The following is a 288,358-nucleotide window of genomic DNA, read 5'->3' as shown; positions in this document are numbered from 1 at the left end:
ATCTGCTGGTTTGCTCCCAAGGCATGGAGAAGCAGCCGGGTCTGCAGCAGCTCCAGAAATTGCCTTTTCTCCTCTTGGGACTTTTCCACTCCTCACAAGGGAGTAGTTTATTCTGAAGTACATTTGAAGACAGTCAGAGACCATTGTGGGTTCCAGTACATCTTTGCGTGTTCTTCTCAGCCTCCCAGATTCCACTTTGTCCTTGTTTCCCTACTTGAGTTTCATCTCCTCTCCCAGACTGCCTGCTCCACTAACTTCAGCTGCAACAGCAGACCCAGAAGCAACAGACTCCCCTAGATGATTTAATCAGTTCCCATGACTGTGAAAGGTCAGACCCCTGGAATAGATCATATATATATATACAAATTATAAGGATCTGTCAAGATGGATCTGTCTCCATTTATTTTATCTATCATTTCTCTATCAAGTATCTCTATCATTTATCCATTTTTCTATCATCCATCTATCTAGTGTATGTATACATATGTATATGTGTGTGCATATATGTGCATACATATATAAATTCCCCGAATGAATATGCCTCTCTGATCAAATGCTGATTGATACAGGCTGGGCTGTGTTTATATCCATTTTTTTTTATGTATAAATGCATAGGATTTATTTATTTTTATTATTTTATTTTATTTTTTCATTTCTCTCCCCTTCCCCGCTCCCCCCCAGTGGTCTGCTCTCTGTGTCCATTTGCTGTGTGTTCTTCAGTGACTACTTCTATCCTTATCAGCAGCACCAGGAATCTGTGTTTCTTTTTGTTGCATCATCTTGTTGTGTCAGCTCTCTGTGTGTGCGGCGCCATTCTTGGGCAGGCTGCACTTTCTTTCGTGCTGGGCGGCTCTCCTTACACGTGGGGCTCCTCTATGCGGGGGACACCCCTGCATGGCACGGCACTCCTTCTGCACATCAGCACTGCACATGGGCCAGCTCCACACGGGTCAAGGAGGCCCAGGGTTTGAACCGCGGACCTCCCATGTGGTAGGCAGATGCCCTATCCATTGGGCTGAGTCTGCTTCCCTATATCCATTTTTATATGAGGGCACTCAGTCTCAAAAATTTTAAGTAACTTGTCCAAGGTTGTAAAAATAGTGAGCATCAGAAAGAAGCAATATTTGAACGTGGTTCCTCTGCCTCCAAAGGCCATGGTCAGTCTAATCTGTCTTAGGGAATACAGTGGGGGATCACACATATGTGGAATATTAGTTGATTGATGACTGTCACATTTAAAACAAGCAAGGTAATTAATCTAATCCAGCATTCATGATTAGGTCTCGTTAATACTATATTTAGTAAGTGAGCATCTAATTCCTTGTAAGAGACATAGATAAATTAGAGGGATTTTTAGAAGATCAGCCAACCAGAGAGGGGTTTAGGAAGAGGAAATGTTGAAGAAATAATGCAGGCAGTGAAATATACAGCAAAGAATAGGAGTTCCAGCTGAAGTATAGGGATATATCACAGTTCATAGGAACGGGCAGAGAAAAATGTAAAATCCCAGGCACTAGCAAAGGATTTTTAGGAGGAGCAAGTCGCTTACACATCATCTGCTATCCTACAAAACTATGAAAGGTGCTTATGATTCCCAAACTGCCAATTCAGTATTGAAGGACCTCAAATTATTTCAAGTAAGTGTAAATGCCCAGCACAAAAGCCTGCTACCCACTCCCACATTTACTGCACATTTCATCAATTCTAAGTTATGCTTCTTCTTTTTCATCTTCTTTCATTTCTGAAATTAGGATGTATTAGTTTTCTTTCTAAGTGGTATATAAAATGATGATGCAACTTAAAATTGATAGTGTATCATAATCAATAAAATATAGTACTTTTGTGGTCCTGAGCAAATGATTTAATCTCTCTGTGACTCAGTTTGCTTAACTCTAAAGCAGGATAATTTCTCTCCTATAAGGCTGTGATAAGGAGTAAATGAGAAAATCATTAGAGCGGAGTAGCAGTTATTTTTTGCCACAAGAATGCTGCATAGTAGTCCACACCAAAACTTGGTGGTTTAAAACACTAACCTTTTATTATTTCTCCCTCAGCTGTGGGTCAGCTTGGTAGCTCTGCTGAGCTGAGCTGCTCCCCTCAAGGCTCACATGTGCATCTGCGGCCAGCGGCGGATCATCCAGGAAAATTTGCCAATCTTGGCCAGACTGTCTCACATTTCTGGGGCCCTGACTAGAACAACTCTGTGACCCACATGGCCATTCATCCTCTGGTAGGCTAACCTGGGCTTGTACCCACAGTGATCACAGAATTCCAAGAGAATGGCAGCCTGGGCCCTGTGGTAGAATTGTCAAGTCCCTCATGCTGTACTGACCAAAGTCACAAAGCCAGCTCAGATTCAGAGGATGGGGCATTAGACTCCACTTCTTGAGGAACTGCCAGGTCACATTGCAAAAGGCATGGGTATGGGAGGGGTAGAAAATTGGTGCCGTATTTAGAATCAATGTACCTCTGACAGCGCTTGGCACACAGGGAATACTTAATCTTATCTGCTGTCACCATGATTATCATTAGCAGCACTATTGTTACTGAAGGCCCTCAGTAATTACAAATTGTGTTGAATAGGTTTAGTTCAACTTGGTTGATGGGAAGAATATCAGTGTACCATGGATATGACATGTGTTGGCTGCAGCCCATCACATTATTTTCTTCCTCTCTGTCACAGCATTAGTTATACACGTCAAAGTCTCAGAAGTAGGGGGTCTTGGAATAAAAGAGATGGAAAGACATTGAGATCAATTACGCTCATTCTCTTACTTTATTGGGGAGAAAAATGAGCTCAAGGGAGGTAAAATGGCTTGTTGAAAGTTGCCCAGAAGAAGAGCTCAGATGCCTAATTCCCAGGCTAATGCACTTTCTACTGTAAAATGCTGCTTCCCTTCCAAGTAAGAAAAAAAAAGAAAAAGAAAAAATCCCATTTCCTTTGGAATCCACAGCAAAATAGAACTTCAAATGAATACAAAGTATAATAAAATAAGTTCTTAACAAAGTTATAAATTTATGTTTGCCCTTTGTGCCGTTTAAAATGTAAGCTTTTAGTCTCTTGGAACTTGAGTTCTTTTTAATGATGCTTCAATATTGTATGATATGAAAATAATTCTCAATTTTAATGACAGCCATCTATTTCTTATTTCACATATGTACACAATAAATAGATTTTTTATTGGATTTTTAAAAGAATGGGCAGCATGTGAAATTAGGACATATTTTTAAAGGCACAGGCAAGAATATATTTCTCTTGGTTTACGGTTAGAGACAATGAAATAAGCCACTCGGTATTTAACTAATTCTTAATAAACCTGATTTACTATTCCTAAGAACAAAGTCTGTAAGATTCCGTGAAATTACTACTCTGAAAGTATTTTTTATTTAAAAACAAATTGTCTAAAATTCATAAATTGAAAGTAAACTATAATATGCTCAGCAAAGAGCTTTTATTATCTTATTGCATGATAAGAACCACACACAATATATTTCACAGCTATCTTAGTATGACTGTGTCTATACTATTTGCTTACATGTTCTCAAGTACACATTTACAATGGAGAGAGCATGGGATTGGGAGTCAAGAGATTTAAATGTGAATTCTGACTAGTATTGGGCAGTTATAATTTCTGTCTATGGAGTAATGTTATATTTTAAAGATTCTGTAAAACTGTTGTGTAGATAGAGCCAATAGAAGCTCCTTGTCTTTCCAAACAGTATTTTTGTCTGTACCATTGTAGTGTAATGAAAGATTTGGATGATCTTTGTCTCCTGGGAGGTGACCTCTGAATCTTTGGAGTGTCTTTTGTTATTCTTTTTTTTTTTTTTTTTATTAATTTTTTTATTTTTTATTGACTTTGTAATAATATTACATTAAAAATATATATGTGAGGTCCCATTCAACCCCACCCCCCCACCCCCCCTCTCCCCCCCCCCCCAACAACACTCGTTCCCATCATCATGACACATCCATTGGATTTGGTAAGTACATCTTTGGGCACCTCTGCACCTCATATACATTGGTTCACATCATGGCCCATACTCTCCTCTATTCCATCATGTAGGCCCTGTGAGGATTTACAATGTCCGGTGATTACCTCTGAAGCACCATCCAGGGCAGCTCCATGTCCCGAAGACGCCTCCACCTCTCATCTCTTCCTGCCTTTCCCCATACCCTTTGTCCATTATGTCCACTTTTCCCAATCCAATGCCACCTCTTCTATGTGGACACTGGATTGGTTGTGTCCATTGCACCTTTATGTCAAGAGGAGGCTCAGATTCCACCTGGATGCTGGATGCAATCCTCCCATTTTCAGTTGTAATCACTCTAGGCTCCATGGTGTGGTGGTTGTCCTTCTTCACCTCCATCTTAGCTGAGTGTGGTAAGTCCAATAAATCAGATTGTAGGTGCTGGAGTCTGTTGAGGCTCAGGATCTGGCTATCACATTGTCAGTCCAGAGATTCAAATCCCCTAAATATATCTTAAACCCCAACATTAACTGCACCTCCAGCACATTAGCATGAAAGTCTTATGAAGGGAGATCCCATCTGAGTCCAGATTCATCACACATAAACACCATTTCCAAAGAGGGGCCATCTGCCCTGGTAGTTAACCCCATCGGCCATGACCATAACTCCCATGGGTCTCTTTAGCCCTCAAAGGAACCAATATCTGGGGGTTGTATCTGCTTTATCTGTCTCTCTGACTCTGCTCAGTTGTGCATGAGGGCAAACCTTCTGCCAGCCTCCAGACTCTTTTTTGTTATTCTTGATACCTGTGATTGAGCTGGGTGCTGACAACAACAGACAATGCAGCATGTGAATGGGGGGCTGGAAATTGAGTTTAACCATGCCATCATTGGGTCCACCAATCATGAAGCCTACGTAGTGAAACCCCGTATAAACTCGGGCCCCTCCAAGCTCTGGGAAGTTTCCAGGATAGATAAGCTTACATCACTACCCTGAAGAGTGATGAATTACGATGCCACTTGGAGAGGACACAGAAGCTTGTGTTTGAGACTCTTCCTGACCTTGCCTCATGCATCTCTTCTTTTGGCTTCTTAATTGTATCATTTCACTGTAATAAAATTATAGGCGTAAGTACAGCACTTTCTGTGAGTTCTGTGAATCATTCTAGCCAACTATTGAACCCAAGGGGTAGGTGTAGGGCCCTGAATTTGTAGCCAGTTGGTCAGAAGTGTGTGGCCTCAACTTGGGACTAATACCTGAAGGACAGGCAATCTTGTAGGCCTGCCCTTAACCTGTGGAGTCCAGCCTAACTCTGGATAGTTAGTCAGAATTGAATTGAATTATGGCAGCATTTGCACTGGGTGTCAGAAACTGTTATAAATTGCAGATGTTTTTGTAACCTACATAGGCATATTAAAAGCATACAAGCTGGCATTGCTCTTGGTCAGCACAACTATTTCACAATTCATTGTGACAAAACTTCCAATTCGTTTTAGTGACCCTGGAAGAGCTTAGCTATCTTTTGAATCAAACTCTTTCCAGTGTGGATGAGTGAGGGTGCATATTTTGCAGACTGCAATTCAGTTGTGAAAAAAAGATACATTTTTAAAGGGAAAAATAACTACGCATGAAATACCAATTCTGGACTACCCATGCCCACTGATGAAAATTTCATGAACTTCCTCATTGCTTCTAGTATTTCTTTGTAAAATTTTTATTGTGGTAACATATCCAGAACATAAAATTTCCAATTTTCACCACTGCCCAGAATACAATTTAATGATATTAATTACATTCACAATGTTGTGTTACCATCATCACCATCCAACCCCAATATTTTTCCATTACCCCAAACAGGAATTCTGTACCCATTAAGCACTGACTCTCCATTTCCCATCCCACCACACTTGGGGACTGCAGTCTAATTTCTGTATCTGGCCTTTTGTGTTTGGTCCATTGTTTCTAGTGGTAGATTAAGACACTCATTTTGTGTCTTCCTTGTCCTGACTAACAGTCCCTTCTGCTTTGATGCCTTCTTTCATGTACTTCTCTGGTTGTTTCAAGACCATGAGACACTTAAGACCATGCTCCCTGGAGCAGAAGAAAGCTCACTAGGTTGACTTCGGTTCTCTCTGTCTTGAACAAACCCTACAAACGATTTCCGATGTTGCTTCATCAATGGGTGATGGTGCCGATTGGGGTGGTGGAGCCTTTGTAAGACCTGCCATCAATTGGCCTTCATTGGTCGGCCTTCCTCTGATCTTAGATTCTCCCCAATCCCATCTTCCTCCCTACTGATCACCCCTTTTCTTAGCAACTTGCACAAGTAGTTGGTACTATTTCCCTTTCTCAGGAGAAGACTCACATCTGGTTTGTAATCTGATTCCTCAACTAATTCCCAATCTAGTGTTTGGATATACAGTTTGTGACTCAATTCCTTAAGTGCTTGGCTTTAGATACCTAAAACTAAGCTATTTGGTTTCTTAAATATGAAAATAAATAAATATATAAATAGGAAATTTTAAAACCCTGATATTATAAATTAAAATAATTTAATTTCAAGGCTAATATCTAAGCCATGAGATTCAGGATCCATTTTGGGGATCCAAAACCAGAAATTTAACTGCTTTTTCTCTATATTTGATATAATCGCTTCCCTTAAACAATCCATTTGGCTGAAGGTCAAAGAGAAAAAGGAAATATGGACTCTAGGTTTTCTCTCAGGCAAGGATGAACCACAGATAACCACATGGGGGGATGAGAAGAGACATGAGGAAATATGCATCTTGGAGGATTTGACTGGGATGTCTGGGACTCGAGTCTGGAGAGGGAACTCTGGCTTTCAAAATGTGGGGCACAGCAATGCACTGAGGAAGTAAGTGGGAAGGAGAGTCAATGAGGGTGTGTGGGGAAGGAGGATGACTACCATGTATTGAACATCCACTATGTCCAGGCACTTTGGATAAATTATCTGATTAATCCTCACATTAACACTAGGTGGTAAGAATGCTGAGTTCCAATTTCAAAATAAAGTAAAAGAAGATCTTGGGTTTTTTGACGATTGAATCAAGTCCCCACAGGACATTCAAGCCCTAAACCCTGGCAGTGGACTCATTGTAAAAAAGATCTTCCAAGATACTACAAAGATGGGTCCAGGTTGAATCTGGGTGGACCTTAATCCCTTGTGAATGGAGGCCTTATAAGAAGAGGAATTCAGGACAGAGAGAGATGGCTGAGCAGGAGGAACTGAAGCCATGGGAGGAGACCGCGGGAGACAGATGGCCATGTGATGGAGGCAGAGATTGCCAGCAAGCCATCACCAGAAAACTATAGGCTTTAGATACCTTGATTTTGGACTGCTAGGCTCCAAAATTGTGAGATGATAAATTCTTGTTTAAATCAACCAATAAGTGGTAATTGGTTAACAGGCCTGGCAAACTAAGACAGGATTGAATTTTATTTTGAATAAAATGTTATTGAAGTATATCATTCATACATGAATATACATAAGCAATAAGTATATAGTAAAAGCCTGGATTCTCAGTCCCAGCTTTTGCCCCCATATTTAAGGTGGACTCCTATCTATGCCTTCCATACCCTCTCTCCCTCAGCTTCCTGGTCCTCTGGATCCCCTGCCTTGACAAATGTTTTCTACTGAAGGTGAAATTATTTTCTGGCCATTAGCACAGAAACTAATGTATGGTTGATACTTTTAGTTAACTTTTTTCCAGGGGTGTTATCATATTAGATAATTTACAGTAATGAATTTAGAGTGCTTATACATACTCATCATCATAGTTTGCCAGGCTGCTATGACAAAGACCACACAATGGGTTGGTCTAAACAACAGGAATTTATTGCCTCATGATTTTGGAGTCTAGAAATCCAACATCAAGGTACTGGCAGGGTTTGCTTTCTCCAGGTATTTGTGGTGTCCCAGCAACCCTCCATCACATGACAATCTCTTGCTCCTTATGTCTGCTCCTCACATTTCCGCTAACTTCTGGCTTCCACTTCCTTGTTGAATTTCCTTTGTTTATAAGGACCTCAGCCATATGGACTAAGGCCCACTCTGATTCAATTTGGCCTCATCTAAATACGATCTTTGAGATCTTATTCACATATTGGTCCCTGGTCACTCCCAAAGGGTCAGGGATTAGGACTTGAACGTATCTTCATAGGGGACATGATTCAATGCCCATCATGCACATATATTCCAACTAGTGCAAATATCGTCCTACTTTAAAATTTTTACATGCAATTGATAATTGTTAAAAATAGTTTCATGGCATTCCTGAAAAGCAGGTAAGTCATATGGTTATATTAAAACTGTGGGAGGAGGGAGGGGATGATGAGAAACAGAGAGGAGCTTAAATAAAACTCCTTAATTAAAAATCAAAGTTCACCAGCTACTTAGTGGTAGAACCCCGGCTGTCTCTCTGTACTCATGCCCAAAGAAAAATGTAATCAGTCCTGTAAACTCCTAAGAAACCATATACTGGCCCTGTGGCCTTTGAGCAAATTACTTGGATCAGAATTTCTTCATCTGTAAAAGGAGATAAAATAGGATCTGTGATGGCTTGGAAGTATGTACCCCAGAGAAACAGGTTCTTAATCTTAATCCATTCCTATGGGTGTGAAACCACTGTAAATAGGATTTTTTGGTGAGGTTACTTCAGTTAATGTGTGGCCCAACTGAATCAGGCTGAACTTTAATCTAAATTACTGGAATCCTTCAAAAACAGAGTGGAAGTCGGAAAGAGAGAAGTCACAGGGAATATCCAGACGGTGGAAGTCATTGGAACTTGGAAGAGAAAGAAGACCCCGTCAGGTGCACTGCCACGTTAAGAAAAGTCAAAGAGCAAGGATAGTCAGCAGCCAGCCCCAGAATGCTACCGTCTTTAGGGAGAAAGCATTGTCTTGCTGACTCCTCAACTTTGGACTTCTGGCCTCAAAACCGTGAGTCAATAAATCCCTGTCCTTTACGGAAATCCACTGTGGGGTACTTGTTTTAGCAGCTGAGAAACTAAAACAGTACCCTACAAGTTGGTTTGTCATGATATTAAACAAAAAGATATGTAAAGTGTTAAACAGTCCATGGTTTGATAAAAGAGAACATGAAAGTTTAGGGTGTGGAATCTGCAGCCTGCTTGTTTGGGTTCAAATTCCAGAATACCATTTATAAACTTGAAAAACACTTAACTTCTCTGAGCTTCAACTGCAATATGGGCATAGTAATCTCACAGGGCTTTTGTGACAATCAAAGGAGTTAACAATTGTAAAATGCTTAGAAAAAAGTTTGGCTCCATAGAAAGTTTTCAATAAATGTTTGAATATTCATATTGTTCACTTTGTAATCTATCCTTAAGATAATTTTGGACTTTTTTTTTTTAGCACCTCTAACCTTTATTATACTATCTATACACCTTCCATCAGGATCCATTACCAGAAAGTCATATAACTTGCCCTGTACTGTGAAAATATGGAATTATGCAAAAAATATAAATAGAAAAATTCTTAGCATCCTCATATGTTCATTTCTTTTTATTTAGTTCATTACCTGCAATTAAAAGCATTTTAATCACATGTCTCTCAGTCTCAAACTTGTCCTTTTATATTTGGTAAATGTCTTTTATTTCTAATAGATATTTGCATCATTTCATTTTTTTTTTCTCATTTAATTTATTAGTAATCTTCAGGAAGTTAGTTCATTTTACAAAATACTCCCCGGAGTTTTATTAGTTGATAATTTCTTTGTAATTTCTTTGTTTTTGATAGTTGCTTTTTCATCCTTTGAGAAAGTCTCCAACTCTATTAACGGGCATCTAAATTGATCTTCCAACCTTCCTAGATGCCTAGAAAAGAGCTTTTTGTAGAAAGATAGTGATTATAGAACCTTTCTTAATTTTGCCAGCGAGACACCTTGAAGAAATCAATTAGTAGGCAAATTATTAACTAATTGAGCATTTAGAGTGTTCTTACTTTTGAAAAATCAATTAGGCCTTTGCCCTTAGCTTTCAAGCATTACTTCATTATTAATTGTTTTAAACAGCAGTTCATCAGTAATAGATCCAGATCAGCTGACAGTTGTTTTTTGTTTATATTCTGTGCTTAATTGATTAATACAATGAGCTGAAAACCTTTAACAACATTGATCATGTCATGGAATGCTTAGTAATTGGCTGGCAAAATGGGATTTTTAAAAATTAATGATTCAATGGTTCAAAGGTTCAATTCAGCAGCAGATTGTAGTCAGCAAAAAGAGAGGATTTTCAGTATTTCTTCAACGTGGACAATCTGAATGATAGTCCCACCTCATTCTTGGAGCCAATACTATTTTTCTGCCTTCATAAGTGATAATTTCTTGTTCCATATAAAGCAGCGAAGGGCACATTTGCTATTTAGTGATGCTCTTTTATTATCACTGGGTAAACATGGCTTTGAATTCAAATTTTGAAGAGGTTGCCACTGTTGTCACAGCTATGGTAAGAAAATAAGTAGGATGTGATTCAATGCTTTATAAGATCTTCAAATGGAAGCAGTGAAGTGGGGAGAATAAGGTTATCTGTTCTGCCAGGAAGCCCACCCTGAATCTAATATCTTCAAGCTCCGAGTTCCTTTTCTCTTTTTCAAGTACTCTGTAAACAAACTCTTGTTCCTGCAGTTACCATAGTATTGGGATTGTTTGCATGGTTACCACATCAATGACACTGTAAACTCTCAAAAGTCAAGGACTCACCTATGTGCTTTTGTATCCTTTGTTCTACACCTGCTAAGGTTTTGGCACAGAAATTGGCACTGAATAAATATTGGTTGACTTAAATGAAAGAAAACACAGACAGACACACAATATCATGTATAAAGGAATCATGTATGTATTCTATCATTTCAGTCAAGGAAACATTTTGTAGTTACATATCAGTGTGTGTATTAGTCAGCCAAAGGGGTGATGATGAAAAATACCAGAAATTGGTTGGTTTTTATAAAGGCTATTTATTTGGGGTAGGAGCTTACAGAAGCAACATAAAGCATAAGTAACCATAAAGCATAAGTTACTTCCCTCACCAAAGTCTATTTTCACATGTTGGAGTAAGATGGCTGCCGACGTCTGCGAGCGTTCAGGCTTCCTGGGTTCCTCCCTTCCAGGATCTTGCTTCTTTCTGGGTTCAAGGTTCCTTTCTTCCCAGGGCTTGCTTCTTCCTGGGCTCAGGGTTCTCTCTTCCTGGGGCTGGCTTCTTTTTCCTGTGTGAGCTTACTACCTGTGGCTCCAACTTAAGGCTTCAGCATCAAACTCCAACATCGAAACTCCAACATCAAAAACCCTCCATGCTCTCCTTTGCCATGCCTTTTATCTGTGAGTCCCCACCCACCAAGGGGCAAGGACTCAATGCTCTAATGATGTGGCCCAATCAAAGCTGTAATCATAACTCAATCATGTTCAGGTACAGACCAGATTACAAACATAATCCAATATCTATTTTTGGTATTCCTAACCATATCAAACTGCTACAATGTATATGTGCATATATACATATGTATGTATGGATTCTCTTGACATCTTCCTATATATGTGTGTTTATATGTGTGTTTATATGTATGTGTTTATATATATGTATTTATGTCTATATGCTTGTGTGCGTGTATTTCTTTGATAGATAAAAAACAATGACACTGGATTTCCAAATTTAGGCAAATTTCTCTGTATTCTTCTATTGGCAAGATCTCACAGCTCAGCCAGGATTGTAGGTTAACTTCCAAAACCATTTTAATCCATGTCTTATTTTTGTCTTCAAATACTTCCTGAGCCAATATTTTAAGCCAGTGGTCTCCAAAGTATATTTGGTTAAAAAAATAATGTACCTCGAGATATTACTAAGCAAAAGGTAATCCATGGTCAAATAAATTCAGTGAAATGCAGTGTAATCATCCTTTTTAGGAATGCGCAATGTGTGTTGGAACATTAAGGGTTCTGAGAAGTCCAATTCCATCTTTGCAGAGTCCGAGTTTTTGATCCTGAAACTCTTTTGTGTGGAACACCCATTAACATCTCAGGGAGCTAATAGTCTATAGAACATACTTGGATGAAAAAGCTTCTCTAAACAACAAACGGGTCAGAGACTGTGATTTTGGTTGTGCTTTACATATGGGAAAATGTGGTGAAGAATATCAGGATCTCAGACTGCTCACAGGCATTCTACTCCATTAGTGTGGCAATTTTAATTGTTTTGTTTTTAAAGTGTTGTCTGTTCACTGCAGAAAACTTGGCAAATAGAGAAAAGTGAAAAGATAAAAGTCTTTATGACTGCTTCGCTTAAAGGGCTACAATTTCAAATAACTTGGGCAAGCCCTGAGTTAAATGAGCTTCTTCACGACTTCTCAGAGCCTTAGGATGTACGATAATGTACAAAATGACTCTTCAGTGGGGTTATGGTGTACAGCAGCTCCCCAATTTTTTCAACATGGATCCTTCTTACTTCTAAGCCTTTTGGAGACTCATGTTTGTTAGAATCCACTTTGGATAATGAGGAAACATTTAGAAGGCCTTCAGTGATTGCTGCTCACTGTCCGTCACTCTCTGTCACTGTCGTATTTTCAGGTCAAGGACTCCTGGGACACATAGAACCCTTGAGACACTTGAGATCCAGTTCTTATCCTCTGCTTCTTGTAGCAGCTGTCTTCACACAAAGGCACAAGGGCCCAGATGGACCAGAGCTAAAAATAATAAAAATAAAATTAATATGCATTTGGGAAGCAATTACTCAGGCAAACCAACACACAACGATAATGGAATCTGTCCTAGGTTTCATTTTCTAAACCGAAGGACAATAATATGCGTATTAACCCAGGTGAATGTCTAAACGGATTCTTGGCAGCCTCTGATTAGATAAAGGAACTCATGCGTCTTGAATGCAATTTCCATAAAGCTATGCACCATCACAAAGGGACAAAGACGAGACACATTTAAGTTCAACCATAATCAAATTATACTTTCAAGTTTTCTTTCTCACTTTCTTAATTCCAAGTACTATGAAGTTTAAACATAATTTCATTTCTTTCCAAAATGTTTAATTCTGAGTTTGAACTTAATTGCAGTGTTCAAGAGGATTGGGTTGTGGATATTATTTCTTAGAGAAACAGGATTGAAGAACATGCAAGCAAATTTAAACAATGTAAACTTCATTAATTCATGGTTAAGGACAAATTGTGGTGTACTTAGTATTGCTGTTTGTAGATGCAGAAGCTGCTGATAAAATGAAATACAAGGAAATTCTTTAAACAAGAGCAATTGTGCAATTGATAAAGATATTTCATATTTAAAGTAGAGGAACTTGATTTCAAAACACATTTAGAATATTAAAAACCTGAATATATGATTTTGGAATATGAAGGAAAGTATTTTTTGTAATTACAAATTTAAAAGCAAATGAATAGTACAATTAGAAGTTATGGAAGAAATGATAAATATTTTATTAATATAGCATTGCATATTATATATGTGGAGGTAGGTATGATTTTGAAAGAGAAATGGCCTGTATAACTAGAGATGTTTAAAAAAAAAAGTATTTTAAAAAATCTGTTTTTGAAATGGGAACTGCCATTTGCTGAGTACCCACTGTACACCAGGCATTAACTAAATATTTTATGTGGTTTATTTCATTGAGGTCTGTCATTAACATAGAAAGGAGTATGCTTTCCTCATTTTACTTTAAACCTGAAACTTGAGGGAAAGAATCATAGCACAGTAAAGAGAATTAGGCTTTAGCACAGGTAGTGACTGGCTTTTATCCATTTTGCAAAAATCATCATCATAAGATTACTTTATTATAATGAATTTTTTCCTTTTTTCATCAAAGAGTGTATCAGGATATTGCGATTAATTCTCTCCATGGGAGAATTTTCCTTTGCCACTAAAATTATTCAAGAGATTTAATTTTTCATTTCTATAAAAAGACATACTTCAGCACTTAGAGTTCCTTTCTTTATGTCATCAAGAAAGAGCCAGAAAAATTAAGGCTCGTTTTTTTCGTATGAAATTATAATTGTAATCATAATAATTCTTTCCATGTTTTACTTAATGCAGCCTAGCTAAATGAGGTTGAAAAGCATTTTGTGTATAAAAGAACTACCTTCCTGGGACATAAATTGGTACCTGGGGGATGAAATGAACCAGGAGTATTAGACTCCAACTGCGATGGTGTGGGCAGAGGGGGAAGAGTAAGTATATCATGTTTTCTTTTCCAAATTCTTAAATAAGGAAACCTTCCCTCCAAAAAGGAAACTAACCCAGGGATAAAAAGCAGAAACTCTTGGTGCAATTGGGTTTAAAATATTCTCTCTTAATATTACTGTAATTTTTTGGATTTTTTTTTCATAGAAGGTGAATGAAAAACCTGGAGCACACACACAGACACATATGGAATTAAATATAAACAAGTACAAGAATGTAATCATAAATGTCTTTCTCTTTAAAATTTGCATTTTTTCCCATGTTTATACACGCAAAATTTCAAAACACAAAAGACATTCAGAATTAATTCAGAATTATGGTGTTCTCAGAAATTATGGGCATAATCTTTCTCAGATTAATTCATGTTTTTATAAAACCTGTGACCATTTCCAAAATCTTTTGGCTTCATAACATATTTAAAAATACCTGCACAATCACCAGGCTGCAAAAGAGCACTAATTAGGCATTTTCCCCATAGAAAACCACTCTACATATCAACTCAGGATTATATATTAAACCAGGAATGTAATATTGCAATACATAAAATAATGAGTTATCATTTCTTTGGGAGTCCTAACTCTGGATTTTAGACTTCTATCTATTTAATATTTCAAACATGGCTTTGTATTTCTGTAATTTTGGGGTGGGCATTGAATAGATAAGCTTTAATGATAAGCTGGCTCACCTTCAATCCTTGATACCAACACAGAATTGCACACCTATTTTAATACCAATTGAGCTTTCTGCCTACAAATGAAGCATTGCTAAACAATCCCAACTGTGTTTTTTAAAAAATCAGCACAATTCAATGTTTCCCTAATTTTCTGAGTCTGGGGAACATAAATAATCATTTTAATCTCTGGTACACACTGAATTACATAGTAAGTTGTATCAAGCCTGGGAAAGTTCCCTTTTTTTAAACTCATATAATCCTTTTATATGAAGAGTCTGAGATAGGAATGAACTCAAATGTTACTTAAATTTTTGACTGAAATTAACTCTAGCACTTAAAATAATTCTTACTATTTTAAGGAAAAGCTCCAGAGGCTATTTGAAAAAAAAAAATTATATTGAAGAAGAGAAAAGCAGAGAGAAAGAGAGAAATAATAGAGTATCCTAGAGTTGAATAACTAAATGAAAATATACAGAACTGCCAGAGCCCAAAGCAGTCAGAATAATATTAATCAAATCATACTGACTCTTAATTGGAATAATGAGAAAACATTCTTAGCCTGCTTGATCATGTTGGCATTTTAATTAAACTTTCTTGGATCCCAGGAAAAACAATCGTTTTTTGTTAGAGCTCTTTTTGTTTAACTGTTACCAAAAATAAGTTTGAAAGCAGTAACCAAGTGGCTATAATTGGGGTCTTTATGTGCAGTAACAAGACAGAACATGTTGCCATAGATTCCAAACTTTGCCTTTTAAAAAAGTTGTCTATAAATCTACAAGTACAAGAAACCCGAACAATGAAATGTGGATTTAATTAGAACAAACTTCCCACATTTTCAGAGATAATGTGATGGTTATTCTTCTATAGTATGTACCTAATAGAAGAGTTCTGGTCTAGTGGAATAAAGATTTTCAATAAATAATAGGTGACAATTTAATATATACTTATATAGCATACTGTATGCCAATGGCATTGTTAGATACTTTAGAAATATTCATTCAATCTTCATAACCACCTTATGAAATAAGTGCCATATTTTAATGCTGAGGATCCAGAGGCACAGAGAGTTGAAATAATTTGTCCCAGAGCTTATAGTTAACTAGCTGTGGTGGTAGGATAGTGTGGTTCCAGAGTCTGGGTACTCAAACCCCGCACCATGCTTCTAATAACTTCTAAATGCTGTGTACATGCCCACCACTTTGGCTCAATGATCTCATTTAATCCTCAGAACAATTCTGTGAGCTATTTGACATATGGGGAAAATAAGGATCAAAGAAATGAATATGATCAAGTGTAAACTATTAGGAGGTAGGTTGCAAGCCCATTTCTATCTGACTCCAAAGTGCATGTGTTTTCCAAGCTCTTCCTTATATACTAAAGTTGTTTTTAAAGATGAAAATATTTAATGTTTTATAAAAATGAAAGTATTGAGTCATATACTTTGGAATTTATCTGATTGTGGAAGTTCTGTCACTCCTGCATTATTTACTAAATGTCTATTCCAGGTTTTGTGGGGACTAGAAACTTATATGATTTTGACACTCTCTTTCAGATACAGAATATGAATATGGAACTAAATTTGACTTGAAAGTAACTAGTCATCATGAATGAGAAAAGAAATCATAACAAATTACACCACATCCTACCTTGATGCAGGTTCTGGACCTGACCTTTGATCATGCTGGGAGAGCTGGCACAAAGGGCAACGGGTGTGGTCTGTCACTGGACATTAGCAACAGATTAACTGTAGGTGGAGGTGACTCAACCACATAACCATATCCCACAATCCCACATAACCATATCCCAGAAACTAAATGGATCCCAAGTCAAATTTCTCCCAGCTAGATTAAAAAAACAAAGCAAAACCATGGTGGTTCAACACCACCTAACACAAGGTTAAGTGCAATGCAGGAGAAGTCAGAACAGAGAAAGAGAGTGGTCTCACTTTTGCAAATGTAACAAAAACATGTGACTGTGAGAACACGTTGCTGGGCCATTGCAAAGGCTTTGGAATGAATCTGTTCAAGGGAGGAGCTGTGAAGCTTAAGCTCCATTAGCTTCACAGTAAATCCAACATCTTCTGGCACCCTAAGTTTTCCAGGCAACGTTCTACCCCTCAAGAAATGGTGAATTTGCCATATTATGCAAGAGCACAGTGGGATCGGGAAATAGGTAATGGGAGGGAAAAAACTTTTTCCCTTACTTTTCATCAGGTTGTACCAACCTGGAAATATTGAAGAAAGTCCGTAATGGTTTACACTTAAAAGTGAAAAAATAAATTTTACATTTTTTTTTCCTGGTTCCAGAGACCATTGGGAGATAGAAGAAATGCTTAATAATGTGACCTAGACCACGAAAGAAGGAAAACCAGTTTCCACTCTTCTCTTGGGGTCTTCTATACTAAAGGATGGTGAAGAAAGACAGAGAAGTCGTTGTAAAAGCTCAATTTCCTAAACTCTGGGTTTAGGCTGGAGAAGAAAGAGGAAGAGAGCAGAACTGAAATTCTCCATAGGATGATGGAAAATGTCTCTAGTTGGACCTGGAAACCTTTGGAGATTCACTTGCTTCCCAAAAATAGGAAGACACAAAAGAGATCAAGACTGATCCTGTTCAAATGAACCCTGGACTGTTTCAGAAATTCCCCACAGAGTGATTGGCAGTGAGGAGGCAGGTCTCTGGGGACACGTGTTTGTGAGTACACATCTTCCCTCACATGTGCAGACCCTGGAGCACAAGTATAAATGGAAACCCAAATACCATTTGTCTAACTACTTGAAAGTTATAAATCAAATAACAGATCATTAAATAAAATATGTACTAATTCCTGCCCTGAAAAAATGTGCTTCCATGATGACAACATAGAAAAATATGTGTGAAGTTATGAATTTCAGATGATTGAAAGTTGGCAAAATGTATCAAAATTGAATGCTTTTATTATTTTTGCAACCGTTTGGCTGTTGTGTTGATGGATCAAAGATTTATGGATAAATAATCCAGACATCCATAATTTATAAATTGTATATTTATTTTATAAAATCTGTTATTCTTGTCTTCATTTCAGCACAATTACTAATTACGTTGTAATCAAACTTTTACATAATTTGTGTTCTCTTGACAGTAATGATTTAAAACAGGGAGCAGCACACTTTTTCTTAAAGGAGTAGATACTCAATATTTTAGGCTTTGACAGCCAGTGCTCTTTATTGCAACTGTTTAACTTTGTTGTTGTAACTGGAAAACAGCCATAGGCAAATGTGTAAACAAATGTGTATGTCTGTGTTCCACTAAAACTGTATCACATGTGGAATAGTTTGTTGACCCTTGATTAAAAACCAAGTGTAATTCCATTCAAAGTGTACAAAATGACCTATATTTTCATTGAAAATGTAAATTAAAATTAATATTAAAAGAAAAACTTAAGTTGCTTTTAATGCATAAACAGTTATCCTCTAAAATATTTAAAAGTATCTATTAAAATTACAAAACAAAAATCAAATTATAGTCATTAAATTATAAATCAAATTTATTTAAATGAAACTAAATTTTTCATTTTATTTCTGAGCATTTAATTAAATTATATTAATAATGTTTATGTAGTCTCAGTTCTGGCATTTGATGCTCATCCAGTTGCTAATGTAATGAATCCATATTATGTTTCATGCAAATTACATCTAGGCCTACATCTATGCACATTTAAGTGTATCATGATTGTTAATATTGCAAAATGCCTTGTAGCCACCATTTGCAACTGTTGCAAAAACTGGACTAATTCAGGAGTATACCTAAGGAACCATAAATGAAATCACAAAGAGAAGCAAGGAAGTGGGTAAATGGCATCAACCATACTTTAGGATTCAAGAATCTATTGCACTCACATTAAAGAAGAGGAAGAAGGGGTGGGGAGTGTTTACAGCTCAGTTGTTAAGCACCTTCTTCCCTTATATGAGGTCCCAGGTTCAATCCCCGCCAGTACCTCCAAAAAAAACAGAGAAGGATTTTCCAAGTTAACTAATTTGTCCTTCCTCTTCCAAATTGCTTCTCCTGCTCAAATGATCTGCTTATTCTAGAATCAATGTCTGTCTTCAGTGTTGGCAGCAGCCCACCCGGAACCTATGACATTTGAACATGGTTACCTTTCACTTAGAGAATATAGGGCAAGAAAGTGCTCAGCATTTTCCTTTACTTCATTGGTATTAGTCATAAAAGTGTTGTTTAGGGGTATGCTTTGCACCAGATGCTAAGCACCTTATTTTAGGCAGGAAATAGTTTTTTAATGCAGTAAAATCTGAACTTAGATCATTTTAAAAAATAGATATATATTTTGCCCCAATCTTTTATTTTTCAATGTGACCATTTACTGTGGTAAAATGTACAGATTTTAGGTATAAAATTAGGTGAGTTCTGACAAGTGTGTGCACACATTTAACCAGCACCCCAGTCAAGATGTTGAACATTTCCATCACACAGGAAGTCTCCTCTGGCTCTTCTCTACCCTGCCACCAGCCCCTGCCAGAGGCAACCTCCGTTCCCATTCCTACTCCCATAGATCAATGTTGCCTGTTTAGTACTTCATATAAATGAAATCAGACGGTGAGTACTCTTTTGAGCCTAGCTTCCATTGTTCTGGATAATGTTTTTGGTATTTATTCATTTTATTTTGTGTAGTTTGTAGTTGTTTTATTGCTGAATATAGATATTTGTGATATGTTTATTATAATTATTTATCCTTTCTCTTGATGGACTTCTGAGTTGTTTCTGATTTTCGGTCATTGTGAATAAAGTTGCTGTGAAGATTCTTAAACAGTTTTTTTTTTTCTCTATTGATTTATGTTTTAATTTCCTTGGGATAAATACCTAGGAGTGGAATTATGTAGTCATAGGGTAAGAGCAAGTTTAAGTTTATGAGAAACTGCCAAACAGCAAACAGTCATGCATGCAGGATAGCTGTATATGAGAGTTCCAATTGCTCTGCATCTTTGTCAACACTTGGAATTTCAATCTTTTTATTTTTGCCATTCTCCTGGGTGTGAAGGAGTATCTTATTTTGGTTTTAATATTCATTTCCCTGATGATTAATGAAATTGAGTTCCTTCCAGCATGCTTATTGGCCATTCAGGCATTTTCTTTTGTGAAGTATTTGTTTATGTCTCTTGTCCATTTGAAAACAGTTGGGCTATTTGCTTCATTATTGATTTGTAGGAATTCCTAAGTTCTTTGGACAGAATTAGACATGCCTGAGATCCAAAGCTGGGACCCGCTTTATATTTAAGGTCAGCAAATATACATTGTGAAGCCAGAAAAGACTTAAACAACTAGGACAACAAAATCCTTGAACAATTCTATCTCTTGCTTCCACCTACTATTCTTATTGAATTTTTCCCCATTTCTAAACATGATATCATTTCTCCCACCTCCAGGACTTGCACATGTTTTTCTTCTTTTCTAAAAACTCACTGCTCTTCTTTTACCCTTGTTAGCCAGAACTGTTTCAGAAATTCCAAATATATGGCCTTTGGTGTTTATTTTAATTTATTTGAAATTAACATCAATATTGCATCATAGTAATGTAGTTCATGAGGAGGGGCATTTCTTTTGGATATCATCACACTGCCGGGTCATTGCTTCTTTAATTGTCTAGCTCCCTGAGAAACTACCTGAGCCCAGATACTGTGTCCTTAGCACTTTATCATGATTGAATAAAGTCCTGGTTTCAGCATTCCACCATGACTCTGGCATACCTGCCTGACGGGCCACAGGGAAACACAGCTCTACAATGACTTGCTGTGCCCTCCTTAGCTGTAGTGCTCACCTCTCCAAAGATTCCTGTAACCAGGACCACATGGAAGCTGCAAAAGAACTCTCCTCCTTCCATCTCCCAGGATGCCAGAGAGTTGTATATTTTCAAATGTTTTTCATTCCTAAGGGATTTAAGGCACATCATTTTTGGGTGGAGAGTTAGCAATGGAAATACCTGTATAGGCTGGTTCGTATTGTATTCTTTTCTTGAGAATAGGGGAAATAGGGGGAGAGGCAAAGGAAATGAATAGAGCCCCTGGTGTTGCCAGGCACTGCCTAGGAGAACGACATAATTTTAGTTTCATTCATGATGATGCTGATAGCACATTAAGTTTTGATGAGGAGAAAAAGGATAAGAATGTTGATAATATAAATTGGGATTCAGAGTATTTACACTGGACTCAGATGGTTGGTGCTGAAATCTTTGTCCCACATGGTATATGCTGTATGATTATAGGCAAACTGCTGGAAGGCTCTCTAAGCCTCGGTTCCCTCACTGTAATTTGGGGATGATTATAGTATGTATGTCATGGGCTTGTCCAGTAATGTGTGATTTGAAAGAGTAAAGGACACTAAGTGTAGTACCTGGCAGGAGGTAAATGTGCAACAAACACTAGTTCTAATTAATTATTGATATCAGGGTGTCCCATTAGGGCTAAGGCTGTTGAGGCATGAAAGCACTAGAGCTTAGAGAAGAGAAATGCTGGAAAGCAGAAGGGAGCATGTCAAGGTCAGGTTCTCTTGAATAATTTTGGGTCTCCAACCCTACCAGTGTGTGTCTGTGTTTTGGAGGGGAAAGAGGAAGGAAAGTGATTTGAAGTTTGGGAAAGTGGGAAGGTCAGGTGGTGAGTAAAGGAAGTCTCTTATCTTACTCCTTTTGGGTCTAGTTCTTTTATTCCATCTCTGTCTTGAGTTCAGGCAAAGATTCAGAAATTAACAAGTGGGAAGGGATTGCTGACACTGCTCTTTCTGCTCCACCTTCCTGAGAACCTCCAACAGGCCATCGTCCTGCCAGTCTCTGCCCCTGCCCCCAACCCTTTCTTGGATACTACCGTGCTGAGGATTCCAGTGTCCTGGATGGGGCCAAGTGGGCCCTGCTGGAACCTAAGTACTCTGCCAGGATACTGTGGCCACTCTTGAGTGGACATGAAGAGGATGTCTAGCTTTTTACTTTTGTTCACTGCCTCTTAAATCAGGTCACCAGTATGTGTGTATACCTGCTCCAAATCCCTGACTCTCAGTTGTCAGAGCACAAGCAGCAGTGTGGGCATTTTGTGACGAAGAGCATAGTTACATGCTTTGTCAGGAGCATGCAGGGGAGAAAGTTCTCAAATCATGAACCGGAAGAGGCAGTGATAAAACTCACCCAGCAAAGCTAACAGCATGTTGTGGCTCATCTACACATCTTAGATATTTGGGAAAATTGAACACATGCATGCAAGCTTCCACAAGCATAAAAGGAAATTCCATTCTTCGTCAGTGATTTTTTTTAATCTTTTATCTCTCATTTCACCCCAGATGCCTTTATTCTCATAGCTCTACTCTCCAGCAGCAAATTAATTTTTTTTTTCTGATAAATATTCCTTTTTTAAGGGTAATTTACCCTTGATGTTAAGCTCTTACATGCTTCGAACTTCTAAGAGAATAGAAGATATGTAAACGACCTGGGAAGAAAAATACATTGCATTACCTTACTGGATCCTGAAATATCAGCTCCAAATAGTTGGATTTAAACACTTAATGTTTTTGTTTTATGATAGTCATGGCTGTGCACGCATGAGGTCAGTCAGAATTTGAATGTATGTCCATGTAGGGTAAAATAAAAGAGACAAAATTTGGAATCCACATGCATACTTGATTTTTCCTAGAGAATGATAAACTTTTAGTTATGCTGAGTGTTGTCTGAGGAAATTAAACAAATAAGAAAAGAGACTGGAAAGGAGATGGCATAAAATCCTGTGTAGAGCTGATTAAAGTTAGAGCAGGTTTCAGGGGAAGCAGTGGATGTATAATGCATCTAGAATTTGAAATAACTTATAGTTTGTTAATTACGGGAGGTAATTCTCTTGGCATCACCATATTTCAGATTCTCATTCATAATACTATTTTTAAAATCATGAACGAGTTAATTTTGAGATTTTGCGTTTTTAAATTTTGAAAGTTTATTTGTTGCTTGGTTTGGTTTCCTCTGCAAAGCGTATACTGGTTAGCTAGTACACTGGACTATGTATTAAAGATGTTGGAGAAGATGCACGACTTAACTGTGTGAGAATTATGAGAATTTCAGAGAGTTTCATCATTAGCGATAATGATTCCACCTAATCTGCTACATTAAAGTTTACAAAACACGGTGGCATTCATTATTTCATTTACGTGCATGCTACAGAAGTTATATTATAACTACTTGGTGAAAACCTACGCTGTTACTTGCTTTTTGTCAATATACTTCCGTAATTGCTTTTTCTATTCATGAACAAGTTTGGACTTAGAAAGCCATGGATTTAGGCATGCTTGCCAGACTGTGGGACCGTCAGGACCTGTCCCAAGAGTCTCAGTTCTTCCTGGACACATTGATCATTTGCGTGTCATCAGAGACTTTTGACTCTCACCGACAGGTGTTCTCAAAGAGTCAAGGATAAAAGTCCCACAATATTGACTTGAATAAGGTAACTTCCCTGTACACGCTGGCAGGTGTGAGGCTATTCACACTTTAAAAACTTGAAGCAGGTGTTCATAGGTTTCAGAGCTAAAAAGGGAGAAATGATGCTTTCCTGACTTTTTTTTTCATTCCTCCGACTTTCCATTCTGTGGGCCCAAATTAAATTCCGTTTTTACATCTTTAATGTTATGAGCATTCAGGGCACAATGAAAAATAAAGGCCTTATTACTTCATAATATGTTTGGAATTGTGCATAATTACATTTAGCTGATTAGTTGGCTACGGTAATCTTAGGACCATAGAGTGACTGGAATTACAAACGGAAAAGACCCATAGAGTGTCATTATGCTTCTTCCTGTCAAAGCAAGATTGTTTTCTGAAATGCTGTGTGTGTGTGTGTGTGGTAGTCTTTTCTCTTAGCTTTAAAAATACACAATTGGATACCGTTGTTTAGCAAAATTTTGACAGGAACTAAGCATCAAACCAAATCAGATAGAATTAATATAAAGTTGAGTGAAAAGGATGGACAATTACCACAAGAAGTACTAGTATTAGCATTAGTAGTAACAACAGCTGGAACAGTAGCAGCAGCACTTGTCATGAAAGTTCAGTATTTGTGGAACATCACCTCTATGCAAGATTAGTATACTTACATTATTTCCAACTGAAATCAGATATTATTTTTCCCATTTTATACATGAGGAATGGAATTTGAACAAGGATAGATAATTTGTGTAATTTCCCTCAGCTGTAAGTAGTGGAGCCCAGATTGAAAGACATGTTCGATGCTAGCAAGGCCTGCACATTCCCCACATTTTTGAATGCTCTGGAAGTGAGAGGAAATCAGTCCCCTTGCCTACAAAGGCTCACAGCTGGATGTGGAACAGAGGGGAAAAGGAGAGTAAAGGTCACTTGGGGTGCCACAGGCTTCGGGTACTGAAACCAAAATTGCATCAAAATGAGCTAACTGTGTGGTTTTCTGAGGAAGGCCTTGGCAAGCCCACTCTTGAGGTGGAGATTCCATAAGGGGATCAGGAAGAGGTGGTGCGGAGATATGAAGCCTCAACAACTCAACTCTTCCCTCTCCTCGCAGAGCCAAAAGTGTGGGCCCGAGGTAGAAAGTCAGCCCTGTGTTTACAGGGTAAAAGCCCCTGGCAATCACCATGAAGTACCCTGGTTCTGCTCAGGAGCCAAAATTGTGGAAGTCCTTATATTTTATATATATGTATATATATACACATACATATTATATATATATATATGAGAGAGAGAGAAAGATTGATATATATGACCATATTTGGTATGGGATGAAACCAGAGAGAGAGAGATTGATTTACTATAAGGAATTGGCTTATGCAACTGTGGGGGGGTGGCAAGTCCAAACTCAGTTGGGCTCCTGCATGCTTGAAACTCTGATAACAGTGAAGCTGAAGTTCTTAGTCCAATTTCCTCAGGGGAAGATGCCTGGCTGAAAATTCAAGCCAGAGCCAATGCTGAAGCTGAAGCAGAGATTCATGTGACACAAACCCTCAGTTGTGACTTTTAAGACCACCAACTGATTGGATGAGGAGACTCCTACCATTGCTGAGGGCAAACTCCTTTGTTAATTGTAAATGAAATCGGCTGATTGTAGATGCAAATCCTATCTACTACAAAATATCCTCAGTAACATTCAGGCTAGTATTTGACCAAACAATTGGACATCATCACCCAGCCAAGTTGGTAACATGCAATTAACCTTCACATATATAACTAATTATTTATTTTCTTTAAGTCAACTTAATTTTGACTTTATGTACCTATCCCTCTGTCTCATCACCTCTCCCTCAATTCTACTTCAGGGCAGTAAAAAAAAAGAGGGTCTCCTGCAGATTCAGGGAAAAGGAGCTCCTCCTGGACCATTGCTTTAGTTCTACTTTGGTCCAACTCTGCTGTGTCTCTGCTCACAAGATAAGGAGCCCGTGAGTGAGGAAATTTTCCCACTTGAATATCATGCTTTCCCTTTCTAAATTATGTGCCAGGTAGCTAGGACCTTAGAGTTGCCTGCTCAAATGGTCACTGGGGCTTGGCAACCCTCTTCCCCAGGTCAGTCCTCATGATGATAGGCTGTATGGAGAATATGTTCTCGTTAGTTCTAAAGGGGAGACAAAGGGTGGCTATTTGTGGAAGTGAGCCGCAGTGGCTTTGTACATGACCATGTCTGGCATAGGATGAAACCAGAGATGGAATGAAAATGGGAGCATGTCACAGCTGGAGATCGGAATCCAAATTAGACAATCCCCTTATCATCATATCCTGGAACAAAAGTCTAAGAAGTCTAAACTTCTAAATTTGAATCTGGCTTTCTGGGTTGTTATGAAGGAATCTTTTTTTTTTCCCAAGGTAAGAGGGCAGACCATATTTTAGTTAAGAGTTTGTTAACCTGGCTTAAAACTTCTAACATTTAGCCATGTGCTATGTAGCACTCCATTTGTACTCTTGCCCTGTACTTTGCAAGTATAAGAAGCAGGACTGTGTATAATTCCCAGAGTTTTAGGTGAAAATCCAGATATTAGAATAGCCTCTCCAGTTATTAACATCTTTTCTCACTTGTCATAGCAGGGAACTATTTTCAGTCTAGGGTTAGCTACATAATTGTAGGTCAAGTACAAAACGAAAATGCAAGTCCTCCTATGGAAAAATCAGGAAAAATGTCATTAAAGATGTTAAAATACAAAATTTTTCCTTTCTTCCACAATCTTCCTCTTGAATTTTCATGGTGATTTTTACTTGCCATTTTTATTTTTGTGCAATTCTAGTTTAAAAATGTTTCTAGAAATTTATGGGATTTCCAGAAGTTCCACACCCTTGCCAACATTTGTATTGTGAATCCTCCTAATGTTTGCCATTCCAGGCATGTGAAGTGATATCTCCTTGTGGTTTTAATTGTAATTTCTCAGATGATTACTATAATAGCATGTGACTCATATGCAGAATCATCAAAATTACATAATCTTCATTTTATAACTTGTATGTGTATATATATTTCATTCATACCAAAACAGTAAAAATGCTGCACCAAACTAACAATGATTTTTACTAAAGAAATTGAAGGTTTACAGAAAGATCATGCATAAAATACAGGGTTCCCATATGTAGAAGTTTGGTATTTATGAATTCCAAAAATAGATACTGGATTATGTTTGTAAACTGGTCTGTTGGAGGTTTCACTTTTACTTGATCAAATTATTATTGGGACTTTGATTGGACCACGTCAGTAGGATGTTGAGTCCTTGCTGCCTTGGTGGGTGGGGCTCACAGACAAAATGACAAGGTACAGGAGTTAGTGGGAGTTTTGAGCTGGAGCCCAGGAAGTAAACACCCCAGAGAGAGCAGAACAGCTGAGCCTGTAGAGAACGGAGTCCTGGGGAGAGAGAAAAAGCCTAGCGAGCCTGATAGTCTACATCTACATCTGACCTTGTGGAGAAAACAGAGCAGCTGAATGAGAAAAGTGAGCCCTGGGAGAGAAATGAGACTTATCCCAGCCTACAGCTGATATTGGAAGAAGCTAGGACCATGAAACCTTAAGGGCAAGAGGAAGGCAGCCATTTTGCTCCAACACATGACAACAGACTTTGGTGAGAGGAGTAACTTATGCTTTATGGCCTGGAAACTATAAGCCTATACCCCAAATAAATACCCATTATAAAAGCCAACAGATTTCTGGTATTTTGCATCAGCACTCCTTTGGCTGACTAATATACCATATACTACCCTATTATTAACACTTGCATTAAGGTGGTACGTTTGTTACAATTGATGAAAGCACATTTTTATAATTATTCTATTAACTATCGGCCATGATTTACCCTGGTTGTGTTGGTTCACTGGTTGTGTTGTGTAGTCCAGTGGATTTTTTTTTATTTAACAATTTTTATTCTAGTAACATATATACCACCTAAAATTTCCCCTTTTACACACATTTAAATATATAATTCAGTGCTTTTAATTTTATTCAGAATGTTGTGCTACCATCAACAACATCCATTACCAAAACTTTTCTATTATTCCAAATAGGAAGTATACAATTTAAACATTAACTCCCTATTCCCTACCCCAACACCGTCCTCTGGTAACATATTGTATTTTCTGACTCAATGAGTTTGCTTATTCTAAATATTTCATATCAGTGAGATCATACAATGTTTGACCTTTTGTGTCTGGCTTAATTCATTCAACATCTTTTCTTTAAGGTTCATCCATGTTGTTGCATGTGTCATGACTTCATTCCTTTTTACAGCTGTATAATATTTCTTGTGTACATATACTACATTTTGTTTATCCATTCATCAGTTGATGGACAGTTGGCTGCTTCTATCTTTTGGCTATTGTGAATAATGCTACTATGAACATCGGTAAATAAATGTCTGAGTTCCTGCTTTCAGTTCTTTTGTATATTATATATACCTAGAAGTGGGATTGCTGGATTGTATGGTAATTCTATACTTGACTTTCTGTTAAACCACCCAACTGTCTTCTCCAGTGGCTACCTCATTTTATATTCCCACCAACAATGAACGGAATGTTCATATTTTTCCACATCCTCTCCAACACATGTAATTTTCTGTTTTTTTAAATAGTAGCTATTCTAAGGGGTACAAAATGCATTGTGGGTTTATTTATTTATTTATTTATATTTTAAAAAAATTTATTTCTCTCCCCTTCCCACCTCCCCCCCAGTTGTCTGTTCTCTGTGTCCATCTGCTGCGTGTTCTTCTTTGTCTGCTTCTGTTGTTGTCAGAGGCACGGGAATCTGTTTTTTTTGTTGAGTCATCTTGCTGTGTCAGCTCTCCATGTGTGTGGCACCATTCCTGGGCAGGTTGCACTTTCTTTTGCACTGGGCAGCTCTCCTTACGGGGTGCACTCCTTGCGCGTGGGGCTCCCCTATGTGGGGGCACTCCTGCGTGGCACGGCACTCCTTGCGCGCATCAGCACTGCATGTGGGCCACCTCCACACGGGTCAAGGAGGCCCGGGGTTTGAACTGCGGACCTCCCATGTGGTAGATAGACGCCCTATCCATTGGACCAAGTCCGCTTCCCTCTTATTGTGGTTTTGACTTGCTTTTCCCTAATCGCTAACTATACTGAGAAACTTTTCATGTGCTTTTGGTCATTTTTAGATTTTCTTTGGAGAAATGTCTATTCAAATCTTTTCCTACTTTTAATTGGATTGTTTGCCTTTTTGTTGTTGAGTTGTAAGATTTCTTTTCATATTCTGGATATTAAATTTTTTTTTGATATATGGTTTTTAAATATTTTCTCCCATTTTGTAGATTATCATTTTACTTTCATGTTAATTTCTTTGAAGCACAAAAATTTTTAATTTCAATGAGGTCCTATTTATCTATTTTTCCTTTTGTTGCTTGTCCTTTGCTTATGAATGCTAAGAAATCACTGCATAACACAAGGTCCTGAAGATGCTTCCCTATATTTTCTTCTGGAAGTTTTATCTGCTGGCTCTTTTTGTCAAGTCTTTGATCCATTTTGAATTAATTTTTGAATATGGTGAGGTAAGGGTCCATTTTTTTTTTCTTTTATATATATAGATCTACCTTTCCTATTACCATTTGTTGAAGAGACTATTTTTCCCAATGGAATCATCTTCAACCCTTTGTCAAAAATGTCCCAGAGACTTAACTCTTTAGTCTCTTCATATGCTGGGTGAGCCCTAAATCTCAGCAAAATTGCAATACCTATTCATTAGTTTATTGGACTCACCCAGGACAACTAACAAAAGGATGATGATGGGCAGCACCCATCCCAGGAAGTGAAGAGTGTCTGCAACTGCAAGCAATACAATTCCATCCATCTGCCCCATGGGATCTCAGCCTTCTCTCAGTGGAACAAACATTAGGGGGGAAAGCAACCATGGACTAAAGTAGACTTACGGTTATTCTAGCAATTGAAGAACTTGTATCACTGATATAAAGGCAGTGGCCACCAGAAGTTCTGAGGAGAGGGAGAGAGGAAAGAATAGGTGCAACATGGGGGCATTTTGGGGACATTGGAATTGTCTTGCATGACATTGCAATGACAGATACAGGCCATTATACATTTTGTCAAAACCTATAAAATTATGCAGAGCAAAGGGTAAACTATAATGCAAACTATAGTCCTTGCCTAGCACAATACTTCAATATGTGTTCATCTATTGTAACAAATGTACCACACTAATGAAGGATGTTGTTAATGCAGAAAGTGTGGGTAGGGAAGGGGGTGGGTTTTATGAGAATCCCCTATATTTTTGATGTAACATTTATAATAATCTAAAATAATCTAAAGCTTCTTTTTATTTTTACTTTTCATTTATTCCACATTTATTCAATCTTCCAAAAAATATTTAATAATACTTACTATGTTCCTGCCAAAGGTATATATCAGTTTTTTTTAAAAAAGACAAGCATAGACAGCAAAAAACAAAAACAAAACAACAAGTCCTCTAATCCCTCATGGAGCTAAGAATCTAGTCCTGAGTGATTTATGAGTTACTTGAGGGTCAGGATCCCTTTCCTGGGTTCTTTCTGCTTAAGCAGATGCTCAAAAACTATGCCTGTCTGCTTCCCCTTTCCCATGGATATCTGCTTCTCTGCAGTTAACAGAAAGTAACGGGACCTTTTATGTCAACAGTGTGTGGAAATTGTCTAACTATTTTGAAGGAGTCTAAATAGTTAAATAATAAATATCACTGCCCTAATAGGAGCTAACTGATCAGTGATAATATTTGAAGTCAACACACACATTTATCACTCACGGGTAGTGCTTTGTTTCATCATCATCCTTGCATATATATGCCTGTGGAGACTTTATTACATACCAGGTGTTGTATGAGAATTTTACGTATTCAGTCATTTAATCTTCACAACAACCCTAAGGGGCAGGTGCTATTGTTATTTTTATTTTATGGATATGCAAATAGAGGCACTTGTCCAAGACCACATAGCTGGTAAGGGATGGAGCTGGCATTTGAACTCAGGTAGTCTGGCTCTCAAGTCTGTGTTCTTATCCATTACTTTTTATTTTTTCAAGGAGGTACCAGGGATTGAAGCCAGGGCCTCATACAAGGGAAGCAGGTGCTCAACCATTTGAGCGACATTCGCTCCCCATTACATCTTTTTTTTTTCCAGATGTGATTAAGTATTTTTTTCTTCACTTCTTTATTTTTTAAAAGACACTATGATTACATAAATGTTACAGAGAATATATAGGGGATTTCCATATGCCTCACTCCCCACACCTCCCACATTTTCCATATTAGCAACATCTTTCATCAGTGTGGTACATTCATTGCAATTGATAAACACATTTTAGAGCATTGCCACTAAGTATGGACTACAGTCCACTTGTAGTCCACACTCTCTCCCATTTGACTCTGTAGGTTATGGCCAGATATATAATGGCCTGTATCTGTCATTGTAATGTCATTTAGGATGATTCCCTAGTCCCCAAAAGGCCCCCCATTACACCTGTTTTTCTCCTCCCTAACCCCAGAACATCCATGGGTCACTGCCTCCACGACAATGGTATTTCTTCCATTTCTAGAATCACAATAAGTCTACAGAAGAATACAGATAAGTTTATTTCAGTCCATAGTTTGTTTCCCAATCCTGAGGACTCTGGGATGGTGATGTCCACTCCACCATTAATTGAGGTGGGCTTTTATCTCATACATCTGATGGATGGACTTTCTTGCTTGCAGTTGTAGGTAGGCACTTTTGCTTCCTTGGTGTGGTGGTTGTCCATCATCTCCTCCCCATTAGTTGTCCTGGGTTAGTCCATTGATCTGTGGAGTAGGTGTTGCAACTCTGTTGAGATTCAGGGCTAGCTGGCACATGGACAGCCTAAAGATTTAAGTCTCTTGGATGCACATCTTCCAACTCTAGTACTAATTATAGGTTCAAATAGAAGGACAAGAAGAGTCATGTATAGGGAAACCACTGCTGAATCTAAGTCTGTCACACTGGGGAGTGTAAATACCAGATTAAGGCCCACTGGCAAGCAGCCAAATTCCTGAGCTGTCTGCCCTGACTATAGTGTCTGGATGTCTCCATATCCCTGAGAAGCTTCACTATTTTTAGTACCTACTTGACTGTCAATGAGACCCTCTTGAGATGTGCATAAGCACTACCTCTGTAATGGCCTCCTGACTCACTCTGAAGTCTCTTAACCACACTAACTCATTTGCCTTCAGTTTTTCCCCCCCCCCCAAGATATATTTGGTACTTGGTAGCAAAATAATCTAAAGCTTCTTTAAAAATAAAAAAAATAAAAAAAAAATTTAAAAAAATCAGTTAGCATACATATCAGGGTTGTTTTCTGAACTCTCAATTTGATTTCATTGCTCTTTATGTCTGTTCTTATACTTGTACCATACAGTTTTGATTAGTGTAGTTTTGTAATAATTTAAGATCGGGGATTGTGAGTCCTTCAACTTTGTTCTTCTTTTTCAAGATGGCTTTGGATTTTCAGGGCCCCTTAATTTTCCATATAAATTTGATGATTGGATTTTCCATTTCTGTGAAAAATCTGTAGGAATTTTCATTGGGATTGAAAGGAATCTGTAAATTGCTTAGGGTAGAACTGACATCTTAACAATATTTAGTCTTCCAATTCATGAACATGGAATATCTTTCCAGTTATTTAGGTCTACTTTGATTATGTTAGGATTGTTTTATAATGTTCTGTATATATGCCCTTTATGACTTTGGTTAGATTCACTCCTAGATTTATGATTCTCTTCATTGCTGTTGTAGGTGGAATCTTTTTTTCTTGTTTTTTCTTCAAATTGTTCATTACTAGTGTATAGAAACACTATTGATTTTTGGATGTTAAACTTGTACCCTGGCACTTTGCTGATTTTGTTAATTATCTCTAGGAGATTTCTCGTAGATTTTCCAGAATTTTCTGCATATAGGATTGTGTCATCTGCAAATAGGGAAAATTTTCCTCCTTTCTTTCCACTTTGGATGTGTTTTATTTCTTTTTCTTGCTTTATAGCTCTGCTTAGAACTTCCAGTACAGTGTTGATTAACAATGGTGTCGGTGGATATCTGTGTCTTTTTCCTGATAGTATTGGGAAAATTGTTAGTCTTTCACAATCAAACTTGATGCTAGCTGTGGGTTTTTCATACATGCTCTTTATTATGTTGAGGAAGTTTCCTTCTATTTCTAGTTTTCTAAGTGTTTTGTCACTTAGAAATGCCTTTTCTGCATCAGTAGAGATAACCATGTGTAATTTTTCCTTTATTCTGTTAATGTGCTATATTACATTAATTGATTTTTCTTATGTTGAACCATCCTTTCATACCTGGGATAAAACCTACTTGATCATGGTTTACAGTTCTTTTAATACACTGTTGGATTCTATTTGCTAGTGTTTTGTTGAAGATTTTTGCATGTATATTCATGATAGATTTTGGTCTGTACTTTTCTTTCCTTGTGGTATTTTTATCTAGCTTTGTTATCAGGATGATGCTGGCCTTGTAGAATGAATTAACGATGTTCCCTCCTCTCCAACGTTTTTGAAAGAGTTTGAGCAGGATTAGTATTAATTTTTCTTGAAATGTTTTTGGGAAAATTCTCCTGTGAAGCCATCTAGTCCTGGCTTTTTATTATTATCATTATTATTATTGATGCAATCTCTTTATTAATTATTGATTTGTTGAGCTTTTCTATTTCTTCTTGAGTCAGTGCAATTTGTGTGTTTCTAAGAATTTGTCTATTTCATCTTGTTTATTTAATTTGCTGCCATACAATTGTTAGTAGTATCTTCTCATAGTCCTTTTTGTTTCTGTGGGGTGGGTTACTACCTATGTTTCCCTTTTCACTTATGATTTTAGTTACTAATGTTTTCTCTTTTTTCTTTATCTATCTAGCTAAAGTTAAGTCAATTTTTTTATGTTTTCAAAGAACCACCTTTTGTTTTGACTCTCTCGTTTTTTATTGTCTATTTCATTTTCTCTGATTTAATTTTTGTTATTTCCTTTCTTCTACTCACTTTCAGTTTAGTTTGCACTTCTTTTTCTAATTCCTCTCATTTTGAGGTAGATATACCGTTGGGAATCTTTCTTATTTTTTAATGTAAATATTTAGAGCTGTAAATTTGCCTTTCAGCACTACCTTTGCTGGATTCCATAAGTTCTGGTATGTTTTTGCTTTCATTCACCTCAAGATATTTCCTAATCTTACTTTTTTTAAAAAAAAGATTTATTTATTTCTTTCCCCTCCCCCCACCTCAGTTGTCTGTTCTCTGTGTCTATCTGCTGCATCGTCTACTTTGTCCGCTTCTGTTGTTGTCAGCAGCACGGGAATCTGTGTTTCTTTTTGTTGTGTCAGCTCTCCGTGTGTGTGGCTCCATTCTTAGGCAGGCTGCACTTTCTTTCACGTTGGGTGGTTCTCCTTACAGGATGCACTCCTTGTGCTTGGGGCTCCTGTATGTGGGGACACCCCTGCGTGGCACGGCACTCCTTGTGCATATCAGCACTGCGCATGGGCCAGCTCCACACGGGTCAAAGAGGCCCGGGGTTTGAACTGCAGACCTCCCATGTGGTATACGGATGCCCTAACCACTGGGCCAAGTCCACTGCCCCTAATCTTACTTTTGATTTCCTCTTTAACCCAATGGTTGTTTAATAGTGTGTTGTCTAGTTTCCACATATATGTGAATTTTCCATTTCTCCCTTTTTTACTGATTTCTAACTTAATCCCATTGTGGTCTGAAAAGAAACATTGTATGATATCAATATTTCTTTCATTTATTGAGCCTTTTTTGTAAACTAAGCTGAGGTCTATTTTGGAGAATGATTGCCTGCACTAAAGAAGAATGAGTAGTCTACTGCTGTTGGGTGAAGTGTCTATTAGGTCTAGTTGGTTTAGAATATTATTTGAGTTATATATTTCCTTATTGGTCTTCTGTCTAGGTTTTCTATCCATTATTGAAAAGAATGTATTGAAGACTCCTACTGTTTATGTAGAAACATCTATTTCTATCTTCAAATCTATCAATATTTGCTGCATATATTTGGGGCTCTGCTGTTAGGAGCATATATATATATATATTTTTTGTTGTTGTTTCTTGTTATTGTATTGACTCCATTTTCAGTATATAATTATGATTGTTGGCCAGTAAGAATGCTACCAACCCTGGGATAAAGTAAGACTTCTACCTTCTGAAATAAGGAGCCATTAAATTCCTTTCATTAAGCTAACCTATTGTGTAGTATTTGTCATAGAGACCAGGAAATTTAGACAACTACATATATGATTCAATTTATGTGAAAGTCTAGAAAAGACAAAACATATTCTCAGGGAGGAGATCAGTGGTTGTCTGGGGATGGTGGTCATGGGAGGAGATCAAAGGACATGAAGAAGAAATTTTCTGGGGTGAAGGAAATAGTCTATATATTGATTTTGATGAAGGAAATAGTCTATGTATTGATTTTGATGGTAGGTATATGAATATTTGAAATTACTGTAATTCTTCAAAATCTATACTTTAAATGAATGAATTTCTATAGTGTGTAAATTAAACCTCAATCATGTTAGTAACATGAGCAGAAAATTAAATCAGATGTTTAAATCCTTTGCATATTGATTGGTAAAGAGTGAGATTTTATATCTCCTTTCTTACTGAAATTAATAGATATCTGGTTTTGTGAGTAAAAAAGTGAGTATTAGATTTACTACCATTTGGTGGTAGAAGATCTTAAATATCTGAAGATCTGATGACCTCCAATAAACTGCAGCATCCTAACAGCAGATTCCAGATGATGGAAAATACTGAAAGCCCAATGCTGAAGAAGATGCCTGTGCTTGTGGAAGTGTTGTGGTATGAAAAGAGCAGACTCTAGGAAACACAAGTTCTGAGTTTGGGACTGGCTTTCTTACCATTTAGCTGTATCAGTTGGGTTAGCATTTCTGTTTCCTCATGTGAATGTAGCAAGATTCGACTTATCTAGTTGTGTTTGATGTGGTGAGGCTTGCAGGGTCATGGGCATTTAGTCTCATGAATTAAGGTGTATGAGAAATTCAGTTTTGTCTAAAGGAGGTGAGGGGGGTTTGTTCATGGGAAGGCAGATATAGATATGTGGACAGGAAACTGGCTTGGTGACTACCACCTCTCTTTCCCATTGACTTAATTTGGGGCATTACAGAGAGAAGGACCTAAAACTGAGGAACCTGTTACCACAAGGAACAGCATGAGATATTGAGGTTGATGGGAAAAACCCTAATATTCAAGTCCTCCTAATTTGTAATCTTACAAATTATAAAAGATGGGGATTCTTCCCTCCTTCTGCAGGGAACATAGCACTACTGTGGCATCTCCAGGAAGTAGCCCCCTTTAAAAGACATCATTTGACTCCTGGTAGACATTGCCAGCCATGGCAGGAGGCAGAGGCACCTTTAAGTAGATACATAAGCAGAGGCTGTCAACAAAAGAAGTTACAGAATGAGAGGAAGCACAGAGCTGATCCCATGAGATAACTTTGGCTGAGTCTATTTTATGGGCCACTGAGACACCATCTGCCCCATAGAAATAACTTTGGAAGACTTCACGGAAAGCAGGAAATACCACAGGAATAGGTAAATCTATTGTAAGGATCTTTGGGCTATCAGTTAATATGATGTCTTTCTGTACCCTTGAGATAGTGAACACTAAGGGAATTTGGGACAAATATAAAATGAAAAAGGGAGTAATAATCACTTGTATTTCTTTATATATTCCTTACCAAAGTGTGTGTGCTATACATAAGTGTTCTGTCTTGCTTGCTGTTTTATATGTTTTTGAGTTTTATTTTTTAGCAACTTTGTTGTAGTATAACTTACATACCATAAAATTCACTCATTGTAACTGTATGAGTCAATAGTTTTTAGTAAATTTACAGAGTTGTGCAGCCATCACCACAATCCAGTGTTTGGACATTTACTACAGCCCAGATAGTTCCTTTGTGCTTATGTGCAGGCAATCATTCCTCTCTCCCTGTGTCCCAGGCAATCCTTGATTTGCTTTCTGTCTCTATGAATTTGCTCTTCTTGGATTTTCATTTATATCATACAATATTGTATGTAGTCTTTTCTGTCTGGCTTCTTTCACTAAGCATAATGTTTTTGAGGTTCATCTATGTTTTTGTGTATAGAGTATTCCAATTATTTTTATTATTAAGTAATATTCTGTGTATTGATACATCACATTTTGTTTATCTCATCACTGGTTGATGGATATTTGGATTGTTTCCAGTTTAGGGCTATTATAAGTAATACTGTTACGGTCTTTCATATATTTGGAAGGACCTACATTTTCTTCTTTTTTTTTAAAGATTTATTTTTCACTTATTTCTCTCCCCTCCCCACCCCCCACCCCCGTCGTCTGCTCTCTTGTGCCCATTCGCTGTGCGTTCTTCTGTGTCAGCTTGCATTCTCATCAGGCAGCATGGGAATCTGTGTCTCTTTTTGTTGCATCATCTTGCTGTGTCAGCTCTCTATGTGTATGGCACCTCTCCTGGGTGGGCTGCACTTTTTCACATGGGGTGGCTCTTCTTGTAGGGTGTACTCCTTGTGCGTGGGGCACCCCTATGCAGGGGACACCCCTGCGTGACATGGCACTCCTTGCATGTGGCAGCACTGCCTGTGGGCCAGCTCACCACATGGGCCAGGAGGCCCTGGTTCAAACCCTGGTGGTAGGCAGATGTTCTATCAGTTGAATCGCATCTGCTTCCTGACATACATTTTCATTTCTCTTGACTAAATAGCCAGGAATGGAATTGTTGGATCTTAAAGTAAGTTCATATTTAACTTTTTAAGAAACTGCCAAACTATTTTCCAAGATTTCCAAACTATTAAACTATTCTCCAACTAGCTATGTATGGGGAATCCAGTTTCTATGTAGTGGTATCTCATTGTGGTTTTAATTTGCAATTACCTGATGATTACTAATGTTAAGCACCTTTTCATATGCTTATCATTCATCTGTATCTCTCCCTGTATATATTTTCAAATGTTTTCTACATTTTTTATTGTGTTATTTGGTTTCTTACTGAGTTGTGAGAATACTTTTTATATCCTGGTTTTAAGCCCTTTGTGAGATATATGTGTTGCAAATATTTTATTCCAGTGTATGACTTGCCTTTTAATTTTTTAACTGTATTTTTAAGAGATGAAGATTTTAATTTTGATGTTCAGTTTATCAGTTTTCTATTACATGGATGTTGCTTTGGGTGTCATATCTAAAAAACATTTGTCTAGTTCAAGGTCACAAAGATATTTTCTGTGTTTTCCTCTAGAAAATTTCTAATTTTAGCTTTTTATGTTTAGGTTTGTGATACACTTTGAGTTAATTTTTGTTTATGATATAAAATATGAATTGAAATTCATATTTTTGGCATACAAATATCAACTTTTCTTGGCATTTTCCTTTTCCCATTGGTTTGCCTTGAAATCTTTGCTAAAAATCCATTTACCACATATATGAGAAATTAACTCCTGCTACATTATATTTAATCTTTCTTCTACATCAAGAATTGGATTTCAAGGATATAGTTAATGATAGATTATCCCAAAATTACACATGCGTTTTATACCACATTCTAGACAGTAGTTTCAGACAATAGTGCTAATATTACTGTGATCATTAAATTCATACGTCAGCTTGCTTAGGTTATGGTGTACAGTTGTTTGATAGAGCAAGCACTGGCCTCATTGTTACTGTGAGGTTATTTCATGGATTTAAGTAATTAATCAATTGATCTCATCCAGGACTGATTATATCTACAATCAACAAAGGAGATTGCCTTCAGAAGTGAGTGAAATTTCTTCATCCAATCAGCTGAAGACCTTAAAGAGAGAACTGATGATTTTAACACTCAGAAAAAGGGAATTCTATCTCTATTTCAGCCAGCTAGCTTCTCCTGGGGAATTCATTGAAAGCTTCATTGGAGTTCCCAGCTTATGGTCTGCCCTGTGGACTTCAGATTTGATGATCCCCATGGCTGTATGAGGCAATTGATGTAATAAACCTTATAATATTTCCATATATATAAATTAGACATAGATATAGATAAGTCCTGTTGTTTATGTTTCCCTGGAGAACCCAGATTTATACAACTGCCAACAACAATATGATTCCCTGTTCATTTTAAAAAGCGAGGCATGATCTTGATCATTTATTAATCTTTTGGAATACTGGAGAAACAATTGAGTTTGTTTTTAGGATTAAATAAGATAAATGTGCCTGGATAAGATTTTTTAGATTAATGCTTCCATAATTTGTTATTTTATATTTTTTGAAATTGAAATTTTTTTATAAAAAGGAAAAAAACAAAAGCGAGGCACTGAGCTTTTCCATCACTGTTTTAAATCCTGTTCCACATAAAACTCTGCTGCTGTTGCTGCCTAAACTCTGTGGGTCAGAGCCTCCCTGCCAACAGCTTCACTTCCATGGGTGACATGAATGAATACAGCAACAGGGGAGGACCCAAGATCAATGTGAGCAAGAATCAGCAAGACGATGGTAAAAGGTTTAGAAAAGTTTGAGCAAGAAAGATATGACTGAATATTTCTCTTGATTTGGAAAGATTGTAGACTGCACAATCAAAACAGATCCAGTCACTGGAACATCAAAAGTATAGTATTTGTTTTTCTCAAAGATGCTGTTATTGTTGATTAAGTTTTGAAACTTTTGAAAGAATGCAAACTGGATGGCAAATTGATAATCCGCAAAGGGCCAAAGCTCTAAAAGGGAAAGAACCACAAAAAGTTTTTTTGTTGCTTGAGTCCAGATACTTCTGAAGAACAAATTAAAAAATATTTTAGAGTATCTGGAAAGACTGAAAATATTGAACTTCCCATAAATTAAAAAACAAATGAATGAAAAAGATTTTGTTTTACCACATATACAGATGAAGAGCCAGGAAAAAAATAATTTTAGAAAATTTTAGAAAGCTAAGTATCATCAAATTGGCTCTGGGAAATGTGAAATCAAAGTTATATAATCCAAAGGAACAACAGAAAGGAGAAAGAGGGACTGTGGCAACTAGGGTTGTGGGTAAATTCAGGACCAAACGTGAAAGCAATGGTTTAATAATGATTATGATCAAGGAAATGGAAATGGCAATAGTACCTATGTTGGTGGCCAAAATGATAGTAGCTATTGCAGATATGTTTATATTGAGTTTTTAACCATGGGAATTATGGATATGGATAGGATGTGCAGACTATAGTGGCCAACAGATCATATACAGCAAAGCATCCTGAGGGGGTGGCAATCACTCAGATAATTACCTGCTATACTAAAGGAGAACATTGTAGAAAAGAGGCAAAGATGCTAAAGTAACCCATCTTGCATGACAAGGCTGAAGATCAGTCTTCTATTGCTCTAAGATGATTATCATATAAACGATTTTCTAGTGTACAAGACATAACTGTGTTCAACCATATACAGCCACCAGTTAGTTTTCTGTTTCTACTTTGTCTTTTGCTGTGTGTGTTAAGAATTGATGTGGCTTTGTGTTTATACAAATTTATTGTATGAGTTCATGCTAAACCTCAAATAAATGCTTCCTCATGTTTTGTTTAAAGAATATCAGGCACTAGAAAGCTGTGGAAACTCTAGAAAATAATGAAACTTCTCAAATATGGGTGGCATTTTAGTATAATGTGGATGGGCTGCTTCATTGAGGAATTCCCAAGTATTGTTATCTATTGATCTTTTTTCTTAGGTTGCTAAGTTCCTCGTAAAGGAATTTTCTAATCTCTTGCCAGTAGAAATTGTGGAAATCAAGAGGAGTAAATGCTGTGCCATTAAAATATTTCCACGTGCTCTTCCTTTTCAGTTCTGTACCCCCTTCTTAATTGAGCCTTATATCTTTGAGTCCTTTGTCTCCTTCTAAAATTCTCCAGAGAGTGAGCAGCCATTCACTGGATGCAAAAGGAGAAGGATGAGTGTCCTACCAGAGGTCAAACCAGAGATCTTCTGCAGCCAGCTTGAAGAATTCTTGCCAGATGTTTGTGCACATCTCTTCCCAATTCTGTGTTCATTGCTCTCATTGTTTAAGCTTCCTAGGCTGCTCAGGCAAATACAATGAAATGAGTTGGGTTAAACAATGAGAATTTGTTTGCTCTTTGTCATGAGATTAAGAGAAAGTCCAAATCGAGGTGCTATCAAAATGATGCTTTCTTCCCAGACTTGTTTTCCGGCGGTGGGCTGCTGAGATCCTTTGCCCTTAGTTTGTCAAATGGCAAGACACATGGTGGCATCCCCTGGTCTCTCCCTTCTTTTCCAGATTCCATTGGTATTCAACTTCTGGATACTTCCTCTGTGTTTTTCTGTCAGCTTCTTCCTTCCTGTGACTTTCTCCCTTTTTATTTGAATTCCATTCGGTTTTAAAGGACTCCAGTAATAGGATTAAGGCACATCCTGATTGAGGTGGACCATACCTTAACTGAAATAACCTTATCAAACGTTCTGCTTACAATGGGCTCATACCCACAGGAATGGATTAAATTTAAGAACACATTTTTCTGAGGTCCATGCAGCTCCAAACTGCCACGGTCATATTGTAGTTTGAAATCAGCCATGGTGGGAGTGTTTGCACCATGGAAATAAGGCTTTTGTTTGGGGATTTGTATGGGTAGAGGGAGCTAGAAACAAGCACACTAGTAAATCTTATGGTCTATTAAATTGATTTTCAATAAATTGTGCAGTTTTCAGCCCTACTTGCAGTCTCATTTTTAGATTCTGGAATTCCAAGGACTAAGTCAGATTACTACTGGGCTGCCTTCTACTGACAGATTTCGTTTTATCTTTCTTTGCTCTGCTAAGTCTGTTACTACTTGTCTGTTTGCTTCCTATCTTCTTAAAATTTGTTGCTGTTATCTCTTTTCTCATTCTTTTTGACCTTGTGAATTTATCCCTACACTGCAATTTTAAGAGACTATTAAGAAGAAGCATGAATCGACCACAAAGTAAATGAGTATTCCCGTCACCATATTTAATTTTTAAGTCCCCTTTCATTTGGAAAAGTTCTCTTTGGCTCTCAACACATTTTTCTGAGGTGCATTCAGCTCATATATACTCTGTTTTGTCTTATTGTTCCCTCAGTTTTACCCTCTAGATATTAAAAATGGGTTTAAAAACAGACTTGGGGGAAGCAGATTTGGTCCAACAGATAGGGCGTCCGCCTACTACATGGGAGGTCCAAGGTTCAAACCCAGGGCCTCCTGACCCGTGTGATGAGCTGGCCCACGTGCAGTGCTGATGCACAGAAGGAGTGCCGTGCCACACAGTGGTGTCCCCTGCGTAGGGGAGCCTCATGTGCAAGGAGTGTGCCCCGTAAGGAGAACCGCCCAGTGCAAAAAAAGTGCAACCTTCCCAGGAGTGGTGCTGCACACATGGAGAACTAATGCAGCAAGATGATGCAACAAAATGAGACACAGATTTTGGGTGTCAATGACAAGAATACAAGTGGACACAGAAGAACACACAGAAAGCAGACAACTGGGGGCAGGGAAGGAGAGAGAAATAAAAAAACAACAAAAAACAGAACACTTCAGCAAAGTAACAGAATAGTGTAACAAAATGAGTGTTTCATGTTTAAAAGAAAAAAAAGTAGGTATATTGACTGTACTCCTATATTCCAAGATGTTAAATGCCGATTACATCCGAGAGTAGAATTTCTATTTTCTTAACTTTGTATTTCTATTCTTTTTAATATTCATACAATAATTCCACATTATTTTAGAAATAAGGGAAAAAGGCAAATTATTTTCAATTGAATAAAGCACACGTATCTATACATACACATACCTCCAAAAGAAACTAGAAAGTGCCAGGATAGAATCATTTCAAAATCCTTTGATGGGAAGTGGATATGGCTCAAGCAATTGGGCTCCCATCTGCCATATAGAAGGTCCAGAGTTCAATATCCAGGGCCTCCTGGTGAAGGCAAGGTGGCCTGTATGGTGAGCTGGCCCACATGGAGTGCTGGCCTGTGCAGAGTGCTGCCCCACGCAGGTGTGCTGCCTCATGCAGGAATGCTGGCCCACACAGAGAGCTGTTGCAGTAAGAAGATGCAACAAAAAGAGACACAGAGGAAAGACAATAAGAGATGCAATAGATTGGGGAGCTGAGGTGGCACAAGAGAATGATTGCCTCTCTCCCACTCTGGAAGGTCCCAGGACTGGTTCCCAGAGCCACCTAATGAGACTACAAGTAGACACAGAAGAACACACAGTGAATGGACACAGAGAACAGGCAATAGGGGTGGGGGGAGGAGGGAGGAGAAATAAACAAAATAAATAAATCTTTAAAAAAAATTCTTTGAGGGTTACTGATTTGAAAGACAGACATCATGTTAGGCAGAGAACATAACCTGATTCTAATATCTATGTCCAAGGCATGGCTCCCCATTCCTCAAACATTTATATTCTTTGGAGTTTCTATAAGTAGAATATTGTTAAATGGATTGTGGTGGTAAGTAGCAAGCTGCAGACTGTTGTTTCTTTCGTTTTCACTTTTCTCTGTGCAAACTGAGGAAGACATTATTGTTCGGCCCACCAAGTGAGGTACTCCATTAATATTGAGCATGCACAGATATCCAGAAGCATGAAAGCTTTCCATTTCTACAGTGGCAATACCACCATCACCTTTACTGTAAAAATGTGGGTTTTTGAAAATCAGGGGAATGGCTTCTGACCTTGAAAATAAATTAGGGGGAGCTAAAAAGAGAAAAGGACTTTCTAGGTTCTTGTAATTCCAATTTCCTAGCCGCTGCCCTTTCCAGGAATGTCCAATATTTCAGTTGTTGAGGGTTTTCCAGATCTTCCCTACTGGCTGCAGTTCCACCAATGGCCAATCTCACTGCTTCCTCCTTTTTTGTTAGTGATTAGAAGTACCTAATTAGGGTATATTTGTATTGATCATAGAATGAATGGCCAGGGTCCATTCTGAGTGACAACTTTCAAATTCTGTCAAAGATATAAAATGTCCATATAGAATAGAATCAGGTAAGAGTTGGAGAAGTCAAGGTGTATGGCTCTATATGTCAGCTGTCCCCAATGGACCTACCTCTGAGATTTCCCCCTCAAGACTAGTCTCAGATTCTTTCTTGTCTGCATTCTAGCTGTGATGGTTTGGAGCTATAGGTATCTCAGAAAATATGTTTTTAAATTTAATCCATTCCTGTGGGTGTGAACCCAGTGTAAGTACGACCTTTTGATGAGTTTAATTCAGTTACAGAGTGGCCCACCTCAATCAGAATGGGTCCTAATCCTCTTGCTGGAATCTTTTATAAGTAGAATGAAATTCAGACAGAGAAAAAGAAAACCCAAAGAGCATCCAGGAGCTGAATATCAACAGAACATAGGAGAGAAGTGAGCAACCAGGAGGCATCTCTATGTGCCTTGCCATGTGACAAACAAGGACCAAAGATTGCCAGCAGGTAGCCCCAGAACACCAGTCTTTGGGAAGAATGCATCACCACAATGGTGCTTGGATTTGGAATTTTTCCCAGCCTCAAACTGGGAGAGAATAAATTCTCATTGTTTAGCACAATCCACTTCACTGTATTTGCCTGAACAGTCTAGGAAACTAAAACACTAGACCATCAGCAACCATTGGGGAGCACCTGCTAGAAGAGAAGGGTGTTTAGAGGAATCTGGACAGTCTGCAAAGCACACCACAAGCTAGGAGGTTGAAGAAGGTAATATTCTTATTACTGGTGTCTTCTTGGTTTAAAGTAATAATCTCTTGTTTAAGTGAGATGTATTATAGCTTGGGAAGGTTACTTTTGGTTACAACATATCTTTAAGGAGCAAAAAAATTTTTATGGTCATGAAGGGCAGGGCTAGGTTAAATTCCAGGTGCTACAATTAAGATCTAAGACCGTAGCAGTCCAGCAAGAGAAGAGGTAGGCAGGGAGTCTTGTGTGAGTCAACAGAAGACCTCCAGTCCCTGAACTGAAACACTGAGCTTATTAGAATCACAGCTAACACAGGCATGCTTGGCCTTGAGCAGCCTGACAATACACGCTTGTGTTTGATTTATATAATAAAAGACGTTGTCAATATAAAGGCTTTGTACTGTGCCAGTGAGCAGCTGTCCTCCACCATTCCCATACCTGGAGGCTCCCTTTAACAGCTCCCAATCTTAATCTTTTCTCTTTCCTTTGAGCTTTTAATATTTTTTCAAAAGTCAATCTTAATCGAACTTCTTAATCAGGCTAGCTTCTCTTCTTTGAAATTACTTCCCTTTGACAATATCTTAATAGTAACTAAGGCATCCATGCAGAAAATTGGAAATGCATTGCCCGCCCACTTCCCATCCTTATCCCCCCACCCTACAGGAAGCAGGGGATGGTGAGTGGGCACTGCTGGCTAAGGCCCAAGATTTTGAGAGAGGCAGCAGATGTTCTTAAGAAAGATGAAGCCTTATTACAACCACTCTACTCTTCTTGGAATTCATCTTCTATTTTTTTGGAACTATTTATTAAGGAGATATGAGGTAGGAGGCTCTGGGTTAGAAGGAGATATACAAATTTGAACAATACACAACTTTTGTTCTAAGGAGATACTCAGTCTGGTTGGAGAGCTGTAAGACATACTGGTTAAAGATTCAGGATTTGGAGTCAGAAAAACGTGAGTCCCAATCCTGTTCTACTTCCTGACTGTGGCTCCTCTGGCAAATTAGATGCCCTTACTAAAACCTTTGTTTTTCCCATCTGTAAAATGGGGTTAATAATAATAATAATAATAATAATAATAACAATACCTTTCTCATATGGTTCTTGTGTGAAGATTAACTGACATAGAACAGTGTCTGATACATATTAAACACTTGAAAGTATTGGTTGTTTTTTAGGGGAGATAGAATAAAGATGCAAATCATTTAAATGTTGATAGTATAAAATTATGTGAGCAATAATGAAAATGAAATGGCTGCAAGGAATCAGTTATTTAAGAAAACTTTAAAGAGGTACTCAGTAGCATAAATTCCACGAAACCTTTAGAGTTCATGAAATTAAAATTAAATATCCTAAAAGTTCTTCCAATGCAAGTAAAAGAAAACCAAACAAAACACCTGTGATACTTCATTTACATATTGTTGACAACAGAATTCATTGTCCCTTTTAATTCTGCCATGTTTTTTTGAAAGATTTATTTATTTATTTTATTTTATTTTATTTCCTCCCCCTTCCCCTCTGTCTCCCCCCACCCTGCTGTTTCTGCTGTCTGTATCCATTCACTGTGTGATGTTCTGTATCTATTTCTTTTTTGGTCTTCTCATTTTTTCTCCTCTAGGATTCACCAGGATTCGATCCTGGGGACCTCTGATGTGGAGAGAGGTTTCCTATTAGCTGTACCACCTCAGTTCCTGGTTTCTACAGCATTTCATCTTGACTCTCTCCTTCGTCTCTCTTTTGTTGCATCATCTTACCGCATGACTCACTTGGATGGGCCCAGGCTCACCACATGGGCACCCTCATTGCATGAGCGCTCAGCTTGCCACATGGGCACTGGCTTGCCATACAGGCACTGGCTCACTGGGCTGCGCAGGCACACTTTCTTTTCTTTTTCACCAGGAGGCCCCAGGGATCAAACCCTGGTCCTCCCATGTGGTAGGCGGAAGCCCCATCACTTGAACCACATGTACTTCCCTCTGCCATATTTTAAGTGAGTGAACAGACAAGTGTCAGAGATTATGTGAATGCTGGGAAAGACATTAAAACCTGGGGAATGTGAGACATTCCAGAAAGGTGACACCCTCTGTTAGGAATTCAGGAGCACACAGGAGATAAACAAGAAGCAGTCAAGAAATGGCCCATCCGAAAGTCTTTCCTGTAAAAGCAGGGTTGAAATTGTATATGTGATATTGCAATGTCAATCAGAGGAGTCTGATCACAAGGAAAAACAATGGCCCAAGTGGGAATACATCATGTTTTCAAGACTTCAGTCAAGAATACATGGGCTCTGATTCTAGTCAGTAGTACCTCTTTCTTTCTTATTTAATTTAAAAATACTTGATTCACAAACAATGTGCTCCTCACACTTTACCATCGCTCTGTGGAATCTAGCCTGGTGTTGAGCACCTTGGAGTCCTGCAAAGAATTTTAGAGAATTGTTAGTCCAAAGCTCATGCTTTACAAATGGCAAATTCCTAGACCCTGAACAGATGTCTGCTGGTTGATTGCAGGGGTTGAGAGGATGAACATAAGACCTGACATTCCTTGTTTTGTCTCATAAGAAACCTACTCAAGGGTAATTTGGTCTCTAGGTAGATAGAGTATCTCATTGTACAAAAATGAACTCTGACCAGGTGTATTTTCCATCACAGTGTTTAAGAAAAAACAACAATCTTTTATCTGGATCTTGGTTCTTATCTCACAAGTATTTGGATTAAATGATAAAATTAAATTTCATATCCAACAAAGCAGGGAATTAGATTTTTTACATGTCATACAATTCTGTTTATATGAATTGCAAAAAGTGTACTAAGAACACATACATTGCTGGCTAGACAAGAAAGAAAAAAAAGGGCATTTTGATTGCAGTAGTTAATGGAGTAATATCTTCTAGCTTGGACTGAGGGAAAATCTGGGAAGAGGGGCTTCTGGAGAGCTGCTGATGTTCTATTTTTTTTTTTTTTATTAGAGGAATTTTAGGTTACAGAATAATCGTGCATAAAATATAGGATTTCCATATACCACCCTATTATAAAAATCTTGTGTTGCTGTAGAACATGTTGTAACTGACAAAAACACATCTTTTTTTAAGCAAATTAATTTTATTGATACATATTAATAAACATACAATTCATCCAAAGTATACAATCCATGCTGTTTCTTACATTTTTTATCTTTTAAAATTTTAAAAAAATTTTTAAATTTTTATTATCTTTTAAAAAAATACATATATAGATCACACAAAATGTTATATTAAAAAATATGAGGTTCTCATATACCCCTCTCCCCTTGCCTCCCACTCCTCCCACATCAACAACTTCTTTCATTAGTGTGGTACATTCATTGCATTTGATGAGTACATTTTGGAGCATTGCTACACAGCATGGATGATAGTTTGTTGTAGTTTATGCTCTCTCCCAGTCCATTCAGTGGGTTATGACAGGATATACAATGTCCTGCATCTGTCCCTGCAATATCATTCAGGACAAGTCCAAGTTTCAAAAATGGCCCCATATCACACCTCCTTTTTCCCCTCTACCTGCCTTTAGCAACTCCCGTGGCCACTGTCTCCACATCAGTGATACAATTTCTTCCATTGCTAGAGTCACAATAGTTCTATAATAAAATACCAGTAAGTCCACTTTAATCCATATTTTACTCTTCCCTCCTGAGGACCCTGGGATGGCGATGCCCATTCTACCTCTAAACTGAGAGGGGGCTTAGATCCCACATGGCCGATGGATGATATTCTCCTGCTTACAGTTGTAGATCCTCTTGGTTACTTGGTGTGGTGGTTGACCATATTCACCTCCTTGTTAGCTGACCTGGGTAAGTCCAAAGAACTGGAAAGAAAGTGCTGCAACTCCACTAAGGCTTGGGGTCCAGCTGGCACATAAACAGTCCAGAGATTCAAGTCCACTGGGCATACACCAACCCAGCACCAACCACAGGTTCAGTAAAAGTGACAGAAGAGGCATGTGTAGAGCAGTCACATCTGAGTCCAACTTCATCACACTCAGGAGCACAAATTCCAATGTAGGGCCTACTGGCAAGGCACTGATGAAAGCACATCTTTATAATTATACTAATAACAGTAGCTCGTGGTTTGATTTACAATCCATGCTTTGTGTTGTGCAGTTCCATGGATTTTATTTTTAAAATTTTTATTCTGGTACCATAGATACAACATAAAATTTCCCCTTTTACCACATTCAAATATATAATTCCGTACTGTCCATTATGTTCACAATATTATGCTCCCAATATCACAAACATTACTGAAACTTTTCCATCTCCCCCAATGCCTTACCTTAGCTACCTATTCCATACCCCAACCCCATCCCCTAGTAACCCATAGGGAATTGGATCTTAATGCTTACTTATTTACATCAAGTCTACAGTCATAATAATTATTAGTATATGTATACTTCTTCATTGTGTACCATTTCTTCTTTTGACAAACATTTATTTAGCATCTTCTGTGTTCTATGATTAGCAACTGCCATTATTCATAAATAATAATTGTCTTATTGACATAGATTTGCTTCTGAGTTTCTTCATACTCATCAGATATTTATAATTCCCCCACATAGCTAATATTCTTACTTGCATATTACAGGTAGTGTAATTGAGACATGGAAAGAAGAAGTATCTTGCGCTATTTCCCTCAGTTCATAAGTGACAGAACTGATATTCCCTCCCAGGTGTTTCACAAGCTCTATGACTCTAATCTCACAATGAGGGGTGCCCTCAGGAGGCTCCTGATCTACAAGAAGCATCTATAAAAGCAATGGAACTATATTATGATAGAAGGTAACACATGAAAAGTTTTATTATGGCTTATTGACTCCCTACAATGTACCATGTGATTTATTCACAATGTTGCAATTTTCATGACTTTGTAAGCTACTAATTGTAGTGGTTTGTCCCCAGCATTAATAGTCTCTCTTTCTCTCTGTCTTTGGTGGAGGAAACTAAAGTTTAGGGTATGCTTAAGTGACTTAACCAAAGTTATCAGATTGTTAAGTGACCAAGCTAGGGTTCAATGGCAAATCTGTCAACAGTCAAAAATGATACCTTCTTATACAGCCTCTTGATGCGCTGAAAGGTTGTTAGATGCTGTGAGATGGTGGGAAGGATTTACTCAGCTCTGCTTGGGGGAGACCTGGCTGACAAAGTAGCACTTGGACTAAGGCTTGCAGGATGAGCAGAAGTTGGCTAAGTGAGTTAAAGGATGCAGGGCTTGCTAGATTGTGAAGATAACATGAGTGGAAGAAAAGCCGAGTTGAAAAGAGCAAGTCATTTGCTATGGCTGCTGACATGCAGTAGCATGTCAGATGAGCTTTGATTTTCCTTTGATTATAAGTAAAGCACTGGCATAGATCAGAGGAAGGAGAACATAATATTGACTCTGGGAAATGAGATAAGCTCTCATAGGAGTGATATTTGAACCACCATGGCTGAGTGAGCATTGGATAGATGGAGATGGAGAGGGAAAAGCTTTCCATGTGTCAGGAATAGCATTTGGAAAGATGTAAATAAATATGCAGGCTCTGGGCAGGAATCGTGGATAATCATTCAATTTAACCACACTTGGGAAATAAGTCTGGAAAAGGATTCTTTGCCAGATCACTTTGGACTTTCAGGGCAAGGGAATTTGTTTTACTTGTAGGAACCATGGAAGGAGAGACATGATCAGAAAGAACTGAGCTATAAGGAGTTGGAAGTTGATTTAGAATTAATGTATAACAGACTTCAATAAAAAATATTGGTGGATTAATTTTGGAAAAAGTCAACACTAAGACAAAAAAACAAAACTTTTGTGTCATGTCTTTAATTTTACAGCAGGTTCCAGGTACGTGTTCATTTGATCCTCACCACAATTGTGGAGGCAGGCAGATGAGGAACCTTGAGAAACAGATTTGAGGAGATGTTCCCGAGGCCACCTTGTTTTTGCATGGTGATTTCAGATCTTTGACTCCTGGGTCAGTGTTTTCCTAGTATCCCCATTGCAAGCTCTGGCATTGTAAAATTCTTTGTTTTCCTTTTTATTTTTTAAACATACTGTTTGAATTGATACAGCTTTTTTTTTTTTAAGATTTATTTATTTATTTAATTCCCTGCCCGCCCCCGGTTGTCTGTTCTCTGTGCCTATTTGTTATGTCTTGTTTCTTTGTCCGCTTCTGTTGTGGTCAGCGGCATGGGAAGTGTGGGCGGCGCTATTCCTGGGCAGGCTGCACTTTCATTCGCGCAGGGCGGCTCTCCTTACGGGGCGACTCCTTGCGTGTGGGGCTCCTCTACGTGGGGGACACCCCTGCGTGGCAGGGCACTCCTTGTGCACATCAGCTGCTCATGGGCCAGCTGCACACGGGTCAAGGAGGTCCGGGGTCTGAACCGCGGACCTCCCATGTGGTATACGGACGCCCTAACCACTGGGCCAAGTCCGTTTACCTTTTGTTTTCCTTTTTAGACCATCTTATTCTCCTTCCCACAAAGAAATTGATAAAATATCTGAGATGTGTATTTCAGCATGAAAAATAACTAACATTAATGATTATTGTGTAACAGGCACAGTTTTAAATGCTTCCTGTGATTGAAAAAATTTAATCATCACAACAATCCTTTGAAGTAGGTACCATCTCTACCCCCATTTTATACATAAAGAAATTGCAGTATAGTTAATTCTAAATACTTAAAGCTCTTAAGTGACAAAGCCTGGATTTGAACTCATGGAGCCAGGCACATACACATATCTACCACACCTTACTGTCTTCCAAGAAAAAAGCATTTGGGAGACTTAATTAATATGAATGCAAGATAAGTGGCATTTTCAAGACACAGAATTATTTCTGGATATCCATAGCAGTGCTTTGTAATAGCAACCACAACACAAATCTATACAGTGATTTATTTCAAAGTGACAATTCAAATTTACAGGCTTCCCTATGCTGTCAGGATGAACTTTGTAGCACTGTAATCCTTTATGAGTGCTCTCCAGCTGACCTAGAGTTGTGCATGGTGAGAAAATACAGAAGGCACAAGGTGTTCTGGCACTGACTTCCTCTGCTTTTAGCAACTGTCAACAAGTGTCTTAAATCTGTCGTTTATAAAATAAGGCATGCAGAAATAACTTCCTGTCTTGAACTAAGAACAAAACATTGTTCTATTCTCCTTTTCCCCCCTTTCTTTTTACATTAATGGATTAATAGGTACATCCAGCTATCGATGTGATACTTGCTATGGGTATCAGATCCAGCTGCCTGACAATTTTTCTAGAGCAACTTATAAATCATGACCTGGTTAGAAATTGTGAGATTGTAAGATCTGGGCTTGTCCAGTATCAGAAAATTAGGTTTTGTTGATGGAATATATTGAGGCTACAAATAAATGATGGGAGATCTAATTTCAGTTATAACAATTTATTTTTTTTTTATTTTTATTTTTTTAAAGATTTATTTTTATTTATTTAATTCCCCTCCCCTCTCCCGGTTGTCTGTTTTCTGTGTCTTTTTGCTGCGTCTTGTTTCTTTGTCCACTTCTGTTGTCATCAGCGGCACGGGAAGTGTGGGCGGAGCCATTCCTGGGCAGGCTGCACTTTCCTTCACGCTGGGGGGCTCTCCTTACGGGTGCACTCCTTGCACGTGGGGCTCCCCTACGCGGGGGACACCCCTGTGTGGCAGGGCACTCCTTGTGCGCATCAGCACTGCGCATGGGCCAGCTCCACACGGGTCAAGGAGGCCCAGGGTTTGAACCGTGGACCTCCCATGTGGTAGATGGACGCCCTAACCACTGGGCCAAAGTCCGTTTCCCAGTTATAACAATTTAAAGGGAGGCATCACAATAAGAAAGAGAATGACCAAGATGATTCGTGGAAAATGAACTTGAAAAGAAGTGCAGAGCTGGAGGAAGCAGGGGAAAAGTGGCAGCTTTTTAAAAAATTAGCCACACTTTACCCCTTCTCTTTAATCCTCCCTCCACTTCTTGCTTGCTTTATTCAATGAGAGCTTCGAGCTGCAAGGTCAGGTTCTTTGTAGATGTTGGGATAGTTAAGACAGGGTCAAAGTACTCCAGGAGCTCCACATGTGCTGATGAAAAGAGATGGCAAGCCTCTGCCCTACATCAGGGGCAGTCCCACAGACATGGTGCTTTTTAAAGAAAAGTGTTGATAGTCTTGGAAGTCAGAAATCTGTGACCCAACAAAGAATGATCTCTGTAAGCAGGAGGTGTCCAAAAGAAAGTGAAGGAGGACAGTTTTCCAGTTTTTGTCTCCAAAAGACTCCCACAAGACACAGTTCCCACACTCCACAGAGGTTTCCTTCGGCCTACAAAGCTGAATGTGTAATCCTACTCCATGGTCCAAGCCTCCTGCTTCCCAACCACTATTTGTTTGGGATTTGCCTAAATGGAAATTGTGGTGTTTTAGGAAGCCAGTTTCATCAAAAAGGCAGAACTGGTGTGGCCTGGAGATTTGTCTTTCTGCAGAGGAGTGGAGAAGAAAATCTTCACACCTTTCTCAGGGAATAAAGATTAGCTTTGAGTGTTTAGAAGTTTAAGGAAGGGTCACGATTTGAGGCAAAGCCAATAGTTTTTATTGTCAAATAAATCCCCAAGTCATTCCTCTCTAGTTTTGAATTGAGCAAGTTGCCCAATCTTGATGACCTTCCATTTCCAAATCTTTAAAATGAGAAAAAGACTACTTGGCCTTTAAGGTTGTTGTTAAGGTAAGCTAAGTGCCATTACAAAATGGATAGGATAACTTCTGGTCTATCCTTGTTGATTTCCCTTCCCTTCCCTCATAAATACCAAATTAGCTTCACTGTGAAAAATGGGAAAACTTTAAGATAAGCTGAAGTGGTGAAAGCTGAACTAGGCCCAAGCATCGTGAGAGCAAACCACATCCATATTGTCAGCATTCATTGAAAGAATAACACATCTAAAGGCCTGTTTTTCTGACTTCTCCCCCTTCCCGAATTCCTCTATAATTTATCTGTGAACTATCTGCAGTTGTATTCAGTGTTTGTACAGGGAGAAAGTAAACGGCAAATTCTTGGCTTGGAACACCTGCCCTAATTTCTTATCCATACTTGACTTTGAAGTCAAAGTTTCTACAGTGTAGGAAGGCGAGGGCTGAATCATTTTCTCTTTTTGTCACCGAGATGCAGCTGGAAACTCAACTGTAGAACTGATCTGACCTAAGGCAGCATGACTTTTTTTCTTGTTGAATACAAACTATAGGAGAAAAGTTTTACTGTAATCCGCACAAATTAACCCAAGTAGATTTGTCTCTTTTTACAGAATAATCTAAATCATGGGGATATAAAAAAACATTTGGGTAATTAGTTCCTTCCCTCCTTCCCTCCTTCCTTCATTCCTTCATTCCTTCCTTTTCCCCTCCCTCTCTCTTGCTCTCTTACCTTTATCTTTTCTTTCTTCTTTCCTTTCTTTCCTTTCTTTCTTCTCTCTCTCTCTCTCCCTCTCTCTCTTTCTCTCTTTCTCCCCCCCCCCCCCCCCACTTTTTCTTCCTTTCAAGTGTAACATTAATCCAACAAAATGGAGCACCAGAGTGCTGGTTGTATTTTAACACTGGCAAAAGATAGTTATCCATGACATGATGATCATCTGAAATCTCTCTTGGTTTTGAAACTTGATTCATTGTTTTCTAGTCAATTGGATTCTAGTATTTTGGGGAGTATGCCACAATACTGTGTCATTCCTTTATTCTAGTAGTATTTAACCCACTGCCAAATACATATCAACACATATTTTCAGATTTATTTCTCCTTTTGCCATTTTTATTTTTAAACCAAGAAGAGAGAGGCAAAGAGTAGAAGGATGGCTTTAAAAAAGCCATCTTCTTCTGCAAAAAGGAGATTTTGGCCAAGGATGGAATTTCTTGATCTCTTTGGTTACTATTGGGTATATATATGCCTGTTGGGCTGCAGAAATATCAAGTGAAGATAAATAAATGCCTGTTTAAAAAAAAAAGAAATAGAGAGCTCCATGATGTCCTAGCAACCTCAAAAATAAAAGAAAATTTGGCAAAAGCTCTTCTAGTATATGGACTCTAATGTAGAAATGTGTTTTGCCTTCTAGAATAATAATAGACTATGTCTTCAAATGGAGTAAAAATGCTGGAAGGAAAAATAAAACTTGGAATAGAAAACCTTGGATTTGAGTTCTGGCTTTGCTGGCTTTGCTTCTCCAAGCAATTCTCTGAACCTCTTCTTCATTTATAAATAATTGCACCCAAACCTCTGTGACCATAACTGAGGACTCCTCATCAAATGCTATGTGTAAGGTCTTTCTAGCACTATGTTTTATGATTCTGAATGAAGGTCCTACTGTTACTTGACCATTATAGAAAAAGAGGAGAGAGGTCTAGAAAGAGACTGTGGGTATTTAACTAATTTACCACATGATGCAAAGAACATCTATACTGTAAACATTTCTGCTTCCTAAAAAAATAAGATGTGCTGAGGTGGACAAAGAAAGAATGGGAAACGGAAGGGCAAGATCCTGGGAACATCAGTTGTATTTAGCTCCAGATGATTAGCAGTCTGTTGTGACATCATTATTTGATGCATCTTTGTTGCCATTCAAAAGAGTTGTTGCCAAAGCTCAAGAGAGGAATAGTAGGACTGTGTAGCTCAGCTTCTCTCTCTTCTAACTGGTTGGAGTGGAAGGCAAGCACAACTTTTTTCTTTGGAGAACATTTAGTGATTAGAATCAGTCTGTTGATGGTCAGGAGAATTCGCTCCTCATGTGGTCTCACTTTAAGATGAAGGCTTTCTCTCCTCTCATCCAGAATGCATACTTATTGGAGAACATTTGTAAAAAACACAATGGCAAACTACAATGAATACATTCATTACCTCAACACCAAGACATAACCAAATGTTGGAAATATGCCTTGTAAGTAATAGATCAGTGAGCAGTCAAGGCGGGGAGGGCTTTGGGGGTGGGGGTAGTAGGAAATACATATGTGTGGAAACTAGGACCTGAAGAAGTTAAGCAATCTTTGCTACCTCCATGGATTTTTTTTTTTTTAATGCTACAGTATGTTTTCTCAGGGACTCAGCTAAGCACTATTTCAGAAGACTGAAAGCATTGTTGACGTTTGAAAGCTAAGTAAATATGGACTTGGGATAAAGCAATTTTGTTCTCTATTTCTGAAAGAAGAAAAGAATCACAGTGCCTACCAGGAAAATAATTTTGGAAACTCAGTTAATTGTGAAGGTAAGGTTGAGTCAGCTTGTGGTTAAAGATACAAAGCTAATACTGTTCACTTCCCATAAATGATTTCCCATATGTAAAGTGGGTCTGATTCTAGCAGGTGACTTAAGATGTGGAACTATTTGACCATATATGAATAAATCTTGCAAACATGTTAAAAATACAAAGTATAACCTTTAAAATAAAATTGTGGCTGCCACATTTTGAGACTGAAACCTCTAAAAGCAGAGTTTGTTTATACAAACCACAAAGACTGGGACCTGTGGTTTTATTGGATTTTTCGTCCCAAAAAAATATTTACACTTGGAGGAGATGATGCATTTTTAGTCATAAATGCCATATATAACATATTTGTCAAGAATATTGCAAATAACTTTTTTCCTCCTTAGCCTGGGAAACTCGACTGTTCTACTTAAGGCATCAAAAACCAAACAAACAAAAATAGGTAAAATAAAGACTCATAATTCTGATAGAAGTTTTTTTTTATTCTTAGCAGGTTTGTATGTGGGTGATTGTTATGAAGGAAAGAGCTCTTTGGTGATTATCTTGCTTTCTATTGCCACGAAATTCCAGTCACTAAAGTTTTTGGAAACTTAGGTCCCTGTATATGAGAGCACTAGAAAAGAGTACCAGAAAAGAGAGAAAGAAAAAATAATCAGTATAGATATAGTTCAACAGGCAGGAAGCAAAATGGAAAAATGAACATCAAAAGCAATTTTGGGAGAATTTAACAGTGCTTTCCATTAATCATTGACAATCCATTTTTTAAAGATTGATTTAGAAGTGTATTGGTTTAGGCAGTTGTGTGTGTGTGTGGGTGGGAAGGTCGACAAGCAAACTCAAACAAAATATTAGCCTTATGCATTAGTCATTATGCTGCAAAATAAAGTGCTTATTTTTAGCTGAACCCTCTAGGCTTTTAAATAACAGGCACAAACATAAAACAAAAACTGTGAGCCAGGGAAAATGATCCAGGAATGGATGTGGCAACACAGACTGGTATTTTGTCCTTCCAAAAGCAATATCAGAGTACACTAAAATAGAAGGTCTGGACTTCATCATTAATATTCTCTATTTCTTCCCTCCTATTTCTTGCTTCTATAAAGAATATAAAGCCAACCTCATGACCAAACCACATAAAGAGCTTCTCACACTGTGCTGTTGGACTGATGTTTAATTGTAGCATGCAGAGTAAATATTGCTTGGGGAATATGGAAGTGAGTGACCCAGAGTTTCAATTTTTTTTTTCAGATTACACTGAGATATTTATTTTCATGTGTTTGTTGGACTGTCCTAAGACTTGACTGGAATAACAAATAGCAAAAGGTCACAAGTCCAGCAACATGGGATGCCCCTAAGTGCCCAGCACTGTCTGGAAAGAGTTAGCAGGGACATTTTCCATACACACACGTTTTCTGTTATGGCTCAATTTCTTGGTCAGGTTCATGTACATGAGGGCAGGCCCTTGTAAAAGTGGGAGAATCTGATTCAGAGAAACAGTGTCTAGCAAGGGAAGCCATGGTAAAAATGCTTTCAATACATGTCATAATCATAAGCTTTACCATTTTCTCTAAGCCTAGAAAGTTGCCCCCATCCATCCCCAACCCCTAGATAAGTGGGTTTAGGGAATTAGCTTTCGATGTGGTATTCTGAGGAAAAACACCCTTCTCTCTCCCCCACCCAGTCTGTTTCATGTCCTCTGAAAGTCAAGCTGCTACTTTGAATAAGAAGTTATGTCTTCCTTATGGGTATTTTTAATGAGGTACCAACAGTGGGCCTGACACTGTTTTAAATACTTTTCACAGGCCATCTCATGTAATCCTCATAATAATCCTGTGAACTATGAATTATGATCACCAGTTTACAACTGGAAAACCTATGGTCCAGAGAGGTCAATAAACACTTCCAAGCTTTCATATCTAGGGAACAGCCAAGCAGTGCCTTAAAACTGTCCTGGTGATTGATACCCAAGCCCACGGCTCTACCACCAGCTTCCCCAGAAGAGCAGCATCACCTCTAGGTTGAAAATACTTAATATTCCAATTGCCTTTCCAAAAACGATGTCGAAAGGCAAAGCTCACCAACATCACCCTTGCTAGAGGAGTACACATGAGATAGAGGGAGAAATGATTGTTTCTGGTATGCATTTAAAAAGATTGAAAAAGATTGCCTGAGCTTCCCAAATTTCAGAGATTTGGAGACACCTTTTTTATTTTTGTCATAGCTTTGCGTTACCACTTACTCTCTCCTCAGCCAGCAGGACAGAGGTTTTCTGCTTGAGTTCCATGAGCAGTATCCTAGACCACTTTTTTTCTTACCTGATTTGGACCTTCTCCAGTTTCTGCCTACTTTTAAATGACCTCAATTCTTTTCAAATAATCATCTTTGGTATTATGCTTAATGCTTCCAATCGAAATAGGCAAAAGCTTTATTTTGATACAAGGTACTGTGCCATTATCAGAAGCTAGAGCCCGTGTTTTTTTCACCGATACGGTTCTATCTTTGTGGCCTTTTTTGTCTGTATGTGTAATGCCTGTCTGTCCAATGAAACTCCAAGCACATGAAGCAAATGCTATAAAGAGAGGTTTTCATTAAAATACTGATTTGTCACAAGCTCCCTCCCACTGACCTTAAGTGTCATGGCATAGTTTAATGGCCTTACCTCAATTTCAGAAAGAATCTTAAAATGTTGCTCATTCTTCATGAATTTTATTATTGTATATGAAGATTACAATGCAAAAAATCTTTAGTCAGAATACAATCATATTAAACACATATGAAATGAGAATATGAAAATCTCTTCCAATCACTTAAGATGAGCAGATCATATTTTAGCTCTAAATGTTGCTAACTGAAGCCTAAGTTGAAGGCTGGTGCTGTGCACTGTTGTCCAAGTCAAGGGTCTCTAAACTAGGGAATGAGTATAGTGTTACCTTATGAAAGAGGGAGGAGAAGCTCTCTGGTGGGCTCAAGGCCAAAAGCTGTCCATACCATCAATCCATCAAATTCAGTGGATGGGTTTTTTAATAGGAAAATTTTAATAAACAGTCTGATCCAACAGTACACTTTAATTAACCCTCTAAATATTTAATCTTGACTTCTAAATTTCTAATATCTCTTTTTAAAAAGCATTATGATACCATATATATGTTAAAATTTCCCTTTTTAACAATTCCAAGCACATTATTCAGTGGCATTAATTACCTGCACAATGTGGTGCTATCATCACTACTATCCATCACCAAAACTTTTCCATCACCCTAAAGAGAAACACTATGCCCATTATGCATTAACTACCCATTTTCCCTCTCCTTATCCCCCCATTCCCTGCACCTGATAACCTGTGATCTACTTTCTGTTTTTATTAACTTGCCTATTCTAGTTATTTTATATAAGTGAAATAATACAATATTTGTTCTTTAGTGTCTGGCTTATTTCACTCAACACGAAGTCTTCAAGGTTCATCCACATTTTAGCATGTATCAGAATTTCATTCCTTTTAATGACCGAATAATACTCCATTGTGTGTATATACCTCATTTTGTTTATCCTTTCATTGGTTGATGGGCATTTGGGTTGTTTCCACCTTCTGCCTATTGTGAATAAGGCTGCTATGAACATTGATGTACAAACATCTGTTTGAGTCCCTGCTTTCAATTCTTTGGGGTGTGTACTTAGAAGTGGGATTGCCAGGTCATATGGTTATTCTATGTTTACCTTTTTGAGGAACCACCAAGCTTTTCTATAGCTGCCGTATCATTTCATATTCCCACCAACAGTGTACAAGAGTTCCTAGTTCGATGAGTAGATGGATGGAGTTGTATTCAAGCCACTCTATGACAGAAAAACTTCACAGACAGCTTTTCTGATGGAGTTCTGGGAGGAGCATCCCTGTTGTCGCTTCCTGAGCTTAATTCCCAAATCAACTTCAGCCAGGGCTCCCAGAAGTTTCCTTTCTTCTTTGATGATCTCATAAGCAGAACAGAGCAAAGCAGCATCATATAGTTTTTGATATCCTCTTCCCCTCTTCCTTTCTGTCTTTTTTCTTACTCTGGATCCAGAACGTATTGGCAGGGAGGACTGGCAATAAAGCAATTACTTAGGGCAAAAATAAGCAACTCTTTACTTTTAGATTCTTCGCTGAATAACCCGGGGGTAAAAAATGGGATGCTATTAAAACAAAGTCGGGGAACTCTAATTAGTAGTTTTCAGGATGATTCAAACCCTGACGATTCAAACCCTGACAGTATGGTCAGGGACTGACTGGGTCTGTTTGGTTCACTAACGTCTTCATAGGGTTTGGCAAGGTGCCTGGCTCATAGTAAATGCTCTGTATAGAGCACTTGGTGAATGAAATGATGAATTTGGCAAAAGAAAAAAAGCAAACAAACCAAAACCCAACATACAATAAGAAAAGACAGAAAACCAAACCAAATGAGTCACTCATTCTTAACCTGCTTGGTTAAGACAGGCCCTATCCTCAGAGAAGTTATAAGCTCATGGGGAAGACAGACAATCGAACAGGTTATGAAACAAAAATGTTTTAAATGTTCTGATATGGGTATACAGGGCACAAGGGGAGTACATGACAGGTTGCCTCCTCTGTCCTGGAGAATGAATCCTTAAGAAAGTAACCTTAAGCTGATCAATGGAAGATAAGTAAGAGTTAGTCAAGGCGAGGGAAAAATGTTGTCGGCAGAGGGAACATCATGTGTGAAGAATCAGCACTGAAAAAAGCCACCGCAAATTTGAAGAACTGCAAAAATTTAAACGAGCTTATCAGAGGAACACAGATGAGAATGTGGCTAGAGGATAGGCAAGAATTAGATCATACGGTATTAGTACACATAGGAAGTTTCATCTTCTAGGGACGGTGGACAATTATTGAAACATTTGTATTTTAGAAAGATAGCTTGGCTGTGTAGAACATGATGGATGGCCATCAAATTGGATATCGAAAGTCCATTTAAGAGAATACTTTCTGGGTCTGAGAAGATTTCTGGTGATGTTGACTAGAGAAGAGGCCACAGGGATGAAGATGAATTGACAAATGTATGACCTGTTAAGGAATTAGAGTCAATAGTGTTTGGAGGTGAGTTGCATGAGGAAGTGAGAGGAGATGAGGAAAGGGTTCGGAATGGTGTCCATGCAGTGTGGCTGTCCTTGACGAATGAGAAAGGAAGGTTTAGGTTTAGGTTCTCCTAGAGCTTTACGTGTTTTTCAGCTGTGTTTGCTCTTCTATTATTATAGTTGACCTAAAATAATTTTATCAACACTGAAGTTGTTCCTTTTCACCCTGTTTTTACATTTTATTTTGCTTGGTTCTGCAATATTAAGCTTCCTTTTCAGACTGTAGTCCTCCCAAAACATTGCTTTACTCACTGTGGTAAAAGACAGCTTTTGAAGTTCTAAACCCAATTCCTGAAGCGAGATTAACAAAGACACTCTTAAATGTGCAAACTCTCATGAGATTTAGGTGGATTAGCTACAGTCTAGTCCTGAGGCATACGGCACACCTGTGTGTTGCCAAAACAGTTTAGAAATGAAGCCAGCATGGTATGTGGTATGGGTTTTGAACTCACGTATTCTCTTTCTGTAATTTAAAGCCAGGGCTGGGTCCAGGCATGAGGGTATCCTTAAATTTTGCACCGTAGGAACCTCACTTGTCTCACCCTAGCCCAGGCCCAGCTTAACACTTTTCCAAATACTAAATAAGAATATTAAGTGGCTTTAAATTGGGCTGGGGAGGGGGTGTGTGTAGTGGCTAAATACAAGTCTGCAGGATCTTAAATAACGTCTGATGAGTTTGTCGGGATCTGTGGCAGCTGCACTATAAATAAAATCTTGAAAATATCTTTGACTTGAACTTGACACCACAACCCTAGGCATTTGCTTTAAAGCTCAGAAAAGGAATTCTAAGGACTCTGTCTCCACTAACTGCCTTTTATTCTTAGAGTTTTTAAGCTGAACAGTTTTTGAGAGTTAAGTGGTGTTGAGTGGCTTTTGTGATTACTTGTATGCTATTGTTAGTATCAGCCTGCCCATACCTTGAAGGCAAGTAGTTTTTGTTTATTTTGAAAATTACTCACTAGTAGATCCTTAGTTATATAGCAGTCTGGCTTTCCGAAATGTTGAGTGATTGATGCACTGCTGGTGTTTTATATTGCTTTAATGCTAAGTTTATGAAGTGTATAACCTGTAATAAAAAATGCAAATTATGTAATTGAGCTCCACTTGAGCTTGCCATTAAGTATGTCATATTTATCTTCATTTCTGGGCTGGGGATATGGGTCAGTATTTAAGACAGCTAGAAACAATATCCAGTAATGGTTTTGAAATTACTTTACTTGGAGGGGATTTATGATACATAGACACACATATGAGCACACACATATGTGTATGTATACACACATCTACTTTCACAAATTTATACATATCCCCATAATCAAATAACCATAATCTATTTCACTTGCAGTGTTTAATAGACATAAACATATACCCATATAAATATATTACTCACAGATACACTTAGGCATACATACACACAAATATATATGTGCCTTGTATATGAATCTCTTGGTTGCAAGTAATAGGAAACCTAACTTAAATAGCCCTAAGCCATAAAGGAGGTTTATTAGTTCTCAAAGGTTGCCTTTCTTTCTCTTTCCCCTCTAGCCCACATCTTATTCTATTTATGTTTATGAAATAGCTGACCACTTCCACATTGTTGTGTAGCAGGAAGAGTATGTCTTCTTTAGGTAGCTTCTGTGGAAAAGTGAGATTGCTCCTTTCTCAGAAACACTGATAGGTATTTTCTCATGTCCCTTTGTTTAAATGGGGTTTCAAGCCTACCTCTAATCCAAATTTGTGGCTAATGAGGTGAGATGTGATGGTAAACTTAAATTAATCCCTAGTACTGGTAAGTTATTGGGTGGGAGAGCAGCTTCTCCAGAGGCATATAAGCTGCATAGAGGAAAATCAGAGGTCCGAAGAAAAATCAGATTCTGTTACTAAGGGGTAGATTGACTGAATTCTGGGTGGCCCAAATTAACAAATCCTCCAACCGCCATGGTTCCCCCTCCCTCCAACATACATGTCAAGGGTGTGAGAATCTCCACAATCAAAGATTCCCTTTTATTACTAATTTATGGACCCCATGTTTTGACAGATTCTTTATACTAAGGAACTGAGGGCATTGTTTTAATTAATTCATTTTTGCATTTTCATGCATGAAAAGCTGATATTGCCACAATGAGTTTATATAATTCTAGCCTAAAGCAATAAAATTGATGTTTTAGATAGCCTGGGAGATTTTATAGGAAGTGAATGTACAATTGCAATTAGAATTATTGAAATATTCAAAATAGCTTAATGACTTTCAGGTGTCAGGGAAACTGTTTGGGAAGCAATTTTGTAAAATGTATCTTATTAGGTCAAGATTTGATCTGATCTTTCCTGGCAAATGCAGAAAGTCAAGATGAATAAGCTATTGCACAAACATCACCAGGTGGATTCACCTTTGCTTTGCATCATGCCACCTGGTTCTCCTTTACTTTCTCTTTCACTTCTTTTCTCCTCTAGTGACATGCTGACACTGGAGAGGATCCCCTGCTGAAAGACATAGTTTGAAGTCATTAAAGTCTTTCCATGGGTTTAAAACAATCTTTTTAAACACATATTTACTTACTCAGAGAGTGTATTTATCAGCAATTCCTCAATCTCAGTGATTTACCAAAATACAAGTTCATTTCCCATTCATACCACAATCCAGTGCTTTTGGGGCTGGTACTTGGCTCTGCTCCATGCAGTGATACAGGGAGTCAGGCTTCTTCCGTTTAGGATCTGCTAGGCCCCTGGAGTCTTCTAGCAGCATCTCTAAATTCAGCCAGTAGATATAAAAAGAGTGACAAAACATGGATGAAAACCAGAGGATTGTGGGGTGGACTTTAGCGACTCTGTCTGACAGTGGTGCACATTACTACTGTCCACATTGCCCTGGCCAGAATGCAGTCATGTGGTCACACCTAATTGCAAGGGAGCTGACAAATGTGGTCTGTGTGCTCAGATGGAAAAAGAAACAAGATTTGGTCAACACATAGGAATATTTGCAGCATACAGAAAAACGATTGTTCAGAGTCTCGTTTTCCTTCTGACAGAGGTACATGGGAACATTTCTCCCCCCTTGTATTGTATGATTCCATTTATTTGAAATTCAGTGGTTGCCTGGGACTGGGGACAACAGAATATATCTATTGTACAGGGGCAAGAAGAACCTTTGGAAGTGATGGGAATGTTCCGTTTACTGATGGTAGTGGTGGTAGATTCACAGTGCATACAACTGTTAACATTAACCAAATTGTGTACTTTAAATATATGCATCTACAATATACCTAAATACAGTTGATTTAAAAAATAAAACTAATAATAAAACCAACTCGGTATCAGTCTATTTTTATTATCACTATGTGCCTGCAATTCTAAATTATGTGTAGTGATACATGGGGACATTTCTGAATGCCAGATTTTTAAATCCTTGTGTCTTAAATTGGGAGGATCAAAGTCTTGAATTAATTTGGCTGAATCCTTATTGAAGAATGGTTTATTTTGCAGTTAACAAAGAACTCCCCCGCCCTCTCAGTGCCAAGGACACTGAATTTATAGCCTTCCAGGGCTCCCAGGGTCCAGGACTTCTGAAGAAAGTACATCTGTAAAGAAAGCCATAATGCAAGTTACCTATAGCTTCCTCCACCTTGGGAAGTGGACAAAGTTAACAAGTCTTATAAGTATCAGGGTTCCATGTGCTATTCTAAGATTGTACCCTAGGAAGGTGACAGGACTCAAAGGGATTACTGTGTGACACCATAAGAGTAGTTGAACCCACGTCCCCAGATTTACACCCTTGGAGAAGGATTTCTGTGCCTCCAAAACAGAGAGACACTGGAAGGGACAGATGGGCTTGGAGAGGGAGATCTTGGCAGTAACCAGTATGGACCTAAAAGTGGGGTGTGTAGGAATGGGCCATCAGACATTATTCAGGAGACTTAAATTTTCTTGTGTGACTTTAAAATGGAGTGGAGGAGACCCAAGTAATGGTAAATTATATTACAGGCTATCCTTGCCAGATGGGGCCATGAAGTCAGAATTCTTTTTTTCTGCTTAGAGAAATTGTGGGTTTACAGAACAATCATGCATAAAATACTGGAATTCCAATTACCATTTTGCATTGCTGTGGTACTTTTGACACAATTGATAAAAGCACATTTTTATAATTATACTATTAACTATAGTCCATGGCTTAAGTTAGGTTTTCCTATTTGTGTTGTACAGTTTCATGGATTTAAAAAAAATTATTCCAGTACAAAATATACAACCTAACATTTCCTCTTTTAATCACATTCAAATATATATTTCAATGCTGTTAATTATGTTCCCACTGTTGAGCTACTATCAACACCATCATTTGTCAAAATATTTCCCTCATTCCAAATAGTAGCAAAATTATGACAATTCTTTCTCACCTGAGATTGTGGCTGCAGAGTTATGTCTTATTTACATTATAAATCACCTTAAGGGCAGGAAATATTAGTGGAATGAGCTCTTTGAAAAGTGAGAAGGACAACAGAGAGATTCTGGGTAGTCATGGAAGGTACTGGAAGAGTGGGGAAAGGGAGGGAGTACCAAGAGAAGAAAGGGAGCAGAGATTCTTCAAATGTTGTCTAGAGATCTCTAGGGTCCTCAAGACCCTTTCAGGGGTTCATAGGTCAAAATTATTTTTATAGAAGAACTAAGACATGATTTGCCTTTTTCATTCTCACTTCTCATTCTTTTATAAGTATACAGTGGAGTTTTCCAGAGGCTACTTGATTACAACAGATTGAATGCAAAAGCTGGTAAGAGAATCCAGCTGTCTAATGATAAACTAAGAATGAAAGATATTTGCAAAAAGGTAAAACAATGCCAGTCTTCTCACTAAATATTTTTTGTTTTGGATTATATGGTAATTTTTCTTAAACTATGTTATTTAGGTTAGGATGCTTTTATTGCTACTTTAAGTGACATAATCAAATATTTTTTAAAATTCTCAGTTTTAATTTTTGATACAGTAAATATCAAGAACTAAAACTCACATAAAAAAAAAATAAAAAAGGGAAGCGGACATGGCCCAGTGGTTAGGGCGTCCGTATACCACATGGGAGGTCTGCAGTTCAAACCCCGGGCCTCCTTGTCCAGTGTGGAGCTGGCCCATGCGCAGTGCTGATGCACACAAGGAGTGCCGTGCCACGCAGGGGTGTCCCTGCGTAAGGGAGCCCCCCCCCGTGCAAGGAGTGCACCCCCTAAGGAGAGCTACCCAGCACAAAAAAAAAGTGTAGCCTGCACAGAAATGGCGCCTCCCACACGGAAAGCTGACACAACAAGATGACGCAAACAAAAGAAACACAGATTCCTGTGCTGCTGACAACAGCGGCGGACAAAGAAGACGCAGCAAATAGACACAGAGAACAGACAACTGGGGCAGGGGGAGGAAGGGGAGAGAAATAAATAAATAAATCTTAAAAAAAAAAACCTCACATAAAGAAAAACTCTTTAGGGGCCTCAATTATTTTTAAGTGTGTGAAGAGATCCTAACACCAAAAAGTTTAAGAATGCTGCACTGGAGAGTCCAGTCAGAGCTGAAGAAAATTAAATTCTGCAATTTGTGGTCAAATAACTTCAGAGGATGTGGAACATTGAGAAGGCAGATTGTCCTTTTGAGAAGAGAATCATTAAGAGAACTGTAGCAGTTAGCTAGGCGTTGCTGATGTAAGTGGCCTTTTTCAGGAATAACTAAATTTTAACATCTCTTCACATATCAACTTGTAAACCTAAAAAAATTGCAATATTGCCATCTAGTGTTACACAATGGAAATATTTTAATATATATTTTTTAATTCAATTTATGATTGTTTCAGAACTGAGCGACTATAGGGGCTAAATTTAAAAGTATGCCCTACATGTTTAATGTTTACTTCACCTTAACATGTATCTTTAAATGTATCTCACTCTTCCCCTAGCTATTTCTTGTCCTTCCTTCATTTCATTCCATATTTCACCATTTCTTTATTTGTCAGGGTTACGGTTAGGATAACTGGAGAGGATAAGATTTCAGTCTAGTTAAACTTTGCTCCAAAACCTTGTGTTTTTATCATTATACAATGTAGGATTATTTAGTGCAAACTGAATAAATAGCCTTCCTCACATTGATTATGCTTAACTTCTCTCTTTCCACAGGCAGATTTTACAAGTGAACTTTTAATTTTGATTAATTTTAGGTTTACAGAAAAGTTAAAAAGATAGTACATGCACCCTTCACTTAGTTTCCCCTGTTGTCAATATCTTACATAACATTTATCAATATTAAGGAACTGACAGTACATTACTCTTAACTAAATGCCAGAGTTTATTTGGATTTCACCAGCTTTTCCATTAATGCCCTTTTTTTCTGTTCCAGGATCCTATCCAGGTTGTACTTGGTTGCATTTAGTTGTCAAGGAAGTCACTGGACTGAGGTTACCTGTTTTTGGAAGAATAACACAAAAATGATGTAACTTCATCCCATCCCATCCCATCAGGAATTACATGATATCCACATGACTTCACCTATGCATCCACCAGGCTTTTATTGATTTATATGTATTTCCTGCCCACTTAGATTGTCTAAATCCTCTAATATACAGGGAATCTTCATTACAAGAATTATCAGTCATAGGTTCAATGACCAAATCCCCCTATAATATCCCAAGCGGTTGCAAACTGAAACTGTTCACTATGTATATCTAAAAGAAACTGATGAAAACATTAGAACATACTTTCAAATCATTTAAAACAACAGGAATAAGAAGAAGTGCACTCTGCTTTGCCTATACCAAATAGAACAACTTAAAAAGTGTTTTACATTCTCCCTTTAATCTCAATAAATTGGAGTGTTTTAGAGAATAGCTGTTGAAAGAACATTGCGGTAACAGTTGGAACAAATCAAGTCTGTCATCAGCTTTCTCTGAGGCATTGGGGTAAGATGGCATATTCCAGGACCTCAATTTCTTTACTTGAACAATAAGGGTGGGAGATTCATTGAATCTTATCTGACTTTCCAATAGCTGTGTAACAAAACCAAATGGCTTTTAGTTAAAGCAATTGTATTAGTGGGGTGGGGGTGGGGCTGCTGTGACAAAGTACCACAACTGGGTGGCTTGTACATTAGAAATGATGATGAGCAATGCCATCCGAAAGAACTGAGAGAGTCTACAACTACAAGTAAGAGAGTCCCATCCATCTACCCTATGGGATTGAAGCCCCCTCTCAGTTTGAGGTGGAGTGGACATCACCATCCCAGATTCCTCAGGATTGAGAAGTAAACTACAAACTAAAGTAGACATACTGGTATTCTACTATAGACTTATTATGATTCTACCAATGGAAAAAGTTATGTCATTGATGTGGAGGCTATGGCCACTGGAGGTTCTGAGGGCAGAGAGGGAAAAGCAGGTATAATATTGGCATTAGTTTTGGGGGGCTTCTTTAACAAAGTACCACAAGTGGGTGGCTTGTACATTAGACACTTATTATTGTCTCACAGTTATGGAGTCTAGGAGTCTAGGAGTCTGAAACCAAGGTGTTGGCAGGTCCACTCTGGCTCTGAAACATGCAGGTGAGAATCCTTTCTTGCCTTTTTTCTAGCTTTTTCTGGTGGTTTGCTGACAATTCTTGTTGTTCCTTGGCTCACAGCTGCAGCAATTCAACATCTGCTTCTACCTTCATGTAAACTTTTACCTGGTGTCTATCTCTGTCTAAATTTCCTTATCTTATAAGGAGGCAAGTTATATTGGATTAGTCGGTTGGCTCAGCCTTATCTAATGTGGCCCTATCTTAACTAATCATCTTCAAAGACCCTAATTCCAAATAAGGTCACATTCTCAGGACTGGGGGGTTAGGACTTGAGTGTATCTTTTTGGGGGACACAGTTCAACCCACGACATGAACTAAATTTTAATAAATCCACAAGGGCAATCAGAGGTGTGGTGGGAGGGATGGGGGGAGGAGTGTGACCACAGTGCTCAAGCAATGTGAACAGAATTGTGGAAGCTGAAAAGCAAATTGTTAAATGATAATTGATTTAGCAGTTTGGAGAAAGTTGAAATCTAAGACTCAGAAGGAAGAAGCCAAAAGTAGATTTATGCTGCAAAAATCTAGAAAGAATCATGAGTTGGAGACATGTCAAGTACCTTTGCTAGAAGGCAGTGCCAGGGGTGGAAATGTATGAGAGGAAAATAAAGTGACTTAAAAAAAGTATTTTTGGTAGAAAAATGATTTGTTTCAAAGTAGCAATTAGTCCTCCAGATCTGTAACCAGGGGACTGTTTCTCCCTGTGACAGGCTGGAAGCAGAGATGTAGTTCCTGGAGAAGTTGAATCTGCCAGGCTATGAACTCAAGGGCACCCATCACAGATCTTGGCAGAGAGCAGGGTGAGCCCTGCTCTACCTCCATGCCTGGCTTGGAGAGTGGAATGCTGAGTTACAGTCTCCCAGGAAATTGTAGGACTCCTCTCTGGGGAAACTGACCAGACTCAGAACAAAACAAAACAGAAACAAAACAAAACAAAACAAAACACAAAACAAAACAGATCCACTCCAGATACTGATTGTTGCAGGTTCTACAAACAAGATTCTTTTTTTCTGTAATGTAACTACCATCACCAAAGCTCTTTGTTGTACACAATGCTTCCAATCTACTTTTAAATGGCTCACTCTTAAATACGATTAGATAGCCATGGAATACAGGGTATTATTTGAAGATAGTCTAACTAAAAAGACTGTGCAGTGTATTAGTCTGCCACAGGGGTGTTGATGCAAAGTACCAGAAATCTGTTGGCTTTTATAATGGTTATTTATTTGGGGTAAAAGCTTACAGTTGGAAGTCCCGAAAGAGTCCAACTCAAGGTTGCTTTCTCATCAAAGTCAGTTACCATGTGTTGAAGCAAGACCTCTGTCTGGTGTCTCAGGGCTTCTTGTATAGGACTTATTTCTTTCTGGGCCTTATCAGCTGCTCAGCTGCTCTGTTCTCTTTAGCTGCAAACTATCAGGTGAATGACTCATCTCCCTCTAGGATCCCAGGATCAAACATGACAGAGCTCTCTCTTCTTCTCTGTGTCTTATTGAGTAAGTGTCTGTTTATATCAGCCCACAAAGGGGACAGGGGCTCAAAGCCCTAAGTTTAACAGGTAATTTAAGGAAGCATGTCAACTGAATCTAATGCATTCAAAGGACATTATACCCACAGGAATAGACGAATTTACAAATATAATCCTTCTGTTTTTGGCATTCATAAATAATCCTAAACTGCCATAGGCAGTAAAACAAACAATCAAATGAAATTTAGAGGAAAAAGGTAATGTAAAAGAAAACAGCAAAACCTATAACATTGTTATAGAAATAAGAGAAAGTTACTGAGCCAGGGAACAAGAACAGAGAACAAAAAAGAACTCTTGAAAATTAAAATACAAGATCTCAAAAAATTCGATAGAAGGTTTGGCTGACAAATTATGTAAAATAAATAGCCCCTTAAGTAAAACAAAAGAAAAAAGACAGAAAGATGGAAAGAAAGAATAGTAAAAATAGAGCATCATTTAAGGAGTTCTAAATCCAAATGATAACATTTTCATAAAAGAACATAAAGAAAAAACAGAGAAGAGGCAATTAGCAAAAGATTACATATTAAAAACTTCCCCAGGAATGAAGAACAAAATTTTTCATATAAAGGAAAACTGGGTGCCTGGCACAATGATGGCAAAACCCCACACCAAGACATACAACTGTGAAATTTCAGAAATAGAAGGTGGGGTGTAGTCTGTTCTGTGAGGAACAGAAGAGATTATACATAAAGGATTAGGGCTTGGATTCTTAATAGCTGCATGCTAGCTACAAAATAATGGACCATTGTTCAGGCAGAGACAGTTCTCCTGTTCCTTCTTGTCTCATGATATTAACATTACTTGGTTCAGTGAAAAAGTGATGGATTTCTTCTTGAACTCTCTCTCTGCTACAGCCAGTTCCTGAAGGGAAACTCTGAAGCAGAGCAGTTGAACACTCTCTTTCATGCCTGCTAGGGTAGCCTTAGGTCTTAAAGGGTGTCAGACACACTCCTATCCCTTGGTGTGGTTCCTCTTCTGTCTGTGCTCCAGACTGAAGCAGGATGGAAACATGAAAGCTAGCACATCCCTAGTAATGTTTGAATAAAGACAACTCCAGAACTCAGAAAACTTTCTTCCCATACCTCCTATATATACTTAACTGAATCATACGATTATGGGATGGGAAATCTGAAATCTATAGGGCAGCACCACAGACAGGATTTGATTTTGTTGTTTTGAGGCTGAATTTCTTTTTCTTCAAGAGAACATCAGTTCTTTGCTTTGATTGGATGAGGCCCATCCACATGATCCAGACTTTACTTAAAATCTGTAAAGTCTTAAAGACTGTAGATGTTAACCACAGCTACAAAATATCTTTAAGGCAATAGCTAGATTAGTGTTTGGTTGAATGGTCAGCTACTGGGTGATATAGCCTAGCCAAGTTGGCACATAAAACTAACCATCACACTCTTTGTCTTAGTTTGCTAGGCTGCTATGACAAATACCACACAATGGATCAGTTTAACAAGAGGAATTTATTGGCTCATGATTTGATATGCCAGAAGTCCAAAATAAAGGTATTGGCAGAGCTGGCTCGCTCTGAACCCTGTAGAGATCTGGGGGTGCTGGCTTGCCACAATCCTGGGGGTTCCTTGGTTGGCATCTATGCTTTCTGTTACATGGTGATTTACTTCTCCTTTTGTCTACTCTTGTAGTTGCTCTTCCAGTTTCTGTTGACTTCCTGCATCTCTCTGTGATCTTCTTTGATTCCTGGCTTTGAGTTTCTTCTCATTATAAGGACTCCAGTAAAGTGGATTAAACCCATTCTCAATTAGCTGGGCCACACCTTAACTAAAAATAATGTCTTCAACAGTTCCTACTTTTAGTACCCATAGTGACCCAGATTAACACGTGTTTGTCAGGGTTCATAATTCAACCAACTGCAACCCTTTATGAGAAAGTTATTTGAGGATTTGCTTCTCCAGAAAAGAAGAAGAAATGAACAGGGAGAAATATATGGCATTCTATTCCCATAACAGGCTTCGAAACAGGGAAGAGGGGAAGGAGACTCCCTCAGTGAATGTAAAGGGGATTATGGACGATAGCTACGTTTGCTTAAAAAGAAACAATGCAGAATGGAGTAGGAAAACAGAGGTGTTTGAATAACTCAGATATTTATACTGCAATAAGTGTTTGGAGGATGAGTTAGTGATAGGAAGAGGGAAAATTAAATAGACGTAAAACTAGACAGCTGATTCACACCAGAGAAAATAAAAAGTTGTGTGTAAGTATGGCATACTCTATGACTTTCAGCTTGGCACCATATATATAGTCATGGTAATATAAATATTGAATATTTATTTTCACCATAAAGATAAACTTGTGTTGGATGGGTAGGAGGGAAACAGAGAAAGCTATAATCTGGAAGATAAGTTTAGAGGAAATGGAAAGGGAGAAGAAGGTTGTGAGTCAACACCCATAAAGGCGAAATCTATGATAAGGTAAAAGTGAGTAGTTGTGCAGTGAAGGAATATGGCATGGGTTAGAGATACTTTTTTGCTGAGTGGTGCAAGCCTGACAGGGTGTAGGGTGGGGAGGATGGTTTGGACGGTCCATGGACCTTGGGTAGGGTTGTAGGAAAGAGTAGATGAATACTGGGGATTGGTGGGTATGTGGTTGAATTTGCAATGTTGAGAAAACTCTTTTGCCAATATGATAAGGAATGGTTACTGATTTAGGGTGTTGGATGGGGGGGAGGGCATTTGGGACAGGGTATACTTCGTGCAGTCTTCTAGAGAATGTGCACATGATCATTTTGTCATAGTGTGTTGTATCAGTGCGGGGAGCCCCACGTAATAAGTGGGGAGGAGTTGTACTTCCATACTGGGGAGGCCCGATGATATGTTCTTAAACAGAGGGTAGGGTGTCTCTTGAGAGCATGGGCTGTTCCTAATAGGGGAGGACAGACTAGTGTGTCAAACCCTCAGTGTTGTTGCAACACTGTCCTTCAAGGAAAAAGCCTGTCCTTCAAGGAAAGAAGCCTAGTGGTCACCATGGGCCCGGAGGGGAAGGGAGAAGGAAAAATAGAATAGATGGAAGAGGGATATTTAGGGGTCAATTGAAGTGTTCTGAGGGATCTTACAATGATGAATATAGACCCTGTTAAATTTCATAAAAAATTTATAAAAGTGTATGGTCTAAAATGTAAGCCATAATGTAAACCATTGGCCATGCTTAGTAGCTATATTTCAATATATGTATATCAGTTGTAACAAATGTACCATCCACATGTAAAAAGGTTATTAATAGGGAAGGGGGAAAAGCAGGAGGAAGGTGAGTATATGGGAGCCCCCTATATTCTATATGTGACTTTACTGTGACCTAAAACTTCTTTGAAGACAAAATGTAAAAAAGTAAGAGATTGGGGAAGAAATGGAAGATATTACAGTCATAAAAGGCAAAATGTCAAAAAATTTTAAAAAATACTTTTCATTATTTTAATTCCCCAATTTTTTAAACTTTATTTTAGTTTTAGTTTTTCTAAATTATGTTTTTATTTCTTATTTTAAAACTATCATTATTTTCCCATTGTCCTATTATTTGAAGTTGGCAATATTCTTAGCTTCATTTTTGAAGAAGTTTTGGATCACAGAAAGGTTACAACTATGGCAGGGAAGGGTCATTGATGTGGGGTGTCAGTAATGGGGGATACATGGGAGGAAGTTCACCTGGGCATATATATAAGGTATATAAATATGTTCAAATGTTCATGGGACATTGCCACAGTGGGTAGAGAGTCACACAACAACAGAAAGAATATTAAGAATATTGAATTCCCATCCTGGGGAGCTCTGCCACATTCTCTAATGTAACAGCAACAATTCCCAATGACTAGTGAAGAAGGATGTCCATTGATGGGCCCTTGATATTGATAACTATGCTTATAAGACTTTTGCTGTTAAATTAGCAACTTAACCTAGTGTTGTAGGGTGCTTAAGGGTTACCTCCTGAAAGCCTCCATATTGCTCAAATGTGGACTCTCTCTAAGCCAAACTCAGCATATAAATGCATTACCTTCTCCCCAGCGTGTGACATGACGCCCAGGATGACCCTCCCTGGCACCAAGAGATTACTATCAAGCACTGACTGGTGATGCAACTGGAAAAAGACTTTGAATAAAAGGGGGAAATGGTAAAACTAATGAGTTTATATGGCTAAGAGACTTCAAAATGAGTTGGGAGGTCATCAGATCCTGTATGTCTCAGCAGAATCTCATAGATAGCCAAAGTAGAAACTACCCCCAAATAGGACCTGGACCAAATAGGACCTGGGTGTCTCCAGAGCCTTCAGGAGCTCTGGAGACACCCAGGTCCTATGGTCATGGCAGGTAGTTCTGGAGTTTGGTGACTTGCCAGTGGGCCCAACTTTGGAGTCTGTGTACCTGAGTGTGACAGAGTTGGACTCAGATGTGACTTCTCTACATATGCCTCTTCTGCCCCTTTTATCTGAACCTATAGTTGGTGCTGGAATTGGTAAGTATACATCCAAGAGACTTGAATTTTTGGTCTGTCTATGTGTCAGCTGGGTCCTGAGCCTCAGTGGAGTTGCAACACCTACTCTCCAGTTCATTGGACTCACCCAGGATAACCAACAAGGAGGTAAGGATGGACAATTACCACACCAAGCTACTGAGATAGTCTATAACTGCAAGCAAGAGAATCCCATCCATCAGCCATATGGGATTGAAACCCCCTCTCAGTTGGAGGTGGAGTGGGCATCACCATCCCAGAATCTTCAGGATTGGGGAATAAAATATGGACGAGAGTGGATTTATTGGTATTCAACTATAGACTTACTGTGAATCTAGCAATGGAAAAAATTATATCATTGATGTGGAGACAGTGGCCACTGAAGGTGCTGAAGTCAGAAAGAGGGAAAAAGAGGTGTAATATGGGGGCATTTTCAGGACTTGGAATTGATCTGAATGACGTTGCAATGACAGATACAGACCATTATATATCCTGCCATAATGTACAGAATTGAGTGGGAGAGATAAATAAAACTAATAAAAACTAATTCATGCTTAGTGGCAATGCTCCAAAATGTGTTCATCAATTGCAATGAATATACCACACTAATGAAAGAAGTTATTAATGTGGGGAAAAGTGGGAGGTGTGGGGAATGGGACATATGGGAATCCCTTATATATCCCTTATATATTTTTTATGTAACGTTTTATGTAATCTAAGTATCTTTTAAAAATAAATAAAAAATATATTAAACATTTGGGGAGCAGATGTAGCTCAGTGGTTGAGCACCTGCCTGCCATGTATGAGGTCCTGGATTCAATCCTGGTGCCTCCAAAACAAAACAAAACAAAACAAAGCAAAACAAACAAACACAGGAGTAAATAAAAGAAGAAACAGTTGAAAATGTTTACCTCTACAAAGGGGCGATTAGGAACTGGGAGGTATGGACTGAAGGCTAAGGGAAAATTCTAGTGGGATTATTTGATTTTGAAAAGCAGTATCCATATATTACATTAAAAGGGAAATGATCAGGTGACTGGGTGTGCTGACAAAGCAGTTACTCAGCAAGCACCCAGGCTGATGCAACTTTTAAATCAGGGAGAGCTTGGAGAAGAAAGTTCGATTGTTGGCCTTGTACAAAGTTCCCTGAGTTCTTTTTAAAGCTGTGTCCAGTCATGTAGGATCCTTTAATCAGGCTCAGTTTTTGTTTGAATGCAAATTTGCATTCTGAAAGTTCAGTTTGGGGTGAGAGTTCACTTAATAGTTTACCTAGCTGCTTTGGCTCCTCTGGCTCCGCTGTTTTCTGAGTGTCGCCTAGTTGGTCGACTCTGAACCATGGCTTTTCCTGCAGGATTTGGCTGGGGAGCAGCCACGGCAGCTTATCAAGTGGAAGGTAGGAGAAGTTCCTTTCCCTTCAACAGGAATGGGGTGGATTACTTCTGGCGGGTCCTGCGTGATCAGGAAAGGGGCAGGAGGAGAGAAGCTACATAGGAACGAATTGAAGGGACTTTAATTGTAAAAATGAAACTCTGCAACTTTTCAAACAGAAGAGGTTAAATTTCCCACTGGACTGCTCCCGTGCCCCTCTTTCCCGTGGCATAAGGATGGGGTGGCGTGAGAAGGTTAGAAACTGTAGCTGTATTCTCAGTCAACCCAGGTTTAAATGAGACATCTTTTTCCTATTGTCATTTCCTTCAAAAATCCCCAAACGCCTTCAATGAAGGACATTCATTAATTAGAAGGGATGCCCTATTCTATTTCTAGAGAGCACAAGGCAAATTATAAAATAGTACGTTACACCATTTACTGGGGAAAGCTAAGTAAAGGGGAGCAACTGTAACGTGGTGAAGCTCCCAGATTGCAGTGGAGATCTCAGTTCAAGTCTTCATTCTACCATGCAGGAGGATGTGAATTCCTTTTCTTCTCTGAATCTCAGTTTCTTCATCTGCAAAATAGGATGCTTAGATCAGATTTTCCAAATATATTTTGGAATTAGGAATTAAGGATTATTAGGAATATAATGTATTAGGAGTTAGAGATTGTTAATAGCTATTATGGGAAAAATTTTGTTTGGTCAAATAAGTGTGTGAAACCCCAGGTTAAACAAAACTAATCAGTTTTCTCTACTGTGAGACTTCTAGAACTTTTAATGAAAAGTGTACTGTGAGTCTTCAAGCGGTATTTAAAAATCCATTTGACTCTAGTATCCTTTTCTTTTGGTAAATTTTGTGAGACTAGTGTTGTATTAACTGAACTTTTGGAAAAACTAGAATAAGGACACTTCTATTTCTATCATTCAGTTCTATCAGGGAGCAAAAAGTTCTTTAGCCATAAAGGAATTCAGCAGTTGGAGTTCCTCCAAATCAGGAAAAAATCCACCTTTATCGAGCACTTATTATAAAGCTAGATAAGAGAATTCCTATGCTATAAGCAATTCAAATGATAGTCATGAAGATAATGGTCAATATTTATTTGTTTATTAAAATGTCCATCCCACTTCCTTTCCCCTGGAGTAACTACTCTAATATGTCTAATATGCTTATCATTTATTGCTATGTGATCTTGTAAAATGTGTATTATCATTTATTTACATGTGTCTTTTACTGTACTTAATTGCTATTGTTTATAGATCTTATGCTGCCTCTTACTTTTTGGTGAAACTTGGCATTTTTAAGAGCCAGTCACATTGCTTTGTATGCATCTAATATGCTGCTTTGCCTGATGTATAATATTGCATTATCTGCATTCATCACAATTTACCTCTCCAGTTTTCCAGTAATGGACACCTAGCTTGTCTCCCAACTACTGGTACCAAAAATAAACCTTATATAAGATATTTTATGGAGCTGTGCAAGAATTTCTTTGGAATATGTACACAGGAATAGAATTGCTGAGTCATAGGGAATGTGTATATTTAATTTCTCTCCAATGTACCATATTGCACTTTGGAATGAGTGACTAATTATTTACACCAACTAGCAAGTCCTATATTTTGTAGCCACTCTGTAACACAAGATGGAGCCCCACCTGAAATATGGTTTAGATTTTGAGACTCATATCATCATGCACATACAAAGAGTGGACAAAAAAGGTTTATTACTAATGTAATGATGTTTTCTAGGGAGAGCAAGTTGATTCCCAAAGGTCCAAATTAGGCTTAAGAGCACTGAAAGAAGATTGGCTTGGGGTTTTTATGGTGGGTGGCGGTTGACACTCCCATGAGTGCTTTGAACGACCTGCTGAAGCTAAAGGAGGGAGAACCTGTCTCCCTTAACTTGCCCAGATATGGGCAGAATCGCAAGAAGGAGTAGAGAGGCTTAAAAGATGTCAACAGTCAAACATCAAAACTGGAGTCAGACTTTATTATACCTTACATCCCCCTGAGACTTGGCAAAATCTACCCTTCTAATTTTTGCCAGTCTAATAGTAAAGTGATGCCACATTGTCTTAATTTGCATTTCCTTGATTGCTAGTAATATTACACATCCTTCCTTATGTTTGTTAACTTTTTTTTAGGGGGTTCTCTTCTATAAATTGCCTTTAATCATTTAAGAATTGGGGTTACTATCTTTACCTAACAATAGCCAGAAGTTTCTTATATCTTCTAGTTTTAATTCCTGGTTAATTTAAGATATAGATGCCTTCTGCTACCCTGCCATCTGTCTATAAACTTTGAAGTGATGTCCTTCACTGAAAATTAATCTTTGTGAAGTCATTAAACATATTAATTGTTTTATTTTCTCATTTGTGCTTACAAAGTACACAGTTTTGTTTATAAAACCTCCTCCTACTCCTTGCATACTCTTATTTTCTTCTATTAACTTTATAGTGTCTCATGGTGCCATATTTATTGAATATTGTTTGCATATATACTTTGATCTCTCTCTGAATTCTCTATTCTATTTCTTTGGTCTATTTTCATGACCTTTGGCCAGTATCACATTGCTTTTATTACTGTGGTTTTGGGGAATGGTTAAGAATAGGTCTTTGCATCTGTCTATAAGTTTAAGGAGGTGGTGAGAACCCCAGATGCCAAATGACCTCTGCTGATTAATACTCATTCACTGATGCTTTCCCAGGCCAGTTCTTTGGTTAGGGTTTCATTGTTAAAAGCTCATATAGGGAATAGATGTAGCTCAGTGGTTGAGTGCCTGCCTTCCACATACCAGGTCTCAGGTTCAATCCCTGGTACCTCCCTAAAAAAGAAAATAAAAACAAATAATGCACAGCAGCACTGAGGGTGAGTAGTGGGGGCACTCCGAAAAGCCATGGGTATTTTAGGCATGGAAGATACAGGTTTGGAGTTAGAGGACGTGGTGAATGGCCAAGGGCAGCTATTTTCATTAAGACTGTACTTAAGCAGGACTTTTGATCGGGTACTCACAGCCTCAGGGCTGCTTCCAATGATTGTCCCAAGACATCTGGGTTGAAAGACAAGGACAAAATTTAAGCTTTACTCCAACTGTCTTCCCATTGCTCCTCTGGCATGATGCCCCTAGACTGCAGCTCTCAGGAATCTGTTCAAGAATCCACCTTTCTCCACTGGAGTTTCTTTCTGTTTGTTGTTGCTGTGAGTTCCTGGGATCCTTATGCCATAGTTTCTCCAGGGATTATTTTGGGTGAAGATTTATTTTGGTTCTCCAACTTGACAGGAGATCTGAATTTTTCCGTATAGCTTAATCCATTTTATCCTCAAAATATTCATTAAGCACCTCCTCTGTGTTAGTCACGGATGGTGTAAAGGTGGACAAGATAACCATTGCCACAGAGTTTACAATCCAGTGGGAGATAGAGATAGAAACAAGTAAATAAATAGATGAAATTTTTGTGACGTAGGTGAGTGCTTTGGCAGTAACAGGGTGTTGTGATAAGGGGTCATCTGAAGGCAGTAACTTGAGTTGGGTGGTCAAGGAAGATCTCTGTGAATTCGTGTTATTTAAGCTGAAGCTTAAAGGATGAGAAGAGAATCATTGAAGATGGGGAAGAAGATTTCCCTAGACCGAGAGGAGAGAGTAGCTTAATTTTGGCACAGTCCATGCTCCTTATCACTCCTACCTTTGTTTGCCATTTCCCAGGTCTCCAGAAATGGAAATGAAGAACCTCTGCTAAAACTATTGCTATGGCTGCCATGTAGAAGACATTTCCTATGAGAAGAGAGTTCAGATAGAGCAGAGAAGGGGTGGCAGAGCAATGGAAGAGATGTGAAAATAATTAATTAGGTTTTAGGAGCAGTATAGCATGGTGATTATAAAGGTGGGCTCTCAAGCCAGACTTGCTGGATTTGAGACTTATTTCTATTTTTTACTAGCTGTATGACTTTGGGCAAGTGTCTCAACTTCTTAGTGCCTCAGTTTTTTCTTCTTTCTTTGCTAACCCCCTATTGTGCTGTGACCTCTCTCTTAGCATGCTCTCAGAGTGGGGAATTTGATCCCATGTGCCCTACCAAGAGCCATCAACCTTTCTCGGCCAGCTTGCACAGTGGCTTTTGTGTGTTTGCTAGTTTCACACCCAAAGCCTTCTTACCCACCTATTAATGCTGGATTTGAATCCTACCTCAAGTATTTACTCATTGAATGACCTTGGGCAAAAACTTATTTAAGCCTCAGTTTCCCTATTTATAAAATTAGGAAACCATTATACCCATTTGGTAGATTTGTTCTGGGAATTAAAGAGGTTAGCATGTGTAACTGGAACACAGGAATGCCTGCCACGGTGTGCTCACTAAAGAGCAATAATAAAAAAAATAGTGTTCCTGGAACACTCTGGATTTGTAGGTTCTTGGCTCTGTGGCATAAAAGAGTTTAAGTACATGCCATAGGCTAGGCAAGTGAGTAAAGAGTTTATTGAGAAACGAGAGAAACGAGAGAAAGGGCAAGTATCCACCCACTACCCGGATGAGGGTATGCCCCAGGCAAGAGATGTGCAAGGTGGGGCCCTGGGTGGGCCGGTGTAGGCTCTTTCCGCCACCACCCTCACCATATAAAGTAGGGACCCCAGCTATTTGCTGTGTTGATTGGTTGCCTTTCTACCTTCACCTGTCAGCTTTCAGGCAACCAATGGGAGGTCTTTCTGTTTGGAGTTATCCGGTACTTCTTTTGAGTCTGGGAGTTTCAAACGGGACCAGGAGACCTGGGTTTTGGCAGGCTTTTCTGTCATAAGGGTTTGGCTTTGTTCTCTAGTAGCTGCCTTCTCTCAGGGGGTTTCCAGGCATTGCCACATGGCCTTGTTCTTTGTGGGTCTTTGTGAGTTATGGCTTTGTTCTGACTGGTGGCCTTCCCTCGTTTCTTATACTAACCTGACTCAGGTGTAGTAATAATAATACAGCTATTATTGTTCATTTGCTGGCTGCATTTTCTCTTACTCTGTGCTGAAAGGAGAGTTGTATCATCTTCTCATTTTAGTGGTAATGATCATTTCTTGTTTGTACTGTAAAGTAGAATATACTCCCTCCTGCTCATTCTTAACTAGTTCTACCAGCCACTGCTCTGAAGAGGGACCATTTAACCACTCCTTCCTCCATTGCTCTGGTTACAGAAGCAGGAAGTCAACATGTGGCTTCCAATGTGCCCTGGAATTTTAAAAGCTGGGGTCACTCGGCCGTATTTTGATTTTGAGAATCTTCCAACTTTTGTGCTGCCTTGGCCTCAGAACTGAGGACTGAACATGAGATATATTATCTAACTTTTCAGTGATTTGTTATAAAATATCTAACTTTTCAGTGATTTGTTATAGAGCATTACCAGGCATCTCTCTTCCCTGATTTTCAAAAGCAAGCCCTTTGCTTTTAAATGGAAACAGTTGTCTGTGTAGGTGAATTTGTTTTCAGACACCTACAAGAGAGCCCTGAGGGATAACTAGCATATGCCTTTTTGGGTGGTAGACAGGCAAACAAACAAAAGCAGTGCTGTGAGCTTACCCCTCCCCACATTGCCCACTTCTCACCGCCCCTACTCTCCCATCACTCCCACTGACCTCCCCCACAATAAAAATGGAACTATTTTGGCTTTTTTATTGGAATAGAAGGTACTGAAGCGTCTTTGTAGGTAGGACTGACCGATAGCGGAGGGGTCTTCTGATACTAGGTCTCCTAAAATATTTAGTACTTGATTGCATGTTTCATCAGATCCATGGGTCTTCGTTTCTTCTTGTTCTTGTTTATATCCCTTCTGCCTTCTCTTTTGGCTACTTCGTTGTTTATAGTTTTTAAGAAGAGTTCAATGTTTTAGAGTTGGCTATGTGGTACCTTGAGCCCTTTGGAGGAAAACACAATATACATTTAATAAATAAAAAATAAATAGGTGCTGTAAGCAGGAGGAAAATTGTTTCAGGTGAGTTGTAAAGAATATTGAAAAACCTGGAAAAATATTCATTAGACTTAGAGGAGGAGAAGAAAATGTAGATGATCATCTCACATAAAGAAATAAGCTTCATGCAGTATTTTTAAGTACAGAAAAAATCACATGGCTTTAACTCTTTGTGAATCTGCCTCTGTTCTCTGTTTTGGCTGGAGGGAATGGGAGGCACACAGAAGCATGTAGCTCAGTGGCATTTTGTTTACTTCCATGGTAGGCCACAGAGGAGCTATGAAAATGACATTTAGGACCCAGTTCTACAGCTCTTACGAGTTTATAACTCCCAGTGATTTCAGGGAAGGCTCTTAAGGGGTGAACATGCTCTGCAAAGATCCCACAAATCCTAAGTAAAGTCTAAACTACTCTATTAATGCTTCCTGGTGGGACCTGAGTTTCTCGTTCTTTAAGGAGGCAAAGTCCTCAGTTTTATGATGCCATTGTAAACCTTTGATGCTGCACTGGATACCAATATAATGTTTGGATTTGATTTTCCTTTGAGTTTGACTTTATGTCAGCAGAAATTACAGTTGGCATCAAACTTTGGCCATCTCAGTTTCCCTTGGTGTGGATAAGGTTGAATCCTACACTTAAGAAATTTCAGGCTATTTTGCCCTAAAAAGCAAAAGGATGAATAGGGCAGTTGTGTTACGAATAGGGCAGTTGTGTTACTTAGTTTTAGGACAAATTTGTTATTATTTTACCCAGGTTGTTCTTCTCTAGTGTCTTTTTGAAACTCAGCTGGTCCATACAAATCTGAGCTGGAGGTAGATGAAAACCTGCTATAGATGTCAGTATTTTTCTACACTGTGTCCTCTATTCTTTCTCCACACAACTAATTTTGGCTGTGTTTCTTGGGTTGTGTTTTCTGCTCAATCCCATGCATTAAATATTGCAGTTTGGGACTTGATCTCCTGAGCACCCCAGAACAGGGCTAATCAGATGGCCTGCCTCTCTCTGGATCAGAGAAGGAAAACCAGACTTACGGTCTTTTTTTTTTTTTCCCTCAGTGTGCACAGAAAAAGGAAGAAGAGAGAATTTATCCATGAAATTCATTACAGCTTGAAAATCAATATGTCAGAACTTAAGCACACTTATTTCTTTCCCCCAGCTTCAAACTTGAGATCCACAAAAATCTCAACAATTGTTCCCCTTTTACCTTATACCATAAAATTATGTGATCATCATTGCAAGAGTATGGGCTAAGGTAGGGATGATATTATTTATCAACTGATATGATACCTATATTGACCAATCAGATGTCAGCTATAAACAACTGATATATACTGACTGGCACCTCTCTTGACCAATCAGAGTGAATGACAACTGTAAATAACTGGTATGGACTAAACTTACATCTACATTGACCAATCAGAGTGGATGGCAACTGTAAGTACTCAGTGGGCCACTCTCCTATGAACTGACTGAATTTCAACCTTGGGTTTAGGAGTGGGACACACCTGGCATATATCCAGACTGTGGATAACTGGGGGTTGAATCATCTAACTTCTCTGAGCCTTAAATTTCTCACCTACGAAATTCCTAATTCTAGTCTCTTGTTTTTAAAATTTCATTGGATGAATATTGGAAACATTTTCTTATATTTTGTGCTTCTTTTTCTCTGGGGTAATTTCCTCATCTTTTTACCCAGATTACTACTTGGTTTTTAGCTGTGACCATTTTATTTTTCAGCCCTTTATTAAAGAGTTAATTGTGGCAATCATATTTTTAATTTTTAGGAACTCATTCTTACACTTTGCCAATTTTTTTTCAGATCTCTTCAATAATACTAATTTAAAAATTAAATTCATCTCTTTTTTTGGTATAATCTTTAAGATCTTTGGGTTATTTGCTTATTTTATCCCTTATCTTTCATGTTATTTGTTTTTGTCAAAAGCCTCATGATCCTCATTCATGTTTATGAATGAAAGAATATTTTGATTAATACGGGTAATTGATTTAGGTTTACTTTGAAGATAGGTAGTTCTATCTAACCAGAACAGGACTGACTCTATAAGAAACTGAATTCTGTGTAAGAGGGGAAGGACTGTTAACAGTTTTCACATAAAGGACTATGCGTGTGAGGGGAGAACCCCTATATCTGCCAAATAACACAGACTTTTTTATACACTTTTTTTATACACTTATTAAGATTTTGATAAGGTATAATTTGTCTTTGCATCTTTCTTCTCTTCCTGTGCTTTTTCTCTTTTATCTAACTTTCTACATGTACAGTTGTACATGGATATTACACAGAATATAGTACTGCATCTAATACATGGATATTACACAGAATATAGTACTGCATCTAATAATTTGTTTGAAGTATGGTTCTATAAATTGGCTCACATATTTGTACATGAATATTTTATCACTGCTAAATTCATCAGTGAAGGTAGGACATTTGTTTATTTGTGTGAATATGTGCCAACATCATTCTGGGAAAAAAAAACCAAACAGGCACTAGTTGTATTGTTCTTTTCTGGATTTGTCAATCTGGCAGGGGTTGTTTTCTAGGTAAATTCACCAGTACACAAGGTGAAGAGATTCTTTCCAAATTATTAGGCCCTCTCACAAATGTCCAAGCCAGAAACCTAGAACTCATTCTAAACTCTGCCTCTTCCTCTTCTCCCTTATTTAACCAATCAATCAAATTATTTTTCATTCTCTCACCTCTAGATCTCTTGTTTATACCCTTCTTCTCCATTGCTACTACTTTTCCTTTGGTTCTGGAACTCACCATCTCTTACCTTGAAGTTTCCTGGCCTTCTCTCTGTTCTTCTCTAATCTCTCCTGCACATTGCTTCTGGCATGGACTTTTGCAATTCTCTCCACACTATTCCCTATCTTTGAGAGAGAGCGTGAACTCGGAATTCAAACAGACTAAGTTTGAACCCTGACCCCATCACTTTCTGGCTATACAATCTTGGGAGTCACTTAACTTACATGCCTTGTGAAATAGAAATAAAAATAGTATCTATCTCGGGGTTCTTATAAATATTAAATATGTTTATTAACATAAAATACTTAGAACAGTGCTAGGAAAATGGTAAGTGTTCAATATATTTTTACAATTATTGAAAAAATTTTAAATGTCTTCTTACATTTTACAGAATAATTTCTGAACTCGTTGCAAAAAAAAAACCAAAACTATAATTTTACCTCTGACTACATCTTTAGTTTCTTCTCTTGATTCTCCATGTGTACTTTATTCTCTGGCCAAAATGAAATACATGTAGTTGTTTAAATGTGCCCAAACCTTCATGCCTCTTTACCTCTGCATATGTTGTTTTCTCTGCTTGGCTGTGTATTTGAGAACTGTATTGGCATGAGCAGAGACCAACAGGGAGCAAAGATCCCAGTCTCCTAACTTCCTAGAGTTCTTTCCACTCCAGCATGCTATGTCTTTCATCTTTATCCTTTTGCTGTCCTTACAAGTTTGTTATGAGCACTTGGCAGTGGGAGTGGGGAAAAGGGAAACTCAAAGAGCAATTTTTGGTATCTACGAACAACTCATTCTTATATTAATTATTTAGAACAACAAGGATAATATGTCTTTTTACATGGGATCTTTTGGTGATAAATCCATGCCTCTAAAGACGACTAATAAACAGATTTTGATGTGAAGATCATAGCTGTGCATTTTTATTTTGGATGGTGAGGGTGTGCTCCATGGGCAGCAGCTGGGTCTCTTTTGTTTTCTTCCTATTATACCACGTGGGCCTCTGCCTTGGGGTGCCCTAAACCAACTAAGCAGATCTATATTGGTTTTGGATCTTTCTCAAGGTGCCTGTTCTTCCTTTCATTAGTGTGGATAATCAGAGTTTGATTGTAAAGTATGCCCGGGCCAAATACAAGGGCTTTTGAAATTGTCTGCTGTTTTAGATTATCCAGGCCACTGATCGCCCTTTCTTAGCATGGATAATTGAGAGTGGACTGGGCTGAAGAATGTTAAGCAGAACCAATTGACAAAATAAATGAGATTTTAAAAATCCTTTACATTTTAATAATAGAAAAAAAATACTTGTTTTTAATCTGAAAGGGCCTATTTTATATTTTGAAACTGTAGATTTATTTGCTTTCATTTGTTTCAAAATAAGAAAACATTTTCTATAATGTAACTATTTTAAAATCTATTTAAAATATGTACTAATTATACAATAAACCTAAAGGACTTAGGGGAAAAAAAAATATAGACAAAGGTTTGGAGAGTTTCAGATTCAATGCCAAAACTTCTCACAACCATATGTATATTTTAAATAGATAATAAGGAGATAGTAAAAGCCACTTCAAATCTTAAAGTGCCTTCCTTGATAGTGGGGACTGCCTTTTTTTGTTAGTCTGTTTCTTGCCTCTAATAAGTAAGAATCATCTAGAGAGGGTTTTTTTTTGAACATTTGTGTCATTCACTTCTCATTCTCATCCCTTACTTTTCCCGCTGCAACCTCCGAATGCAGGTAGAAATGTATTTACATGCCATCTGACTGGGAATTTAGAGGAAGTTTTCTCAAAGGAACAGTATTGTAAGAAGGGATGGGTGTCATTGAATATACTTCAGGTGTGCAATGAGATAAATAGATTTTAGGGGTAGATCTGGGAAATCAAAACATAATGTAAGAGGCAGTGGTGAGTTTCTGGGTAGGCAACTCATAAACAAGATTTTTGAAATATAACTCATTTTTATGTTGGGAATTGCTAAGCTAAGGCTTAAAGACTCCCACAACACCCATGAGTGATCATTTAAATACAGGCTTTAGGACTTGGGGGGGAAAGTGATTATTTACTCTGAAGACAATAATCTTCCTTTGGAGTCATCATAGTCCATCATACAGATGCATACTTGGGGATCTTTGAAAAAGCAACATTTTCTCTCGATGGTCCATTACTTCATGTATTTTATAAATTATTATCCAGGGCGAGATTGCAGGAAAGTTTAGGGACGCACATCAGTGACTATGTATGTAGTGTGGGAGATTAAGGCTCTTTCACAGGGTGAAACATTGGGCCATTGTCCACTGGGTTTGTGTGTGTAACAGTAAATGTGATGGAGGTAAAAGGACTATAGTGTATCCTTTGTTTCCCATAGTGCTGAGAACTTGGCAAATATAGGTACACAATAAATTCTTGTTGTCCAGCTGGTTTGATTAAGGGCAATTTGAGGAATTCCTTTGTATAGATATCTTATACAGCTAAGGCCAAACATCTTCCTTCGGTTTTCTTGTTATTCTCTCCATGGCACAAATAAAGACCAACCATACTAAAGCTATGATGTAATTGGCTTGCTAATGGATGATGGTTTCTCTAGGTTGGGCAGAAATTATGCAAGAATATTCTGAAAATGTCTCCTTCTTTGTTGCACTTAGAGACTTGGTTTCCTTCTAATGAAGACAATAATTTAAATGAACATTTGAATTACTGCTATGTAGTTATTAATTAAACCTAATTAGACATTTATCTGCAGTAGGCACTATACCTTGGGGGTCCAAAAGATGAAAAATGAATAAAATGATCTCTTGAATCCAGCATTCTAGTGGAGGATAGAGGCAGGTACATGACTAACTGATACAATACAACAATTCTTAACACTAAAACAAAATGTTACTGGAGTAAAGGTGGAAAGAGTTGAAACAAAACAATAAGGTGAAGGAGGGTTCATAGGACATCTGAGTTGGGGTTTTAAGAAGATTTTTTTTGTGTTTGTTTTTGTTTTGTTTTGCTTGTTTTGCTTCAGGGAAAGCCACAAGGACGGGCATATCAGCAGAGGAAACATTACAAGCTAAAAGGCAGAAGTATGAATACTTATATTGTTTTTGGAGAATGATTTGGACATATCCAATAGAGTAAGCTAATGGTGTAGAAGTCTAATACTTTATGACATATTAGAATCATTCGGTATTTTTGTTAACGTAAAGATTTTTGAGCCTCATACCAGACTATACAATTAACGTTTTTGCAGAAGACCCAGGAATTTGTATTTTTTACGAGTAGCCTGTATGATTCCGCTATAGATGGACCATAGTTCAGGCCTTGAGAAAGCCTGCCATAAACTGTGTGTTCTGGTGGTAGAGCAAATGGAGGGACATGAAGCTAAAAAGCCAGTGCCATGCTAAGGAGACGGTATTAGGAAATGTAGACATTTTTGAATTCTCTAAATATAGGATCATGCCATCTTCAAATAGTGAGAGTTTTACTTCCTATTTGGATTCCTTTTATTTTGTTTTATTGACTAATTGGTCTAGTTATAACTTCTAGTACAATGTTGGATAACAATGACGACAGTGGGCATCCTTATCTTGTTCCTGATGTTAGAGGAAAAGCTTTTAGCCTTTCCCCATTGAGTATGAGACTGGCTGTGGGTTTTTCATGTATGTACTTAGTCATATTGAGGAACTTTTATCCTATTCATATGTTTTGAAGTGTTTTTATCAAGAAAAGATGCTAGATTTTGTCAAATGCGTTTTCAGCATCGATCAAGATGATCATGTTTTTCTTTTTCCTTCAATTTGTTAATGTGGTGTATTATGTTAATTGATTTTCTTGAGTTAAACCACTCTTGCATACCAGGAATAAGTCCCACTTGATTGTGGCGTATAATTATTTTATTATGCTGTTGGATTCTATTTGCAAGTATTTTGTTTAGAATATTTGCATCTATGTTAATTAGAGAGATTAATCTGAATTTTGGTGTAGTATCTTTATCTGGCTTTTGTATTAGGGTAATGATGTCTTCATTAAATGTGTTGGGTAATTTTTCCCCCTCTTCAAAATTTTGGAAGAGTTTAAGCAGGATTGGTGTTAATTCTTCTCCATATGACTGGTAGATTCACCTCTGAGACCATTTAGACCTGAATTTTCTTTGTTGGGAGATTTTTTAAAAAATGTTATTTTTAAAGAAGTATAAGATTACAGAAAAGTTACATTGAAAATATAAGGAATTTACATTTAACCCACCCCCTCCCCTTCTCTCATTTCCCCCTATTAATAATATCTTTAATTAGTATGGCACATTTGTTACAATTGATGAACAATATTGAACCATTGATACTAACCATGGTCTATAGTTTACATTATGGCTTATACTTTGCACCACACAATTTTATAGGTTTTGACAAAATGTATAATGACCTGTATCTGTCACTGTAATATCTTGCTGAAAAATTCCGATGTCCCCAAAATGCCCTATGTTATGCCTATTCTTCCCTCTCCCTCCCCTCAGAATCTCTGGTGACCACTATCTTTATATCTAAGTTCTTCCATTACTAGAATAATAATAAGTTTCCTTTGGTCCATAGTTGCATTACCCCCTTATGTTTGTTCATTCTTTGATATTGAGGATTTTGGGATGGCGATGCCCACTTTGCATCTAATTGAGAGGGAGATTAGACCCCATGGGGGAGATGGATAGAACTGTCTTGTTTGTAGTTGTAGATACTTTCTGTTTTTCGGGATGGACATTTTGTTAGTTGTTCTGATGACTCCAGTGACCTGGCCCATTATTGGACCATCCTTTTTCACTGGTCTTTGCCCTTGCACTTGGGGGATTGTTGCTGTTCCATTGGGGAACGTGACAGAGTTCCTCAGGATGGGAACTCAGCAGTCCCTCAGTTGTCGTGTGAAACTCTACCCACTACGTCAATACCCAACCAACATCTGAACATATCTATATACCCTATATGCATGCCCTGGAGAACTCCCTCCCACCCATTCATCCCCCATCAATGACACTCCACACCAAAGCTCTTTCCCTGCCATAGTTGAACCCCTCTGTGATCCAAAACTTCTTAAAAAATGAAGCCTAAATTATTGCCAAATTCAATTAATAGGAAAATGAAATAGTAATGATAGGTTTAAAGATAAGAAATAAAATACAAGCTAATTTAGAAAAACCAAAATAAAGTAAAAAGTAAATTGGGGTATTAAAAAATGAAAAAATATTATAAAGATTTTTTTGGACATTTTTCCTTTCATGACTGTAATAGGTGTTGCCCTGTATGTACAGTGGCAAGGTATTCTCTTCAATTTCTTCCTCAGTGTCTTACTTTTTTTTTTAATGTCTTCAAAAAAGTTTGAGGTCACAGAAATGTCACGTATAGAATACAGGGGGCTTGCACATACCCAATATCCTCCCCCTCCTCCCCCCTCCCCAGCAATGATCATTTTACATGTGGATGTAACATTTGCTACAACTGATGTACAGATATTGAAACATAGCTACTAAGCATGGTTCCATTATGGTTTATATTTTAAACTGTACACTTTTATAAATTTTTGGTTATATTATGATTTACATTATAGTTTACATTTTAGACTATACACCCTTATATATTTTAGGTGAAATTTAACATGGCCTGCATCCATTGTTGCATGGTCTTACAGAACACATCCATTGTTCCCCAGTTACCCCCTCTTCCTTCTATTCTATTCCTCTCTCCCCCTTCCCTTGGGGTCCACGGTGACAACCAAGCTTCACTGCTTGAAGGGCAAGAGTCATAGATGCAACAATGCTGAGGGCCTGACAACCTAGTCTGTCCTCCCCCATTGGGAGCCACCCATGCTCTCAAGAGACACCCTCTCTTCTGTTTGAGATCATCAGGCCTCCCCAGGATGGGAATACAACGCTTTCCCACTCATTGTGTGGGTCTCCATTCACTGATATAACAAACTATGACAAGATGAGCACTCATACACTCCCTAGAAGTCTGCCCCAGGTGCACCCTGTGCCAGATGCCATCTGTCAAAGACCTTAAACCAGTAACCCTTCCTTATTATTATTTTTCTAGAGAGTTTTCTCAACATTGCAGTTTCAACCACATACCTGCTCCCCCACAAGCCTTCCCCCACTTCTATGGACCATCTGACCCATCCTTCCAACCCTAGTGCCCCTCAAGCCTGCAAAGCTCCATCCAATTGTATCACAATGTCCCCATCTTATCCCTTCACTGTGCAACTACTTACCTCCGCTTTATCATAGATTTTGCTCATGTGGGTGTTGGCTTACAACTTTCTCTCCCAGCATGTTTCCTGTAAGCCTATCTTCCAGTCACTAGTTCTCTGAGACAGATTGATTTGCTGAATTCATATCAGAGAGGCCATGTAGCATTTGGCTTGCTTCACTCAGCATAAGGTCCTCAAGATTCATCCCTGTTATCCCGTGTGTTAGTACTGTATTCCTTCTTACAGCTGAGTAGTATTCAGTTATATGTATATACCACATTTTCTTTATCCTTTCATCTGTTGGTGGGCATTTGGGTTGATTCTAACATGTGACAATAGTGAATACTGCCGCTACAAACATTGGTATGCATATATCGGTTTGTGTCCTTGTTTTCAGATCTTCTGGATATATACCCAGCAGTGGAATTGCTGGGTCATATGGCAAATCTATAGCTAGCTTTTTGAGGAACTGCCAAACTGTCCTTCACAATGACTGGATCCTTTTACATTCCCACAAACAGTGGATGAGAGTTCCCATTCCTCCACATCCTCTCCAACACTTGATAGTCCTCTTTTTTTAATAGCTGCCAGTCTAATGGGTGTAAGATGGTATCTCACTATAGTTTTGATTTGCATTTCCCTAATAGCTAGTGATGTTGAGCATCTTTTCATGTGCTTTTTAGTCATTTGTATTTCTTCTTTGGAGAAGCATCTGTTCAAATCTCTTGCCCATTTTTTAAATGGGTTGTTTGTTTTTTTATTTTCAAGATGAAGGATTTCTTTATATATGCTGGATATTAGGCTCCTATCAGATATATGGTTACCAAATATTTTCTCCCATTGGATAGGCAGTCTTTTCACTTTCTTGATAAACTCCTTTGAGGGGCAAAAAGACTTTTATTTTTTTTTAGATTTATTATTTATTTATTTCTCTTCCCTTTCTCCCTTTTGTCTGCTTTCTGTGTCCATTCACTGTGTGTTCTTCTGTGTCTGCTTGCATTCTTGTCAGTGGCACTGGGAATCTCTGTGGTCAGGAGGCCCTGGGTTTGAACCCTGGACCTTCCATGTGGTAGGCAGATGCTCTATCAGTTGAGTCAAATCCACTTCCAAATACATTTAATTTTGAGGAGGTCCCAATTATCTGTTTTTTTCCCCATAGCTTGTGCTTTGGGTGTGGAGTTCATGAAGCCATTTCCTATTACAAGGTCCTGTAGATGCTTCCCTACATTGTCTTCCAAAGTTTATGGTCTTGGCACTTATATTTAGATCTTTGACCCATCTTGAGTTGATTTTTGTATAAGATGTGAGATGGTTGTCCTCTCTCATTCTTTCGCATATGGACATCTAGTTCTCCAAGCGCCATTTGTTGAAGAGGCCATACTCTCCCAGTTGAGAGGGCTTAGTGGCCTTGTTGAATATCAGATGGCTGTATTTGCCAGGATCTGTATCGCAACTCACTATTTGTTTCCTTTGGCCAATATGTCTATCCTTGTGCCAATACCACGGTGTTTTGACCACTATAGCTTTGTAGTATGTTCTAAAGTCAGTAGTATAATTCCTCAAATTTCATTTTTCATTTTCAATATGTCTTTGGCTATTTGGGGCCTCTTTTCCTTCCAAATAAATATCATAGGTAGTTTTTCCAGTTTTTAAAAAAATGCTGTACTGATTTTTGTTGGAATTGCATTAAATCTATAGGTCAATTTGGGTAGGGTAAACATCTTAAGCTGTTTAGTCTTCCTATTCCTGAAAAGGGAACATTCTTCCATTTATTTTAGTCTTTAATTTTCTTTAATAGTGTTGTGTAGTTTTCTGTGTTTAAGTCATTTACATCTTTAGTTAAATTTATTCCTAAGTATTTGATTTTTTAGTACTATTGTAAATATATTTTTTTCTTGATTTCCTCCTCAGGTTGCTCATCTTTGGTGTACAGATAGACTACTGATTTTTGCACATTGATCTTATAACCTGAGACTTTACTGAACTCATTTATAAGTTCTAGAAGCTTTGTTGCAGATTTCTCAGTGCTTTCTATGTATAGGATCATGTCATCTGCAGATAGGGAAATTTTTACTTCTTCCCTTCCAATTTGGATTCCTTTTTTTTCTGGTTCTTGCCACAGTGCTTGAGCAAGTACTTCTAACACAATGTTAAATAGGAGGGCTGAAAGTGGGCATCCTTGTCTTGTTCCTAATCTTAGAGGGAAAGATTTTAAGATTTCACCATTGTAAATAATGTTAGCTGTGGGTTTTTCATATATACCCTTTTATCATGTTCAGAAAGTTTCCTTCTGTTCCTATCTTTTGCAGTGTTTTTATCAGGAAAGGGTGTTGTATTTTGTTGAATGCTTTTTCTGCATTTATAAATATGATCTTGTGATTTTTTCTTTTGATCTGTTTATGTGGTGTATTATATTGATTGATTTTCTTATGTTGACATATCCTTGCATACCAGGGATGAAACCCACTTCATCAGGGTATATAATTCATTTGATGTGTTGTTAAATATGATTAGGATGTATTTTGTTGAGGATTTTAGCATCTAGGTTCATTAGAGAGATTGGTCTGTAATTTTCCTCTCTTGTGGTGTCATTTTTTGGCTTTGGTATTAGGGTAATGTTGGCATTGTAGAATGCGTTATACAATGGTCCCTCTATTTCAATTTTTTGGAAGGGTTTAAGCAAGATTTGTGTTAGTTCTTTCTGGAATGTATGGTTGAATTCACCTGTGAAGTTGTCTTGTCTGGGGCTCTTCTTAGTTGGGAGATTTTTTTTTTTTTTGGCTTAAACAATGGAAATTTATTGGCTCATGGCTTTGTTTTTTTTTTTCCCTGTGTCTAATTCTTTTATTTATTTATTTTTATTGATTTTGTAAAAATATTACATTAAAAAAAATATGAGGTCCCATTCAACCCCACCACCCCCACCCCACTACTCCCCCCCCCCAGCAACACTCACTCCCTTCATCATGACACATCCATTGCATTTGGTAAGTACATCACTGGACATCTCTGCACCCCATGGTCAATGTCCACCTCATGGCCCATACTCTCCCACATTCCATCCAGTGGGCCCTGGGAGGATTTACAATGTCCGGTGATTGCCCCTGAAGCACCATCCAGGGCAACTCCAAGTCCCAAAGGCGCCTCCACATCTCATCTCTTCCTGCCATTCCCCATACCCATCAGCCACCATGTCCACTTTTCCCACTCCAATGCCACCTTTTCTCTGTGGATCTTGGATTGGTTGTGTCCGTTGCACCTCTATGTCAAGAGGAGGCTCAGATTCCACATGGATAGTGGATGCAATCCTCCTGCTTTCAGTTGTAGGCACTCTAGGCTCCATGGTGTGGTGGTTGTCCTTCTTCAACTCCATCTTAGCTGAGTGAGGTGAGTCCAATAAATCAGATTGTAGGAGCTGGAGTCTGTTGAGGCTCAGGGCCTGGCTATCATATTGTCAGTCCAGAGATTCAAATCCCCTAAATATATCTTTTTTTTTTTTTTTTTTATGTTTCAATTCTTTTTTTTATTTTTTATTTTTTTAATTTTTTTAAAAATTATTTATTACATTATTACATTAAAAAAAAATATGAGGTCCCATTCAACCCCACCGCCCCCGCCCCCCACTCCCCCCACAGCAACACTCTCTCCCATCATCATGACACATCCATTGCACCTGGTAAGTTCATCTCTGAGCATCACTGCACCCCATAGTCAATGGTCCACATCATAGCCCAGACTCTCTCACGTTCCATCCAGTGGGCCCTGGGGGGATCTACAGTGTCCCGTAATTGTCCGTGAAGCACTATCCAGGACAACTCCACGTCCCGAAAACGCCTCCACATCTCATCTCTTCCTCCCGTTCCCCACACCCAGCAGCCACCATGGCTACCCTTCCCACACCCATTCCACATTTTCTCTGTGGACATTGGATTGGTTGTGTCCATTGCACACCTATGTCAAGTGAGGGCTTAGATTCCACATGGGTACTGGATGCACTCCTCCTGCTTCTAGTTGTAGACACTCTAGGCTCCATGTTGTGGTGGTTGACCTTCTTCAACTCCATGTTAGCTGAGTGGAGTAAGTCCAATAAATCAAAGTGTAGGAGCTGAAGTCTGTTGAGGCTCTGGGCCTGGGTGTCATATTATCAGTCCAGAGATTCAAATCCCCTACATATATCTTAAACCCAGCACCAACTACAATTCCGATAAAGTAGCATGCAAGTCTTGTGAAAAGAGATCCCCTCTGAGTCCAATTCCATCACGCAGAAACACCAGCTCCAAAGAAGGGCCATCTGTCATGGCAGTGAACCCCTTCTGCCATGACCATAGAACCCGTGGGTCTCTTTATCCCTCAAAAGAACCAGTACCTGGGGTTGTATCTACCTTATCTGTCTCTTAGACTCTGTTCAGTTGTACATAGGGGTATTCTTCTGACAACCTCCAGACTCTTTTTTAGAGACTCACAGCCTTATAATCTCATTTCTCCTTTCCATTTCCCCCTTACATTAGGTCAAACCACTTCCCGAAGTCATGTTATTATATGTAGACAGGTATATTCTACTGTTCCGCATTGAATCTTTAATTCAAGGTCATTTTCTAGTTGCTTCTTCAGCTGGTATGTGGTAGTGATCCCTCGGTGCCAGGGAGGCTCATCCCCGGGTGTCATGTCCCACGCTGGGGGGAATGCATCGCATCTACACGCTGAGTTTGGCTGTGAGAGTGGCCACATTTGAGTAATATGAAGGCTATCAGGAGGAAATCCCCACCCTAAATATATCTTAAACCAGTTGGGAGATTTTTAATGACTGATTCTATCTCTTTATGTGTGAATTGTTTGTTGAGATTATCAATTTCTTCTTTCATCAATGTAGGCTGCTTATGTGTTTCTAGAAATTTGTCCATTTCCTCTAAATTGTCCTTCTTTTTGTCATATATTTTTCAAAGTATCCTCTTGTGATACTCTTTATTTCTGTGGGGTCAGTGGTGATATCCCCTTTCTCATTTCTTATTTTGTGTATGCATCTTCTCTCTTTTTTCTTTGTTAATCTACCTAAGGGTTTGTCAATTTTATTGATCATCTCAAAGAACTAGCTTTTGATTTTGTCTGTTTGTTCTAGTGCTTTCTTATTTTCTATTTCATTTAATTCTGCTTTGATCTTTGTGATTTCTTTCTTCTTCCTTTGGGGTTAGTTTCTTGTTTTTAAACTAATTTGTCCAAGTGTGTAGTTAGGTCTTCAATTTTAACTCTTTCTTCTTTTTTGATGTATGAATTTATGGCTATGAATTTCCCTCTCAATACAGCTTTTGCTGCATCCCATAGGTTTTGATATGTTGTGTTGTCATTTTCATTAGTTTCATGGTAGTTACTGCTTTTTTTTTGAGATTTCCTCCTTGACATGCTGTTTGTCTAAAAGTGTGTTGTTTAACTTCCATATCTTTGTTCTTAATCTGTTACCCTGTCCCTTGCAGATTTCCAACTCATTCCACTGTGTGGTGAATTTTTTTTTTGTATGATTTCAATTTTTCTGATTTCATTGAGACTTTCTCTGTGGCCTAGCATGTGGTCTATCTTGGAGAATGATCCATGTGCACTTTAGAAGAATGTATATACTGCTGTATTTGGGTGTAGTGTTCATATATATCTATTAATGATCCTCTAATACATTATTCAAAGTCTTTGTTTCTTTATTGATCCTCTGTTGAGATATTCTGTCTAATGGTGATAATGGTGTATTAAAGTCCCCCACTATAATTGTAGATGCATCTATTCCTCCACTTAGTCTTTCCAGTGTTTGCCTCTTATATTTTGGAGGCACCCTGGTTAGGTGTATAAATGTTTATGATTGTTCTTTCTTCTTGAAAGATTACCACTTTTACTAATATGTAGTATCCATCTTTGTCTCTCATGATAGTTTTGCATTTAATGTCTATTTTGTCTGATTATAGTATAGCTATTCCTCTCTTTTTTTGGTTATTGTTTGCTTGTAAGATTGTTTTCCAGCCATTCACTTTCAACCTTCTTGAATCCCTGGGTCTAAGAAGGGTTTCTCATAGACAGCATATAAATGGGTCATATTTCCCTATCCATTCTGCTAATCTCTGTCTTTTGACTGTTTAGTTTAATCCATTAACATTCATTGTTATTACTCTCAAGGAATTACTTACATTAGTCAAATTTTCTTTGGGTTTACATATGTCATATGTTGTTTTTATTTCTCTTTTTGTCTTTTTAGTTATTCTTACACTCTCCTCTAACTCTCTCTCTCCTGTTTTTTTCTTTAAACCTCCCTTTAGTATTTCTTGAAGGGCAGGTTTCTTATTTGCATACTCTCTTAATTTCTGCTTATCTGTGAATATTTTGAACTCTCCATCATTTTTGAATGTCACCTTTGCTGGATAGAGTATTATTGGCTGGAAATTCTTATCTTTTATTACCTTGACTATGTCATACCTCTCACTTCTTGCTTCCATGTTTTCAGATGAGAAATCAGCACTTAATCTTATTGAGCTTCCCTGGTATGTGATGCTTCTCTTTTTTCTTGCTGCCTTCAGTATTTTCTCTTTGTCTTAGCATTGAATAATTTGACAGGTATATGTCTTGGGGTAGGCCTCTTTGGATTTATACTGTTTCAGGTATATCCATGTCCCTCAATAGGGTTGGGAAGTTTTCAGCCATTATTTCCTTTAACACTCCTTCTGTCCCCTTTCCTATCTCTTCTCCTTCTGGGATGGCTATAATTCATATGTTTTTGTGTTTTATGTTGTCATTCAGATCCCTAAGACCCTGCTGGATTTTTTCTGTCTTTTTATCTATCACTTCTACTATCAGTTTGTTTTCAGATGTATTGTCTTCCACAGCAGTAATTCTTTTCTTTGCTTGTTCATATCTACTGTTATTTGCTGAGTGTATTTTTTATTTCATGGATTGTGCCATTAATCACCATCATATTCATTATCTTTTTATATATGTTTACAGTTTCTTCAGTATGTTCTCCCAGTGTCTTCTTAATATCTTCCAACTCTTCCTTCACTTCATTAAGTTGGTCCATCATACTTGTTTGGACAGCTTTGATTAGTTGTTTGATGTTCTGCATCTCTTCCAGGTCATCATTTTATCTTGATGGGTTTGTTCAGTTGATCAGCTCCTCTCTCTAGTCTTGGGTTTGATTTAGCTGGTGTTTTTTTTGTGTGTGTGTGTTAAGTTTTCTCTTTGATGCTTTGTTTTTCTTATTCTGTTTCCTTGTTGTTGTCTAAGTTCCCTTGAAGGAAAAAGATTATGGCCAGGGAAAGCAGATGAGGTAAGAAAAGAAGTATAACAGTAATATTGATAGTAAAAGTTAGCAGAAGTACCATATAAGACCTAGGAGAATGTGTATTAAACTCATGTAAGCCATGTAGAGTTATAGTAATAAAAAAGTGGAGACCTACAACAAAATGGGAAATTGATTATGGAGGAGAATATAGTATGAATTAAAAGGTCAGTGTGATGAGGTGAGAGGGAAAGAGAAAAGAAAGGATGAAAACAGAGTTAATAAAAGATAGAATACAAAATAGAAGTGTTAGAAATCAAAAGCCAGAAAAATTGGGGGCTAAACAAAGAGGTGGAATAGAAGAGCAACAAAAGCAGAAGATGGAAAGATGTAGGAGGGAAAAAAGTAACGTTGGTAGCCAAATCAGTACACACAGAAAAGAGGAAATTGAGGAAGAGGAAATATAGCAAAGAAGAAACAAGCTAGCAGCACCTAATTAAAAAAATGGGGGGTGGGAATAAAGAGGAAGGAAAGAGAAGAAAACAAAAAAACAGACAAATCCACAAGCAAGGAGTCATTCAAACACAAAGAAAAAACAGACTTCCACCTTAGGACCCTGTGGAATTTATCAGGCTGCTGGTGTTTGTCAATCAATTACCCTCCAGCTTTCTCACTGCAGATTTTGAAGTAAGTTTTAGTGAGGGAACTAAGTTAAATTATATAACAAATGTAACCTTTTTTTTTTTTTTTAGGAAAAGTAAGAGACCCAAGGGAAGCTAATACAAGTATAATGTCTATGTTTTCCCTGTTCTAAAGTATCAGCTAGATGTTTAATATCCCAGTGGGTCATTACTCTAAGAGAAACTGGGAATCAAACTAGAGACTTTGTATATTCAAGGCTGAAACTCCTTCACTCAGTCAAACCTTCCTTCTGGGTTGATTAGCTCTTCAATCCTGGGGCAGGATTGACTCTTTGCAATTGGATAAACTGTTAATTAGGAATCTGTCCTCCCCCCCCCCCCCCCTATTTTTTCCCCTAGCTGCTTTCTCTCCCAGGGCAGCAGGAAGCAATAACCTGTGTGAGAGTTCCCTTTTGGTATTCAAATGGGACCCTGGTGACTTAACTCACCACAGAAAAAAATGACTCTCAGTCTCTTTGAGAAAGAGTGCCCACACCTTGCCAGGAACCCTAAATATGCTCTTGGAAGCTTATTAAGCACTTCCTACTGTCCCCCTCTCTTAGATAGGTTGCACAGGACTAGTTAATTGCCTGACTCTACCTTCTCCCAGACAAATTTTCCCTATCCCAGGGAAGTTAGGTAAATTAGGCTTCCTCAGAAGATTTGCCTCTCCCCTCTTCCTGGTTTCTCCTCAAGCCAGCTGGTATGCTCCTCAAAGCTCAAAAAAGGGGTTCAGACAATAGAACCTGCACTCAAGGAATCCCTCTCCACCCTTCACCAGAACCCTCCCACTCTTGGAGTTTGTCTCTTCTAGATGACTGACTGGCAAGGGTCAGGGAATGCCACAGCTTCCTGCCCTGAGTGTAGGGCTCAGCTGTCCCATAGCTCCAGCCTCAAGCACCAGAACTCATGGTTTTACCTTGAGCAATCATTCTTTTTGTTGCACTCTATTCAGATAGATCCCCTGAAGCCTCCTGCTTTGTGGGTTCCCAAAACAGCTCATTCAAGCAGAATTTTGCCCCCACTCAGCCGTTTTTTGTAGGAATGCTGATGTTGGTGCACTTACTCCGATGCCATCTTGCCCCTCCTCCCCTACATTACTCTTTTTCTTTCTTTTTTCTTTTTTTTAAAAATATTTTATTTATTTATTTAATTCCCCCCTCTCCCCTGGTTGTCTGTTCTTGGTGTCTATTTGCTGCGTCTTGTTTCTTTGTCCGCTTCTGTTGTAGTCAGCGGCACGGGAAGTGTGGGCGGCGCCATTCCTGGGCAGGCTGCTCTTTCTTTTCACGCTGGGCGGCTTTCCTCACGGGCGCACTCCTTGCACGTGGGGCTCCCCAACACGGGGGACACCCTTGCGTGGCATGGCACTCCTTGCGCGCATCAGCGCTGCGCATGGCCAGCTCCACACGGGTCAAGGAGGCCCGGGGTTTGAACCGCGGACCTCCCATATGGTAGACGGACGCCCTAACCACTGGGCCAAAGTCCGTTTCCCCTCTTTTTCTTTCTTGAGTTCTCAGAGCCAGGGATTGAACCTGGGACCTCACATGTGGGAAGCTGTTGCTCAACCACTGAGCTATATAAGCTCTCCCGAGTTGGCTCTCTCATTTGTTTGCTTGCTGTCTGTTTTTTTTCCTTCACTTTTTTGTTCCTTGTAAGTACCTGGGACTAAACCCAGGACCTCTCATGTGGGAAGCAGGCCCTTGACTGTTTGAGCTGCATCTGCTCCCACATCACTCTTCTTTTATAGAATACTTTTGGCTATTAGGGTACACTTTCCCTTCCAAATGATTTTGATAATTACCTTTCCTCTTTCTGTAAAGTAAGCTGTTGGAATTTTGATTGGTATTGCATTGAATCTATAAATCAGTTTGGGTAAGATTGATATCTTCATGAGATTTAGTATTCCAATGCATGAATATGAAATTTCTTTCCATTTATTTAGGTCTTTGTGATTTCTTTTAGCATTATTTTGTAGTTTTCTGCATATAGGTCCTGTACTTCTTTGGTTAAATTGATTCCAAGTTATTTGAGTCTTTTTGTTGCTATTGAAAATGGATTTTTTTCCCTGGATTTCCTCCTCAGGTTGTTTGATACTAGTGTAGAGAAACATTATTTTTGAGTGTTGATCTTGTATCCTGCCACTTTGCTTAACTCATTTATTAGCTCAAGTAGTTTTATTATAGACATTTCAGAATTTTTAAATATAGGATAATGTCATCCATAAATAGTGAGAGTTTTATGTCCTCTTTTCCTATTTGTATGTCTTTTATTTATTAATCTTTTTCTTGTTGAATTGCTGTAGCTAGAACTTCTAGCATAATGTTGAATAATAATGGTGACAGTGGGGATCCTTGTCTTGTTCCTAATCTTAGTTGGAAAGTTTTCAACCTTTCCCCATTGAGTATGACATTGGCTGTGGGTTTTTCATATATGCCTTTTATGCTATTGAAGAATTTTCCTTCTATTCCTGTCTTTCAAAATGTTTTTATCGAGAAAGAATGCTGGATTTTGTTGAATGCCTTTTCTGCAATGATTGATATGATCATGTGGTTTTTTTTTCTTTTGTTAATGTGGTGTATTTCATTAATTGATTTTCTTATGTTGAACCACTCTTGCATACAAGGAATAATCCCACTTGGTTGTGATGTATACGTCTTTCGATATGCTGTCAAATTCTATTTGCAAGTGTTTGATTTAGAGTTTTTTCATCTATGTTTATTATAAAGATTGGTCTGTAATTTTATTTTCTTGTAATGTCTTTGTCTGGCTTTGGTGTTAGGGTGATGTTGGCTTCATAAAATATTTTGGGTAATTTTTCCTCCTTTTCAATTTTTTGGAAGAATTTAAATAGGATTAGTGTTAATTCTTCTTGAAACACTTGGTAGAACTGTAAAGCCATTTGGTCCTGGACATTTCTTTGTTGGGATATTTTTGATGACTGATTCAACCTCTTTAAATTTGATTGTTAAATTCTTGTACTTTTTGTAGTGTTAGTGTAGGTTGTTTGTGCATTTCTAGGAATTTGTCCATTTCATCTAGTTTGTCTAGTTTGTTGACATATAATTTTTCCAAATAGCCTCTTATGATACTTATAATTTTTGTGAGGTCAGTCCTAACTTCACCCCTTTCATTTCTGATTTTATTTTTTTGCAGTTTATATCTTTTTTTCTTTATTAGCCTTGGTAGGGGTTTTTCAATTTTATTGATCTTTTCAAAGAACCAGCTGTTGGTTTTCTTGATTTTCTCTATTGTTGTTTTGTTTTCAGTTACATTTATTTCTGCTCTAGTCTTTACTATTTCTTTCCATCTACTTGCTTTGTGAATGATTTGTTGTTCTTTTTCTAGTCCCCCTCCACCCCGGTTGTCTGTTCTCTGTGTCTATTTGCTGCGTCTTCTTTGTCCGCTTCTGTTGTTGTCAGCAACATGGGAATCTGTGTTGTGTCATCTTGTTGTGTCAGCTCTCCATGTGTGCGGCACCATTCCTGGGCAGACTGCACTTTGTTTCGCGCTGGGCGGTTCTCCTTACAGGGCACATCCCTTGTGCGTGGGTCTTCCCTATGTGGGGGACACCCCTACGTGGCACGGCACTCCTTGTGCGCATCAGCACTGTGCATGGGCCAGCTGCACATGGGTCAAGGAGGTCCGGGGTTTGAACCGTGGACCTCCCATGTGGTAGACGGATGCCCTACACACTGGGCCAAGTCCGCCGCCTGACCTGCATTTAAGAATTTTGTTCAGCCTTCATACATTTGCAAATTTGCATCTTCTTGCTTATTATTGATTCCCAGTTTCATTCCATTATGACCTGAGAAGGTGCTTTGCATAATTTCAATCTTTTTATAATTATTGAGACCTGCTTTGTGACCTAATGTGGTCTCTTCTGGAGAAAGATCCATGAGCACTTGAGAAGAATGTGAAACCTACTGAGTTTGGGTGAAATGTTCTGTATATGTCTGTTAGGTCTAGCTCATTAATCATCTTGCTCAATTCTCTGTTTTCTTGTTGATATTATGTCTAGTTTTTCTAGCTAATGATGTGAGTGGTGTCTTGAAGTCTCCAACTATTATTGTAGAGATTTCTATTTCTCCCTTAGTTTTGCCAGAGTTTGAATTATATATTTTGGGGCATCCTGTTTAGGTGCATAGATAGTTATAACTGTTATTTTTTCCTGGTGAATATTCCCTTTTATTACTATATAATGGCCTTCTGTATCTCTCATAACTTATTTGCATTTAAAGTCTGTTTTGTCTATATTGATATAGCTACCCCTGCTCTTTTTCAGTTACTGTTTGAGTTGAATATCTTCTTCCAACCTATCACTTTCAACTGCTTTGTATCTCTGGTTCTAAAGTGAAACTCTAGTAGGCAGCATATGGATGGCTTATGCTTTTTAATCCATTTTATCAGCCTATATCTTTTGATCAAAGAATTTAATCCATTCACATTCAATGATATTACTGTAAATGCATTATTTATTTCCACCATCTTTTTCTTTGTTTTTTATAGTCATATTCTTACTTTTATCTGTCATTTTACTCATTTGGTTATCCTTCTGCTATTTTTTCTTCTGTTTTTCCCTCCAACCTCTCTATTCTTTCTTCTTTCAGGCTGTAAGGCTTCCTTTAGTATTTCATGGAAATATCAGTTATTTTTTATGAGTTCTCTTAAATTTTGTTTGTGAATATATTAAACTCATCTTCATATTTGAAGGACAATTTTGCTCAGTAAATAATTCTCAACTGGAAGTTTTTCTCTTTCAGTACTCTAATTGTATCATACCACTGTCTTCTCACCTCCATGGTTTCTGATGAGAAATCCACACTAAGTCTTACTGGTAGTCCCTTGTATGTGATGGTTTTTTACTCCCTTGCTGCTCTCAGAATTTTCTCTTTATCTCTGATGTTTGACATTCTGAGTAGTATGTGACTTGGAGTAGGTCTATTTGCATTTATTCTGACTGGAGTACACTGAGCTTCTTGGGCATGTAAGTTCATTTCTTTTGTGAGAGTTGGGAAATTTTCTGCTGTTATTTCCTCAAATACTCTTTCTGCCCCCATTCCCTTTTCTTCTCCTTCCGAAACTCCCATGACACATATGTTGTTGCATTTCATTTTATCACTCAGCTTCCTGTGCCCCTGCTCAATATTTTTCATTCTTTTCTCTCTGTTATTTTCACTTTTTATTTCACCTGTTCTGTGTTCTGTATTACTTACTCTTTCTTCTATCATTTCAAGTCTGCTGCTGTATTCCTCTACTGTGTTTTTTATCTCATCTATCATGTCTTTGATCCCCATGAGCTCTGTTACTTTTCTATTCAGGTTTTCAAATTCTTTGGGCTCACTCAGTGTCTTGTTGATGTCCTTTATCTCTTTAGCCATATCGTCTTTCAACTCATTAATTTGATTTTGAAAATTTCTGTTCATGTTGTTGATTTGTGGTCTACAACCCTGTGTCTCTTCTGGGATTTTGATATAGTCCTTTTCTAGGGCCATTTCTTCTATTTTCTTAGTATGGCTTATAATTTTTTGCTGATGTCTAGACATCTGATTAGGCTGGTGAGATTACTCAGATGCTCAATTTTTCTCTTTCCTAGAGCTTTAGTGGCAGGAGGCTGTGTGTTACTGCTGTTCTTTGATTCCTGGTTAACCTGTTCTGGGTCTTTAGAATTGTCCCTGTTAGTTGCTCAATTCTAGGACATGGACCCAGTAATGGGTTGCAGACCTGCTTCCTAGGACCTTGGGGAAGGAGACTGTAAAAACCTGGAAAAGTCTCCCTTACTTATTTACTTTTACTTTCCTCACATGCACTTCCTTGGCCCACAAGCAAATGGCACTCTTTGGCAGTTCTCTCAGTTCAATGCCCGGATGGAGTGTGTTTGCTGCAACATGGACCAGATCAGTTTGATAGAGGATCCCGACTGGAGGCTAAGAGCATTATAATTCACACTTTCTCAGAGGAAATTCTCCTACCTCTGCTGGTAGCTCCCTCTTTTTTCCCAGGGTAGAAATAATTATACTCTCCTCTGTGTCCTCAATAATCAGTCCCCTCAGTAGAAAGGGAGGCTGAGAAGGTCAGACCTCTTTAGTCCCTTGATAGCTCTCAAGGCAAACAATTTTGCACAAGCCCCACCCCCACCCTCAAACCCGGAAGGGCTTGTGAGACACAGTAGACCAAATTTGTGAGTCAAAAACTGAGATAACCTTAGGCTATGTCCCCCTTTCTTCCCTTTCCTGGGAAGGTGGATCCCTGGGGTTCCCTTTGGCTGTAGCCACCAGTCCCTGAGGTCTAAGAATCCAAAGTGTCTATAGGGTAGGGAAAGATTCCAGCTGTTGTTTTTCACTCAAATTTTGCTATCACATTTCTTTCCCTTTGCTCTTCTCTTTTCTGGGTGGTGACCAGTCTTTCCCTGGTGTCCTAAAGACTAGAAGATTTTTTTTTCTAGGATATTTCTGCCTGTCCTCTAGCTATTTTTCTGTGAGATAAGAGAGTCCTGTGTCTTTCTAGTCTTCCATCTTCTTGGAAATCCTTCCTTTTAAATATAGGTGTTTAGGGTTGCAAATTTCCCTCTCAGCATTGCCTTTGCTACAGTTCAGAGGTTTTTGACATGTTGTTCTCATTTCATTTGTCTTGAGATATTTACTGATCTATCTTTCAATTTCTTCTTTGACCCACTAATTGTTGAAGAGTTTGTTGTTTAACCTCCATATATTTATGAATTTTCCTCTTCTTTGCCTACTATTGATTTCCATCGATTGGGGAGTTTAATCCATTCATATTCAATGATATTTCTGTAAATGCCTTATTTACTTTCACCATTTTGTATTCTGCTTTCATATGTCGTTTCTTATTTTCATCTGTAATTTTACCCACCTGGTTATCTTTTCTGGTAGTCTTCCCTTCTATACTCTCCTTCAAGCCTCTCTCTTCTGTCTTTTCCTTTAAGCCTGTAGGACTCCCTTTAGTGCTTTCTGCAAAGAGAGATTCATTTTTACAAATTCTCTTAGTTTCTGTTTATTTTGTTTTAAACTCACCTTTGTATTTCAAGAGAATTTTGTTGGAAAAAGAATTCTTGGCTAGCAATTTTTCTCTTTCAGCATTCTAAATGTATCATATCACTCTCTTTACACCTCCATGGTTTCTGATGAGAAAACTACACTAAGTCTCACTGTGTGTCCCTTATATGTGATGGTTTGCTTCTCCCTTGCTGCTTTCAGAATTTTTTCTTTACCTCTGGTATTTGACATTATGAATAGTATGTGTCTTCAAGTAGGTCTATTCAGAATTATTCTGATTGGGATATGCTGTGCTTCTTGGTCTTGTAAATTCATTTTTTCCATGAGAGTTGGGGAATTTTCAACCATTATTTCCTCAAGTACTCTTTCTTCCTCTTTCCTCTTCTTTTCTCCTTCTAGAGTTCCTGTGCCACATATATGTTGTACTTCATGCTATCATTCAACTCCCTTAGTCCCTGCTCATTTTTCCCATTCTTTTCTGTCTATTCTTTCTCTTCAAATTCAACTGTTCTGTCTTCTAAATCACTTATTCTTTCTTCTATGATTTCCAGTCTGTGGTTGTATACCTCTAGTGTGTGTGTGTGACTTTTTAGGAGGTACTGGGTGTTGAACCCAGGATCTCATACATGGAAGCAGGCGCTGAACCCCTGAGCTAGAGCTGCTCCCCTCTAATGTATTTTCAGTCTTACCTATTGTGTTTTCATTCTCATGAGCTGTTATTTTTCTATTCAGACTTTCAAATTCTTTTTATGCTCACCTAGGGTCTTTCTGATGCCTTTATTTCTTTAGCCCCATTCTGTCTTTCAACTCATTGAGTTGATTTAGAACATCTCTATGAACTTCATTGATTAGTTGTCTCAAATACTGAGTCTCATCTGGGGCTTTGACAAATTGCTTTTCTTGGACCATTTCTTCCTTTTTCTTAATATTGCTTGTAATTTTTTGCTGATGTCCAGGCATCTGATTATGATGGTGAGTTTTGTCTGCAGTTCAGGTTCTCTGTCTTGGGTAGGGATTTAATGGCAGGAAGTTGTGTGTTACTGATTTTCTTTGATTCTTGGCTCAACCTATTCTATCTCTTCAGGATTATCCCTGTTTAGTTGCTCAAATCTGGGCCATAATACCAGTAATGAGCTGCAAAATTACTTCCAAGGACCTTGGGGATGGAAACTTTGAAGGCCTGAAAAAAATTTTTTAATAATTTACTTTTATTTTCCTTGCCTGTATTTCCTTGGTCTGCCAGCAGATGGCACTCTTCAACAGGCTTCTCAGATTAAACTCTGGTCAGAATGTGTTTGCTGTAACCCTGACCTGAACAATGTGACAGAGGATCCTGCTTCAGGGCTATTCAGAACCTTGCACATCAGACTTTCTCAGAAGATGCTCTCCCTTTGCCAGCAGCCCTTTCCCCTTTTCTGGGTAGAAAATAATTCCACTGCCTCTGCATCCTCACTAATGAGTCTTAGTCAGTAGAAACGTATTTAAGAGGGTTAACTCTCTTTAGTCCTCTCCTGGTTCTCAGAGCAAACAATAGCACAGCCCTGCCCAGTCTGGAAGGGCTCGTGGGACACAGCAGATCAAATTTATTGACCAAAAGCTTAATCAGCCTTAGACACTCTCATCTTTCCTGAGGAAGTGGACTTCTGCAACCCCTCACTCTGTGGTCACTGGCCAGAGGCTAGAGGACTCAATGCTGTCTGCTCTGAGGGTTGGCGGATGCACACTGAAGCTGCAGGGGCAGCTTTTATTCATAGACTTCTCCCTTTCAGAGTATTTTTCTTTGCCCCTCTATCTTCTGGGTGGTGTCTAGACTTTACCTGGTGTCCTAAGCACTAGAACATTTTTTTCCCATGAAGTTTCTCTTCTTCTATCTATTTTTCTGGGAGAGAAGTGAGTCCTGTTTCTCTCTAATCCTCCATCTGAATGGAAGTCATAAACAGCCATGTTTTGATCAACTAATTTGATCAACTGTGAAAGATTATTTTGAATGTAGGTAAATGCAGGAGGAAGGGCAGGTTTGAAGCTTGTATGTTAGAAATATAATAGGTTCAAATTGGGTTTCAGATTTCTTCAGTGCATTTAAATGGGAATGTCTGGGAGGAGCTTGGAAATTCATGTCTCCATTTCAGGTTGGATTTGCTGGCAGTCACCAGTGTATAGCTGAGAGTTGAAGTAATTATAATAGAAGAGAATATTTGAAATAGGAGTATAGAAGAAAGTGAGAAGAGCAGCAGACAGCAAGGTTGCAATGTTTGGATTAAGTGTTATAGAAAAATTCAAAAGATAAAGGCGCTGACACATAATTGACATTCTTACAGAATCTTAGAATCTTGTGATTGAAAGAAATTTAGAAATCTTCTAGTCCAGTGGTTTTAAAATATTTTTTAATGCCCTAGAACCAGGTTTTTAAGGAAACTCTTACTTAGAACCTTAGTAAATAAAACAGGTACAGATGGACCTGCTGTGCTGGAAGAGGAAAGCTGGGAGAATTTGCATCTACTCACTCAGCACTCCTTCCTTCATTGTTCCTTCTTCACATGGCAGCATTTGACTTCTCACTAGGGAACATGTTTTTAACAACATTGATGTATGTTTTTATTTTATGGAGCCTGGGGAGATTCACTGACATGATCAACAGTGCACAACTCAGTGATAGAGAGAGATCATATTGATGTGATAAGGCCCACAAAAGACAAAGCCACATAAAGCTGTGAGGAACTCAGCCAAAATAAGTGGCACAGAGAAGATGTGTTTTTGAAGAAGAGAGTTTAACATTCTTTGTTGGAAAACTCATGGAAAGAGTTGCAAGGATAGTTAAATTTTAGAGGCTAAGAAAATATTTAAGGATTCAGCTTCTTACCCATTTAAAAGTCAGAGTTAAAATTTTATGCTGGGGTGTAGAAAGTTAGAAAGGTGTTCTTTTCAACTTCTACACAACTGAAGCAAGTGTAATATATGCTATGTTATAATTATTGCTCAGATCCCACCCAAATTCCAGTAGAATGAAAGTTTGATGATGGACATACTGACTAGTCAGAGCTAAGCACAGTCATAGCTAGTTTCTTTGTAGGAGGGACTCTTGGGAGGATCAACATGTTTGGATGGAGGTGCTTTGGTAACTTGTCTTGAAGCTATATTTCTATGGCATCCACACTCTTCTTATTAGAATATATATTTATTTAAGAAGACTCCTTTGGGAGTTGCTGGTTGAGAACCCCTTTATGCTGCCAAATGCTAATAATGGAAATCATTTGTAGCCAACAAAATCAGTATTTAACCTGAAAAGTGCAGGAAACTCTGCATTCAGGGAACCTCTCTTAGAAACTGGCAGAAATCCATCAAGCCTACAGACTGACCCAGTGAGACCTGGTAGATTTTTGAGAAAAGTCAATTAGTTTCTCAGTCAAGGAACCACAATTTATTCTAAATGACTTTACTACCATCAGAAAGTTCTGTCCTTGAATTAGTAAGCTGTTACTAGTTCCAAGCCAGTGTTCTTTCTTAAAAAAGATGTTTATGGGATGTAAATTTTTTTAAGTGTATTTCATTGTACCAATTGTTTATTTAGAAAAAGTCCATTAGTTTGTTATTAAGTGGCCTATTTAATAGTATCAATAAATTCTAAAATTGGAGACTGGGTATTGTTATTTTGGATGTTTTAATGGTCCCAATTGTTTAAGTTACTTGGCTGTGGCTCTTGTGCTTGAACTTTGTTTTAACGGCTTGGAAAAAGTCCCCCCTACTACACAGAATTGATAAAGTGGCTCTTTATATGTATGTTACAAATCTGGAAAATATTTTATTTGAATAGGTTGATTAAGAGTATCTAAATGATTGGATCAGGTCTACATAACCAAAATGAAGTAGATAACTGACTTTTATTTATTTATTTATTAAAAAAAAGAGATTTATTTATTTCCCCTCCCCCCCCCGGTTGTCTGTTCTCTGTGTCTATTTGCTGCGTCTTCTTTGTCCACTTTTGTTGTTGTCAGCAGCATGGGAATCTGTGTTTCCTTTTGTCGCATCATCTTGTTGTGTCAGCTCTCCGTGTGTGCAGCGCCATTCCTGGGCAGGCTGCACTTTCTTTTTTGCGCTGGATGGCTCTCCTTTCAGGGCTCACTCCTTGCGCATGGGGCTCCCCTAAGCGGCAAGGCACTCCTTGTGCATCAGCACTGCGCATGGGCCAGCTCCACACGGGTCAAGGAGGCCTGGGGTCTGAATCATGGACCTCCCAAGTGGTAGACGGATGCCCTAACCACTGGGCCAAGTCTGCCGCCCAATAAATGACTTTTAAAGGCATCAAAAAGTTCAAGCAAAAATTGAATTTTGTGCAAAGAAGGGCTTAACATATTAATTACACTGACTATAATTAAAATCTATGTAATAACTACAGAAAAAGGACTGGAAGATTATACTCCAAAATATTAATAGAGAGGTTTTATAATGTAATGTTTACCGGCACCAGTGCTCCTATACTTAACTTAATCTCTTTATGACTTACTTTCCTCATGTGAATAACATCTATCTTTTAGAGTTTAGTGGGCATATTACATGCAATAATTTAGGCAATCTCTTAGCACAGGATTTGGCATTTTTAAAGAGCCCAATAAACGTTAACCCTTACTATCATCTTCACAATCATTGATGGTGATCATTGTCATCATCAGGTGGTGTGTTAGTCTGTGTCTTGGTTTGCCTGGCTGCTGTGACAACTACCACACAATGGATTCGCTTAAACAACAGAAATTTATTGGTTTTGAGGTTCTAAGAAGTCTAGAATCAAGGTATTGGCAAGGTTTGCTTTCTCTGGTAGGCTGTAGCATTCTGGTGCTGTCTGCTGGCAATTTTGGGGGTTCGTTGGCTTGTATGCCTGCCTTCTGTCACATGATGATGTCCTCTCCCATCTGGCTTCTTTGATGTCTGGATTTCCTATATAAGGCCTTATATGGATTAAGGTCCTCCCTGATTCGGTTGGCCACACTTTAACAAAAACATAACATCTTCAAAATGTCCTATTCAAAATGTGTTCACATTCTCAGGGATGAGGATTACGATTAAGAACACATGTTTGTCAGTACGTAATTCAACCTACCACAGACAGTTCTCTGAGAAGCAGATGCCAAGATGCTGTTAAACATGCATGAAGTTTATTAGGGGAATCCTAAGAGTAAATGCAGAGTGATCTGGGAGAGGCTGGGATACAGGTCTGATGAGTGAAGGAGAAAAGGAAGGAAGGAAGAAAGTTGGGTCAAGTGTCTTGAACTCCAGTGGCTTTCTAAGGAATGTTGAGCAAGATCATTGGTAAGTTCTTGACACCAAGTTGCTTGTCACAAGTAGCTTTGACATATTCAGGAACTAACTGGGATCGGCCCTGGGAAATGTGGTCTTCGTAAAAATGCTGTGATGGATTTCAGATCTCAGCAGCTGAGATCAGTTATGCTACCTGAGGTTGGAGGTTTGCAAGGTATGTTCTCATGACTGCCACAGATGGAATTGGGAATGATTTTTAAAATTCTTCCCATTTTTTGGTATTTTATTAATTTCCTTTATTAAACATTTTTTTTGGAGAAAGGTAAAATAAATAATTTAAAAGATTTCTTTTTACCTGGGTAATATGGGTTGTTTGAGACTTGCTCAAGCCTCAGAGTAACTAAAAACCTTTTTGCTTTTCTGGTATAGCTATACTATTAGTTTATCTCGACCTTGCTATGAAAGTTTTATTTTTATTCTCCAACTTTAATTTCTATTTAGACATCTGATTTGATTAAAGAGTGAAAGTTTAAGTGACTGTAACAGGATTCAATTAAAATAGGTCATTGTTTAGATTCTGAAAGTGGTAGCTGGCCTTGGGCAAATTGGAAAAAAAGTTATAAAATCCATCTGGATGCATACAACATTTAACATCTTTAAGGAAGACATTTTGCCTAAAAGATTCAATTTAGAAATATTTAGTGTAGGTCATCAACTTAAGCACCTAAAAATGCCCCCCCCTCACTAAGATCAGGACACCTGGACTCTAAATCTACAAAATAAACAATTTGTGATGAGACCTTGAAGAAAGTCAATTAGTTTCTGTGACTTTACCAGTAGGTTAAAAAGGAGATTGTAATATTGGTGAATAATGTGCTTAGAGATGTTTGCATAAAAGATGCTTTGTCATTGTAAAGTATTATTGAATATTTATGGTCTACCAGACTGAGGCAAATGGCCCAGAGGGAAAAACAGTCAGATTTATGTAAACCTTGTTCAGTGTCCCAGATACTTCAGGATGGGTGCTCTATATATGAATGAATAAATAAATGGTATAATATTATTTTAAATTTTGAAAGTACATCAATATTATCTGGGGTGTTAGCCAATGTGTCTGACCTATGACATTGAAATGAAATGTCTGCCTCTAGGTAACTATTCCAATCTCATAAATATTTTTAAAGCCAGAGGCATTGATGGCAAATAAGGTTTTCTTAGAGTTTTGTGCCTGCAAATAAAGGTAAATTATATCTTTACCCAAAACCTACAAGAAATGATTGTCTCTTACCTACATGGTTGTTCTGAGAATTCCCAGACTGAAATTACGTATCTTCTTTTATTCCACTCTCTTTTTAAAGAGTGCTTTATTTGTTCTCTGCACTGTAGTGTTCTATCACTTTGTGAGACATTTGAGCCTTGAAGAAATAATAATAATAATAAATTAGCCATAAACACTGCCCAAGGACTTAATGGATCTTACTGAGCCACGCAAAGCAGATGTATTGGAACATAAATAGGTGATAGGAGATAAGAGTCACAGAAGCAATTTGTTTGGATTGGGTCACTGCTTAATCCAAATGGGTTTAGCACAAGAATTCATGAAACATGACAGTGGGCCAAGAGGAACTTGCTAGGACATTTCAGATTCTCCTACCTCTTCTAATTAACCATTTTAGCTTTAACAAAACTTCTGACACAAACAGATATAGTAAGACTCATTTGTACCAAGTGATGTCCTCTCTGTGGTGGATGGATGGTTCTGTTCTCCTCAGGCAATGGACTATGACTCAATAATACCTCTATGTGGGCTTTTAATTTCTATGATACATTGATTCTGAAAGATATTACTTTAAAAGACAAAAGACTATAGCAGAGTTGTCTTCTGAAATAGCCTGTCATTAAATCCTTTTGACATATTGCATGGATTTAAATATGCTGCAAATCTAATGGTATATTTTAAAATATAAAAATCACATATAGAAAAGACTTGCACTCATGATAATGATGGAAATAATAATAATAAAAAAGCTATTTTTTTTAACAATTTCTATTTGTCATTTGCCATCAGACATTTTACATACATCCTTACAAAAACCCTGCAATAATTATAATTATTACTCTTCCAGATGAGGACACAGACACAGAAGTAAAATTGTCCTGATTCAATTAGTAGTGGGGAATTCAAGATTTGTTTTTAAAAAATGAAATAAACAAACATATTCCTGGCTAGGCTGGTTGTCAGGAATTCTTGCCCCATTAGTTCATAGGTTTGGAATTTTTTAGGATGTTAATATCTGGATGAGATGTATTCTTTTCAGGTCAAACTCTTCAAGTCTACTTACCTCTAGCCCTTCTCACACATCTTGGGGAATGGGTGCTGGGTTGTTTTTTTGTTCTTGGAGCTAGAATTTAAAACTCAGAGTCTTGTTTCAGTACGTGGAGTTTTGGGGTACTGCATAAATATTTGCTGAAGTGATAAAGGCAATGTTAGCTTACACTGAAGACTGTGATGTTCATTAGTCTCAAGGGACACCATTAACCCATTTTGCAAATGCCAGATTTATATAGGTATTCTAAAGAATACATATAAAAATGGAATTATTTAAAAAAAGAAGTTTGCATTTAACTGACAAAAAGAATCAATCTATCCTGCCAATTCATAGAATAAGTTCAGGGAATCAAATTTTGTGTATAGTTTTGTTGTACAATGAAAAATCTGTCATTGGTGACTGATAAGAAAATAGTGAAATTTGAATTGGTGCTTATAAAATTACTGGGTTGAATTGCTTCAGGAATCAGTCTAGACAAATTCCCAGGAGTTGAGGTGTATTATGTGTCAGATGATGTCACTAGGAGGTTACAGATCAGTAGCATGATACTCTGTAATTTTCATGTAGCAGGGGGAGGAAAGGGTTAAAAGACATAAGTGTTGTAAAGGGTGTTTCTTTTGTACGACAGTGGTTTGAATGTAGGAAATCTTTTGCATTTTAAGCACTGATTCTTGGTTCCTTGTCCCATAGTGACTGAAACAAGAGAATATTTATTTATTTATATTGTCTTTTTTAAAAAAGATAAATAGATCACATAAAATGTTATATTAAAAAACTTTAGAAGTTCTCATATACCCCACTCCCCACCCCACCCATGCTCCTCCCACATCAACATCCCCTTTCATAAAGACGGCACATTCATTGCATTTGGTGAATTCACCCTGGAGCACTGCCGCACTGCATGGACCATAGTTTACATTGTAGTTCACACTGTCCCGCAGTCCATCCAGTGGGTTTTGGCAGGATATACAAAGTCCTCTATCTGTCCCTGCAATATCATTCAGGACAACTCCAAGTCCCATAAATGCCCCATATCACATCTCTTCCTCCCTTTCCCTGCCCTCAACAACTCCCAAGGCCATGGTCTCCACATCAGTGATACGTTTTCTTCTATTGCTAGAGTCACAACAGTTCTATAGTAGAATACCAGCAAGTCCACTCCAATCCATATTATATTCTCCATCCTGTGGACCTTGGGATGGCTATGTCCTCTCCACCTCTAAATCGAGAAGGGGTTTAGATCCCACATGGCTGGTGGATGTGATTCTCCTGCTTGCAGTTGTAGACACTTTTGGTTCCCTGGTGTCGCGGTTGACCATTCTCATCTCCCCATCAGTTGACCTGGGTAAGTCCAACAAACTGGAGAGTAGGTGTTACAACTCTACTAGGCTCAGGGTCCAGTTGGCACATGGACAGTCCAGAGATACAAGTCTTCTGATCATACACAAACTCCAGTGCCAATCACAGGTTCAGTAAAAGTGACAGAAGAGGCATGTATAGAGAGTCCAACTCCATCACAATTGGGAGCACAAATTTCAAAGTAGGGCCTACTGGCAAGGCAATGAACTCCAGAGCCATCTGTCATGACCATGGAACCAGTGTGTCTCCATAGCTCTCCGAAGCACCAGTACCTGAGGTTGTATCTACTTTGGCTGTCTCTGGGACCTGTTGAGATGTGCGTAAGTGCAACACCTCTGCCTCCCGACTCATTTTGAAGTCTTTAAGTCATATACACTCATTTGTCTTTACAATTCTCCCTTTTATTCAAGGTCTTTTTCTAGTTGCATCACCAGTTGGTGATGGTAGTAATCTCTCAGTGCCAGGGAGGCTCATCCGCAGGAGTCATGTTGAACACTGGGGGAAAGGTAATGCATTTACATGCTGAGGAAACAGTCTTTTTAAGAAAGGGAAACAGCAAAGGCCATAGAGAAAATTAATTCTGTCCCAGTGGGACCGCTTTCACAGGGCACTTTATCTAGGAGCCATTTCCTCCTGCCTTAAAGCACTGGACCAGGATAAACGCCCTTCTCAAGGTGCTGAGAGATGAGAGTAATGATGGAGACTCAGGCCTCAGGGGATCTGCAGAATATGTGAGCAGATTATCTGGGCACATCCAACCACTCTGAGTGGTCACTGGTCACTGTCTTGGAGAGCCAATGCTGCAAGGTGGTCAGCCAGGCTAGAGAAAGAAGATGAAGACTGTAAGCTTTGAAGAGAAGGAGGGATTTCTTAATGGGCTAGTTTCACTTTGAAATCTATTATATGGGAGGTGGCTCATCAGAAAGTACAGCCCAGAGCAATAGGTACAAAATTTTTTATTAACAACAACAATAAGTATATACTGCCTCTCAAGAGTTACTTTTAAAGGCATCAACTGATTTCCAAAACATTTTCTCAACAACTCTGCCAAATAGAAAGACCAGGTATTATTATCATTCTTAAAATACACATGAGGAAACTGCAGAACAGAGAGGTTGAATGATTTCTCTGTGGTCACAGAGCTAGTAAGTGGGAGAGATAAGCTAATATTCAGAAAATTTTAATTGAAAGGCTATAGGTTAGTAGTCAAGAGCACAGCCTTTGTTCTGTTACATGTGACTTAAAATTTTAGTTCCACCAATTACTAACTCTGTGACCTTCTCCAAATCCTTAACCTCAAGGAAACTTCAGACTCCTTATGTTTAAAATGGGTGTAATTTTAGCAGTTGTAAAGCATGTCAAGTACTTAGCAAAGTGCCTACCATATTGTAAGGACTCAATAAATGATAGCTATTATGAGGATGATGATGCTTTCTCCACTATACAGTTCTGTCCTTTCAAATGGGGCTCAGATTAGCATAGTGGCAATCAGAGGCTAAAGACAGCATAGAGTAAAGCAATGCCCTTATGGATGAAAAGAAGATAGAGGTTTCCTGCAAAGACAGAGAAAATTGTCTTACACTAGACAGCACAATTTAATGCATAAATGGCTGAACGTAAAGAGACTTAATTGAAAGATAAAAGAATAATTGCAGTAGAATAGCAAAGGCAAAAGCAGTTAAGACAAAATGTTGCATACATTAAACAGGACTACAGCAAATAAAGAGGGAGTTTTTGAAGACTTTGTAGCTGAAAACACGTGCATCAGAAAACAAACAGCACGGCAAGGACAGGTTTGAATTCCAGGAGGTCAAATTCCAGGACCAGAATTGAAATATTTTCTTTCACTACTTATTTATAGAAGAATTTATCACTTTCTTGAAAGACTAAATCAGTAGTTAAATTATCGTCACATTCTGTTATACCATATACTGTAAATTGAACAAGTTGGACTCTCAAGGCATACTCATAATAAAAATCACTTTATTATTGTTGCCCACTGCCCTTTCCACTTGCTTAGTGGAGGTACTTCTTCTTTTCCCTATAGAAAACACAGGTGGTGTCTATTTCTCTGGTCATCTTAAGTCCAATTGTGTATAGAACATTTTCTATTTGCTCGTTCAGATTCACTCTTGACCTTTCCTGCTGGCCCTTGGTAGGCTAATCTGTATAAGGGCAGCATCAATGGATTCCATTGCCGTCTGGCTTCTGTTTAGACTTGACCAAGGGAAAATATTAACAGGAGGTAGGAAAGAAGGACAGGAGAAGAAGTCAATGTATTTATTCCCTTGGTTTCCTCTCTGCTAGAGTGCAGTAGATTGGATGTATTCCTCTATTAAAGGTCTTCTATTCTGCCAGGTAGAGTAGTAAGCTCCTACTCTCTGCAGATTTTGGAAACCAATTCTGCTCCTTTTCCTTCAGGAGTTGTAATGACTTCTGCCGTTGTAAGCCTGGAGATCCTGCACCAGTCCTTGTTGGTTTCCCTAAACCCTGTTCATACCATTGTAAATAGTTCCTTTATCAAACTTTCCCCAATTACTCAGTCTGCGTATGCCATCTGTTTATTGCTATTTCCTGCTGGGACCCAGCCTTATACATATGGCCATTTTGGTATTTAGAATCACTGAGTTATGAAATAGTTAAAACTCCACATCTGATTTAGGGCCGAATATCCTCTTTCTTAGCTCTATTGATGGGGAAGGAGATTTGTGGTCAGCTTCCTTATTTCCCTGGTCCTTCTGTTTTCATGGGCTTTGCCATGGTGTCAGACCTGGTTAAAGGAAAGATAATAAAAAGGAAAGTTCTTAAGGGAGCGTCACGCTCTGATTTAGGCAGATCTTTAGACTTAACTCTTTTTCTTGCATATTTTTGTGGCTTCTTCAGAGACCTTCCTAGTGCTATCGTTTTCTCAACCACACTATCCTAGATACTGTCTCCTCTAGCTAGATGCTTCACCTGTTCCCATCTTAATAGAACCCAGCCATTTACCTTAAGCTTCCATCTGCTGAGATCTGTTTGCCCTTTAGGAATCCTTATTGGAAAGGAATAAGACACTCCCCTTTAGCCTACATCTTGTCTGTGGAAAATACTCAGTCATTGTTTGGCAGTAAGTCTCTGGCCCTGCAGGGATGCAGCTCTCTTTTGCTTCCCTTTTCTCTTGTGCTCTAGATTTACTAAGTAGAAGTCAAGATTCCAATTCATTAATTTCTCTAAATGAGAGGAATGCATATCATGCCCTCTGTGTGGTTCATCTGAGCACCCTTTTCAAGGTTGAGGTGAAAGGTAGATGAACATCCTCCATCCTTAGGAGGCACAGGGCTTATACTACATAGACAATTCTCTTAAAAGAAAATACCTCTTGAAAATTCTCATTAATCTCTACTCGTTTGACACATTTATATCCTTGATGTAGGTTAGAGTAGGGAGTTGAGACACCTGTTTTAAGATAAAGCTTTTGAATATTCGCAACTTGGCCTAGTACCCCAAGTAGTTTTTAACTTGGTGCTGTAATTGAGATTTCCATTTTGCCATCTGTTAGGAATGTCTCATATCAGTTACATCCACACTTCTAAGTTAAATATCTAATTTGTTTACTTTTAGTATTATTTACTCTAGTGATAGTTTTTATTTATTTCGGCTGAATCCCTTGATTTTTAAGGTCTCCTTGTAGAGATTCTAATTTTTAAAGTCTCCTTGTAGAGATTCCTCAGAAGCACTGAGGAAAGAAAGAAAAAAAATGAATGAATAAATGAACAAATAAATGAGAGCTTCAGCCATCTGGTCAATATTTCTTTGAACCTACCAGTTACTTGACTCTTGTATAAGCACAGATAGTCCTTGCACTCAATAAATATTTATTTTATTTGATCAATTTTAGTGGTAATTTTAAAAATGAATGGTATTTTTTTCCTCTTTTTAAAAAAGAGATTTTTCTCTTTTTTAAAGAGAAAGTTGTCATCATAGTTTATTTATAGTTCTGTCTACATGAGTATGTGTCCTGAATTGATAGAAGTGGTGAAGGTAGATTCTAAATGAACAGTGAATCCATTGAGCATTACTTTCACAACATTTGAGAGCAATTTGGACAGTTATATTTCATGAGGTAACTATGTAGAATATTTTTCATAGGTGGGCACCTGTACCTTGTAGATATAGTTAAGTTTAGTGAAAAAATTGAATTCAAACTTACTCCCACTGCTAATCTTAGTTTTTACAGTGAGATAAAAAAAAACAAAAAAACAATGCCTGAATTTGATGCTTACAACAGGGGAATGTACTATAATTTACTTCTGTAGATATCCTGATCTAGGGAAGACTGGGGAGTTTTATTTCTTAGCAGAGAAATCTTGAAGACTGTCATCTGACCTAGGACCATTCATAGTTATGAAGATTCTTGACATATTGAGTTCATTGTAGAATTGTGCTGAGTCTATATGAATACTATGATCTAAAAGAAACTACATAATGCATAGCCATGCCCTTGTCTATTTCCCCAAGTAAAAATTTCTAAAAATCTGCACATTAAATTCACTGTTCAATTTAGGAAAAATGGAATGGGAAGCACTTATCTGCAGTAAGAATATTTTGTTTTTATAATTAGATTTTCTGCCTTTTCTTAAGACAATTTTACTAATATATATATTTTTTCTTAAAAATTATTGTTTTTAAGACAATTTTAGTAACACATCTTTTTTTTCCTTAAAAAAAATAATTGTTTTTATTTTCTGTTTTTTTCTAAGATTTACCTAGAATTGAAAGAAAATTCTAAGTGGATAGATTGGAAAAGGTGACAAATAGGTTTTATTCTTTGGCTATTAATCTTAATTTGTTTCTTTCTTACCTTTTTGTTAAATTGTTAGACAATGTAGCCTCCATGAATTCGAATATAATATAAGCATATAAACTATGTTAATCAAATTTCTCCTTTTTTGTCAAGTTTCCAAAAGAGGTCACTTACCCAATCTTTCACTGTGTTAGCATAATTTTTAAAAAAATTTCCTGGAATTTATGGCAGGTTTTTTTTGTATATTTCAAAACTATATTATTAGATGCACTAAGGTTCATGATCGTTATATAGTTTTGAAGTGGACAGTAACTTGTATCAGTATAAGACTATTACTATTGTCCCACTTGATGCTTTTTCCTTTTCTTAATTTTTAATAAAATGAACATTGCTAAATTTACTTTCTTTTTGTTAGTTAATGCATTTATAATTTTTCTGATTACTGATATATTTCAACTTTTTTATAACATATTATTTTATCTCTCTAATGTTCTCTTGTTGCCCCCCCTTCTTTTCCCTTTTACCCTCCCCGATTATACTTTTCTTTACAACTTTTACCCATCCAGGGCAGTGTTTCCCAGTGGAGGTGCTGTTGTCATTCAAATGACCTTATCTTGGTTGTGTGTACCTGCCCTGCACTCAGCATGGTCTCTTCATGGCCTTGCCTCTGAATAACAGAAACACCCCCAGTCAGAGGGACATCCAAAGCACATTTGAAAATTTTGACATGCCTTCTAGGGGCCATACCAGTCCCAAAGGCAAATCGGGGGCTCACTTGCTGGGAACTTACATTTATAATTTCTCTTCTTTTGTGGTTATCTTTAGGTTTCTAATTTTTTCCAAACTAATTTACGTAGTTGTATCTAAGTAACATGTTCAAAGTTTAAAAAATCAAATAGTGCTGTGAGATTCATTCCACCAAACAACAGAGAAAGGTCTTTTATTTTACTCCTCTCCACTTCTTAATTTATGCTTTCCAGAAGCCACCACTTTGGACTCTTTTAGCTGTCTTTTTCTAATATTTATTTCCATGTCTCTAAATAGCATGTGTGGCAGTTGATGTTATTTATGAATTCCAAAAAGAGATGTTGATATGTTTGTAAATAGGTCTGTTTCTCTGGGCATGATACTTTTTGATTTTGTTAGATTCAGCTGAGACATGTGATTAAATTATATTAGAGTACGACTCATGCCACACATGGAAGTAGACAGAGGAGAAGAACACAGAGGAAGAGAGACAGCTCATTAGACACAGGAGCAGATATGCAGGAAGTAAGAGTGCTCCATAGACATGGCCCTAGAAGAGAGTTGAGCCTGATCATCCATAACTGACCTTGTGAAGAGACCAGAGCAGCTGATCCTGGAAAGAAACAAGCTCCAGAAAGAGAGTGAGCCCTATGCCAGCCTACAGCTGAGATCAGAACAAGCTGGGACCATGGAGCCTTAAGAAGAAGGAGGAAGGCTGACGCCTTGCAGACATCACCCTCCATCTTGTGTCAACACGTGGTAGAAAATGTACCTCTTATAGTATCTCGAGTTGGACTCCTTAGGGTCCGGCAACTGTAAACTTCTCTCCTAAATAAATATCTTTTATAAAAGCAAACAGAGTTCTGGTACTTTGCATTAGCACCCTTTTGAATGACTAATACAGTGTGCATATATAGCTTTTCTTTGATATTTAGTTGAAAATATGAATAATGACTCTATTTTGTAAAATAAGATTCTTTTTTAGCCTGCTTATACCATCACATAAAGCAAACTTTTTTTTTTTTTTAAAAGATTTATTTATTGATTTAATTTCCCCCCCCCTCCCCTGGTTGTCTGTTCTTGGTGTCTATCTGCTGCGTCTTGTTTCTTTGTCCGCTTCTGTTGTCGTCAGCGGCACGGGAAGTGTGGGCGGCGCCATTCCTGGGCAGGCTGCTCTTTCTTTTCACGCTGGGCGGCTTTCCTCACGGGCGCACTCCTTGCGCGTGGGGCTCCCTTACGCGGGGGACACCCTTGCGTGGCACGGCACTCCTTGCGCGCATCAGCGCTGTGCATGGCCAGCTCCACACGGGTCAAGGAGGCCCGGGGTTTGAACCGCGGACCTCCCATATGGTAGACGGATGCCCTAACCACTGGGCCAAAGTCCGTTTCCCACATAAAGCAAACTTTGTCCTCTTTATTTTTCCAATTTGAATATTTAACAAATTTATTGAAATCATTGTCATTGTTTGTTTTCGTAAAATTGTACACACTGAGTCACTTAATGCCCTACAATTACACTCACTTGCAGTTTTGTTTTGCTTAGGAGTTAATACTTGTCTTTGTTGTTTTTGGCTTCATTTCTCAAGCTCCTTTCATTAATTCAACCCCAAACTGTCTGCCAGAAATGTAAATTTCCTCTTCATATGTTCAATCATGTCATATATGCTATCCATTTCATTTTTTTCTTGAATATATCCCTTCCAGAACTCTTCTATCCTCCTGTGACATGATTGTGAAATGATTTACCATGTGGTATAGTGGTTTGGGCACAGAGCAGTGCTTAAGGTCAGGGAATATTTGCTTACCACAACATCAAAATTTCACAAAAAGTAGCAATGTCCAGTGTACTTAATTAATGTTAGTTTTAAAAGTAAGCAAATATTTTCCTCTGAAAGCATACTAGAACATTAATTTACACTGGAAATCACTTGAATTTTCAGCCATGCTTCAACTTTCAACTAAAGAATTTACAATAACTTATAAGAATGAAGATAACTTCTGCATATTTCTGGGAAACAATGAGACAGAAATCATCAATATTCATATTTTACACTAAGAACAATATACAAAAAGCATTTTATTCAACACATACTGTTTCCATACATTTTTCATGCTACTGGACAGACATAGATAAGTGGTTCAATGGACCCTGGCTTGATGGAGCTCAAAGTGTGAGGAAGGCCTAAGATATTTTTAAAATGACCCTAACATTATATTTTATTTGTGCATGGGTACACGGAGGAGGGTGTCATTGTGGTGATGTGGTGATGTCATTTTGGGGTTTGAAACAAGATACACACATATACACATTTATTTATTTTTATTTGACATGATTTCTTTTGTGCATATGACTTAAGTATATAACTCTTTGAACTCTCAAAAGACAGTCATGGCAAAAGTGAAAGTGATATGACACTATTTGTGATGTTGGCTTCTAAATCAAGACACTGAGGACAGACCAAGTACACAAGGCAAGATACTGATTATTATTATTATTTTTGTTATTTGTATTTTTATTTTGTAAAAACATTCTTATATATACAATTTTACCCATATGTCATGTACCTTGCTATGTGGCAGGGGAATCAAGGATTGGTGCAGTCAGTTTTTGGGAAGAAAGAGTCTCTCTGATAATGCCTTAATTTGGACATTTTTCTTAGCTGAAAATTGTAAGCTAATGAAGTCCCATTATTAAGCCAATCCATTTCCCTGTATCTGCTTTCAACAGCCTAACAAACTAAAACAGCCCTCTTCAATTTTTTTTTGAAGAATTTGAGCAGAATTGATATTCATTATTCTTGTGATGTTTGGTAAAATTCTTTTGTGATGCCATCTGATTTTGGGCTTTTCTTTAGTGGAAGTTTTTGCTTACAGATTCAATCTCTTTATTAGTTACTAGTTTGTTGAGATCTTCTATTTCTTCTTGAGTCAGTATAAGCAGTTTCTGCATTTCTCCAAATTTGTCCATTTCATCTATGGTATCTAATTTATTGGCATGTAGTTGTTCATGTGTCCTCTTATAGTCTTTCTAATTAATTGGGATTGGTAGTAATGTCCCCCCTTTAACTTTTGGTTTTCATTATTTGTATCCTCTCCTTTCTTTCTTTGTCATTCTAGCTAAAGTTTTGTTGATTTTATTGATCTTTTCAAAGAACCCAACTTTTGGTTTTTCAATTGTCTTTATTTTTTTAATCATCTATTTCTTTTATCTCCACTCTATTCCTTTTCATTTCCTTCTGTCTGCTTCTTTTAATTTGGTCTCTTCTTTCTAGCTCTTCCAGTTGTGTGTAAATCCCTTATTTATAGGAAATCCTTCTTTTTAAAATGTAAGCATTACTAGCTATAAATTTACCTCGTAGTACTGCCTTTGCTGTTTCCTGTAAGTTTTTGTATGTTGTTTTTGCATTTAAATTCATCTTTGATATTTCCCAATTTCCCTTGTGATTACTTCTTTAACCCATTGTTTAATAGCACATTGTTTAATTTATACACATTCATGAATTTTCTATTTCTGTCTTTGTTATTAATTTCTAGTTTCCTTCTCTTGTGGTGGGAGAAGATGCATTTTTATGATTTCAGTATTTTTGAAATTACTGAGACTTGTTTTGTGACCTAAGATATGGTCTGTCCTAGAGAACAACCAAATTGCACTTGAGAAGAATGTGTGTTCTGTTTTTGTTGGGTAAAGTATTCTATATATGTCCATAGGTTTAGTTGGCTTAGAGTGTTGTTCAAGTCTCATATTTCCTCTTTGATCTTCTGTCTAGATGTTCTATTCATTATTGAAAATGGTGTATGAAAGCTTCCTATTATTAATGTAGATCCATCAGTTTCTCCCTTCAAATTTGTCTTTATTTGATTCATATAATTTTGGGCTATTTTGTTAGGTGCATATATATTTATAATTGTTAGATCTTCTTATTGAATTGACTATCATATATAATGACCTATTATTGTCCCTTAAATTTTTATGACAGAGTATATTTCATCTAATATTAGAATAGATATCCTGACTCTCCTTTGTTTACTGCTTTCATGGTATATATATTTTTAATCCTTTCACTTTAATTTATTTATATCTTTAAGATGTGTGTCTTGTAGACAGTATACTGAGTCATGCTTTATTCTGCTGATCTCTGCTTTTTGATTGGAGAGTCTAATCCATTTCCACTGAAAGTCTTTAAATATTAATGCAGGACTTTCTTCTGCCATTTGCTGGCTAGTGTTTGCAAGTCTTGTACCTTTTTTGTCCCTCAATTCTTCTGCTAATGCCTACTTTCATATTTATTTGACTTTTTCATTCTACTGTACTGAGCTCCTTCTCATTTCTATCTGGATATATTTTTCATGTATTTTCCCTGGATTTAAGGCTGGGTTAAAATTTAACATCTTAAATACATGACAATCATATTTGATTTGAAACCAAATTCACTTTACTAGCTTACACATACACTGTTCATAGTCATTTTCTTCCCCCTACCTTTGTTGTACTTGTTATAAATTATATCTTACTACGTTGTATGTCCAAAATCATAGATATGTCATTACTATTTATGCATTTCTGTTTTAGCACCTGTAGGAAGTAAGAAGTGGACTTACATATGAAGAAAGTACAATACAATAGTACAGGCATTTATAATTACCAAATTGTTACCCTACTGGAAGTCTGTCTGTCTTTATGCTGCTTTGAACCATTGTCCATTGTCCTTTCTTTTCAGCTAAAGATTTCTGTTTAGCATTGCTTGTAGGGTAGGTCTAGGGTAGATCTAAACTCCCTCAGGTTTTATTTATCAGGGAATGTTCTTAATCTCAGCCTCATATTTGAAAGAAAGTCTAACTGGATAATAAAATTCTTCAATGACAATTGCTTTCTTTCAGCACTTTAAGTATTTAAACTGACTGCTTTCTTGCCTCTATGATTTCTGATGAGAAATCATTGGTTAATCTAATTGGGACTTCTTGTATTTAACAACATAACATGTTGCTTTTCTTTTGCAGCTTTCAGAACTCTCACCTTGTTTTTTCATTTGACAGTTAGATCCATATATGCAGACACATTTTTTTCTTTAATTTATCCTGTGTGGTGCTGTCTGTGCTTCCTGTTTATGTATATTAGCATCTTTTTTAAGCTAGGGAAGACTTCTGTTATTGTTTCTTTTTTGTTTGTTTTCCTCACCCTCCCACCCTACCCTGCGGTTTTTTGCTGTCTGTGTCCATTTGCTGTGTGATCTTCTGTATCTATTTCACTTTTTTTGTGTTCTCTTCTCATTTTTCTCCTCTAGGATTCACTGGGATTTGATCCTGGGACCTCTGATGTGGAGAGTTTCCCTGTCACTTGTGCCACCTCAGTTTCTGGTTTCTGTTGTACCTCACCTTGACTCTACCCTTTGTTACTTTTTTGTTACTTCATCATCTTGCCGTATGACTCACTTAGCAGGCACTGGCTCGCTGTGTGGACATTTGACTTGCTGCATGGGAACTCGTGTGAGCACTTGGCTCATCATGTGGGCAGTCAGCTTGCCTTGCAGGCTCTGGCTTACCACATGGGTATATTCTTTGTTTTTTTAAGCAGGAGGCCCCAGGGATTGAACCTGGGTCCTTCCATATGGTAGGCAGAAGCCCAATCACTTGAGCCACATCTGCTTCCTATTTTCACTTTTTATAATTATTTTTCTTACTGCTTTTCAATCTGGCTCCTTTCAATTGTCTTGTCTTCAAGTTAGCTGATTCTTTTTTCTTCCAGCTCTAATCTGCTGTTACAACCCTCCTGGGAATTTTTAATTTCAATTATTGTGGACTTCAATTCCAGTAGTTTAATTTGATTCTTTTAAAAAATTCCTGTCTCTTTATTGTTTAAAATTTCTATCTTTTTATGGAGAGTTTCATATTATTCATTCATTGTTTTCCTGATATCCTTTAGTTTTTTCTCCATATTTTCCTTCATCTCCTTGAGCATATTAAAAATCATTTTAAAAAATTCTTTGTCTGGTATGTCCAAAGTCTTGTCTTCTAACTGGGTATTTTCTGGATTTTATTCTTTTCCTTTGGTTGAGCCATCATTTCCTATTTCTTTGTTTGTCTTGTAACTATTTTGCACACTGTAACTTTTAGTATTTAAAAAAGTTAACTCTGACATTTATTCCCTGATTTGTCTGTTTCTTGAACTTGTAACCAAACGTTTATATGACAGAGATTTTCATGAATGTCAACCCTCCTGTCAGGAAGGCACTCCAATGTGAGTGCAAAGTGTATGGTTCTACTTGTCTATTCGGGGCCTGTGTCTTGTCCTGGGCTTTTAATTGCTAGTGGCTTAGGAGCACCTTGTTTTGATGCCTCTCTCCTTCCCAGGAGACAGATCTTCTCCCTCTTCCAGTGTTCTACTGCTGCACCTTAAGCTGGCATCCCTTTGCCACAGGTTATCAACTTCAGTTGTATCTTACACTGCTTTTACTGCCTCAAGCTGCTTTTGCCTGGAGAGAAAATTCTGGAAGGGGGAGGCACACTGGAGAAGAATTTTATGAGTCATCTTTCCTAGCTGGAATAAGGTCAAAGACCCAGGAAGGGAACACTGGCCTCCAAGCTGCCCTGGAGATAGATTAGGGAGTAGTCAAGAAGGTCGCTGGGAACTTCTTCCTTGGCTATCTAGAACTGCGTTGTCTTGACCTGCCCAGGAAATGCAGGCCTTTATCTGACCTCCACAGCTCTGAGGACATGTACTTTCTTTAATCTTTTCCACCTCTTTTGTCTCAGGTGGGTTGGAATATGGCTGCCCTCACAACTGAGCTCCCAGTGATCTAATGCTAGTTAAAAGTCATGATAATTGATCAGCTTGTGCCCACCCTGGATCTTGGGGAAATTGATTTTCATGTCCCTTTCTAGCACCAGCAAACTGTAACCACAGCCAGGAGCCCTCTGCTGCCCGCAGTGAGACTGGGGAATGGGTGACAGTAAACACAGAGAGAAAAAGTTACTGTTACATACCCTAATTGACCAGCCTTTTCCTTGCCCTCTTCCATGAACAATTATGCAAGTAGCTATTATGTGTGCTTTTTTATTTTCCAATATTGTTTTCATAGGTCCTTAATACAACTCTTATCTTAATGTAGTTTAAGTGTTTATTTGCCTGTTATTAAGTACATTGTGAGATCCTCAAAGGAAAGTGAATATGCAATCATTATTTGTTAAATGTATAAACATTGAACAGAACATTGAAAGTAATCCACAAAGAAAAATTTCATTTTGTCCAAGACCCACCCATCTTGTGAATAATAGGCTTAAAGGAGTTAAATCTGTTAGTGTTGATAAGGGTACTATTGGTGTATCATGCTGTGATATACACAGTTATTAGTTGTGTGATCTTCAGAAACTTACTTAATATTTATTAGCCTTAATCTTTTTTTCTTATTAAGAATAATAATAGTATATCATCATATGGTTATTATAAGGAATAAAATAGGATAGTTGATGTAAAATGTTGGTATAGGACTGCCATATACCTAATGTTCAATAAACAGCCCTTTCTAGGAATCAGAAGATCTATTTTAAAGTTAGTTTTGTTAAATAAAAAATGATATAATAATATTTATAATTCATGTGTACATTATAAAGAATAAGAATGATATCCAGATATCACATTTCCAGAACCTTCGGAGCCCCTCCAATATCATCTCTCTACTTTTTCACTGGTGTTGCACACTAAAATGAAATTTGTTTTGATCATTTTCTTGCCTTTCTTTATAATTTTACCATGTGTGAATGTATTACTAAACAACTTATTATTTAGTTTTACTTGTATTGGCCACTACTTAAATGAAAATATAACACATGTATTTTTTTGCAAATTGCTTTTTCTCGTCCATATTATATTTGGGAGATTATGTATGTTGATGCATATAAATGTAGTCAATTCATTCTTACTCGTGAATAGTCTTTCAATCTATGACTCTGTTAAAATTTATTTATTGATTCTCCTGACAAAGGAAATTTTGGTTATTTCTAGTGTGTTTGTTTTTTCTTTTTGCAATCATGGTTATTGTATTTCCTGGTCCATATTTTAGAAATAGGGTATATATTGGTATGTGAATTGCTGAATTTTGGTATATGTGCTTTTTCAACTTTACTAGATATTTCTATATTGCTCTCCTACCAGCAGTGTTTAAGCATTCCAGCTGTGCAACAATCTTTCCAATGCTTGATATTGCCCAACGTTTTAATTTGTGCCAACTGTGTGGTTGTAGAATGGTATCTCATTGTGGTTTTCATTTGCATTTCCCAGATTTTTAAGGCTCTTTTTAAAATATGTGCTAGCCATTTGTGTTTCTGCTTCTGTGAAGTTGCTGTTGACATCTTTTGTTCATATTTCAATAGGGATATTGGCCTTTTAAGTGAAATATCAAAATTGTGGATTTGTCTATTTCTTCTTATTGTTCCTCCATCAGTTTTCCTTCATGTAATTTGAAGCTCTGATATTAGGTGTTATATTAGTCAAGGTTCTCCAGAGAAAGAGAACCAACAGTTCTAATATATATGTATATATATATAATTCATTTTAAGGAATTGGCTTATGTAATTGTGGTTCCTGGCAAGTATGAAATCTGCAGGGCATGCTACCAGGCTAGAATTCCAGTAAGAGTTGATATTGCATTTTGAGTCCAAAATCCATAAGGAACACCAGCAGGTTGGAAAGTCAGAGAAGAGTTGATATTGTATTCTTGATGCAGTTTTTTTTGTTGTTGTTCTTAAGACCTTCCAACTCATTGAATGTGGCTCACCCATATTATGGAGTAACTTTTACTTAAAGTCAATTAGCTGTACATGCTAATCATATTTACAAGATAACGTCACAACAACATCTCAGTCAAAGTTTGACCAAACAATTGGATACCATAGCTTCACCAAGTTAAAACTAATAAAATTACAATATCACAGGTAGATATACATCTAGGTTTGTTAAAACTTCATGTTAAATTGAAATTATGAAATGATCTTTTCTATAACTGGTGATATTCTTTGCTGTGAAAACAACTTTATCTGATACTAATGTAATACTCTGGTATTACTGATTAGTATTAGTTTGGTGTGTCTTTTTCATCCTTTCCCTTTAACCTCTTTGTGTCTTAATATCTTAATATTTAGAGTGGGTTTCTTGTTAGTATATAATTGATTTATGTGTTTTATCTAAATAGATAATCTCTGCCTTTTAATTGGGATGTTTATACCATTTACTTTTAATGATATTTATATGGTTGTGTTTAAATCTACCATCTTGGTATTTGTCTTTTACTGTACCATTGGCCCTTTATTCCTTTTAGCTTTTTTTTTCTGGATTTTAGAGTATATTTTATGATTAATTATATATTATTTGTTGACTTGCTAAAACTCTGTTTTGTTATTTTGGTTTGTGCTTGAAAATTTAAAGTATACATTTTTATCTTGTCACAGTCTACCTTCAAGTAATATACCAATTTATATGTGTAATAATATAAGAACTGTAAAATAGTGTACCTCCATTTCTTCTTTGTGCCAGTGTTTACATGCATTTTACACCTACATATGTTATAAATCTTACAGTAAATGGTTATTATTTATTATTTTATATTATTGTTAAATAATAAATAGCCTTTATATAAACATCTTTTTTATTAGAGAAGTTTGGGTTTATAGACCAATTATGTATAAAATATGGGATTCCTATACACCACACACCACCAACACCTTACATTTGGTGTGGGACATTTGTTACAATTGATGATAACACTGTTTTGTAATTGTACTAATTTTTTATTATAACAGTTGTTATCTTTATTACAATTAATGAAAAATTATTAAAATAATACTGTTAACTGTCATAGTTTATTTTCCATATGCCACTCTATTATTAACATCTTGTATTAGTGCCGTATATTTTTTATAATTCTGAAACCACATTATTACACTTGCACTATTAACTATAGTCCATCATCTACCTTAGGGATCACTGTGTTATATAGTCCTATGTTTTAATTTTTAATTTTTATTCTAGTAACTTATATGACCTAAATTTCCCACTGTAACCACATTCACCTATATAATTCAGTGCTGCTAATTTCAGGGTTCAACAAGAATATGAATAGTCAGAAGATATAAGTCTCTGGGTCACATATTTAATGATTATAGGCTCAAATCAAAGGGGCATAAGAACCACGTGCAGGAAAATTATAAATGAGTCCAACTCTAATACACTGGGGAGATAGGTTATCATATATTTCAAATTAGGGCCCACTGTGAGGGTGCCAAATTCCTGGGATTGTCTGCCCTGTCTATACCGTCCAGATGTCTCTAGAGCCCTCCAGAGCCCACACTTCCCCCCATCTGAGGTACTATTTACTGTGGCAGTCAATGAGATCCTCCTAAGATGTGTATAAGTGAAAGATCTCGAATGATATCCTGACTCACTTTGAAATCTCTTAGACTTAAAAACTCATTTGTATTTAATATCTCTCCCCTTTGATCAAGGTCTTTTTCAAAATTCATGACTAGTTGGCACTTGGTAATCATCCCTAGGTGCCAAGGAGTCTCATCCCTGAGAGTCATATCCCATGCCAGTGGGTAGGTAATGAGCTTACATGCTGAGTTTGGTTTAGAGATGGTACACATTAGAGCAACAAGGAGGCTTTCAGGAGGTAACTTTTGGGCAGTATATATATTAGGCTAAGTTTTAGTTTCACAAGAACAAGGTACATAAGTACAACTATCAATATAAAGGGCCTGGTGCATTGGTCTGTCCTCTTTTTGCTAAGTACTGCCCATATACTTTAGGGATTTTTGCAACTCTATTAGAGAATGTAGCATGACTCTCTAGGATGGGAATTCAATATTCTTTGGTTATTGTGTGGATCTCTACTCACTGAGACAACACCCCAATACCTCTTGAAAACATTCATATTCCATAGAGGCATGCCTCAGGTGCACCCTTTCCCACACAGTCCCACACCACTGACACCCAGCACCAGTGATCTTCCCCTGCCACAGCTGTGACTCTTCTGCAATCCAAAACATCTCCAAAAACAAAGCAAAAGAAAGAAAGAAAAAAAAAAAGGCAGAAAACTACACAGCATTGTTAATGGAAATCAAAGAAGACCTAAGTAAATGGAAGAATATTCCATGTTCATGGAGAGGAAGATTAAATGTCATTAAGATGTCTATCCTACCTAAACTTATTTACAGGTTTAATGCAATCCCAATAAAAATTACCACAGCAATTTTTTTTACTGAATTGGGAAAGCTAACTATGAAATTTATTTAGAAGAGCAAGGGGCCCTGAATAGTCAAAGACATATTGAAAAAGAAAAATTAAGTTGGAAGAATCACACTACCTGACTTTAAAATATACTACAAAGATACAGTGGTCAAAACTGCATGGTATTGACACAAGGATAGACATATTGACCAATGGAACAGAACTGAGAGTTCTGATACAGATACTCACATATGTAGTCAACTGATATTTGAAGAGGCCACTAAGGACACCCAACTGGGAGAGAATGGCCTCTTCAACAAATGATGCTTGGAGAACTGGATATCCATATCCAAAAGAATGAGAGAGGAACACCATCTCATGCCTGATACAAAAAGTAACTCAAGATGGATTAAAGATCTAAATATAAGGGCCAAGACCATAAATTCCTATAAGATAATGTAGGGAAGCATCTACAAGATCTTGTAGTAGGAAATGGTTTCATAACCTTTACACTCAAAGCATGAGCAACAAAAGAAAAAAAGAGATAAATGACTCTTCCTCAAAATTAAAATTTTTACATTTCAAAGGAGTTTGTCAAGAAAGTGAAAAGGCAGCCTATTCAATGAGAGAAAATATTTGGTAACCATCTATTCAATAGGGGCCTGATATCCAGCATATATAAAGAAATCCTACACCTCTAAAATAAAGAAACAAAACAACCCATTTGAAAAATGGGCAGGTGATTTGAAGAGACACTTCTCCAAAAAAGAAATACAAATGGCTAAAAAGCTATTAGGGATATGCAAATCAAAACTACAATGAGATATCATCTTATACCCATTAGTCTGGTGGTTATTAAAAAACAGAGGACAAGTGTTGGAGAGGATGTGGAGGAAAGGGAACACTTAGCTACTGCTGGTGGGAGTGTAGAACAGTGTAGCCATTGTGGAGGACAGTTTGGCAGTCCCTCAGGAAGCCAACTATAGAACTGCCATATGATCCAGCAATCACACAGCTGGGTATATACCCAGAAGAATGGAAAGCAGGGACATGAACAGATATATACACACCAAAGTTCATAGCGGCATTATTCACTGTTGCCAAAAGTTGGAAACAACCCAAATGTCCATCAACAGATGAAATGGATAAACAAATTGTGATATATACGTACAATAGAATATTACTCAGGTGTAAGATGGAATGCAGTATTAACAGAAGGGATAACAAGGATGAATCTTGAAGACCTTATGTTAAGTGAAGCAAGTCAGGCTCTGAAGAACAAATATTACATGAGCTCACTGATAAGAATTAAGTGAATTGAGCAGACTTATAGAACTAGAGTCTGGAAGATGGTTTTATAGAAGACAGAAAGAGAGTAGAGGGTTGTGGGTCAATGCCCATATGAACAAAACCTATGATAAAATGGAAAGGAGTAGTTGTGCAGTGGATGGGTGTGACAGTGGTGCATTGATGCTATTGTGCTCAGCAGTGCTGATCTATGAGGGTGATAGGGTGGGGGTTTGGGTTAGACTATCCATGGAACTGAGGCAAAGGTCGGGTAAGGAGCAGTTGAACTCTGGAGATTTGCAGGTCTGTGGTTAAAACTACAATGTTGGGAATGTTCTTTTGGCAAATATGGCAGGGGAGGATTACTGGTGTAGGGTATTGGATGGGGGGTGGTGGATACAGGACAGGGGTATGCCTGGGGCAGGCTTCTGTGGAATATGTAAGTGTTCATCTTGTCAGACTGTTACATCAGTGGGTGGAGACCAACATGGTAAACAAGAAAATACTAAACTCCTATCCTGGGGAGTTATTCTATGTTCTCAAACAGAGGGGCAAGTGTCTCTTGAGAACACAGGCCATGCCTAATAAAAGAAAACAGACCAATGTGTCAAACCCTCAATATTATTGCAAATAACTATGAATCTTATTCTCAAAAAGTGAAACTTGGTGGTCACCATAGGTCCCGAAGTGAGGGTCAGGGAAGAATAGAATAGATGGAACATAGGGCATATTCATGGCATTAGAATTGTTTTGCATGATCTTGCAATAATGGATACAGGCCATCTTAAATTTCGCCAAAATTTATAAAAGTTTATGGTCCAAAATGTAAATCATAATGTAAACCATTGACCATGGTTAGTAGCAATGCTTCAATATTTGTACATCAATCATAACAAATGTACCTTCCTCATGTAAAATATTATTAGGGGAGAGGGAAAAAGGGGGAGAATGTTGGGTATATGGGAATCCCCCCATATTTTCTACATTACTTTTATTTTTTAAAAAGATTCATTTATTTTTTATTTATTTCTCTCTCCTTCCCCCGCCCCCCAGTTGTCTGCTCTCTGTGTCCATTTCCTGTGTGTTCTTCTGTGTCCACTTGTATTCTTGTCAGTGGCACAGGGAATCTGTGTCTCTTTCTGTTGCATCATTCTTGCTGCATCGCTTTCCGTGTGTGCAGCACCACTCCTGGGCAGACTGTGCTTTTTTTTGCATGTGGCGGCTCTCCTTATGGGGTGCACTCCTTGCACGTGGGTCTCCCCTATGTGGGGGACACCCCTGCGTGGCACGGTACTCCTTGCATGCATCAGCACTGTACATGGGCCAGGTCATCACATGGGTCAGGAGGCCCTAGGTTTGAACCCTGGACCTCCCATGTGGTAGGAAGATGCTCTATCCATTGAGCCAAATCCGCTTCCCTACATTACTTTCCTATAACCTAAGACATCTTTGAAGACAAAATGAAAAAATATAAGACACTGGGGGAATATACAGAGGAAATGTCACTGTACATGCAAGACAAGAGATCTTACAGTGATGATAGCCATAATTCTAAAGTTTTTTTATTATTTAAAAAACAAGTTTGTTTTTTGTTTTTAAAACTATCATTATTATTTCATTTTCTTCTTATTTTTAGTTGATTATTTTGTTGGCTTTATCTTCGGAGCAGTTTTGGATCACTGAAGGGTCACAACTGTGCAGGGAAATTTCACTGGTTTGGGGTGTTGGTGATGGGGGAATGCATGGGAGAAGATTCATTTGGGCATACCTCTAAGGCATATGAATGTGCTCAAGTGTTCATGAGGCATTGTCATGGTGGGTGGAGAGCCATACAGTAACTGAAAGAATGTCAAATTCCAATCCTGGGGAGTTCTGCTATATTCTCTAATGGGACACCTGGAATTTCCCAAGTACTGGGATGGTGCCTAATGAAGGAGGACAGGTCATTGTGCTGGGCCCTTGATATTGATGATTGTTCTTATGAACCTGTTCTCTTGAAATTGAAACTTAGCCTAGTATTACATGTTGCCTCGTGAGGGCCTCCTTGTTGCTCAAATATGACCCCTCTATAAGCCAAGCTCAGTATATAAATGCACTAATTCCCTCAGGCATGAGACTTGACTCCCAGGAATGAGACTCCCTGGCAGGGAGGGATTATTACTAAGTGCCAGGTAGCAGTGTACCTGGAAAAAGACCATAGGGGAGAAATGGTAAATACAAATGAGTATTTTTGGCTGAGAGATTTTAAGGTGTGTCGGGAGGTCATTCCACAGGTTTCACTTAAGCACGTCTCAGCAGGATCTCATTGACTACCATAGTAAAGCAAGCCTCAAATAGCAGGGCTCCTGAGGGCTGTAGAGACATCCAGACACCTATAGCTAGGGCAGACAGCTCATGAGTTTGGTGCCCTGTCATTGGGACTTACCTTGGAATTTATCCTCCTAGTGTGACAGATTTGGATTCATTTGGGTTTCCCTACACATGGCTCTTCTGCTTCTTCTATTTGAACCTATAGTTAGTATTATACTTGATAGATGTACGTCCAAGAGACTTAAATCTTTGGGCTGTCCATTTGCCAGCTGGGCCTGAATCTCAGCTAATTTCTAGTTTATTGGACTCATCCAAGACAACTGACAAGTTGATGATGATGGACAATGCCCATTCCAGAAACAGAGAGAGTCTGCAACTGTAAGCAAGATAGTTCCATCCATCTGCCACATGGGATCTACGACCCTGCTCAAGTAGAGGTAGAGCGGGCATCACCATCCTCCAATCCTCAAAACTGGGATATGAACAATGGACTAAAGTAGACTTACTATTATTCTCCTATATACTTGTGATTCTAGCAATGGAAGAATTTTTATCTTTCATGTGGAGGCAGTGGCCTCCATAGGTTCTGAGGGGAGGGAGAGGGAAAAATAGGTGTAATTGGGAGGCATTTTCAGGACATTGAAATTGTCCTAAATGACATTGCAATGACAGATACAGGCCATTATATATCTTGTCATAACTTACAAAATTGTGTGGGACAGAGTGTAAACTACAATGTAAACTATAATCCATGCTCAGTGGCAATGCTGCAAAATGTGTTCAACAATTATAACAAATATACCACACTAATGAAAAGGATGTTGCTAATATGGGAAAATGTGGGAGGGGTAGAGAGTCAGACATGTGGGAATCTCCTATAATTTTTATGTAAAATTTATGTAATCTAAGTATCTTTAAGAAAAATAAAAAAGTATATTAAAAAAATTTGAGGGCTTGACAAATTGGTCTGTTTTTCTTTTTAGGTACTGCCTATGTTCTCAAGAGGCTCTTGTCCCTCTATTTGAGAATCTAGCAGTACTCCCTAGGATGGGAGTTTAATATTTTCCTTTTCATTGTTTAAGTCACCACCCACTAACATAACACCCTATGACAAAATGAACTCTTTCATATTCCATATAAGTTTGCCCTAGGTGTGCCCTTTCCCACATATCCCCCCATCCCTGACATCCTTCACCAGTAATCCTCCCCTGCCATATTTGCTAAAAGAATATTCCCACCATTGTAGTTTTAGCACTACTTATTTTTTGCGTGTTGATATTATACCCCACCACTTTGCTGAATTTGTTTATTAGCTGTAGTAGATTTGAATTCAATTTTTTGGTACTTTCTATATATAGGATCATGCCATCTGCAATTAGTGAAAGTTTAACTTTCCTTCCCAATTTGGATGCCTTTCATTTCCTTTTCCTGTCTAAATATTTTGGATAGAACTTCCAGTGCAATGTTGAATAACAGTGGTGACAGTGATAGTCTTTGTCCTTTTCAAGATTTTAGTAGGGATGCTTTCAGTCTATCACCATTCAGTATGATGTAAGCTGTGGGTTTTTCATATATGCCCTTTATGATGTTGAGGAAATTTCCTTCTATTCCTCCTTTTCTAAGTTTTTTTTATTATCAGGAAAAGGTGCTGGATTTTGTCAAATCTTTTTCTGCATCAAGGGAGATGATCATGTTGCATTTTATTAATGTATTACATTAACTGATTTCTTATGTTGAGCCTCCTTTGTATACCTGGGGTAAAGCCCATTTGATTATGATTTATAATTATTTTAATGTGCAGTTGAATTTTATTTGGAAATATTTTGTTGAGCATTTTGCATCTATATTTATAAGCTAAATTGATTTATAATTTTCTTGTAGTATCTTTATCTGGCTTTGGTATTAGGGCAATGTTTGCCTCATGGAATGAGTTAGATTGTATTCCTTTTCCTTCAGTTTTTTGGAAGAGTTTGAGCAGAATTGGTATTAATTCTTCTTGGAATGATTGGTAGAATTCATCTGTGAAGCCATCTGATCCTGGGCTTTTCTTTGTTGCAAGGTTTTTGATGAGTGCTTCAGTCTTCTTAGTTATAATTGGTCTGTTGATATCTCCTACTATCTGTGTAGGTTGTTCATGTGTTTCTAGGAATTTGTCTACTAAATCTAGGTTGCCTAATTTGTTAGCACACAGTTGCTCAAAGTATCTTCTTATGATCCTTTTTATTTCTTTGGGGTCACTTATAATGTCCCCCTCTCATTTCTGATTTTATTTTCATCTTCTCTTTTTTTCCCCCTTTGTCAGTCTATTTTATTGATCTTCTCAAAAAACCAACTTGTGGTTTTAACTCTTTATCTTTTTTTATTCTCAATTTCATTTATTTCTGCTCTAATCTGTTATTTCTTCCCTTCTGCTTGCTTTGAGATTAGTGTGCTGTTCTTTTTCTAGTTCTTCTACGTGTGCAGTTATGTCTTTGATTGTAGCTCTTTCTTCTTTTTTTAAAACTAAACAATTTTATTGATACATATTAATAAAGCATGTAATATATCCAGAGTTTACAATAAATGGTATATGGTATAATCACATAGTTGTGTGTTCATCACTTCAATCATTATTAAAGCAGTTTCATTAATTCAATAATAATAATTAACAAAAAACAGACAAACAGGAAAATTCCTTACCTCTCAATCTTTCTTTTCCCCCTTCTGTACATAGCTGCTATTTCTGGCTATTCTTGCATAATTATTTATTTGCTTATTAAGCAGTTTTATTGAGATACTTTCACATACCATATGATCTATCCAAAGTGTGTCATCATTGGCTTTTAGTATAATCACAATGCTATATATTCATCATCTCAAAAATTTTAGAACAATTTCATTACTCCAAAAAGAAAGTCTCCACATCCTTAGTATTCCTTCCTCAGCCTTTTATAACCATAATCTAATTTCATCTTTATAAATTGATTTATATTTATATTTTACATTAATGGAACCATACTGTATATAATACTCTGTGTCTGATCTCCTTCACTTCATATTTTTTTTGTCTGATATTAACATTTTGTAGTATTAACATATATTTGTTCAGGTTCAAAGAAAAACAGTCTTACATGTGCAATTTTATCTATATTCTTATTTCACATACTATATTTATATTTTACATAATATATTTAGGGCAATCATATGGCATTTGTCCTTTTGTGTCTGGCTTGCTTCACTCAACATAATGTCCTCCAGGTTCATCCATATTGTCATGTGTTTTCACCACTTCATTTCTTCTTACTACTGCATAATATTCCATCGGGTGTATACTCCACAATTTGTATATTCACTCCTCAGTTGATGGACACCTGGGTTGTTTCCAACTTTTGGCTATTGTGAATAACACTGCTATGAAAATGGGTGTGCAGATGTCTATTTGTGTCACTGCTCTCAGTTATTCTGGATATATACCTAGCAGATTATTGCTGGGTTACATGGCAAGTCTATATTCATCTTTCTTATGAACTGCCAGATAGTCCTCCACAGTGGCTGTTACCATTCTACATTCTCATGAAGAGTAGCTAAGTATTCCCTTTCCTCCACATCCTCTCCAACATTTACAGTTTTTTGACTTTTTAATAGCAGCCAATCTAATAGATTTGAAATCATTTCTCACTGTAGTTTTTTTTAATTTGCATTTTCCTAATCATTAATGATGTTGAACATTTTTTTCATGTGTTGCTTTGCCATTTGTATTTTTTCTTTGGACATTTGTCTTTCCAAATCTTTCCCCTATTTTTAAACTGGATAGTTTGTCTTTTTATTGTTGAGTTGTATGAGCTCTTGTTTACTATTTGCATGGAATATCTTTTTCCAACTTTTCACTTTCAACCTATTTGTATCTTTGGGTCTAAGGTGCATCTCGTTGTAAACTACACATAGTTGGTTTAGGTTTTTTTATTTTTATTTTTTAACCATTCTATCATTCTGTTTAATCCATTAGCATCCATTACTATTACTATAAAGGCAGTACTTATTTCAGCCATTTTACTCCTTGGTATATATATGTCATATCTTTTTCTTTCTTTCTTTTCCTTTATCACAACCTCCTTTTCTGTATAGTTGATCTTTTGTGATGTAGTTGACTGTTCCCTTCCTCATTTCTGATTCTGTATCTTTTAAAATTCTTTCTTTGTGGTTACCCTTGGATTTATATTACACAACCTACATCTCATAACCTACTAATTTGAAAAGATACCAACTTACACATTCTCTTCTCCCGTATCCGTCTATTGCCTTGTTTTGTGTTGTTTTTGTTCCACTTTTCTACCTTATATTTTGCATGTCCATTATCAGGAAATACACTCTTTACTTGTTCAATTATATTCTGGCTCTTAAAGGATGTAAAGAGTAGAGTTGTATATTGAGGATACAGTAGTATTGGGTTTTGTGTTTATCCTTTTAGTTAACTTTACCGATAATCTGCACTTATTCACACTACTCCAAGTCACTCTCTTCCTTTTTTCCTCCTCCCCACCCCCCCCACTCCCATCTGCTCTCTGTGTCTGTTTGCTGTATGTCCATCTGTGACCGCTTCTATCCTTATCAGAGGCAGTGGGAATCTGTGTTTCTTTTTGATTCGTCATCTTGCTGTGTCAGCTCTCCGTGTGTGCGGCACCATACCTGGGCAAGCTGCACTTTCTTTCGTGCTGGGTGCACTCCTTGTGTGTGTGGCTCCCCTCCTCGGGGGACACCTTTGCATGGCAGGGCACTCCTTGTGCACATCAGCACTGCGCATGGGACATCTCCACCTCAAGGATCCTCATTTTATGGAATTGATTCGCATTAACCATAAACTGTAAATAAATAAAAGAAAGAAATTTGTGAAATAAAAAAAATATTAAAGGGGGGTAAACTGGTTAAAAGGAAAAGACAAGAGGGAAGCGGACTTGGTCCAATGGATAGGGCGTCCGCCTACCACATGGGAGGTCCGCGGTTCAAACCCTGGGCCTCCTTGACCCATGTCAACTTCATGTCATTGTCTCGATTTAGGCTCCCCATCCTAAGTGAGACTTAGCTTTGTCTCCTTTCCCTCTTGACCCACAAGACCATTAAAATGGAAGCTCAAACCATCTGGGCTTGGCTTGCTTCAGTACTCACTCCTGCCTTTGAATTGCCTTTCTCAGTTTGTTTTGATTTCTTACAACCTGCCAGATCAGTGATGCATTTAAAAAGATATTTGCTGTATTTTGTCCAGCGAATTTGAGTTGCTTTCAACAGGAGATTGGCTTAGGTATGTAGTCCACCTGGAAATGGTAGTCTCATTTATCATCAACAAGAATCAAACCCTACCTGCCGAAAGAGACAACAAAAGAGCTAGCTTGACTCATCATACTTTTAGAAGGTGAGTATGATTGCAATTAGAGGAAATTCCTAATGAACAAATGAGTTATTAAAATCATTCATTCAGCAAGATTTACCTGAATGTACTGAGTACTGACTACACTATATTATTTTCAAAATTTCAGTTATGATTAGTAACTTTCAAATCAAATCATTGTTTCTCATAGAAACAATGCTGTTTAGATATGTTTTGTCCAGCTAGCATAAGTGGATGAACTACTCCACATAAGTACGTGTTCCTGGGAACTGACATTTACGTTTTAAAATGATCAAAACTTGTTTTAGCCACTTTAGATGGGGTGCTTTCCAAAATGTACTAATTGTGTTTTGCACTTCTTAGCTTTCATAAATAGGGTAGCCTGGGCAGCATTTAACATTTTTGTCATCATTCAGAGTCAATTTTACTAGTGCAGCATGATCCAGTAGATGGACTTGGACTTTAAGACCAGACATATCTGATTGGAGCTTGGGTCTGCTACTGACTTACAGTGAGATCTTAGGCAAGTTACCTATCAGTGAACTGGTGAAGCCAGCTTGTTAAATTTTCAGCAGTTTTGTGAGCTGATTTTTAAGCAATTTCATTATTAAAAATTAAATGATATAAGCACAATTTTAAAAATTATATTCATAACAAAGTTAGTAAATACTGAAAAAACACTACTTACTAATTATTTTACTCCATTTTAGTATTGTCTTTGCCTCTGAGGTTATTTAGATTTCTTGAATCTGTAGAGTAGAAGCACTATATAATGGTGTGCTACCGTGCATTCTTTCCCAACTCTACCTTCAGTGATATCACTTTGCTTGAATTTGGATGTAGTGGGAATATTGACAAAACAGAAATTGGAACTCACTATGCATCAATGTCTGATTTATTATTTTGTTGATTATCTGGATTTAAGAAAGTGATGGAGAAACAAATTAAATTTACTGGTAGGAAAACAGATAAATGATGGAAAACAGATTAATGCAGATTAAATTTAAAACCACATCATATCTGTAGACACTACATTGTGAATAATACAAAAAACTGAGGGAACTTTTTCCAGTGTTTGAAAACTGTTATCCAATCCTGCAAAAGAGTAGCTCATATCATTGATGAACAAATAAAGTTTTGATGTCTTCATTGTCTCATTTTATCTTGCCTGTTAATATAAAGAAAACTATGAACCAACATTCATGCCAGAACTACACACGTTTGTCAATTGCAACCAACCATAGGTTAACTACTGATACAAGAGTTCAGCAAAAATCAGCAAAAGCATTCTATGAGAATCAATTGACTATATAGAATTTATAATAAAAAGTATTATATATTTTATGATTATGTAAAATGATATAGTATACATCCTGCAGATATTAGCAAAATTTATAACAAACATACACACAGACATATATGTATATATATTTTCTTTTTTACTTTTAAATTTTTAAAGAACAATTATGCATACCTTACAAGATTCCCACACATTGCCCTACCACCAACACCTTACAATGTTTGCAAACATTTATTACAAATGATGAAAGAGTATCATCACAATATTACTGCTTTTTATATTCCATAGCTTATATTTGGTATATTTTTCCCACACACCATCCTATTACATTTTTTAAAACATATAGCTAGTTGTCAAATATTTACTAGCACATTGGTTAAGATCTCTGAGATTAAGCTTCCTCGTTAATTTAATCAAAGTTACAAATATTAAAGAAAAATGTATTTCAAAATTATGAGCAGCATACTTGAACAAAATTGCGCTTTTGTGCTTATACCTATCTCACTCCAAAACTGAATACCAAAATTCTTTTACACTTTACCCCTCCAAGTCCCTTATTAGGCAATGAGTTGTGAACCCCAGGTAAACATGTTCTTAATCTTAATCCATTCCTGTGGATATGAACCCATTGTAAATAGGATCCTTGAAGAAGTCATTAGTTAAGGTGTGCCCCAAGTGAATGAGGGTATGCCTTCATCTAATATGGCTGAAGTCCTTATAAGCAAGGGAAGTCGGACATGTAGTCAATGGAACCCAGAAGAGAAAGAAGAGTCTGCTGCATGTACATTCCCACGTGATGGAAAAGCCAAGGAATGCCAACAACTGATGATTAGCTAGAAGACACTGACCCTGGAAGGAAACAAGTCTTCTAGCCTCTGAAACCACGAGCCAATAAATTCCTGCTGTTAAGCCAACTCATTGTATGGTATTTGTTTAGCAGTTAGGAAACTAAAACACCCCTAATATAGATTTAACTTGAGAGTCATTGGTATATATGAGGCTATTTGCCTTTCTATTACACAGCTCCAGAATATAGTTCTTTCTAATATTCTTATCTTCCTTGTATAGATATTTAGTATCCTATCTTGATATCAATTATCGTTTTTTCCTTGTCAGAGCTCTTCCTTCCAGAAGCTTCTCTTGTCTCCCCATGGACACTTCCATAACCCCTTATTGCCCATGCTGCCCTTTTGTTTGATTGGAAACTGTAATTCATTCTGTTAGAACTGTGCACAAAAAACTAGTGAGTAGATATTAAATGAGGAGCAGAAAGACCTTCTTATAAATGCTTTAGTCTACTTTTTTCTGACGATGACCTCATTTCTTATATAAAACTTTCATGAAATATTTCAGGCACATAAAAAGGACTGTGAATAATGTTGTAGACAGCCACCATCCACATTCTACCCTGTTTAAGAAATGGAACATAAGAGATGTAGTTGAAATTCCCTTATACTCTTCCCCAGCTGCATTTCCCCTTTTTTCTTCCCACTTGCCTGAATTTATCATGCCCATGCATGTTGTTATACTTTTATCTCATTTTTATATGTTCAGAAAATACATGGATAGTCTTATGTATTTTTGTGTACACAAAACATGATAAAATACTGTACATACTCTGTTGAACCTTGATTTTTTGTTTAAGATTAAAAGTTTGAGTGTTTAAATCTGTGCTCTGGTTCATTCACTTTAACAGCTGGATAGTGTTTTCTCTGTATGTATATATCTCAAATTAATTTTCCTTTCTAATGTTGATAGGATGTAGATTGTTTCCAGAATTTTGCTATTACAGACAACTCTGCCATCAATAATCTCATACGATCTCTTTGTGAAAATGTGTGAGAGCTTCTTTAGAGTATGAACCTAGAAGCGGAACTAGGATGCATGAGAGGAGTTTAAAAAATTAACCCATTATACTATATAATGGGCTCTAACTACCATTTAAAACAAAATTCCTAGGTAAAAAGATACGGCAAATCTGACGTAATTTCTCAATTTCTATTTCCTGTTCCTCTACTGTGAAACACTCTCTCTTACCTCTGGACTTCTGGAAATCCTAGCTCCTCTATTTTCTCTTCTTCCCCCATCCCTCAGCTCACAGCAACTCATCTTGCCAGGTCAACTTTTCCTGTAGGTTTCAGCTTTGTGGTCACTTCGCCAAGAGAACACCACCAACTCTAGTTCACACTTTGATAAATGTTCCTCTCTTGTCCTCTTGCAGGGATCTTTGCTTCTTCTGTTTTGTAATTGCCTATTAGCCAAATTCCTCAAGACAGGAGACCCCTTGGTTTCTTCGGTATTTAGCATGATGGCTGACATAATAGAGGCTCCTTAGCATTTGCCAAATTAACAGAGGTGTGAATGAATGAATTTAGGATACCAATATCTTACCAAAATTGGTGAAATCTAGAGCCCCACCCCTGCAAATAATTGGACTGGATGGTTCCAGGATGCATTGTCAGCTAGCAGGAGAATAGGGTTTAAATACTGAGGGCCAGGGATAGGTTCCCAAGATCATCCTCACACAAAGCATGTTGTGAGTCATGACCAGGAGGGGGAACGTTCACAAAGAGGAGATGTTTTAAACCTAAGCATTCATACGCTGGGACCTACCTCTATTTGCAGGTGGGAAAGCTTCAGATAATGAACCATGAAAGCCTGCTATGCGGCAGCAGTATGCAATAATTTTTCATTTGCCACTAGTCAGCTTCAGGGATCAAGGACAGTTAAACACATGACCCAATCATGCATGTTATTTTAAAGGCACATTTTAAAGATATAAATATGGTACATTGAGTTAAGGAGGTACCCTCTTTTGGCGACAAATATTTACATTCCACATTGCCTCTTGATGTCAAGAGTGTAACTGTTTCATTTTCTTCTTTTTCTCAGGAGGCTGGAATGCAGATGGAAAAGGCCTGAGTGTCTGGGACACATTCACCCATCAGGGAGGAGAGAGAGTTTTCAAGAACCAGACTGGCGATGTAGCTTGTGGCAGCTACACTCTGTGGGAGGAAGATTTGAAATGTATCAAACAGCTTGGATTGACTCATTACCGCTTCTCTCTTTCCTGGTCACGTCTGTTACCTGATGGGACGACAGGTTTCATCAACCAGAAAGGCAAGTGTTTCTTAAAAATAGAAGGTTGCAGCTTTAATTCAAGGTTATTGCTGCAGTCTGGCATAATTAATCTAGTATGTTATCTTGCAATGTAGCTTTGAGGTTGCAAGTTTTTAGAGTGATAATGTGATACATTTTTTTGGAATGGGTTTGCTTTCGCTTTCTCAAGAATGTTCTGGTTTCTTTTTACTGTTGGATCTTCTGGTGGGTGTAGGTGAGTGTGAAGAGATGGGTACGAGGGGGGTTGGAATAAATGTTTTATTTACTGAAGATATTATCTGTGCCTTAACCTGAAGGCAAATCTCCAAAAGTTGTTGTATTAAACTATTTTCCGTTGTGTAATGATGAGTTATGAAAAGCTCTGCAGAACTTGAGATGATTCTGAGCATTTCAATAGGAGCTGAATTGGAGGGGCCACTTATCTAGCACAGAGGTAAGCACCAAGGCCCCTGGAGTCCATTTACTTGGGATAAGTGCCAGGTACAACACTTTCAATCTGTGTAGGTATTTCTTGGGCACTGCTCAGTGCCTCAGTTTCCCCATGAGTAGAAAGGGATACTATAATAATAGTTAAACTCCCTACCTCAGAGAATTGTAAGATTAAGTGAAATAATCTTTGCAAAGTGCTTAACACAGTGTCTGGCATGGAACGAACTTTCAATAAGTGTTAGCTATTATTCTTATTATGGCTTGTAATTAAAAGATCACTGCATGTTGAATGTCTACTAATATGAGCCATTTTACATACATTTTCTCTAATCCTTACAATCAGTCAAGAAGGTATAATTATCAGATTTTAAAGAAGCGTATGTCCAAATCCACGTATTTGGTATCTGTTGGGTCTGGAGTTTAACTCTAAAGTTTGGCTAGATCCTCTACAAAATGAGGGTTGGAAAACTATGCCCTAAATGTCCAATCTAGCCTGAGGCCTGTTTTTTACAATTTAGTTATTTATTTTTATTTAAAAATTTTTTTTAACTTTATTTTTAAAGAAATTTTAGATTACAGAAAGGTTACATCAGAAATATAGAGGATTTCCATATACCCAACCACCCCCTCACATTTTCCCTTATTAATAATATCTTACATGCTTATGGTACTTTGGCTACAATTGATGAACAAATATTGAAGCATTGCTAACTATGGTCAATAGTTTACATTATGGTTTACACTTTACACTGTACAATTTTATAGATTTTGACAAAATGTATAATGAATGGCCTGTATCCATCATTGCAAAAGCATACAGAATAATTCCAGTGCCCTAAAAATGCCCTGTGTGCCACCTATTCTTTTCTCCTCCTCCCCTCAGAACCTCTGGTAACCATTACTTTTACATCAATGCTACAAGTTCTTCCACTGCTACAATAATAAGTTTATTTTGGTCCATGGTTGCATTCCCCCTTATGTTTGTTCATTTCTCAGTCTGGAGGCTTTTGGGATGGTGTTGCCCACTCTGCTTCAGATTGAGAGGGAGCTTAGACCATATGGAGCAGATGGAAGAAACTGTTTTCCTTGCAGTTGTAGATACTCTTTTCTTTTTGGGATGAGCTTTGTCCATCATCACCATTTTGTTAGTTGTCCTGGGTGAGTCTTATGAACTGGAGAGAAGGTGTTAACTGCAACTCTGCTGAAATTCCAGAGCTCAGCTGGCATATGAACAGGCCAAAGATTTAAGTCTCTGGGACATGTATTTAATGGATATTGTGCTAGTTATCAGTTCAAATAAAAGGAGTAGAAGAATCTTGTGTAGGAAAATTATAAATGAGTCTAACTCTGTCCAAGGTAAGGCCCACCGATGGGGAGTTGACTTCATGAAATTGTGTGCTCTGCCTATAGTGTCCAGATGTTTCTAGAACCCTCAGAAGCACCCCTGTCTGAGCCTTTATTTATTGTGCTGGTTCCTGGTTTTGTAAATAAAGTTTTACTGAAACAGAGCTATGCACGTTCAATTACATATTGTCTATGGCTACTTTTTTCCACAATGAATTGCAGAATTGAGTAGTTAGAACAGAGATTGTATGGCCCTGCAAAGCCTAAAATATTTCCAATCTGGCCCTTTATTTCCAGACTCTGCAGTACAACTCTAATGGCTTCCTGAAAAAGAACACAGTGTTATTTTATCTTGGAAAGAATTTCACACTATTCTTAGGGCCAGAATAGGGGTGAGACAAGGAAGGAATCGAAGCACAAAATTTAAACAAGCACTTATTCTTACGGTCTCAAAAGTGCAGTCTGGGCACTTGCATGAACTTGAGATTGAGTGCATTTGCTTGCTTCACATTAGCCCCAGCCCCAAAAGCTTTCACTGAAACAAAAGTTTTTAAGGAAATTATATGATTTCCTACTTAATAAGAACAATGCATAATACTAACTCCTACATAACCTTCTGCACTTGCAATATTCCTTTTATGTAAGGTGGGATATTTTCTGGCAGTGTGAAATGGAGCTACAACTTATAGACTCACATCTAATCTTTGAGTAGCATCCCCAGAAAAGGGACAACCCAAGATTAATGTGGCAATCCCTGGATTCTAAAGACATTAACCCATGACTAAGTGCTGTTGGTTGAAAGTATGCTTTCATGACATTATTGGCCAGAATTAGTTTTTGACTTTGAATAGGAGATAATTTGTTGTTCAGTTAAAAAATGAACTCTTAATTTTCTACCTTCCTAACTCAACATATGTACCATTACTTACTTCTGGTACCACCTCACCCCAGAGTTTAAAACCTATGAGCTATCTTGAATTCTTACTTCTCTTTGCTTCCTACATCTAATTGGTTGCCAAGAGTGATCCATTCTTGTTATGCCTGTTCAACTTCTCCCCTCCTCTGCTCCTGCCCTAGTATAGGTGTTCATCATCCTACTCAAGGACTTTTTGATATACCCTTAACGTCTACCTATTTTCTCTCTCTTTCTGCCCTTAAATCCTTTCTACAGTGTGCTGCCAAGGCAATTTTTCTCAAGTTTTGCTAAAGTTATGTTAGCTTGGATTATCTACTGATAAAAGCAAAGCAAAAGCAAAAAAAAAACAAAACTAGTTGTCCCCAAACCTCAATAAACAGAGTCTGCACTCCTTCGCATATCATTCCTGGTTCTACTTGACTTAGTCTTAACTTACCCCCGAAACTTTACAGGGGGAAATTCTCCCATGCTTATGACCAATCATATAGCCCACTGCCTCTTAAACATACCATGCAATTTTCTATCTTTGTAGGGATTTTCTTAAGTTCTTCCTCCTTCCTAGAATGGCCTTTCCTTAAACCCCAACTATTCTTGCTGAAAGCCTAGTCCCCTGTTAAAGCCCAGTTCAAATGCCTCCTCTTCTTTAAATCTTCTCTATTCCAAGCCAGAAGAAATCACTTTTTTTCTATTCCTATGGCATTTTGTGCCCTTGGAGCACTTCTCACATCCTTCATTGTTACTGTTTTTGTACCCCCAACTAGATTGTGAACATCTCTTATTTAATTCTGTCTAATGAACATGCATTTTAGGGATGGTGCTAGGTTTATAACGTGATAAGAAGCCCTTGGAATGCTTACAATCTAATGATCACATAACTTTGCTTTGTTCATCCCTGTAATCTACTTCCAGTGCTTTGCAGAAAAGATTTCAACATTTACTGAAGTAAATTGGTTAATATCATAAAAATCACTCTATGAATAGTAATGGTTCCTTTTATTGAGCATATAGTATATGTGTTTCATTTTGTGAAGTGTTGCATCTGCTTTTGCTGATTTAATTCTCACAACTGTCCTTTGAGTGAGGGACTTCTGTAATAAGGAATTAATGATACCCTGAGGTTTAGGCTGGACGTAAATTTAGTTAGAACTGGTTTCACCTCAGGTGAAAGAATTCTGTCTACCGCTGGTTTACCTCCTTGACTGACCACTTGTGCTCCCTGTGCTATATTTTCTCATTGATAAAATGAAGTGGAGGTACTACAACACTAAAATGTTTCCCATTGTTATGTTCCATGATTCTAGGAACTTCGTTTTCACTGAGCTTCCATTTGAATGATAAGCAACAGGGAAACAAACAAAAACCATCAACTCATAAAGCAAGGGCACTATCCTTTATCTGAAATTTTAAAATCCATATGACTCTAGACATTATCTTTCTTTTTTTTTTTTAACTTTATTGTTTCTAAAACTAATATGGCAACAAAAGCTGACTTGAACTGAAGTGAAAACTCTATCATTGCAGTTTATTGAGCTTGATGCAAATATTTGTATATCTTACTGCAGAACTATTCATGTATTTGATCAAGGGACACTGATTTAGGTCTGCTGGGGGTGTTATTTATAATTTATTTGCATGTGCCCTTTTTTTTTTTAAGATTTATTTTATTTACTTCTCTCCCCTTCCCCCACTCCAGTTGTCTCTTCTCTGTGTCCATTTGCTGCGTGTTCTTCTTTGTCCACTTCTGTTGTTGTCAGTGGCACTGGGAATCTGTGTCTCTTTTTGTTGCATCATCTTGCTGTGTCAGCTCTCTGTGTGTGCGGCACCATTCTTGGGTAGGCTGCACTTTCTTTTGCACTGGGCGGCTCTTCTTGCAGGGTGCACTCCTTGTGCGTGGGGCTCCCCTATGTGGGGGACACCCCTGCGTGGCAGGGCACTCCTTGCACGCATCAGCGTTGTGCATGGGCCAGCTCCACATGGGTCAAGGAGGCCCAGGGTTTGAACTGCGGACCTCCAATGTGGTCGGTGGATGCCCTATCCTTTGGGCCAAGTTCGCTTCCCACAGTACCTTTCAAAGTCCAAAAATTCTGAATACTTTCGGCCCCAAGATTTTCAGCTAAGGTATTATGGACCTGTACTCAGGCAATATGTCACCATATCAAGCTTTATAAAACTAATCTATGAACCACCGAAATTCATGGAGATCAACCTTAGAGGTAACCATCTAAATGGAGGAAAGCAAAAAAGCTGGAGGGCAGTAGTGGTTGGGCTGTAATCACTAGCGCTGCCAGAACAGTACCGGAAATTGTGAAAATCTCACGTTGGGCTCACGTGCCCTTAGCACTCAGCTCTCTGTGTTTGGCCCCAGTTTCTGGAATGGCACAGCTGATTAATATTACAGACTTTACCCTGAACAAGAGGGCATTCAGGGTGCTTCCAGCAGACAGAATTTCAATAAGTAGTTGCTCACTCTGGTGCAGTGATCTGTTGAAGCAATTGGAAGAGTTTTAACTCAGAAAGGCCATCATTTGTTTTTTCCATTTAAATACTTTCTGAAGAGCAAGTCAAGAATTAGAAAACCTGTGTCATTATCTTTTCCAAAGAATCCCTTTTGTGTATTCTTTGACTACCTGTTTTAAAGCTTGATTATAGGTACATTTGGAAATGTGTAAAATCTTGTTTCCAAACTAGAATATTTTACAAAATGGAATTGTTACACAGCCTTTCTGTTTGAAATGTCAAGTTTTCAAAGTTTAACAAGAAGAAATTGAGCTGGCAACTGCAATAACATCTTTCTGCATTTCTCGACTGTTCAAGTACATTTTAATATCTGCCACAAATGTAAGTCTCAGATGATTAGTAGGAGTCCCAAGTACTGAATGAAAAAAATGAATGTTTATGCAGACTTTCTTATTGTTCATGTAAGATTTAAACTATGAGTGCATTTAGCAGCAATGGTAAATGAATTCACTAACAAATATTTATTAATCTCTTTGTCTGTACTGGGCAGTGTGGTAGGCAAAATAATGCTCCCTCAAAAATGTCCATAAGCTAATCCTCAGAAACTGAAAATATTATTCTAAAGGCATGGTAAAAGGTAATTAGGGATTTTGAGATGTGGAAATTATTTTGGATTATCTGGATGGGTCCCGTGTAATCACAGGGGTCCTTCTAAGAGGAAGGCAGTAAGCCAAACAAAGTAAGAGAAAAGATGTATGGACTAAAGGAGAAGTCAGGAGAGGAGGTGCTGTGCTGCTGACTTTGATGTTGGAGGAAGGGACCATGACCCAAGAAATGTGGGTGGTCTCTAGAAGCTGGAAAAAGCAAGGGAACAGATTATACCCTAGAGTTTAGAAGAAAGGAAACCCTTCTGACCCTTTGATTTTGTTGGTGTGAGAACCATTTCAGGCTTCTGCCTCCAGAACTGTAAGATAAATATGTGCTATTTAAAGCCTCTAAATATTTGGATAATTTGTTACAACAGCAAAAATAAACTTATTCAAATCATGTGGCAATAGATCCTGGGAGTAATTTAAGAAATTAGTAATGTGAATCTCAAAAGGAGTAAACCAGGGGAACAAAATCATAAGTTATCATATGCTTGACTTGTGGTAGGCACTCAGTCAAGATGTTTATATCTTGACTGGGTGGAATTCCAGTTCAGTTATTTTCTGAACTGGACATGTCATCTTTGCAAGTTCCGACCACATCTTCTAAGAGTATTTCCCCACTTCTTTGTTTTATATAACTTGCTCCACTGCTATTCAAAGCTGATTGGTTTGGGAAAGACACATTTCCCTGTGACTTATAACTTGTGTGACTTCATTGATAAAACAGACGAGCTTGGTCAATTATCTTCCTCTCTCAGGGATGTTTAGAATTGAGGCCCTGAAAAGCTGAGTTGGTTGGTGGTTGGCACTGGAGCTGTTGAGGTTGCTTTGGTGGATTGAATGGCCATTTTGAGACCATGTTAAATTGGGTATATAAAGAAAGCTGGTTCAAAAAGGAGGAGAAAGGAGCAAATGTGTAAAGAGTAGCAAGGATTGGAGACAAATCTTCCCTGAGAGACCAAGATTCTCACTTCCCATCTTTAAATTCCTTGACTTCTAATTGCAGTAATTTTCTGTTATTGGATAAATGGTATCTTTTGATCATTTCAAATCATGCCCACACCATCCCACACCTACCAGTCACCTGCCCTCAATGCCACCTTTATCTTTAAGTTAATTTGGATGAGTTTCTGTTCCTTCCAGTCAAAAGAGCTCCAATTCAAGAGCACTTCATATTTTCAAGAAGCAAATAGAAGAAATGTGGCTAGCTGAAACAGTGAAGAGGGTAGTGACTATGAAAGAAGGCTAGGGAAGTTTGAATCTTGAAGATTATCAATCCTGTCCCAAATATCCAGAAGCAGAATAGGGCCCAAATGACCTCTCAAAGTTTCATGATCCCCAGATTGTTAACAGATGATCATTTAGAAATATACATTTATTCAGAGAATTAGTTATCATGGAATTGTACCAGTCTGATAAACCAGGCTACAGAACCCTTTGACAATTTCTTCTTATTCAATATTCACAATACACATGAGGTGGCACTATTAATATTCCCATTGTATAGATGAGAAAAAACTTGGGCGTAAAGAAACCAAGTGATTTGCCCATGAGTCTTAGACTGAGCTGTCTACCTTTGGAACTCTGCTCTTAAAAATCTCACTCCATTATCTCATGAGAAAGTTTCCTTATAACATTGAATGAAATTTACAAATCAGAGTATAGTGCTCAATTTTAGAACGCTAAATATTAACTATGCAATGTTCTGTTGTTTTACCATGGTTATTGAGTAAGAAAAGAAGGTCTACTGAAAATTAATTTATCTTTAATTCAACTGAAGCATGTCATGCTCTCTGAATTTCACTGCTTTTGCATTGTTAATCATTAATTCCCAACAAAAAGGAAAAAACAATAGGTTCTGTTATTGTGAATTAGGTCCAAAGCAGGGGATTTAAAAGCTTTGTAAAACAGAGTTGCATTGTTTCTGGTTCTGAAACATTAGTAAACATGAGAAGTTGTGAGTCATAGTGAGAACCGCTCAGTCTTCATAGTTAGATAGACTTGGGTGTAAATATTGGTTGTGCCATTTGACAATGTGGCTCCTTGAAACCCAAAACTCACTTACTCTGATTTTGTTTCCTCATATACTCAATGGGAATATGTTTGTCCACCTTTTAGTCTTAGTGCTAGGGTTAAACAAATTGTATAATATCTGATAAAAAGTATGAGTGCAATAAATGAAAGATGACATTAATTTTATATTCAAAATCAATACAAGGGCCTGACTTTGAACTTTTTCATATATGCCAGTACCAAGATTATTGTATCATCCATAATTGGATATTCCATTTTACAAGTGAGGAAATTTGGGCTTACTGAGACCAAGAGATAGGATAGTAGAATTTTCTTTCATTGAGAGAGAAAGGATAGCTTCTATATACTTTGATGAATGTATTAGTGTGCTATTGCTGCTGTAACAAATTACCTCAAATTTAGCAGCTCAAAACAACACAAATGTATTCATCTTACAGTTTTTTAGGTCAGAAATCTGACATAGGTCACACTAAGCTAAAATCAAGGTGTCAGTCGGACTGCATTTCTTTCTGAAGGCACAGAGGAGAATCTCTTTCTTTGCCTATTCAGCTTGTTGGAGAATTCAGCCCCTTGTGGTGGTAGGACTGAGGTTCTGTCTCCTTGCTGGCTGTTGGCTGAGGGTGGTTCCCAGCTTTCTAGAGGTCTCTTGCATTTCTTGGCTCATTACTCCCTTCCTTCATCTTTAAAGTCGCCATGGTGGGTTAAGTCTCTCTCATGCTTCAAATCTCTCCTGCTTCTTTTTCTGTCATTGCATATCTCTGACCCACCTTTCTGCCTGCCTCTTCTCCTATGAAAGACTTGTGTGATTAGATTGGTCCCACATGCATCAACCAGGATAATCAGCACATCTCAATGTCCTTAACCTTAACCATACTTGTGAAGTCTCTTTTGCCATGTAAGGTAGCATACTGCCATGGTCCATGGATTCAGGCATGGACATCTCTGGGAGGCCCTTATTCTGCCTAACAAGAGGGTAATAACATACATATGGGTTTTCCAAGGTGTTATGCATGGTTCACATTATATTTCAGTTAGCAAAATAAGTGGCAGCTGATAAAATACACATACAGACAGAGATATAGACAGACAACACATGACTGCATAACTTGGCCTATGCTTACCCTGCCTACCTATCATGATTCTTATTTCTGTTCTACTGAGCTATAGGGTCTCTTTATATTGAAAGTTCCATTCCTAGAATGAACAACACCTTTCTCTCTGAGTGAATGAATGTACAAATGGAAAATGATGAGGCCATATATGACAATACAACTCTGACCCACAGAGGAAGCCAAGGAAGCCAAAGTAAAACCTCTGCAGCAATCAGAACAGTCAGGACTTGGTTGATGATTGTCAATCTCTCTATTTTTTTATCCCTGCTTCCAACTCAGGACCAAATCAGCTTGCTTCTGCTTTCCCATGCCAGTAACCTCTAATCAGAGCATAACTAGAGCCTAACCTTTCTTTTTTTTTCTTACCCTAAAGTGTTCCCAATCTCTGGACAATCTCTTAGTCTTTGTCAAATGTAAGTGATGGTGCCTGACTCCCTTGCTATAGGATAAGTGGCTATTGTTTGTTCTCCTTTGGGTAAGCTTTGTGTATTTTCATAGCTTTTTTGATCTTTTACACAGTTGTTTCTCCTTTTTCTCATCCTTGATCACTCTTTCCTCCTTGTCCTATGTGGTAATATATATTCCTTTTTTAATTATCCCCTTAGATGTCATTAATGGTAATCATAATAACAATATATTATTTAATAATAATTATTAGAGTGATAGCAAACTTGTACTGAGCCCTTACCATATGCTAAGAACTATGATACCTGCGTTCCATTTATTAACTTGCACAACAATAAAATTACTATTAAGCTCTCAGAATAATTCAATTAAGTGTGTTTCTATTGTTAACCACATCATACAGATGAAGAAAGAGAATTTAGAGAGACAAAGTACCTTGACCAAAGTTACTGAGCTAGTAGGTAAAGGAGCTGGGATTCAAATCCAGGCAGCTAGGAGCCGTAATCTACTCTTTTTTTCTTTCTTTCTTTTTTTTTTTTAAAGATTTATTTTTATTTTATTTAATTCCCCTCCCCTCCCCTGGTTGTCTGTTTTCTGTGTCTTTTTGCTGCGTCTTGTTTCTTTGTCCGCTTCTGTTGTCGTCAGCGGCACGGGAAGTGTGGGCGGCGCCATTCCTCGGCAGGCTGCTCCCTCCTTCGCGCTGGGCAGCTCTCCTTATGGGTGCACTCCTTGCGCGTGGGGCTCCCCTACGCGGGGGACACCCCTGTGTGGCACGCGGGGACCACCCCTGTGTGGCACGGCACTCCTTGCGCGCATCAGCGCTGCGCATGGCCAGCTCCACACGGGTCAAGGAGGCCCGGGGCTTGAACCGCGGACCTCCCATGTGGTAGACGGACGCCCTAACCACTGGGCCAAAGTCCGTTTCCCGTAATCTACTCTTAAAACAATTATTCTGTGTTGCTTTCAGAACACATTCTCAAAGACCTGAGTTTTGGAAAGGTACCTTTTTCAAGTGTTTCCGTAGCATTCTGTACCTAATAACTAAGTCAATTACCACATTGTAATTGTTTATGTATTTATTTGAACTTCCTACTAAAATATAAGTTGCATGAGGACAAGGACAGTGTTTATCTTGTTTATGCTTTATATGTTAAGCATATAGTAGTTTCCCTGTAAATGTGCATTTAAGGAATAGACAAATGAACAAAATTCATGCAAAAGGCTGAATTATTATTATTTTAAAATGGAAAAATACTAAGGAATGGGACCATTCTTCCAGGCACACTTTCAGTGTGACACAATTCTACATATGAATGTACAATCCTTATACAGAAAACACCCTCTCAAAATAGGGTACTTTCTTTCTTTTAAACTTAGGTTTTTTCCCCAAATTCTCAGATGCAAAATCACATCAAGAACTAATAAAATCCTTTCTCATAAATTCTCTTCCATGTTCAGAGTCAACTTTAGCCTGGGCCCAATATCTTTTGCATTGTTTCTCAGGTGGAGCATCTTCATTTCAGTAACATTGTTCTGAACTCTGCAACCTTCCTGAAATTCCCTCTTGCATACACGAAGTCAAGCAAGAATCAGCTGACCACCAGCAGTGGCTATGTGTTCCTGGACTGTCAGAATTACAGAGCAAATGCCCAACTCTATCCCTTACTGCTCCAAACCTTGGGCTATCTGCCCGAGTAACCCACATTCTGGGACAGATGCTGAGCTTTCCTTCACACTCTGTGTGTCTCTCCTCCTAGACTTGTGAGACTGATGGGTCTAGAAAAGCATTTAGTCAACTGGCTCAATTCCTTTATTTTATACTTAGTACCTATGAGAACCATCCAATCATTTGACAAATAAGTTTCTGATAGTGTTCTAGGATTTGGGGATCCGGTGGTGAATTAGCTAGGCAAAGCCTGTGGTCTCATGGATCTTGTACTCTAATGGGTCTAGGAGAAAAAAACAAGCAAGCAAACACATAAAATCATTTCAGTAAGTATTAAAATAATACAAAATTATGTGGCAGCAACTTGCCTAAATGTATGCATTTCAGAACATACATCTTCCATTCATGTTATCCCATCATGCTCTTCCTCTATGATCAGTCAGTCTTCTTTGGAACTCATCGTGTTTCTTCCAAGACTTTAACTGATTGTATCTACAAAATAATGTCTGACCCAATTAACACTTATTTTGAATAAAAGTCATTTAGAATATTCTTCCCAATCCTCTTCCTTTTAAAATATATTGCAAACGTCCTAAAAATAACTTTTCTTCCCATACTTTTTTTTTTTAGGAATTGACTACTACAACAAGATTATTGATGATTTGTTAGCAAATGGAATTATACCCATCGTGACCCTCTACCATTTTGATTTGCCTCAGGCTTTGGAAGACCAAGGAGGCTGGTTATCAGAGGCAATCATTGACTCCTTCGACAGATATGCTCAGTTTTGCTTCAGCACTTTTGGGGATAGAGTCAAGCAGTGGATCACCATAAATGAACCTAATATTTTTTCCCTGCTAACATATGATATTGGTGTATTTCCTCCATGCATGCCTCACATTGGAACTGGAGGTTATCAAGCAGCTCATAATTTGATTAAGGCTCATGCCAGATCCTGGCACAGCTATGATTCCTTATTCAGAAAAGAGCAGAAAGGTATGGTGTCCATAACAATTTTTGGTGGCTGGGTGGAGCCAGCAGATCCTGATTCTCTGGCTGACCGGGAAGCTGCTCAAAGAGCCATTGCCTTCCTCGTGGACTTCTTTGCTAAGCCCATATTTATTGATGGTGATTATCCTGAAGTTGTCAAGTCCCAGGTTGCCTCCATGAGTAAAAAGCAAGGCTATCCATCATCAAGGCTTCCAGAATTTACAGAAGAAGAGAAGAAAATGATTAAAGGCACTGCTGATTTCTTTGCTGTGCATTATTATACAACTCGGTTAGTCAAGCACCAGGAAAACAAGAAAGCAGAACTGGGTGTTTTCTTTGATGCAGAAATTGAGCTTTCTACACATCCGTCTTGGAAAAATATGAAGTGGGTCTATGTGGTGCCATGGGGAATACGTAAATTACTGAAATACATTGCGGTAAGTACATCATTTGTTTGTGTACATGTATACCTAAATATGTGAGGGGGAGAAGACAAGTATGTGTTGACCTGAAAAAGAGAGGGATTTTAGGCAACAGCATGAACGTTTATTGACCTGAGAAAAGCAGATTAAGATTTAAGTGATGGTTGGTGAGAGGTTACTAGCTGATAAAGAGTTTCAAAACCAATGGTCAAAAATTAGGATTTGTTGTCAAAGTTAGTCATGGCTATAGTAATAGCTTGGAAATGTCAAAACTGTGATTTTTAAAAGAGATACTAATTGTTAAGATACCTGGCTCCCTTTTGAGTCTCACTTACACTGGATGGCATTCAGGTAGCTGAAATGAAAATTGTCAGGACCCCTCCAGGGGGCCTATAGAGAATGTAGCTGCTGGAGGGACCAAGGAGTGAAGGAGCAGTGACAATCAGCAGATGCTGATGGAAGAAAGATATTTCTGTCCTCTCATTTAATAAGAGTCATTTGACTGTCTTCATGGACATTTTCACAGTTTTGCTTTTCCATTGTTAGTGATGAAAGGTCAGTGCGTGGAAAATTAAGTTAATAGGGTCAGTGCAATTTAATGAAAACTAGTTTTGCGTTGTAGCTTAGAAAAGATAGAGGGTAATGCACATGATTTTATGGGCTTCTTTTAAAGCATCTGTTGGAATAAAACTTCTGCTTTCTTGTTCTAGGATATGTATAATAACCCTGTAATTTACATCACTGAGAATGGGTTTCCCCAGGGTGACCCTGCAACTCTTGATGACACTCAGCGCTGGGAGTATTTCAAACAGACATTTCAGGAAGTGTTCAAAGGTATCATTTGAAGTGATGAAAGATCAATTGTGCAAACTTAATATAATTTTCCTATGTGCCTATTTGCATTCAGTAAAGACCAATGATTTTGAGAGCTGAAATTCATGTAAATCAGTGTAAAGCTATGTAATTAGGGGAGGGAAGAAAAACTATTTAGGAAAAAGGAAGGTGAGGATTTTGGCTTAGTTTCAACCTCTGGAAATTTAATCAAGTAAAAAGCAACTGTCTTCAGCATTTTCTGACTCCTGGGTGAAGGTGACATGAATGGAAGGGGTGACTGTTTGGAGAAAATATTTGTCATTACAAAAAGATTAGCACTGACCAAGTATAGCATGCTTATTAGCATATTTTAATATCCTAACTACCAAGAAACAAGTTGACAGGATTTTAAAGGGACCAAATTAAGCCCTTGGGCAATAAACCTCAAAGTGGCATGTGCCTTGGATCAATGTATATTTCCTTTAAGCTGTAACCAACCAGCCCAGTCGGAAACACTTTTTATTATGTAGAATCTGTAAAATGTGTTTCAGGATATTGTTTTTCTGGAAAATATTTTATCCCCATAGAATTTTCTTCATAGTTGAAAACAAATGTGATGGAATAAACTTTATTTCACATTCACTTTTCTAGACCACTTCACTTCCATGCATTAGTTAACTCATCAAACATTGCTGTTGCTTCCTAAACTTAATTCTTCTTCCATATGAAGGATTCATATCATAGCAACAAAATCCAAGACAAAATTAGACTTTCAAATTCTTTTTTACCATCATTGGCACACTCCTCTCATCATCCTATTTGAAACATACTGGAATAATTTTTTCCAAAATTTTTCAGTAATATCCTACGGTCAGCCAGAAGAAATTCTGGAAAATGATTCAGAATGGTCTCTTCCCAAAACCTGAAATATATTGACCCCATCCTTCACTCAGGTCTGGAGTTTATTCTGAGGACAACTGGATTCCTACAATTTGATTCAAGCAAAATAATTATTTCCTATTACACTCAGAGCAGATTCTTCTTCTGGGTGGGAATTAACATCTGAGAGTGACAAAGTCCAGTTTCTTGAGATTCCTCTCCACTCCCTGCAAGTGTGCCCCATTCATGGTTAATTCACGGATGCTCCCAGGCTTTATTTCAAGAGATAGGACTCTAACAGGATCCTCTTCATCCCAAGAGAGAGGTAGGCCAGTTACCATGTGGGCAGATTTATGAATGGATACAAGGAGCACAAATCATTTGCCCAGAATTGTTCTATGAATTTTGGGGCATACAGATAAAAATAGAAATTGGCTTTCTTCATTCCCTGCCCAATGCTTTGTTTAGTGATAATCTTATAGGGGCATCTCGTAGCTCTCTGAAATAGTTTTAAGTACTTCACACAATCCCTTACATGTTTAATGCCAAAAACTCAGCAGTGAACTTGAAACTAAGACAATTTAAAGATAGAAGAGGGACTTAAGGCAAGGGTGGAATATATGAGATAATTTGGATTCCTAAAGGGCAGGAGAGGAGAACAGGGTTAGGAAAGAGAATCCTAATTTTAAAATATGCATAAAAACCTATAAATATATTTGGGGCACTAATGGCTTTGTCCCACCATGTTAGCTTAAGAGCTGTGAGAATGAGAGATGCAGATGAACCAAGAGAAGTGGAGAGCAGAAATGGGGAGAGCTTCTGATGACCCTCGAGCCCTGATTCCGGTTCTTCTCTGACCTAGCTGTAGCTACTCTCCTTGAGTTCCATGAGATATGACTTTACTTATGATAAAGTGCTCTAAGTAAATTGTCCTAATTGGGTTTCTATCACTTGGAATAAAAAGGAGTCTTATTGTTACCATCATCTCCTTTCATTCCCTAAGCAACCTTAGAGGTCATTACCTTCACCTTACAGATGAGAAAACTGAGTTTCAAATAGGTTAAGCAATGTTCTCAAGATCACAAAGTTACTAAGTAATATTTCCTGGAGCAAGGCAGAACGTGTCTTCTTATTCTTATTATGTTAGATGTGATCTATGAATCCAGCACTTATTGACCCCAAGTGTTTGCTTGTCCCACCACACTAAACAACTTCCGCACCTTTGGTAGTCTGGTTTTGAATATATTCTTTCAAAGTGTTTCATGTTGCCTCTGAAAAGAGTCAACAAATTCTATGACCTTGGACAAAGCTCAGATATCCTGTATCTTTCAACTCAGAGGAGCAGAGCTGAATTTACTAATCGATTTCCTGAGACTCCTCTGAGGTAGCGCTGATGATTTTAATTGGCAAGAATTTACTACTAAGAAGCACCCTGTGAGTAATTAAAAACAATAACAGCCAAGGAAGGCATTCACGGGAAGCGCTGCAGGTGAGAGCTCCTCCAAAACCTGGGGAGTCAGATGGATGATGGCTTGTGGTTCCCACGAGCAGAGCCTTCCCTCCGACCTCACGTGTCTAGACAGGCACATAATGACACTATAGTTGGATCAATAGCGTCCTCCTGGAGGTCTTCCTGATCTCTTCAGGTAAAATCCCACAGCAATTAATTGAGCAGTAAAAAGTAAGCTAATGTTTCTCTTTCCTTTTGGGAAAGGAGTAAAGAAAAGAGATGGAAAATGGCACTCTAAGAAAAAAACATCAGCTAATGCTTCTGTAGTTATTGCCTCATTTAAACACTTTAAATAGGTTGTATTTTAATTATTGCGATATAGATAACAGTAAAACAGCATAATGGAGATACCAAAAACTTGGAATAACCTATAACCAGGCTTTCATTCCAGCTCTGCAGCTTCTTCAATGAGTGGCCTTTGGAAAACTGCTCGACCTTTTCAAGTCTCAATTTGTCCATCTCTAAAAATGGTGACAATGCCTTCTTTGGTAGTGTTGTTGTAAGGACTCCAATTTATTAACTATTGGGTAACAAGCCCCAAGCTCATTGCTTGGCACACAGTTAGGTCCTCAATCAATGGTGAAAGTTATTATTGAAACAGATGCATCCTTAAGAAAATATCTTTCACCTCCATATATTCCTTATTATTTTAAAGTGTCATTCCAAGTGTTGTTATTTTTTCCATTCTTTTTTTCCCTCCTAAATTAAAATGTTTTCCCATTTCTGCATGGTTCTCCATCATTTCTTTTGGAGGAAACTCTGGATTTATGTTGTGACATTGGCCTTCTGGTTATTTACAGTCTAAATTCTGTGGCAGGAAAGGCAGCCTCCACTAATTATTATTACCATTGGAGAGGTTGCCAGATTAAGTGAAAATCAAATCACTGGCAGCAGAAACAGTTGTCAAGCAACCAGGTAGCTGGAATTGCGGTGCCACATGAATTTTTGTACATGTTTGGGAAGCAGTGTCTTTAAATAGTTAAGCTTTGCTCATATTGTGTGAATCTTTAGTACGTTCATACATTTATGACAATCTTTTCTCCAGAGCAGCATGCATGTTTGAAATGGATCCTTCTATAATATGAATGCTGTTATGGAGGTGAAGAAGTGCATGAAGCCAGAGGAGGTTATTGCCAATGGGTAATATCCTCTCATAACCTAACAGCTCTTCAAAGGGGATTTGAACCAGTGTCTAATCTGTTCCTCATAAGTATCCAGCAAGTATCTGCCTTTAGCTTGGTCCATGTTTGTCCCTCAACTTGGAATGCCATGCACTTTGCCTTCTTTCTGGCTCAGTCCTGTAAATGAATATGCTTGGGTGCTGAAGTCAGGCAAGGAATGCATTTGAACCCTGGTTCTGTCACTTGCAAGCTCAGTAACTTTGGGGAAATTCTTAAGCAGCCATCTCTTCTGTAAAGTGGGCTAATAAGAGCATCATCTTCTAGAAAGTATTGAAGAATGATCAAGATAATGCTTACAAAGCCCAAACACAGGAAAGAAACTGGTGCATTTCTAAGGGTTCTGTAAACATTGACTTTTTTTCTTTCTTTCTTTTTGCCTGTGAACCTTCTGAGAGATGGAACTATGTCTTACTTGTAATTACATATTCAGCCCCAAGCCTTGTGCCTGTTATATCGTAGGGCTCCATACATTTGTTGAATTTGGTTGTGTCTATCAGAGAAGGGTTAGTCAATGGGTAATGAGAAATAAATGATTAAATGATTAGGAACTGTCTTTTCTATCCCTAAAGAAATGTTCCCTACACAGAAAAAAAAAAAAAAAAATGCAGCTTTCTGGAAAGTTTCTGAGCCAGCCCAACTTCCCAGCCAGATCCATGCCTGAGTTAGCACAGCAGTAGATGATTGCAGAGAAGGTTTGTTAATGACCAGCTTTAGGCTTTTAATGACAAAACCCCTCAGCAAGATGTCATCGAAGTTATTGAAGACTTCACTGAAAGTGTTGAAGCTGATACATTGTAACAAGAAGGTTATAAATCTTGCAGCTTGGGTATACCACCAAGACAAGATGCTGAGCACAGAATCACCCTGCTGTTGTCTGTCAGCATTCTCTCCCCCCTCTCCACTTCCCTTTCCCGTGGAGAGCCGGTAATGGAGAAATTCATCCATTTCCCAAAGTAGCGCAACCCTGGCAGCCACCTGCCCAGGCCAATTTCAGCTCACAGAGGCCCATTTAACTAGACAAAATGTGTTAAGCACCTGTGTTTTTCTAAATATGCACAAAAAAGTCTTAAGAATTAAAGCGAGATCTCAAAGGTTAATACACTGGCCTTTTAGAGAACGAATCCCTTAGAAATTCATTGCAAGCTCAGAACTGAGGCCTAAATATCTGAATGTAGATTCCTACTCCACCACTATTGTTTGATTGCTTTTCGAAAGAGACCTTTGCCACCTTGGCCCTTACAGAGCACATCATTTTATGGAGAGACTATATGACATATATTTGTTTTGCTTTCCATATGTGCAGGGTGGGGTGTTGGATTCACTGGGTACAGCTAACAAGACTGCTTTGGGGTGGACTGGCTGCCTGCTAGCAGAGAGGAGGATGACTGGAGATGTGAAGGCCATGAACAAGAACTGTTAGTATGTGTCAGTGCACAGATTTGTGGAATTTGAAAAGTCATGGAGAAAACAATTTCCACTCTTTGTGTACCACTGACATAAATGTATTCAGACCACACATAGGCTCAGATGACCAGAGATTACGGGGTTAACCTTAAACAGAGATATGCCAGGTGTCCTTCCTCTATTTCTTCTCCCCTATCCATCTGGTGTCACACTTAACCTTTGCCCGGGATGCCAAATTCCTTACCTATAAAATGGGACTAATGTTAATCGATCTTCTGCCCAACCCAAGTTAGTTTATGAAAATAAAATGAGATAATTTATGTCAATATATATTATACCTTAAAACGTTAGACATTATTCTTAATATTTGATACATCTACTTTGTACTCTCATTTAAGGATGTCCGTTAGCCTGGCCAAAATACATAACTTTGACCTCTGTTTTCCACTGTAAAGAGAAGGGGGTTGGTGGTCATCATCCTTTGAAAATCTTAAGTTCCTGGATTCTATGGTTTTAATTTTCCTGTTTGACACTGTGTGGAAGAAAATTAGCAATGTTGCTATTAACAACATAAACATGGTGCCTTAGCATATTCATGGATCCTTGCAAAATTGCAGTCATGTCACAATTAAGTGCTTGTTGAATAAGACAATTGAATGAGATGGAATTTGAGAGACACTGATTCTTGAAGACAGTACCCATTATAACCGTTAAAAGGAAGGAAGAAAATCATTTTCAGCAAGAAAAAAATGCAGGAGCGTGTGGAAAGATTTTATTCATCATTTTTTTAAAAGAAAAAAATTCCACCTGGAAAATTGGGGGGTTTTGAGCTATGTACTTAGCATTCAGTAAGTGCTTAGTAAAAGATTAATGAGTGACTGGAAGACTGAGTCTAGATTAGCAGGAAAACTTAATTACTCCTCAGAATTTCAGTAAAACATTAGATTTCAACTACCACTGTACTTTTTCTAGTTTTAGAAAAGTAAAATAAAGTAATGGTTTTTATTCCTATGAGAACAATTTTCCTGCATTTATATTCCACATCTGGATGCTAATTATAACCTTTTGTTATTAAACTATGGTTTGGGTGACAATAATTGAAATACTTGCTGAAGTTCTTAAACTCTCTCTATAAATGTACTTAATCTCTTTATGCCTCAGTTTCTTCATTTGAAAAAAGAAGACTGTCTGATCTTTTGGGATCCTTCCAACTTTAGAATTCTGTGACCCTCTAAATATTCTATCTGGACAGGAATGTCAAGGATCATATTTTATTAGAACTCGATAATTTATTTGGCTATAAAATTAATTCTAAGGAATTATCATTAATGATCTTTCTTTCTTTTCTTTTAAACTTTTTTCATTTTTCTCATCCAAGTACTTAATTTGAAATTTTAACGCCTTTATTATTGAGATGTAAAATTAACTTGCTCTTTGGTGCCCTGTTTCTATTGATATTGATTCAGGTCCCAGGTAACATTTTCTTGACCTTCCATCAGTGTGTTTCTTCTTCTAGTCACTCATATTGAAAATGAACTTCACTTTTCTTCTCTTGAGAAAATTATCATTTGGAGTTCATAGAGTCAGAAGGGTCACCTCAGATTTAAATCTGACAAAGTCACTGTGGAGAGTACAAAATCACAGAGAGGAAACTGAATGCACAAATCAGTTCAAAGCATTAGTGTAAAATCCCCAGCTGAACGAATCCCAGCTGTTACAATCATGAGTGGTGAAATCACCTTTCAAAACATGATCATGGAAAGGGTCACCTACTCTATCAAGTTTTAAGGCAGTTAAGTCTGATTTTAAACTTTGTCATAAGTGCATCATTTAATTCAGTTAGGCAGGACAGCACTTTTACTTTCCTTGAGTTTAACTTGCGCATGAAACAGTTGTCCCTGGGTGAGATTCTGATTTGAAGGAGGGATCAAATTGCAGTATTTTCAGATTTGCAGGCCTGTCATAATTTTGCGCAGAGATTTCATATATTTGAAGTCTGTTTTCTATTCAGAATTTTTTATCACAGAGCTTATTCCAATCAGGGCTTCTTTTACTCTAGGTAACTGTTTAGGTAGCATTTTCTTCAACACAATGAAAATATCAGTCTGGTGTTAGAGATGAAAATAGTGTCTTCTGGAATAGAAAGTAATTTTTAAGGCTTGTGTGGAAATGCTATGTGCAGCGGTGGGGGTCGGAAGCCCACCTCGGAATGAGGTCATCTTCTCATCGACAGCATAGTTTCTTGTGTGTGCATGAGGAGTGACAGAGATTTGCTAAAGAAACAGGATTCATGACCTGAGATTATTTTGAGCCATTCTAAAGTTAAGCCACATTTCCCCTCTTGTTTGTAAAATTCCATTATAGGAATCACTGTGTACTTCTGAGATAAATGCAACAACCATTGCAGGTGGAGGAAGAAAAGGCATTTGAACCCTGAAGAATTTTAATTGGTGCTGGTGAGTGAAGGTGAACATAAAGCCATAAATGAGCTTGAGACTGAAAGGCAGATTATGGGAGAAGGAATGTAACACATCTGCTGATAAAATAACTGCTTTTCCCCCTCCTGACAAGTGGAATTGATTTTTTTAATAGATTTAAATGCAGCTCAAAGTCTTCAATTATTTTAAGTGACCATGTTCATGTGAGCAGAAGTCAAGCCACATGTGTTTTATAAGTAAAATCAAGTGGGCTAACACTGAAGTAGACCATTACATAAAACACGAGTAAGTGTATATTAAGTGCATACATTTATTTGTTGCTTATTTTATGTGGTCGAGGCTATGCTGGTTTAGTCTTTTAAAATGTTTTTCTTCCTAAGATGTTCAGGAGGTGTTCTTGATCTTTTGAATGAGCAGTTGGCCTTACATTTGACCTTAGTTTAAAAAACTTCAGGGAAGCAGATGTGGCTCAACTGATAGAGCGACTGTCTACCATAGGGAGGCTCCAGGGTTTGATTCCCAAGGCCTCCTGACCCATGTGGTAAGCTGGCCCAGGCTCAGTGCTGCCATGCAAAAGGAGTGCCCTGCCGCACAAGGGCGCCCCTGCATATGAGTGCCCCATGTACAAAGTGTGCACCCCGCAAGGAGTGCCGCCCTGCATGAATAAAAGTGCAACCTGCCCAAGAGTGGCGCTGCACACACGGAGAACTGATGCAGCAAGATGCAACAAAAAAGAGAGGCAGTTTCCCAGTGCCTCCTGATAATGCAAGTGGACACAGAAGAACACACAGCGAATGGACACAGAGACAGACAACGGCAGGGAAGAAGAGAAATAAATATAATAAATCTAAAAATATATATAAATATAATAAAGTAAAAAACTTCAAAAGCATTTCATGACCAAAGTTTGCTGCCCTAGTAGCAGTCTTAATAAGGGTTCAAAGTTTGCTGCCCTAGTAGCAGTCTTAATAAGGGTTCAGAAAAACATCCTTCAACATTCCTGGAAAAACAAGTAGCTTGACCCATTGACTGTATAAGTTTCTTATACAGACAGGCAGCAAATTTTATGACTCCTTTTACACAATAAGGATTTGTTTTTTTGACATAGAGAAAGAGCAGATAGTTCTGTGTTTGAAACCTTGGACAAGTTATTTGACCTTTCTGAATCTGAATATCAGTTCATCATCTGTGAAATTTTATTTTTGGTGAGGATTAATGATATACTTCATATCTTAGCAAAATGTCTAGCACATAAATCCCTCAAATGATAACTATTGCAGTGAATTCTTTGTTACCCAGCATCTATTAACCAGGATTTTAGAAAAACTGTGACTTCCTGCACAGTCATCAAGCACTGATAATTTATGCTTCTCTTGATGACCCTGAAATGCATTCTGAATAATTAGAGAAAGATTAAATTATAATCAGTTTAGTTTCAGTGTTAAGTGTATTTTAATTTATTCTTATTCTTTAAAGATTTGTAATCTTTCTACATGTGGTAACAATTAACAAAAAATATTTGATTAACTGGGACACTCCATTTCCTCACTATCTGACTAATAAAGAGTTTTATTGTGTATATGTTAGAATCTAAACTCTGCCCCACAGATAATCTGGGCACTCACTGGCTGGATCCACTTTAGAGCAGTCTTATGTCCAGTCTCAGAGCCAATATTTTGGCTTATTGTCTGTTGGAATTTCTAGAATTAATTTTTAAATACCTTTGAATGGTTGTCCAAAGCCCTCTTCCCATATTATTTTGATCACAGAGACCTAGTGCTGATCATTCCTTCTGATTTTGGCAGATGGATGACTAAATCACCCAGCCCTGAGGGTTGTCTGTTATTTTCTTATGGATGTCTAGAGATGGAGATCTCAACTGACATTAGTAATCAATCTATCTTGGTGTTTCATCAGCCTTTACATTTTTCCAATCATGTTTTATCCTGTTTTCAGTAGACTTTTTAGGCTACATAACCTTTTTGATGAAAACTTCACCATGCATTTTATCATTTTTATGGTTCTTTTAACTTCCCACATTCTTCTACCATTCCTTTCTCCCCCACACACCAACATCTTAAATGCTACTTCAAAAGGTGGCTTAACAAAAAATGAATAATTGCTATTGTTTTAGTTTGCCAGCCTGCTGAAAGCAGATACCTTAAACTGGGTTGATTTTAACAATGGAAATTTATTAGCTTATAAGCTTACAGTTTTGAGGCCATGAGAAAGTCCAAATCAAGCCGTCATTACGGCGGTACTTTCTTCCTGAAGACTGGCTGCTGGTGATCTTTGGGTCCTCTGCTACAGGACAAGGCACATGGTAGCATCTGCTGGCCACTCCCTTCTCTTCCAGGTTTCGTTGTTTTCAGCTTCTTACTTCCCTAGCTTTCCCTCTTTGTCTTAATTTCATTCTCTTGTAAAGACTCCAGTAGGAGGATTAAGACTCAAACTAGCCCATGTCCTAATTGAAGTAACTTCCTAAAAACCTACTTATGATAGGTTTACACTCACAGGAATGGATTAGCTTTAAGAACATCATTTTCTGGGGTCCATATAGTTCCAAACCACCGGTTAGTTTTCCTTTGAGATCTCAATTATTAAGGTACACTTTCAGGTAAGCAGATTTATTTGAATCGTTTCATTGATCAGTACAGGGCATAACATTCATCAGTCCCCATTTATCTCCTGCATTCTGCTTTCCTTTAAATCCCTGCCCTGCCCTTTCTGAAAGCCCACTTTCCATCTGACAGTCTTTTTTTCTATGATGTCCTTTACATCCCAGTTGACATGCCTGATACTAGGAGGAAGCTGACTGTTTCCTTTAAAGAGGGAACAAGGCCAAGTGACAGTCTCCCTGATGAAGGACTAGTATTGCTTTTCAAGTCCAGGCAACTCTTTGCCCAGGGGTGAAGGGCAGGGTTGATTAGGGTACTCCTGTCAAAATGGACAGGTCTTCTTTGGTGATGTCTGCTTGGGTGCTGGGTGAGGATAGAGGAACCCAAATGCACAGCCAAGAAGCAATAATTAGCATTCTACTCTAAACCCCTGATTTCTCTGAGTCTGAACTCCCCAGGTAGCTGTAGTTCAGTTGCTAAGTTATCTGTTATTGCTACTATGAGTAGTTTCTTCCCAAAGTGATATTTTCTCATTATATAGACATATATTAAAAGCCAGCAACTCAATGGTATGCTGTTACTTTAGCTACAGCAGACTTCTATCTATTTAACTACTGTAAGCATGTTTCATATTTGACAAGCCATATTTACATTATAGGGCTATTTTGAATCTTCTGGGAGCCATGATTTTGAACTTTGGTGTATTTGTATGGTGGATTACAATGCTTTATGAAAAAGGCTTCTTTAATATTATGACATTTTCATAAGTGCAGTATAAGATCAACTGGCAGAACAAATGAATTTATGTTAATATGAAATGTTAAAATTTAAGAACATTCCCCAAATTGGAAGGGAAATATTTTCACTACCTTTCTGCACCAATACTTTGTTAGTCACAGAAATGCCATATTAAATGTGTGTGTTGGACTGTGGTTGAAGGCCATTTATATGCTGTTTGTTATTTTTTAACTTTTGACATTCTGATGCTGAGGTCCCTTATAAATATGTGTAGCTGCTTTCACCATAAGTCATTTATTGCTTTGCTTTTCTTCTATTTAAGGGAAGATTTACTTTATTTTCTATTTTCTACAAAAAATTTTGTTTGTTGTTAACACAAGCACTGTTAAATCTCCATTTTCCCCCAGAATAACAGTAGAGAGCACAGTTAAGAATTGGCAATTCAATTTTCTTGAGCAGTATTAATTTTTGTCTATTATTGAAGATAGGCCATCTCATTACTTTCAGATACTTTATACAAAGAAATACCAGCTAGCAAACCAGGACTAAGGAAGGAAAAGGGAGAATGCAAGTGTTCTAAGCATACCTGTTGGCATAAGGCTTGCAGACTGGTTCATAGCTCTCTGGAAGCCAGGTCAAAAGGGATTCACTATTAGTCACTTCATTGGTTTTCAAATTGTGCTCAGTGGAGCCAAAAGTTTCATGAAGTTGTCTTTGGGGACCCTGTTAGATTGTATGGAGAGAGGGTGAGAAAGTAGGGCTCCAGGGCACCTCAGCTTTTATTGGTTGTATATTTTCAGAATCCATAAAATTTTTCATTTGAAAGGAAGACTCTGTTGCTAAAAAAAGAAAATTTGGAAAGCCATTGAATAATAGGGATCTCATTATGAGAGGGAAAGAAACACGCTAGCTCCTTTGGGGAAATGAAACTTATCTTTCTTTTTATTTTCACTTAAAAAAAGGAACTATTTCAAACTTACAATAGCTAAAATACAGGCACTCTTATAACTGTCACCAAGGTTTAACAAATGTAAATATTTTGCCATATATAGCTTGCATTTGAAAAATAAGTAAAATATTACTGGCCAGGAGAAGCCCCTTTGAATCCTTCCCTAATCTCCTTCCTTGCCTCCTCCACCAGGGCTCACTACGATCCTGAACGTGATGTGTATCTACCTATACAGTAGACACACATTTTGCTACAGCTGTATTTACACATCACCTGGTGTATATTGCTTTCTGCATTTTACTATTTCCATAAATGGCATCACACTATGCACATCTGTTTTCAATATTATGCTCTTTAAGTTTAATCCATGCTGATTTTTTAACTCTTATTCTTTCTTTTTATGGATCTATGGCATTCTGATGTGTGAATAGACCACATTTATTTATCCATTTCCCTATTGATGGACATTGGGGTTCTTTCAATTTTCTTTTTTTTTTTTTTAATTTTTTTATTTTTTATTGACTTTGTAATAATATTACATTAAAAATATATATGTGAGGTCCCATTCAACCCCACCCCCCCACCCCCCCTCTCCCCCCCCCAACAACACTCGTTCCCATCATCATGACACATCCATTGGATTTGGTAAGTACATCTTTGGGCACCTCTGCACCTCATATACATTGGTTCACATCATGGCCCATACTCTCCTCTATTCCATCAAGTGGGCCCTGTGAGGATTTACAATGTCCGGTGATTACCTCTGAAGCACCATCCAGGGCAGCTCCATGTCCCGAAGACGCCTCCACCTCTCATCTCTTCCTGCCTTTCCCCATACCCTTTGTCCATTATGTCCACTTTTCCCAATCCAATGCCACCTCTTCTATGTGGACATTGGATTGGTTGTGTCCATTGCACCTCTATGTCAAGAGGAGGGTCAGATTCCACCTGGATGCTGGATGCAATCCTCCCATTTTCAGTTGTAATCACTCTAGGCTCCATGGTGTGGTGGTTGTCCTTCTTCAACTCCATCTTAGCTGAGTGTGGTAAGTCCAATAAATCAGATTGTAGGTGCTGGAGTCTGTTGAGGCTCAGGATCTGGCTATCACATTGTCAGTCCAGAGATTCAAATCCCCTAAATATATCTTAAACCTCAACATTAACTGCACCTCCAGCACATTAGCATGAAAGTCTTATGAAGGGAGATCCCATCTGAGTCCAGATTCATCACACATAAACACCATTTCCAAAGAGGGGCCATCTGCCCTGGTAGTTAACCCCATCGGCCATGACCATAACTCCCATGGGTCTCTTTAGCCCTCAGAGGAACCAATATCTGGGGGTTGTATCTGCTTTATCTGTCTCTCTGACTCTGCTCAGTTGTGCATGAGGGCAAACCTTCTGCCAGCCTCCAGACTCTTTTTTAGAAACTCGTAGCCATATAAACTCATTTCTCCTTTCCATTTCCCCCTTACTTTAGGTCAAACAGCATTTTAAAGTCATGGTATTTTATGTAGACATGGATATTCTGCTGATCCGCATTGAACCTTCCGTATAAGGTCATTTTCCAGTTGCATCATCAGTTGGTAGTTGATAGTGGTCCCTCGTTGCCAGGGAGGCTCATCCCCGGGTGTCATGTCCCGCGCTGGGGGGAAGGCATTGCATTTACATGCTGAGTTTGGCTTCGAGACTGGCCACATTTGAGTAACATGAAGGCTAACAGAAGGAAATTCCCAGGCACAAAGTTGCTCTAGGCCTTGTTCTTATTTTGGGTTTATCAGCTCACAAGCATAGTCATTAGCATCTGGGGCTCACTGTTGAACCCTCACTCCCTCCCGGTCCCCACCACTGTACCTGGGAGACTGTCGCTGCTCCCCTAGGGACCACGACAGAGCACCACTGGCCAGGAACCCAGTACCCCCCCTACTGTGGTTTTTAATTATTGCCACTATGAGTATATCCAAACATTACCATGCACCCTGGACATATGTTCTGTACAGCTCCCTGTCAGTCATATATCACCTGTCATTGGTATCCCATACCAGTATCCCTCCATTGCCATTGTTGAAACACTCTGTGATCCAGAACTCCCCGAAATTTGAAGCCCAATATAATGTCATGGTCCCTTACTAGGGAATGGCATATAGCGATGAGTTTAAAGGATAGATAAAGAACTTGGATAAAGTTAGATAAAGAACTTAGATAAAGAATGTTGACTTGAAAAAATTCCACATCCTGTTTTTTTCTTTCCCCCCCCCCCCCCCTAATTATTCAGCTTTTCTTCACAGGAGTCCTAGACCACAGCAATGTATATATATAATATACAGCACTCCCACACATCCACCAGAAAACCTTTTCCCTTCCACAGTGATACTCTTACGCCCTATTCATATCATATTTACTTAAAGTGATGTACAGAGTCTGAGACATTAGCTTTCTAACAAGGTGACATCTGTGCTTACATTATGGTGCATACTTTAGGATACACAGTTCTTTACATTTTTAGTTATCCTATGTTTTACATTATGGTTTACATTATCAGTCTGTCATCTCCTATATGTTATGGTGTAATAGTGCATGTTTTATATCCATCCTTGTGTACTCTCAAGAAACTCCTCTCTTACCCCCCATTTACTTTGGTTCCACACATTTAACGTCCATTTTCCCTTCCACCTTGGTGCCCTCAGTGATAGCCAACCTCCGTTTCCTGAGGAGCCACTTCCAGAGATAGATGGAATAGTGTTCAGGGCCTAACTTGCTCAACTGCCCCAATGCCCTGGGAGCCACCCTTTCTCTCGAGGGATACAGTTCCCTCTATTGGATGGCATTAGTCCTCCCCAGGATGTGGGTCCACCCCCACTCTCACTACTTGGGTTTCTACCCCATGGTGTCACCCACTCTGGCAGAATGAGCATTTAGACATTCCCCAGGAGCCCGTCCTGCATCAGACCCTTCCCTCCGAGCATTCTAAACAGGTAACCCTCTTTATTATATTTTGATATGATTTTCTCGGCATTTTACTCTCCACCAACACCTGACCCTCTCCTGGTTCGTATGCTACCCCTCCCTCCCCCCACTTTTGGGCAACGTTACCCATCCGTCCCTCCCCAGCCACCCTCAAACCCGCAAAGCCCCAAGCAAAGGCAACACCTTGTCCCCCTTTTATCTCTTCTTTGTGTTCATACTTACCACCATCTCGTCTTAAATTCCACCCCTGCAGACATCGGCTCATATCCTTCCTCCACCCTCCGATTTCCTGCAAGCCTATCGTTCAGTCTCTTGCTATCTAGGGCAGCTTGTTTATTTCATATCATTGAGGTCATGTAGTATTTGTCCTTCAATGTCTGGGTTGCTTCACTCAACATAAGGTTCTCAAGATTCATCCATGTTATCACATGTGTTTGTAGTGTGTTTGTTCTTACAGCCGAGTAGTATTCCATTGTGTGTATATACCACATTTTATTGATCCACTCGTCTGTTGATGGGCATTTGGGTTGATTCCAACTTTTGGCAATAGTGAACAATGCTGCTATGAACATTGGTGTACATATATTGGTTTGTGTTCTTGTTTTCAGTTCTGCTGGGTATATTCCCAGCAGTGGTATTGCTGGGTCATATGGCAAATCTGTGGCTAGTTTTTTGAGAAACCGCCATACTGTTCTCCAGAATGGTTGGATCCTTCTGCATTCCCACCAGCAGTGGATGAGTGTTCCCCTTCCTTCACATCCTCTCCAGCACTTGTATTCTTCTGTTTTTTTCATAGCTGCCAATCTTATGGGTGTAAGATGGTATCTCATTGTGGTTTTGATTTGCATTTCCCTGATAGCTAGAGATTTGGAACATTTTTTCATGTGCTTTCTTGCCATTTGTATTTCTTCTTCGGAGAAGTGTCTGTTTAAGTCTTTTTCCCATTTTTTAAATGGGTTGTTTATCTTTTTATTTTCAAGATATAGGAGTTCTTTATATATGCAAGTTATAAGTTTCTTATCAGTTATATGATTGCCAAATATTTTCTCCCACTGTGTGGGCTCCCTTTTTACTTTCTTGACAAACTCCTTTGAGGTGCAGAAGGCTTTAATTTTGAGGAAGTCCCATTTATCTATTAGTTCTTTTGCTGCTCGTGCTTTTGGTGAGATATTCATAAATCCATTACCTATTACAAGGTCCTGTAGATGTTTCCCTACACTGCTTTCTAAGGTTTTTATGGTCTTGGCTCTTATATTTAGGTCTTTGATCCATCTTGAGTTAATCTTTGTATAAGGTGTGAGATGGTAATCCTCTTTCATTCTTCTACATATGGCTATCCAGTTCTCCAGACACCATTTGTTGAATAGGCCACTCTCTCCCAGTTGAGAGGGTTTGGTGGCTTTATCGAATATTATGTGGTTGTATATGTGAGGTTCTATATCAGAGCTTTCAATTCGATTCCATTGGTCTATATGTCTCTCCTTATGCCAATACCATGCTGTTTTCACCACCGTAGCTTTATAGTATGTTTTGAAGTCAGGTAGTGTGATTCCTCCAATTTCGTTTTTCTTTTTCAGTATGTCTTTGGCTATTCGGGGTCTCTTTCCTTTCCAAATAAATTTCATAGTTAGTTTTTCTAGTTCCTTAAAGAAGGCTGCATTGATTTTTATTGGGATTGCATTGAATGTGTAGATCAATTTTGGTAGGATAGACATCTTAATAATGTTCAGTCTTCCTATCCATGAACAAGGAATAGTCTTCCATTTATTTAGGTCTTCTTTGATTTCCTTGAACAATCTTGTATAGTTCTCAGTGTATAAGTTCTTTACCTCTTTAGTTAAATTTATTCCTAAGTATTTGATTTTTTTATTTACTATTGTGAATGGTATTTGTTTCTTGATTTCCTCCTGATCTTGCTCATTATTGGTGTACAGAAATGCTACTGATTTTTGCGCATTGATCTTATAACCTGCGACTTTACTAAACTCATTTATGAGTTCTAGAATCTTCGTTGTAGATCTCTCAGGGTTTTCTATGTATAGGATCATGTCATCTGCAAATAATGAAATTTTGACTTCTTCCTTTCCAATTTGAATGCCTTTTATTTCTGGTTCTTGCCTCAGTGCTCGAGCAAGTACTTCTAAGACAATGTTAAATAGGAGCGGCGACAGTGGGCATCCTTGTCTTGTTCCTGAGTTTAGAGGGAAGGAGTCTAGGATTTCTCCATTGTAAACAATATTGGCTTTAGGTTTTTCATATATACTCTTTATCATGTTCAAAAAATTTCCTTGTATTCCAATCATTTGGAGTGTTTTTATCAAGAAAGGGTGCTGTATTTTGTCAAATGCTTTTTCTGCATCAATAGATATAATCATGTGATTTTTTTCCTTCAATCTGTTTATATGGTGTATTACGTTGATTGATTTTCTTATGTTGGACCATCCTTGCATACCTGGGATGAATCCCACTTGGTCGTGGTGTATAATTCGTTTAATGTGTTGTTGAATACGATTAGCAAGTATTTTGTTAAGTATTTTTGCGTCTAGGTTCATTAGAGAAATTGGTCTGTAATTTTCCTTTCTTGTGATGTCTTTGTTTGGCTTTGGTACTAGGGTAATGTTGGCATCATAGAAGGAGTTGGGTAATGTTCTTTCTGTTTCGATGGTTTGGAATAGTTTCAGCAGGATTGGTGTCAGTTCTTTCCGGAATGTTTTGTAGAATTCACCTGTGAAGCCATCTGGCCCTGGGCTCTTCTTAGTTGGGAGATTTTTAATAACTGATTCTATCTCTCTGCTTGTGATTGGTTTGTTAAGATCATCAATTTCTTCTTTTGTCAATATGGGCTGTTTTTGTGTTTCTAGGAATTTGTCCATTTCCTCTAGATTGTCATTTTTGTTGGAATATAGTTTTTCAAAATATCCTCTTATGATAGTCTTTATTTCTGTGGGGTCAGTGGTGATATCGCCTTTCTCATTTCTTATTTTGTGTATTTGCATCTTCTCTCTTTTTTTCTTTGTTAGTGTTGCTAAAGGTTTGTCAATTTTGTTAATCTTCTCAAAAAACCAGCTCTTGGTCTTGTTTATCTGTTCAAGTGCTTTCTTATTTTCTATTTCGTTTAGTTCTGCTCTTATCTTTGTTATTTCCTTCCTTCTTCTTCCTGTTGGGTTACTTTGTTGTTGTTTTTCTAATTCCTTCAAATGTGCAGTTAGTTCTTCAATTTTTGCTCTTTCTTCTTTTTTGATATATGAATTTATGGCTATAAACTTCCCTCTCAGTACTGCTTTTGCTGCATCCCATAAATTTTGGTATGTTGTGTTATCATTATCATTTGTTTCAAGGTAGTCATTGATTTCTTTTGAGATTTCCTCTTTGACCCACTGTTTTTCTAAGAGTGTGTTGTTTAATTTCCAAATCGTGGTGTGAAATCTGGGCTTCTTTCCCTTGCAAATCTCCAGCTTGACTCCACTGTGGTCAGAGATAATGTTTTGTATGATTTCAATCTTTCTGAATTCGTTCAGCCTTTCTTTGTGGCCTAGCATATGATCTATCTTGGAGAATGATCCATGTGCGCTTGAGAAAAATGTATATCCTGCTGTGTTTGGGTGTAGCGATCTATATATGTCTATTAGATCGAGCTCCTCTAATATACTATTCAGATGTTTTGTTTCTTTGGTGATTCTCTTTTGAGATGTTCTGTCCAGAGTTGATAGTGGTGTATTAAAATCCCCCACTATAATTGTAGATGTATCTATTCTTTCACTTAGTTTTTCCAGCGTTTGCCTGACGTATTTAGAGGCACCCTTGTTAGGGGCATAGATATTTATGATTGTTCGATCTTCTTGACAGATTTTCCCTTGGACTAAAATGTAGTATCCTTCTTTGTCTCTCACAATTGTTTCACATTTAAAGTCTATTTTGTCTGATATTAATATAGCTACTCCTGCCTTTTTTTGGTTATTGTTAGCTTGTATGATTGTTTTCCAGCCTTTCACTTTCAATCTCCATGCGTCTCTGGGTCTAAGATGTGTCTCTTGTAGACAGCATATGGATGGGTCATATTTCCTTATCCAATGTCCCAGTCTGAATCTTTTGATAGGTGAGTTTAATCCATTGACATTCAGTGTTATTACTATCAAGGAATTATTTGTGTTAGCCATACTTTGATTGGATTTGTGTTTGTCATATTTTGTTTGTATATTTTTTTTTGTCTTTTTTGTTGTTGTTGTTGGTCTTATACTCTCCTCCAACTTTGCCTTTCCTGTTTTTTCCTTTCTTCCTGCAGCACTCCCTTTAGAATTTCTTGAAGGGGAGGTTTCTTGTTGGTATACTCTTTCAGTTTCTGTTTGTCTGCAAATATTTTGAACTCTCCATCATATTTGAATGCTAGTTTAGCTGGATAAAGTATTCTTGGTTGGAAATTTCTTTCCCTTAGTACCTTGACTATATCATACCACTGTTTTCTTGCCTCCATGGTTTCAGAAGAGAAATCAGCACTTAATCTAATTGAGCTTCCCTTGTATGTGATGGTTTTCTTTTCTCTTGCTGCTTTTAGTATTTTCTCTTTGTCTTGAGCATTGGATAATTTGACAAGTATATGTCTTGGGGTGGGCCTGTTGGGGTTTATGACTTGTGGAGTGCGCTGTGCTTCTTGGATATGTACATCTGTCTCTTTCAGTAGATTTGGGAAGTTTTCAGCCATTATTTCCTGCAACACTCTTTCTGATCCCTTTCCCTTCTCTTCACCTTCTGGAATGCCTATAATACGTATGTTTGAACGTTTTGCATTGTCATTCAGGTCCCTAAATCCTAATTGGATTTTTTCTATCTTCTTATTGACCCCTTCTACTATCTGTTTGATTTCTGATGTACTGTCTTCCACATCACTAATTCTCTGCTCTGTCTCTTCTAGTCTGCTGATATTTGCTGCAAGTGTATTTTTGATTTCTTGAACTGTGGTGTTCATTCCCATCATATCTGTTATGTTTTTGCGTATGTCTGCAATTTCCCCTCCAAGTGATGTCTTCATGTTGTTAACCTCTTTCATTACTGCATCAAATTTGTCGGTGATAAATGTTCTGAGATCTTTCATTGCTTGTGCCAAGTTTTGCTCCCCTTCGTGATTATTGGTTTGTTGATTGGATTCAGCCATGTTTTCCTGATTATTGGTTTGGTTCGTAGATTTTTGTTGCTTTCTGGTCATCTCTTTATTTTGACGAATTTAATCAGTTCCTTAGCTTCTTTGTCTGCTCTTGGAGGTTAATTAGTTGTTATTTTTGCACAGGTGTTATATCTTCTCTTTGTCACTTTTTTCTTCTTATTCTAGTTACTTGTTGTTGGTTAAGTTCACTTTAGAGGAAAGTATTAGTGTTGGGGAAAGGCAATTGTGTAAGCAAGGGAAAAGTGTAAAGTTGTATTGGTGATGTATGTTAATAAAGCAAGAATATGAGATCTGGAAGGATGGAGGTTAGATTCATGTAGATTGTATAGAGTTATAGCTGTAGGTAGAGTACCTTTTATGAAGTAGATGACTGAATTTGGGAGGAATATGGTATGAACTACACAGCTATTGTTTTCATGAGAGAGGGAAAAAGAAAAGAAAGGTAATAGTTTCAAGAGTGGATAATAGACAGAAAACAGAACAAAGGTATTAGAAATTAAGAGTTAGACACTTTGTGGATCAAAGAACGGGAGGTGGGGGGTGGAATATAGGAGAGACAGTAGATGATAGTGGATATCAAGATGCAGGGGAAGGGGGATAGTGTAGGTAGCCTAAATCAGTTCACACAGAAATGAGGCAGTGGAGGATGGGAAAACCCAGCAAATGTGAGGTGTTCCCTGTAGCACCTATTGTATACTTGAATTAAAGTAAAAATAAGTGGAAGATGAGGGACAAGAGGGAAAGAGAAAACCGAAAAAAAAAAAAAACTAATTATAATAAAGAAAAAAGAAAGGCAAGAAGAAAGGAAGAAAGAAAAAGAGGATGGGCAAACGGTGGGGAACGGATAGGGAGAAGAGAGATACAGGTACACACGTGTCACAATTGCAACACTATCTAAAACAACAACTTCCCCCCGCTTTGCCCTAAAAACCCCGTCTGTCTGCCCAAATGGGTCTGCAAGCACCTCCCTTCCCACAAACCCCCAATAGGCCGTCCAGGGCCCACGAACTCCCCAGTACTGCAGATGCTCAAAAAAAAAAAAAAAAAACAAAACAAAAAAAAAACAGAACCCCTCCGCAGGCCCGGCTCCGCCCGCCGCGGAGCCTTGGACCGGCTCTGCCCGGCTCCTCACGCCGCCTTGGCCTGGCCTGGCTCCGCCCAGCTCCGCTCGCTACAGCAGCCCAGCCGGCTCCGGCGTCCACCTCCCGCCACCGCGGCCTGGACCGGCCCTGCCCGGCTCTGTACCCGCCGTGGCCTGACCCGGCCCCGCCCGGCTCCAAACGCTACCGCGGCCCGCAGCCGGGGCCTGAACCGGCCCCGCCCGGCTCCAAACGCTACCGCTACCGCTGCCCGCAGCCGGGGCCTGAACCGGCCCCGCCAGGCTCCAAACGCTACCGCGGCCCGGCTCCGCCTGGCTCGGCCCCGCCCGGCCCCGCTCGCCGCCGGCGCAGCCCGGCCCGGCTCCGGCGTCCGCCGCTGCGGCCCGGCCTGGCTCAGCCCCACCAAGCGGGGCTAGATGCCTCGTCTCCGCCTACCCAAGGAGGGAATCCTCTACAGGTAGCTGGGATCTCCGTGTATATTTCACAGACGAATCCTCTCTGTTACCTTCCCTCCAAATCGATGTCCAGACACCTCCGGACCAGCAAAAATCCTGAAACAATCCGGTCCCAAAGAGTCTCCAACGCCGCCCAGCCGATTCCCTGCAGAAGACCCTAACAGGGATGTTCACTCAGCCGCCATCTTGCCCCCTCTCCCCTCAATTTTCTTACTTGTACAAATGTGCTGCAGTGACCATCCTTGAGTAGACTATCTATTAAAAGACATGTCTGAAGTGGGAGTTTAGGAAGCAGTCCTGCTGCTAGCCCACATGTACAATTTAAAATGAGGGTCCCCTTCTGCAGAACACTTCACAGTCATTTTCTAGAAATCTCACCAATACCGTACAAATCTACAATGAATTTATGTGAAGGGTTGGTTCCCTCTAGAGTAGTGCAAAGTAGAACGTGTGTAATGCTAAGCAGCAACCCTGTACGTGGGGGATGCTATACTGAAATAACTGGCAGGATTTCAATGTGAGGGTGAATAAGGTTAGCAGCTCTAGGCTAAAAAAAAAGATTTATGTTTAGGATTACATGAGGTTAGCCTAGCTAAAGGCATGGGCTGGGGAAGCTGGACCTTCTGAGATATTGACCACACAAGGCTTTTGGTTCTTTTTAGGTCACAGAAGAGTGGTGGGGCCGAGTCACATTGCCAGGGCCATTACCCACCAGTTCCCCCCTTTCCAGAGCACCACCCTCAAGTCCCTTTTTTATAGACGTATATATGCTTCAGGCTCCTACCAGACTTCATTTATAAACTCAACAGTATGCTACCAGGGGAGGCAAGTTTCTAAGGGAACTTTTGTCCTGGGAGAAGAAAGTTTTGCCTCCAGCTGAGGTACCAGGCAGTGAACCTCCCACCAGGGCTGTTGCTGCAGTGCTGATACACTGAAATGTCTTTGTCCAAGTTCCTTTGGTCCTCACTGGGCAGCTCTGCCTGGAGAAGGAAACAAGACCACTTTCAGCAGTGCAGGGCAGGACAGGGGAGAAGATGAACTGCGTCCTCTCAGTTGTTTATGGACATTGAGAAATTCTGCCCTGTTTTGGGAATCTTGAAGACATGTTATTTGCCTTGCAGAATCCCTGTAATTAGATGTTGAACTAGACAGTCTAGTAGGAACTCTCTAGGTACCTAAACTTTCTTCCTACCTGACCCAAGGATTTGGATGAAACACATGAGGGAATGTGTTTCAAATTTTCAGATGACAAAAAGCTCATTAGGAGAGAGAGCTACTAAATGCTTACCTCTGCCTTTATTAAGTTTTGCTCATTTTCATCCAGTTGTTGAATTTTAACCCCACGGAGGCCTTTCCTGAGGGTTAGATTTAAGTGTCACCATCATTTCCAATCAATTTCTATTCCATTTTTTTTTTCTACCTGATTTCTTTATCTGACATTATGTTTATTATTTGTTTACTGGTTTCCTGACATATCTCTATAGACTATAAGCTCTATGCCAGAAGGGACCTTGTTTTACTGTTCATTTCTGGAACTCCAGGTCATAGAACAGTACTTAGCATACAATCAGAACTTAATAAATGCATATTGGTTGAATGAAAGTAGTAGAAATTACTGAAAAATAGTAAGCAAGGAAGTTACATGATTAGACTCCTGTTTAGAAGTGCAATTTAGAAGGAGGCAAGACAAGAAACATCACAAATTGTTGAATGTCTTCATGTAAGCAAACATATATATTGCCATTTTAAAAATTGCTTAACTTGCATTCACAATGTCAGTTCTCCTGTTTATAAGATGTGAAAGCATCTCTCAGTTTATGTCTGGAATATTATTGCCCATACTACAACTGTCGAGCATTAAGATTAATATTCACAATTTAAATTATACCCAGAAGAAAGTGTCTACAGCAATGTCATATAGGAAGAGGCCTGTTAATTTCTGTTAAATATTTTTAAGAACTCTAGGAAGTTCTTTGCGTGTGGTAGAGAAAAGAACTCAGGCTACTGTGTGCCCACTATGTGAAGGCGGGTTTCAGTTCACCACAAGACAGGACTTTCTAACAATTAGAGGGCTTAGTGAGGGACCGAGTGTCCTCGGGAGATCATTAGGTACCTGTCAATAGATGGCATTAAAGCAGATGCCAGATGCCCATCTGTCAAAGACGCTGTTGAGAGGATGGCTGCCCCATGTGGAAGGGTCATTCCGTGAGTATATTCAATCACCTGATATTTACTGAATACCCACAGTGTGCTTGCTTTGGTGCAGAAACACACAAGACACAGCTGCTGTCTGGATGTGATTACTTTGAAGGTCTCTTTCAATTCTAAATTCTGTGAGTCCTAAGAAGTTTTAGCTGAGACCCTGACAGAATTCTGACAAATTCCTCATTAGCGCGTACTGAGGTAATGAGGTCTTATAGCACTGCCAACCGACTGGCAATACCCTACCTCGAGTCCAGCAGGACGAGTATGATACGGAGCACCACCTCATATCCAACTTTTGCTAACTCACTTAAGCACTGGCTTTGCTTTTGTGACAGGAAAGAGTAGAGCATATGGAAAGTCGGTTTCTTTTCTTTGGTTCACTTCTCTTCTGGTCTTGACACTTAATACGGATTTTGAGCTCAGTATGATGTGAGTTGGCTTTATTTAATCAAACTGTGTCGAGATAAATATTTTTGCATTAGAATTGTATCTCTCTAATTCTCTTTGAAGGCAAAAACATGAATTATAAACTAATTGGATAGGGCCTCTGTCTTTCAGACATTTCAGAAACCGTGTGTTAGAATCCCATTAATGAATGCAAGCCCTCCTGCAGTTCGCCGATGTAATGTTATCATGGTGACTTGAGGGATTAATGTGCTTCCTTAGGCTACTTAACTTGATATTGAGGAGCCACTTTGACCTTGAATAGATTAGAGTCCTAGATATTTAATATTGGCTTTGCTATATATTTTGAGGACCATTATTGCCTTTATTTACTGAATTTCCTTGCATATGTCTACTTTTCATTTGTTGACCCTGAAATCAATCCAGTTTAAAACTATGTTCTCCAAATTTAGTTCAGATTCATTTGTTCTGTGCAAGGGGTATAGTTTAGGGGCAGTCTGGGATGGAGCCAATTTACACAAGCCATTGCTTTAGAGTCTCTAAAGTTTATCAGCAGGCAAGGCTTAACGTGTTCATTTAGTAGAGTATGCAAATACTTTAAAAGGATCTTAACTGGAAAAGAAATTAATTTGGGCCATTAAAAATTTTAAAATGGAAAGTTCGCATCTTCTGACTGGGGAGAAATATTACCTCTATTGCTCTTATTTTTATATTATATTTTCTTCATTATGCAGAGCAAAAATTTGGAGCCCTGCTTCGCACATTAAAATCGACTGGGGAAATTAAAAAAAATACTATGTGGCTTCTATCCCCAGAGATTCTAACTTGCATTCCTGGGTGTGGCTCAGTCATTGGGAGTTTTACAAGTTCCCTGGAAGATTTTAAACTGCAGATGATTCTGAGAATCACTGATTTAAGGACTTTGATCATCTGCTATTAAAAGAGAAATCTAAGAACATCTGTGCTTTATTCAGGAGTATTGTTTGCATGGAGAGTAGACTGCCTTTGGATCTAAGAGTAGAAAAGATCTAGTTTCTAAGAGATACTGCAGACCAGTGTTCTCATTTATGTTATGAAATGCTTGATAAACTTTCTGAAAAAAACTTTAGGTGGAGTTTTATATGAGTGTGATGTTTTCACAACATATGAGAATGTACTTCTGTTGACCTTGCATGCGAATAGCAAAACTTTATGTATGTAAAAATCTTTGTTTTTTTTTTTTGTTTAAGCATTTGTTCAATTTTCCTCTGGACTCTAGACCTTAATATTGCAGGGAGAAGTCTGCTGATAGACCAATTTTTCTTTCTTTGTATGTGATCAAGCATGGATGCTTATAAAAATATTTGTTTATCTTTAAAGTACATACAGATGATTTCTGTCTTCATTATTTAACCTGTTATTAAGCCATTTTCAATAGTAGTTTTGGGGTTTTCTTAAACTCAGGAAAAATTTATGCTATTGTTTCTTAATAAGTAGGTCTGCCTTATCTGTACCATGACCTCCAATTGAGAAATCAGTTTTATATACACAATATTCAAATTTCTGAATATATTCTCTATGTCTCTTATTTTTTCTCTCGTAATTAAATCTCTTCACCTTTCTGTGAGATTTGGACAGATTTCCAACTACATTTTTCACGTTGCTACTGGATATTCTGCTATGCTCCATTTTCTGGTCACCAGAAATATTTTCCCTATTTGTTCTTCCTTGATTTTGTGACTATTTACTCTAGTTTCATAAATGCAACTAATCTCTTTTGAGATTAAAGGATAGAAATTTTCTAAACATGATCATTGTTCTTGCAATGAATCTGTTTTTGGTGAAATATTTTTATCTCATTTTTAGGAGTGGTTCCCTTCTTATTAAAAGCAGTATGATTTCAAGGGTCAAATTGTTTCTCTCTTTCTGTCCAGCTGAGAAGAATGCAGGTTGTTCTCTTCTGCAGGTGGTACCTGCCTTCCACATGTGTTTCTCTATTTACTTCCATCCACATGGCTCTATCATCAGTTCTTTCTTCGATCTGGTACCATCTGCCTTCTCTCTCTAGCAGACAAACCAGAAAGCTTACATTTTTTTTCCCTGCAATTGGAATGAGCTCTTTATGGTTTTCAGCACTAATATAGGTTCCATCCATTTTGTGTTTTGTTAGTTACATGGCATAGGAATGTAGAAATTGGGAGAGTTAAATGCCTGTGCTCAGATTGACAGCTTATCTAAAATCATGGTACATAGTTGGAGAATTTATTTTTACTTAGCTTCGGTTTATGTCCGTAAGCTACAGTTCTAGATGGAAAATTACTGAATCAAAGGATATACACTTTTTTAAAAAAGGAAAACCATGCAGAAAGTACAGAGTTCCCACACCCTCCCTTTCCCCCGCCACCCCGGTTTTCCCTCTTGTTAACATTTTGCATTAGTGTGGTATCTTTGTCACAACTGATGAAACAACATTATTATAATTATAATATTAACCATAGTCCATAATTTACATTAGGTTCACTTTTTGTGCTGTACAATTCTCTGGATTTAAAAATAAATTTTCTGGTAATACATAACAAACAAAATTTCCCATTTTAACTACTTTTTAATTACACAATTCAGTGGTGTTAATTATATTCACAATGTTATGCTACTATCACCACCATCAGAACATTTCTAGTACCCCAAACAGAAACTCTACAAATTAAGGATTAACTCCCCATTCCCTACACTACTCCAGACCCTGATAAAATATGTTTTGGTTTCTGACTCTATGAATTTGCATATTTGAATTATTTCAAATCAGCAAGATCATACAATATTTGTTCCTTTGTGTCTGGTTTATTTCACTCAACATGATGTCTTCAAGTTCATCCATGTTGTCACATATCTCAGAACTTCATTCCTTTTCGCAGCTGAAAAATATGCAACATTTTATTTTTCTCTTCATCCGCTGATTGACACTTGGGTTGCCACCATCTCTTGGCAATTGTGAAAAATGCCATTTTGAACATTGGTGTGAAAATATCTGTTTGCAACCCTGCTTTCTATTCTTCAGGGTATATATCTAGAAGTTAGATTGGTGGGTCACATGGTAATATTAAGGAGTATGCACTTTTAAAAGCATTTTTTTTTAAATTTCTAAAATTTAATTTTTGCTTGAGACTTGTTTGGATATCCATTTTGCCACACCCTTCCAAATACTGAAGAATTATCCTTAAAAACCTTACATATACACAATACGTGCTTACCTAATTTGATATGAAATATGCATTTATATCTTTGTTGTAGTCCTTTACATTTAATTTAATTGCAGATGAGAGTGAATGTTTATGTATTTATTTGAATTTCTTCTGTGATGTGTCTATTCATTCCTTTGAACTTTTTTTTTATTGTGGTTTTTGTGCTTAGCTTGTACTTTAAGAAAATAATAGCCACTGTAGAAAAATGGATATTTTGTCCCCTAATAATTTCCCAAGAAAGCATTTAGAAAAGACTCTAATAGATGGGCAAAATATTCCATTTTAAAAATATTTTAAATATAGAACCATTTATTATAATTTTGGATGCAGTTTTACACATTTTTAAAGCTTAAAGTGACATTTGAAGATGTCGTTATATACATGATATCACAGGAAGGCATCCAAAAGAGGAACTGCAAGGCCTGGAAGGAGGGAAGGGGCTCTGAGTTCTGTCCTCTGAACTATGCACTTTCATAGTTCCATGAAGCAAAACTTAAAAGCTAGAGGCTAGAGCTTTTCCTCTTCTCTACATGTTAATCAAACACTTTGATATCTTTTGGCTGTAACTTCATTTTCCTTACCCGTCAGCAAATCAGGTGGCATATCCCCATAACTGCCTACTATTGCAGAAGATACACACATTATGGACACCCATTATGAATTTAGTGATAAAGAAGAATGAAAACCACACTGCTTGTTACGTCCTAATTAAACCAAAGTTGTTTTTTATGATTCCCTAAATCTAAGCCAATTTTCACTTTAATCTTACAGACAAATCCCAAATAGAAGGCAAGCATGAATATGTTGCACTGTCTTTTTCTTGCTGTGCATGATATATATCCTCTTTGGATGAAAATATGTCCATATGATTTTGCTATGGGATAAATTGAAGGTGTGATATTACAAACCAAGATTTGAACAGGAGAGATTATGAAAATTAAAGTTTCTGTTAACATGAAAGATACTTTTCAGTTCTTGTGAACTTTTTAAGTCAACAATCAAGATGTCTCAGTATAAAAGATGTAAAACTTCTTCAGTTTTCTGGAAAAATGGCAATTTTCTAAACCTCATTTTTATTTCCTTTGCTTAATTTATGACAATGCCTTTATTCCCTTGATATGCCCTTTCCTTTCCCTCATTTATTCTGCTGTGTTCACTGCTATTTTTTTTTTATTCTTAATGCTGTTTTGAGTTCAAAATGGGCAAGCAATAAGACTAGAGGCCCAATTCAGCCTGGCTTGGAATAGCTATGTATAAATAAGAGAATTGCATTATATGCTATTCAATCTTAAGGAATAAAAATGATTTTCACTTTAGTGAAAAGAAGCACAGCCATGCTTTAAAATTATAGGTTTTTAGAGCTTGAAAGAACCATGGAAATCATTGAGTCCATCCTTCTTGTTTTATGGATTGAAAGTGATCATGCAATCACTCTGTCATAGGTAAAGTATTCCCTTTACTCATTGCCCTGCTTCATATATCCTGACTACCTTATTTCCTTGGATTTAGTTTAGCCAGAGTTAGACTAAAGTGTAGTAGTTAAGAGTACAAATTTGGAACTATACAGTTATGGGTTCAAACCAATTTTTTGATTTTCAGTTCTGAGATCTTAGGGAAGTCACTTAACCCTGTGGAACTTCACTTTTCTCATCTGTAAAATTTGGCTCATGACACTATGACATAAAATCATTGTGAGGATGGAATTATATCATATTTGTAAAATATTTAGTTCAGTGCCTGGTACAGAGGAAGTGTCCAAGAAATGGAACTTTCTATAAATGACACCATTTTACTTGTCCATTCCCCTCTAGACTGTGAATTCTTAAACCACTGTCTGTTCATCTCTATATGCCCCACTACCTTGACACAATACCTCATTCAACATCAACCAAATACTTGAGCCAAAAACCTGGGAGCCATGTTTGTTTCCTCTCTTTCTTTTGCAATCTCTCAGCTAACCCATTTGAACATACCTACGTTCAAGTTGCCAACATCTTTTCCTTTACTGATGTAATAGGCCACCCGGTCTCCCATTTTTCTCTCCTACAGCAATAAGGGTTATTCTCTAAAACATAAGTCAGAGTATATAAGAATGCTTCCATGGCTTTCCATCTCATTCAGCATAAGGTCAAACCTTAAATGGCTGACAGAGTTCTACATGTTTCCCATCTAATTCACATTTGAGGGCCTCATTTCCTATTACTCTCTCTTTCTCTGACTCCACTACAGCCACATTGGCCTTCTTGCTGTTCTTCAAGTCTCCAGGCACATGACCGGCCCAGGTCTTTGCCTGCACTGTCCACACTTCCTAGAATGCTCTTTCCCCTGATGTCCGCATGGACCATCATTCACCTCTTTTAAGTCTTTGCCTAATTGTTTCCTCCTTGGTAAGAACCTTATCTGCCTGCCCTATTGACACTTCGTACACATTCTATTGGCAGTCTTATTTCCCTTGCCTGCTCTAATTTTCCCCCACTGCACATATTATCTTCTAATATATTGTAATTTATTTTTACTGACATTTTGGGTTATTTGGCTCCCTCTCCCACTGGAATGTAGGCTTCATGAGGGCAAGGATTTGTTTCTTTCATTGATCTATTCTTAGAACTAGAACAATGTCTGACAAATATTAGATGCTCAATAAGTATTCTCAGAGTAAGTGAGTAGTGCCCAAATTATATTAGAAATCTTTGGTTTAGAGGGACATAAAGTGGTTTTGTTGTCACTTTCTAAAGCTAAAGGTATTTATTAGGATGCTGATTATTTCACATATCAAAGAAAATGACAATAGGAAAGCTGGGATGATTCAGACACAGAGCTAGTATAAGCATTATGGGAATAAAATGTTTAGTATAGAAATTGAAGCTTACAGAAATGTGAGAGGTGCTGGAGTAGTCCCCACAGCATCAGCCTGAGCACTGTAGCATGAGAAGAATGCTATTGATTGCAAGGCAGCCCATGAACTGGCTATAATCAGGAGGTAACAGTTCATGAGGAGTTCTGTAAACATGCAATGCCTGGCTTCCATAAGTTTTAAAAAGCAATGATCTTCACTTGTTTTCCAAATATCACTTCTAATCAGAACAGTACAGATAAGGGAATTCTAGAAAATATATTTCTCTGCCTTAGGAAGGAATGTGACCTTGAAACATACTACAAAGTTACAGCAGTCAAAATAGCATGGTATCAGCATAAAGATAGACACGTTAATCAACAGAATGAAATTGAGAGTCCAGAAGTAGACCCTCACCTCTACAGCCACCTGGTTTTTGACAAACCTGCCAAGTCCATGTTTACTGGGACAAAACAGTTTCTTCAACAAACGGTGCTGGGAGAACTGGATATCCATAATCAAAAGAATGAAAGATGACCCCTTTCTCACTCCCTATGCAGAATCAACTCAAAATGGATCAAAAACCTGAATATAAAAGTCAGGATCATAAAAGTCTTAGAAAATAATATGGGGAAAGAGCTTCAAGACATGGTGTGTGGGGGGGTGTCTCTTAAAACTTACATGCAAAGCTCAGCAACAAATAAAAAAAAATAGATAAATGGGACCTCCTAAAATTCAACACTTTTGCACCTCAAAGGACTTTGTCAAAAAGGTGAAAAGGCAGCTGACTCAATGGGAGAAATCGCATATCAAATCAGGGTTTAATATCCATGTATATAAAGAGATACTACAACTCAACAATATAAAGACAAACTACCCAACTAAAAAAATGGGCAAAATACTTGAATAAATGTTTTTCCAAAGAAGAAATGCAAATGGTGGAAAAACACGTGAAAAAATGTTCAACATCACTAGTGATTAGGGAAATGCAAATCAAAGCTACAAAGAGATATTATTCACGCCTGTTAGAATGCCACTATTAGAAAGACAGAAAACAACAAGTGTTGAAGAGGATGTGGAGAGATAGGAATGTTTATTCACTGTTGGTGGGAATGTAGAATGGTGCAGCCACTGTGGAGGACTGTTTGGTAGTTTCTAAGGAAGTTAAATATAGATTTGCCACATGACCTGCTAATACCACTACTGGGTATATACCCAGAAGAATGGAGAGCAGAGACATGAACAGGCATCTGCACAACAGTGTTCATAGCAGCATTATTCACAGTTGCCAAAAGATAGAAACAACTTAGGTGTCAATCAACTAGCAAATGGATAAACAAACAAATTGTGGTGCATACATAAGATGGGATATTATTCAACTATGAGAAGAAATGGAGTCATGAAGCATATGACAACATAGATGAACCTGGAGGACATTATGCTGAGTGAAGCAAGTCAGTCACAAAAAGACAAATATTGTATGATCATGCAATTATGAACTAAGTTTTGTATAAATTTATGGAGTTAATGACTGGAATACTTGTCACCAAAAAATAGAATGAGGTTAGAGAAATGGAAATCTGAGGTTTGATCTGTGCAGCATTGGTAAAAACTTATTCATTTGGAAATGTATAGAAATGGTGAAAGCAAATTATACTGTTTGTAACTAACAGTGCTCATATATATATATATATATATATATGGTAATGGTTGAAAGGGAAAGTCTAAAGTCATGTTTATTACTAGAAGGAAAGTTAAATATGTAACATGGGACTATATAGCATTGTGAAACCTCATGTGAAATATGAGTATGGGTAATATTGCATATATAAGACTGTTTTTCTTTAAAAAAGAACGAATGCATGCTAATAATGCATGATGTTAATATCAGGCAAAAACACAGCCTTCACAAACTATGGACAGTAGTTAATATATTAATAATCTTCCATTAAGTGTAAAAAAGGAAATATACTAAATGAAATTAACTAGACAGAAGGTACTGCATTGGTTTAACTCCATCTATACAAATAGAAGTCCATATAGTTAGAGAGACGCAAACAGAATAGCAGCTCTGTAGGGTAGGGGAAAGATAGAGAAATTGAGAGGTGTTATAAAGTTTAGAGTTTTTTGTTTTTGATTATTATTATTATTATTGGAGTAATGAAAACACTGTAATATGGATTGAAGTGATGAATGCACAACTCTGTGATTATACCAAATACCAGTGATTGTACACTTTGGATGGATTGTATGCTGATTAAAAAAAACCAAGAATGTGATGATGGCGTTGAGGTGAAAACAACTAATTCAGCACATACCCATGTATTTACCAGCTTCTTTCAAGTTAGAAGAGGTCATTTGATTACATCTAGCCCTGAAATAGGAATATGATTATGTCACACTTTGATTGAGACCAAGTAAAGGTCATGCACCATTGTCCCCTGCTTTGAGGAATGAGGAAACCACATGTTCTAGATGTTGCTGCTGCAAAATGAAGAAGACTTTGTCAACCTGGATCTCTAATTGTCCTTCCTTTCTCAACCTCAAACCCCTATGAGATAAGTGTGTTCCTCTAAGCCATTGAAATTTGCATATTGCTTGGTTTGGAAGTGTAATACATTTTATCTGGAAGCATTCAGTCTCCTCAGGGTGAAAAATTAGGGCAAATTACTCCAAATATTTTTCAGTACTTGTACTGGCGTTATTCCACTTAAGACTTAAATTCCAGGGAGAGATTGTGATGCTCTTTTTAGTATGTCAACTTGGCTAAGCTGCAGTCCCATTATTCAATCAAGCAATAATTTCAGTGTTGCTGTGATGGTATTTTGTGGATGCAATGAAAGTCTGTAATCAGTGACCTTAAAGTAAGGAGATGCTTTTTAGATAATCTGGGTGGGCCTGATTAAATCAGTTGAGAGGCCTTTAAAGCAGGTTTGAGTCTTTGCTGAGAGAAGAAATTCTACCTATGAACATCAGCTTCAACTCATGTCCATGAGTTCCAGCTGCCCTTCCTGATGGCCTGTCTTATGAATTTCAAGTACACCTAGTCAATTGCCACAATTATATAAGTCAACCCCTGGTAGTAAATATCTTAATATATATCTGCTACTGGTTCTGCTTCTCTGGATGAACTCTGACTGATAGAGAGATTATGATCATCTATTCTACCCTTGGCCAGAGAAGGATGTGGCAGCTTGATGGACAGTCTCACGAAAACAACATGGGTGGGGGAAAGGTAGTTCCCCAAAGACTGAAGGGTCATAGATGTTGCACAGCACAGTTCTCCATGTAGTGCACCTTTGAAAGATGAAATAAGTATGCGCTGAATCACTACATTTCCTGTCATTGTTCCTGGGCCATGTTTACTAATATAGAAATGTAGACTGAAGCATTTTAGAAAGATTTTTCCCAATGATGACAAAAGTTAACCACAATCTCCCCAAAAGGATTTTGTGCCTAACTCTTAGTAACCAGAAAGAGTAATTAAGGCAAGTTCTATTCTCTGAGTATTAGGACTATTATGACAGGACTAAGTAATATACTAACATATGCTAGACTGAAGATGAAGAAAAATGGACTGTATCTGTTGTTTTTTACTTCTTTTTATCTCTCTCAGATAAGATGGTATGTACATAGTGAAACCAGTGGCTAGATTGTCCTAGGATACTCTGGGAAAAAAACATGCATTAAAATAAAGATGAAAGCCTAGAATGAGGATCAGAGACATATTTTTTAAGAAAGCTGATTGTGAACCCACCCACATTTAGTTAGGAGATTACAACTTAGCTTTTTCAGCTATATTTTTTTAAATGGATATTTAATGCTTTTCCTATTTGCTCCTGTATAGGAGTAGGGGTGGACTTGAAACAAAATTAATATATCCAATAAAACAGATTCATAACAAAATAACAAAATTAAAGGGAGAGACCTGTATAGGACTCTTTGGATATAAGAAACCCATTAATATATTCACAAGAAAGGTGGAAGAGTGCTTGTGTTGATTTATAGGGTTACTGTCCTGGCTAGCATGTTCTTCTCTAGATTTTATTAGTTCTAGCCAATGCGTGTAGTTTCTTTTCTCTCTCTCCTGTCTGATGCACTATTTATTAATTTTCTGGCATTTTAATAGTAAGATTTTATTTAGTAAGCTCATGTTCCATGGCCACTCCAAATAGGCGTCCCACTACTGGCTACTCTACAAGCCCCTATGACTTTTCACACCTACATAGTTTCTTCTTGGGCAGGTCTGGCTGATTGTGGCTTGACCCCAGCATAGCTGGGTCAGAAAGAAGGGAGGGAATATACCAAAATATTGGTCTAGCACAATTCTTATGATTGAGCATTTGTTTACTGCTGAGTTTCCCATCTGCCAGGGCATAAAGAAAAATACTATGGGTTGCATAATTTTCTTCATCCAATTAAAGGAAGCATGCCAGTTTATCAAGTGGCATGCCAGTTTATCAAGTGACATTAAGAGTATCATCTCTTTGATAGCAAAATAAATAACACTTGACTGATATGAAATCCATGGCTTTAAAATAACTTGCTGTGTGCCACATAAAAATGAGAACTCACATTGAGTTGACAATTTATTAAGATGAAGATTTTACTTGATATATATTGCAATTTTATATGAAATGTTAGTATCACCATAGTAAGGAAATATAACAAAATCCATAAGGGCAATTGAAATTAGTAAAAAAAATAGTGAGAACATTTACTATTGATATGCAATAGAAATTTTACATTATTTGGTGGAGTGAGGACATAGACTAGAACTGGTTATGTTAGAAATTTAATTCATTTAATGATAACATTAGCAAACTCTGCCTCTCAGGCCCCCAATTTCTTTTATGTTTCCTGGGCTGGACTTCTTTCTCTTGCTACATCACAATGTGGCCACACCTTCATTTTGGCTCTGCTCAGTCCTGTTTTGTAGTTGCTCAAGGGGATTTCTGCAGTTTATCTGCCCTCATCCATTTTTTTACCGGCACTATTCTTCTAACTCACTGAGTTCTGGGCATGCCTTTGGTTTCCCCTGGGTTCCTCCCACATCATCCTGCATGATTCTCCCTACTGTATATTTTGGCAGTAACAGCAGGAATTCTCTCCAGAATCTGTATTCCCATTGCATCAAATATCTGCAGGCTTAAATGCTAGGGGAGAGGACAGGAAAATTAGATGGAAGGGGATGAAGGAAAGTACGAGGGGGAGTGGTTACTCCTAAGGCCAGGTAATTTGTCTTTGCTTTGTCCTTGCTGGGCTCAAGCCCTGGAGGATGGTGGATGGGTATTTAGTAACACTCACAATAGTCTGAGACTCTCTTTTTGCAGACCTTGAACATTTCTCTCCCTCAGGGGAAACTGGATTCTCAAGAGTAAAGTGAATTATCTCCTTGGCTAATTAGCCAGGACATAACAAAATTCTCGGGAGGATCATCCCATCTGAGAATTTCTATAATGTATGCTTGTTTTTGCAGAGTCAATCTCTTCTCATTTTGTATCTTGTCCATCCTATAGCTATGCCTCACAGAGAAGGAGAAATTGCCAAGTAGGGAAAACCTCCATCTTTCTATCTTCCTCCCCTTTATGTGCCTCATAATTTTGGATGCTTGTGAGTGACCTAAGACACTCAGACCTCTCATGTTATCCTAGATCTTGCATTTTCCTGCTCAGCCAATTCCTCTACTCCAGAAAGTAGAAGGCACTCCCCCCTCCCCCCTGCCAAAATATTCAAACAAACTAACATCCGTATATACTTTACTTCTCATGGCCTTGTGTAGCAAGCTGGATGCCACAATGGACAAACCAGTGAATTTATCAATCTCCTGATAAAGTAGTAAATACTTGAAACTGTTTTATACCTTTCATTTTCTAGTGGGACATAGAGGTTACCTCTGTTAACACCATTTCTCATTTCCTTTGAGCAATTTTCCCTACCTCCATTACAGTCACCTAGTTTTGGCAAGAATGACTCTACCTTAGCTTGAGAGAGGAGCCTTAATTTAATTGGCTTGATTCAATAAGAGAATCTCATTCCTGGTACATATGGATTGGTACATGGAAGGGGATGTAACCAATCAGAGCCAAAGAGATGCAAAAAGTCATCTGTTGGTGTTTCTACAAAGAAGCTTTCCCTCTCTTGCCTGGGAGCTATTAAATGAGACCCTTTTTTTTTCTCATGTGAAAAAGTGAAGTCTGAAATTCTGGTTCTATGTTACATCCACAAGGGGAGAGTTTGAAGTTTTGGGGGTCACTGGAGGAATTCTAAAACTTAAGCAGATTTCATTAAAGCCAGAGCAGATGAATGGAGAGAAACTGGATCCTTGGTGACACAGTCTGAACTGCTAGATCAAGTCTTACCTTCGGCCAGTATATCTCTATACTTTTCAGTATTATAGGTCTTTATAGTTTAATTCTTATCTTTGTCAGACTCAAAAGAAAAAGTTCTAGAAGATACTGTTGTAATTTAAAACGTTTAGAGGAATATGGGAAAGCCATAACACAAAAGGACTTGTCTCTAATGATGGAATTATAGACATCCTAACAGACTTTATAGCATCCCTCTGATCATATTACATAAGGTTAACTCTGCCTGCAAAGAATGAATGTTATGAAGTGTTTTAGTCTGCCAAAGTGGTGCCAGTGCAAAGTATCAGAAATGTGTTGGCTTTTATAAGGAGGATTTGGGTAAAAGCTTACAGGTCCAAGGCTGTGAAAAGTCCAAACCAAGAAACCATCAGAGATGCTTTCTCACCAAAGTCAGTTACCGTTGGTCTTGGCATGTTGCCATGTGGTAAAGCAAGATGGCTGCCAATCTCTACCCAGGTTTCCGCCTTCCCCTCCAGGCTCACCATTTCTTTTTGAGCTGCAGTGTGGGCCCAGCCTCTTTTAAACAATCCTGTAGTCCTTTCTATTACATAGTAGGATCAAACATGGTGGCTTCCTTTTCTTTTCTCTGTCTTAGTGTTTCTCTCTCTGTTTCTGTTTATATCAGACACAGCAAGGGGGTATAAACTCTACCTGAATCTTGTCTCACTGACATAGTCCAATCAAAAGCCCTAAAGAAGTCTTATCAAGCAATCTAATCAAACCCCTTCATGGGGTTGCTGAGAGGATTCATGGAGTAGAGTAGTGAGAGGGTGACCAGAGATGCTGGAAACAGAGGGTAGAGGTGGGGGTGGGGGTGGAGGTGAGAGCTGGCTGCTACATAGGTCTCATTGAGTAGGAGTCTTTTGGGCCATGATTTGAAGGAGGTGAGAATGGAAACTGTGCAGATATCTGGGAGAAAGCATTCCAGGTAGAGGGAAGGACCAGGACAAGGACATTGAGGTCAGAGCAGACCTGGGGTAGCCCAGGAACAGCAAAGGGGTCAGCATGACTGGAGCAGAGTGGGCGAGGGGAGAGAAGTGGTCAAGGATTGAGAGGCAACTTGTGTGAGCAGAGCCCATAGGGCACCATAGGCTGTTGATGTTGGTTTCAACTCTGGCTGAAGTGGAGTCATTGGAGAGTTTTGTGCAGAGGAGGAACAGAATAAGACTTGTGTTCTTAGTGGATTCTTGGATGCTTCACTGTGAAAAGATCTGAGGAAGAAGATTGGGAGAGAGGGGATGAGTTAGCTGGCATAGTGGTCCAGCAAGGCCAAGGTTGAGTGAGATGTCCTACAATATCACATCCTCACAGTTAATTTGTATGATTTCTTATGTATAAAAATATTATGTATAGATTTTATTAAATTTTCATAATATATTACAATACTCCAGTATGCATATTATATTTTAGGCTATTTACATTTGCTGTAGAAGATCTTATATTACTCATAGCATCATACTATAAAGGAATTGGGGTCCCAACATGATAGGAATGAAATGGTTCATTTTTCTGTACAGGCTGATAGCTATTTTGATTTGACCTTTATCCCTTCTATGAAGTTTTAAAGCATGCAAAATTCAGCAAGCAATGCTTATAGTTGACTGAGAACCAACATTGAGCTCATAGTAGCCGCTCAATATGTATTCCACAAATGCATAAATGGTGAGAGCAAAGACAGATTACAGAGGCACTCTGGAAGCCCTCAGGGCAATGACAATGTTGCTGGTGAAGCCCCCATGTACAACTACATGTTGTCTTTTCCATCTAGGAGGAGGATTTGGCTTCTTTGATAGCTATTAGGTCTTTAAGGCACATCATTCAATATCCCTTTAATGCCTGTGCTCATGGTAAGTTTATTCTTGAAGTAATTGTGTTTTAAAAGCTTCATATTCAGTTATTTGGTGGAAGAAATTGGAACCCCAGCTCCATTATTCCCAGCTGTGAGATTTTGTATGAATAACTTAACCTCTTTAAGACTGAATTTTCTCATTTAAAAGAAAAATGTACATTATAGCGACAGAACACAGACTACTGGATACCAGAACTTGGGAGCAGGGGAGAATGGGGAGCTAATGGTGAATCAGTATGGGATTTCCTTTCGGGGTGATGGAAATGTTTGAAATTAGGTAGAGGTGGTGGTTACACAACATTGTGCATGTATGAAATGCAACTGAATTGTTCACTTTAAAATGATTAATTTTATGAGATGTGAATCTCACCTCAGGGACACAATAATTGGGATGATAGTAGTACACACCTCATAAGGTTATAATGAGATTTATAATGGATGTTAAATCCTTAGTGTAGTAGCTATATTTAGCACATGGTAGTCAATCAAATAATTGGTCTCCTCTTTCTCCTGTTCTACTTCTTTACTGTGACAGTTTGAAATTATTTTTTAATCCCCAAATGAGAAGGATTATGTTTTTAAACCAATCTATTCCTGTGGATGTGATACTCTTTGATTGCATTAAATTCAGTTGAGGGTCCTTTGATTAGACTACTTGATAAGATAGATTTAAGGCTTTTGATTGGACTAAGTCAATGAGTCATGAGCCTGCTGGGTCTCCACCCTCTGATTGGATCTGATTTAAATGAAGACATAGAGAGACATAGACAGACAGATAAAGGAAGCTGCCATATTTGATGCTGCAATAATGAGAAAAAGAACTCCAGTTTTGGCCACAGCTGAGCTACAAGGAAAGAAGCCCCCACGAGACTCAAAGAACTAAGGCCCAGGGAGAAATGAATTGTATGCCTGATAGCTTACTGCTGAACTTGGAAAGAAAGCAGAGTTGCTAAGACAGAGAGGAGGCCTGCTAAGAGAAGCCTATGCTAGGTTTTCCTATAGTAGAACGGTGGAGACTTTGGCAGAGATTGGCAGGCATCTAGTTTCACCACATGGCAGCTGACTTTGGTAAGAAAGTATCTCTTATGTTACCATGAGTTGGACTTTTCAAGGCCTTGGAACTGTACGCGTTTGCCCCAAGTAATTCCCTTTATAAAAGCCAACCCATTTCTGGTATTTTGCATTGTGCTAACTTATATTCATTGTTACCTGAGGAGGAAGAGTGAAAGATAAGGCTGGTAAGTTAGATCAACCTGAGAGATTCAGAACATATTTAGTAAGCAGCAGGGAGCTACAGAAAATGCTTGAGCTGGAGAGTGAAGTGAATTAGACTGAGTTTTGAACCTATTTGTCTGTGAGACACATCTGTATTGGTTTTCACAGGAAGAAGCTGAAAGAGAGGAACACGGTTAGCAGCTTTCTCTCAGTAGGCTCCTTAGATTTCATTTTCTTATTTTCTCCTTAATCACCTTGAATTTGGTTGGCTACATAGCAAACATTTAGTAAATACTTGTAGATTAGTTATTTTGCACTTGTTTAATTGTTTTCTTTGAAGTACTTCTAGTCAAGATTATTTCTACAAATCACATAATGCAAGATAAAATAACCTATATATCTGTCAGTTTTCTCTAAGACTGTTTTCTAAGTATTATATGTGCTCAGTTCATGGACGGGGTGTTCAGCTGGTGGAAAAATAGAAATCATCCCATTAGTCATGCCTCTGAAAATCTCACATTTTATATTCCAAGTTTTGTAGTGGTGATATTTAAAGTCTTATTTTTTGGTAGTTATTGTATCACTCCAACTGTATATTGCTTGTGGACATTTTGTGATCTCAGATCTAAGGAAAATGACGATGTTCCATTTGTTATCACTTTGAGGGAAGTACAAAAAGACCTTAAAGTGAGAAACACAGCTTAATTAGCACTTGGTGATTTATATTACTCAGTGTGAAATCTCCATTGCTACCAAAAGAAGGATCAAAACAAAAGACATCTTTTGGATTTTTAAAGTTTTTTGGTCTTCCTCAGAATCCACAACCTTATTTCCATGTCTGTAATCTGCAAAACCCAAAATGTAACATCATTGTCTCAAAGTTATTGCATTTCATGGTATCAGGCAAAGGAACACAGCTGCTTATTGATTAATCTCTGAGGGCAAATGTCCTCTGTGCCATTGTATGCACAGGTTTATACTTTGATTTATGTCACTCAAATGCTCTTAAAAATCAAAGTGTTTTAGAATCTGAAGGAACTGCTGAAATTTTCTAATTTTATCTTCAGTATATATTGGTTGGAAAATCCTAATAATGAAAGATTTAGAAAACTTTGCACCAATTTATAACTTGTCACATTATGTACATATATTGTTAAAAAGTTTAATGATCAACTTACAGATAATGTGGTCAGAAAAATCTCTTTCAGCTGCAAAAATCTGAGCAAAAATTGGTCTAAGCAAAAAGGGAAATGGTTGTTTCAATGGACCGAAATGTCTACATATAGTTCTTCAAAATAGCAGGACTTTGAGTCTCAAAGGGATGTAGTTCTGTTTCCATTCCTTGGCTCTGCTCTGCTGTGTATTTTCTTTTAACTCCCAAACTACAGCCTTGTGGTGGTTGCTAGCATCTATAGGTTTACATATTCTAGTTCAAGACCAGAGGGAAGAGAACAACTTCTCTTTGCTACTCCAGGCTAAAGCTTGAAACCTAGCTCTAATTAGAAAATTTGAGTCAGGAGTCCATCCTTGCACAAATCACTGTGATTTCTGTTTTGGAAAACATTGGTTGGCTAGAAAACACCTTGCATGTAAACTTGGACTCAGCAGATGGGGCCCGCCTGTCCAAACTACATGGACTGAATGTGGGCAGTGTAGTTTCTCAATAAAATTTGGGGTATTCTTACAGGGGTTTATGGAGTAGATGCAATGTAGGCAAAACCAACAAATAGCCATGAGAGGTTCACAAGTGGATTCCAGGATATCTTGCAGGGATACCATGTTTGGAGGTTTAGAGGTAGGAGATGTTGTGGGGGCACCTTCCCCAGAGGCTGTGAGTACACTTTCTATTTTCAACTCCTTCATAAGGAGATAGCCTAACAAAACTGGAGTAACTTGTCCATGTAGTCATGCTTAGAAAGGTAGAGGCAGATTAACACCATTCTGATGTGATACTCTTTCTATAGACCGGACTATTTCTTTCGTTAACCATATATATGTATATGACTAAAAAAATAAAGCTGCATTTTTGGAGAATGATATTTTTTGCCTAATTTCAAAAGTCATACATTCCACAAAAGTTGAAACAGTCCCAAAGAGCAAATAAATATGATTTCAAAATATATAGAAGAGGAAACTGTCTATTAAAAGTTCTGCCACATCAATGGCAGACCATCCACCCTACAGCCTCTTGCTGCAGGGTGCCCTCACTCATTAGGTAGGCCTCTTGGGATGGCTATAGACAAAATGACTTGAATCTATTTATTTTTTGACATCTGGTTGACTTGGATGAAATCTCTATATCTATACTTTGGCAAATTGTAGGAATGCAGGCTGCCCTGTTATCACTGCTTCCCTTACCTCTGCCATCCAGTGCTTGCCCTTTGTTCCACATCTCATAGCATAGAACACTCTGAGGGCCCCATGGATGAGCCATTTTAGATAAGTGACACTCACCAGCCCCTGATTTAGAAGAGGTGGGAGAGAGCATTTGAGCTTCCTCAATATTAAAGATGTGGCTGGTGGAAAAATCAAAGAAGAAAGTTTGTTTGCTGCTCCACAAACTGTAATAAGATGATCTCCCTCTCTTCTTGGTCCTATTCTTATTTACACCAGTGTGAGTAGGGACAGTGTAGCAGTTTGATATTATTGATGAATTCCAGAAAGAAATATTGGATTATGTTTGTAAACTGGTCTTTTTCTCTGGGCATATTAGATTATGCCCCTTGTGCCAGTAAGGAATTGAGTCTATGCCCCTTGGTGGGTAGGGACTCACAGATAAAAGACATGGCAAAGGACAGAGTTGAGGGTTTTTAAGGGTGGAATTTTGATGTTGGAGTTTGATGCTGAAGTCTTAAGCTGGAGCCCCAGGAAGTAAGCACACAGATGAAAGAGAAGCAAGCCCTGGAAAGGTATGAATGCTGAGCCTGGAAAGAAGCAAGCCCTGGGAAGAGAGGAACCCAGGAAGCCTGAACCCTCACAGACATCAGCAGCCATCTTGCTGCAAATAGACTTTGGTAAGGGAAGTAACCTATGCTTTATGGCCTGGTATCTGTATTTATAAATATCCTTTATAAAAACCAACTGATTTCCAGTATTTTGCATCAGCACTCCTTTGGCTGACTAACACAGACAGTGAGATGAGATAATGTTTCAGTCAACAGAAATGTTCTTTATCCATATTCACTCTCTAGATGATCTCATTGCATCTCATGATTAGCTGTGTATTCTGGTCATTCCCAATTATGTAGGTTCCTGTGCACCCTTCCTTCCCTGACTTCCAGACTTGTGTGATCAACTGCCTACTCAACATCTTCCCTTGGATTTTTAATAGAAATCTCAAATTTTAACATGGCCTCAAACAGTTTGAAGGATTTTCTCACAGGCTTCCCTGTCCCAATAAAGTGATTATTCTTCCATTAGCTCAGGCTAAGAAACTTGGAGTTATTATTGACTCTTCACTTTCTATTATATCACAGATTAATCCATTATTGAAGCCTGTTGACTCTCCTTCCAAAATATGTCCAGAGTACCTCCTACTTCTTTTACTGCTACTAATAAGTGGAAGTCTACTCCACAATCATTTCTTGCCTGGACTATTATAATAACATCCCGAGTAATTTTTCTGCTTCATACTTGTTCCTTAGTGGCCCATTCTTTAGACATCAGCCAATTCAAAAACTCATGTCACTTCCCTGCTTAAAACACTCCATTTCATTCAGAATAAGATCCAATGTCCTATAAGACCCCTATCTGATCTGGTCCCCACTTAGTTTCTCACTCCTGTTCTACCACTCTTCCTCTGCTTGTCCATTCTAGCCCAACCTTCTTGTTATTCCTTGAACATGTCAACAATGCTTTCAGCTCAGAGCCTTTGGGTTTGCTATTCTCTCTGCCTGGAATGCTTTCAACATGTACTCTCAGGATTTGCTGCCTTACTTTTGTAAGTCTCCTTTCAAAGGTCACTTTATCAGAGAACAGCATCTCTGACATTCTTAAACCTTAACCCTGATTTCCTTTTATAACACTTATCATCACCTGATATTTACAGATCTGTAATTGTTTATTGCTGATCCCAACACATAGACTTGTTTTTTTTTTTTAAGATTTATTTTTATTTATTTCTCTCCCCCCCCCCCCCCCCCACGCCATTGTCTGCTCTCTTGTGTTCATTCACTGTGTGCTCTTCTGTGTCTACTTGCATTCTTGGTGATACCAGGAATCTGTGTCTCTCTTTATGTTGTGTCATCTTGCTGCATCAGCTCTCTGTGTCCGGTGCCACTTCTGGGTAGGCTGCGCTTTTTTCATGCTGGGTGACTCCCCTTGTGGGACACACTTCTTGTGCATGGGACACCCCTATGCAGGGGCATCCTTGTGTGGCATGCCACTCCTTATGCTCAGCAGCACTGCACATGGGCCAGCTCACCACATAGGCCAGGGGGCCATGGGGTCGAACCCTGGACCTCCTATATGCTAGGCAGATGCTCTATCAGTTGAGTCACATTCACTTCCCCACAGAGACTTTTTCTGCTTCATTCATTCCTGTACCCTGCTGCCAGGGCAGAGCCTAACACTTACTGGCACTTTAAAAATATTTGTTGACTTAATAAATGGATGGCTGATGAGTGAATTAAGGTTGTATCAGACAAAATCAAGACAGAAAAAAGAAACTACTTTAAAGTTTCAGTTGACTAGTTTTAACTGAATGCAAATTTCAAATCCACAGCAGGAAAACCAACTCTTCTCTATTTTGACACAATAGTTCTGGCTGTTTCCATTTCCATGATGAATAACCAGGTACCTGCACAAACGCTGAGAGGCAGCCCTATGGATATCTGGCACCATACATTCATTTCTTCTTTGCCAGTGGTGCTGCTTTTACATTCCACATTTACTCCCACTGTCTCATGGGATGGAAGCTACAAGACCAGACTAGGCAATTGATAAGGTTCCTTTTGGCTCTAAAACACGTACTCTCTGCATTACTTTTCTATCCATCCCTCTCCGTAGGCACTTTAGGGCAGACGTCATTCCTTTTGGCCTCATCCGTATTGTTCCCTGCTCATACCTTGCAGATGACGCTACTGTTGGTACATGATTTGGAAGACTGGTCTTGACTGTATCTTTCAAACTTGAGCTAATGGTGGCTGCAGAGGCTGCTAATTTAGGAATAGGGTCAGGTGGTGTGGATGATGCACTAATTGTTCAGACTAGGCCTCTAGTGAGGCTATTTCCTTCTATAGAGCTGTGTGGAGTTTAGGGCCCTGAATGCCGTTAAAAATGGCTTTTCTGCCTTGAGTCAAGGAGATCCGCGGAAGTGATTTTGCAATTAATCTCTGAAGCTGTTGACAAGGAACAAGCGGACAGTACTTTTTCTATAAACATTTTTCACCAGAATTTTCAGACTCTCATTCTTGGAATAAGGTTTAGTCTCACTTTTGCTTAAAATCAATACAGTTACATTTGTCTGAGTTTATTATTTGTGGATATACGTGTGTGTGTGTATATATATATACACACACACACACAAACATATGTATATATATTGGGTTTGTTGTGTTTTTCCCCTTTTAATTTGTATAAGGTAGGAGAAAAAGCATTTTATGGCTAGGTTGACAGAATGCTTGTGTTGAATACATTCCCAGGAAAAGAAAGAAAAGAAAATAAAACAAAAGCCCTAACTTGGAAGGAGAAAGTTTATTTATAACTGGAATTAACCTGTCTTGAACATGATAAATGCCACACTTTTCAAAGGTTTGTTGTAGAATTGATTTCTTTCTGTATGTTTCTGGTGGTTTAATTTGATTGGCATAGCAAAATATTGCTATTTGTTGTGGGAGAAGTTATTTTTAATGTACAGGACTGTAGGTGTAAATTTTATTTGTGTTAATAATGTTGAATAAACTGCATTTATGTGTTGAGTTTATTTCTAGCTACTGTGCTACTACATAATTTGATTGTCCAGTTTTCTGGCATGGATTTAAATCTTTATGCAGCTGGGAATTAGCTAGTCACATTGTATTTGCTTCTGCTTCTGGAATCAAGGAAATGATCAAACTAAAGAGAAGACGCTGTTTTAGGATTTCATTCTCTTTTTTAAGAATAAGGTTATTTCCATAGAAACTTGATAAGGAGTAGTAATTTAATTTTTTCTTAAGTCAATTTGAATCACAGGTCTGTAGGTACGTAGTGCTGACTTTTCCATTCAACTGCTGTATCTGCTTAACAAATGATGTGAAGTTCTTTCATATATTTTAAACACAAATACAACATCATTTCTATGTTTTCAAAAGAGATTAAATAACAATAATTGGCTTTTACCACATTGTGAAGTTATTATTTTCAATATTTACCTTGACAACCATAATTTTCAATAAATTGTCGTCAATTACCCAAAACCATAAAATGTTTATGGGTTTAATACTGTGTCATTAACACCAAACATATAATATCCATGTATATTAAAATAGACTTAAAATTTTGTAGACAAAAAATTATTGTGACTTTAAAGACATTTAATAGAGGCAGGACTTCAACCTACTTCTCAGAGTATATTCTACTTTCTAGACTGTTACCTAACTCCAGCGTAGTTAACACTATGAAAGCTTTAGTATTCATACACCCTACTCTGTTATGGAAATCTCATAAAATAAACCATGCCTTGGCTCATGAGAAGTATAAATTATTGGGTTGCTTATTTTATTTCTGCTTGTTCAATGGGTCTGATGGTATAGATGTATAACTTGGCTTGAAACATGAATAGAGTCTAAATGTTTGGAATCTTTCAGTCTCAATCAATTAAGTATTCATTGGTGGTCAAACTAACTCGCCAACATTCAGCCCAGTTGATTTTCATAAGGATCGACAGAATTTCACCAAAGAACATCAGCCAACAAACAAATATCTTTTAAGTGTTTGGATTGTGCTGGGGGGCATGATGATACATGGATCCTGTCTTCAAGGAGCTTAAAATCAAACTGATGAGGTGATTAATGCTAGGTATAGGGGAAGTTGCTCAGTCACCTTGTAGTGAAGACTAATGATGAAGTGTATCTTAATTGCCAGTTGAGGAATACAGCAGACACCAGAGGTGCTGTATCTCCATGGCTGTTCCCATTTTGGTTCGTGCCAACCCATCTTTCTATGGAGAGCACCCATATCTTAGCCTGTGGGTTTTCTCTGGTCACTGATCCTGTCATTCCTGCTGTTCAAAAGGCTGCAAGTGTTGGGGAGTTAACACCATTTACTTCAACCTGGGAGTAGCCCTTTTAACCAATGACTGATGAAAGTTGTATAAATATCCCAGTTCACTTGCCCCTGTTTCCCAGAGTTTCTGAGTGGGTTAAATCTTCAATTGCCCACCATGGAAAGTTGCTTGATAATGCATGTCCTTTTCCTATCTCACTACCAAATACCTGTAATAGAATTATCTGGGATCATATTCTAAATATATTAGTCATGTTCCAATCCTTGTCTTAGGGTGTGCTTCTGGGGCAAGTTAATCTAAAACTAGTGGCTTAATTTCAGAAGAGGGTTAGTTTGTAGTGAATCGGAAAAGGATGGAAAGATTACATGAAGTATTTGTTGAGGCGATAACCATGGATTTTAATGGGTTATTTTACTAATTGCTGGTCTTGCTTTGAGAGCTACATGACTGGTTATACAACACAATTCTTATTGTACAGGGCTCAATTTCAATTTTGTAACAGTTAGCAGAAGTGTCTGTAATACTTGCTTATTATTATTTATAATTGCTGCCTTAAACAGAAACTCTTACTGTTGGCCTTCCTTTCACCTCATTCTAGCTATAATTGAAGCCTAAAAAAATCTTAATGTGTCCTTCCATTGTTCAAACTCTTTCACTGGAACTAAAATCCAAACTCCTTACCCTGAACTAGCAGTCTGCTGAAGGAAGAGGCCCCTCCTACTCCTCAGTCCTCATCTACCCCCCTCCCCACACTGGTTTTAGCCTCAGTTCTTTTTTGTCCTGAATCATGATCAGCTCTCTCCCACCCTGGGGACTTTGTACCTGCTATTCCTTCTGCCTAGAACGCTCTTTTCTTGAGTTGGTGTAGGAACCACAAAGTCATGATTAATGAATCGGACTTTGGAGCTAGATTACTTGGAGTGAAGTCTGAGACTCACCACTTATTATCATGGGCAAATTAGGCAAATCACTGTTTTCTGTACCTCAGTATCCTCAACCTTGGAATACTAGAAGTACCTACCTACGATTGTTGCAAGTGTTCAACGATATATTGCATATGGGTTGGATGTCTTCTATTTGCCCCTCCAGATCCACTCCCCACCCTTCTCAACTTTCATCAGCATCTTTAAAAGGGTCTGTGAGGCCAGCATCTAAAGGCTCCCTTGCTTCAGGTTTCAGTAGCATTTGGGCAGTGGGGAGCGCCAACAGGTGATCAGAGGAAGGAAGAGAGAGGGTGGGTTCCACCCTCCCACACTCGCTGCTTCAGGGGCCATGACAGGCTGTGTCCCTTGACTGAAGGCCATAGTTCATGTCAAGCAGCCCTCTACCTGCTGCGCTCTGCCTGCAGGTTGCAGGAAACATCCCTCTCTACCTCTTCAGGCCTGTATTGCCCCTTGTGCTTTCCCTCCATCTTATCCACATCTTTGTACAAAGTTTTTTTATTAAGCTTTCTTCAAATTACCCACTATGAGTATGGCACCAGTTTCCTGCTGGGGCCCTGACTGATAGACAAGTAAAACATTTGGACCAGTTCCTGGTACAGGTAAACATTCAGTAAACACTAATTAGTCTTATCTCCTCTCTTCTAGCTTCATTCCAGTCTTAGCTCAAATGTTGCCTCTTCCAAGACGTCTCTCTCACACCTCTGTCACTTCCTCCTATTTTGTTTTCTTTTTATGCTCGTAACTCTCAGAGCTTTGTTATGTATTTTGCTTCCTTATTAAAATTGTCTGTCTCCCTCATTAGAATATAACCTCCACATGAGCAGGGACTTTGCCGTGTTCATTGCTGAAATGCCAGTGCATGGAGTGGAGCCTGGCACATAGCAGGCACACTGTAAATATCTGGTGAGTGAATGACTTAATGAAGGGCACCTGTGTGGTCCAGGACCATGCAGACCAAGGAGGGGAGAAGAGCTTTAGGAAGAGAGCTCCTCTTGGTCTTCTGACCACCCGAACTGTTACTTTCCTCAGTCATTTCCTGATTTGAAATGTACCTTTCCCACCCCTTCTACTTTAGCAAATTTGTTGTGCTCAACTTCTGGCCTCACTAGACTCTCATTAGTCACATTCTTCAAGCCTTATTAACCAAAGGATTTGACTTTCCTCCCTGCTGGATTAGGGTTCATGTTGTCTTCACCTTGTTTAGTTGAATAACTGGTCTTAGATCCTAAAGAACAGAGCTTTCCTCTTTCCATACTTCAATTATCAAGTGCTTATCCAATTGTTAACAGAGTAGAAGCTAATAGTTATTGAGCATACTATGTGCCAGGTGTAACTGTAAGTACTTTACATACCATACCATAAATGAAATATATAAAACAATAAATACAAGTTAATATGAACTATAATTATAAATAAAAACTATAAATAATATATGCAGACACATAAACAAATATGTACAAATAAGTAGACACACACACATATATACACACATATATATATATTTTTATTTAAGGGCTTTGATAAGAGACATGAAAGGAAAGTACAGAGTACTAGGGAAATATATAATTGACCTAGTGGCATGTGCATGTGTGTAAATAGGAGGCATGTTTTAGGGAAGGCTTTTTCAAGAAGATGCAATAACTTACAAAGGGTTTGTAACAGCTTGGCAGAGGAAGGTGGTGGTAGTGGTGGTGGAGGGGGAGTATGGAAAGCATTCTAGGTTTGGGAACAACACACCCAAAGGTCTGCGACATAAAGAAGCAAGGGATTCTGACACAGAGCAGGAGGGGAAAGTGGTGCCAGGTGAAGGTAGACTGAGCTCAGATAATGCAGGATCTTGCTGAAGATTTTGGAATCTCAAGATGCAAAGCAATGGGGAGCCACTGAAATGATTCAGACAGAAGAGAGGAGATCAGATTTCCTTTTTAAATCATTTTCTCTGGCTGGCTGTTGTGGTGAGCAGATTGGTACAATGCTGTGGTCTGTGAATTTTGTTGGTTTCCTCTCTCTGGGTAGGATAAAGTCAATTCCATGTATTTCCTATACAGTCAGCAGCTTAAGATAGTGATAGGGACCTGACAAACATTTCAGACTTTGTTTTCTTATGGAAATTCCCTCTCTTTACTGTATAATCTGTCAATCTTAAATAAGTTAAGTGGGAAGACCTGAAAGAAAGACAAATACAAAAATATTAAGGGGATATAAATAAGAATCTTTATTTAAACCAAACTCTTTTCCAGAACCTGAGTTTTATTAACATATTCGTATAAATTATTGTAATAGAAATGAGGATAGCATCAGTTTCTTAGGCAGCAAAGGCAAGCTATGGTCTGGAATGGAGGGTCTCTTTTTTATTTGAGGCATGACTTAAAAATTTTTTTTTTAAATTTCTTTCCCCTTATGCCCACCCCCAGTTGTTTTTCTCTGTGTCCATTCGCTGTGTCTTCTTCTATGTCCACTTGTATTCTTGTTAGCAGCACCGGGAATCCGTGTCTCTTTTTTGTTGTTGTTGTTATTGTTGTGTCATCTTGTTACATCAGCTGTCTGTGTGTGCAGTGCCACTCCTGGGCAGGCTGGACTTTCTTTCGTGCTGGGCGACTTTCCTTATGGGGCATACTCCTTGAGCATGGGGCTCCCCTATGCAGGGGAGAACCCTGCATGGCACAGTACTCCTTCTGTGCATCAGCACAGCATGTGGACCAGCTCCACAGGGGACAAGAGGCCCTGGGTTTGAACTGTGGACCTCCTGTGTGGTAGGCAGATGCTCTATCCATTCAGCCAAGTCCGCTTCCCGAGGTTCTCTTTTTAACGTATTAAAAATGTCTGTCTTATTTTGCCACAGGGCTACCAATGCAAAGTATCAGAAATGGTTTGGCTTTTATAATGGGAATTTTATGTAGGGTAAAAGCATATAGTTCTGAGGCCGTGAAATGTCCAAATGGCATCAGCAGAGATGCTTCCTCACCAAAGTCAGCTACTGGTGATACTAAGATCCTGTCATGAAGTGAAACAAGATGGCCCCTGACCTCTACCGAGGTCCCTGCCTTCCCCTCCAGAATCAGCCGTCTCCAGGATCTCAGCTCTCGGACTTGTCTCCTTCTGGGCCTCCTCTCTCGGCCTCAGGGTCTCAGTTGTTATGCTTTCTTTCTGATTTCATCTGTGAGCTCTCAGGCATATGGCTGTTCTCTTCAGCCTTGAGCTGCCCAGTGGGTTCAGCCTCTTGCGGGCTTCCTGCTGCAGCTTTGGCTGCTAGTGATTCTAGCGTCCTCTCTCATATGCCAGGATCAAAAATGGCAGAAGTACCCTTTCCTATTTCTCTTTCTCATGTATCCACTTATATAAGACCAAGCAAGAGGGCAGAGACTCAATCTGAGTCACTCCTCACTGACATAGTCCAATTAAAAGGGTCTCATGCCCACAGAAATGGATTAGTTCAAAAACATAACCTTTTCCTTTTTTGGGATTCACCAAATTCAAACTGTCAAAATGTTTGAATTGCTTCTTTCAGAGCCTGTGGGCTAGGGAAAATATCTAGACACAGGTCCCCATTGGTTTAACTGTACATGAAAGTTGAGGTCCTTTCTCCCCAATACATGCTTTCAAGCAAAGACATCCATTACTACTGGGCCCCTGTGTTGCCTTCTGAAAGCTGGAGCCAGGCTCTGTTCATCCAGTTTGAGTTTCAAATGGAGAATCATTTTCCAGCGGCACGAGCGCTGGGCTGTGCTCTCCTGGAGTGGGATAAACAACCTCAGGCTTGACTGCCCAATGTGTCAGGCTGTAGAAACAGCTCTCTGGAGGACACTACTCACCCCAAGCTCATTAGCCAATTACTCAGAGCCTGGTTAGTAAATGAGCTCTTTCTGTGTACTAATTGGAGTCCTGTAAAAGTAAGCTTGCAGTGAGAAGCCAGTTCTCTGTGGGCAAATTTCTCTTTCTGGCACACCTCAGGATCAGGCATTCTGGAGAGGTAGGAGAGCATTTTGGTGCAGACCACAAGCTCTAAGCTTGGGGAACTTGGATTCAAATCCCAGCTCTGCCACTCTTCAGCTGTGTCGCCTTCAGCAAATATTTCTCACCTCAGTTTCCTCCTCTTTGAAATGGCAGTAATAGGAACTATTTAATGGGAATATATTGGGTCTCAATTAAGTTAATATACTTGGAACTGTGCCTGGCATATTGAGACCATTCTTTATATGTTAGCTGGTACTATTTACTCCTCTTGTTTGTTTATGTAAAACAACCCATCTTACTCTAAGGAATGTGATATTTTAAAAAAAAAAGCAGTGCAGGGATTGAGGAGAGATTTACTCAAGTTTAATCAAGGTATTATTTTTCTTGGATATCAACTGCTATACACACTGGCCTTTAACAGCTATTTTCTTTAATGCAAAGCATTAACATGAGTTTTGCAGATAGTGCCAAAAGAAATGAATTCCAAAAGAAATGAAGGTGTGTTTTTTTTGTCAGTTCAGTTTCTTCAGAAGGTTTCTAGGAGAATGAAATGAGAGACTAAGAGCTCACTGAGGGCAGGAACAACACCCAACCTGTATTAGTCAGGGTTTATCTGTCAACAGTATGTGATTTTATAAGGGTCTCTCATGAGGCCTCCAGCATTCACTCTGATCACATTGTATTATAGCTGTTCCTTCATATATCTCTCTTAGAAGATGGAGGAACCCTTGAGAATTGGGATCTCATCCTACTTGTTTTAATATTCCCAGTGGCTTGCAATACAAACAAAAAAGTTGATAGAATGAATGAATAAATATTCTCAGTGAAGATAGGGGATGTAGTTGTCCTTCTAGAACTGTCTCCAAGTTGCTAATTCATCCAATCCACAAGAGGCCTACAAAGGTGTTTACACTTGGGATTTATTACCAAATGCAGGACCTTGGGCAAATGATAAAACCTCCCTGGGCCTCATTTTCTCATCTTGTAAAATGAGAATAACAGTATCTATGCCACAGAACCATTGAAAAGAGTAAATAAAATATGCACTTAAGATTCTTAAAACAGCCCTTATATCCAGTAAACACTCAGTAAATGTGAATTGCCACTCTTTTTAGCTCCAAAGTGTTAGTAAATTCACTCTATCCTTCATTCAGCTTCTTTTGAAGGTGGTCAACGTAAGGTGGATGAGAGAGGGGTCTGTAGGTTTGCCTAATCCCAATGCAATTGATTGTAAAAGAGGTGATTCATTAAAATATGAACAAAGCTAATATTTAGCAAGAAAAACAATAGCGTTCAAAGACTTGTAGACCTCTGACTTGAACCAGAGAAAATCTACTGGCCCCATTCTCCTATTATCTGTTGGTTATCTCTGCTTTGCAGTTATAGTAAAATATAGATTTTCAATTCCTAGGCACGTTTGCTATACTTTTCCCCCTTTCTGTTGATACCTCTTAGGGATATTTTTCTTTTTGATATTCAAAACCAGAAAAGAATAACTGTTATTTGAGAGAGAGTATGGTTAAAAGAAGAAAACACACTTGTTGGATATACCACTGTCAGCTAAATGCTCTGTGTAAGGCACCTGTCCAGATTTCCAGTGACACCTCATCTGCTATGGCCACTACACTCCTATGAGCAACACTTTCAAAGCATAGGTAAAGTGGAGGAAATAATGGTTATTCTCTACCTCCTAATCAAGGGTATAGACTCTCATGAAGATTAGCCAAAAGGGTAAAACAGGGTCTTGTTACCAGCATGGATTTTGGAGTCCAATAGTTGGATTTCAATCCCTTCTCCTTTACCTGGTTTCTTGGTCACTTTGAGCACATCTATTTTCTCTGAACTTCTTTTTCTGTGTCCATGTAATAAATATAACACTGTCAACCTTTAAGAATTGTTGTGAAGATGACATGCAAACATGTTTTATAACAAAAAAGAGTAGCTGTTCTTTCTATGTACAAGGGCAGTATCAGGTACCATGTTTTGTAATCCTCTGCTGCTCTTCTTGAGTCTCAAAGGCTTAAAACAGTACAGAGACACTGTTGATTGTAGTAAGTAGGTGTTTCTTTTTTTCTCTTTCCCTTCTCACACTTCTCCTCCCTCCTTCCCTTCCTTTCTTTTTTTCTTTTTCCATACACATGTCAAATAATAATCCCTGGTTAATGGCAACATCATCTCTAGGAAGCCACAGGTACTTTGTTTATATGTCTCCAAGTCTACCAAGTAATTTCTTCATTAATGTAGGACTGCACTTGGTCCTATATTCTTCATTTTGAAAGCTAAGTATGTTATAATCTTTCTATGGTACAACTCAGTCAATGACTTTTTTGATGTAAGACTGTGAGTTCAAGGAGAATAAGAATCTTAACAGGCAAGACTCATCCACTCTCACTCTGCATAATGATTAAGACAAGTCATCATATATAAAATCCATTGCTAAAATTCTAAAATGTACCACTGTGCAATTAGGGAAGGGGGTTCCAAATTTCATACAGGCTGTTAGTTTGGATAGAACATTAGAGATTCTAGTGTCAGAGGACTGGTAAAGATCACCTATTCCAAATGTATCATTTGATCATCAGAGCAATCTCAGACACAATGCCTTGTTCATGCATAAGCTAAATAAGGTAGAGATGTGAACAGGACTTGGAACCTTAAGCTCTGTAATTATCCATGATCTATATCACTTTGCTCATGGTCTTGGGAGAGCCACTGAAATGGACACATGAACATTGCTCTGACCCCAATATGGATCCTACATTCTCTTCCTTGAATAGCTAATAAACTCCTATTTATTTTTCAAGTGTGGTTAAAATTCTTTTTGCTTTGTAACGCTGTCCCCAAACTTCCCAACTTCCCAGAAGGGTTAGTCATCACCTCCTTTTCCCTCCAATGTCTTTTATAACCTATATTCCTCTGTCTATCCAAGCCAGTTCTTTTGGGGTCAACTTCCCTAAGAGAGCGACTCCTGGAAATTTTGTTAAGGGAAGTTGTTTACCTCTCCTCACCCCCCCTTCGTCCCTGCTATTAATGATGACTGAGGTTCAGCCTAAACTCGTGTCAGATCCTCCCTTGCTTTTTTCAGGCCCCATTATTGGACTCCTTCTTTTCTTTCCAGGCAGAGAAGAGGATTCTGTACACAATAATGTTGCAGTCCCCAAAGTTTAGAAGCAGATATATTTCATGACCCTTATTCTGAATGCTATAAGGAATTTTATTTTCTGAATAAACTTTGACCACTGCTTACAAAATAATGCAAAGTCAATGAAAAAGAATGAGACTATTCACTGGCGGGCAGTGCATGCCTAAGTATAAAAGAAGACAAATTCTTCAGGTGCCTGCAATTTTATAATTGAACTTGCTTGGGAAGTTATTAAGGCCTTGCAGGTGCAGTGTTTCTTCACAGAGTACTGAACCTTTGAAAGATATGCATAATAAATGGAGTTTGAAATATGTTTTTATTCCAGGCCATATGGTCCTGTCTGGAGGTTTCCTGGATCTTTGGGTCAGTTCATTGTTGAAAGATGGGCTTGCAAGGACCCACCTCTTGGAGCAGCTGTCAGAGCCCTATCAGAACAAATCTGCTTTTGCATGATTATTTATTTTATGTGGCTCTCTGAAAGGAGCCCAGCCTTGCTCGATAGCTGAAATGTGCTGAACACAGTGTCTTTACCTAAAAGCTTGTGACCACATCACATCACCAAGCAATGTCCTTTCTTGTCCTTAAAAAGCAGACTACCAAGACTTTTCCATTAGATTAGGACAGGCAGTCTGGGTTAGGTGTGCCCACCTGGGCTTGAACTCAGTGCCAGCAGCATGAAACTTACTGGGTTTTATTTTAAAGAAGTGCCATTGTTTTTTCTTCTCAATTTACCATTACTCCCTTTTCCATATTTCTTGACTCTGTAGCACATTGCCCCCATACATAAGCACTTGAAGAGTTTTTGTGATGGTAGTGAGGATAATGTTAACACTTGCTTTCTTTCCCTTTGTCATTAACAGAAGGCATCATTGGTTCCTCTGAGAATGACTTTTTAAGGGACACGTAACATAATTTATTGAACATGTATTGTATGCATAGGAAAATACCAGTAGCTGCCAAGAGACATGGTCATGTTAATTAATAACAGAAAAATGACTGCATTCTACTGCATTCTACTGATCATACTAAATAATCAGTGAGTTAATCAGATAGGGAGAGGAGTGAGTCCAAATTTCTTTCTGCTTGTTTGGAAAAGGTGAACTTGGAGTTGAATTTTGTTATCTTAGTCAAGAAAATAATTGTGGTTTCTTTGAACTACCTTTGCTCTATTATATAGCTGATAATGTGGTCAGTATTACATTGTACCTATTTGTAGTCACTTGATCATTTAATTAATATTCATTAAGTGCCTATCCTGTAGCAGGGACTGTGCTCAGAACTGGGATATAAGATCCACACACTGTCTGCCCTCATGGATGTTAGAGTCTAGAGTAGAAGACAGACATTAAAAAAATGATTAATCACATGTCATATATAATGAAAGGGAAGTTAAGGGTATTGAGTGATTGCACATAGCAGGGAAACCTGTATACAGTCTTTGCTTCTCTTTTTGATTACTTGAAGCTTGAGGCCAAGGTCAATGTCAGTTATTTTTTCCTGTGTGGGACTCACTATGCCTTTAACAATAACTTGTATGTAGTAGATGCTCACTAAAATATTTGTGGCAGCAAGGAAGGAATACAAGAAAGACATTAAGAAAGAAATATAAAGATTAGTTCATGTATTCATTAATAAATTTAATTTATTTATTTATTAATAAGTTTAATTTTTTTACAGCCACATTTTAACAAATTATAATACTAAAGTCTTAGATCATTTTTAGAATCTAAACTACTCAGTTTTCTTTTTACTTCTACATACAGTTATGCCAATGTTTATTCACCTATGATGCCTACTTTTTCTCTTCTGGAGCCTTAAAATCTAGAATATAGCCTTTCACCAAAGTACAGAAATACATGAAGCTAACATTGATATCTGGGACACTGGCCTTGGGGCCTGTTCTTAGGTGGCCATAGTTGGTAAAGAAGGGACATTTCTTATCCAGGTAGATCAATATCCCAATGGCTTGAAAATAATAGCCATTTTAATGTGAGAACCTCAGGCTTAGGGATAAGATAATGTGATGGAAAATTTTCTCTCTAGGCCTCTGGATTTCTGGGAACAAGGAGTCACCCTTTAAACTTAGTGCTATGCCCCATTGAGAGAGCAATGGTATTGGCCCAGAGCATTAAGAGCTTTCAAAATGAACAAATCAAGGGGAAAATGCTCAAGAGGACTGTCCCAGAATTGCAGCCAATGGCCAGATGGAAGGTTCTTTGGGCAACATTGGGGATCAGAGGTGAAGTGTGGTAGCAGCAGCTTAGACAGGGAGAAGCTTGGGGGAATGTCATAGAGTGGGAGGTCAGTGGAAGATAACAGAGAATCTCAGGTCTGAATGGGTAGAGTGTCAGAATGGCCAGCTTAGGACAGGAAGCAGAGACTTGTTTCCCATGGGACAGGGACTGCAAGGGATTCATGTGCTGAGTAGGGACTTGGAATCAATGGCCATTTAAGTCCTGGTTGTCCATCCTGGAGATGATGTGAGTCCAAGGTCCAGATAGTAATAGTGAGACCAGTGTCCTTTTAAGATTATATTAAGATAACCCTCCCCTCCCTTCCCTCTTTCCCTCCCTCCCTCCCTTCCTTCCTTCCTACCATTTTTCCATGCTTCTTTTCCTCCTTCTTTCCAATCTTCTTTCCATAAGAGCTCATTTGGTATCTACTCAGTGCTAGGTACTATTCACAGGGCTGAGCATATTGAAGAGAGCAGACAGACAAGATATTTTCCTCTCATGGGACTTTGAGTCTTCTTGGGGAGAGAGACAATAAAAAATAAGTAAATACATGAATAAGACCTTTCCATTTAATTATAATGTAAGAAGACAACAGTACAGGAAGATATGAGAGAGAATGGGGTTGACAGGGGATATTCTTTTCAACTGGGGCATCAAATTTATGCAGGTGAATTTGAAATGAGCCTGAACGGCGATAAACAGTCTCAAGGTAAACACCTAGAGGAGTGATCCAGGCAGAAGGAATAGTTAGAGCAAAAGGCTGTGAGAAGAAAAACATCTCAGTGCCTTCCAAGGACAGAAAGAAGCCCAGTGTAGCTGGAGCATGGCCAGTGGAGGAGAAGAAGGGAAAAATAGAGGAGAGCTAGATAGGGGCCCTATCATGTAAAGCCTTAAAGGTCACAGAGGGATATTAAATTATACAAAGTAAAATAGGAAACCATTATATGGGGTTGATAAACAGGGGAAGGTCATAAGCTGAATTGGTTTTTAAAAGATTTATACAATCTGGCTACACTGTGTGTAACAGTTGTGGCAGGGAGACCAGTGAGGAGGCTATTAAGGAATGCAAATGGATAGGAAGAAGTTGATAGAGGTAAAGCCAACCCACAGATTGGCAATAGAAGGCATGGGGAAGAAAGAATGAAACTTGATTCCTGGGTTATAGTGTAAAGAATTGGGTGGGCGATGGTGTCATTTATTGGAACTAGAAAACCTAATGTGGAAACAGATTTACGGGGTAGGTTAAGAATGAAGAGTTCAAATTGTGGCATGTTAATTTTTTAAAAATTAATTTATTGAAGTATATTACTCATACATAATATTATATTGTTACTGCTAACCTCAGTCCATAGGTCACTCCAGCTGTATTTTTCCCATGCTTTACTGCATTTCCAACACCCTGCAGTAGTGATGTACATTTGCTCTAACTCACAAAGGACATTCTTGCATCTGTACCATCAACCACAATTCTCATCCACCTCTTGGTTTACTGTGTTATTCAGTTCCTAGATTATTCTCTAGCATCCTTTCAATTGGCATTTACATCCCTAGACTACCATTCTCAGCCACATCCCCATTTATAAACGGGCTATTACTCATTATGTGTTACCATCCATTCTATACATTTCCAAACAGCAAAGCTAATTAAAACTTCTACAGACATTAAATATCAGTAGTCCATCTCAGTCCTCCTCTTATCTTCTTTAAGAATCCACCACCTACCACCAGGTCTTGAAGATATTTTCCTACAATTTCTTTTAGAAGTTTTATGGTTCTTGCTTTTATTTTTAGGTTTTTGATCCATTTTGAGTTAATTTTTGGATAAGGTGTGAGATAGGGGTCCTCTTTCCTTCTTTCAACTGTGGATATCCAATTCTTTCAGCATCTTTTGTTGAATGGATTGTTCTGTCCTAGCTGTATGACTTTGACAGGCTAGTCAAAAATCACTTGGCCATACATGTGAGGGTCTGTTTCTGAACCCTAAGTTTGGTTTCATTGGTCTATGTGTCCGTCTTTATGCTAGTACCATGTTACTTTTATTGCTACAGCTAGGTAATATGATTTAAAGCCTGGAGATGAGGGTTTGCTTTTTCTTTTTATGATGTTTCTAGCTATTCAGGACCCCTTACCCTTCCAAATAAATGTGATGATCGTGTTTTCAATTTTTTTTTAATGCTGGTGGAATTTTTATCAGCATTGTATTGAATCTGTATATAGATTTGAGTAGAATTGACATCTTAATCATATTTAGTCTTCCAATCCATGAGCATGGAATGTTCTTCCAGTTACTTAGGACTTTTTAAAATTTCTTTTAACACTGAGTTGTAGTTTTCTGAATCCATGTGCTTTACATTGTTGGTTGTTTATTCCTATTTGAGTTTTATCTGTCATATTTTATTTTCACCTCTCTTTTGACACTTTTAGTTACTTTTATAGATATAATTTTCATGTCTAGACTCTCTTCCAGGCCTCTCTCTTCTGTCTTTTCTTTTCAGGCTCTAGCACAACTTTTAGTATTTCCTGAAAATCTGGTCTTTTGCTTATAAATTCTCTCAGTTTCTGTTTATCTGTGAATATTTTAATCTTGCCCTCCTTTTTGAAAGACAGTCTTGCTGGACATAAGATTCTGGGCTGGAAGTTTTTTCTCTTGTAGTATCTTAAGTATATCAGACTACTGTCTTCTTGCCTCCATGGTTTCTGGTGAGAATTCAGCACTTAATCTTATTGGATATCCCTTTTATATAATGCATTGCTTTTCTCTTGCTGTTCTCAGAATTCTCTCTTTGTCTTTGGTATTTGATATTCTGATGCATATGTGTCTTGGAGTTGGTCTATTTGGATTTTTTCGGATGGGAGTACATTGTGCTTCTTGGACATGGATATCTATGTCCTTCAATAGGTTTGGGAAATTTTCTACCATTATTTCTTCAAATTTCCTGCTGCCCCTTTCCCTTCTATTCTCCTTCTGGGACACCCATGACACATGTTTGTATGCCTTTTGCTGTCATTTAGTTCCCTGAGACCTAGTTCAATTTTTCCATTCTTTTCTTCTTCTGTTCTTTTGTATATTCATTTTCAGAGGCCATTTCTTCAAGCTCACCAATCCTTTCTTCTGCCTCCTCAAACATAATATTATATGATTCCAATGTTTTTATATTTCATTTATTGCATGTTTCATTCTCACAAGATCTGCTATTTTTCTGTTTTTGCTTTCAAATTCTTTGTGCTCATCCAGTGTCTTCTTAATATCCTTAATCTCTTTAGCCATCTCATTGAATTTATTAAGGAAATTTGTTTGAACATCTGTGATTAGTTGTCTCAACTCCTTTATGTCATCTGGAGGCTTATCATGTTCCTTTAACTGGGCCATAGTTTCCTGTTTCTTGGTGTGAATTGTAATTTTTTGTTGGTGTCTTGGCATCGGATTACTAGCGTATTTATTCTGGGTACAGTTTTTCTCTTTAGTTTAGTGCTTCCTGCCCTTTCTCCCTTGCTGGTTGTGTAGTAGGAGCCAAGGATATAATCGGTGCTATAAACTGTGGAGGCTCAAGTTGCCCTCATTGCTCCAGGGATGGATGAAGCTTCTCCCAACTTTCTCCTTTCCCAGAGGTAGGGACAGAGTCACAGTTGTGTGGAATAATCCAAGTACTGCAGGCCTAGACTGTAGTTGCCCGGAGAGACTGATGAAGTTTCAGGCCCCTTTTTTCCCTTCCTGGAGCATGAATGGAGCTGCAGGTGTGGGCAGCAATCTATGCAGTGCAGGTCCAAGATGACTGCAGTTGCCTGGGTAGACTTCTGATTTTCAGTCTCTGCAGCCAAAGGTACCTGCAGTTATCTGGATAAACTGGTGCAGGGTCGGCCAGCCTCCTCCTTGCTAGAGGCAGGGCTGAAGCCTAGTCTAAGGGCTGCAGGCCGGTCTCGGTGAAAGAAACTGGTTCCTACCATCATTGTGGTTTTTGGTCCAGGCTTCCCATAAGGCTGGGGCAGACTCAAAATGGCAGCTACTGGCCTCTTTCTGATTTGGACAAATTCACACCCCATCTGTTCCCAGGGTTATATTTTAGCCAATCGAGTCTAAAAATCAGTAGCCGAAATTGATAGTCCACCGTCTCCTCCTCCCGTTTTTGGGAAATGGAGCTTCCAATCCCAGCCACAGAATAGCTCCTGGTGTGGATCATCCTGCCAGAGTAGGACAATCACTGGCCTCCACAGCTTGGCTGGTAATATCCCAGAGAGGCTGGAGCAGGTCCCTGTGGCTTCCTCTTTGCTGGGGGTGGGTCTGGGGCCTAGGCTAGAGCTACAATCTGACCTGGATGGAAAGAAGTCAGTCCCCACCAGCACTGGGATTATGAGTCTGCCCCACTTCCCCTCATGCCAGGTGTGGAATTTAGATGGCGACTCCCAGACTCCTTCTGTCTCAGACAGGCTCAAACTTTAGCTGTTCCCAGAATTATACTTTAATCCACTGAATTTACTCATCAGTAGCTCAAGTTGGTGCCCAAAGGTCTCTTCCTTGCCCGTTTTTGGGAAGTGGAGCTTTCAATTCCAACCAAGGAGCAGCTCCTGAGGCGGCTTGTGCCTCCAGTGGAGGATGGGCACTGGCCTCCGGGGCATGGAGTGTGCTACTTATGAGTCTTCTCTGCAGATGGACAGTCTCCTCCTTCCATTCCTTCAAGGATGTGGCAGGATGCTCTTCTGGTCTCCTGGAGCTCCCAAACAGGTGCTTCAGCTAGCTCCGGATAGCTCTGGGTGTTTACCAACTGCCCTGTAGCAGGAGCTGATTCTAGGAGCTCCTTACTCCACTGGTTGTCTGGGGGAATTTAAATTTTAAGTGCCATTTATACCAATAAGAGATGAAGACATGTCAACAATTGTCTATAGATGTTCTAGGTAAGGAAAATGTAAGAATCAGAGATACACATTTTGAAGTCATCATTTAGTACTTCCCTACCCTCCCCCTCATCCTATACACTAAGGACGTAAAGAAAGCAAAGTAAAACTTAATTATTGGTTGTGTCTTTGGTCACAAATTCCCTTCAGAATTCTAGTGAGCTAGGGTGAACCATGTGGCAAACATTTTGCCAAATGTCAAGGTAGGCTTGAATTAATCTACAGCCCAGAACTAAGGTGGGCTGGAAAGCCTGCACTTTCCCTTTAGGGAAATGGCTTGCAATTTTCCCATCTTAGGATCACAGGATTTTTTCTTTCAATGAGATGTAAAAAGCCACACCAGATGACACCTTTGGATATGGAACCGGAGCACCAGAAAGCAGGAGAGAACTCATCTACCACCGCCCGCTTCCCTTCAAACACCAAGTCTATTTCTGACCTGGGTGTGAACAAGGAAGGCAGGCCTGGACCTCATGTCAAATAGGAAAAAGAGAGATTTTGCTCAAGGTATGAGAGCTGACAATGTGTGCTCTAAGGGAGGAGAACCTGTGCCATCTTACTACTCTGACTTGAAGGCTGCAAGGAAGGGAAGATCCTTGTCACGTAGGTTGTACCTTTGTGACTTATCCCCCTTAAAAACACTGCTCTCAAAATTGAGTGCTACTCTGTCTCGCTGGAGGGAAGTTCCCTCGTTTTGATACTGGACAGATGTAAGGAGAAAATGGAAGGGGTGGAGAAACATTGAGATTTTTTCCCTGTACTACAAGCCCAGGATTTGTGGTTTTAGGAGGCCTGTTGTACAAGTGCCTCCCCCATCTCCACCCACTCTGCACCCTCCTTGTGGTCTGGCAAATTGCTTTGACTTTTCCATGTCACCCACAGCCCTGTGTTTTACATGTGCAATCTTTCCATGTGATCCTTATGGAAAGGTTATAGGCTTTTAAATGTCATTTATACATTTCTTCTATACCTACTCCTCTGAATTTTTCTATTTGTGTTTTTCAACTCAAACTAGAGCCTATTGTCTGTGAACTCTCTAAATATTGGGGCTTCAAAGTTCCGTTCTCTGGTGGAGCTCATTCATGTGTTGCAGACAGTTTTAGGTTCCATTCTCAATTTTCCTCTTTTAGCTGTGTGCATGTGGTCAAAGATATGGGACATTTCTGGCCTTCTCAGTCTCTCTTTTCAATTTATCTTTAAACATTGGAATGCTTCAAAGCTTAAAAATCTTGTTTTGATACTCTCTAAATTCTACTCCACAAACATGATTGCATTTACCAACATGATGGCAAAATTTACACCTTCAACCCAGACTCTTCTTTGAGTTGTCTACAATTACTTATTCACTCTTTACTTAGAGGTAAAAGAAACCACAAAACACACACACACAAACACGCTTTAAACTCTTTATAACCAAAGCTGATTTGTTATCTTTCCTGTCACTCCAAAACTTGTTTGTGTGCTTCATTTCCTTGTAACATTAACTATTAAATTGTGCTAACTTTGATTTAAAAAAAAATCCTTCCCCACTCATATACAATTAAATTGTTAAGTTCCTGTTAATTCTTAAAAATATCTGTTGAATTCATCTATTTCTCTTTACCTTTACTTTGCCCTCCCCAGACCTAGCTCCCATAATCTTCCTCATGATTTACTGCAATCACTCCTAAATGCTTTCTTCTCTTCCAATCTTGCTATGCTCAAATTTATTCTCCACAGTTGTCACAGTAATCTTTTTTAAAAAGATAATTCATTAAAATCCTTCAATGGTTTTCATTGCTTTTGGGGTAAGAATCAAAATCCTTAAAATCTTTATAAGGACCTGCATGTCTTAGCCCCTGCTTTGTGGTTTTTTCCACACACACACACACACACACATATATATAATGATCCAGTAGTATCGTCTTCTTTAATTTCCTTAAATGTGCTGGGAACTTTCCCATGTCTGGGCTTTCAGACATGCTATTTGTTTTCCTTGAATTTTTATGTCCTTTGTCTAGTGTGGTGGACATCTGCCATGTTTTGCAGTTGCCTAGCACTTGTTGAAGACACTTGCTACATTTGAGGCATGTCTAGGATGTATTGGCTTTGACTAGCCAGGAGAGAGAATGAGGTTCCCCAGGTGTGTTTGGAGTGAGGGCTCAGGCATGTGATCTAGTTTCCACCAATCAGATACGCATGTGAGAGTTTAATTGGAAAGTGAACAGTTTGAGGAAGGCAGAACCTATTGTGCTGGCAAAGATGGCATCAGAGGCATCAGTTTTGGGGAGTGACAGTGGTTGCAAGGCTTAGTTTCTGGTGCAGAAGAAGCCGAGATGCTGGTGGCTGCAGGAAATTTGTGTTTTGGCAGCAACATCAACTGTAGGACCACTATCTGGGTGATTAGCAGTTGAGGAAGTTTCTTCATCTGACCAGTTCTGTGGTTTGCTCGTGGCTGCCATTCCTGAAAGCTTAGCCTTGAGTGAACCTAGTTTACCAGCCCAACCCCTTTTATGTATATCAGCCAAAGTCAGCTTCTATTGTGTACAACTAAGAAAGACCCTGGCTGAGAGGTCTAGATAATTCCATTCTTTTGCTCTTAGCTCTAGTTCACTTCTCTAGCTGCTCATTAGGCACATCCTTTGACCCTAGCTGATTCAGACAGGCTTTCCACTACACGTGCTATCATACGTGGTATAGGCAGTGGCTTGGCATGCAGCCTCAGTTGTTAGCCTGCCTGGGTTCCAATCTCAGCTTGACCACTTACTTGATATCTGAATTTTTGTATAGATTACCTAACCTCTCTGTGCATCAGTTCCTTCTTCTCTAAAATGGAGATTATGATAATACCTACCTCATAGGCTTATTATAAAGATTAAATGAATTAATACATACACAAAACCCTTGAAGTGGTACTTAAATGCCCAACAAATACTAGCTAATATGTTTTCCTTTACATGATACCCACTTATTTTTTCCTTTCATAGTACTTTTCCAAGACTCTAGTTAAAGGTTCACAGGGTAGTAATTCAGTTAAGATATCTCTTCCAAATAAACAGTAAGCACTATAAGAATATTTATTGTGCTTACTATTATATTCCCTATTCCTATCACAATATATAGCTGTTTAATTAATATATGGTGAATGCTGTTGTTGTATCCCAGAAACCCTGGGCCGGATGCCCTAAGGCAGGGGGTCCAAGGGCATGTTCTGTTCCTGCAGCCTTCCCCAAAGCTCCCTGACTTTACTGATTACTTTTCCTGACCCACAACTGACCCCATTCCCACAGAGCTCAAAGCCTGTCCCAGATGCTGCATTTTCCCTTGATGCCCTGATTTCTTTGGTTCTCAGCACCAAGGTTTTTGTGCTGAGTCTACACCATCTGAAAGCTGTTTGGAGCCAGATGGGAGGAAGAGATAAAAAAGGTTTCATTCATTGCCCATCCAGACTCTGAGAGAAATAAAAACAACAACAACAATAGCTAGTGTAAATTGAGTGTTCATTATATATGAGGCATGATTCACAGAATGTTAACGCATTAAATTATTTAATATTTACTACAATCCTATGAAGAAGATAACGCCATTTAACAAAAGGGGGAAGTACATCCACAGGAAAAGAAAAGGAAGGAAAGAAGAGAGGAAAGAAGATTTTCTAGTGGAAGAGACATTAAGTTGCTGAGCAGACTTTAGTATCTGTGAGAAGAACTTTTTTACTGCAGCAGAGGTAACTTTAAAAGAAATATTGATGATATAGAAGATAACACTGAGCATTTTTGAATCACCAGTTCAGCTTTACAATATAGATATTTTTATAAGATCCCTTTCATCTGCTTGCTATTTGTGGCTTTTTTCTCCTCCCAAAGTCTAATGTAAGTAGCAGGAATGTTACAGATAATTAAGAAATCTGTGCAACTTGTTTCTGGTTAATTGGCATTTTCCTATAAAATATTTACAAATTAGCCTTTGGTTTCCAAGGCTCTCTTTTCAGAGAGTCATAGTTTTTGCTACCAGGAGTAATTATCTGCAGATGGGCCTCCTGTGTTGGGATTATTTGGGCATTTTCACAGATGCTGTCCGGCCACCGATACTCACCTGGAGTTGGGGGGCTTATTATGCATTTTCTATGTTTAGATCTTTCTGATATTGTTTTATTTTTTTATTTTTCAAAGAAAAGGGAAAGCAGCTGGTATGCCAATTCCCTTGCAGTAACTGTTACCCACTGAAGACTGTCCTCCAATAATAGCATTCGTGTTCTTTTCAACAAAACTCAGAGAAATATGTTTTTCAAAGTTAGTATGGGGATAGCCAGAAAATATGCTTCAAATCACCTCTGAGGGAGGCTTTTTCTTTTGAGCCTTTGCAGTCCTTGATAGAGATTCTCACAAGCTCTCAGAAAGATGACTTTGATGGTTTGGGAAACAAAGTCCATTTGGCAACAATGCTAAAGAGAGGTTGAGTTGAGAGACTTTCACATGACCCACTGGGGATGAAGCTAGACTTGGACTGAGCGGTGGGATGGAAAGGCAGTTTGACAATCCTGGGCATGCAGCATCTTCATCTTAGTCTCTCAGGGGTCATCCCATTTTTAAAAGGTGGAGCATTTGGGCCGGTCCACAGCTGTGTGTCCCAGCACAGAGCTCCTTTGGTTATGACTGCTGGAGACAGGTACTGAGATTCTTTGACATTTATAAGCCTCAAGGGGCATTGGACACTAGGTTCCAGAAATGGAAAGGACTGTCAGAGTTTTGCTTAGGCTGATGAGTCTCCAATTTGATTAAGTATAAGAATCATTTAGGGTGTTTACTAAATATGCAAGTTCTCAGGTCCCAATTTAAGATCCTGACTCTGATTTAGTAGGTCAGGAATGGGACTTAGATCTTTTACGTTATGGCCACATGTAATCCTAACTGGTCTGGGTGGTCAAGGTGAACACTGGAAGAAACAATGCCCTGGTCAGCTGGCAATCAACTTGACTTTTGCTTTGACTTCATGCCTTTATATGAGCTGATTTATCTGGGCAACACGTATTCAGCAACAAAGTAATGCAAATAGCAGATACTCCATGATCCTTTGCTGACACTCCCCAGGACCTCTACCTGAACTCCCTTTGTCAGTCAGGGTGGCATATATAATGGAGAGATTTATTTCAAGGAATTGACTCATGTGATTTTGGAGGCTGGGCAAGTCCAAAATCCATTGGATAGTCTGTCAGGAAGGGCAGTCCCCATCTAGAATTTCTTGCAGTCCCCAGCTACAATATTTCCTTTCAAGGGAAATCTCAGTTTTGCTCTTTAGATCTTTCAGCTGATTGGATAAGGTCCAGCAGCATTATTGAGGATAATTTCCTTTACTTAAAATGAACTTTAAGTACTTCATGGCAATATCTGGATTATATTTGAACAACTGGAAACCATAACCTAGCCAAGCTGACACATAAAACCATCACACTCCTTTCTTTGTCTCCATTCTGCTCCCATTCTATTTGAAAGATTTCCATCTGAAGCTGGCTTGCACCCTGACTTTTGGATTTGGCCTGATTTTCACTAAATCACTTACAACCTAAGAATTTTGACTCATTCCAACTTCAAATTTTTCTACCTCTGCTCAGGAACTAATCCTCTGCTCAACCCAACATCACCTAGTTTTTTGTTTGTTTGGTTTTTCAGAGTATGTCTTTCTGGATTTTTTATTAAATAACATTAAGGGAAACGGACTTGGCCCAGTGGTTAGGGCGTCCATCTACCACATGGGAGGTCTGTGGCTCAATCCCCGGGCCTCATTGACCCATGTGGAGCTGGCCCTTGCGTAGTACTGATGCACGCAAGGAGTGCCGTGCCACGAAGGGGTGTCCCCTGCGTAGGGGAGCGCAAGGAGTGCACCCTGCAGGAAGAGCCGCCCAACACGAAGGAAAGTTCAGCCTGCCCAGGAATGGCGCGCACACGGAGAGCTGACACAACAAGATGACGCAACAAAAAGAAACACAGATTCCTGTGCTGCTGACAACAACAGAAGCGGACAAAGAAGAACACACAGCAAAATGGACACAGAGAACAGACAACTGGGGCGTGGGGGGAGGGGGAGAGAAATAAAAAAAACCAAAACATTAAAATATTAATTTTAACAAAATCATATTCTGTTGTGCAGCTTTTTACCTAACAAAATAGATCTCTTTTCTTGTTAGTACAAACTTATCTGCTTTGGGCTTTTTGTTCTTCTGAGCCAGAATTTTCTGCCTGACTCTTTCTTTTCTTTTTATTGGAGAAGCTGTGTGTTTACAGAACAATCATGCATAAAATACAGGATTCCCATAGATGGCCCTATTATTAACAACTTGCATTGATGTGGAACATTTGTTATAACTGATGATAGAACATTCTTATAATTGTGCTATTAACTATAGTCTATATTTTAACTTAGGGTTCACTGTTTGTATAGTGTAGTTCCATAGATTTAAAAACAAAAATTTATTCTGCTACCATATACAATCTAACATTTCCCCTTTTAATCACATCCAATTATAAATTTCAGTGCTGTTGATTACATTTACAGTGTTGACAGAACCCTGGCTTCAGTTTTATGCCATCTGTCTGTACTCTACCTTTGTCCTTAACGCTCACCTATCTCAGGCTGTGTGTTATACTGTGAGATGTTATACTATAAGATCTTTATTTTAACCCAATTTATATTTTAACAAAATGTTTGGAAAGAGAAAACACATAAAAACGTTTTTTTTCTTGGATTCTGCATTCTTCTTAGGGGTGGCCAGAGAGGAAAGCAACAGAAACTCACTATGGGACTTGCTATTGTGTTGGTGTCCACAATATTCCATTTAATCTTTACTCCAGTCCTGGGAGTAGATATTAGTGTCTCCATTGAACTCATGACAAATCAGAGACCTCTTTCAGCTGCTAAATGGTGTAGCTTGGATTCAAACTTAGTTCTGTAAGAGTTCCTCTTCTAAATCTTTTGTGTTACTTTTTATGGTAACCTGATCCATGAAGATATTTCAAACTTGTCTCATTTGCTTTAATTCTTTTATAGTGTCTGGCAATCCTTATATATGAGATCTTTGTGGGTTTTGTTCTGTTGTCTGGTAACTCTAGTGATTTTTCCCCCTTCATGTCATCATTTCTCTGAATGCCTGATTATATTTGATTATGTGCTGATGAATATACTTTAAAAATATTTGCAATAATAATTAGAGTGTAAGCTAAAATCATTATTGTCAAAAATAATTTGAATGTGTTTTTGTACTTGGGATACTGTACTTCCAGTCTGGTATCACCTCAATCCAAGATCCAGGCTTGATGTTTCCAGAAGTACCCTGGACTTTGTCCTCTGGAGTCTTAGTTTCTTCTAGGGAGGGTCTCAAATTATAGATACCCTCTGGTGTGGCTCTGGGCTTTGACACCTTCCCTTGCCCCAGATAACAGAAAAAGGTTCAGAATTCTTAAAACTGCTAAGTTCCTTCAGGTAAAAGTGGCTGCCATATTTACCTATCTCATTTTCCATTTTTGGATTTGGCCTGGTAATTTCTTACTAAATTCTAAGCTTTCTGTTGTTTTGAAGATTTGTTTTTAAAATTCTGCCCTGGGTTTTCAGTTATTTTCATTAGGAGCAATAATGTAGCCTTCAGTTACCTCAAAACAGACTTTTCTTAGAGGCCTAAATTTTTCCACAAATGGGTGAGAACCCATTTGTGGGTCTTCCATTTTCTTTTCAATGAGGCCGTGGCCTTTTGTGCTGTTCTGATCCCTCCCACTTATTCTCATCACGGCAGCACAAGTCTATGGATTAGTGGTTTGCAGGATAGCTGGTAGCTCTGCCAAGTACACAGGTATTTTGTGTAAGTCCTAGGCAATCTTCAAAACAGAGCTACCTCTGTTTGTAAACTGTGGAGAAATCAATCCCCCTAATTCTGGCAAAGGAGCTGCTGATGTCTTAGTTTGCCAGGCTACCATGACAAATTTCAAAGATTGGGTTGGCAGAAGTCCCAAGTCAAGATATCAGCAAGGCAATACCTTCTCCTTACATTCTTAGCTCGTGCTGATTTGCTGCAATCCTCGGGATTCCATGACTTGCATCTCTGTCTCCTACCACATAGCCTCTCTCCTTGTATGTGCTCGTCTGGTTCCCATTGACTTCTGGCTTCAGGCTCCTTTGGATGCATGTGAATTTCCCTTTCCAATAAGGCCTCTAGTCATATGGCATAAGGTTGGCCCTCATTCTCTTTGCCCACACTTAAATAGGCTATTAGAAGCTCCTATTCACAAATAAATCCTCCCCTTAACAGAAAATACATCTTCCAGGGTCCTATTTACAAATGGGTTCACACCCACAGCAATTTGAATTAAGATTAAGAACATGGCTTTTGTTGGGGTATGTAAGTCAATCTATAACTGTGTGTTTGTGTATATGTAGCACACTACATTGGCATGAGTTTTTTATAATTAGAACAGCCTAAATAAGGTTAAATGATATTGGCAAGGCTTGGATATTTTTCTCCTAGCACTTTTTTTTTTAAGATTTATTTATTTTTTTAAATTTCTCTCCCCTTCTCCCCCTGCCCCCATTGTCTGCTCTCTTGTGTCCGTTCGCTGTATGGTCTTCTGTGTCCACTTGCATTCTCAGTGGCACCAGGAATCTGTGTCTCTCTTTTTGTTGTGTCATCTTGCTGCGTCAGCTCTCTGTGTATATGGCACCACTACTGGGTGGGCTGCGCTTTATTCGCATGGGGTGGCTCTCTTTGTGGGGTGTACTCCTTGCACATGGGACACCCCTACATGGGGACACCCCTTCGTGGCACGGCACTCCTTGTGCACAGCAGCAGTGTATATGGACCAGCTCACCACATGGGCCAGGAGGTCCTGGGTTTGAACCCTGGACCTCTCATGTGATAGGTGGATGCTCTCTATTAGTTGAGCCATATCCGCTTCCCTCCTAGCACCTTTATATCCAACCTGCTGACTGTGAGACCCTTTCCACTGGCCTAGTAGTCCAAAACCAAACTCTTTGTCTTGGATGTGTATCATTTTTATGCTAGTGTGATTTGTACCCAGCCACATTTCTTTGCAGTTTGACTTGACTTTGCCTCCAACACTGGTAAAAGAAAGAAAGTGAACTTACAGAAGAGTTTGTTCCCTCCTAATATCTGGGACCCCACATTATCCTGTTGCCAAGAAATGTGATGATAGTCTCTTTCTGTTCTTGAGGAGATTGGAAGAGAGGCATGCAGATTCCAGAGTGGCTTTGTAATTTTTCCCGGTGGTGGCACAGAGAGAAGGATTCCAGCAGGCTAGTTCTTTAGCACTAGCTAGGTGATTCTCTAACTGAGTGTTTCCATGATGAGAATGCAGAGGCATTCACTAGTGTCACTTGGGCAGTTTAGTGCCTGCTGTGGAACTCTTGGTTGTTAACAATGAAATTGTCAAGATTTCTGTTTTATTCTCAAACAAGCAGAACAGAGCATCATTTTTTATCTCCTGGTTTAGCCCATGAATCAGTCCTTTCTTACAGGATCAGTGGGATTGTATGTGTTTTCAAAAAGAAGCCATCTGGCTTCATAGTTGGCAGACTTTTCTGTTGGGCAGTAGTTCTGCAAATGCAAAGAAAAGAATGTAGATTCTTACATGATCCCAGATTGAATTACAAGGCAGTCAAAGGAGATTGTTGTTTTCTAGTTTGGTATTTGGTTTTGGTCATTTTGATTTCTAGAAATACACCATTCAATACTTAAATTAGGTTTTGTTAAAAAAAAAAAAACTTGTAAAAAGTTGGTATTTTCCAGATTGTTGACAGAGAAGGGAGGAGGCAAATACAGTAAATATTAATAGGCAGGAGAAGAAGGAATATGTAGTAAATATTTCTATTCCTGTAAAAGATCAGTATACTAGAATGATATATTTTCCATTTCCCAACAATACTTTATTTAAAAAGGGCCAATCCAGTTTGGCTTAATTCTTGCTTTGAGGCCTTTCATGCAGTGGCACTTTCTAAACAAAGTACTTTGCAAGCATCCAGTACGAGCGTAGAGGTTTTATGTATCAATTAATCTGTCAGGAAGCTTCCTGTATATCCACAACCACCCTCCTTGCCCCTCCAAAAAAAAGTCCAAGAAGATTTGAAGATCAACATGTGTAGTAGTATATGGGTGTAGCAATTTTATGAGAACTGAAAATACAGATTTATACCAAAGAAAAATTAAAGGTTTGATCTTGCTTTGCCGAGTGATTAGCTACAGTACTCATTTTGGTTGAAAGCAATCCCAGTACAATTAAAATATGATTTATTATATAAATGTTCATTTTCACCCAAGTTGTTTAGGAATATGTCTGTCCTATTAATATACAAGTTACGTCTAACTTAGTAATATCTAAAGCAAACAGGCTTTTTAATTTAATGTAATTTCTGTGTGGAGAAACTGATATAAGTGCATCCCACAGACTGGGTTACTTATTCCAGTTTCAAAAAAGAAAATGCTCAATGCAATGAAACACATAACCTCAGAGTCCCAGACATAAAATACTAATAAAAAATGAGTTCAAGTCCTTGACCAAAGGGATAGAAATTAACGTAAATCTGCTTAGGGAATTTTCCACACCTTGGCATCTTAACATAGGGTCTGTGGAGGAGCTGTGGGACATCTACTAAGCCCTGGAATTATACAGAGGGATGCCATAACATTTTTGTGCTTACTGAGTCTGGGATATAGGCACAGCCTGAGTTTTGTGCTGGCTGTTCTATTTTGGAGACCCTGTTTCCAGAAATACAAGATATGCCTTACTTTGCTCATAGGGACAGAAAGCAAGTTTTGGGGCTTCCTCAAGCCTGCTATTATCACCTCTCCAACTTATCCAATGAACTTTCTGGATTATCTGGGGGCCACACTTAGAAGCTAGGCCATGTCTTTACTGAATATACTTCTAGGAACAAAGAAAGAACTCTGTTTGTTTCTTTGTGCCTCCAAAATGGTAAGAGTTGAAATAAAATGCCCATTACGTAAATGAATGAATAAATGTCAAAATGAATGAATAACCAAATAAATAGAATAATACGCAGTTTAACTTCTTCAATGAACCCTATAACTGGTTCAAGCAAAATGCTGGAAATAGGAATTTCTCTGTGTTTTCCTATGGAGCAGGAAAAAAAGACCCAGACTTGTCATTAATGATGTTGTCGGTGTTCATATAAAATCTTCTTGGAAATAGTAACTTCTCTTTTTTAAAATTTCAGCTATCCAACTTGATAAGGTCAATCTCAAAGTATATTGTACATGGTCCCTTCTGGATAACTTTGAATGGACTGATGGATACAGCCTCCGGTTTGGTCTCTTCCATGTTGATTTTGAAGATCCAGCCAGACCCAGAGTCCCTTACAAATCAGCCAAGGAATATGCCAAGATCATCCGCAACAATGGTCTGGAAGGAGATCTATAGAAATGGTGGCTAGAAAATATCACTTGGAGAAGAAGCTTTTTGGAAAGGAGATTTGCTTTGGTGATCTCTCAGACAACCTCAAACTGCCTTTGTAATCAACAGCTTTTTAAATGCTCTATATTTTCAAATCTGTATATGTAATGTCTGGGACTTTATTTAATGACGGCTTTTAATCTGTTTGTATTTGGGTCAATGAGTTGTTTTTTCATAGAATAGAAAAACCACTGAAACAGATTTTTATATTTAGAAATCAGATAGACTAGGAATTTTTTTTTTAAACCCTTAGAATTTTTCTAGAAAAAGTAATGCAAATCTTGTAAAGATAATATGATGATGATTTGCCATTGTAAGAGCAGACCTCTTATAAGAATACTTGTTAATTGGTCTATTTAAAAGTTGGTCCTGTTATTAGAGTTACAACATTTATTCAGTGAAGGAATTAATTGGCAACCAACTTAATACAATGGATTTGTTGATCTATTTGGTACATATTTTCTCTTGCCTGATGATCTTTCAAAAAATAAAAGAAAATAGTAAAATAACTTAGACTTTGAATGGCAGAAAGAGTATTTGAGTATTGATGTGTCACAAATATGAGATTCCTGCTACAAAATGGCACCAAATTAAGAGCAAATTAATAGTGGGGAATGGCCTCTGCCTTTGAGTAGATTTTTAAATTTAAGATGTATATGAGCATTGGTGATGTAATAAATACATGAATTGAATCATCAATATGAGTGTAAGCAAAAATTTGTGATAGTGGTTATGGAAATTTCTGAGTTGCCTATATATGGCTGATGGGAACTAGAAGCTTCCTGGGGTTGGAAGTAGATGAAGGGCTTCCTCTGGACCTCATGTGTCCCCTCAACCAAGCCTTCAACTCTGTGTGGAGTTAGTCACCTTACATATTCAGACACTATGTACAGTCTTATTTTGCCTGAGATGGTATAACAAACACTACACAGTAAGTTGGCTTAAACAACAAACATTTATTGGTTCATGGTTTTAGATGCCAGAAGTCCAACAATGACTAATGGACAAGGCTTGCCTTTTCCCCAATGGGTGAAGCACTCTGGTGCTGGTTCCTGGCAATCCTTAGGTTTCTTGGCTCTCCTGTCATGTGACAATATCCCCTCTTTTCTTCTTCTCTTTCATTTACCCCCTAACTTTCAGCTTCTGGCTCTTTATAAGGACTACAGTAATCAAGATTAAGACCCACCCTCATACAGGTGGAAATTAACATCTTTTAGAGGTCTTACTTAAAATAGCTTCATATCCACAGGTATGTGGATTGAGATTTAGAACATGTCTAAATTAGGGTACGTAATTCAACCTGCCACATTTACTAAGCACCCATTAATGTATGCATCAGGATTGAAACCAAAAGGTACGTATTATCATCCCCATTTTGCAGACTGAGAAACTGAGTCTGTGCCTTCCTCAAATCATATTAGTGTTTGTTTATTGGGTGCACAGTCTGTAGCATCAGCTCTATTTTGTGTCCAACACTCTGTTGGTTGGGGTGCCATGGAAGTCTTCTATGCCTTTTTTTTTTTTTTTTTAAGAGAAGAAGAAATGAATGTGTGGATTTGCCTCATGTAGGAGGAAGTGGGAAGGTTGGTTTTCTATATTCTCGATCTGGTTCCCCAGGAAATTGCCAAGGAAACTGCAAATACTTTGATATTGTTATAATGTTTTTGTCCCTCAGTAGATGCTGTATCATTTTATGTTTAATGAAATCCAGAAATGATCAATTTCTGGATCATTTTCATATTCAAAATCAGGGAATTATTTACAGCGAAGAACATATACTCTGTTACTTTGGACAGAGTAAGAAAGAAATTGTTGTAGTAGTTCAATAAATGTGGATGCATTGGCAAAAATTATATTAAGATTAAAATGGTATACATAGGAAATTCTATTACATCTTTGCCACTTGTTTGTTATTTTTATTGTTCAATGAGACATTATCTCACAATTTGTGTTCATTTAAAAAGCACATTTCTAAATCTTATTTCATTCCTCTCCTATCCAGCCTGTCTTTTTTATTTTTACCATGTTATCTTATTTACAATTATGTGCCCTCTTATATTATCTTGCAAGACAACTGAGTTTTCCTTTTAATTAGGATGCTGCTCTGAATATTACTTCTACAGGGCATGTTTACAAGTTTTACAACAATACAAATGAGTACTGTATTTTCCTTACCCAAACCAGAAAATTAATAGTCACACTATAAATAAAATGATCTGTCACATTTGGCCTACCAGGTGAAATAAACACCCTAGCTGCTAGTGCCCAAGCTTCCTCCCTAGGCAGTAGACATCTCAAGTTTTCTACTTTAAAGGTCAGTTCTTGGTCCCAGGGCTGGAGCATACAAAGGGTGCTTTGCTAAGTAGTACTATAAATTAGTATTCCCATGAGTTTAGGTTGAAGAAAAAAAAAATAAGCACCAACCAAACACCTAACAGCCCCTGCAGTATTTCAATTAATGTTATTTTTAATTGCTTATATTAGCATTTGAGAACAAGATTGATTGGCTTTGGCCTGTCAAGGAAACAGAACTTGAGTTCTTTAAATGGAAAAACAGGAGTTGTTAATTATACTTAAAAATCCATAGATACTGTACTTAGATGTTTTGAAGGTCATTTGAGGATTATAAAGCATGTTTTATGGCTGTTCAATCTAAAGGGAAACTTGGATATCACAACGATGAATTGCAGTCTCTTGTATTTCTTTTTTTCTCCCCCTTTTTAAAAAAAGGAACGTGTGAACACATGTTATTAACATCCTGGGAATCTCTTTTAAGAGAATTGGTTTTTCAATAGTTTTTATTTTAGGGCAAATCATTTCTGAATTACTAAAAGCATAAAGAAAATTACAGTAGCCCATTTTGATTTTGATGTGTAGGGCTTTAGTTTTATAGCTCCTGAGAACACCAGGAGGAATTGTCTGCCTAAGTCTTTTATTGAGTGAGATGGTATGTGTTCTCATTAAGAAACCAGTAAATGAAGATGCTGGCAACCTTGATATGTGGCAATGGAGTGCCAGTCAGGCTTTTGTGCTTTGGGAATTTGTGTTTGGCCCGTAGCTTTTAATTACTTTTATGAACGAGAGAATAATGACTGTTGTTGTAATATACTGAAAAAAATTCCCCATCACTGACTGACCAAAAAGTAGATTTATATGATAATCCTTAAACATCAGTTCTATTGCTCAGTGTAAGAGGAAAGAAAATAGAATACTGGGCTTCATTACTGAGAAAGAAGAATATAAATCAAAGTTGATGGAATTAATACTGTTTAATTACTAGCAATACGCCTCACCTGGAGAACACATATTCATTACTGATCTCAATATTTTAGCCTCTATTTGTCCTGGGAGAGCAGAATGCAGAACACAAAGCAGGATGAGATTTAAAGAATGAAATTAGAAGAAATTCTTACATAGAGAAACTTTATGGTGGCTTTAAGGATGACAGGTTATGGCACCATGAAGGGAGAATAAACTTTGCCTTTAGGGCATGTATTAGTCAATCAAAGGGGTGCTGATGCAAAATATCAGAAATGAGTTGGTTTCTATAAAGAGTATTGATTTGGGGTAGAAACTTACAGTTACCAGGCTATTAAGTGTAAGTTGCTTCCCTCACCAAAGTCTTTTGCCACATGTTGGAGCAAGACGGCTCCTGACGTCTGCCAGGGTTCAGGTTTCCTGGGTTCCTCTCTTCCTGGGGTTCATTTCTCTCTGGGCTCAGCGCCTCTGTTTTCTCCACAAGGTCAGCTGTAGACAATGAGGCTCTCTAGGCTTTGCCTAGCTCCACAAGGTCAGCGGTAGACTATCAGGCGAACGGCTCTGTCTCTCCCTGGGGTTTCTGCCATGTCTAAGGAGCCATTTCTATTCCGCTGTGTTTTCCTGTGTGTTCAGTTCCTGGGGTCCACCTCAAGACTCTGGCATCAAAACTCCAACATCAAAATCCCCAACTCTGTCCTTTGCATGTCTTTTATCTGTGCGTCTCTCAAGAGGCAGGGACTTAACACCTTACTGACATGGCCCAATCAAAGCCCTAATCAAAATTTAATCATGCCCAGGTACAGACCAGTTTACAAACATAATCCAGTATCTATATTTGGAATCCACAGCTATATCAAACTGCTACAGGGCCCTAGACAAGGGGGGGAGATGGAATAGAAGGTTGGGTTATGGTCATGGGGAAGAGTGGTTCCCAGTGGCGATATTTAATTGGGGGTTTCTTGAATAGTGTAGAAAGAGACTGTTGTCCCCAGCTTTCCCAGTGTCCACAGGTATTGCCTAATTGTTGATAGGCTTACATGAGCTTGCCTAAGTGACTGCTGGTGACTTTGTTTAAAACCAAGTGATATTGAGCAAGCTATTGAACTTCCTGCGCCTCAGTTTCTTTATCTGGAAAATGGGAATAGTACTAATACCTTCCTCATAAGGCTATTGTGAGGGGTAAATAAGCTGAGAGGATGCAACATGCTTAAAAGAATTCCCTGCACATGATAAGGGTCTGAGTAATGTGAGTCATTAGTTTTATGATTATCAGAGTTCAAGTTCAGCCACCCAATCAATGTGCATTTATTAATAAACTGTTCAATCCTTTGTAGAGATGCAATATTGCAGGCAAGACAGTTCTTGCTCTAAAGAAGCCCAAGGACTGGTTAGGGAGCTAGAAGAGAAATGAAAAATGAGAGCAGGCAATGCCAGGTGAATTTTCTATTGGGTGAGAGTTTTATATGAGCAGAGGAGAGAGAGCTCACTGCTAACTGGGGCGGGTAGGGATGGTTTCATGGAATACACATTTGTTGGATGAAAAAATCAATGACTGACAGAAGGTACAGTATATTGAGGGAAAAAACAGGTTCTTAATCAATCTTGTGGGTGTAGACCCACTGTTAATAGTTTTTTTGTTTGTTTGTTTTGTAGGAGGTACTGGGGATTGAACCCAGGACCTCATACATGTGGGAAGCAGGCAATCAACCACTTGAGCGACATCCACTCGCCTATAAATATGTTCCCCCACCAGATGGCTCCCTCATCTGTTTGCTCATTGTTTTTGCTCGTTATTTTTTTTTTAAGATTTATTTATTTATTTTTATTTCTCTCCTCCCCTCCCCCCCCCCAGTTGTCTGTTCTCTGTCTATCTGCTGCGTGTTCTTCCTTGTCTACTTCTGTAGTTGTCAGCGGGCATGGGAATCTATGTCTCTTTTTGTTGTGTCATCTTGCTGCGTCAGCTCTCCCTGTGTGTGGCACCATTCCTGAGCAGGCTGCACTTTCTTTCGCACTGGGCGGCTCTCTTTACGGGGTGCACTCCTTATCCATGGGACTCCCCTACGCAGGGGACACACCTGCAGTGGCACGGCACTCCTTGCACGCATCAGCACTGCGCATGGGCCAGCTCCACACAGGTCAAGGAGGCCGGGGCTTGAACCACAGACCTCCCATGTGGTAGACAGATGCCCTAACCACTGGGCCAAGTCTGCTTCCCCCTTTGCTCGTTATTTGTGCTCGTTGTTTTTGCTTGCTATCTGCTTGTTGTTTTTGCTTGATGTCTGCTCTTTGTCTGCTTGATGTTTGTTTGTCTTCTTTAGGATACACTGGGAGCCAAACCTGGGACCTCCCATGTGGAAGGCATGTGCTCAACTGCTAGAGACACATCCACTCCCCCTATATAGGTTTTCTTTTTCCTATCTGGTTGCATCATCATCCTTTTGGTGCATCACTTCGCTGCACAGGTGACTCTCCATGCAGTGCGAGTGTTGTACTTCATCCCCCAGGTCTGGGACACCTTCTTTTTTTCTTTTTTTACCAGGAGGTCCTGGGGATCAAAACTGGGTCCTCCATATGGTAAGCAGGGGCTGAATTGCTTGAGCCATAGCAGCTTCTCAAGTAGGTTTTTGCAGATGTTATTTTTGTGATCTTCTTATACAAAAAATAAAAAAAAGGAAAGAAAGAATTACTGTTAATGTTTCAATATTTCCTTTTCCCCCCCTTGGTTTGTGGATTAATAACCAATTTTTTTTCTTCTTCATAATTTGTTCCCATGTTTTTCATACTTAACTTCTGTTTTCCTTTATTATCAGAAAATTATTTTTAAAGTCATACTTCAGTAGTCAAGGTGATTCACTGGAGGTTAATTACTAGCAATACAGGTTTGGGTAACGGAGATGGAAAATTCAGTGATGACTGTGTAAGGGAACAATGGCACAATTGATAGAAATTGGCAAGTAATTCACTTCTTTCCATCTAGATGATACTTTAAAAAAAGGTCAACAAATGTTTCTCAAGCATTGGCTAGAGTTCTGAGATATTTAAAAAAGTAATCACTTCCTCTTCCATATTCTCAATTTATATCTCTGTCACATATAATGGTTTTTGTTTGCCCTTCTAGATGGTGAAAAACTTGAGGTCTTAATCATTTTTGTATTTCCAGGACCTAGCACAGTATCTGGCATACACTAAGCGATTTATCAATGTGTATTAAATTAATGCTACAACAGATGCTAGGTACTCAAATTCTTCTTTGCAATGGAAACTTCAAGATGTGGGTTGACTCATTCAATCCTCGCAAGAACTCCATGAGGTAAATTCTGCAATTATTGTCCCCGTTTTACAGAAGAAACTCAGGCAGAGAGTTGCTAAATAACTTGTATAAACCATAGAACTGGTAAGTACTGGAGGCAACATTGAAGCTTATATAGTCTGTTTCTAGACATCAATAAGCAACTTTACATTCTCTCCTGACATGGCTGTGGGAGAGTCAGGCCTGGGCCCCAGGGCTTCTGAGTCCTATTTATTTGTAATGGGCCACCCTGACACATTACTTAGCCATGGTAGAACCGTTCTAAGGCTCTAAAACTTTAGTTAATTTTCTATACCTCACAGAGCGGAAAATGTGAAATTTGTTTCTTTCCTAAGAATATCATCATCTGTACTGAACATTATTTCCTTTGCCTTGATCCTCACCTGGGCCATTTTGATTTTGAATCATTCTGTATCAGCAAGGTTCTCCAGAGAACAGAACCAGTAGGATCCACCCATCCACCCATCTAGCCATCCATCCATATATAAAACCTCTTCATATACACATCTATACATACGTATATTTCTTTCAAGGGGACTGGCAAGTCCAAAAGTTGCATGGAAGGCTAGCGACTCTCCGGCAGGAGTTGATACAGCAGTTTTGAGGCAGAATTTCTTCCTCATGGAAACCTTGGCTTTACTCTCAAGTCCTCCCAACTGATTGGGTGAGGCCCACCCAGACTAAATAAACTTTACTTAAAGTTAGCTGATTGTAGATGCTAACCACATCTATAAAATACCTTCACAGCAACACCTAGATTTGTGTTTAATTGCATAATGGGGTACTATGATCCAGACAATTTGACACATATTGAAACTAACCATCAAAAAAGCTGTCTTCTAAGAAGTTACTTTCCTCGGAAATGGCATTGATCGAAACAACTGTATTCCCTGATAAAAGTGCTGCATGTCCTGTTACCAGCTGAGCAGGTATGGGGGATAAGTGAATGGAAACTGTTCCCACTTAACCCAGGGTTTGATCCCAACTCCATCATTTATGGGACATGTGACCACAGGCACCTGTCTCTGATTTTTATTTTCCTCATCTGTAAAGTGAGAACTAAATAAAACTACTTCATAGGACTATGCTGAGGATTAAATGACTTGATACGCATAAAATAACTTAGAACATTGCCAACTTAATGGTAATTACAATGTCTTTTTGGTGGTACCCATTATTATTTTCTATTAATTTAAATGCAAAGACTCTAAAATTAGGGAAATAATTTTAGACAATCAGCTCTTGTCACTTGCTCACCTTATTTCCTTATTGCTTTCATCTGCACTAAAACAGTTGATTTGCTGAAGGGCATCCACTGGAACCTCCAAGAAACAGCTCATCTTTCTTGCATATGAAGCTTATTCTTCTCTGGACTAGTGCTCCAATCCAGTGCTCAATTCCTCTGTTGCAAACCCAGGGATTGGAAGTGCTTTCTAGAAAAGTGACACTCTCCCCACTGCTGCTACCTGCTAAGTGATGATTTAAGAGCTTTCTTGCATGGAATATAATTCTGTAGTGGACTTGATGTGCCTCTTGTAGGTCCAGGTTCCATATTGTGCAGAACTGAAAACATTTTATTTACCACTTGAGTAGCAATAAAGAAGCATGGTGGAGAAATCACACTGTGTTTTCCATTCTTCTGTAAATGTCTCTCTTTCTCTTTTGTTCTTAAAAATTACAATGCACAGTTCTTATTGCCTTAATAGACTGTGAATTGATTTGAGTGCATAATGAAGCTAGTGAAAGGGTTTGGTCATGAATAAATTTTTTTCCTCCCCTATGTTCCTTTCTTTCATTCTTTTTTTTTTTTTTTTTAACAGTAGAATGGACCCCTGAAAACCTTCCAGATTCTCTACCTTCTGATCATACTGTCTATTATAAATCTTCCTGATGGTAAACTCTTGATTGACTTTAAATTACATTTAATCCTGTTAGGATCATTTCTTATTGGAAGGCATGCATTGTGATGGCATTGATGAGCGTCCAGCAGCAGAGATGCCCAGTCAGAGGAAAATAAACTCTTGGAACTTTCTAATGCTTGTCATTTTCATGCTGGGCCCAGTGTGTAGCCTCTTGAAGGCTGCAGAGGATTGAGGTGTTCAGTGCAGATAATAGTGGACTCCAGGTGGTGTGGAGAACTCTCCACCATAAGAAAATAATCTTTTGAGCCCAGTGGACTAAGAACCAAAGGCCATGTTCTTCTAAGACAGTTTAATTCTATTAGTGAAAAGCCCTGGCAGGGGAAATTGCCTGTGTTAAAATCTGTGCACAAATTAAAATAACAGGGCTAAGGGGGGAAATGGCTCTATAAAAGACTTTACCACTCTACTGGATAATAATATCCTTGTCACATTAGGATCTGGGGACCTAAAGATACAGGAGGCTTTATGCATAGCATATGGGCTTTCCTTACTCAATGTTAGCCTGTACAATAAATCCCTTCTTGGGCACTTATTTGATGAATTTAAATTCTGTGCCAAAGAATACTTTTGTTCTTATCAAGAGAAAGTAGAAAATAAGGTCTGCATATCATTGCTCTGTGTTGACATCTTGCAAGATTGATGCCATCTAAAAGCCCCATTTTGGTAAATGTATCGCATGTGTAAGTTCCCTATAATTTGCATGGGATTTTGTTGCGACAATTGCTGTTAATATTGCCATTTTGATGTGGCATGTGAAATTTATTTAAATGTGTACTTCGGTTTAGAAGAGATTCATTAGAAAGGGGTGAATAGGCGAAAAAAAAAAGCTGTCAGCAAAAATGCTATTCATTTTCTGGGGTGACAGCATTTAGAAGTTCTGAGGACTCTAACTGCTGAATAGCTAATCACATATCACAACACTACCTGCTGCCTGCATGGTGGGCCCTCCTCATTGACTGGACAATAGCTGCAAGTTTAAAGTTGATGATACACTTCCCTAATTCCATGGCAAAGGCAACGTGAGCAATGGGCTGCTACACAATTGAAAAGTGTGCCATGTAAGTAAATAAAGGCACAGTTCATCATTCTGTAAAAGGATGATGGCAATGTCTATTCTAGAATTAAGCAATAATGAAACAGATGACTCTTTGAGCTCTAGTAATGGACTAGAGAGTCTGGAACTAGTACTTTTTTCCCTAACTTAGGGTAAACGTGTTACTATTCTAACCAACTGGTGTGATTTCTTCCCTCCCTTCCCCCCTCCTGTATCCTCCTTTCTTCTCTGTTGCTTTATCTTTCCTTCCTCATTCTCTTCCTTTTTCTCCATCCTCTCACTCTTCACTTACTCATTCATCTACTGATTATTTCTTTAGATATTTATTAAGAACCTGTTTGGGTCAATCATTGTTCCATGCTGGATTTACAATCTGAACGAGACAGACATGGCTCTGGTCCTTGTGGAAAACCATTTATGTGGAAACAGTGCTGGATTACCCACAGGAAGACCATGACCATGACAGCAGCAAGGGAGCAGCACCCCTCCCTTTCAAAGATAAATTTTATATGTGTATTTGGAGTAAAGCTTTGAAGCAGTCATGATGGGAAAAATCAATGCCTTTATTGAACTTCTTAAACTTATCCTAAAATGTTCATTTTTTTAAAAAATTTGAAACCCAAAATGGTGTTGTATGAGATGCCATTATCTTGTCAGAGTTTAGGACCTCTAAAAGTCTTAATAGAGACTATGTGGGGAACAAGTAATTAGACAGTGACATTGAACAAGTAATTAGAAGTGTGATGAGTACTGGAAAGGAGAAATACAGAGGGCTATGGAGCATAAGACATGGGGGCTTAACCTCCTTTCTTTTTCTTCTATGAATTACAAGACATGCACACTTTACTGCAGTGGGAAAAGTCCTTAGAAGAATTGCTGTTTATTGGGCCTGGTATGGGCAGGGGGTGGGAGGAAGAACACTTTTCTGGCTGCTCATGAACTAGAAAAAACACTGTTCTGGGCAGAATGCTAAGGAATTAAAGGCCCTTGAAAAAGGACTAGCATAGGATCAAGGTCTTTCACAAAACTGATTATTTGGATGATCTTGACTTAAAGAAATAAGACTCATTTCCTTTATCCCCAAATGGCAGGGATAATGAGAAGAGAAGCTGTAAGTTAAAGGCCCAGTCATCCACAGTGTATGAAAAAGCTTTAAGAATTCTACCCTTAGGGCTATGAAGTTTTGGGATGCTTGCTATCAGGATGACTTTCTGATACCACAAGTAGCAACATAGGGGTTGGTCCCTAGGAAGTTTGATATGCAATGTTAACCATAGAATCTTTAGCCCATTATGTTTAGCATATGCCAGTGGTTCTCAAACTTGAGAGTACATCAGAATCACCTGGAGGGCTTGTTAAAACTGATTGGGGGATGGGGACCATGCCAGTGTTTCTGATTCAGGAGGTTGGAGTGAGATCCAAGCCATCTCAGTTCTAACAAGTTCCCAGGTGCTGCTGCTGCTGTAGTTGCCCAATTTGAGAGCCATTGGTGTATGCCATCGGGTAACCTTAAGATTGGGGAGATGGAAAGAGTAACGGCTTAAAGAATCACAAGACCTGAGCACAGCCTCTAACCCCACAATTTAATTGCCTGGATCTTAATCGTGTCTTTTAACTTCTCTGAACAGCTTCCCTTAACTGTGGAATGGGTGTTCTTAAAATGAGGTTAGTATGAGGATCAAATTATATATCTGAAAATGTTTTTAAATTGAAAAAAACCTTTTGAGATTGAAAACTTTTTCTTTGCTCCCATCAAGTCCATGTATCTCTAGACAGTAGGTCTGAAGGACAAATGCCCAAAGACCTGGTAATGCATCCCACAAGGTTGCAAGAGCAATTCTCTGATCTCTATGAGCATGGTTACAGGAAGCATTCATTTTGGATTATTGGTATGCTATAGATCGGACATTACTGAAAAATTTGGTGTGACCAGTTCTGATGTGTTCCTGAAAGCTCCCGTCTTTGCTGTATTTGGCACTCTGTGAATTTTGTGGAATAAGAACTGCCAGGTTTCTCAGTCATATCTAATTCTAAGTGAATGGATAAAGACTCTTGACCAAATGTGGCTGAACCTCTTTCAAGAGTGATAGAGGTGCTGGCTTCGGCAGCACATATACTAAAATTGGAATGATATAGAGAAGATTAGCATGACCCCTGCGCAAGGATGATACACAAATTCATGAAGCATTCCATATTTTTCGGACCTGGTCCAGTAGTTAGGGCATCCATCTACCACATGGGAGGTCCGCGGTTCAAACCCCGGGCCTCCTTGACCCGTGTGGAGCTGGCCCATGCACAGTGCTGATGTGCGCAAGGAGTGCCGTGCCACGCAGGGGTGTCCCCGCATAGGGAAGCCCCACATGCAAGGAGTGCACCCTGTAAGGAGAGCTGCCCAGCGTGAAAGAAAGTGCAGCCTGCCCAGGAATGGTGCTGCACACATGGAAAGCTGATACAACAAGATGACACAACAAAAAGAAACACAGATTCCTGTGCCACTGACAACAACAGAAGCGGACAAAGAAAACGCAGCAAATAGACACAGAGAACAGACAACGGTGGGGGGGGGCGGGGAGGGAGAAAAACAAATAAATAAATAAATCTTAAAAAAAAAAGAGTGATAGAGTGTCAGGAAAGAATGATGTAGTTTGAATATTTAATACTGAAAAACACAAACAAAAGCAAAAAAACCCACAGCAAATTACTGAGACTATTATGGTTGTGTGGAACTTGTTTCTGTTGGTGAGCTCTAAATATCCTAATTGTCATTTATGTTTTCTAACATATTTACCCATTGTACACTTCCTTTTATCCAAATTTATTTATTAAGTTTAAAAAATATTTATCAAACCTTATACTAAAAACTTTAAGCTGGTAGCTAAAAACAAGGCACCAAAGTTTATTGACTGCCAACTACGAAAAGTGTTTTATCATTATTCTGAGCTGAGCCTTCACCACGCTCAGCTGTTTCAAGATGAACAGAAGATTCTGAGCTCCAGTGAAAATCTGACTATCACTGTGTTCTCGAAGCGTATATGTGAGACGTGCTGTGAGAATAGCAAAATTGAGAGTACCCTTCATGGGGTTATCTAGAAATCCTTTATTGGCCATTAAACTTTTCATAGAACTTACCACTTTCAGATGGTGACAGATAATCACTGGGAAAAATCCCTACTGTTCAAGAATGAAAAGGAAAACTTCCCCAAGCATTGACTGTCATCATGGTAGTTGTTCAGAGAACTGGGTACATGCAAAGTGTCCTGCCAGGGAGGCCTCAAGGTTTTACTTGAATTATGGTTTGCCTCATGCTTTGGAATATATATGTCCTTGAGTTTTATAATGGCTGGAAGGTTTCCTATGGAGGCTAAATTGTTATTCTATAACATTTTCAGGGGGAGACCAATAGGTGATGGGAGAAAACATTTTAAAGAGTTCAGGACTTACAGAAGATCATTGAGGATGGTCCTCGGCTCTCAAAAGTGACATCCCATCAGTAGCTGAAAGATGCAACTACAAATTAACAGCCGACTCTAGAGTCAAACAGATAGGATTGAATTCCTTCCTCCTTTACCCACCAGTCCTCAGTTTCAGATAACCTGAAGACCCTGTTTCCTCATTTACAAAATTAACTTAAAAGTATATTCTTCACAGAGACATAGTGAAGATTACATGAGAGAATGCCCATTAATTCCAAGTAGATTGCAAGGTCCTTAAGGGTGAGAGCAAGGTGCTTATCCATTTATTCAAAAATCTTTTATTGAATACCTACTATGAGTTGGATACTAGGAATATAAATAAAAGCCAATTCCTGCCTCCAGTGTGTTACCCTATCATAATTAGCTTCATGCTCAGCTTCATGCTGAATTCATTGAACGAATTTTTCATCTTTTGCTACTTTTAAGATAACAGTATGGTGTAGGTCAACTCCCCAAATCAACTCCCACACCCTTCCTTAAAATATTTGCAATCTTTCATCTGGACACCCTAATATTAAAAAGATGGAATGGCAAAATTTCTTTCCAGGTCTTATATGTCATAATATTTCCTAGAGGCATAGTTGATTAAAACTTCACACGTGGAAAGTTTTATTTTATACAGGATGAAATATATGCAAAGAACCATGACTATGTTACTGTAATAGTTTGTATTCTTCAAGTTTGGATCTAATTTTTGATTTAGGCATTTTGCCCCCAATGACATATTATATGTTCTAATGTAGCAGCTAATAGGATCTGATACAGGGATTTGAAATTGAATTTCATTAAAAAAATAAGAGCATAAAATGTCTTCCTAATAGTCTTAATTAGGGAAAATGGAAAATCATAGTATTTCTCTATTAATGCACTAACTTAGATAATTAGGATAATATGAGATGCATAGTGAGAAAAGTAGAAAGTTTGGAAGTCAAAGGAAAAAGAGCCCATTACTCTCCAGTTTTTAATAATTTTGTCCCTGGGCCAAGAAATCTCACCAGATGTAGGGCATAAAGTCTTGAAGCAATTATTTTCTTTCATGTGCACAAGTCAGTATTGTCCTACTGTAACACTTGTTTTGTATTGACTGCTTCCCTGGGAAAGGCATTGTTCCAAATCTTGCTGCTTCATAACAACTGCCACTTGTCCTGATTAGGGCATTGTATGAAAACAGTGCTTCCATCTCAGGGTTCTCACTAATCTCTCTCCTTTCATTCAGCAGCCTCCCAGTTTCCCAGAGAGCTCTGCCTTTGCATTTTTAATTGAATGCTCCTAAAAGTTGATATTCATGTATTCTGCATGCCTGAAATCTCTGTTCATACCTCACTGTGAAAGTCTTATCTTCCTCTTTTATATCTCAGTCTGGATGATTTCCTAATTGGGAGCCACATGGGGCATCCGCAGACTAACTGCACACAAAACTCAATAGCTATCCAGCTCTTAGAAACAGAAGGTCGCCATTTTGTAAAAACATAGAAAATGCTACTGGGCATTTTGCAGAATTGTCAATCAGAATAGAATGGACACTAATTGCTTCTCCCACAGCTGTTAGCATCCTTCTTCAGTGGCCAAATAACCCTCAAGACAGAAAATTTCTAAGACATCTGAACATTTTCTACAAACCTAAGTATAGGTTTCCAAGGTAACATCTGTGATGAGTTGTCCATTGATTAACATGAAGGAATAAAAAATTTTAAATAGAAAGTTTTGGTTCTATTTAAAAGATATAGTGATCAATTAACTAAAACTTCAAAGTGTTTACTATTTTTAGAAGTGTTTGTGTCATTATGATGTTCTGTAACAGTGGCCTCCAAAGTAGGGTATGGGCCCCTCAAGGGATCTACAAACCAATACATTGAGGTGTGGGAAGAAAGTTTTTAAAATGTTTCTCAATTTTTATTTAAAAATTAGGAAGAATAGTATCTTTACTGATTTTGAAACAAAATTTTGCATTATTACATGTTTATAATTAATTGTAAGTATACATATATTGGGAGTACAGGTGGCAAATTTTTTTACTAACAGGTATGCATTAATTATGTATTGCTGTATAACAAATTACTAAAATATGACAGCTTAAAACAGCAAACATTTATTATCTCAAAATTTCTGAGGGTCAGGAATCTGGGTGCAATTTAGCTAGCTCAAGGTCTCTCATGAACTTAAGATAAAGCTATACCAAGGTTGTGGTCACATTTGAAGGCTCAGCTGGGGAGGAATCTGTCTGAAGTTCTCAATTGAGTGTTGATAGGATTTGGTTCTTTGCAGACTATTGGATGAAGTGACTCAGTTCCTCATTGGTTGTTGACTGGAGCTCTTTCTCATTTCCTTGCCTCTTTATAGGGCATCTCACAACATGGCGGCTGGCTTTCCACTCAGTGGACAAGTAACAGAGGGAGAGAGGGCATCCACGTTGGAAACAAAAGTCTTTTTATAACCTAATCTCAGAAGTAGCATCTCATCACTTTTGCTATTTCCTATCCCATGGAATAGAATAGAAATAAATATGCTAAATGGAATAGAGTATAAGTGAGTTACTAAGTCCAGTCCATGCTCAAGGAAGGGAATCATATTAGGGTATGAATACCAGGATGCAGGGATTATCTTGGAGGTTGCGTACCATAGAGCACATGACCAAAAATTTGGAGACCACTTCTCTACAAGACAGGTTGGCAAACTCTTCCCCTAAATGTCCAAATAATAAGTTGTTTATGTTATGGGTGACATACAGTCTCTGTTGTACTGATATAGCCTGTGCATTAAATCAAAATTATTTTCAAGAGTACCTAGTCTCCAAGATGGCCAAATAAGTAATATAGGCCCTATAGTCTTTGAATGTTCAGAAGGGATGTGAGACTGAGTGTGTATTCAGGGCTGCCTCCAGATGATGTAGAAGATATGCTAATCCAAACTGGCTTGGATGTGGAGAATATGTAACTCACCTGGAGGAAATAACCTATCTGATACTAAGATCAAACACTGAAGAACCTAACCAAAGGTCTGTTTACCATCACTGTTAGTCTTCCTAATCCTATATCCTCTGTATAAAAGGGTCTGGAAAAGGCTGTTTGGGGCTCGGTTTTTATTAGGACAAGAGTCCGCCGAGCCCGGCCGGTCGAAATAAACCAACTTCCTTCTCGGTATTCTCGTGTCCTGGCCTTCGATACCGCGCATACCCGAATTTCTCCACTACATTTCCTCTTCATTTTTTATATGGCCTTTAAAATATGTAAAAGACATTTCTTGCTTGAGGGCCATAAGAAAATTGGTCATGGGCCATATTTGTCCTGAGTGGACAGAGTGGACTAGTGAGGCTCTGATGCTTTAGTGTCGTGTGAAGCAGATTAGAGTTCAAAAATTAGAAAGATCTCTAACAATAAGGCTATTATCATCAATAGGATCAATTTGTTCAGAATCCCTTACTTATGAGATTATTTAAGCATATTTACAAAAATCTTTCATACTGGGTCAAGGATGGTTGAGATTGAAGGGTAAAAACAAGGAAATTGGACCAGTTGAGTTCTTCCTCAAGTCAGAACATTAGTCACACAATAAAATGCCTCTTAAGCAAATTAAATTGGAAATGCTATTTTTTGAGATAAACTCAGAATTTTAGCACATCAAATTTTGTGAGAAGTGAAGAAACTTGCTTGTTTCTGTTTTCCCCAATTTGTTTGACCAAGGAATTGTCCAACCCCTTTTGTTTTAGTAGCACCCATTCATTTTTTTACTTATGGAACAAATCTTAGGAAATATTGGATTAAATAACATCTAAGATCTCTTCCATCTTTTGGAGTTTATGGTACTAGACTTGTTAGATATTATTTGTTTCTCTTAGTTTATAATTCCATGCATTTCTGCCTCTCTAAAATGTTTAATTCATTTTAACAAACACCAAGTGCATATATTAAGCTGGGCCCTCTTGCTAGGTATATAAAGGTAAAAATAACACAGCCTGTGATGGTTAATTTTGTGTATCAACTTGGCTAGGTCATAGTGTCTAGCAGTTTGTTCAAATATTGGCTTCCTTGTTACTGGGGAGGCATTTCATAGATGAGATTATTGCCTACAATCAGTTGACCTTAAGTAAATATTACCTTCCATTATGTGGATGGCCTTATCCAATCAATTGGAGGTCGTAACAGCAAAAACTGAGGGTTCCAGAGATCAGAGGAATTGTCTCAAGACTGTACCTTAGACTCCTTCCTTTGTTTCCAGTCTAAGGAATACAAATTCAATAATTTTAATATCACTCTCACTGGAATTTCAGCTTTCAGCCTGCCCCAGAAATTCAAACTTAACCAGTACCCACAATCTCATGAGCTCTTGGTTCTAATTCTTTGGAGGACTGTGACTGATACACAGCTTTTCAGCCTGCCCCAGAAATTCAAACTTAACCAGTACCCACAATCTCATGAGCTCTTGGTTCTAATTCTTTGGAGGACTGTGACTGATACACAGCTGCTGTCTTCAAGAAACATGTTGATTTCTCCTAGTCTCTGAGCCTTAGCTCAGTGCCTTGAACAGAGTACAGAGTTTAAGAAAGGTTTATTAAATAGATGAAGATTGGAAAAACGAGGCCCTTTGAACCATTTGGGACTATGGACCCACGGGAGAACTCAATACATACAAAATGAAACAGGAAACTCTGAATGAAAAGTGAAAATACAATCATTTATACATTTAGACATTGTCATAAATCTGGATACATGCTTCTGAGCAGTCAAACTAAGTTTATCACCATTGCAAATTAAGAAGCTTAGAGTAAAATTGTGATTCTGAAATTCAGATTGATATTAGAACCTGCCACTTTAAAAATAACCCTTGTGAATTCAAGTTGATGTCTTCCCACTAGATGGTTTGATATGACTGTAGCTTTCATCTTTGTATAATGGAGTATTATCTAGTTACAACACATAATTCAATTAACATTATCCTTTAAATTTCTCTATCCTTTGTTGAAATGCTTAAATTTATTCCTCTTTTATCCTTGCCTCTCCTTTTTCAATCTTAGAAACTATTGTCATTAATCTATATCTTTTGAGGTTATCATTTCACTTTAGCTAGGAACCATTTCATTCTTATCAGCATCCACAGTGCATCATCCAGGCTGCTCTCCTCTATACTGTGTATTGCCATCAATATTCCATCCTTATATATTTTTAATCTCAGCCAAGAATGTTGTATCATCTTCATTTCTGGTCAGATAAAATAAATGTTCCATCGGATATGTAAATTATCCTGCAAGCCAGATGAATTTAGGAGAAGTCTTACTTTCAGTGTTGAAAAAAGAGCTTTATCCTTAAAGCAGACACTGTGGAAACAGACGAAATATTACATGCTAGCATAGTTTAATGCTAACTTTTCTTACCTCCCCATGAAGGGAAAAAATGGCATCTGCAACTCAAGATTTGCCCTGGAAAAGGAAGGATTTTCATTTATTTACCAAAAAGGAGGATCAGGAGCCCTTGGAAGATCTCTTATCCTTTGTCTAAGTTTCCAGTTGTCAGGTTGTAATAGTGTTGACCTCTGCTTACCTGGGCTGGAAGCAAATGGATACCCCCAGAACAGCCCAGGAAAATCCAATTCAGGAATTTTTTGATTGGAGGGAATTTTAAATGATATCCTCAGTTTTTATAGTTAGGAAAACTAGGGCTTAGATTGGTTAAATGAATTACTGAAAATCACACCGCTCTCCATCCTGTACTAGAGGTTGGGTTTTCTGACTCACACTCAGTGTTTTTTCTACTTTATCACAGTACTATCTCATTTTCAAGCTTTGCTATTTAAGTGAAGTCTTTATGAACAAATTAGAGTACTTCACAGATACCCATTGAGACTCCCAAGTGGGAATACTAGTGCAAAAAAGATTCATTATTTTCATTTAAAATAATAAAAGTATAAAGCATAATTATAATGTAACAGAATTTTGAGTTACATCTGGGTAAACTAGTACAACTGGTAAAATCAGAAATCTGAGCATGGCGAATATTGGTGACTGAATCCTCCACAGTACTGAAGCAACTTGTTGCACTGGCATGTAACAACAACAACAATAATGACAAATCCACAGCAAGAGAAACCAAAAATGAGAGATACCAAAGTATTTGAAGTGCTTGGGCTTTTAGATGCTTTTATCCAGTGGTCCAGTCTATAGTCATTTTTATTGCATTTTGGAAAGATTTAGAAATATTTAATGAAAGAAACAAACCAACAAAAAAATGGAAACAAGTGATTTGGATCTGGATCTATTTTAAAGGTATCTTCTTTTATTATCTTTAAATTTATTTATTAAAAATTTCAGAGATAATTCAGATAATTAATGAAACATAAAACAAAAACTAAGAAGATTGGCAATAAAACTCAGTAGCAATTTCTTTGACATCAAGAAGCAAGATGTAACAACAAATTCCAATGATAACAAAAGCAGTAATTTTCCAATATGATTAGGTGTCCATGAAAACTACATCCTGTTTACACTTTTACACGTGTGACGATTAGAAGAATTCTCCACAGATTAGCTTCTGGCTTCTTACATGTCAAAGCTTGTTTCTTCCCCAATACCCACCTCCTTCCAATCATATTGCAGTCTGACCTCAGGCCCTGCACCTTCTTGCCTTGAGTCCAGAGAATTGGCCTTGTGGGTGCCAGAAATCCCTTAAAGTTATCCTATACTCAGGTGACTATCATTAACTTAACCATAAATAGAAGTGACTATGAACCATAAACGTCTATCCCTCCCAAAACCAGACTACAAGTGTCCCCAAACAACTTTTCCTTTATCTGGATCTCAAGTTTACTGCAGCTCCTCTATTGCCACTTAACAAGAGGGGAAGTATGATCATTGAAGATGCTGGTGGAGAAAGAGGCAGCCATCTTGACAAGTTGAATTTAAATAAAGCATCTTATTTTTACAAAATTTATAAAAATATATTATGTAGACACTGATAAAATTATTTCCCAATAAAACCTTAAAAATACATTTATTGAATACCTAAAGTATATCAGGTACTGGTCTAAATAATGGTAATATACCACTGATCTAAATAGACTCAATGAAGTTTACCATTTTTTGGAGGACAATAAACAAATAAATACTGCAATACCAAGAAGGTCATGGAGTTATGTAGAAAACAAAGGGCAAAGGTACGGAGAGATGGGGCTGGTATTTCATGAAATCTCCTCTTTAGATGTGTGATGGTAGAAGATATTTGAACAAAAGGTAAAGAAAGCAGTCAAGGGAACATCTGTAAAGAGCGGTGCAGATGGAGGGAACAAAAGTGTTAAAATCCTGATGGGAAAGCAATCTTGGAATATTCAAGGCATATGGCAAGAATTGAAATATGGTGTGGTGGTGAGTGAATGAGAGTGAAGCCTTATAGGCAGGAGTTCAGAGAGGACCTGACCATGGTATTCTTATTAGGCCATGTGAAGGACTTTGCATTTTGTTCCAAGTATGATGGGAGCCACTGGAGGGATTTGAGCAGAATAGCCTGGTCTGAGGTTTTCAAAGGATCATTCAGACTGTAGTATAAAACAGCTTTTGAAAGGTGGGAAGGGTAAAAGAGAAGCAGGGAGACTAGTTACGGGGCTACTGGGGTGGTCCAGGTGAGACATGATGATGGCTCTGGTGAAGAAGGTAAAAAGGAGTTGCTTCTGTATACACCTCTAAAGGTAAACTGGAGCGATATCATGGTCATTATGTACAAAGAGAAGCAGAGGCCCAGGGAAGATCAATTATGTGGCTTCAGTAATCATCTGTGAGTGGTAGGGCTGGGACTCGAACCCACATCTCTGGCTCCTCATCCAGTGACTTTTTCCCCACTTCATTCTGGAATGACCAGGCTTTTCTGGGGCTTTCCCATCATAGTTCTCGCTGGGCATGGAGAGAAGAAAGACTTTAGGGTGATTTTCAATTTTGACCTGATAGTGATATTTCTTGAAAACAATTTTTTTTTTTTTTGTCATACAAGATCTTCAATGGTTGTGCATTGTTTGGATGGAACCTTTGAAAGAAGCACCTTCATTATGGAAATTTAAGCTTTTCACAGTCTGACTCCTGCCTGGGTCACCAGTCTTCTCTCTTGTCCTTCTCCTAGGAGCACTGGATACTCTTTGTTTAGGGATTTTTGCAGTTCTCCAGAAAAAAAAAAAAATTGCCTCTATATTTTTAAAACGATGGTTTTCTGTGTGGAATGAATATGCTTTTTTCTGCCTGGCTAATTATTTTTAGGTTCAGTTTGAGATATAGATGGAAAAAGTTGTACATCCTTTACCAATTTTCTGGTTTCCAACTGTCCCTGAAATAAATTGTATGCAACACTATGTACCTACAGAATTACCTTAAAATACAGCAAATGGTTGCATTAAAATACTACCATTTAGCCCTAAGAGGAGACCATACAAATATTTAAGAGATGGTTTGTAGTTCGTAGGCAATACATTGCAAGCCAGCTCTTGTTTTTAAATGTTATGCCCAGAAGAGATCTTTGAATTTTTATAAACAGATGGATTCTTTTTGCTTGATTCACTAATGTTTTACAATTAACTAATTAACAGGTTTATTGCCAAAATTAGCAATAAAAAGTGTTCAGGAGCTTCGACCAAAGCAGTCTTTTGCAATTACATAGATACCAAAACAATCTGCATGATAGTTTGAGGCTAAACGTTGCTCAAATCAGAATTTCACCTGCTGTTTTCAAATAAAAGTTGACAAATACAAAAATGAACCCTGCAGATTTCCACACTCCTTTCATATACAGGAGCCTCTGCCTTAATTAATAATAATTACAGGTAACACAAACTATAGTTAGAAGGCCTAAATGTACCCAGATTGCTTTCAAGTGTGCAAAATTGCTTAGCAAACACAGTTCTGAAGGACTAGCAGGACCCATTTCCATATAAAGTCCATCTGCTGTTCTCTTGCTAGCGGGACCTTAAATAACCTATTCAACCTATTTCCTACTGTTTCCTACTGCGAGTCAGGGCAGTCTCCTGTCTTGTGAGTCATTACCAGACTGCGCCTCAGACCCCACCTTTCACCCCTCGCCAACACACCCGAAGCTTCTGTTCTAGTCAACACACCCCGAGCTTCTCTTCTCTTTTAGTTCTTTGAACATGTCAAACTCCATGTCATTGCCTTGGCAAGACACAGTTTTCTGCCTGGAGTGCTTGCCAGGCTCCTTTGTGATTTAGTTTGGGTATCACCTGTTTGGGGATGTATTCCAACACACCCCACTCCTGTCACTAGAAGGTAGAATTAGGTTTAGCAGGGGAAGGAGGGCAGGATGGGTTCTTCCTGGCACCTGAAAGCTACTTGCATGAAAGAAAATGCCTTTGATTTATCAAAGTTTTTTTTAAGTTCGGTAAGCACCCGTTGAAAGAAAAGCACATGAGTAAGCAGAGCATGCTTTCGTTTATTTCTAGACCCTCTGCTCAGATTGTTCCTCCTGCCTTGGATCTTTTAGTCCACATTTCTCTGTTCATTTCTTGACCCCTCTGTGGCAGTTTCAGTTTGTACCATACCACCATTTTTTTTAAATGAACTTTGTTTTCAACCTTTATTATTTCTGGCAGGGAAAATCCGCTTGTCAATTTGATTATAAATTTCTTGAGGTGGAAGGTGGCAGACATAAGGAACCTCAACATTTAAAGGGACTTAGAGAAATATGATCTAATCCAACCCCTCTCCTAATGAGGGAATCCCGTCAGCCACAGTTCTTATATTTCTGACAGTTCTCTTGAAGCTTCTTTGGTTCCTAACCCTTGATAAGCACTCTTTGAATATGAGTAATTAATTAAGCACTCATTGTACTCAATGATATTAAATACTGCTCTTCTGATTGTAATGCTTTATTATATTAAATGCTTTTATGTTTATAACCCTGCCATCTTCCAAAAAATACACACATGGGATAAAAATCAATTATGATTTATTAAGCCTGTGGTGTACCCTGAGCAGGGAATTAGAGTTCCATGGATGTGCCTTTATTTCCTAATTTCCAAGGCTCAGGTCAGCTGACACTTCTTCCCAGGAACCTTCCCTAAATTCTTCACCATGTGATAGGTGTCCTGTGTCTATACTTCTAAAGCATCCCTATGCCTTCCTATACTGTAACCCTTAGTCTTTGTATTGTGATTATCGGTCCCCTGATTTTACCTGTCTCCTCCACTAGGCTCTAAGCATCTGGAAGTCGGTGACAATGTTTTCTTCATCTTTGTGTGGCCACAAACACAGGGCCTAGGACATGGTACCCCTGCCCCAGTCTATCCTCCGTGATGCTGCAAGAGCTCTCCTCCTTATGGAAACAAACCTTCATACACTACTTCCCTGCAGAAAAACCTCTGAAGGTCTGTAACTTCCATAGGAGAAAGTACAAGCTCCGCAGTTTAGAATAGATGTCTTTCAATATATGACTCAATCTAGTTACCAGTCTCATCTCCACCTTCATCCTCTGTTCCAGAAACTCTGAATCTTTCAGGGCTTAAATGTCCATTTTCCTTGGTGTTATCTTACACTTTAGATGGAAAAAATTATTTGCCTTTATTGCTCCCTGCTAGCCAAATCTTTCTCACTTGGGAACATCCCATCCTTCCTCAAAGATCTGGCTCAGATATTACCTACTCCTTCCTGTAGTCTGAAAGCACTTGGACTTACCTACCACATTCAACTAACATTTCAGTTAGCACCTACAATGAAAGAGAGTATTGGGAACCACCCAGTATAAAGATTCACTATGTAGCATGCAATCTCTCTGCTGCACTTGTCCAACAAGATAAGAATCCGTATCATTTGTCCTTGTATTTCTCTTTGACCAAGTACAGTATTTGGCCAATTATAATAATTTGGAAGAATGAACTCTTGGGCATTTCTTAGGTGCTGATTGGACATCAATCTACTATCAATTTTCCATCTTAACAACTAAATATTTTACATATCATTTATGAAAATATAAATGCTTATAGGTAGAGCTTCCATGGATCAATTTTTTTCAGAGCTCTGTATTAAATAACGTTCTACATTAATTCCAGAATCAGAAGATATCTTTTTGCTACCATCTTTCTAATCTGCTCTTTCAGAATTCCATTCTTTTGCTTTTGTACTGTCCAGTCCTTAACTTTTGTATTAATGCTATTTTTGGCATTGTGTTAGTCACAATGCTTAATTTTTTTTTTAGCATAATGTATGGAGAATTAGGTATACCCCTTCTCTACTGATAATGGCAATACTGATAAAGGCAGTTTTAATGCTCAAACTTCTTGCATATTTTATTAAAATATATAACATTGTTTTATCTTAGTTTCTTCAGGGAGCTGAGCAGACCCTACTCAAGCAATATTTGAAAAAAATGTAAGCCTTATTAAGTATAATCTTTTTTTGTTAAATAATAACTTGTTGCTGTGCTTTGCATGGAGGAAAAATCTCAACAGAAAGAGATATAGCCTGTAAAGAATGAAATTCATTGTACATACGAGTACTATTACAGCTAACACACACACTGGCCTACTGATGCAGCAATCACAGTCAGACAAACCACATTCAAGACCTCCAGCAGTTTCTAAAAAATCAAAGTAGGAACAATCAATCCTCCTAGGTCCTTCTATCTCCTCTCCTCCCCTCTCTAAGGAGAGCACATCCAAATAGTTGTATATGTACAGAGTGGAATTGCTCTTAACCAATCTCTTAATCAAATTGCTGGATTAAAGTTTTCTGGATTGATTGACTTTTTTTGCATTAATTGGCATGCTTCACTCCTGCTCTAAAATGTATATGCTGACAACCCATAGTGACTTATGCTCATGGCATTTTGAATATTCAGGGTAAGTCAGTTTTTTTTAAAAAGTGGATTTTCTTTTATATTTAATTTTAATGAAATATATCATACATACAAGAGTTTTAAAAATCTTTATGAATACTTTAAAAGGTAATAAGTTAAGTACCTGGTGTCTTAATTTCCCAGGTCTTCTATGACAAATATCACACATTGATTGGCTTAAACAACAGGAATTTATTGTCTCATGGTTTTGGAATCTAGAAGTTCAGAATATATCTTGACAGGCCATGTTTTCTTCTGGAGTCTGGTGCTGGTTGCTGCAATCCTTGGGGTTCCTTGACTTGTATGTCTGCCTCTGTCACATGGTGATCTGTTTCATTCTTTGGCGTCTTCTGATCTATGGCTTCTACTGAATTCTGTAGAATTCAGACTGACCTTGTCCAAATTTCCTCTACTTATGAGGATCCCAGTAACAAGGATTAAGGCTCACCTTGATTCAATATGGCCTCATCGAAATGGTATCTTCAGAGATCCTATTCATAAATAAAAATAATAATATCTTCAGAGGTCCTATTTACAAATGTGCATTCATGTGCAGGACTGGGATTTAGGGTTTGAATACATCCTTATGACACATGATTCAATGCCACACCAGGCTTCTCACCATCCCACCTAAGAAATAGAAGCCTGTGTCCTTCTTCCTCATTGCATCCCTCCTGAACCTTCTCCTTCCTCTGACACCCTGCCCAGCATAACCACTCTCTGGATTTTCTCTAAATTGTTTTCTAAATTGTCTTTATGGTTTTATATGTACAGCTAAATGATATATTGCTTAGTGTATTTTTTTTAACTCTCTGATCTATTTCTAGGTAAAATTATGCAATATGCATACACATACATTTTCTTATGATATGCTTATTGGCTGCATATTATTTTCTTTTTCTCATTTCATTTTTTTTCCATTTATATATTTGGATGATATATGCTCAATGTATGCTTTTTTTGTTACCCTACCTCTTTCCCCAGACATTTAACTTCAACAAAAACAACCAAAGCCGCTTTACCATCCTCCCAGATATTCAAGGGGCTTAAATGCTTTAATTTTGATCACACCTTTTCTAATTTAAATCTTGTTATTCTATAGGTTATTTATCTCCTATTTTTCCTTGTACGATTAAAAATTATTATTGTTGTTTTTAACAGTGTTGATTTAGATTTACCTAAATATTTCCCGTTTACTTTTTCGGATCACCATTCTATTTCAGACTCTAAAAAAAAAGTTTGCTAAAAAGTATAATGTGGAGGCACAAAATGTGGACTATGGTAGACAAGGAGATATGTTGACTAGAGCCTCTTCAAAGAAGGACCTATTCACTTATTGCTGGAAAGGATATCAGCACAGAGAATCTTCAATTCACAACCTCTTCACAGAATTTCTTGGCTGTTGATAGCCACCTTGCCCAAAGTAACAACCTTCATGGGGTTGCCAAAATCCAATGACTGATCAAAGCAGATGTATAAAGATCCCAGCCGTACTTGGAGTTGTCCTGGGTGATGCTGTAGGGACAGTTACCAGACATTGTATGCCCTCTCATGGCCCACTGGGTGGACTGTGGGAGAGTGTGGGCTATGATGTGGACCTTGACCATGAGGTGCAGCAGTGCTCAGAGATGCATTCACCAAATGCAATGAATGTCTCATGATGATGGAGGAGGTTGTTGTTATGGGCAGAGGAGTGGGGTGAGAGGGGTGGGGGGTATATGGGGACCTCATATTTTTTGAATGTAATATTAAAAAAATAAAGAAAAAAAAAATAAAGACCTAGCCATTTTGACCTAGTATGTGACAAGTCCCTTGGGCTATTTTAGTTCCAGAGTTCCCTGTGGTTCTTCTCATGGGCCTGCTTTAGATCCCATTTCACTTTCTGTCCAATCCCACTACCTTCCCCTCCTTTTCACAGATGCTGATCCCAAGGTCATTACTTTATAGTATATACTAAATTCATATTGACATCTGCTTCTTGAAGAACCCAACCTGATAATATTATAAAAATGGGACTTTTTAAAGTTTGCAAGCACAATCAAATGAAATAGAGAGAATATGAAACTCAGAAACTTTTAGAATTGGGAAATCAAAAAGTTCTGAAAGTGGCAACTAGGAAAATCTATTAATTAGATAAAATGACTGAGGATAAAATCAGATGAAATATTTGGCCTCCCCACTCATTGTTTCAGCATTTGCTGTGAGAGTGTGTGTGTGTTTGTGTGTGTGTGTGTGAGAGAGAGAGAGAAGGGGGGGAGAGAGAGAGGGGGAGAGAGAGAGAGAGAGAGAGAGTTACTGGCACTTGTAACCGACTGGAAGAAAATTGCTCAGAAGCTTACCAAGTTTTTAGGGAACTTATTTGACAAAAAACTGTGAACTGAATTTTGAAAAAAAGCATATGGCTTTTCGTTGGCTAAATTATTTCTTTTATTTTTTTTATATAATAAATTATATTTTTAGAGAACTGGTAGTTAAATAAGAGTTACATCAAAAGTATAGGGGATACCAATATAACCAACTTTCTCCCTCCCATATTTTCCCCTATTAATAACATCTTATATTAGTGTGGTACAATTGATGAATCAATATTAAAGCATTCCTATGCAAGGTCTTTTGTTTACATTATGGTTTACACTTTACAGTGTACGGTTTTATAGGTTTTGAAAAAATGTGTAATGGACTATGTCTGACATTGCATTATCATGCAGAACAATTTAAATTCCATAAAAATGCCCTGTGTTTTACCTGTCCATCCCTCCCCCTTCACTCTGAACTTCTGGTAAACACTATCTTTATATGACTGTTACAAGTTTTTTTGCTACTACCATAATAATAAGTGTACTTTGTTCTGTGGTTGCATCTGTTTCTTACTTTTGTTCATTCCTCAAATTTGTGGTTTTTGGAATGACGATCCCCACTCTTTTTCAGAATGATAGGAGGTTTAAATCTTATGGGGCAGATGGAAGGAACTGTTTTGCTTGCAGTTGTAGATACTCTTTATTTTTAGAGATGGGAGTTGTCCATCATCTTCATTTTGTTAGTTTTCCTGGGCGAGTTTGATGACCTAGAAAGTTTTTGTTGGCTGCAACTCTGCTGAGAGTCAGAGCTCAACCAGTATATAAACAGATGAAAGTTTTAAGTCTCTGGGACATATATTTAATGGGTATAGTGATAATTGTAGGCTCAAATAAAAGAATTAGAAGAATCATAAGTAGGCAAATTACAAATGAGTCCAACTCTGTTGTATTGGGGAAACAGATTATCAAATATTCTAGCATGAGGCCTACCAATGGGGTACTGATTTCATGAGGCTGTGTGCCTTGCCTACAGTGTTTAGATGTTTCTAGAGCCCTCAGGAGCACCACAGTTTGAGGCTTTGTTTACTGTAGCAGTTAGTGAGATCTTCCAGAGACGTGCATAAGTATAACATTTGGAATGACCTCCCAAATCCTTTAAAATCTCTTAGCCATAAAAACTCCTTTGTGGTGAATGTTTTCTCCTTTTGGTCAAGGTCTTTTGTCCAAATGCATGGCTGTTTAGCATTTGGTGGTAATCCCATGGTGCCAGGGAAACTCATCCCTGGGAGCATGCCCCATGTTTGGGGAAAGGTAGAGAGTTTATTTGTGGAGTCTGGTTTAGAGAAAGGCGACATTTGAGTAAGAAAGAAGTTTTCCTGAGGAGACTCTTAGACATAAATTGTTATTAGGCAAAGTTCCAGTTTGCAAGAATAAGGTTAGTAAGTACTAACATTATTCTAGAAGGCTTGGTATATTGGTCTGTTTTCTCTTACGAGGCACTGCCTATATACTACAGAGATTTTTGCCACACTATTTGAGAAAGCAGCAGGCCTCTCCAAGATGGGATTTAATATCTTATTGGTTACTGTGTAGGTCTCCACCCACTGAGAAAACACCTTATGACCACATGGACACATTTATTTTCCATACCAGCCTGCCCCAGGTTCACTCCTGTGTACAAGTCCTTTACATCCTTTGGTTTATTCCTAGATATTTGATTCTTTTAGTCGATATTGTAAATGGAGCTTTTAAAATTTCCTTCTCATATTGCTCATTATTAGTGTACAGAAATGTTCCTGATTTTTGCGTGTTGATCTTATATCCCACTAATTTACTGAACTCATTCATCAGCTCCAGAATCTTAATTGTTGATTAAGTTTCTACATATAGAATCCTGTCATATGCAATTAATGAAGGTTTTACGTCTTCCTTTTCAATTTGGATGCTTTTTATTTCTTTTTCTTGCCTAAGTGCTTAAGCTAGTACTTTTAACACAATGTTAAATAAAAGCAGTGATAGTGGTCATTCTCATCTTGTTACATAGGGAAAGACTTTAGTGTTTCACCACTGAGTATGATGTTAGCTGTGGGTTTTTTATGTGTGTCATGTTGATGATGTTTCCTTCTATTCCTATCTTTCAAAGTGTTTTTATTATGACAGGATGCTGTATTTTGTCAAGTGCCTTTTCTGTGTCAATAGAGGTGATTGTGTGATTTTTCCTTTGATCTGTTGATGTGGTGTATACATTGATTGATTTTCTTATGTTGAACCGTCCTTGCATATCTGGAATAAAACCCACTTGATCATGGTGTAGAACTCATTTGATCTGGTGTTAGAAACAATTTACATGTGTTTTGATGAGTATTTCTGCATCTAAGTTCATTGGAGGGGTTGGTCTGTAGTTTTCTTTTCTTGTGGTATCTTTATGTGGCTTTGGTATTAGGATGATATTGGCATCATAGAATGAGTTTTGTAGTGTTCCCTCCTCTTCAATTTTTTTGGAAGTTTTGAGTAGAATTCATACTAGTTCTTTCTGGAAAGATTAGTATAATTCACCAGTGAAGCCATCTGGTCTTGGACATTTCTTGGTTGGAAGGATTTTAATGACTAATTCAATCTTGTTACTTATGATTGGTCTGTTGTATTCTTCTATTTCTTCTTTCATCAGTATAGGTTGCTTGGGTGTTTCTAGAAAATCATCCATTTCATATAAACTGTCTGCTTTGTTGGCATACAATTTTTAAAAGTATCCTTTTATGATACTCTTTATTTCTGTAGGGTTAGTGGTGATATCCCCTTTCTTGTTTCTGAATTTATTTATTTGCCTCCTCTGTCTCTTTTTCTTTGTTAGTCTAGCTAAGGGTTTGTCAATTTTATTAATCTTTTCGAAGAACAAGTTTTGGTTTTGTAATTATTTCTAATGTTTTTTTTAATTCTCAATTTTATTTGATTCGTTTTCTCTAATCTTTGTTATTTCCTTCTTTCTGCTTGCTTTGTGATTAGTTTGTTGTTCTTTGCCTAGTTCCTCCAGGTGTGCAGTTATGTCTTTGATTTTAGCTCTTTCTTCTTTTTTAATGTAGGCATTTAGGGCTATAAATTTCCCTCTCAGCACTATTTTAGCTGCATCCCATAAGTTTTGATATGTTGTGTCCTCGTTTTCATTCACTTTGAGATAGTTACTGATTATTCTTGCAGTTTCCTCCTTTATCCACTCATTGTTTAAGTGAGTATTGTTTAACTTTCATATAATTGTGTCTGTTCTTATTCTCCACCTCTTATTAACTTCTAGAGTCATTCCAATGTGGTCTGAGAAATTGCTTCATATAATTTCAATCTTTCTAAATTTGTTGAGACTTGTTTTATTACCTAGCACTTGTCTATCCTGGAGAACAATACATGAACACATGAGAAGAATGTATATCCTTCTGTTTTGGGGTGAAATATTCTGTTTATGTCTACTAGGCCTAGTTCCTCTAACATATTATTCAAGGTCTTTTTTCTTTATTGCCCCTCTGTTGAGATGTTCTGTCTAATGGTGATAATTGTGGTTGAATTACTACTATGCATTTAGAACCATCTGTATCTCCCCCCTTAATTTTGACAGTATTTGCCTAAATGTATTTTGGGGCACACTGGTTAGGTGTGTAAGTATTCATGATTTTTCTTTCTTCTTGGTAGATTAATAGCCCTTTTATTAATATGGTGTCCTTCTTTGTCTCATATAACATATTTGCATTTAAAGTTTACTTTGTCCAATATTTGTATAACTACTCCTATACTTTTTGGTTACTGTTTGTGTGTAAAATAGTTTTCCAGCCTTTCACTTGCAACCTATTTGTGTCCCTTGTCTAAGTGAGTTTCTTGTAGACAACATATAGAGTGGTCAAAATTCCTTATTCATTCTCTCAACCTGTGTCTTTTGATTGGAGAGTTTAATCCATTATCATTAAATGTTATTACTGGAAAGGCAGTACTTACTTTAGCCATATTTTCTTTAGGCTTATATATGGAATATTTTATTTTTATTTCTCTTTTTATCCTTTTAGTTACTCTTACTAAGATTACTAATAATCTTACTTTCTACACTCTTCTCCAACCCTCTCTCCTGTTTTTTCCTTTCAACCTGCAGAATTCCCTTTAGTATTTCTTGAATGGCAGGAATTTTGTTGACTAACTCTCAATTTCTGTTTATCTGTGAATAATTTGAATTCTCCCTCATTTTTGAATGCTTGTTTTTCCTGATACAGAATTCTTGGCTGATTTTTTTTTTTTTTTTATCACTTTAAGTATGTCATATCACTACCTTCTCACCTCTGTGGTTTCAAATGAGAAATCAGAACTTAATCTTATTGCGCTTCCCTTATGTGTGATGGACTTCTTTTCTCTTGCTGCTTTCAAGATTCTCTCTTTGTCTTGAGAATTTGACAATCTGAGAAGTACCTGTCTTGGGGTAGGTCTGCTAGCATTCATTCTGTTTGGAGTACACTGCACTTCTTGGACATGTACATCCATGTCCCTCATAAGAGTTGGAAAATTTTTGGCCAATTATTTCCTCAAATTCTCCTTCTGTCCCCTTTCCTTTCTCTTCTCCCTTTGGGATGCCAATAATGCATATTTTTGTGCATTTCATGTTGTAATTCTTTTCCCTGTGTCACTGATGAATTTTTTTTTCTTTCTTTCTTTATTTTTTTTGTGATCTATCTATTTTACTATCTTTCCAATTTTGGATTTTGTAGATTCTACATTCCTAATTCTTTCCTCTGCCCATTCAAATCTGCTCTTACATATTTCTAGTGTATTTTTAACTTATTTCACTGTGCCTTTCATCACCATAAGATTTGTTATCTTTTCATAAATATTTAAAATTTCTTCTATCTCTCCCCCCAGTGTATTTTTTTTTTTAAGGAGGCATGGGGAATTGAACCCGGGACCTTGTAAATGGGAGCTCAACCAACTGGGCTAAATCTGCTCCCTCCCACCTCCCAGTGTCTTCTTAATATCCTTTATCTTCTCTTTCATTTCTTTATTGCCCCTCATTACTGAGTTGATTGAGGATGTTTATTCCACATTCTGCATTTCCTTCTGCTTTTTAGTTTGTTCATTACACTGGGCCATGTCTTCATGTTTCTTAGTATGGCTTATAATTTTTTGCTGATGTCTAGGCATCTCTTTATCGTGATGACTTTATTTAGTTGGTTAGTTTCTGTTTCTAATCTGGTGTTTTGGTTTTGTTTGGTTTTGTGTTAAAAGTCTTCTTTGACATGTGGTTGTACTTATTTTGTGTCTTTGTAGCTGCTTATGCTCAACTGAAAAAATGTTAAGCCCACATAAAAGGAAAGTAAAGAAGAGAAATAAAAAAAAATTTTTAAATTAATAAAAAATGAAAAAAGAAGGAAGGAAAAGAACCAAAAAAGAGAAAGAGAAAAAAATATGTAATAAGAGGAAATATAGTAAAAAATAAAAGAGGTGAAAAAAAAACAGATAAAAATAATACAATACAATAAAATAAAAATACAATAAAATAAAACAATAAAATAAAGTAAAATGCCAGAAGAAGGAGAAGGGAAGAAAGTGGTGAAGATAAACCAGGAACAGAAAGAAAGAAAAAATAGGAAGGGGAAAAAATGAAGGAAAGGGAAGAAAGAAAATAAGAAGAGGAAAGAAAGAAAGAAAGAGAGGGAGGGAGGGAGAGAGAGAGAGAGGAGGAAGGAAGGAAGGAGGGAAGGAAGGAAGGAAGGAAGGAAGGAAAGAAAGAAAGAAAGAAAGAAAAAAGAAAGAAAGAAAGAAAGAAAGAAAGAAAGAAAGAAAGAAAGAAAGAAAGAAAGAAAGAAAGAAAGAAAGAAAGAAAGAAAGAAAGAAAGAAAAGAAAAGAAAAGAAAGATAAAGAAAGAAAGACAACCTAGGCTTTCCTTTCAGGCTACCATCAACTATCTCAGGTTGCCTGTGCCCACTAATCAATCACTCCCGTCGCCCACTCTTTTCAGTTACCTGGGTGGGGAGGGGAGAGAAAAAACAACCTCTGTCTAGATTCCCCTTCATGAGGCTGCTTGTCCTGTGGCTCCCCTCCCCCAGGGAGCCAGCCAGCTGGGTACCTGTCAGCCCTGCCAATCACTCTCCCAGCTTCCCTCTCCCTTGGGGCTGATGGGTGTCTGTCAGCCCACCTAATCCCTCCCCCAGTTCTTCTCCCACCCAGGGTTAGCTGGGTATGTGTCACTCCTCCAAATCAACCCCCTCTTCCCCTCTCCCAAGAGCTGCTTGGGCACTGACCCATGACTGTCTTCCTCTCTAGAGTTGAGTGAGAGCCGGTCCACCCCTCCAATCTCTCCCACACCATTCCCCTTTCACTCTGAGCCAGCTGGATGCCAGCCAGCAGTACAGGTTACGCTGCAGTTCCCCTCCCTTCTGGAGCCAGCTGGGCACCAACAGCCTGATAACTCTCCTCTCCTACCAGGCCAGCTGGACACCAGTCCTTCTGCCTGGTCACTCCCTTCCTGTGCTCTTCTCTCCTGAGAGGGCTGGGTCTGGCCCCCACACCTGATTGTTACACAGCTCTCTGCCCCTAAATAGTCTGCTGAGCACCAGAATGCACAACTGGTCACCTGGTAGCTCTTCTCACTCTCAGAGTTGGCTGGATACCAGTCTACCAGTCAGATCTCTTCCCCAGCTTCCCTCTCTCTCAGAGCCAGCTAGATGCTGGCTTGCCTGCCCATTGTCAATGGCGTCCCTTTCCCCTCTTGTCAACTGGGCCCCCTTCTCCTGCTGCCCTCTGGGATCATCCCTGCAGTCCCGCAGCTTCCCTTATGCCAGACAAGCCTGCCTACCCTCCCATGGTTTCTGTAGGAGGAGTGCCGCCTTCCACCATCTTGAATCCCCACATACAACTTTTAAGATTTAAAAATAACCCTTGGATTCCAACTTTCCATAAGCAGATAATTAGCTGTGAAACCTGTGCAGACCTCAAGGACCAATTATTCCTAAAGCCTGCTATAGATGTGGCCAATGATAATAATTAGAAAGGAAAATCTTCACTGAGCAGGCACCAGAGATCATGAGAGCAGTAGATAAGGTTCCTTCCTGAGATGGAAGACAGGCTGAATCAGGGAAAATCTCCCTTAAGTAAGGAGCATTTACAATGTCTGCTTGATGGATTTAAGGAAATATTTTATTACGCGTTTCTCACTTGTCTTCTTTCAGAATAGGAATATTTATTGTAATTATTCCATTCTTGTTTCACCACTACTGACTAGATGTGAGGGGGCATAAATGGAAACTTTTTAGTTCATAGATTTCAGAAAACAGACAAGGCATATCTGAAGACTCTAATGTGTATATTGCTCAGAATTTCTGGATTTTTAGCTGAGGCCAGAGACTAGATGGGACTTTGGTTTGGAAGTACTAGTAGTAGAATATAATGAAATGATGATTGAAAGACAAATGGAGACAGAGATGATGCTTGTGTTCACCATATCATTTCAGCTTTCTCTTCCATTTTGGCAGCAACCGTGGAGGCCATTGAGATGAAAGGTCCACCTGATTCCAGAGGCACTGCCAGGGAGAATACTGGCCTGCAGAGTTACCTGCTCCACATTGAATTTGTGTGAAAGAGAAAATACACTTGTTTGGTTAAGCCACTAAAATTTGGGCCTTAAATTATTGCTACACCATATACTGGTCTATGCTTAAATAGTGCAATCTCCTTCTGAAACACTAATTTGGTTTATGTCTGACCTTTCTGTCCTCCGTGTCTCTTGTCCTCATTCATACTTTCAATCTCTTGTTTCACTGAGACATATTCTAGACATATTATTTGGATTTATCATTCAGTTAATTAACATTCCTGTCAGTTGTGTCCAATTTAATGCTTAATTTACCCATTGTATTTTGCATTTTAATTAATTTATTTTTCATTTCTGCTAGTTTAAATTAGTTCTTTTTTCAAATCTGCTCAGTTGTTCTTTAAAGTCTCTTGTCTCTGCTATTATCAAGTTTCTCTTCTTTTTCTAAACACAATGAGTATATATATTTTATGTTCTCTATCTGATTATTGCAATCACTGAAGACTTTCAGGTCTGATATTACTACCTCTATGTTCCTGCTGGCTATCACTTTGTGCTTCCTTTTTTTTGCACTATGATCAAGTGGGATTTATTTCTGGATGCATGGTGTTCAATATAAAAAAATCAATGTAAATCCTCACATTATCAAAATGAAGAGGAAAATCACATGAACATTTCAATTGATACAGAAATGAAAATGATAAATTCCAACACAGTTTCCTGATCAAAACACACTTAAGAACAAGAATACAATGTAATTTCCTCCGTGTGATAAATAGCATATATGTACACGGGTTACGTTATCGCGGTTTGGGGCTGTGACTGCTCAGGTAGTTTGGCACTGTAATTGTGGGGATTCCTTAAAACCTAAGTTGTAGCTGGATTCCTCCAAACCACAATTGTATTTGTTTAGGCTGTTTGGCAACACTATTAACCCAAAATTACTTTATTTCACTTTAGGATTTATTTATTTTTTTACCAAAATGTAAGCATGAATTTAAACTTCCATTATGACTGTCTATTGGCAACAAATTCTCAGATGGAATTTTATTTTCACTCTCCACTCCTACCAGGGTCAACAGATACAATAATTTTTCTTGCTGTCACTTTTTACTTTAAGGATGTTGTCCTTTGGTGGCCAGGCCTATGGAGGATGTCTTCGTAGGTGCCAGCCTTCAGTAGACGTTAGACTTTGTGTCATTCCCATGCACCCCTTATGGTATTGAAGAAAAAGTTTGGGACCTCCAGGGTTTACCAGAAATACCTACTGTAGTAGTATGAGACTGTGTGTACCCCAGAAAATCAGGGATTTAAAGCTGGTCCATTCCTCTTGATGTGAACCTATTGTGGTAGGACCTTCTGATTAGGTTACTTCAGTTAAGGCGTGGCCCAAGATGGGTCTTAATCCTCTTATTGTAGTCTTTATAAATGGTAGAAAGCTACAGGAGCTGAGAAAAAGCTACCAAAGCCAAAAGCTGAGAGTAATGAACCCCACAAGAGAAGGGACTGACCAGCAGATGCTGCCACGGCCTTGTCATGTGACAGAGGAGTTCCGGATCGCCAGCAGCCAGTCTTTGGGGAGAAAGCATCACGTGATGTTGCCTTGGTTTGGACATTTTCATGGCCTTGGAACTGTAAGCTTGAAATTTAATAAATCCCCATTTTAAAAGCCAACCCATTTCTGGTATATTGCATTTTGGCAGCCTAGTAAACTAAAACTCCTATAATATGGACTGATTTTTTGTATTCTTTTACCTTTGTATTTCTCTGCTCTTATTTAGTTTTTGGCCTCTGTGCATCACTCCCTTTTGCTCTAGCTCAGCGATACTATATAGAAAATTGTTTATAAATGCTTCATGCACAACTTTAGCTATTTCAGGCAGGAGAGTTTTTTCACGTTATTGAGTCTACCAAATGCTGGAAATGAAAACCATATTAGGTCACCCTCTAGAATTATACTCACATGCATATAACTCTACTAGTCAAATTGTATGCTTCCCCAAAATTAGAAATGTTTGTTATCAAATTTTCACAATATAATTAAATGTTAACCTAAGTTGGTTAAATAAATGAGTTGAAATAAGAGATTTTGTTTATTATGAAATAATGACAGGAAATCTCACTGAAGAGGAGTTGCTTAATAAAATAGCATTCAGTTAAACTTGGGCAAAACAACAGTATAAAGGATTTGAAAAAATTTATGTAAGTATCAAGAAGGATTCTGCACTTAGATTGCTTTTCAACTCTCTTTAAGTTCTTGCTCTACTTTAAAGAAACCCAAAATAGAAATTGATGATGCATTGCAGGCATTATTTGTGTAGGAAAGATAGCAGGGAGTGCTAACTGGAGAGCTTAACTTGAAGAGAGAGAATTGGACTCAAATGAAAAGATTTGTAGATAAAAATATTTTAAATCTACATGGATTTTTTTTTTATGACTCCTCATTCTAACCAACTTTTCAGTAAACCAGTTCTAACTATGGAAGAAAAAAACAGCTGCTAGAAATCTTAAACTGTTATATATACATTTAACACACTTGGTTGTAGACTGTGTGTATAACACCATTTTACAGAGGTGTTTATTGTTCAGTTGTGTTGAAAATAAGAGGGGTTACATCTCAGCAATGCATGGCAAATGATTTTTAAGTGGGTGTTTCATATTATTCATTCTTGAAAAAGTTTTCTTGGAATAGTCTTTTTAAAATCATCCCTTTTCTTTTGGTTCCTACTTCTTATCATTCTCATATTTCTATCTTCTACAGTTTTTCTTCCATTTTTAGACTCTGGCTTAGGGTCTACCTTTATATAGATAAATGTGACCTTCATGTATTTTGTGTAACAAAAGGCAGTTGTTATCTTCAGAGAAATTTTTTCTTTGACTTTAAAAAAACACTAAAATTTTTTTCTGTATTACATTTATTTGTTATTTATTTTGTGCCATTATAATTTGCTAAATTATTCCATAGACTGCCTTATTTAAAGTCACATAACAACCCTGCCATGCAATTATAAATTTTATTTCACAGATAAGAAAATGGAAGCCTGGAGAATTTAACTTGCTCAAAGCCAAAGCTAGATATGACTGAATTTAGTCTTTTTTTTTTAAAGACTTATTTATTTTTATTTTATTTCTCTCCCCTTTTCCCCCCTCCCCCCAGTTGTCTGCTTTCTGTGTCCATTCTCTGTGTGTTCTTCTGTGCCCGCTTATATTCTTATCAGCGGCACTGGGAATCTGTCTCTTCTTGTTGTGTCATCTTGCTGCGTCTGCTCTCTGTGTGTGCAGTGCCACTCCTGGGTAGGCTGCGCTCTTTTTGCATGGGGCAGCTCTCCTTACGGGGCACACTCCTTGTGCATGGGGCTCCCCTACACGGAGGACACCCCTGCGTGGCAAGGCACTCCTTGCGCGCATCAGTACTGCATGCGGGCCAGCTCATCACACAGGTCAGGCGGATGCTCTATCCTTTGAGCCAAATCCGCTTCCCTGAATTTAGTCTTGAGCCCAGGATCGCTTGACTCCTAGAGTCAGATTTTCATACTTTAACACGATGTAGCTATCCCTTCCCCTTGACAGTATTTGAGCCTAATCTATTTCTGTCTAGCTGTAAACTACCAGCACTGTTTATTCCTCCAAAGCCAAATTAAATGAAGATCAAACTAACCATTCTCCTAGACTACTGTATTTGTGTGTGTATGTGGGGCACTACAGGGAGAAGCAAGGAGGGTTGGCCAACTTTTTTTCTCCTTCAATCAAATCAAACTTCAATGAAATTTTCTTTATAATTTTCCTTCTTCAATTGCTTTGATTCAGATACCCAGTTCTCTTTTCAGCATCATCACTAACATTAACTCCAAGATGACAGTTTTGTATCTTTTCTCCTTTAGATTGCCAATATCCACCAAAGTGTCCAGTATATAGTAGGCACAAATATTTATTAAACTGAAGACCTCCCTTTTCTTTCTTGCTTAAACTTAGAAGGTCCCTTAGTCATTTCCCCCAAAACTCATATACTCTAACAGTCAACTTTTAGAATGGCTTGCCTCATGTTATAGGGCATGATGAATTCAGAGTTTCACAAAATCTTTAAAAATATTGCTTTTCAAAAAGAGACAATTTTCAAAAGTGAAAATACTAGAAATAAAAGAAATTAAAATGAAAATAAAAATTATATTTTGGCCTCCCAAATTATCAAAAAATAGAAATGATGATAATACCTGGTACTGGCAAAGTTGCAATGAAAGGAATACGTTCATATATTGCTACTGGGACTGTAAAATGGTAAAATCATTTTGAAAGTAATTTGTCAATATCAAAAGCTTAAAAAAATATTCTTACCTTTCACTCAATAATTCCATTTAGTAAATGGGGAAAAAGCTTTGCTTGTGAAGAAGTTCAGGATAACTTTATTTGTAAGATTAAAAATTATAAACTACTTCAATGTTCAGTGATATTAAAATTGTTACATAAACCACAGTACTTCATATTAGAAAGGCATTATATATCATTAAAATTATGCTTGGGGAGCTGATGTGATTCAAGCAGTTGAGCTCCTGCCTCCCACATGGGAGGTCCTGGGTTTATTTCCCAGTGTCTCCTGAGAAAAACAAACAAATGAAAAAACCAACTCAGGGAAGTTGATGTGGCTCAGAGATTGAGCATTGGCTTCCCACATACAAGGTCCCAGGTTCAATCTCCAACCTATAGTAACTAAAAAAAAAAAAAAATTATGCTTAAGCTAACTTATAATAATATGTAAAACTTCTATTTTTCATAGGCTAATTTCCCATAGAATCAGAGCATGACACAAAGGACTGTGTGCACAGAGTTTCTTTTTTTTCTTTTTTAAAGATTTATTTATTTATTTATTTAATTTCCCCCCCTCCCCTGGTTGTCTGTTCTTGGTGTCTATTTGCTGCCTCTTGTCTTGTTTCTTTGTCCGCTTCTATTGTCAGCGGTGCGGGCAGTGTGGGCGGCGCCATTCCTGGGCAGGCTGCACTTTTTTTTCACGCTGGGCGGCTTTCCTCACGGGCGCACTCCTTGCGCGTGGGGCTCCCCCACGCGGGGGACACCCTTGCGTGGCACGGCACTCCTTGAGCACATCAGCACTGCGCATGGCCAGCTCCACATGGGTCAAGGAGGCCCGGGGTTTGAACCTCCCATATGGTAGACGGACGCCCTAACCACTGGGCCAAAGTCCGTTTCCCCAGAGTTTCTTTAAGAATGGGATTATATACCAGCTGAAGAAGCAACTAGAAAATGACCTTGAATTAAAGATTCAATGCGGAACAGCAGAATATACCTGTCTACATATAATAACATGACTTCGGGAAGCTGTTTGACCTAATGTAAGGGGGAAATGGAAAGGAGAAATGAGATTATAAGGCTGTGAGTCTCTAAAAAAGAGTCTGGAGGTTGTCAGAAGGAATACCCCTATGTACAACTGAACAGAGTCTAAGAGACAGATAAGGTAGATACAACCCCAGGTATTGGTTCTTTTGAGGGATAAAGAGACCCACGGGTTCTATGGTCATGGCAGAAGGGGTTCACTGCCATGACAGATGGCCCTTCTTTGGAGCTGGTGTTTCTGCGTGATGGAATTGGACTCAGAGGGGATCTCTTTTCACAAGACTTGCATGCTAATTTATCGGAATTGTAGTTGGTGCTGGGTTTAAGATATATGTAGGGGATTTGAATCTCTGGACTGATAATATGACACCCAGGCCCAGAGCCTCAACAGACTTCAGCTCCTACACTTTGATTTATTGGACTTACTCTACTCAGCTAACATGGAGTTGAAGAAGGTCAACCACCACAACATGGAGCCTAGAGTGTCTACAACTGGAAGCGGGAGGAGTGCATCCAGTACCCATGTGGAATCTAAGCCCTCACTTGACATAGGTGTGCAATGGACACAACCAATCCAATGTCCACAGAGAAAATGTGGAATGGGTGTGGGAAGGGTAGCCATGGTGGCTGCTGGGTGTGGGGAACGGGAGGAAGAGATGAGATGTGGAGGCGTTTTCGGGACGTGGAGTTGTCCTGGATAGTGCTTCACGGACAATTACGGGACATTGTAGATCCCCCCAGGGCCCACTGGATGGAACGTGAGAGAGTCTGGGCTATGATGTGGACCATTGACTATGGGGTGCAGTGATGCTCAGAGATGAACTTACCAGGTGCAATGGATGTGTCATGATATGGGAGAGAGTGTTGCTCTGGGGGGAGTGGAGGGCGGGGGCGGTGGAGTTGAATGGGACCTCATATTTTTTTTAATGTAATTAAAAAATAATAATAAATAAATAACTAAAAAAAAAAAAAGAAATAAAAAAAGAATGGGATTCTACAGGATAGGCATACAGAGCATGGCAGAGTGAATCCCAAGAGCCAAAAGGATGGTGTGCTGTGATTGACTGGAACTTAATCCTTCTAGGACCTTAGGAGAGGCCATAGAATGCAATTTGGAATCATCTTCCTAAGTGATGAAAGGAGAAAGAGTTTATCTACTGCATCCTGCCTCTCAGTGGTCAAGAGTGACCCCAGGGACATCAACTCCAATTTGGCATAGCATTCCCATGAGTGTCCCTATCTGTGGAATCCAAGAAGCCTTCGGGCTGGAAGTAAGAGTCCATATGAGACACTTTGACTGCACCTGCATTGAAGCCCATCGAAGCTGGCATGGAACTGACCACTCTAGTAGTGCTTGGAGGCAGTGGGGACAGAGGGAGTTGGCAGTAATACCCGAGAAGTGCTCATTGTATATTGTTATGGATTGAATCATGTCCCTCACAAAGGTGTGCGCAAATCCTAACCCCCAGTGAATGTGAACCCACTTGTAAATAGGACCTTTGAAGGTGTTATTAGTGAAGTTGAGGTCCAACTGGATCAAGGTAGGCCTTAATGCAATATGACTAGAGTCCTTATAAGCAGAGGAAATTCGGATAGTTGACAGGAGACCAAAGGAGACAAATGGCCAGGTGATGAAACCAGAGATTGAGTTATGATTGCTGGCAAACCATCACTAGAATGCTTGAGCCTCCAGAAAAATCATGGCCCTGCCAACAACTTGTTTTGGGGCTTTCAGCCTCCCAAACTGTGAGATAATAGATTCCTGTTGAAGGGAAGCAAACTTGGCCCAGTGGTTAGGGCATCCATCTAACACATGGGAGGTCCGTGGTTCAAACCCCGGGCCTCCTTGACCCATGTGGACCTGGCCTATGTGCAGTGCTGATGCACACAGGGAGGGCTGTGCCACGCAGGGGTGTCCCCATGTAGGAGAGCCCCACGCGCAAGGAGTGTGCCCCGTAAGGAGAGCTGCCCAGCGTGAAAGAAACTTCAGCCTGACTAAGAATGGTGCCACATACATGGAGAGCTGACACAACAAGATGATGCAACAAAAAGAAACACAGATTCCCATGCCACTGACAACAACAGAAGCGGACAAAGAAGACGCAGCAAATAGACACAGAGAACAGACAACCAGAGTGGAGGGGAGGGGAAGGGGAGAAAAATAAATAAATAAATCTTTAAAAAAAAATAGATTCCTGTTGTTTAAGTTAACTAGTCTGTGATATTGTAATTGTCAGAGTTCTCTAGGGAAATAGAATCAACAAGGGATATCTGCCGATAGTAAGAGATTTATTAGAGTCTTTCACGCAGCCATAGGGATGCACAAGTCCAGGTCCTGCAGGCAGGCTGCATCCAGGAGCTCTGATGAAAGTCCAGTGAAGATTCTTGATAAGTTCTGGGAGATGTTGGCTGTCCAAAGACAAGCTGGGAAATTCTCTCTCAATGCTGGAGTCACTTCCCCTTTTAAGTGATTCAACTGATTGGGTTAGGCATCACTCATTGTTGTCTCCCTGACTGATGTAATTATAACCAGCTATCTATGATTTACTACTGCAGTAAAGTCAATGGTGACTAAAGTCCATAAATGCCCTTGTATTACAGTTAGCTCAGTGCTTACTTGACCAAACAACTGGGCACAATTACCTGGCCGAATTGACACAATAGCTTAACCATCACAGGTACTTTTAACAGCAGCAAAATAAGGAAAACATTATCATGTTGGGAGAGAAAACCAAGATCTAAAGTTATGTGTTCAAGACAATCTCAGTTAATTCTTGCTTTGAAAGATTGGCTATTGAGTACCAAATATGTGCCAATTTCTGTGAAATCAAGGAACAGGAAAAGGTCCTTTTCCTTTTGGGACATACTTTCTAGAGCAAGGGGAGAAGTTTAGGAGAGGGGTGGAGTAACAGACAATAAAAAATAAAGAAAATAATCAAAGGTTGTTATTGAGGTTGGCTAGAAATGAATAGGTGTAAAACAAATGAACATACAATACTTAGGAAAAGGGTTAGGTAAAAATATACCAACATGTTAGCAGTAGTGGTTTCTGGGTAGTAGACTTTTTCCCATAACATTTCTGTAATTTCCAAATATCCTATGATGGACAAAGTTTTTTCTTAATAAACAGAAAAATAGAAAATATACTATTAAAATTATTCAGACAAAGCAAAATCATTTCTCCTTTCCTGGGTAGCCCTTGGAAATGACTTCTTATCCAACTCTGTACTTGGTCTTCTTTCTGTGTGGCATTGGGATTCCTTCCCCACTTGTTCTTCACAGCCTTTCAAAAATTTTGCATAGAGAAGACAGATGTACATGTCTGCAGTGTATGAGTGTGCACGAGAATGAATGGAAAATATTGAAAACAGAGACATTTCCCATGTTGCTTTGCCCTTAACAAGAGCTTGGTGAACTGATGCTCATGAAATATAACTTATCCCATTTTCCAGTTGTTAACAAGATCAGTGATCCATGAAGTTGATTCTTGTTTGGATTTGGGTGTCTAAGGGTTTATATTAATGGCTTGAGAGTAAACTCTATTACTGTATGCAGCATAGCTAGAGATTAAGCTCAGGATAAACTATGGCTAGATTTAGGTTTACAGATTTCAAGGTGCCTACTTAGCACTGTGATTGGCAGTGCTTTTGTGTTCCCCATTACAAGGTGTCGTCAGAAACACAAGTCTACGAGAGGCTCTGCCGCTTACCATCTGCTTGATACTCAGGGTCTCCAAATGGCCCCAAAAGGTGGTGACGGTTTGCAGTGCTCAGACTTTCGAATTGCATTAAGTACTGATCTGAATGTTCTGTTTGGCTGACCTCTAAAGAATGGCAGAGGAGACGCATGCGGACATCAAGAGCCCAGCAAAAGGAACCTTCTGGGACAGTACTTGCTCCCGTCCCGGATGCCAGTGTGACCAATTCAGCAATTGTGTCTTTCCCAGGAATAAAATGAATATTGTGTCAGTGAAGCTAAAGTCGGAGAGTGATGATCTGAGGATCAGTGAGAAGGAAGACGCTGACCTTGGAGAGGTTTAAGAATGCCTTACGAATAGCTATCTGAAACATAATTAAAGGCATTTTAACATCATAAGCCCTGAAGAATGCAAACCATCACTGCGGCACACTGGGGAGTAAAAGATATTGCTTTTATAGCTATGGAGCTTATGGTCAGAAGTGATATGAAATATTAGAAATGTGACAGTTTTATAATAATTTTATTCTTGCTCATTGTGATAATTTTCATTTGCAGCTTTTTACCTCTGAATATCTTGAATTGCGTTAAGCCTTTCTCACTCCATCCCTATCCTGTAATATTAGAGGCTGTGGTTTTTAATCTGAGGAATTACAGTAAAGGCTACAGACACAAGCAAACAGATAATGATGTTTATGATGCTTGGTATTTGAAGATTGAAAGTTCTGAGTGAATTTGTCTCCCACTTAATTAAAGTAGTAGAGCCCTGTGTGAAATTCAGCCTCTTCTTTTTTGTAGTGTCACTATCTCTTGCCATATCCTATTCTCTCTCTTAGTTGATTTTCATTCTGACTGCAGGAAGGAGAGGAGTCATTTTTGTCAAATAATTCTCTCTGCTCTCTCTCTTTTTTTCTATATTCTTCTTCTTACACCAAATGTATCCTCTTTTGTGAATGTGACAACCCAAGTTAGAATTAACACTAGAGACTATCTGATTTAAATATTTCCACTTCTCAGATGAGGAAACATAAAGTCACAGGCTCCATGGCGCATATCTCATTGAGTATTTCTGGGTGGCAGGCAAAGCTCTAAGCACTTCACATGCAATAACATTTTTAAGCCTCAGAGTGTCTACGTGAGCTAGTTCCTGCTACTACTGTCACCCCCACTTCACAGAAGAGAAAAGTGAAGCATGGAAGGGCGAGGTAATCTACCTAAGGTTCTGTATGTAATGGGTGGCCCCAACGAACAAATGAGGCTATTTGCTCTGAACCTTGCACTTTCTTGGACTAACATGAGGAATCTCACACAAAGATATGTCCTGTGGATTTATTTTGATGCTGAATCTTTAATGTGTTCCCTGTCCAGAGCTGACAGTGCTGTTTAACACAGGGCTAAGCCTTTTAAGAGGGTTATAAAAGAAGGAGGTGATATGGTTCTTGTCGTTGAAAACGTTAAAACTTAGTTGAGGAGTCAAAGCAATTAAAATAAAATAAGATCAAACTTTACTGAATATTTGCCATATATAATGCAAGGTACACACATCTCTTTCAATTTCTGATCAGTTCAGCATCCAAAAGACTGTTAGTTTACTTACAGTAAACTGTAAGTAAACTGGGATACTGTGCAGCAACCTCTGTGAGCATACTTATGTAACGTTAAGTTTAGTAAAAATAACTATTTGACAGTTTCAGTATTTCTTAACCCTATTAAAACTTTCCCTCAAATATGCTTCCAGTTTGAATTTCTTCTTTTTTAATACAGAAAATTAATCATATGTTCTTGCTTCAGACATGCAATTAATGAATAAAAGGCTTGATGGGCAAATTTCAGGAGATCTTTCTCAACCATTTGCTGATAGCTGGCAGGTAGCTTCACTTTGCCCTAGTCAAAACCTTTGTGTCTATGAAAGTTTGTAAGTTGAATGTTCATAGGTTGAGGGACGAAACGGGGTCCCTGTTATGGGACGAGCGGGGTCCCTGTTGCGGGACGAGTGGGGTCCCGTTGTGGGATGAGCAGGGTCCCTGGCGTGGGGAAGAAAGCCTCGTACGGCCGCTGAGGCTTCCCTCGGGGGCTCCGAAGGCGTGGAGGGCGCACGACCCAGGAAGGAGTCACGGAGACAGGCTGATGGCACAAGTCTGGTTTATTCCGGAAGGGTACACACTTTTATAGGGCTTAGGGTGGTGTAGAGGGTTCTGATTGGCTTAAGCTAAAGGCGACTTGTGGTTGGTTGCCATAAGCAGTTACTAGGGACGGGGGCAGATATCAGGTTAGCTCTGCTATCTATAGGGACAGGGATTGGTTGGGGACTGCATGGAGAGATTTGATAGGTGCAGGTGGGTACTGCTTCCTGATAGGTGGTTGTAAGCAGTTGCTAGGCAGAGGGTAGGTGGAGAGGTTAGGAATGGGGGAGGGGAAGGGGAAGTGAGAGCCGACCAGATGTTAGGCTAGGCGGGAGATAGCGGGAGGCGACCGTTATTGATGTATCTTGCCTGGGTAGGCTGAGGGTGCTTCGCCCGTACCAGGCTGAGGGCGTGGTCGCCCGTTCCAGCCACCCTGAACTGCGGCTTCAGGCTGTGCACACGCCTGTTGCCGGGTCGGCTTAGCAACGGTGGCTCGCACTCCCACAATAGGTGAGGGGATTTCTGGGTTATACATTAAGGGCAATGCAAAGATGTAAAAATATTTTAAACATGGTAACTGTCTTCGAAGAATAGAGAATCTAGTTAAGAAGACAATGTGTCTTGTTTGCCACAGGGCTGTTGATACAAAACACCAGAAATGGGTTGGTTTTTATAATGGGAATTTTATTTGGGGTAAACCTTACAGTTTTGAGGTCATGACATGTCCAAATCAAGGCACCATCAGAGATACTTTCTCACCAAAGTCAGATCCTAGTGATCCTGGCATCTTGTCATGTAGTGATGAAGCATATAGCAGACCTTGTCTCTCAGTCTTGAACTGCTCCATGGGCCCAGCCCTTAGGGGCCTCTTTCTTTGTCTCTGTATGCTATTGATTCCAGACTCCAGGAACTCTCTCAGTCTCTTGTGTCTCTGCCTTTCTGCAGCTGTAGGTGAACCTGGAGTCCTCTCTCTCACACGACCTGGTCAGTATGGCAGAACTCCCTTTTCTTGTGTGTATCTTCCTCTGGGTGTCCATTTATATAAGGAACTGCAAGAGGATAGAAACCCAGCCTGTGTCATGACTCATTGATGTAGTCCAATCAAAAGAGCTCCAGGGGAGTATATGTGGCTCAAGAGGTTGAGTGCCTACCTCCCACATGAGAGATCCTGGTTTAGTTCCCTGTGCCTCCTGAAAAACAACAACAGCAATCAAAACATGAAAAAGCCAAATCAGAGAAGCCTATGAGGCTCAGTGTTTGCATGCTGACTTCCCACAAATGAGATCCCAGGTTTAGTCCCTGGCCCCTGGTACTTCAAAAAATAAAATAAAATAAATAAATAAAAATAAAATTAATAAAAAGGTCCCATAACCGCAGGAATGGATTAGTTAAAAAAGATAAGCTTTTTCTTTTCTGGATTCATTAAGTTCAAACTTAATGGTAATAATAAAATTTCCCAGATCCCTCCTGATTATTCTATGAATTCTTACAAGGGTTAGATTACTTTCTAAAAAGCATCAACATTCAAAATCTTTCAAAAGGTGAGCTGGCAAAGGAGTGGCATCCATGTGTGCCATGTTATCTGAAGGGGAGTATGATTTGAAAGATGTCAGGCAGGAGAATGTGTTTGAACTACACCAGAAAAGATGGATAAGATTTAGAAAGGTGGAGAGAGGTGAGGGAATGTATTGCCCATTCAATATCAATGTCAAAACCAATTATCATGTCAAGAGAAACTTAATAATCAGGAAAAAAAAAGAAAGAAAGGAGGTAGACACTGAGGAAGAAATGGAAGAAATTGCCTTGCCACTGTACATACAGGGCAACACCTGTAGCAGTGATGAAAGGCAAAATGTCACAATAAAGTTTTTTCATTTTTTCATTTCTTTGATACCCCAATTTATATTTCCTTTGTTTAATTTTTCTAAATTTCTATGTATTCTATATCTAACCTTTAAACCCATCACTATATTCCATTTTTCTATTAATTGAACCTGGCAATATATTGGGCTTTCTTTCTGAAGACATTTTGGACTACAGAGAGGTTCAACTATGGCGGGGAGGAGCACTTGTGTGGAGTGTCATTGGTGGGATGCACATGGTTGGGAGGGAGTTCTCCAGGGCATGCATACAAGGTACACAGAAAGGTTCGGATATTTTCATAGCAGTTTCAGGTGGAAACGACAGATCCGAGAGTGCTGAATTCCTGACCAGGGGAACTCTATCACATTCCCCAATGGAACAACCACAATCCCCCAAGTGCAATGGCCAAGACCAATAAAGATGGATGGTCCAATGATGAGTCCTTGATACTGATGGCTCCGATTATGAACCTGTGTGCCTGAAATATGAACTAGGCCTATAGCTGTGGGGTGCCTAAGAGTTACCTCCTGAGAGCCTCCATGTTGCTCAAATGTGGCCACTCTCTAAGCCAAACTCAGCATATAGATGCATTGCTTTCCCCCCAGCATGGGACATGATTCCTGGGGATAAGCCTCCCTGGCACCGAGGGATTACTACCAAGTACCAGCTGATGATGTAACTACAAAAAGACCATGAACAAAGAGGTCAACTCAGTCTGGCAGAATATCTCAGCCTACATGTAATATCAGGTGTTAAAAACTGCATTTTGACTTTGGATAAAAAGGGAGAAATGGAAAGGACAAGTGAGTTTATATGGCTAAGAGACTCCAAAAAAGAGTTGGGAAGTCATCAGGGGGTGATGCTTATGCGTGCCTCAGCAGGGTACCAGAGACAGCCAAGGTAGATGGAAACCCAGGTGCTGGTTCTCCTGAGGGCTGCAGTGACCCACAGGTTCTATGGTCAAGGCAGATGGCGCTGGAGTCAGAGCCATGTCAGTTGGCCCTACTTTGGAGTTTGTGTTCCTGAGTGTGATGGAGTTGGATTCAGATATAACCTTTCTACACGTGCCTCCTCTGTCACTTTTACCGGACCTCTGGTTGGCATTTGGGTTGGTGTATACTCAGGAGACCTGAATCTCTGAACTGTCCATGTGATGGCCAGGTCCTGGACCTCAGCAGACTTGCAGCTCCTATCCTCTGGTTTCTTGGACTTACCCTGACCAGCTGACAGGGAAGTGAAGAGGGTCAACCATCACACCAGGGAACCAAGAGTGCCTACAGCTGCAAGCAGAATTGCATCCATCATCCATGTGGAATCTAAACCCCCTCTTGACGTAGAGGGGGACTGGACATAGCCATCCCAGGTCCACAAGATGGAGGAATAGAGTATGGATTAGAGTGGACTTACTGATGTTCTGCTGGGGAACTATTGTGATTAGTAAGGGAAGAAATTGTAGTAGTGATGTGGAGAGGGTGGCCATGGTGGCTGCTGATGGTCAGGAGAGGGAAGAAGAGATATGATGTGGGGGCATTTTCAGGATTTGAAGTTGTCCTAGGTGGTGCTGCAGGGACGGATGCTGGATATTGTGTGTCCTGTCGTAGCCCACTGGGTAGACTGGGGGAGAGTGTGGACTGCAATGTGGACCACTGTCCATGTGCTGCAGCAGTTCTCCAGAATGTATTTACCAGGTGCAGTGGATGTGCCACAATGATGGAAGAGTTTGTTGATGGGGGAGGGGTGGCATGGGTGGGGTGGGGACCTCATATTTTTTGAAAGTAACATTTAAAATAAAATAAAGAAAAAAACATAAAAAAAACCCCCACAATTATCAAGAAAACCATAGCAGAAGCAAACTTGTACTTCTCTTCCAATGCCACTACCCTTCCTCGTTTTCCCTTCAAGGAAGAATTTAATATTGGCCAGATTCAAAAGTGCTCATCGGGTCATACTGCTGTTACAGGGATGGTCCAGGCTTTAAAGGCATGAATGGCATTCTCCCCTTTCCTTTGTTATTTCTCTATTCATATAGTAAGCAGGTCTAAGCAAAACCTGCCATCCTAGAAAACTGTCCTTCCTTATTTTTCTTCCTTGTTTTTCAATTTCCCTCAGCATATGTCTGAATAGGTAACTCAGGCCTGCACCTGCTTTCCATTTTAACTCTTCACTCATTTTTTTTCCTCTCTTCTCTCTTTCTTTACCTTTCCCTTTGTCTTATATCCTTTCCTATCCCCCTATTTGATTTTGTATACTTGTCTAAAAATTTAGATTTATAAGATAAAGGAAGGAGTTGGAGGTCTTGTTTCAGTTTTCAGGCAAAAGCGAACTTACTCTGATTCATCTGTTTACTAAGTAAAATGATGTAGGGCTCTTGTACTGCCATTTATTTAGTGGTTCTTAAATTCCAAACATCCTGCTGCTGTACTTTGTATATATTTCTCCTGTGAACCCTAAGGGGAGATAAGGAACATTCTCTTTGTTTCTTGGTTATCAAAACTTTACCCTTAGACCCTAACATTAAAATAAAGATTCATCCAGGAAAAGGGTACTGTTTTAGTTTGCTAAAAGCTGCTGAACGCAATATACCAGAAATGGGTTGACTTTTATAATGGAAATTTATTAGGCTGCAACTGAGTATGTGAAAGTGTCCAAAGCAAGTCATCAGGAAGCATCAGGAAATGCTTTCTCCCTGAAGACTGGCAAATGGAAGCACCTGCTGGTCTCCCCCTCTCTTCCAGGTTTGTTGCTTCAACTTTTGGCCTCCTTTCTCCTGGTTTCCTTTAATTTCAGCTCCTTACTCTCATAAGGCTTTCTCTCTCTGCTCCTGTGACTTTTTCTCTGTCAACTTCTGGAGTTTCCTCTCTGAGCTCCTGTGTGTCTCTCCATATTCATCCCATCTATAAAGGATTCCTGCATGAGGACCAAGAACCACCTGGGTCATATCTGACTGATGTAATGTAATCAAAAAGCCCTTCCTGAAGTGATCTAATTAAAAGACTCCAACTGTTGCCAGATTTTATTTAGGTTCTTAGCTATGCTGCAGAAATGAATTTCAAGAGCATGCCAGGTGAGTTAGACCAGTAATTTATTCAGGTAGGGAGGGAAGAGAAATGTGAGAAAATAACAGATCAGGGGTTCCAAGTAGAGAGGAAGGGGTTGAAAAGTGATAAAGTGGGCTGATTTACAGACTACAGTTTCCCATTATAGGTTATAAATTCCCAGGTTTACTTGCATGGCCACTTGGTAGAGGGAAAAAGGCAAGAGTGGAGCACAGAGGGCAGGAAAAGTTCCAGAGGCAAGAGAACAGGTCAAGAGTGGTGCACAGATCTTGTGATTTGCTTTATAAACCATTAATTATTCCACCCCTTTGCTAATGGCAGGGGAGGGGTTCCAGCTGTTTGCTGTTTTGATTGATTACCCCACCCATCAATTCCCCCTAAGGGCCCAATGATAAAGTCCCTAGGAAACATCTGGGGCTTTCTCTTGCATCCAGAAAAAGTCTTTGTTCTGGATGGCAGAATCCTAGGGGTGGGGGTCTTCTAGCAGCCATCTTGGGGGTTACTGATGTCCACGTGGACTTCTTGCCAGGTTCCAGATCTGTCTATTAATTCCCTATCTTACTAGCCTGCTTCACTACCTACAATAGGTTCCTGCCCACAAGAATGATGGGCTGTAAGGACAGGATTTTTTTTTTTTTTTTGTCCATCCAGCATGAAATCTCACAGGTAACTAAAGTTTACCTTTGTTATACCAGTAGGTATAGACATATCAGACGTCTCAATTACAGAAATTTTGATGATATTCAAATGGTGATCATTTTCTTTACATTATATATCTGGTTTGTGTGATAATTCATCTGATAAGGAATTGAGATGAGATGTTTCTAAGAGTGCTGCCTTGATCAAGTCCCTGGACAGAGCTGTGTGTGTGTGTGAGTGTACCTTATGCTTCAACACTGCCATGTTGACCAGCATCATAATGTTACATTGATTTAACTGTTCTCTAACATAGTACAACTCAGGCTCTGTGATTTCAGTCTGAAAGGAGTCCTCCTTTAGGCCATAGTTACTTGAAAAAGCTAAATTTTATAACTTAAAAAGTTGAAAAATTAGGTGCAAACTAGTAAACTCTAGAAGAATGTATTATAAATTGTGACCTGTGGTTGACCTGCATAAGAATCACCTGGGGTACTTGTTAAAAATGTAGATTCTTTTACTTTAACCCAGATCTTGGAATACTCATCTTGAAAAAAGATAAAAGAATCAATATTTTTACCATGCTCCTTAGGTGATTCTTAAGACTACCCAGTTTGGAAAACAATGATCCTAGGCTATGTTTTTATTAGGCCCCCACACTTATAAGTATAGATATAGTCATGTCCTGAGATTCTGCACATTTGGGGAAACCACAGACCTAGCTGTTCCTCTGGATATGCTGTGTGATGAGGAATTTCTCTAGTCTCATTGGGCAATTCTTTCAATAACTTTCTTCATTGCATCCATAGTAACTTCTTCCACACCTGAAGCCTAACCATTTGCTTTAGGGTGATGGGATGCAATGGTGACCATTTTGGTAAAGTGTCCAAACATTAATTCATTAAACTCACCAGAATTAAAGGCAAGTCCATGGTCCAGAGTAAAATGTGGAGCAATTCATGTGTTGCAAATAACTGACCCAGTGCACCACTTCTGCAGAAGATATTTAAGTAAATTAGAAAGACTTTGAGACAAAGTCCTAGACTAGCCCTGGTGCATTAATCTAAATTCTTGACCAGTTTCAAAGGAAAAGTAGGCTCATTTGACAAGAAAAATGCCAGAAATGTGGTAGTTTTCCATTGTGGCTTCTGTGACCATTATGAGAATCAGTATGAAGCCATATTTAAAAGTTAAGCCAACACTATGTAGTTTGATGAAGATAATAAGATGTCTGCTTTCTGTAATGTTGATTCTTGAGCATATTGAAAATCGTTTCACAGTGCTCTCTATCATCCAACTTTATTTTTATTCATACTAAAATACAATGATTTGGAAAGTATCAAACAGATGACCAGCAATATTCAGAAACCATGCTTTATTAAATGAAATAATGTGAATCAAGCTCTCAACACAAAGACTGGCACATAACTGAATTGAATTAAAGAGCATTTATTATTATATAAGGGGATAATGTGACAAGAAGTTAAGGGATAAATAAGTAAATTTAGAGAAGTATTTAAGCACTAACCTGATCACATTAAGATTAAAGAAAGTGAAGTAGGATTCCCTGACAAAATTTATGCCTTCAATGGTAGACTGTATCAATTGACTGATCAACAATCATTGCTAATCCACTTCTTCCTTTCTAATAGTGCTCACTTTCCAAAGTCTCCTGAGATTCAAAATGCCAGATCCTTGCTTACCTGGTGTCTTAGTTTTACAAGGGGCTGCTGATGCAAAGTACCAGATATAGGCTGGCTTCTTTTTTAAAGATTTATCTATTTTTTATGATTTATTTCTCTCCCCTTCCCTCCCCCCAGTTGTCTGTTCTCTGTGTCCATTTGCTGTGTGTTCTTCTGTGACTGCTTCTATCCTTATCAGCGGCATCAGGAATCTGTGTTTCTTTTTGTTGCATCATCTTGCTGTGTCAGCTCTCTGTGCGTGCAGCGCCATTCTTGGGCAGGCTGCACTTTCTTTCGCACTGGGTGGCTCTCCTTACAGGGTGCACTTCTTGTGCATGGGGCTCCCCTATGCGGGGGACACCCCTGCGTGGCATGGCACTCCTTGCACGCATCAGCACTGCACATGTGCCAGCTCAGGCTGGCTTTTATAAAAGGGATTTATTTGGGGTAAAGACTTACAGCTCCAAAGTTGTGAAAATGTTCAGATCAAGACACCATAAGAGACATTTTCTCACCAAAGTCAGCTACTGGTGATCGTGGCATCCTGCTATGTGGTGAAGCAAAATGGTAGCCTGTCTCTGGAGAGGTCCCTGCCTTCCCTTCAAGGCTCACTGTCTCCAGGATCTCAGCTGTGGGCAGTCAGGCATATGGCTCATCTCTTCAGCCTTGAGTTGCTTCATGGATCCAGCCTGTTGGAGCTTCATGCCTCAGCTTTGACTGCTAGGGATTCTTGAGTCTTCTATCACACATGGAGAGATCAAAATGGCAGAGCTCCTTTTTCTGTGTGTCTTCTTTCTCTCTCCATCTCCATTTATATAAAGCTCCAATACGAGGATGGAGAGAAGCAACTTGAGTCATGTCTCACTGATGTGGTCCAATCAAAAGCAATCGAATCAAGTGATCTAATTAGATTTGCTGAACCTAATGCAAGCAAAGGTTCTTATAACCACAGGAATGGATTAGTTCAAAAACACAATCTTTTTTTTTTGGATTCACCAAATTCAAACTTTTACATCTGGCTTCCCTTGCTGCTAGGGCATCAGTATGTGTTCCAACTAATAGGACATGATGGAAACCCTGTTTGGGAACATTAGTCAAAGATTTTCTACCCTGATAAAAGGGAAAGATACACAGGGAGAATGCCTTTCTCCCTTTTCCCTGATTAAAAAGTTGAGCCTGTGTGAGGATGTGCTGCTTGGCACTATGGTAGCCATCATGTGAGTAGGTCCAAGGGTATTGAAGAGAGCTGTCACAGAACCCTGGCATTGATCAGCCACTGAACGAGCCCCAGAACCCTTAGGATTCATTTTTATGTGAGAAAAACAAACCTTTATTTCAAAGCCTCTTGTTTTTGGTTATTTTACGTCTTAACACCAAAAGCATCCTAACTAGTGTATTAGTCAGTCAAAGGAGTACTGATGCAAAATATCAGAAATTGGTTAGTTTTTATAAAGGGTATTTATTTGGGGTAGGATCTTACAGATTCCAGGCCATAAGCATAAGTTACTTTCCTCACCAAAGTCTCTTTTCACGTGTTGGAGCAAGATGGCTGCCCACATCTGTGAGGGTTCAGGCTTCCTGGGTTCCTCTGGGCCCAGGTCCTCTGTTTTCTCCACTGATAACTGATCAATATATTAGAGGGGCAGTAACCAAAAGAGGAACACACCTGTATTAGTCATCCAAAGGAATGCTGATGCAAAAAAAACAGAAATTGGTTGGTTTTTATAAAGGGTATTTATTTTGGGGGTAGGAGCTTACAGATACCAGGTCATAAGGTATAAATTACTTCCCTCACCAAAGTCTATTTTCACATGTTGGAGCAAGATGTCTGCTGATGTGTGCAAGGGTTCAGGCCTCCTGGGTTCTTCCCTTCCAGGGTCTTGCTTCTCTCTGGGTTCAAGATTCCTTTTTCTTGGGGCTTGCTTCTCTTTCCTCTGTGTACTTACTTTCCAGGATGCCAGCTTAAGACTTCAACTCTGTCCTTTGCCATGCCTTTTATCTGTGATTCCCCACCCACCAAGGGGCGGGGACTCAACTCCATAATGATGTGGCCCAATCAAAGCCCTAATCATAACTCAATCAACCCCAGGTACAGACCAGATTACAAACATAATCTAATATCTATTTTTGGAATTCATAATCACATCAAACTGCTACAACTGGTATACCTTTTTAATAGTTATACTTTCCTATTAGAACGTAAACTCCATGAAGGCAGGGACTAAATGTAGTTCATTCTAAATGGCAGTGTCAAAATCATGGAAGATTATTTCTCTTAAATAAAGTCTGAGATGCTGTGATGATAGTGCTTTGTTATGTTGTCATAGGAACAGGCTGCTTTTATCCTGTTTTTCTAGCATGTTGTTCTAATCCATTAGTCTGTCTCCATTCCAGTCAGTAGGTGGAATGAAAGAAGTAAAAGAGAAGAGGATGTTTTCTTTTAAGGACATGACCCAGAAGTGGCACATATCACTTCGGTTATTATCCCATTTGTCAGAACTTGGTCGCTTGACAATGTCAAAAGCAAGGGGAGCTGAGAAATGAAGTGTTTACTCTGCCCAGACAAAACCCCAGCTAAAAATCCCACTATTATATTTAAAAGTAAAAGTAGAAATTGAACAACAAATAATAGTTCTGCCATGATACCACTGGTGAGAATAATAGTTATAAATAGACTGGAAAATATTTTTTAAAAATTGAGTACTTGCTAATGCCAGTCACTCCACTGGATACTTTTACAAAATCATCTCATTCAATCTTTACAAGTGTTGTGACATAGATAGCATTTTTATCCCCATTTTGCAGGTGTGAAAAATGGAGCTCAAAGAGTTTAAGCAAGTTGTCTAAAGTCATTCATTGAATAATTGATGGAAACTATCTTTGAATCAAAGTCTATACCCCTACTCAACACATCAGCTCCTCCTTATATAATATATTCAAATTAATAAGCCAACATATGTATTGCTTTTGATAAGATGGTAACCTGGATGCTTTACCCTTTAAGATATATTGATGTCTGCCCTTGTCCTAATGCCTTACATTCTGTTTTATATTTAATTCCTCTTCAATTTTGCTTGTGAATTCCAAGGACTTACACTTTTACTGGTTACCCCTAGAACCAGTTTTCTGCTTCCACTGAATCTTGTTGTCTACTTTGTCACACAATGTGAACTCCTAAGCAGTATACACCTCTTTTTCTTCTTGATTATCTCCCTGTGCCAGTTATTAAAGGTCTCCCAACTCCAAATCCATCCTTCTCTATTGCTCTTTCTAATGCCGTTGCTGGGGAATTTGCAACCACCTTTCTGTTTTCCCTTTGCTCCTTTTTAAGTCCTGCCAGGATCAGTTGCTAGAAGAAGACTGTGAGCAAAGATGGAGGGGGAGAAAGGACCTGCTCTTTCTGTTTGTTTCCTGTTTGCTTTCTTCTACTTCCTGTTCTTGTGAGTTTTGCTCTGGTGATGTTTCTTTGCCATAGCAGGAGCAGCAACTTCTTGGATAAGAACCTGAATCCAGGTTGAAGTTTTTCTAACGCTTTTGGACCGGACTCATCCTGCCCCCCTGGAGCCACCAGCTGCAGCCAAACGACATGTCCTTTAAAGAGTTCCGAGTTTCAGTACTGCTTGGTATTTTTCTATTCTTTTTTTAACGATACCAACCTTTTCCTTTTTGTTCTCTCAGCCCTATAGGTGGTAGATGCTTGGTGCTGTTGTGATCTCCATAATATTTTAGAGTTGTTAAATTACCCTAAAACCTGTCCCAATCTCAACTCCTTTAGAAGGTATAAGTGACTATAGTCAGTTTAGGTTTAGCTGTTTTCTTCCTCAATTACACATTTGGCTTGGTTTTTTATTCTTCACAGTCATTCTGTGTTTTCATTCCCAGAATTACAAAGGAATCAAGAAATGACAGTCCTGATTGAGGGCAGGATCCATTTTCTACATTTCTGCCTGCTTCACACAGATGTGGGCACTGCCTGGGGAAAAGAGTGGGACTGTGACAAACACCTGGGGTGGACAGGTTTCATTCCATCCAGTCCTCCTCACTCAGAAGCTTATTCGTTGCTCAGGTTGTCATCAAACCTGCCCTCCAGTAACCCCAGAAAGACCTCAAACCTGAGAACACCTTTGTTCTCCAAGTATTCCTCTGAGGAAGGAAAAGGGCATTCATTCCTGTCCACTTCTCAGAAGGAATAACTGAGGCAGACCAAGGAAATTGGTCAAGCTTTCAAATTAGACTGCAGCAGGGTAAGGAAATAATTTGATTCTTGGGCATCTTTCTCCTAAATCTCCAGACATGGGAAGTCAAAACTGACCTTTGAGAGCAAGCTTCTTCCTCCTCTCTGACCTTTCTTATTGGCAAGCACAACCCTTCATTTCCCTGGCCTGCTAGTCTGGCACTTTCCACAGGCATAAAATTCACTTCAGAGAAGGAAAATCAAAGTGAGATCAAAGGCTGGTATAATTTCACTTCTC

At 38.4% G+C, this 288,358-nt stretch overlaps 1 protein-coding gene and 1 non-coding gene across 2 annotated transcripts; both read left to right on the top strand.

Annotated features, from left to right (window-relative positions):
* The first annotated feature begins 75,049 nt into the window (after positions 1-75,049).
* On the top strand, positions 75,050-231,503 carry LOC101446246 (cytosolic beta-glucosidase). The gene is made up of 5 exons (XM_004477758.4): positions 75,050-75,354; positions 144,025-144,252; positions 155,896-156,692; positions 157,388-157,511; positions 230,569-231,503. The coding sequence occupies exons 1-5, from the start codon at positions 75,297-75,299 to the stop codon at positions 230,769-230,771; spliced, it is 1,410 nt and encodes a 469-aa protein (XP_004477815.1). The 5' UTR covers positions 75,050-75,296; the 3' UTR covers positions 230,772-231,503.
* Positions 231,504-242,440: 10,937 nt separating this feature from the next.
* LOC111760360 (U6 spliceosomal RNA) lies at positions 242,441-242,547 on the top strand. The gene has a single exon (XR_002794063.1). It is a non-coding gene; the product is annotated as a U6 spliceosomal RNA (small nuclear RNA).
* The last annotated feature ends 45,811 nt before the right edge of the window (positions 242,548-288,358 follow it).

This window comes from Dasypus novemcinctus, chromosome 1 (assembly GCF_030445035.2).
Source record: "Dasypus novemcinctus isolate mDasNov1 chromosome 1, mDasNov1.1.hap2, whole genome shotgun sequence".
NCBI classification, from domain to species: domain Eukaryota; kingdom Metazoa; phylum Chordata; class Mammalia; order Cingulata; family Dasypodidae; genus Dasypus; species Dasypus novemcinctus.
Note: the sequence above shows the minus strand (reverse complement) of the source record. Positions and strands in the feature narration are given on the sequence as shown.

Coding starts and splice junctions, on each gene's coding strand:
- LOC101446246 (XM_004477758.4), top strand. CDS start 75,297: ATGGCTTTTCCTGCAGGATTTGGCTGGGGAGCAGCCACGGCAGCTTAT. Junction 156,693..157,387: donor AATTACTGAAATACATTGCG/GTAAGTACATCA, acceptor TTCTTGTTCTAG/GATATGTATAATAACCCTGT. Junction 157,512..230,568: donor ATTTCAGGAAGTGTTCAAAG/GTATCATTTGAA, acceptor TTAAAATTTCAG/CTATCCAACTTGATAAGGTC.